This window comes from Rhipicephalus sanguineus, chromosome 7 (genome assembly GCF_013339695.2).
Source record: "Rhipicephalus sanguineus isolate Rsan-2018 chromosome 7, BIME_Rsan_1.4, whole genome shotgun sequence".
NCBI lineage: Eukaryota > Metazoa > Arthropoda > Arachnida > Ixodida > Ixodidae > Rhipicephalus > Rhipicephalus sanguineus.
This window is the reverse complement of record NC_051182.1, coordinates 84926782-85215139: the sequence shown is the minus strand read 5'-3', so window position 1 is coordinate 85215139 and position 288358 is coordinate 84926782. Positions and strand designations below refer to the sequence as shown.

Sequence of the window (288358 nt, the reverse complement as noted above, 5' to 3'; positions counted from 1 at the left end):
TCCAAGGTACGATTTAAATAATGATGGTTGGTCAAATTTACGAACCTTTGCTTTCGTAACTGCTCATTTCTGTGGGTCAGAGTTAGAGTTATTGTCAGAGTTAGAGTTCTTTATTTGCACATAATAATGGTAGTTACAATTGGGGATTGTACAGATACAGAGGGAGGTCCCAAGGTCAACAGACTGTACAGGGGACCTCCCATAAGAAACGAGTAAACAAAAGTATGTTTAATGCAGCTAAATATGCACACAAAGTGGACACTCAAATAAAAGAAGCACTAACACAGTAATATGGTTGGATTATTTAAAAATTGCTAAAGAAAGCGGGGATGATGAAATGACTATGCTGAATGCAGATAATTCCGAAGGTTGAATTTGAATGCACACCGCGTTCCATGCTCGCGCTGTCAGAATTCACGGCCTGGCTAGAAGGAAGACACGACGCACGTTGCGTTCTCCTCGAGTTTCACGACGCTTTGAACGAGTGCATATTGAGTATCAGCGTTTATTATGTGCTTGTTTACGCCATATTTGCGCGGGATTCACCATATGCAGTGTCCACGTATATGTTGAGAACTTCAGCTACCGCAACAGTTAAATCATGATCATGGGCGTTAGTCGTCGGTACGGAGATGTGCCACTAGGCGTCAACGTGAGTGCGCACAGATCAAGTTGTGCTATATCTCTAAAACAACAGTAGACATTCTACAAACTCTGATATACCACTTCACTATAGGCTTCCCAAGCATCACTCAGTGGCCCTGCTGCTCTTGACAGGCAGCGCCATCTCTGGCATAAAAATGCAAACTGGGTGCAATCAACGCGCATTTTCCCTTCTCTCCAAAGCGCTGCCGCTCGCTTCCGTGCACGTGCAGAGCTCTCGCGGTGCACTTGCGGCGCCTCACAATGTACCGCTTGCAGTGCGGCTTCAAAAGGATCTTCAAGCTTGACTGGCACTTCCATAACGCGAACTTGATAAAAAGAGAAACGCTAGTCAATCACGTTTAGGGTGAAGAGCAGACGATCGACGACAACAACGCCCGACTCAAAGCGAAATGCATTGCCCAAGTCGCGATTACACCGTGTAGGACGTAAACCTCGAGGTAAGTCTCATTCTATCATGTTAAAGATGAATAATGGTCCACATGCACTCCGAAATGAAGCCGTACACGCTATCGATGTTCTTCGGTGTGAACTACGAATCATATGATTGTTGTTTTGATATGGCATGCTTACAGCAGCAGCCGTGTACTTTCGTGAGCAAACGTTTGCGGCGTGCGACAAAAAAAAAAGAAATTACACGGCCATGGCACTGTTTCCTGAGAAGGTTAGAGCCAAATCCTCCGTGCCGCTGGAGAATCACCCGCCGATTAAGACTCGAGGCAGCTAGCTGAGCTTTAACCACTGTGAAGCAAGATGAACTGCTCGCCTCGTTTTTTCGGTTCTCGCGTCATGCTTGCAGTCTCTTTTTATGAGGATATCGACTTGACAGGCGTATAAAACATGCTGCGCGAACGCGGCTAGAAAATTGCACAAAATCAGAAGGTGGTTACTTCAAGGTTGCGATTGCAAAGCATGTATTAAGTGCCAGTTATATTTAGCAGCTTAAATATATATCACCCTAATAAAGTGACAAAAACAAAGCAAACCTGCAGAACGATGTCAAAGCTTGCTGAAAATGCACAGACGTCCGTTCCGGCTTGATAAAGCAGCCTTCCCGACGCGTGAATTGCAGGCGCCGAACTTCAGACAATGTGCCGAGCACAGATGAACTCAACCAACCGCGCAACGCTAAAGGTATAACGCGAGTGTGAATGTTCAAGAACGACGGGTAGGTCTGACGAACATGGGGAATCAAAACACAAAGTTGTTTCACCTACAACCGTAACTGAACTTTCACAATGCGAGAAGACTGTGAGTAATCATTACTGTAGTCGCTGCGTGAATGCGCCGCTTTACGTACCGATTCAGGTAGTCGAAACGAACGAAAGCGATGAACTCGGACAGCCAAAATAGAAGGCGAGACAGCGCTGTCAGCTATCCACGCTTGCCGCCTTTATTTCTCGTGCGACACCCCGCCTGGGAACCGATAGAGTTTCCCACGTGAATCGCGTGCCTTGGTGTTTTCTGCACTGTTGTGGCAGGCCAAAACACCGCAATACTTCGGACTTCGCTTGCGCTTCCGCGGGGTCGCTTCTGCCAACGTGGAAATGCAGCTTCGCACAGCAACCCTCTCGGTTCAGCGTGCCAAGCTGTCGGCACGGCGCCGACTGTGCAGCGCACGCGCGCGTGTTCCCGCTGCCGACAAACAGGTTGAGCCGGCTGCGCTTGCACCTAGTTGCGCCAGAGCATCTCTCCAGAGCCGCACCGCGGCGCTGTCGTCGCGCCGCAAACTTGAGCTTGAGTAGCTTGGGTTCCTACAACTGTGACGACGCGTTTCACTTTCGTGTTATTGGCCTCGAGGCCCACCACTGGAAACGCCGGCGCCACCGTCGGCGTGACGTGTTTGGCAGGATCACGTGGTCTCAGCGGCCGCGTCAGCTGCTTGTGGAGCGATGCCGCGTGCTTTGAAAACGAGTTTCAAGTACCACATGCGCTGTGGTCTGTTCAAATACGGAAGTTTTCTCGCATTTTCTGCTCAATTGAAACCATTGTAACAGAGTGGCTGCGTCCGAAGGCGACGAACATGGGGCTCTACCGCTCGGTGCCGCAGTGCCAGGCTTACGCAACGGAGCCCAGTGTCAGCCTGCAGCGGTAACCGCGGGACAAGAAACTGCGTGAAGCATGGGTTGTAAAGCTAGGGACCGGCAAGTAGCCATCGGCTACTAGTCTACGGCTACGAGGCGCGCACTGAGACGATGGCTCACGCGCGCTTCCCGCCGGCAAATGATGCTTATCTGCCACAGGATGGAAAAAAAGCTACCTTTTGCCACGTGCGATCATCGGCCCCGTGCTCAGCGTCCACAAAACCAACTGCAGATGCGCAATTCATTGTTCAGATACGCTGAATGAAAAAAGTCACAGGGTCCCTTATGCATTCGCCAAAGATGACTAGAAGGCGAAAGCAATCTTCTTCATCTTGTCAGTCGATGTATTGATTCTCCCGCACCCCCCTCCAAAAGCGTTCTGCACCTAACGCGGTTTTGCACGGCCTCCGTGACCAATCACGGAGGCAATGCAAAGCGACCATGACGTGCGAATACGTCATCATGTGACGTCACATTAGGTGACGTCATAATGACGCTACACGTTTTGGTGACCTGTGACGTCATGATGACGTCGTATGGTCACGCCGTCACGTGACAATTTTCTGCATTACTCGTGTTGACGCCGCCGACGCGTGACACTGACGGGCAATCTTCCCGTTTGATGAGGCATCTAGGGTTTTCGCCTTCATAAGCTACACGACGTTTTGCATGCCTCCGAAGACCGATCAATACGCAGTGCGAGACAACTTGTCAAATGACACTGAAACGTACACGAATTTAGACCGAAAAAAAAAACACTGAATCGTCGGGACGGCACATCACAAAGTTGCCATGCGCACCGAAGCAGTAGTTGTAACGAAATCGTTTTTGAACTGCAATGATAGCGTCCGCGCAACAGTAGTTGTTTGTGTGCTCACAAGTTTTTAGGGGCGAAGCTCCTTAAGGCGGCACCCGTTTGTCCCTCGTAGTCGTAGTCGTAGTAGTCGTAGTGCGTAACCAGTCTTACGCTTTGACCTCCAAGGTGGTGCCGGTGGGAGATTTTTCCTGTGCGTTGTTGAACAATGAAAAATTCGCAGCGTGCGCGTTAACTAAAAGCCGAATTCTTCTGTCTCTCATTCCCAATTAGCAGCCATTGGCATGTTCCAGTACGAAACGTTAGTAGAAGTAGAAGTGTAAGTGTTAGCTAAAAGCCCACTTCTTCTGTGTCTCATTCCCATTAGCAGCCATTGTTTACCTCCAAGGTAGTGCCTGGTGATATTTCTCCTGTGCCTGATTAAACAATAAAAATTTTGTTCAAAACGGCGTTGATTGATGAAATAAACCAACGAAAGACGTCAGATGTTTTGTAAAAGCAAAACGAAAGAACGCCAGATGTTTCTAAAGCAAAACGAAAAGACGCCAGCTGCTTAACGAAAGACGCCAGATGTTTTCTAAAGCAATGGTTTTCTAAACAATGAAAATTCACAGCGTACATGTAAAATTAAAGTGAGCTGCAAGTCGTCATAACTCATCGAACCTTTAGTATAAACGCGCCCGATCTCATGTCGGTGATGATGTACTGGGCAGAATTCACGGAAGATTCACGGTTTACCGATGAACCTCCGCAGCTTCGCCCACTCATCATCATTCACTCCGTGGATATGCTGTGATTTTTATATCTTGCTGCCTAAAGTTCACAGCGCGGTGCCAAAACGCGCTCGTAGCAAAAGCGAAACCATCAGTACGAACATACATCCAGACGCTCATACATGCAGAGACACCGTCAGTCGTCGCGAGCCCGTGCGATCGCTGGTTTGAGGCTTCCTTCTATTATGCTTTGTTTGGTTATACAGGCAGTCTACTCTAACGAAATATTTCACATAGTCTGCACTCAGCGAGTGACTACCTTTCCCGCAAGAAGCGGCGCCGGTTCAGGGGTCTCCAACGCGGTGACCGCGTGAAGCGGGTGCTCGGTTTTCTGTAAAGAGACAGCGACTCTCGACTATTTTGTGCTTTCAGTTCGTCGAAAATGATTATTTTGACAGTAAAGAAGACACTTCCTTTTGAAAGTACTTACAGAAATGCCCTGGAGGGCTTCCGCGAGGTGTTTTTGTAGAGCGCCGACAGCAAAACCTATGGGGACCGCGCCGGCGGTATCCTACCTAGCACGCAATCGAGGCGCGTCCGATAGAGGGCGACTCCGTAACTCCTCGCCGCCAATACCGATTCCTATGACAGAAGGACCAGCCATCTTTTTTTTTTTAAGTGCGAATGCACTTTATAAGCGACCCTGAATCCGCCGTCCCATAGCAACGGCGCGAGGAGCGGAGAGGAGCGTCTGTAGCAACGGCGCAGCGACGTCAGGCCCCACGTGACTGCGCGCGCTCCGCCCTCCGCTCCGTGGCTGCGCGCGCCCCGCGCATTGCCTGTGGTGATGAAGGCCGGCGGCGAGACGCCGAACGAAAGCGTGAGAAGCGAGCCGAGCACCCCGAAGCCGATCTGGCGCGGGGACGCGCGATGCGTGAGCGAGCGCGGGCCCTCGAATTCGATCGGCCGGACGCGCGCTTCAAGCGAGACTTCCTGGACCGCAGCTTCGGATATAGCTGCGCGGTGTGCGATCGACTGTGGTTCGACAACAACCTGAGCCCCATCTCGGGCGTGCGCAACGAACGCGTTGCGGGTTCTTTGGAACGAGTTCGGAAGACAGATCATCATCATCAGTAAAAGTGCTTTGCACTTAAAAACGGCCAGACCTCCGTGGGTCGGCTGGCGCGTGCTCTCTCGCTGCCGTCTCCTTCGCTCGGCTCTGCAGGTTAGTCGCGCGCGCCCCCTCATAGCATCACCCCGTGCTTCGCACTTCCTCATACTCCCCTTCGGGGAAATTTCTCGCATTGAAACGCTGCCGATTGATTAGACAGCATCACGTTTGAACAGTTAATCTTCAAATCCTTTTCCTCAATTGTCAAATTTCTTTAGAGATTACGACCAAACAACGCTAAAGGTATTGAAGAGATCGCGAATTGTTGTAATCGTGGCTTTTGCCATTTATTTTGCTGGCGTTTTTCAGCAAACAGAGGACCCAAATCAGACCGTACTCCTTGAGAAACAACTGAGGATGGCACAGATTGGATAGGCCTTGTGTTTCGGTTTGAACTTTGGCGGTAGGTTGCCGTGCAATGAAATGAAGAAGCTGGTAGCGAGTGTCGTGTCCTTTCCGTTTCTTTTGTCCCCGTGAAAAGTGCGCTACCTAACCATATAGGCATAATGGTCGTGCAATGATCCTTGTACCCCATGGAGGAAGGAAAAACTAAGGAGAGGCCCTGTCGTATCCCAATGCATTGCGAAAAGTGTGGCGAAAGTGACGTCAGATTTGGGGCAAACAAAACAGCAGACGCCCCGCGGCGTGCTATCCGCGGTGGTTCGCGTCTGCTCGGATTTGTAGTCCCGGCGTAAACTTAGCGCGTATTGTGCGGTTCGCACGCAGTAAAATGTTGCAAGCAGACGTTTACCAGGCAGTTCGTGCGTGGCAGGCCCGAGCGCTGCGTGCTGAAATTCTTCGTGGAGCGCTTTTGTGCAACAGTACAGAAAGCACCGGTGCGTGCGGTAATCAAAAACATTCAGCCCCTGCCTCATCGTATTCGAACTCACCTAGCAGTGACTTGCGCGTTCGGCTGGGCGTTAGGCCTTTCTTTTCCTTTCTCGTAGCCCGATTTCCAGATCTATTGCCGGATTAGCGGTTCTTTGCTCGTGTATATGGAGTGAGCACAGTAGCTATTCGATACAACGGCAACCTATAGTTGACGTAACTTCATGTCGAAAAGGGGACACCGCTGTATTGTATACGCGATCGTGCACGTAAAGTTTGTAATTCCAGTGCGCACACAGCACAAGCACGCCGCGAGCGCACACCGCACAATACATACATCACGTAGTCCGATAACGACAACAAAAGTTTATTGTCCTTTCGTTTGAACGACACAGCCTCTAAAACGTACGATGCCTTCAGCGCATGGTATGTACGGCGCGTCAGACACCAAAAACAAAACTTCACGTGTATTCCGAGTTCACACAACGAGTAAGGAGCAACAGAGCGCACATCCGAGAGCTCCGCACGCAAATACCATGCCTTAGTGATCAGTAATGAAGCGAACGTATACGTACACATGAAAAGTGACACCCGGTACTGTCCGCAGTGCACGCGATTTGCACAGGGTAAACGCAACAGCTGGGCATTGCGCAGCTATCCTAACGAACACACAGGAGGAGCAGCACGCGCGATTCGACTACGCCGCTTGCACGGTAAAAAACAAACAAACAGAAAAAAGGCTGCAAAGTTTCGCGATGCGCGCATGCGCTTGCAAACGTCGCAACGGAAATCGCGAAATGTTTCGCTGCTTCTTCGCTAGGAGGCGATGCGGGTGTTTGCGATGTGGAGGCTTCACGAATGTGACGTCAGGGCCTCTCCTTAGTATTCCTTCCTCCATGTTGTACCCTTGTATGGCCTCGGGCCTTTCGAGGTTAAGTCTGGTATGGCTTACTCACCCGTATTTGAGTACGAAGTACCACAGAACACTTATACTACCATTTAGATAACGGAAACTGTACCTTTGACAGTGCAACAGAAATAAGGGTAGCGGTGGCGTTGTGAACTAAAGTGTCCGACCAAGAGATGGCGCTGCGAAAACTATAACCATCATTGCGTTGGGGCAATATGGCTGCCGCATTGCTGGTGGGTATAGTGAACTAGGTTCACTATACTTGTGGGTGCGGGTGGTCGCGGTGCGCGTCCGCTGGTTCTGGGCGTTTATTCACTGCTGTCCGGGGGTTGTATTCGCGCGCGCGGCAGCCTATCGTTACTACAAATATTGCTGTTACGTCGCCAGGTGACCGAAATGCCTCAACTGGCAAAAAACACGCCAAGCAAGTGAGCTTACATTGTTTATTGGCAATCGTCAGTTACAGAGTTGAACAATACATACAAGAAACAGAAATATCCATCTGCTTAATAAAATTGCCAGCTGAAACTGAGCAACTCTATGTCTCTTGGCTCGATCAGCATACCTCTTATAGTACGCAGAACGAAGCGTCAGAAAACGATACTATTTACGATGGGTGACCCTTGCACAGTACTTGCGTACAGTGCTGCCCGTCCTCTTTCTCACTACACATGCGCGTTTGACGATTTGAGCGGTAATAAACAAACAGCATCAAAGCTCGCAAAAGATGCAGTGCCAGTAATATTAGCCTCAGCCCGACGTAATATTTTGACAACACATTGGCGAGAGCCACTCGGCGCTGAAAAAAAAAAAGTGAAACCACACTGTTGTGCTAGATATTCCTGTACATAACGTGTTCTCGTTATTGTGCTCAATATCCTTGTTTTCGTGCCTGCGCGCCGATCTTTTTACGATGAATTCCGACCATTTAGCTCAACTTTCAGTTCAGCTAAGCTCGTTTGTTCTGGGCAAACACCATTTACGGTATCACGTTGAAAAGGAAACTTGGTTCATGTTTCAAAAGAGGTTGCAGTGACAAACACTTCAGTTGAGTAACTGTTGGCGAATAAGGAAAGCCTTAGTCTGAATCCAACATTTCAGCAAGTGGACATTCCTGTGAAGGTTGTCACGGGAGACAAGTTTCGAGAAGTGAGCTACCCTTGCTCGCCCACTCTTTATCAACTGACGTATGTGATAGCAGATGCCTGCGCGTGTTCCTGAAAGCACTCATTTATATATAAAAAAGAATGATGTACCACTGGACAGCACCGACAATAGACTGCACATGATGTGTGCGCGCACAATAGAGACATTTGGAACAGTAGTATACTAGGCAGCTAGGAAGTGCTGGAAGTCATAGTAGCAATGTTGAAAAAATAGGCAGTGAGTAATTCTTTCTGTCAGATGTGTATAATTAGGTTCTTTGTTTAATTGCTATGTTTTGCGCTGAAAAATAAATAAATTAGTCCATTTTTTCTGGTGCCAATTGTGCATAGTCGTGAAAGACACTGCTTAAACGATGGACGATTGCAGAAGCTGAATTTACATTTTCATTCTTCACTACCTCCTAACTGTCTGCCTCACTCTTAACACGGGTGTCACAGAAAACTAATAAGGCGGCAATAGGGGCTAGTGGCACGTCTTCATGCTTGTGATGTGCTGCAGGTAGACACGGATCAGAAAAAACGAGAAAAGCACAAGGTGTTGCGCATCACCCTGTGTTGTTCTCGTTTATTCTGGTCCGTGTCTACCTGCAGCGCATCACAAGCATGAACACAAAACTAGCCTTTTTGGATATATAGCTCACGCCAATATCAAGGAAATAGCAGTTATTACACATTCAAATCTTTAACATGCACAAACACTGGCCAACTCTATTGAACTCTGATTATATCTATTGATTGCACTCATTTGCTTTTCTGTTAAAAATAAACATACTTTTAAAAACTCCGTGTCCTGTGTCAGGTCTGTTATCTAGAACAAATATTATTTGATACTTGTTTGTGGTTCCACTTCACATCCAAAACAAATTGCTTGCACAAATGCAACGGTGCTGTACCCTCTTTTCTGGATGTGTCTGTTTACATCCCACATCCCATTAATGTATTGGCGAAGTTCATTGAATAAAACTAAAGACTAAATTTTCAAATGCTTTACAAATTGAACAGCCTGTTTCATAGAACACTGCCAAAAATGTCCTTATGCACATGCTTCTATTCTCCAAATCCCATCATCAAACGTTATTTATTCCAGAGTAGCGACCCGGAAACTATTCTCCATGTGACTACTACACGAAATGCCTTGTTTAATGAAGGCACGAGTGTTTGCACACAGTTTTCTATTTTAGAACCTTGACAATGTCCCTCCCTACAAGCAATCGGTACACATAACTCTTTGTTTCAGCACTAGTGTAGCTTTCCCTGCCATTGCTTTGCAACAGCCTTCACAATTACAGCAAACTATATTCACTGGGAAAAACAAGTGCTGCTAAATATGCACTACTACTGGCCCACTTGCTACCAAGTTACGTGTGATACTCTGTGCAAAGTTTCACACGTAGATTAAAGTACAGTATATGCACCCCATCACATGCACTATCCAAGAAATTTGAAGCCAGCACATTTCCTCTAAACTGAGTAATTCATGAAGCAAGAAGCAATAATTTGTGGACCTAATTTCGTACTGCTTCAACATACCGTACACTATCACTGTTTTTCAGTATAAGGCTTGCATTTGTCCGCCTGGTAAACGTTGGTGGTGCATAGGCGACTCTTGAGCTTCTTACGACTTGGTGTGGGTAGCTTGGAAACCAATGATCTCTCTTTTGTCCAGTTTTCTGAGAAGAAAAAAAAATTCAGTCACGAGAAAAAGCAGAAAGAAATGATGAAAGGAAAATTGATTCAATAAGTAAAGTGTCCACAACCATACCTTGTGAGGATTTTGGACCACGAGTTTACATTCAGTAGCGGAACATCCTCTGCTGACTTGAGGTAGGTTCAGAGATAAAGCATCCGAGCGTGTGCTGATATGAGCAGTTTCTTGGAGGCTGTGGTTGGATTGGAAGAGGAAAAAATAATGATTACTATGGTAGAAGCGTGAGTGGATTTGTGATTCATGTCTGAGAAGAATGTATATGAGAGCACTGCATGAGAAAAATAGTGTGCACATAACATTGCTTTGTTTGTGAATTTGTTTTACTGGTGACCTTCAGTGGACCATGTCTGACCAAGCCTGAATTAGAGGATAATAAGTTAGTTAATTGCCCAACTCTATAAACTACATGGTATGTGCAAATGCTGTAATATTGTCACGTGGTCGTGACGTCGATGAAGACAGCAGTCAGCGTGTCGAGATGACACTGTTTATTTGGCCGAACTTGTGGCCGGGAAACTGAATGTCAAACTACAGCAATACACTGATAGCGGCGAACAGAGCGTCGACCGTCGATCAACTGACAAGCAGTCAAGCGCGTCGGCTTTTATACAGGCGCTATCGAACTTTCCAGCGATATCGCTGTTGGCGGCGTTATCTCTCGACAAAGCTGGAACATTCTCGTGCGGCGCGCAATCTTAAAGAATTGCTCCAAAACAATCGTGAAGCTTCCTACACATCACGGCGAGGCCTGCGCAGCGCGTTGCCCACAGTCTTTGTGGGTGAAGCTTCAACTCATGAAATATAAGACTCGCGGCAATGCCCCCCTCTGAAAAAGCATGCTTAAAAACAGAACATGAATACATGCAATACTGAAGAAAACTAATAAAGAAAGCAAACATTAGAGTCCTCAGGTGCGTTAACGAGCATATTACGGTTTAAGGCGCACCACATGCACGGTTTCGGGTCGAGCCCGGCGCCTCTGAGAGTTCGTGATGCCGTCGGGGACAACCTGTAGTCGAGAGCGCCGAGACGTCGAAGTACCCTGTACGGTCCGAAGTATCGTCGAAGAAGCTTCTCGCTCAGTCCGCGTCGTCGTATTGGCGTCCAGACCCAGACACGGTGGCCGGGCTGGTACTCGACGAAGCGTCGTCCAAGATTGTAGCGACGGCTGTCGGTGTGCAGCTGGGTCTTGATGTGCAGGCGGGCCAGCTGTCGAGCTTCTTCGGCACGTTTTAAGTAAGCGGCGGCGTCGAGATTTTCTTCGTCGGTGACGTTGGGTAGCATGGCGTCGAGCGTCGTCGCCGGGCTCCTTCCGTAGACCAACTTGTACGGCGTCATCTGCGTCGTTTCTTGGACGGCCGTGTTGTAAGCGAAGGTCACGTACGGAAGGACGGCGTCCCACGTCTTGTGTTCAATGTCGACGTACATGGCGAGCATGTCCGCGATGGTCTTATTTAGACGCTCGGTGAGGCCCTTGGTCTGCGGGTGGTAGGCGGTGGTGCGGCGGTGGCTCGTCTCGCTGTACTTGAAGATCGTCTGAGTTAGGTCCGCAGTAAAGGCGGTACCTCTGTCTGTGATAAGGACCTCTGGGGCGCCATGACGCAAGATGATGTTCTCCACGAGAAACTTGGCTACCTCGGCGGCACTGCCTTTGGGCAAGGCCTTCGTCTCCGCGTAGCGGGTGAGGTAGTCAGTCGCTACGACGATCCACTTGTTGCCGGAAGTCGACGTCGGGAACGGCCCCAGTATGTCCATCCCGATTTGCTGGAACGGCCGGTGAGGTGGTTCGATTGGCTGCAGGAGTCCCGCTGGCCTAGTCGGCGGTGTCTTCCGTCGCTGTCAATCTCGGCAACTCTAGACGTAGTGGGCGACGTCGGCAGAAAGGCATGGCCAGTAGTACTTTTCCTGTATTCTGGCGAGCGTGCGGGAAACACCGAGGTGACCAGCCGTCGGGTCGTCGTGCAGGGCCTACAGAACCTCTGGTCGCAGTGCCGAAGGTACAACGATGAGGTAGTCGGTCCGGGCCGGAGAGAAGTTCTTCTTTACGAGGACGTCGTTTTTCAAGAGAAATGACGCCAATCCCCGCCGGAATACTTTTGGAACAACGGCGGTCCTGCCCTTGAGGTATTCCACAAGGCCCCTGCGTTCCGGGTCGCCTTGCTGTCGTTCAGCGAAGTCGTCGGCACTTCCGGTTCCCAAGAAGCAGTCATCATCGTGGTCGTCCTGCGGCGGTGCGTCGACGGGGGCACGAGACAAGCAGTCGGCGTCGGAGTGTTATCAGGTGGCCTACAGCTGTCCGGATTTCGGGTCCACTCCAAGCGGTCTTTACTTTCTTCAGCTTAGCCCATTAAGGCCCAAGCAAAAACTATTTCTTGAATGTAATTGAAATTTCGCGCACTTATCTAGCTACAGTAGACAAAAACATCTGGCAAGTTTCATAGCGTTACATCTATTCCTTCAGAAATTATGATAGTGTACTTTAGAAAGTACGCTGGGCTCTTGCGATAGCAATGCAAGCTGGCTCGGCACACGAATAGCCAGCAGTCTTGGCTCTTGCCATACTAATACAAAAGTTGTTTTGGCACATGCAACTTGTCAAAGCAGCGACGCCTCATGCAAAGCGTTGCACCGTACTTTTCGCAGCATCATTTCTATTTATCACCGACAGTGCACTTCAACCGTTTTTCAATATTCTTGCGAAATGCCCACATGGATGGAGGGGACTGGCAGGCACACTGGACACGGTAGACCTCTTGATAGTTCTATTGTGTACACGGCACAGGTAGTGTCTTGCAAGTGTGCAGGTGAATGACAGCAGTCGACTCAGAGAGGGTCTGCTAACCTCCAGTAGGTTGGCAGATCCTCTAGGCATTCAGTGCAGCAATGTTGATGATCTGTGTAAATAGGTGCTTCCATCTCATTTTCCCACGAATAAAAGTTCTGAAGTTATACGCAGCTTGATTGTGGAGGTGAATCTCTCCCATGCCAATATTTCTCTAGCTGCTGACGATGTTTCGTGATGGCACTACGTTTCTCTTTTGAGTTGATGATCATCTGCTTACAGAGCGTAGTGGCTCGACTGTGCCATAGTTCATCGCCATAGCAACTATGCTATTGTCTTTGCCCTTTACGAAAAGAAGCTCGTTTCCCGGATCAAAACAGAAGCAGTCTTCCCGATTTCTTTCGTTCCATCAGGCAGAAGGCATTCATTCGCACAGCCGTCTTCCCCCTCCTCCTCAGCCCTTTGGGAGTGAGAATTACTTCACCAAGAGGCTCTTGTATATCCCTTCCGGCATCTGTTGCAGTCTCCCGAGTCTCAAATGACCGTAAAAACGGCATTCTTCTGAAGAAAATACCTGGTTTGATCTCTGAGGCAACCTACAACGCAATGCACATGTAAGCTCTCACAAAGGCCCAGTGTACTACAAAAAGTACGCCAACATTTGATTACCCCTCAGAGCAAAACTGTGCACTACAGCTGATTCTTGCGCTTCGCCGTGATTATAATGTTCCTTTTGAAGCACAACCAATCTGTTTTTTCAATATATGCAGTGTGAAACCTTAAATTATTTGAGAAAATGTAGTAGTCGTCACATGCGTTCGACGGGCGCTCGTTTTCCAAAAGTTTAACAACTCGTAGCACAGCAAAAATTGACCTGAGTCAATATGTTCGATTAGGAGTGTCTTGCTGCAACCTTTAGCATCAAAAATGCTAATCAGAAAAATTAGAATATTGGATATTGTTTTTTCTATTCCAAAGAGGTGAAGTGTACTTTGTAAAGTACGCTGGGCGCTAATGGGTTAGTGGCGAACGGTCCACTGAAGACAGAATAGTCGGCTCCGGTGTCGACGAGAGCTGTGACGCTGTTGCCATCGATAAGAACGTCGAGGTCGCTAGTTCATCGTCTCGCGTTGCAGTTAGGTCGTGGCGTGGGTTCACGGCTACGTCGGTTTGTTCCGCTGCTTCCCCGTTGCGTCGTCAGGTCTACTTCGGTCTGGGAGGTTTCATCGGCAGGGCTTCGTCTGCTTCGCGTCGTGTTCTGCAGGTCTCCTCGCGTTGTCGTCGTCGGCGGCCGCGGAGGATCTTCGGAATTTCGTCGTGCAGCAACCGCACCTCCATCGGTTGCTGCCCTTAGTTTTCCGGATACGGGCTAGGCGACCGGCCCCGGTTTGGGCCAGTGTACTGCCGGCGGTGCGGTGACATGTAGCGGCCGGGCGACGGCGAGCGGGAAGGTCGTCGTTCTTGCCACTGTGTTCCGGTGAGGTAGTCGTCGATGTCGCGAGGCCGTTCGCCTGGCTACGGGCGCGGCGCGTTGACGGCGAATCCGCGTAGCCCCATCTGTCGGTACTAGCAGCGGCGGTAGGTGTGGCCGGCTTCCCCGCAGTGGTAGCAGAGCGGGCGGTTGTCTGGGGCTCGCCAAACGTCGGTCTTCCTCGGCGAGTAGCGCGGGGCGTAGCGCTGGGTGACAGGAGGACGGTAGGGCGTCGGTGGTGGTGGCGGCGGCGGCGTCCGGCGGCCGAAGTGTGGCGACGCGGTGTCTTGACGTGGGCGCGGAGGGGGAACGTAGCGTCGGGCCGCTGCAGCGTAGTTCATGGCTTGCGGCTGAGGCGGCGCTGGCTGAGGAACACCCAGTGACTGTTGAATTTCTGATCGAACGAGCTCTGCGATCGAGTGCACTTGAGGATGTGGTGAAGGTAACAGCTTGCGCAGTTCCTCCCGAACGATCGCTCGGATCGTTTCGCGCAGGTCGTCGGAGGCGAGGGCATGAACAGCTGGGCTGTCTTCAAACGAACGGCGATTGTACTTGCGGGTTCGCATTTCCAGTGCCTTCTCAATCGTCGTCGCTTCTGAGACGAATTCTTGGACTGTCGAAGGTGGGTTCCGCATCAGCCCAGCAAAGAGCTCTTGCTTTACCCCTCGCATGAGCAAGCGAACTCTCTTGTCCTCGGGCATGGCAGTGTCAGCGTGGCGAAACAGCCGGGTCATTTCCTCTCCAGGAAAGCGGTGTGAAAGACGTCCCAGGTTCGAAGAGTGGACTCCCGATTCTCGAACCAGGTCCTTGCTGCGCCTTCAAGGTAAAAGTAGACGTGGCGCAGCTTGTCCTCGGAGTCCCAGTTGTTGAAGGTTGAGACCCTTTCGAACGTCTCGAGCCAGGTTTCGGGGTCGTCGCTTGGTGATCCATGGAAGGTCGGCGGCTCTCTGGGTGGCTGCATCACGACAGCTGCAGGGGACGCTACAGCTGTCATCGTGTCCGTTGTGTTCATCGTCGTGGCTCTTGGCTTGTCCGATAGGAGACCGTATTCGGGTTGCAAGCCTTGTAGCCTGCGGCTAGCTCGCTGTTGCACGAGGTCTTCGACGTCTTCACGCTGTGGGCTTGGTTCCCGGCTCTTCGCAGGTGTCCGGAACATCAAGGAAGCAGCACCTCCACCAGACGTCACGTGGTCGTGACGTCGATGAAGACAGCAGTCAGCGGGTCGAGATGAAACTGTTTATTTGGCCGAACTTGTGGCCGGGAAACTGAATGTCAAACTACAGCAATACACTGATAGCGGCGAACAGAGCGTCGACCGTCGATCAACTGACAAGTAGTCAAGCGCGTCGGCTTTTATACAGGCGCTATCGAACTTTCCAGCGATATCACTGTTGGCGGCGTTATCTCTCGACAAAGCTGGAACATTCTCGTGCGGCGTGCAATTTTAACGGATTGTTCCAAAACAATCGCGAAGCTTCCTACGCATCACGGCGAGGCCTGCGCAGCGCGTTGCCCACAGTCTTTGTGGGTGAAGCTTCAACTCATGAAATATAAGACTCGCGGCAATATGTATGATTGTAAACTTACGAAAATGTATAAATGCATATACATACTATAAGTTCACTAGGCTCGACCATGCATTGGACTTATGAGCATTTATCTCAGAAGACTAATTTGTGCAGAAATAGGTAAAACGTATGCTCTGATCTGTGTTACAAATTTTAACAGTAAAGATATTTTCTGCAAAAGTGAGAACGAAGTAAATAATCTTAGAACATGTCATTGGAATCCACAAGCGGTGCATCTGATCAGCTGGACGAGTTGTAAAACCTTTTGAAGTGACAAAAACCATAGCGCATGCAAAAAAAAGAAAGCTATATTCAAATGCAAATAAGCAGTGCATTTTCACTCACCGCTGCGCAAGCCCAAATGGTGCATGGTTATTCCGTTTTCGTAGGTAGTCTCCGAGCTCTTTACTGGCGTTGAATTTTCACGCTGGCAGCCGGTGAAGCGCCGCAGCTGACGTGATTCACAGGCTCTAGACACGTTCGCTTTGTGGCAGCGGCATGTAAAATTTGGCGCACAAACTCGCATTGCTATATCAAAACTGATTTAAAACGGAGCTGCGTAACGCCGATCAAAGAACACGACCGCGGTACAATTTGAATGAAATAAACGACCGAGGCGCAATCGATGCCAATGGGCTGCTGCTTTTCGAGCATCAGTGTAATCTCAATACTTGTCCTCAAACAATCAAGCTCTTGTCATAACTCTAGAGAGAGAGAGAGAGAGAAATGTAATGCGGAAAGGCAGGGAGATTAACCAGAAACATATCTGGTTTGCTACCCTGCACTGGGGAAGGGGTAAGGCGAGACAGAAAAGTAAGAAAGAGAGGGATGGGATAGGGAGAGAGGGAAGCACAAACACACACACACAGGAGTGTCACAATCGTTCAACGAGGCGGGTCGCTCGCAGAAACTTCATCAGCGCCTTCGTTGCTTTCTGGCGTGAAGCTCGATCTTTCCGACATTCCAAGATTGACTGCTCAGAAAGCGGCTGGTCGTCGGGGCGAGCAAACACTGCTGAGAGGGACTGTCTCTCAGAGCTGTACTCAGGGCACCGACATAAAATGTGTTCAGTGATTTCGTCATTGCCGCAATGGTCACATGCAGCGCTGTCTGTCATTCCGATGCGGCACGCAAAGGCGTTCGTAAAAGACACCCCGAGCCACATGCGGCAGAGAAGGGTCGTCTCGGAACGGGGCAGGCCAGATGGAATACTGAGTCGTAGGCATGGATCCAGGCGGTGAAGACGGGTGTGGAGAAAACCGTGCGTGTTCCACATAGACCTTGCGGCATCATGCGCAAGCGTATTAATCTTTGCTGCTGCGTCGCTTCTTGATAGTGCGATAGGTGCCATCACGCCATTTTCGTGAACACTTAGCTGCATCGTCGGCATGCTCGTTACCGATGATGCCGCAGTGGCCTGGCAACCACTGAAAAGTTATAGCATGTCCTTCGTCTGTTAGTTGATGGTACAGTTGTCTTATTTCCAGCATCAATTGGCCTTGAGCCCCACGACGTAGAGCAGTTCGAAGACATTGCAGAGCTGGTTTCGAATCAGTAAAAATGCCCCATTTTTGTGGTGTTTCTCGATCAATCCTGCGGAGTGCGCTGCGGAGTGCCGCGAGCTCCACGGCTGTCGATGTTGTCTTGTGTGACGTTCGAAACTGTATGTTTTCGGCTCTTGCTGGGAAGATCACAGCTCCTGCAGATCCTCCAACAGTTGTCGAGCCATCCGTGTAAAGTTTAACATGATCTTTGTAATCTTCGTGCAGCATGAGTAGAGTCATCTGCTTCAAAGCTCTAGAAGTAACACAAAAACTGGTCGCTACTAGCTGTATGAAAAATGACACGGTAACTAACCTTTTAACAATCTTCTGATACATTCTGAAATAAAATTTTTGGCCGCGTTGAGCGCCCCTAACACGGAAAATGCGAACTTATCCGACCGCTAAAAGAGGAGTCAGTAGCTCCACCCTCCACGCATATCGATGGAACTCGCCGCGGTTGGTTTTTTCGCCCTCTGCGGCGATCGCTGGAACTTGAGACTTTCCGGGGCCTGGAAGTACTCTATATAGTTGAGCGCGTTTTCTAAGCGCACCTATACTCTCATAGTAAAGCACGGTATACTCGCGGACAGCTTTCCTTTGAAATGTAGCAAAGGCTCCGGAGTCAAATGGTGCGTATCCTACCGCCAGTGAACACAATTGCGTCCATATTTTCGACGTGAGATGTAAAACCTATTCCTTCATTTCCTACATGTAACTCTTCGAGACGGATCGCAGCCCACGCCAGTCAGATATTAGGGGCGAAGCTCCTTAAGGCGGCACCCGTTCGTCCCTCGTAATCGTCGTGGTCGTAGTAGTGAGTAACAAGTCTTACGCTTTGACCTCCAAGGTGGTGCCGGTGGGAGATTTCTCCTGTGCGTTGTTGAACAATAAAAAATTCGCAGCGTGCGCGTTAACTAAAAGCCGAATTCTTCTGTCTCTCATTCCCCATTAGCAGCCATTGGCATGTTCCAGTAGGAAACGTTAGTAGAAGTAGAAGTGTAAGTGTTAGCTAAAAGCCGACTTCTTCTGTCTCTCATTGCCATTAGCAGCCATTGTTTACCTCCAAGGTAGTGCCTGGTGAGATTTCTCCTGTGCGTGATTAAACAATAAAATTTTGTTCAAAACGCCGTTGATTGATGAAATAAACCAACGAAAGACGCCAGATGTTTTGTAAAAGCAGAACGAAAGAACGCCAGATGTTTTTCTTAAAGTGTAGTAGTAGTTGTTGTATGTAGCCACCTCGCCCGATCGTCAACGGGCGAGGTGGACCGGCAACGGCGCGAGGACCCTGCCGTACGAGAGTTAAATCACACTAAAAGACATACTTTGCGGGCGATACACTCTAGTGAGCTTTCAACTTTTCGTCTTAATGTACATGATAAAGAAATTATTTCTACGAAAAACGCAAGGCACACCTTGAGCAATATGTTTGGTTTTGGGACGCTAAATGGAACCATGAGGCGATGCGAAGCCGGAGCACTTGCACGATCGCGTTCCGTTGGCTTTCGTTGGGCATGCTACCGACCTCGCGTCGTGGAACGCGCGTCCTGTCTTCCCTCTAGCCTTGCCTTTAATTCGCACAGGGCGAGCGGGGAATGCGGTCGCTCTTGGCGCTCTTTCGCTCGGGAGCGGACTTCTTCCTTGCATTTCACCGATCACAAGTGATAATGAAGGGACCACGTAAACCAACAGTACAATAAAAGTTTGATGTTTAATATATACACGATGTTTCACACTCTTTATATTATGTACTGGGCGCATTTCACGGAAGAGTTTCACGGTTTACAGATGATTCCCTCCGTAGCTTCGCCCCACTCATCATCATTCACCCCGTGGATATGCTGTGATTTTTTTATTTATTTCTCTTTATACGTGGTCACTTTGTGTTTTTGCGCGCGTGAGAAAGTCCCGCCTTTTAAGTGTTCCTCGAACGCTAAGCGGCGTCTGATTCGGTATGCAATGCTGGTTGCGCGCGGCCATCACTTTCCACAGCGGTACGAGACAGCGTTTCGTACGAAGAGCGCGCCAAACCGTAGTACATCGCGCACACCAGGGGTCTCCAAAGCGCGGCCCGCAGAGGTCTGACTTCGCTGCACATTTTAACGCGATAGCGTTACAGAGCTCGTGTCGCAGAAATTCCGCCGTCGGCGTCGGCACCGTTGGTTGTGAGCGAAAAATGTGACCGAAAATTCGAGAAAGAAGCAAATAAAGTAAAGAATAAAATCTTCGGTCCCATTGAGGATCGAACCCGGGCCGTTCGCGTGGCAAGCAGGTGTCCTACCACAAAGCCACGAAGTTACTTGCAACTACTTCGGAAAAGAACACTACATAAATGCCATGTAGTGGAAGGAGTCTCCTTAACGCATTTTGTTCGGCAGGTGTCACGACGAAAACGAGCCCATTCGGCGATTTGTAGGTGCATAGGCGAGGCCATCAAACTACGTCGAAAAAGGCCGGGATAGTGCAGCCATCGCCGCTAAAAACGCACACGAACTTTCAAACAAAAATGGACAACTATGTCCATCTAGCGGAAAACACATCAAGCCAACGCCGGCTTGCGGAGGCGTTGATCAAGCAAACAGCAAACTCTAGATAATGTGCTGCCATCTGTCAGGCATTGTGAGACTCTTCATGGCCTCCGAGATGGCGAGCGCGCGGCGTATATCTTGGAGGCCATGCGACTCTTGCTTTAGATCAAAAACCTGTACCATTCGCGCGCGCGCGCGCGTGTGTGTCTGTGTGCGTGTGTGTGTAACAATACACATTAATAGGTATGCACTTAGTGGTTGAAGTGCGCACAAGGGGCCGGATTTCGCTATCGCGTTCAACTGTTAAAGGCGAAGCTTAAGGGTCCCCCAATTTTTTTTAGGGGTGAACCTCCTTAAAGGGGTACTGACACGAATATTTTCAGTTGTCGTTTTTTTGCGTCAAATGAAAGGCCAAGCCTTCAAGGGCCTAGAAAAGGTAGTGATAAGCGCGAGTGCGCCCTGAAAAAGTAATTACAGTATGTTTTTAAAAGCTAGTTTTGGTTCCTACTGTACCCTGACGTCACAACACGGTATGAGCTTCTCGTCACGTGCTCGCACAATATATAGTGACGTTTCCACGCACAAGCGGCCATTTTAGAAGTTTTGATGACGTACAAGCGGCCATCTTGGAAGCTTCGGTACCTAACGTCATCACAACAAGCCAGACTGCTGCGTGAAGTCACCGGAATTTGTACTGTAGCCTGACGTCAAGCTAGTGTCGATGTCAGTAGGTGCGCCATGGAAAAATTGACTTTAATATCAAATTAAAATATCTTATTAGCATTTGCTTAGCTTCACACTTGCTCAGAGCTGTCTCTGCATACAGGAGATATCTATGGCAGAGTAAACTCGCCTTCGAAAAAAGGTGTCAGTACCCCTTTAAGACTTAGCCTTGCCCGCCGTTCGCGTCCGTCACGGTACACGAAACCGAAACTGAAAAAAGTCTGTGAGATAAATCCGTAAATGACAGGGCGCATCGAAAAATCGAAAAAAAAAACACATCTGTGATAAAAAAAATACACGAGAGGGTGCACCGAAAACCGAACAAAAAACGAAACTAAATAAGAAAAATAAGACATCTGTGAAAAGATATTCACGGGACGGCGCTGCGGTGCACGTCCTCTCACAACGGAGAACACGCTGCAATAAATCTATACAACGGAACCGTCATCATGACAGTATACCTTGTTCCGGATCTCTCCCGAGGAAACGTAGAAAAGTACATCGATCTAGCAATGAGCCATTATGAAACAAAGTACAAGAACAACCCCTTTGTGCTAGTCGGTGACTCTAACGTTGACATCATCGACAACGAATGACCTGTGCAGTATAGGACGTCTTGATACGCTCTACGATGCATTTCGTATGACTGTGAACAGCCAACAACCATCAGGGGGACGTGCATAGACCTTGTCTTTGCCAACTTCAGGTTAGATCCGATCGAAGAACCATTGGCTTTACATTTCACGGATCATAAAGCGGTGATAATGAAAGGAAAAGGGAATCCAGAACTCAACACGACATACGAATTACGATCAATAAAATGTATATACTCCACGCACGTGTTGTCACTCATTTACATGATGAAGAGTAGGCAATGTCACGCGAAATTCACGGTTACCGAACAATCCGAGCTTCGCCCCACCCTTCATCATTCACTTTGGGGATATGCGTGGATTTTTTTTTATTTTCTTAACAAGTATGTTATTGAGCTACGCAGACATGACTGGTCTAAAGCACTGTTTTCGTGAGGCACTCCATGTTTTCACCATTTGTTGAAACCTAACCGTGAAACAAAAACTATATTTCAGTATCGGTGTCCAGATTTTAGTCATTTTGGAGATCGGCATCGACATGTTGTTGGAATCCTGGCGCCAAGTCTTCTTCTGAAATTGCCCCTATATGAAATATGGGAAAGGTTGTCTTTAAAATGGCAACGTTTGTCAGCAATTTGTACGACTTCCTTGACTATTGTTTACAAAGCCACTGTAATCGGTTACAAAAAAAATGTCGCCCGTGTTTCTGAGGCAAAGCAGCACACAATGTTACCATTCGTTCATGTGCTGCTAACCGAAATAGTGTGCATGTGCGTGTGTGTGTGTGTGTGTGTGTGTTTGTGTGTGTGTGTGTGTGTGTCTGTGTGTACTGGGTACCCATCTTCGCTTCCAGGATGCAACAGCAAAGCTAGCAAACGCGAATGCACCTTTCTTGTTTCGCCTTTGTGCATTGGTAACAGCTTGATGAGGGCTGGTCGGTTCATAATTAGAGCAGAGAATAAAACAGCGCGACAAGAAGAAGGACAACAAAGGAACGACGCTCTAGCTTGTCCTATCGTCTTCGTTCCCTTGTTGTCCTTGTTCTCGTCGTGATATTTCATCATCTGTCCTTGTGCGGTTCACCGCAACGTTCGTTTACCAAGAAACCCAGCTTAAAGGGACACTAAAGGCAAATAACAATTTATGTCAGGGTGAAAGCTCAATGTATGACAGCGTCTAAAACGGCAATATTATCAACAGCAGTGCCCTACGTGCCGAGAAATTAAGCTAAATGTATCACTGGATGAGCGCCACGAGTGGGACATTTTCGAAGTGATCCCGATGACGTATGAAAGTCTGCCTACAATAAATCAGTAGTAATCAAACTAGCAGCAATAAAAAAGAATTCCCGTGCATCAAAAGACGTAATAAAATGCTGCTGTTCGTTTCCGTTTGATTCATGGAAAAAAGAACCTCTGTGGCGTTGCCATGGGGAACGGCGCGCGTGGTTCAAAAGTTCCGTTTTCGCCAAACTGCGGTTCGCCCGGCGCCCTGTTTCGCTCACGCGGTCGCGTCTCAGTTTTAGTTTCAGTATCGCGTACTGCCGCGTGTGTTTTGCACGCTCGTGAAAGTCGCTCTGACAGAAAGTTCGACGAAATGCCGCATGCACGTGATGTTGCCGGATGCCCGAATGGTGCACAACGTCAGTGCTGCAGCAAGGAAACCGATGTGTCTTTTCACTGGGTGCCGCGGAATGAACCCTTACGCTCGAATTGGCTTATTCGCTGAATTGGAGCCCAGCGTCGCGAGCCGATGTCTCGTTGTCAAGTTCTCCGTCCACATTCATTGCGGCGATTGCGGCAAGCATCGATGGCTTCGATGGTCGTTGTTGCTGCTGTGGGTCCCGCCACTTTCGCTCTGCTGCTACTAGTGTCGGCGGCCGCGCAGTAAAGGCGGGCAACGTTGGGCACGGCAACAGTGACGTGCGAAATACCGCTATCAGGCGGGTGATTTGAAGTGCGCTAACGCGATGCGGACCACTAAAACGTGCTTTTATGTCAAATTAAGCACTTCCTTGGCACAAAAGTAGCACTACGAGGTTTCTGGACCGTTATTTCAACAATCAACGTCGACTTAATATTTGCCTTTAGTGTCCCTTTAAAATTCGTTTTCGGGAGACACGCCATTTTCGGATGGTTTCATGTCAAACTCGGGTTGGCATGACTTAGACTGCGCTAGTTGTGTCGTTTATAAACGCCTCTCTCACATACACACAGGTTTTAGGTAGGGTGACTGATTCGACTTCTTTTGCGTTTATTTTCGTATCGAGGTTGCAGAAGTTCTCCTCGTAAATGTTCTGCGCCACCATGGTGCCATTTCTTTTCACCATTCTAAAACCATGATGCTCTAATTTATTTTCAACCTTTCATTTTTCTCTACCACCTGGGCATTACCGTCGCCAAAAGGGTGGCTTTCTTGGCCAGTTTCTTGACAAACGTGTTCTACACCATCTCCACCGACCCCGCGAGACCACGACCCGCAGTTCAGTATAGCGCTACAGCAAGCGCAGCGCGAGGTGAGCGCGCAAGTACACTCACATGAGCACCGCGGGAAAGAGCATGCGCACTGCTGCTCAGCACAGCGCGAGAGGAGAACGCGCGCACGAGCGCCTTGAAGAGCGCACGCGTAGCGCGAGCAGGAAACAAGAGGGGGAGAGAGAGAAAGCACGCGTGCGCGTGCAGCGAGACAGAATGCACGCAGCTGCAATGTAAACAAAACGCCGGCGGAGCGCCGCGCGCGAACGCATAACGAAATTTTCGAAAAAGGGGCGCTTTTCAGAAAGGCGCAGCAGCGCCCCCAGGACCAGGTTTTCGCGTCTATACTGCATGTACATGCAAAAGGTGCGACTTTCTCACGCGTCCAAAAACGCGAAGTCACAACTTATAAAAGTAATGAAAAATACAAGCGTATCAATGGTGAACTGCCTGCCTGTCTCAAAGAGCCACACGCAGGAAATAAAGGAGTATTTTTAACGCGAAAGTATTTTATGCCGGGGTCCAATAAGTACTTCCGTCACGGTTATGACGTTGATAAAATGGACGCCAACGGGTGAGAAAGAAAAAACTAAGGAAGAGATCCGCCGCTGGGAATCGAACCCACGGCTTTGTGGCCGCGACGGTAAGCCCCCGATGCTCAACCGACTAGGCAGACGACGGATACTCCACGAATGCGCCTTATATCTTTCACATATCCTCTTTCGCATGGTGCTCTCTGTTGGCGGTGTAGGTAAGCGGGGCGGAGCGGGGCGGTGCCGCCGTCTGTGAGAGCTAGAAAGAAGTAATGCGTCACGATCGACATTTACTAGCGCTTACTCCGAGATTCCGTGCGATATCGGAGGTCATGGTTAAAGCGTCTCGATACCAGCGAGGGACACTGGCCGCGCTGCCGTCGCCGAGGAAACCTAGACGCAGTTACGTTCTTTGCCTTTCGCTTCGCGTTAGCGTGCGCCGTCTCATCGGAGTAGTGCAAGGTCCAGATGCACCAACGGGATTTCTCCGCCGCCGACTGCTTCGATTGCGAGAGCACCGACTAACAAAACTGCTGCAATACGCGTTGCAAAAAGGACACGATTTCGACTGGCGAATATCTTGCCTTGGTGGAGCGAGACAGAGGCCAGAGGGACGCACGCCTTTGCGGCTCAAGCTACGAACCTCCGCCTCCCGTGTTGCTGAAGCGCAGTGTGGTATTGTATGCATGAGCACAGGCGTCGGTAACCCATTACTAGTAAGCGCGCACCGTGCCGCTTCTCTCCTTAATTTACGACGTTTTTAAGAAGTGGCTCAAGTGCATATCGGGTACCAGTGTTGATCATGGGCTTGTTGATGTCATCTTTACGCGCGATTCACGATTCGCTGATTCCAAATATATGTTCACAACTTCAGCTACCACAACGGTTTAATCATGATCATGGGCGTTAGTCGCCACGATGAAGACATGCCACTAGGCGTCAACATGGTTGCATCCACGTCAAACGGTGCTATAGCTGCCAAACACGAATAGACACTGTTGAAGCTCTCTACGCAATAAGCACTACTGCTGTGAAGACACGTTTCATTTTCGTGTTATGCCGATTCCTGTGACGGAGGGATCAGCCATGTTTTTTGTTATATCTCACGCAGAAAATACGGACACAATTGTGCGAGTACATTCATTAGCGGTAGGATACGCGGGATTTGGCTCTGTACCAGAGTGGCCAGTTCAGCTTATAATAAGCGGATTTGGGCTTCTTTTTCGCCGAGTCGCTTGTAGGATTTTCCAGTCGCTTGTAGGATTTTCCAGTCGCTTGTCGCGATTTGTTGGGCTCATTCGCATTTTTCCTGCAAATAAAGTTATTTTAGTGATCATCGCGTTCACCAATAGCGCATCTTTTGATGACTTTGAGTAGTCGAGTGTTGAAGTCAAAGGTACTAGTGGGAGAATCAACAAGTAACGTTAATCACGCACTGCCAAATGTGCATTGAACCGAATGGAGACTACCCTGCAGACAATGTTAAAAAGTAAATATGTGCTTTCCTTCATAGTTACGCATATTTTCGCTGTACAAAATAATTAGTGATTTTTTCAACTCCCCTTCATATTTGAGTGACATTTTTTCCATATAATAAAAAATATTTTCGAGAATGAGGAAATTTATTAAATTTCCGCTTCTTTTGGCTTTTCTTGCGATGATTATTTGCTTGTTAGCTCGGTATCATCTGGCAACCATGCTCTGTACCATAGAGTTTCCTAAAATGACCTAGAGGGAACTCTGGCGCTGCGATCGTTCAGCCACCATGGGAATGATGGGTAGTACACGGATTTGCCTAGTCTTCGTGCTTGTGGGCTTCGAACGCACTTGTGGCTTTGTTTATTGCTATGTTTTGGTTTTCTTTCGGATAAAAGAATGGATCGTTGTGAACTTCGTGACCAGATTTGAATCGGTGAGCCTAAAGAAGTTAAAGTGGTGAAGTGAAACTGCTGACTTTTGCTCAACTTCGTTTTGCGACAAAGCGGATGCAGGCCACGCGGAGCCAAACGGAGCCGAAAGAACGAAGTTTAGACAAATCCGTGTACTACCCATGATTCCCATGCTGGCTGAAGCGCGATGCATTGCAGCTCCCATAGACACTAGCGCCAGAGTTCCCTCTACTAAGTATTGTGGGAAACTCTATGCTCTGTACCATTCACTTCATTGCGAAAAAAAATGTTGCTGACCGCTTCGCATGAAATTCATTCCCACAATGCGTGGGATCTGCCGGATTTCTGTTTTTTAGATGCGAAGCAGCTTATGGCGGACTTCAATCCGGAGGTGGTGTGCAGCGTGACCACCCTTACTGCGCATGCGCAAACCCTCTCCACACACCTCCTTTCCACGCGCTGTAGCCGACCTCTTTCTTGGTGGTGTTGGATGTGCGCCCTCCTACGCTCCCCCTCTCGCGCGCGCCTCATGCTCTCCTGCGCAACGCCGCGATGTACGCCAGCGCATGCGCGGTCCCTCCCCCTCTCTCTCCTCTCCTACGGTCCTCCCCTCTCGCGCCTGTCGACCGCGTTCCCCGCTCGCCCTGTGAGAATTAACGACAAGGCTAGAGGGAAGACACGACGCGCGTAGCGTTCCTCTTCGCGTTCCACGACGTTTTGAATGGATGGATGCAGCTTACGGCGCGGGACTTCACACCAGCTTAAGAACCTGGCGAGCCAGCTCCTAAAAAAATTACACCATATCCACGGGTGAATGATGAAGAGCTTGGGCGAAGCTACTGAAGCAATCATGGTTACACCGTGCAATGTTCAGTGGTTTCGCCCAGTAGTAATCAAAGCAATACGCCGCTTTGATTACTGCTGCGCTCGCTTGGCGGCAGCCTCTCGAGCTCGCACCTCGGGATCCTGCCAACGAGTACGTGACGCAGCGGCCTTCCGCACCCGGCGCTCCTCGTCGTCCATGGTCCGCCAAGCAGCACGATCCGGCAAGCGCACTCCTCCACGTACGGCGACGATCAAGGAGAGTGAGAGATAACGGGCGCAGCGGCCAATCTGACAGCAGCGGCATTTATAACGCCATCTAGCGTGCATTCACCCAACCGCCATATTGCACACATCTCTATGGGACAGCGCCATCTAGTATATTGTCACCCCACTGCACTTTGCATGCATCTCTATGGGACAGCGCCATCTATTGAATGATACGGGAGACGCGACGGTGGAAGAACGCCGGATGGAGCGACGACCGACCAGGTGATGCTATAAGGAGCTTCGCCCCTAAAAAATTACACCATCTCCCGCTTAAGCGAACCATCTCCCCAGTGATTCGCATCCACACATGGTTCATTTTAGCGGGAGATGGGAATGCATTTCTTAGTCGGGCTATCTCAGGCATCCGGCGTTGTCCGCGCGCCGGCAGGTGTTACTTCTCCGCTCTCATTCCCTCTCCCACAGCAACAGCTGCGGGCGCGCGCGCTTATCCTCGCCCCTAGCAACCGGAGCATGTGGTGCGAGAGAGTGTAGGAGAGGGTAGGTGCAGTGCTTCGCCGCTCCTTCCCTCGCCGTTCGCTCTCTCTCCTCCCTGCGCCCCACTCTCCCATCCGCTCGCGCCTCACTCTCGACCGTTCGCTGGCTGGGCGCCTCTCAAGAACATCCGGAAATGTGTGCTCGATACGCCGCTGCGAAACGCCAACGGCGACCACAAGGCTGAGATTATGGCCGTCAGGTACAATGACAACACAAACAGGTGCTGATGAATGTGTAAATAAATGGTTACGGTACAAATCCTCGTCTCGTCATTAATTTACGCCATTAAAATTACTACGCCGTGTACTCTCGGCGCAAGAAATGCATTCGCATTTCCTCACCATTTCCTTCGGGGAGGTGGGGGCATTTTTTTCGCATTTATAAGCTGCCGATTGGTTAGACATGATCACATTGAGCAGTTAATCTGAAAGTCATTTTTCCAAATTGTCAATTCCCGTTATCGATGACGACTAAATAACGCTAAAAGCCTTGAATAGATCACAGAGTGTCATAATTCTGCGTTTTTGCGATTTATTTTACCAGCGTTCTTCAGCGAACAGAAGGCTCAAATCAGTGCGTACTCCTTGAGAAACAACTGGAGATAGCACAGATTGCATAGGCCTAGTGTTCGGTTGTGTAGTTTGGTTTCATTTCTATCTCCCTGCCAATGATACAATGCTGTTCATCTTATAGTATATATACATATTCTTAAACTTCAGTCATTTGTTCTAAACACAGAATTAACACCTGCTGTCATAGTAACAAAATAAACAGCTCTGCTGACGCGAAAACTGGCGAGGTGTGAAGCACTAGTGTTTTCCATAGGGGTACGTCCATTTAAATATGGCAACGTGCACGCCATTTGTTGGACTAACCTTGCCTCAGTTTTAGTGGAAGTTGTGCGTGGTGGCATTGGTCCAATTTCTGCGGTACATACGCGTTCGTGATGATCGCAGTTTTTAGGGGCGAAGCTCCTTAAGGCGGCACCCGTTCGTCCCTCGTAGTAGTAGTAGTGCGTAACCAGTCGTAACGCTAGTACCAGATCTTGACCTCCAAGGTGGTGCCGGTGGGAGATTTTTCCTGTGCGTTGTTGAACAATAAAAAATTCGCAGCGTGCGCGTTAACTAAAAGCCGAATTCTTCTGTCTCTCATTCCCCATTAGCAGCCATTGGCATGTTCCAGTAGGAAACGTTAGTAGAAGTAGAAGTGTAAGTGTTAGCTAAAAGCCGACTTCTTCTGTCTCTCATTCCCATTAGCAGCCATTGTTTACCTCCAAGGTAGTGCCTGGTGAGATTTCTCCTGTGCGTGATTAAATAATAAAAATTTTGTTCAAAACGCCGTTGATTGATGAAATAAACCAACGAAAGACGCCGGATGTTTTCTAAAAGCAAAACGAAAGAACGCCAGATGTTTCTAAAGCAAAACGAAAAGACGCCAGCTGCTTAACGAAAGACGCCAGATGTTTTCTAAAGCAATGGTTTTCTAAACAATGAAAATTCACAGCGTACATGTAAAATTAAAGTGAGCTGCAAGTCGTCATAACTCATCAAACCTATAGTATAAGCGCGCCCGATCTCACGTCGGTGATGATGTACTGGGCAGAATTCACGGAAGATTCACGGTTTACCGATGAACCTCCGCAGCTTCGCCCACTCATCATCATTCACTCCGTGGATATGCTGTGATTTTTTTGGAAGGCCACACAGATCTCTGTTGCACATACCCGCTTGTTGGGTAACTGTTTCCTTCATATTTAGCGGACGAGTGGTGAGTATTGGGAATTACCCTATATCTTTGGCGCACACCCGTTTACGATGCCCACCAGCGTTACCACGCATCTCGACCAAGAACAGCTTCGCTGCTAGAAACCAGACAGGCACGTTTCTTTTTTCTCTCTTTTTTGTTAACCACGAAGCTGTCTAAGCTTGGCAAAATTCGGTGGGCGAGCACCGAAAACTGGGCGGGTATGCGCCACAGAAAGCGGGTGTGTGCCAAGCAGCTCCTAGCATAGGATATCCATGCATAATATAGTACAGCAAGGGGGTGCAAATGTAAGTGAGGCTGAGCAGGAAGGAAAGGAGGATGGGACAGGGTAAAGCGGGACATAGCCTTGCGTAGTATACTTTACGCGCCACAGACAGTGGGTATGTGCAAGGCAGCTCCTAGCATCGTATAGCCATGCCTAGTACAGTACAGCAAATGGGTGGGAAAGGGAAGTGAGGGTGAGGAGGAGTGGTGTTAAGGTGAGGAGGCAGAAAAGGAGGAGGGGAAAGGGTAAAGCGTGGCATAGCCTTGTATAGTTTTGCAAGGGGATGGGAAAGAGAAGTGATTGTTGAGGAGGACTGATCTAAGTGTGAGGAGGAGGCAGATGAGGAGGAAAAATAGGAGGTGAGAGGGTAAACCATAGCATAGCCATGTACAGTATAGCATAGCAAGGGGTGGGAAAAGAAATGAGGGTGAGGAGGAATGATGTAAGTGTTCGGTGGAAGGAAAGGTGGTTATAGGGCAATATAGAAAGCGAGAAGGAAAGAAACAAAGATGAAAGAAAGAAGAACGTGAGGAAAGAACTGAAGCTGTATTCGCCAGGTGGTGGCGCTGTCGTGCCAGCTGCGCTGATTCGAAAATGAGATTCGAAGAGAGGCTGAGGAAAATGAAGGAGAGTAGATGGGCAGAGAAGGTTTTCAGGTATTTGTATAGAAAAAGCGTTGACACGTAGTGGAGAAAAAGAACTAGGAGGCTCACCAGTAAATATACGGCTGGCAGTGCGGGCGATATGACAACAAGGAGCATTAAGCGGAAGGTCAGAGAGGCGGAGAGGACTTATTGGATGACAGCGATGGAAAAGAAGCCGGCTCTGAGTAACTACCGAAAAGGAAAAAACGAAATAAGGAGGGAAAGGTTTTATGATAATTCAAGGGGAAGCGCTTTACTGTTTGAAGCAAGGTCGGGCTGCCTTAGAACGCGTAGTTATAAAGCGAAATTCAGTAACGAAGAAGAACAATGTACATGCTGCGGGGGAACTAAGGAAACGATGGAACATGTACTGATTGAATGTGGCGATATTCACCCAGGTATACGTGTGGGCACGAGTCTACATGAAGCCTTGGGTTTTAGGGACAACAATGGAAAGCTGAACACGTCCGCGATAGAAATAAGTAAGAGACGGTTAGAGTACTGGTGGCAGAAAAGTAGAGATAAAGTACAAAAATAAATAACTGGGGGAAAAAAAAAAGGTCATTCTGCCTTAAGAGGCAGAGAGATGGACCGTGAATTTATATTTTTTGGTATAATAACGTAGATTTAATCAATGTAGATAAAGCATTAGGACAACATGAAACAAGGAAGTTTATTTATTTTTTTTCTTTCTTTTTTTTCGCCTTCGAGCCTGGTGGCAGACATGTCACCGCCCCGTTATAAAGGGGACGCTCATAGCATCCATCCATCCATCCGCTGTCTGCTCAGATTTCACAGGCGTGAAACTGGCTTTCCCTTTTAGGGGCGAAGCTCCTTAAGGCGGCACCCGTTCGTCCCTCGTAGTCGTCGTGATCGTAGTAGTGAGTAACAAGTCTTACGCTTTGACCTCCAAGGTGGTGCCGGTGGGAGATTTCTCCTGTGCGTTGTTGAACAATAAAAAATTCGCAGCGTGCGCGTTAACTAAAAGCCGAATTCTTCTGTCTCTCATTCCCCATTAGCAGCCATTGGCATGTTCCAGTAGGAAACGTTAGTAGAAGTAGAAGTGTAAGTGTTAGCTAAAAGCCGACTTCTTCTGTCTCTCATTGCCATTAGCAGCCATTGTTTACCTCCAAGGTAGTGCCTGGTGAGATTTCTCCTGTGCGTGATTAAACAATAAAAATTTTGTTCAAAACGCCGTTGATTGATGAAATAAACCAACGAAAGACGCCAGATGTTTTGTAAAAGCAGAACGAAAGAACGCCAGATGTTTTTCTTAAAGTGTAGTAGTAGTTGTTGTATGTAGCCACCTCGCCCGATCGTCAACGGGCGAGGTGGACCGGCAACGGCGCGAGGACCCTGCCGTACGAGAGTTAAATCACACTAAAAGACATACTTTGCGGGCGATACACTCTAGTGAGCTTTCAACTTTTCGTCTTAATGTACATGATAAAGAAATTATTTCTACGAAAAACGCAAGGCACACCTTGAGCAATATGTTTGGTTTTGGGACGCTAAATGGAACCATGAGGCGATGCGAAGCCGGAGCACTTGCACGATCGCGTTCCGTTGGCTTTCGTTGGGCATGCTACCGACCTCGCGTCGTGGAACGCGCGTCCTGTCTTCCCTCTAGCCTTGCCTTTAATTCGCACAGGGCGAGCGGGGAATGCGGTCGCTCTTGGCGCTCTTTCGCTCGGGAGCGGACTTCTTCCTTGCATTTCACCGATCACAAGTGATAATGAAGGGACCACGTAAACCAACAGTACAATAAAAGTTTGATGTTTAATATACACACGATGTTTCACACTCTTTATATTATGTACTGGGCGCATTTCACGGAAGAGTTTCACGGTTTACAGATGATTCCCTCCGTAGCTTCGCCCCACTCATCATCATTCACCCCGTGGATATGCTGTGATTTTTTTTTTTAGATGCGAAGCAGCTTTTGCGCTGGGCTGTGTCCGTAGTGCCATTGGTGACCGTCCCACCTAGCATCGCCATCTGATCGCTCGCTCGCGCCAAAGAGAAATCTTCTTCCTCTTGTTCTTCGACCGCCTTGATGATGATACGTGCAGAGCACTTTAGGGGACCGGGCTGCCGGATGCTGTCCTAGTTTGGCGTAACGCAGACAAAACCATGTGTGCTGGCACGCGCTAGGGCCTTCGGGCCTGTGTAAGGGGCTGGCTAAGACGCTGTGGCCTCACACCCTTACACTCTATCAGCAATCATGTGATGGCGTCGGCGAATGAGATTCTGCAGACGAGCGATGCACCAACACGTTCTATCCTAGTCAGAACGCGCTGGCACGCGCTAGCGCGTTCGGGCCTGTGTAATGGGCTGGGTAAGACGCTGTGGCCTCTCCCCCTTACATTCACTCGGCAATCACGTGACGGCGTCGGGGAACGAGATTCTGCAGACGCGCGATGAACTCGCGTGGCGTGCTCCAGCAAGAGTTCAGGACGAGTAACAGCAACAGCAACAACAACCACAGTGAATTCATGGTGTGCTCCACTTGCAAGGACGCGTTAACATCGGGCAAGGTGCCCGTGATGAACGGAACTTTAAGTAGACCCATGCGCTGCTCCGCATCCCCAAATGGTTCGACTTAGTGGGAGATGGTGCCTTTTTCTTTCTTTTTTGATAAGGTTTAACACCCCAAAGCGACCCAGGCTATGAGAGGCGCAGTAGTGGAAGTCTCCGAATAATTTCTATCCTCTGGGGCCCTTTAACATGCAGTCACATAGCACAGTATACTGGCCTCTAATTTCACCTCCATCGAAACACGACCGCCGTGGCTGCGATCGAACTTGCGTCATCGGACGTATCAGCAGCGGAGAACTGTAACCATGTGGCGGCTGAGAAGAAAAGTAGTTTTTGATTTAGCGCGGCATCGCATATAACTTCAGAGCGTGTATTAAATGCCTGGCGAAAGAGCCAGTTCCAATATATTCTAATGTGTACGCTGGATGCGGCTTTTTTTTTTCTTCAGACAGTGCTATTCCAGAAAAGACTGCACCTTGGCACGCGCGAAGTGCCGCGATTGAAACTCACCGCTGCGACAACGTATACGGATCGTCGCTCTGTTGCAATAACCGAAGGTGCCTCGCTTGCCTAAGAATAAAAATTGCTCCAGCCATCCGTCCTTTTTCTCACTTCGCCATTCAGACCAACCGCTGTAACTCAGAGAGAAAAAATAGAGAGGGCTTACCTGGATGGGCTTCAGTTTACCTTTGCAAATCCGCTCTGAAACAAGACCTGGAAGGAAGGCTGTCACCGTCCGTTCTACTTTATATTCACTTTCACTGTCGCCGGCGCTGCTCTGTGACAGCGGTTCTCGAGTATCGGACCTTCGATTTCCGTCTTTTTTTCTCCGCGCAACGCCTCGCGCAAGGAAGTTATGAGCAGTGAGCGCGAGTCTTTCGGTCACCGAAACTTGAACGTCGTGTCGTACTAAAATTCACGTTCCAATTGATTGTACGGACTACCTGCCCCAGTCCCCGGATCCAGAAGCAAGCACAATCGATGTCCAAAGCACTTGGGAAGCCGGATGACCGTCCACGTGTCACAAGACAATATTGGAACACCATCGTTAGAGACAATCGGAACTAGACGCAGTGGACGCGCCTTCGTTTGCTTTGAAAAAAATCGCAGCATATCCACGTGGTGAATGATGATGAGTGGGGCGAAGCGAACTCGCGCTGCAGCACGGCGATGGCATTGGCCCGAGCGTGGTCCTTCTTGATGGAAGATATTGTGACTAGATTGTTTGAGAACCACAATCTGTTGCACACACCGTAACTATGGCCGAAACTGTTATCAAGGAAGTCCCGCTGGAAGCGCGCGTCGGCGCCTTCGGGAAGAGCCCGCTTGATGCGCTTTGCAGCCACTTCGCGTGCTCGCACAGCCTCGGGCTCTGCCTGCCGGTACGCGTGCTTTCTCGCCGCTTCACGGTCCTTCACATTTTGAAGATCCGATTCGCGCCGCAGCCGTGCAGCTTCGGCCTCGCGGGCTCGAACGGCGGGGTCTTCTCGCCGCAGCCGTGCAGCTTGTCGAGCAGCTTCGGCTTCGCGGGCTCGAACGGCGGAATCAGCTTCGCGGCGTCGACGTGCAGCTTCGGCCTCGCGGGCTCTCACCTCAGGATTCTGTCTACGAGCGCGCGCTGCCGCCGCCTTCCGTGCACTCCGTTCCGCAGCCTTGTCTTCCATCTGGCGACTCCGAGCTAAAGAGAAAGCGTGCCAAGAGGGAGCCTCATGGCGCGTTACTTCTGAAATGTTGTCTTCGGTGTCGTTGAAAACACGAGACGTAGTAAAGAAGAAAGAACGCCACACAGGCGAACATGCAAACGAGAGTCTCACTCGTCAACGTCGTCTTCTTCTTCTACTGCATACCAGAATGCAAGCTTCTCACGAGATAGAGGTGACTACTACAATGCTACAAACAAACGGAGGATGGACAGACCCACGGCATAAGGAGCTTCGCCCCTAAAAGACTCCGCGTGAGAGCGCATTTGACTGCGGGTAAGCGACCGCGCGCACAAACGATACGTTCACAATGCTTTACTCCCCATTTCTCTCCCCTTTCTGTTCTCTTTTCCACATTCCCCAGCGCAGGGTGGCACCGAACGACCTTTTCTTGTCAACATTTCTACTTGTTTTCTTTGTCTATTTGTACTTCGGAAGCTAATCACACTGTCACCAAGCCAGCAAATATGGGCTTGAACGATGTGAAGAGTTCGCAAGCCAGAGATTGAAAAAAAAACATATGTTCATGAAACAAATTACGGCAGTTTCTCACTGGTGGTGCCAAGCCAGAAGGAACCACGGAGTGGGGCTGCCTTCCTTAGCATACCAGTCAATCCTAGCCTAGAGATAGCCACTAAGCCTAGATACAGCCACATGAGCATAGAGAAATCTGGGAAAGCCAAGCTGATCCTAGAAAAGCCAGACTGAGGCTCCCTCTTCCTATATTTATTTCTCTCTCCCTATTTATTTCTATATCTTTCTCTCTCTCTTCCTCTCTATCGTTTAGATGCGAAGTATCTCTTGCTCGGGGGTATGTAAGGCGGCGTGCTAATCCGCACGCAGCGTTGTGGTCCTCACTCACACTACGCATGCGCCACTCTCCTCCTTCCCTCTCTGTAACAGCTGCGCGTTACTCTCTCCACTTCTCTACCAGCACCTGCTTGCGCTTCTCCTGCGTTTTCGCTTCTGCTCTCAGGGCGCATACGCTACTCTCCTCCTCTAGTCTCCTCTTCTTCATATGGTAGAGCGCTGCGCGCGTTCAGTCCAGCGCTTGCCTCGGTTGGCTCCTCTGAAATGCGGGATCGACATGCCGACATTTTCTCCTGCGCAGCGCCGCGATGAGGGCCAGCGCATGCGCGTTCCCTCCCCCTCTCTCTCCTTTCCTACGCTGCCTCTCTCTCGCGCGCCTGTCGACGTTTCCCGCGCGCCCTGTGAGAATTAACGGCCAGGCTAGAGGGAAGACACGACGCGCGTAGTGTTCCTCTTCGAGTTCCACGACGCGAGGTCGGTAGCATGCCCAGCGAACGCCAACGGAACGCGATCGTGCAAGTGGTCCGGCTTCGCATCGCCTCATGGTCTCCTTTAGCGGGAGATGGTGTAATTTTTTTCTCGTGATCCCGCCCATAGCAACGCAATCATATGGTTCCCATAAATGCTTGTTCTGCTGGCGTGTCTGGATAGCCGAGTGGTTACGACGATCGTCTTCGGACCGTGGCTACCCGGGTTCGAATGACGCCTGGCCAAAAAAATTTATTTCGGTTTATTCATTTCTTCTGGACTTGGAGACAGATCTTCGGCAGGTAACTTAGCGGCGCACGCCACTTCCCGAGATCACATTTTTTCGGGCTATCGCCCCGGTTTCACGAGCCCTGCGCGACCCACGCGAAAGTATCCCGATAAAAAAATCACAGCATATCCACGGAGTGAATGATGATGAGTGGGCGAAGCTGCGGAGGTTCATCGGTAAACCGTGAATCTTCCGTGAATTCTGCCCAGTACATCATCACCGACGTGAGAACGGGCGCGTTTATACTAAAGGTTCGATGAGAGTTATGACGACTTGCAGCTCACTTTAATTTTACATGTACGCTGTGAATTTTCATTGTTTAGAAAACCATTGCTCTAGAAAACATCTGGCGTCTTTCGTTAAGCAGCTGGCGTCTTTTCGTTTTGCTTTAGAAACATCTGGCGTCTTCTCGTTTTGCTTTTAGAAAACATCTGGCACCTGACTTGCAGCTCACTTTAATTTTACATGTACGCTGTGAATTTTCATTGTTTAGAAAACCATTGCTTTAGAAAACATCTGGTGTCTTTCGTTAAGCAGCTGGCGTCTTTTCGTTTTGCTTTAGAAACATATGGCGTCTTTTCGTTTTGCTTTTAGAAAACATCTGGCGTCTTTCGTTGGTTTATTTCATCAATCAACGGCGTTTTGAACAAAATTTTTATTGTTTAATCACGCACAGGAGAAATCTCACCAGGCACTACCTTGGAGGTAAACAATGGCTGCTAATGGGAATGAGAGACAGAAGAAGTCGGCTTTTAGCTAACACATACACTTCTACTTCTACTAACGTTTCCTACTGGAACATGCCAATGGCTGCTAATGGGGAATGAGAGACAGAAGAATTCGGCTTTTAGTTAACGCGCACGCTGCGAATTTTCTATTGTTCAACAACGCACAGGAAAAATCTCCCACCGGCACCACCTTGGAGGTCAAAGCGTAAGACTGGTTACGCACCACGACTACTACTACGACTACGACTAGGAGGGACGAACGGGTGCCGCCTTAAGGAGTTTCGCCCCTAATATACAGACATTCTTAGCCACTACATGCTGGTTAGAAGAACAACCCCGCAACCTAAGGCCACAAGGGAAGAGACAGTGCTCTTCCGGAAACCTCAGACCCGCACATTCCCTCACGGTATCTTTTGCACGCTATGTATCCCGCATACTAGCGAAACGACTGCAAATTCTGCTCTGTAAGAAACACACTCTACTGTATGGGAATGTGCACGCAACCCAGCAATACTATCAGTGGACTGAAGTCGAGTGGTGGGAAGCCCAGTTGGCAACCTCAACCTTGACCAGCGACGTCTGGTGAATAGGACCAAGCTGTCAGCTCAGGTTCACGACATCCTGGAGTAGGGACGCCGCCCACCATGGACGAGTCGGCCGTCCGCTCTCTTTTTCGAATCAAGTTTATTCCTCCTCCTTCTCCTCTTTCTCCTGTCCACTTCGCCGAGCAAACTTTTCGTTTAACGTTCGCCTCCCTCCTGCTTACCGGGTGCTTGCCTCAGCGCTCTTCGTTTTGCTAGCCTTTACGGTCTCTCCCACCCCAATCTCCGACCTCCTTTCCCACCACTTCCCCTCACTGACCTTCACTCTACTCTCTCCCTCCACTGTCTTTGCTTTCCCTCGCACCTGCTCTACTCAATAGTGGGTCTTGCCCTATTTCTGTATCGCATTCCGGTCTAATATTCTGCAACACCGACCTTACTCCGAGTTTAAAGAGCTCCGCAGCTAAAATGACACCAAGACTGCCTGTACGGCCACGAACTCCGTCGTTCTCGCTCCAGTTGCCAACCTACTATGTGTCAATATGAATGTTCACTTCTGAGTACGCAGCTATCTACATGTCCTCCTATTGTTCTATCGCCTACTCTTGGAAACGGAGCTGTGGGGAGAGAGCAGCGGTGTTGCTAAAAATTTGCTTGTCTAGGAATATCTCGAAATTGCTTCGCTATAAGTCCACCCACCTTTTGATAACAAAAACAGCTAGACATGTGCCACTTGAAAAATAAAATTACACCATTTCCCGCTAAACGGGACCATGAGGCGATGCGAAGCCGGAGCACTTGCACGATCGCTTTCCGTTGGCGTTCGTTGGGCATGCTACCGACCTCGCGCCGTGGAGCGCTGAGAGGAACGCTACGCGCGTCTTGTCTTCCCTCTAGCCTGGCCTTTAATTCTCACAGGGCGAGCGGGGAATGCAGTCGACAGGCGCTCGAGAGGGCGGCAGCGTAGGAGAGGAGAGAGAGGGGGAGGGGACGCGCATGCGCTGGGGCTCATCGCGGCATTGCGCAGGAGAGATTTTCGGCATGTCTAGCCTGCGTTTCAGAGCAAAATTGGAGAGGGGCAGGGGACAGGGGCAGGGGGAAAGGGGAGTGGGGTAGGGGAGAGAGGAGAGGGCTAGTGGAGAGGGGAGAGGGAAAGTGGAGAGGAGGAGTGGAGAGGAGTTGAGTGAAGAGGGTATGCGCATGCGCAGTAAGGGTGGTCACGCCGCACACCACCACCACCGCCACCACTGGTTTGAACTCCGCTATAAGATGCTTCGCATCTAAAATGGTTTTTTCAGTGGCATACATATACCCTATAAATAGCTATCTATTATCTGTCAGCTTTCTCAGTGTTTTTGTTTAGTTTTTAAGCTATGGATACAACAAGCACTTGCTCTGTTTAGATAGCTCCAGTTCTTACATTCCACTACAGCCAAGAACTTAAGACTGTGTGACGCATGCAAACAGAAGCACGAACTATCTGTAACGTTCAGGGCCCGTATTCCCATCAACGTCATACGCTTCAATTGTATATGTGACTGTAATCTACAGCCAAAAGTATTGCTGTGGATACTATTAGCGCGGTCGATCGGCCAATGGCAATGGGCACTGAGGAGCGAAAGGTTTTAAAGGTGGATTCGAACCCTGGTCTTCTGATTGCCTCGATAAGGTAGAAAGTACGATGTAACTTGTAACACTAAGCACTAAGTATCAAAACGCGTAACTGTCCGAGCAAGTTCAGCAACGCAAATGTTGCTGAGGCCAAGCTTCTTATTAACTTCCTTTGTGAAGACTTTCGAATGCACATTGCGGTACCTGCCCTGCCTATACGCATTCATCTCCTATGAAGGGATAAGTTCAAACAACCGTATACTAGCGGCATAAGAAAAATGTTGTCGCTGTTTGCATTGTTACCGGAATCCACTACAAGTGTAAAGAAGTTCCCAAAATGACATGGCCGGGCAGTAGTGAATAATCAAACCGTTTACTGTGTGAACTAACGCGAACTTTAACTTGTATTACAGAAAAAGGCGGTTGATGCTATGTGTTGAGGTGTTTGTAAGTATTTGTTATGCCGAGTGGCTCACAAACACAAGGGTAAATTAGTTTGCGATTCATGCACTAGGTGTCGACGTACCATGAATGAAATAGACCAAGAAACCACACCATCTGCAACACCAAGGTTACGCAGGCTTCTAATGAAGGGCCTATTTCACTGATTCATACATTTTTTGCCAGCGAAGGCTACCGTAAAGATGTGGCAAAGAACTGTTTACCCTGACTCACTTGGGTAAGGAGCGAGCTTCACTTAATGCAGCACAATGTCGCGTACTGCATTCTTCTGGCGCGCTTTTTCAGATGACGACCTCTGCAGTACGTAGCTTAGGGAACGCGAACCGCAGTGCTCTCAACGTCCTAGCTCTTAAGCCGACTCAGCGGGTGGCTCGAAAACATTGTCTCTGACAGTCCTCTGAGTCGCAGCGCAGGGTGGCCAGGTGGTATACATACGCTCGCTAAACCTCTCCGCCAATGCCTCTCTTATTTCGTCCTCGACCCAGCCGCTGACGCACCGCTACTGCACGCAATTTCCGGGAGGAATGTGGCTGACGCAGAGAGAAACCCTGGAGCTTGAGTCGCGACGGCGGCGTCCTTTTCAAATGAAGAGAGATGCGCGGTCGTAGACGCCGGTAAGCTTTATGGCTGTGTCGCGGCGGCCTCCTGCGAACGGTCTTTGCAGCCCTGGGTGCCGTTCTTCTCCGTGTGTCGATCCGGAACCACCTATCCGCGGGATCTGTCACGCGGCCGCGTCCGTTTCACATGTCGCTGCTTCCATATCCGGGGCTCTTGTCGACGTGTGTCGCAGCGGAGTGGCTGGCTTAACACCGTAAGACGGGATTGTATACGGTCCTCATGTTCTTTCTTTCTTTCTTTCTTTCTTTCTTTCTTTCTTTCTTTCTTTCTTTCTTTCTTTCTTTCTTTCTTTCTTTCTTTCTTTCTTTCTTTCTTTCTTTCTTTCTTTCCTTCTTTCTTTCTTTCTTTCTTTCTTTCTTTCTTCCTTTTTTTCTTTCTTTCGAATTGTTCTTGGATCACTGTTGGCGACGAAATGTCTCGTCACTCAGGAAGCGCACGGTCTTTTGAGAACGAAAGCTGTCCATATAAGGTGGCTCACGCTTCTGTCATCAAACTTATACGTATACCCCGCCGTGCCATAGCTCCCGCCATTTTACTTCATGCGTGCATCGCAGTCATGGTGTGTCCACTTTATGTCCCCATTTTACTCTACGTATTTCGTTTCTCTGTTTATTTTTTTTTTTCGTAAATATGTCTTCCTTTCCGTTGTGGAACTGCCGTCTTCCTTTCTCGAAGTCCGACGTGAACAACGATGCTATTGAAAACGAAAGTAAGACAACAGTCGATTCCCAGGTTGCGTTCGGTGTCTTTGCAGCCCTGGGTGCCGTTCTTCTCCGTGTGTCGATCCGGAAAGAAAGAAGAAGAAAGATCCGGTCTTTCGTTTGCTGTACTTCGTTACGATAAAGCATCGTATAAATCTCGGCTTTACCTTATTAGCTCCAGGTGGTGGCAGTTTAGAGAACCTGACTGGCTTGTATATAGAGCAAGTCTCGCTTTTGCGAATCTATACCGAGGAGAGTTAACGTTTAAGAGGTTGCCTGCGTCGACTACACGTGTGGTATACAGGCTCGATCACTCTTAGAACACGCGAGCGCATGGAGAAGCTCCGTGGAGCACAGCCGCGCTGAGTATGGCCACACTACAGGACCCGCGTACAAAATGTGACTGCACGTTTCTAGTGAAGAGGCGAAAGGCGGGCTAGTTGGCACATAACTGAAAAGTTGAAAAGTATTCCGCTGCGACGGCCTTCCGTTTTAGTTCTTGATAAAAGGATCACGAGCACAGCGGGGGGGGGGGGGGGTGGTTCGTTTTATGATGTTAAACATGCATATCGTGCCGATATATTGATTTGAGTGCTCTCCTAGGTAACAGACATTGTTCCTGGTGACACGAGTATTGTTTTTATTGTCACTATTAGGAAAATGGTAAATTAAAATCAAACAATATTTGGTCAATTGCGCCTTTATCAACATTATTAGCACTGCTGAGGCACCATTGCCTCACCCATATTGGCTATAACTGAAGATGTGGTCGTTGCGTTCAAAATTTTCTGTTTTGAGCTTAGTGTTGGCAGAAACACCGACTTCGCAGTACAGTAAATGCCTGGTCTGGGCCCATTTTTAATGAAGATTGCGATTTAGACCGACCAACTGCAGCTTTCACAGCCTTCCAGCGACAGAATGGCCAGGAGATGGCTCTGTACTTCCATGCAAGTAAACTGCACTGAATAATGCCGCAATAGAAAGAATGGTAAGCAAGTCAACATACGACCTGTGCGCTCTCGCCTTTAGCGCGTCACACGACCCCAAGCTTTGCCTGTGTGCTTTGTCGCGATACGAATTCGGAGGCTTTCTCGCGTGCTTCGTATCGTAATATCTCGTAACGGGGACGTAACCCTCAGAAAAGCTTCAGGGCAAGCAGCAAATGTTGTAGGCTGACCGTTTTCGATTACAATCAATCGAGATGCTCAATGTACCAGAGGAGCAATGCGTTTGCGGAACCTCCCTCATTTGATTTCGCGTTCGAGCTTGTATCGCACGCATTTTTGTGTCTACGTAGCCCTTGGCCCTCACATAACGTACCGCACACGCGAATCGATTTACACGTCTCTTTTAAGGAGTGTTATGGGGTCGGGTCGTGAAGCATCCAACGGCGTTTTGTAATAGACAGTCGCTCCCTTCGCCTCCGGCAGCGCAGTTCGTTTTATTCTATGTATCAAGGTCGATATAAAATAGCCCGTACGTACCGAAGCAAGACGTCGATATAGTCGCGCTTCTATGAACGAGACCCGAGAAAGAAGAGGGGAGGGGAAACCGGGGAACTCACGATGGGACGCGGAGGAACGGCCACAGCGAATGGCCATTTCCTATTCCCCTTCAAAGTGGTCGTTTAGGGGTCGCCATTGAAAGAGCGGACTTCGCAGCGTCGTCTCCCATACGGAACCATATATATATAGTTCGCTGTGTGCCATATCGTCCGTGGCTGCCTTCTAAATGTCGTATGGCTCTTGGCCCGTCGTCTGCCATTGCGAATGTCGGCCACGTAGGCGTCGTCTGCTCCAGAAATCGCCCCAGTACCGTGCGGCTTCTTTGGGATTTGCACTGCTTTATGGCCTTTGTTCCTTTCTTTTTCTAAACACCGGCTTCATTTGACAGTGTTTTTATTATATTTTCCGGATCTCATTGCTAATGGTGACTTTTTTTTGGTTATAGCAGTTGCGGCTTATTCGGTTTCTTAAGTTGGGCACTAAAAGTTAACGCTGAAGCGGTTCCTTACGTTCTGATTTATTTACATTGTTTTATATGTGTTATGTGGTTATCACTGTATATATCATAATCGTCACCCTGGAGTAGCATGTCAGGCGAACAGCCAGGCAAACATCTCCAGCTTCATTAAAATGTTTATCTCTCTCTCTCTTTCCTAACACGGCTGCTCCAGCAATGCTCGCGCAGTTTACCTTTTCCAGTGTTGGAAAGCTGACGAAAACCGAATCTTTCGTTTTATCTTCCCATACGGGGGCTCAGGTTATTGTAGTCTTCCGACGAAGTATTTCGAGTTCTGAGCTCCCTATGTCGCTTAGGCTACCAGAACAACTTTCCAGTAGTACTTCTAATGCAATGGCTCTAAGTCGTTATTTGTCGTTCAGTGAGATTAGTGTTGTGGCATTGTTCACCAGTCACCTTATCATTGCAATGCACGTCTCCTGAGGATATAACAAGCCTGTTCATTGTTATGAACATAAAAATGCGTTAGCTCTTAGGCTGTTGATTGAACTGGCTTGATATGGAGCACGGTGCTTAAAAGTGGCCAAACCTTACTTGTTTCAATAAACGCGAAAATGGGCCGTCGGAAGCGTCGGCGTCAGCAAGAGTGATGCAAAAGAATCATCACGCGATGAAGCCGCCTTAGACATCATCATTACGTCACAAAGAGCCAAAATTTGCGACATCACCATGACGTCATATGACGACGGCATCGCAAGACATCGTCGCTTGGTCAAAAGTGGGCCAATCCAGACGGCAGTGCAAAACCACGTTACGTGTAGAAAACTTCCGGAGAGGGGGGGGGATTAGCACATCGACTGAGAAAAAAAAAGATGACAGTTTCAGCGCAAGGGCGAAGCAATTAATGCGATAGCAACAAATTGTAATGTTATACGAAGTAAGGCTGGCATCTAACTCTTTTAGATCCAGCTAGTCTCGCGTAACTCTACAAAACTCTGGTGTACGAGAATACGGCCGCTCCAGGGAGAGAAGTGGATTGCGCACAGACTCTTCGCGTTGGCAGCACAGCACGTAGCAGGGTATACGAGCCCGTCCGCTGATGCCTACTAAGGTAGCGCGCGCCAGCGATCGCAACCGCGCCCTCAGAACCAAAGTGCAGTGCACAGTTTCTGCTCGAAGGACCCCCCGCCCCACCCCTCCCTCTTCATCCTTTCATGCTCCTTCAAGACGGGTGAGGCGTTTCCTCTCTGCTTGAGCAGCATTCGACGGCAGGCCTCGCTCGCTAGATGGTGTTATCGCTGCGCCCTCCGAGCGACGGTGATGGGTCGGCTTGTTTCATCTCTACTTCGGCCACGTTCGTCACCCCCGCTCGCGCGCTCTTACCCGCGGGTAGAACATACGATGCAAGGGGGGATGTTATTGATGTGGACTTCATACGAAACATGACGGCGACGCTGACGGTAAACACCCGTCAAGAGTGTCCATACAATTGCTATCGCCATAACAAAAGATGGCTTTCGCGTTCGAGTCCTCTTAGTCGAACGCGTAAGGCACCCTCTCAGTTTTTAATTGAGCGGCTGTGCCCGTACCTCCACACTGCTCTCAACAGCATGTGAGATGGAGTATAGTTTCTGTTTGTTTAGAAAAACAGGTAAACAATTTAGAACACAGTGCACATGGCTACGGGAGAGCGGTGAGCTGTCCCAGAAAAGCGTATCAGCACAGATACGTCCTGAATGCAGATTCCCGAAGGATCGTCCATGGAGCCAAATACACTTACGCGCTGCTAAATTAAGTTATCTGTATAACCAAAGTTGTGTCTCTGGGTGTCCTGCCCATATTCTTTTCAACTGTTAATTAGAATTCTCGGTTCACGTAACACCAGGCAAGTATATTTATGACATGTTAGAATTGCTTTCAGTCCATTAGTTCAACATACCGAAATAGCAAATGCGAATTACCGCTACCTTTACATAACGTTTCGAGATGTTACTTCAAAGATGGGACCAGTTTATTTGAAAAGAACTGTTCTTATGCAACTCGATACCTTCCAGTAGGCGTGCTATTAAGACGCAGTAGGCGTGCTATTAAGTCACCGTTGGCGTCGGCGACGTCAACATGAGTGGTGAAAAAAAAATCATCACGTGGTGACGTCCCCATGACGTGAACTACTGACTGAGAAGAAAAGGAAAAAGAAGAAAATGGCTTTCGCCTTCGAGTCGTCTGAGGAAAATGCGTAAGGGACGGCGTGAGTTTTGATAGCAGTATACGATATTTATCGTCGTGGTGCCAAAAATTTTCAGTGCATAGTGAGGAGCTTTTCTAGTGTCTTGTAACAGCCGAGCTGGTTAAGCTTGCCGAAACTCCGGGATCGTGCGCACAAAACTGGGCGGGTATGCGTCACAGAAAGCGGGTATGTGCCAAGCATCTCTTAGCATGGCATAGCCGTGCATAATAGTATAGCACAGCAAGGAGGCGGGAAAGGGAAGTCAGGATGAGGAGGGGTGATGTGATAGTGAAGAAGACAAAAAGAGGAGGAGAGAAGGCAAAGGATAGCATAGCCACGTATAGTATAGCATAGCAAGTGGGCGGGAACGGCAAGCGAATGTGACGATGAGGGAAATGATGAGGGTATAGGGTAAAGCGTAGAATAACCATGTATAGTATAGTATAGTGTAGTGTAGCAACGGGTTGGGAAAGGGTATTGAGGGTGAGGGGGAGGGCAAGGCAGAGGGCAAGGTGACCAGCTCTTCTGTTTCTGCAGTTTTCACACTACTTGTGCGTAGCGTACATACCCCAATTTCTTACACGTCACTTAACTCGGCACTACGATTAAGAAAATGTAATTTTGCGGTTTCACATATTGAAAACATTCCATAATTTAGCAATTTATGAAAACACTCAGGTGCCAAAAGTATCATAATGCAGGGCTTTGCAGGTACTCAAGAATACAGATATGTAAGTTGGGAAACTACACCAATTGCTAATCACCAGTGACTACATAAAAGACTCAACATTCGGCGATGGAACCGTCTCTACTTCATTATAAGAAGTCCCTTCAAAGATCATTTCCCTGTCATCTAATGCGTTTCAAACGCTTAAAGCGATGTATTAAAGAAGAAACATGAAGCAAGACTGTTCTGTGTGGCTTTTCACTTCACAGTAAACTCTGGAAATGCAGGAAATCTCGAACCTTCAACTATCCGATAGTCTGCCATGATATCTATTATTTGCCCGTAGTCCATATGAATCTACAGACCTTCGTAAGGCACATGAAAGATACTCCGGTAGGGGAGTGCGATGGTGGATAGCACTTCATTTAAATGCCAAGTTGAGATATTCACGAAAACGGTAGACGCCATTGTTTCCAGACCACTTTCCTAAGTCAAAAACGTGCCCTTTCGACCCTGAGAAGCTCGAAATTATCAACGGAGGAGTCTAACTTTTACGTACTACGTAGCCTGTACGACAAGCAAGTAGTTCCATTCCCTAAGAGTTTTTGTTTGTTTTTTTTGTAATGTTTCTTCACACCACGTATACGAAGACTGCTCTCCATTTTTCAAGTTACCCCTCGCGCCAATTTTTCTCTGTCAGTCCGCTGATCGTTACTTCCCAGTTTAGAAGGCAAACAACTCCGGCTCACGTTCTTTCCCGAAAGCAAGCAAACTCGTGCTTGGCAAGTAGCGTACATACTCTATAGTTTTAAGGACCCCATTTTGTGTTTCATCATTTTTTGTGCTGCTTCTGTCACGGTCCTCCTGCGTTTCGGGAATTTGGAGTACCTCACCAGCTTATCGTGAGGGGAGGCTTTCTAAAGCCGGCAGCATTCCCTATAATACGCTCAGCTTCGTGCACGTCTGCGCAATGGAGCGCACGGCGTTTCTCTTATGCATTTTATATTACCGCTAGCATTTCTGCGTGTTTCAGAGCGATATTACTTTTCTCTTTTCTATAGTAAGGTTTAGAAGACTTGCGCCGAAAGAGCGGGTTATGTTCGCTCGACTTAAGCGAATAATAACCGAGGATCGTTCATCATTCATTCCTCCTCTTCGCCTTGTTTTCTATTTCACGAAGGAAGAGTTGTCGTTTCCCTGGTGTATAAGGATCCTCGGGATCGTAACTAGTTCATCGGCGCATGGATATTCATTGTTTTAGTGATTCTACTTTGGTGTTCGGTGCTGCGGCGTAGCCAGAAGTATTTTCAGGGAGGGGAGGGGGGGGGGGGAGGTCGCTTAACCTTTATGTATGACCGTGCGTGTGTTTGTATGTCTGCTTGCACATATAGGGGTGGCCGCACTAATGGCACCCATCCGTTCCTGCTGTGTGTTTCTGTGTTCCGTAAACGTTTTGTACCGCCTATGGAGCGCTAAGTATCCCAGTTTCTTTTCAACATGTACCAACTAGCCTAAAAGAATGCTTCACTGGTGTGTAATTTTGTGAACGAAGATCTCCGTAGCACTGGTAAACTTGGAATGCCTTTTATTAATATGTATGCTGATTATTTGAATTCAATTTGTGTGCGATACTAACAATTCCTCTGTTACAAAATGATGCGTCACATGTTGCCATCAATCGATTTCCTGAGCCCCGTCAAGCTGTTTTCCTTTCAGCTTTATAAACAGGAGCCCTGCCAGAATGTATTTTACAAAATAAACAGAATTTATTTATTTATTTATTTGAATGTGATAGCCCCTGAGAAATATGTCTTTAAATCGGTGATCGCACCGTGAAAACAATTACTCAAAAACTCTTTTTTTTGTTTTTTTTTTATTCGAATAGAGCTAAGTCCCTTTGCAGTGAACTCACAGTTGTTTAGTAGTAACAATAAGCTCGGGCCTGCTCCCACAATTTTATGCCAGTGTGCTCCTGTCACCAAAATACTTCAAACCTATATTGCGGCTAATATCTATACAGCCCACTATCGTCGGTATTCAGGGGTAAAATTTGGATTTGGCCTTATATAATTTAACATTTCATTCCGACTTGGATTGGCTACGGAAAGGCAGTCTAAATGGCAGCTAATGAATGATACAGCAATATATTACCACACAATTATAGCAGCCTTGCGCTTTCGTCGATGCCGTCCTTTGTTTCATGGGCGTAATGGCGATGACTATACTTGAGAAGAATTAATGTTTGGGCAAGTTAGAATCGGTTATGCATCTTTGAAACGGGCAGCGCAAAAAAACAAGGACAAAAGAAAAAGCACGACTATACTTGAAGAGCGAGTGGTCCTCCCTGGCAACAGGCGCACTGTCCTGGACTTCGGCAGCGTTTTTTTTTTTTTTGTTCCTGGTGTCTATTGAAGGCATCCATAAATGATCCAACTCTTCTTTTTCTCCTTCTTCTTACCTTGTCAGCTGGTTTTATGCCGCGCCGTTTAGGTTCACTTCTTCTTCAACGAATAGATCGGCGCCGAATAACTTGGCCTATGCCTCGGAGTGGGTGGCGCCAAGGTACTGAGGAACCAACCAACCGACCGACCGACCGACCGACCAACTTCACTTCCGTTGTCTCCCATTTCAAATATACCGTCTTGGGGCGACAGAAGGACATGATACTGTAGAGCAATACTCGAAAAGAAACACTAACAAACAGACAGGAGTAGAAAAGTCAGGCTACTACTCTTTCTGTTCGAGTGTTGCCCTACAATATCATGTCCTTCGGTAAGTACAAACTCGCAAAACAAAAACCAATGGTGGAGCCAGAGCACGATAACAAAGCAAGTAGGTCACAAATGAAACAGGTTAGCTGTGTCCATGTCGGTTGTTTTTGTCACGATTGTGTATGCAACGCTAGTTTAATGTACACTATATGACTTGGTTTGATCAAAACAGGAGCAGGATATGGCTCATTTTTTATTCGAAACTGCTTTTTTTGAGTCAACGTTACAATCAGGAAGTGCCCCATTTCGATTACAAACATTTTAAATGTTAAATACACTTATGCATGCTTTACGTTTTCATGAAATTACGCCCCGTCTCGTTTCTGCATTCGACTCTTTTAGAAAAAAAGAAACGCCTCATATTCTTATGGCTTATAATTTAAATGTAATCATCGATTACTGCTACGTTAAGACGCTAACGGCTATCAGTATATATAAACATATATATATAAACTGCACAGACATTCAAGGTTACTTCGAGCTCACTAAGGTGACTTGCAAGCTGCGTACTGAATCTATCTTGTCGTTCTAGCTCTTCTTTCCGTAGCGGCAACGTTGACCTGAGTTAGCCCGATTGATTTCCAATTAGCATTCCAATTATCCCGCATCTGAACATTCGAGCTTTTCCGAAAGCTGACGTCAATTTCACGAAATGTCTGTCTTTCTGTCTTGTTTTTTTTTTCGTGTCCGGTAGGCTTTTTTATAAGTTACGAGCCCCAAATGATGTTCCACTTGGTGTAGTCTAATCCGCGTGTTTTTTTATGTATTCCAAGTAGATGTATCCATGGAGTAGTAACAGCCTAGTATGTTCATTACGGACTCGTTTTCGTTCGGGCGAACAGCTGTCAAACTTTCCCATCGGGAGAACAAGTCAGGAAGTAGCGTAATGGATGAGCGTCTAATGAGCTCGCCATTTTTTTTTCTATCGAAGAACTTTTCCGACTTCCGATGAGGTAGACAGTAGAGTTGAACGTGTACTAAATAAAAACAAAATATACCGTGTTCTAAAAAAGTCAAACACGAGCGGAATACAAAAGGACTCGTTTGCCGAGTTTGTTCCTCCCGCATCTTTCTCGTTTTTTTTTGTCCTTTTTACGTGTGTTTGTTATTAAGCAGGCTACGGCACATCTTGTTCCTCGCAATCTCACATATTTCACTGGTGTTTTCATTCGATTATCTATTATTGCCGCATCGCCAAATATACACTTTTTACGTTTTTTTTTTACTGCGTGTAAATGTTTAAATAAACAGGTATTTAGATATTTATTTTTATATATTTAAATAAACAAGTCCAGAATAGCGATAGCACGTAATTATTTTTTCATCAATAAGTAATCATATCAATGATCTTGAATAGCGCGCGCGATACTAACAAATTATTGCTTGCTTAAATGTGGGTCTCGATTTCTAAATTTTTGTAACGAATAGCAGAAACGCTCGGGACGTGAGGTTCTGCTGTTGACGCTGATGCAATAAGGTCGCAAAGAACTTATATTTGTTCAGGTGATTAGCTGAGATAACTTCTTTTCTACCTACAGCTTATTTAAACGCGATAGATAAAATAAATGCAAGTAAATGCAAGACAGATAAATGCTAGAACTGTGGTTCTAGAGCCACTCTGGAGCACATACTATGGGAATGTCGAGAAATAACGAACAATACTGGGGACGCAGCCTCTAGCGATCGCCTCCGCGAGCGCTGGAAGGCTGCGTTGCAACAGCTGTGCCCTTTAAGACCAACTCTGGGCTGTCCAGCGGGCCGAGGAGGCCGCCAGGACTCAAGAACACCTAGCCGTCACCTAGGCGGGAGCTTTCTCAGGACCTTTCATTAAAGTTCTTTGTATGGGTACCGCGCATACGTTAGGAACCGCCACAGTCGCCCGCTGCCTTCAGCGCCAAAGCGGCCACGGCAGCAGATTTGGCGGGATAAGGGAGCAGACGACACAGGCGGCGGCAAGCCACTGCGCTGTGTGTTGGTGCTTTGCTTGAGGCGTTCTCTTCCCCTTTTGCTTCCAAAAGACCACGGTGTAAGAATATACTCAGGTGATGACACTCTTCCCCCAACGCATGGGAAACCGCAATCCACGCGCGTCCAGATAATGTTCGGGTTCTTATCAGATCATTTGCAGTTTCATCGGCGCCGTCTTGGAGGGCGCTAAGAAAAGCGGGGCAGTCGTCTCCATAGCAACGCGCATGCTGCTGATAACGTGCATTTTTTGTGCCATTTTGTTGGATAATGTGCATCCGCCAAGCGGCGTCGAGGGGCGAAATCGAGAGAGCAACAGGAGAGGGCACGGCGAGCGCGGCGCACTCCGCCTCAAGCCACTAGATAGCGCACCGTTCAACGGACCGACGACCGAACATTTTCTGGCCGCTTAGGCGCGCGCAGTGTCAACACCTGAATATTCTTACACCGTGCAAAACACGTCAAATTGTTATCAGCTTTCAGAGAACGTAGCATTAGCGCATGTGCTTCTTTTCGAAATGGACACCACCAAAGAAACTCGCTAGCTTCAGAGCCGGCCGAACAGTCACCCCTGAGGAAGGGACCGAATCGGTCCCGAAACGTCGGGTCAGTTTTATAGCTTCTAAAGTTTTACTTTAGCAAAGTGGCTGGAGAGTTTATTATTTTTCGTATAAAAAAATCTCGTTGTATTATTCAAAGATATCTGCTGCCGTCTCATTAAGAGACATAGCAGGAATGATTACAAGTATTAATGACATACCGTATGACACCTGAAAATGAAATAAAGCACAAAGAATACCATGTACAAAACTATTAAAAAAAAGTTCGGCAGATCCGACGTACCATGGGAATCGATGTTATGCGAAGCATGCGTGTGATGGTGACTGGCGTAATTTTTCACATTGAGCGAAACGTCACGGAATGATGCTAGACAAATGTGGGAGTGGTTTGGGCACCGTGCATACGTTAGGAGCCGCCACAGTCGCGCGCTGCCTCCAGCGCCAAAGCGGCCACGGCAGCAGATTTGGCGGGATAAGGGAGCAGACGACGCAGGCGGCGGCAAGCCAGTCCGCCGTGTTTTGGTGCTTCGCTTGTGGCGTTCTCTTTCCCGTTTGCTTCCAAAACACGTCAAATTGTTACAGCTTTCAGAGAACGTAGCATTAGCGCATGTGCTTCTTTTCGCCAGACATCGTGTGTCCTCAGGCAAACGCGGCAATATAAAATGCATTAACTGGGGGAAGACAACGGAGGTGACGAGCCCGCTGAGCGAAACTGCGCACGTGTAACGCGGACCGTCTCACTCATTGAACAATCACAGCTTATCATCCTCGGGCAAACGCGGCAGCGAACTCAGCGGCAGCTTGGAACTGGCGATACCAGCAATTGCACTGTCACGGCCTCTGAATGAAAAAACGCTTTCCATCGAACGGCCATGGCACTGCAAAGCGTGCCAATTATTATTACGTTTGGATTCAGAGAGCTACGTGCTATAGATAGTTTCTTCCGAGGAGCTAATCTGAAGAAGGGCAGGGGCCTCCTCGAAGCGGGTCACGTTCACGGCGTCGTGGAAGAGGTGTTGCTCGGCAGATCAACAATCACGGGCAAATACATCCCCCAGAAAAAAATGCCCCAGCTATTCAAAAAAGCTCACTTTTGTCGTCGAACGAGTGCGATCCACCGTTCACGCCGATTCCCTTCATATTCTCTAAATGGAAACCGGTAAAAACGCGTGCCCGGATAATTCATGTAGGTGTTATTGCACCCAACAACGCAGCAATTATTCCTGTAGTTCGGCATTCCTACGAACAGCGCAACCAAAACAGAACGAACTGCCCGCGAAAATACCTCGCGCCGTCACAGCCGGAACGTGGAGCGAGCAGGGGTGATATCGCGGAGCGATGTTTTACGCTATATTATTCTTATCGTCCACCATCTGCGGCTGACTGATCGCGTTGATAACGTGGACGGACCGTCGCTCTGGTCACCGGCCGAGCGCGAAAAGCACGAGAGGTATAGTCATCGTAAAAGGCATAGTTCCTCGACCTCACCCCATTGCGAGCGCGTCAGAGCATCCCGCCAAATCTGCGCTTCTTGCCGCTAGGGCACGGTGTAAGAATATTCAGGTGTTGACACTGCGCGCGCCAAAGCGGCCAGAAAATGTTCGGTCGTCGGTCCGTTGAGCGGTGCGCCATCTATTGGCTTGAGGCGGAAAGCGCCCGCGAGTAACCGAATCACGGTGGTGCTGCGTCATCGCCGCCGCGCTCGCCGTGCCCTCTCCTGTTGCTCTCTCGATTTCGCCCCTCGACGCCGCTTGGCGGATGCACATTATCCAGCAAAATGGCACAGAAAAATGCACGTTATCAGCAGCATGCGCGTTGCTATGGAGACGACTGCCCCGCTTTTCGTAGCGCCCTCTAAGACGGCGCCGATGCAACTGCAAGTCATCTGATAAGAACCCGAACATTATCTGGACGCGCATGGATTGCGGTTTCCCATGCGTTGGGGGAAGAGTGTCATCACCTGAGTATACTCTTACACCGTGCGCTAGGGACAACTTCGCTCGGGCAGCGGAGTTACGTCTGCACAGAGCCTATATACGTACAGTCTCAACGGGAAGACTGTACAAGTGACCGGTTGCCGGGGCGGAAAGATTACGAGACGCGGCGCTCTTTGTCCCATGCACGTCGATATCGAGAGTGCCAAGCACGTTCCATTTTCCAAAGCAGGGGAGGCCGGCGGAAAGCACACCTACAAAACGTTTTCGGGGCAACTGCGATAAAGATACGGTTGCTCGCAACTTCAGCGAAAAAAAGAAAAAAAATCATGCGCATAGCCACATCTGCCGATAAGCAATGAACAAGCATTTCTTTAAATATGGGCTTTCGGATGGGCCAACAGCAAGGTGGGCTGCATTCCTCCGGTCCCCCGGGCACCCCTGCTTTGGAAAATGGAATGTGCTTGGCAATCTCGCTATCGGCGTACTCGTGAACAACAGGCCCGCGTGCCAAAATTTTGCGGGTCCGGCCGCCGGTCACTTTTCTTTTTCCGTAGGGACTGTACGTTCTGATGAAACCATGAAACTCCAGTTTTGGACTGCGACAGGCAGATATTTCGTTTTCAACATTTTCTGACGTCGTCGTCATTGCTTCTGTTGTTGTGGTCCTGTTAATATTTTAGCAGTGGCGCTGTTCAGGTTTGTAGTAAGGCCGGTGTCGTAGACACAAAGCTCGGCGAGTATGCGCCATAGAAAGCCAGTATGTGCCAAGCAGCTCCTAGCATAGCATAGCCACGCACAGTATGGCATAGCAAGGGGTCGGGAAAGGGAAGTGATGGTGAGGTAGAAGGAAAGGAGGAGGGGAGAGGGTAAATCATTCCATAGCTTTGAATAGTGTTTAGCAAGGAAGGAGATGGGAAAGGGAAGTGAGAGCGAGGAGAAGATGATATGGCATGGAGGAGGGAAAGGAGGAAGTGACAGCGTAAAACATAGCATAACCATGTTCAGTTCAGCATAGCAAGGTGTAAGAAAGATAAGTAAGGATGAGGAGGAGTGATGTGAGGGTTAGGAGGAGAGAATGGAGGAAGAAGGGCAATTTAGAAAGAAAGGAAGAACGATGAAAGAAAGAAGAAGATGAAGAAATATGAAGAAAGAACTCAATCTATTTTCGCCAGGTGGGGGTGCTTTCTTGCCAGATCCACTGTTTACTATGGTTTCACAGGCGTGGAATAGGCTTTCATTGATTTTTTTCACAGTGACATCGTGGCCCGGCCTAGCCGCACTTTAGCGCTATATATGCTGTCACGACGCGATCATAATTATCTCATTTACCACATGACCTAATATTTATTCGCTGTACTATGTGCAGATATACACGGACTGGGCGAACCACTACCTGGAGCGTAGTCGCTACAAGCGCTACATCCAGGACCTGCAGAGCGACATCACCGATGGAGTGCTGCTCGCCGACGTCATCGATGCAGTTGGTAAGGCACGTTACATGTCAAGAATAATGTCCTAATCCGCGTTGTTTCTGTCGCATAACCGTAGGCTACGTCAGTTGTGAGCGCAAACACATCTCTCACACTCTTCCGCACCCCCCCCCCTTCCCATCGCGATTTCTGGCCTGATTCTTACAAGCGGTACTTCGGTATGAAAACTTACGTATGTACATACCTTCTATACCTGATACCGCAACTCTATGAAAGAACAGAAGCGACTACTTGTCAGCACCTCAAACTTTCAGACTACCCCATCCCTTTCCACAGTATATCAATCAATCAATCAATCAATCAATCAATCAATCAATCAATCAATCAATCAATCAATCAATCAATCAATCAATCAATCAATCAATCAATCAATCAATCAGTTTATTATCATGATATGAAAGGATGTTACAGGGAGTAAAATGTACAGAGGAGGGTCCCAGAGTGCACGACTGCACCGGGACCCTCGGTGATGATTACAAATAAATAAAGCAAGGATAAGCAGCTGTTAGAGTAGCAGAGACAAACAATACACAAAGCAAATCAAATATTCTGAGCAGGTTAACCTCCATGCCTTTCCACTCTCTCCTGTTTGCTTCTTGAATGATATTATATGCATTTTTAATTCAATCTAGATACCATATATAGTTTACATGAGTTGCCTAATGAAATCTGCACTTAGAAAGGGAAAAAGAGTGTTGCTATGTACGTTTAGTCGGACACACTATCATCCCTTTAAACCAGTAGACACGAAGTGAACCCAGAACTCGTGAGGCTAGAGCCGTGAGATGCGCGGGTGGTCATGTGACTACAGGCCGAGTCAAGGATCAGTACTCTAGACTAGAGAAAAAAAGAAGAAGAAGGCAGCTTTCACCTTCGAGCTGTCTTAGGCGAATGCACAAGGGACCGTGAGAATTTTTTTGAGGTTGTCGACTGTAGCTTCCATATATTTAAAAAATTCGGGCTACCTTAATTTTTCATGTAAGCGTCTTTAATGGCACTAGCCCCTAGCGTCTGGTGCTTTTGGTTCACTTGGGTAGACTTTAGAGGGATAGAAAGCAATTCTGTAGCACATACTACCAAGAAAATAGTGTGCTCTTACAATGAGTTCATTCAAATAATTTAAACTCACTCGACTAGGTGAGCTGTGACTTAGTAAAATTTGTTGTTGGGCTAGTTCTTCTTCGACGGTACGCGTCTGTTTTGTATTTCAGTTAGGTGAGCTGTGCTTACCTAACTGAAAGCTGTGCCTTGCCTTCGCAATAAACTCCGGCAGCGCGCCGTCGTGCTGTCGAAGCGGATCTCAGAGGCCGCACAGGAAGAAACGCGTGGTTGCGATTTGCTGCGCCAGATGATGCAACGATTCTAGCTGTTGGCATGAAAACCGTTTGCTCTTTCAATGAGCTAATTCAATTAATTTTCATTCTTTACCCTGACACTTCTTTGGCCCTTGCTATAAAGGGGCCTTGCAAAACTTTTTGAACATGATCGGAAAATGCTGCCGATCAGCAGTCGAGGCTCCCGGGAACATGTGAGTTAAACATGACAGCGCAGCACAAAACATCGAATTTACAATTGAGTTTCAAATTCGGCAGGAAATCGCTCACTCTTCTCTCGACAAATGATGCCACAACAGGGGCGCAACCAGAGGAGGAGGGGGCTCAAACCCTTCCCCTCCCCCCAAAATTTTGGAATTTGCATGTGTATATCTGCACGCAGACATAATAACCCACGCACGTACATACATAAAGTATGGTTAAACTGCTTCTCCCCCTCCCCCCAAGAAAAAAAAGATTTCGGGCTTCGCTACTGTGCCACAAGCTCCATATTTACTGCGTCATAAGCACAGAGACAAGGCCATTGGCTGACTTGAGCACCATGAGCTCCATGGTTACTACGCCCACCGCGGGAACCGCGACGTGGCTGCACTGTGCTACAATTACACACAATCATAGAATTACACCTTACATCTTAGTCGAAATCATCTCGAAAGAAATCTTAGGATTACACCTCTGTCGAAATCAAGAAGAAGAAATGGACATAGGCCGGGCATGTACCTCGTAGGCAAGGTAACCGCTGGTCATTAAAGGGGCCCTGCAACAACTTTTCCAAGCAACCATAGAATGACTTCACTAAAGACGTTTATTGCCTCACGAATATCACGAATCGACCGCCGCAAAAATTTTTAGAATCCGTCAAGTACGAGCAGAGTTACGGAGATTTGTCGCACGCTGTAATTGCTTTCTCTCTTCTCTCATCCCGACGAGAGCGCAGGGAGGGATGGCACGGGAGAAAGAAGTTACGTCACGCGCTCGTCATGACCTTGAGCACTTTTTTTCCTTTTTTTTTCTTCAAGCGCGCGGCTTGCTTACTTTCACCGTGATCGCAAGCGTAAGCGCGAGCACGGGCACGTGGCGGCTTCGGTAACTATGCAGCTCACAATGATCAAGTCAGCCAATGGCCGTGAATTTGGGCGTATGGCGCGGTCATTTTGGTATATGACGTCATTGCTAGAAAGAAGAGGGAAAGATTTCTAGGTGACTTTGAAAATTAATTGTAAATTCTAGGCCGCGTGCTGCGCTATAATATTTGGCTCGCGTGTTCTCAGGAGCCTCGACTACCAATCGGCAACGTTTTAGGGCCATGCTGAAAAAGTGTTGCAGGGACCCTTTAAGAGTAACAGACTGCGTTCCAAGCGAAGGGAAACGCGCGAAGAGGAGACAGAAAGTCAGGTGGGTAGATGAGATTGATAAATTTGCGGGCTCAGATAGCGTGGCAGCAGAAAGCACAGGACCGGGTTGATTGGCGAAACATGGGAGAGGCTTTTGCCCTGCTGTGGGCGCATTAAGGATGATGATGATGATGATGGAATTACACCAGCGCGCCGTGGTCACACTTAAATTGAGACGCGCGTTCAAAGGAAAGAAAAAAGGGGCTAAAGACCATGACGCACCTTGATGCAGCTTCTCGCCCGTTTTGACGCACATATGCTGTTTCTAACGTGTCTGTATACCTTCCAGCACTCTTGTTGGGACGAAAGGAAAATGAAAACGCTTGAAGCGTCCGACAAATACTTATAACTTCGCTCGTGCTTGACGGATTCTAATTTATTTTTCGGCAGTCCATTGCATGTGGCAATGAAGTGGAACAGTTAGGTAATTCGATGATTACTTCAAAAAGTGTTGCAGGGCCCCTTTAAATAAAGTTATACTCCGATATCTTATGTGTAGCATACGATTGCCAGCTTGATACTTGTTGCCTTCTTTTTATGAGTTTTTATTTTTTACTGGGGTTTCATAACATTCAAGCCAATGTTCAACGTCCGGTCAGCTGGGGGTTGATTCCGATGTGCTCCAAGAAAAACGTAATGTCGCCGGATGCTAGCTCCATAAAAAAAATATGCAGTGGCTTAGCTCGGCTATGCCAGTATATACGTAGCGTTAGCAAAGGTTCAGCTGATTATTCTTAGCTTTCCAGATTGTCTAGGATTATTAGCCTTCTTCTGTTCTTTCTTCGTGCGCTGAACCACTGATTGCCAGGCTACTACTTCGGGATTCGATGAGATAAGCTTCTCGCCTCTTCTGCGCCGTCGAGCAGCATTTGCGCTCTCCTTCTTCATGGCGTTACCCACCTGCAAACGCCAGTCAGAGGCGCTATCAAGCGGCTCCAGCGCAGTGTTAGACGACGACTGCACAGCGAAGGCGAATAGCTGCGCGCGCGCCGACGCCAGTGTGTCACTCCTCTCGAATGAGCAGACCAGCAGCGGCGAGTCGCGCGCGGCGGTGGCGGAGAGCGTGTGAGATGCCGGCTCCGGTGAGCCAGCTGTGTGACATCACTGATCCTCGCGCATGCGCAGCACGGCTCATGAGGATCCACGCGAAATCAGCTCCGGCTAGGCAAGTGTAGCTAACGCTACAAAAGGCGAAAGCTTGCGTTCAGCCGCTCTAGGCCTGACACACAGCGAAGGTGGCCGAGCACTGCGCCGCTCGTACTCGGATTTCAGGCAGGCTGGATGCTGACGTGGAGCTCGCATACGCGCGGCATTCCACTCACGGTGATCGGCAGTATGTTCTCGTCGTCTCTTGTTCTCCCTTTCCCTGGCAGCATATTCTAGACGTGCTCGTCGGTGCCGTTTCCGTTCTCGTACAGCGACAAGCCTCGCTTCACGATGCACTGTTTCTTCTTCGGGAGTACGTACTTTCTTTGCGTGTCCCATGGCTGTATCGGATCGAGCAGCGGAAGCGCGGCGGAACTCGGTTGAGCGAGGTGTCTCCGTCGCTGGGCGTGGCTCAGCGATAGCAGCTGCGTGGTTGTCGCTACTGCGCATGTGCGGCTTGGCATGACGTCATGAGGATATGCCAGGCGCTCTAGCAGCTGCGGCGTCGCTGGTTGCCATGGCTACGGCGCGACTGTCTTTTCGTGAAACGCGCACGTTTTGACGGCGGCTTAAAGGGCCTCTCACCAGGCCACATAGCAAATTTTAGTTAGACGCTGGAAGTTGTTGCGTGCCGAACGAAGAGCAGCATGCCGCAAGAATTTTTCAAATCGCTTCATTACGAGCTGAGAAAAACAATAATTTGTAGCGGCGCGAAACCATGATGCGAGGAGGCGAGATTCAAACCCTTGCCACTCGCCCCGTGTAGCCTTAGCAAGCCAAATGCCTTCCCTGCCCTCTTCACTTGACACATACGCATGAACACGTCATGCGCATGCATGGTCACGTGCCCGAGGCAGCCCGAGCACGCGAGCGGCGTTGCACGGCCGCTACCTTTGTTTTTATGCAGCGGTCGCGGGCGTTTTGTCGGCGTTCTCTGTGGTGTACTGCCTGTTTCTGCGGGACGGGCATGAAAGTTGAGACATTTGTACGGGCACGAGAGTGGCGGTATCACGAGCCAGTGCCGCATTAACGTTTACTTGGACGCGGTAAAATAAATGAGCATAATGAGTGCTCGAACGCGCCAGAACATTACTTTCGTTTCCAGGGCTGGCGTCTGCTCGATGCGCTAACCGCGGGGACACGAACGCATGGGAAAGGGAGGCACATTAGCCCCGCATCTCGCTGCAATTCACAAAAAAAATGAAAAAGACGCACACATTCCCTTTGTGTGTCTCATTATTTCTCTCAAGTTTTATTAATCTATTCAAGCAACAAATTACACAAACTGCACATGTGTCAAATAATTATCGCAGTGTCACGTGCTACTGATGGCGACGTCAGAGCACAGTCGTCTACGTAGAAGAGCGACGTCACAGCACTACAATCTACGTAGGGCCATTTTCTCATGTACGTCATCCCCTCATTCTCTAAAGCGCGCGCCCGCGAGAGGAAGGGCAAGCAGCGTTCAGCTTGAAATTTGACCCATTTTCGCGGCGCATAGCGTCGCAAATTTTGGCAGACGTGATCGTGAACGCCCAGTTTATGCATTGCGCTCGTTAGCTCAAAATTGTCAAACCTGGTGAGGGGCCTTTAAAGGGCCCCTCACCAGGCCACATAGCAAATTTTAGTTAGACGCTGGAAGTTGTTGCGTGCCAAATGAGGACCAGTATGCCGCAAGAATTTTTCAAATCGGTTCATTACGAGCTGAGAAAAACAATAATTTGTAGCGGCGCGAAACCATGATGAGAGGAGGCGAGTTTCAAACCCTTGCCACTCGCCCCCTTGTAGCCTTAGCAAGCCAAATCCCTTCCCTGCCCTCTTCACTTGACACATACGCATGAACACGTCATGCGCATGCATGGTCACGTGCGCATGACGTGCCCGAGCCAGCCCGAGCACGCGAGCGGCGTTGCACGGCCGCTACCATTTTTTTATGTAGCGGCCGTGGGCGTTTTGTCGGCGTTCTCTGTGGTGTACTGCCTGTTTCTACGGGACGGGCATGAAAGTTGAGACATTTGTACGGGCACGAGAGTGGCGGTATCATGAGCCAGTGCCGCATTAACGTTTACTTGGACGCGTTAGAATAAATGAGCATAATGAGTGCTCGAACGCGCCAGAACATTACTTTCGTTTCCAGGGCTGGCGTCTGCTCGATGCGCTAACCGCAGGGACACGAACGCATGGGAAAGGGAGGCACATTAGCCCCGCATCTCGCTGCAATTCACAAAAAAATGAAAAAGACGCACACATTCCCTTTGTGTGTCTCATTATTTCTCTCAAGTTTTATTAATCTATTCAAGCAACAAATTACACAAACTACACATGTCGTGTCAAATAATTATCGCAGTGTCACGTGCTACTGTTGGCGACGTCAGAGCACAGTCGTCTACGTAGAGGAGCGACGTCACAGCACTACCATCTACGTAGGGCCATTTTCTCATGTACGTCATCCCTTCATTCTCTAAAGCGCGCGCCCACGAGAGGAAGGGCAAGCAGCGTTCACCTTGAAATTTGACCCATTTCCGCGGCGCGTAGCGTTGCAAATTTTGGCAGACGTGATCGTGAACGCCTAGTGTATGCATTGCACTCGTTAGCTCAAAATTGTCAAACCTGGTGAGGGGCCCTTTAAATACTTACAAACTGCGTCAGTGTAGTATACACAAACGCTACACGCAATGTTCACCGGAAAAATAGTGTCGCTCACGGAGCCAAGCGTTTATATGAGCTGCTAACATTAAGTGTCTATATATGCAACGTTATTTATCTGGGTGTCCAGCCAGTTTTCTTCCCAATGATTAATTAAAATTGTCGGTTCCCGTAACGCCAGAAAGATACATTTAAGAAGCGTTGGTCTTGCTTCAAATCCTTTAGTCCATCATAACGGTTAAACAAGTGCTAAATACGCTACACTTACCGTTTGTATGTGTATTTTGAAAGACGGGACAAATTTATTCAAGAAGCACAGTTTTTAAAGGGCCACTAAACCACCAACAGACGCTGACTTGCTCCTCTCCGTGCCTTTCCTCTATCGACAACAGCCGTCATGATGTCGCCTGTATAATTAAGTGACTTCGCGACTAACAGACGCTGTAAGTGGGCTTACAAGAGCCTGTTTTCTGCTAGCAGATGCGCGCACTTGAGTTTTCCACCTCGGACGCTGAGGAAGGGCACTCGGAGAGGTGGATAGACGAGACGACGAACGCAGCCTAGCGAAGGAAAGAGCGAAACGAGAAAGCGCGTGCAACTCCGCCAGCGTTCGCTGTAGACTCGTGCACAACTGCAACGCCACAACCAAACCTCGACCTCTGTGTGGTTTAGGGGCCCTTTAAGTTACTCCCGATTAATTCGCGTGGAAGGCGAAAGACAGATGCCTCATCAAACGTGTAAATGACCGTCGGCATCGGCACTCCGCGGCGTCAACAAGAGGGATGTAAAATGTTGTCATCGCGTGATTACTTCATCATGACGTCACTATGACGTCACACGATCACGTCATCACATGATATCTTCGCTTGGTCAAACGTGGGTCGACCCTGGGGGCAGTGCAAAAGCACGTTAGGTGCAGAAAACTTTCGGAGGGGGGCAAGGATCGACTGAGAAAAAAAAAGAACCAGCTGGGTTTCGTCTTGGAGCCGTCTAAGGCAATTGCATAAGGGATATATTGAGTTTTCATTCAAGGGAAAGCCACAGGGGCCTCATCAAGCACGAAAAGTTACCGTCGGCTTGGTTGGGAAAAAAAGAGAAGCACTCTTGAAGCGTCGCGAAAAAGACTCATTCTAGGAATAACAAACGTTCCGAGATATTTTGTACAAGGCTTTGAAGTCATTGCTCAGCCAAGGATAATATTTTACTCAGTACAAACTTCTAGTGGGAATGTCTCTCACCTCCCACTATTTGCAGTATGTGTTGTGTGTACGACTTCACAGTCGCCGCCGATAGAAAAGTTCTTATTACAAATGTTGCACGGCGCTTTCCGCGTTACCATTACACGATTAGACGCTGAAATCAAGGCTTCGACGGACAGCCGTTTGGTCGGGAAGAATCAATCAATTGTCTAAAGTCGAGGACGCCGACCACAAGAGGATACAACGTTTTATTGTCGTTTCGGCACCCAGAACGGGAGCCTTGTTCACAATAAAAGCAAAGGAAGGATAACTAAGAGTTCACATAGGCTAAAGCGCGTGACCTAGACATATTGCCTATGTAGGGAGGGGCAGGTTATTGTCCGCGCGGTTGAGCGTGCTTTTTCTTGTTTCGATCATCAGGGATTGCAGATATATTGTGGAGGTCAGGTCCTTCTCGGTAGCGACGACACGTGCCTTGCCGCAATATATCTCGCAATCTGAGGTTTTCGCATGTTCGGCGAGAGTGTTGGAGTACACTTTCTCATTATTCGCATCGTTACAGTGCTGTTTCAGCCGTCACTCGAAATTTCTGGCTTCACCGATGTATACACACAGTCGCAGTTCGCGCACGGAACCTCGTAAACCAACCCGGGACTCTTTCAGTAATCTGTAACATGAGCGTGTTTCAGCTTGTGCGTGGGCATATTAGCCGCCCTACAATGTTCGAAACTATCCAGTAATCGCCCCGAGATCGGGCTATGGGCACCGTGCATACGTTAGGAGCCGCCACAGTCGCGCGCTGCCTCCAGCGCCAAAGCGGCCACGGCAGCAGATTTGGCGGGATGAGGGAGCAGACGACGCAGGCGGCGGCAAGCCACTGCGCCGTGCTTTGGTGCTTCGCTTTTCCCGTTTGCTTCCAAAATTGTTAGCAGCTGTCAGAGAACGTAGCGTTAGCGCGTGTGCATCTTTTCTCCAGACCTCGTGTATCCTGAGGCGAACGCGGCAACATAAAATGCATGAACTGGGGGAAGACAACGGAGGTGACGAGCCCGTTGAGCGAAACTGCGCACGTGTAACGCAGGCCGCCTCGCTCATTAAACAATCACAGCTTATCGCCCTCGGGCTAACGCGGCAGCGAACTCAGCGGCAGCTTGAAACTGGCGATACGAGCAATTGCACTGTCAAAGCCGCTGAATGAAAAAACGCTTTCCATCCAACGACCATGGCACTATATTCGCTGCGCCGATTTCTCTAAATGGAAACCGGTAAAAACGCGTGCCCGGAGAATTCCTGTAGGTGTTATTGCGCGCAACCACGCAGCAATTATTCCTGGAGTTCGGCATTCCTACGAACAGCGCAACCGGCACAAAACGAACTGCCCGCGAAAATACCTCGCGCCGTCACAGCGGTAGCGCGGAGCGAGCAGGGGTGCAACCGCGGAGCGATGCTCTATGCTATATTGTTCTTATCGTCCGCCACCTGCGGCTGACTGATCGCGTTGACAACGCGGACGGACCGTCGCTCTGGTCACTGGCCAAGCGCTAAAAGCACGAAAAGTATAGTCATCGTAAAAGGCATAGTTCCTCTATTTCACCCCATTGCGAGCGTGAAAGCAGCCCGGCAAATCTGCGCTTCTTGCCGCTAGGGACGCCTTCGCTCGGGCAGCGGAGTTACGTCTGCACGGAGCCTATAGGTGGCTGCACTGTCAATGCAGTAGTGTCGATAGGCGGTCGGTGGCGCGTATGCGAATGCACACAGCGGCACTACGTTGTGAGCGGTTTGAGCCCATTGTTGGCGAATAAAATGCGTTAATTGCTGCTTTCTGGTAATATCTACGCTCTTCATTGTCGAATCAACGCACGAAGCCTCTCCAACCCTAATATCACTAGTGAGAGAAGCGCAATCTACCAATGAAAAGGATGCTCACCCTGGGTGACAGTCTGCGCTTTCCCACTGTATGACGTCTTTTCTTGTGTTATTTGTACGTGTTTAGCTTGTGTTCCGCCTACTACGCACTGCTGAAGTGCGACTGAACTACTTAAGCATTACCTTCTTGCTCATCTGGAAGCAGAACACACACACATACACACACATACACAAAGAAAGAAAGAAAGAAAGAAAGAAAGAAAGAAAGAAAGAAAGAAAGAAAGAAAGAAAGAAAGAAAGAAAGAAAGAAAGAAAGAAAGAAAGAAAGAAAGAAAGAAAGAAAGAAAGCCCGTATTCCTGTGCGATAAGTTCAATAGGCCCCTTCGCACGAATACCCATAGGCATATTTTTTTGTAGCGTTAGCTACACTTGCTTAGCCGCAGCCGATTTCCCGTGGTTCCTCATGAGCCGTGCTGCGCATGCGCGAGGATGAGTGCGGAGCCGGCATCTCACACGCTCTCCGCCACCGCCGCGCGCGGCTCACCGCTGCTGGTGGCGGAGAGCGGGAGGAGTGGCGTCGTAGCCGGGCAGACAGACTGGCGCCGGCACGCGCGACTCGCCGCTGCTGCTCTGCGCATTCGAGAGGCGTGACGTCGTAACCATGGCGCGCGCAGCTATTCGCCTTCGCTGTGCAGTCGCCGTCTGACAATGCGCTGGTGCCGCTTGATAGCGCCTCTGACTGGCGTTTGCAGGTGGGTAACGCCATGGAGAAGGAGAGCGCAAATGCTGCTCAACGGCGCAGAAGAGCCGAGAAGCTTATCTCATCGGATCCCGAAGTAGTTGCCTGGCAATTAGCGGTTCAGCGTACGAAGAATGAAGAAGCAACCTGACGTTGAGCAAAAATAAATACGCATGTGCCACATATTACGTATACCGTGTGTGTGTCATTGGAGCAGCAGTAAGCATGACAATCAAGCTAATCCTAGACAATCTGGAAAGCTCAGAATAATCAGCTGAACATTTGCTAACGCTACGTATATCCTGGCATAGCCGAGCTAAGCCACTGCAAATTTTTTCTTATTCAGTTCTCCACGAAATATATAGCAGTTGAGTTTAGTCGGGAAGCAACGTGGCTGACAGGGCTTTAGCGCTACGGAGACGTTTAACACATGCGCACTTCTTCTTGCTCGAGTAACAGTATAAAAAATAACAGTTCACCACAGAGCTTCATCGATTGATTATATGCACGGCAGTGACTCAACAAAGGTACGGTTATTTTATGGCACAAAAGTAAGTTTTTTTTTTTTTTGAGGCAAATAACGTCCGCTGCCTTCCGTCAGTCTAGAACAACGCCACACAAACGCTCATGCTAAAGCAAACAAAAATGAGGGTTTGCGTAAATTACTACTATCTAATTGCAAGGCACGCCGTCTGGATTAATTTTAGCATGTGGGTTCATTAAAGTAGATCTAAATCTAAGCATATGGTTTTTCTGCATAAATTTCGCTTCAAGCTAAAATTGCACATGGCTACTCCGTTTTATCACTTCCGTGTCATTCCAATTTCTCTTTTTTGAACACGAAAGTGTGTTATGTCGCGGTCCACCAAGTACATCCGTTACGGATATGACGTTGATAAAATGAACTCAAGCGGGTGAGAAAGAAAAAAATGTTGCAGTGGCTTAGCTCGGTTATGCCAGAATAACGTAGCGTTAGTAAAGGTTCAGCTAATTATACTTAGCTTTCCTGATTGTCTAGGATTGGCTTGATTATCATGCTTACTGCTGCTCCAATGACACACACACGGTATACGTATTATGTGGCACATGTATGTTTATTTTGCCAGGCAACTACTTCGGGATCCGATGCGTTAAGCTTGTCCGCTCTTCTAAGCCCTTGAGCAGCATTTGCGCTCTCCTTCTCCATGTCTAAACAACACTGGCAAACGCCAGTCAGAGGTGCTATCAAGCGGCTCCAGCGCTGTGTCAGACGGCGACTGCACGGCGAAGGTGAGTAGCTGCGAGCGCGTCGGCACCAAAACGTCTGCCAAGGCTACAACGTCGCTCCTCTGGAAAGCGCAGACCGGCGGCGGCGGAATGCGCGGGAGGTGCCGGCTCCGGTGCGCGACATCACTGATCCTCGCGCATGCGCAGCACGGCTTTTGATGAGGCACGCGAAACTGGCTCGGCTAGGCCAGTGTAGCTAACGCTACAAAAATTTGCTAACGCAGTTCATTCTAGAGATAGTAGTGGCTCCAGTTATCGCACGTTCGCTATCCTGCTTATGTCTCGCTAAAACTGCTGTCTTTTCGAATACTGGAATGCGTCAACGCTGAGAAGAGTGAATTGCAGGCATCATTCCTGCATTTTCGGTCATGTGTCTGCAGTCGTACATTTAGATATCTGCCTGCCTGTCCAGTGTTGGACTGTCCGCATGGAAAGGGTATGCCGTACGCCCCACCTCTTGACCAGCCGATAAATGTTCGTCCGTACGTACCGCAGAAGCAAATTTCCTGTACAAAACTTACTATAGCTTTGAATGTGGCACACTCCAGTGTGTAATCTCCAAGGTCAAACCTCTGGCTACTCTCAAAACACCTTTTACATGAGTCAGCCATCGCTGTTGCATGTGAAATGTTGACATGTAATACCTGAGGCGCTTCTCTATATACACTTTGCTGATGTTGGCAGGAATAGATGCTGCAGACATGCGTTTCATTCAAGGACGAATTAATTGGGTAATCCAAAGTGCATTTATAAGAATTCTTCAACAAGGGGCCATAGGCCGGCAAAGTCGTCATGAGTCGACTAACTCAGACTGAGCCGCTGGTCTGAATTTGAGTGATTCCGGTTGAAGAAAATTTTGCTGAGTCTGAGTTCGAGGGAGCCATTAGAACAATTTATATTTTTTGAGTGAGTGTTAGCAACCGCCACTTTTTTTTGCCGACCTATGCAAAGACATCTGAAGGGACGCCCTCAACCGGTATTAGTAGTCACAGGTGCTGAGCCTCTCATGAAAAAACAAAAGGAAAATATTACCTTCTGTTCAAAAGAATGCATTTCTATACATTCCGGTCAGTGAAAGCGCAATATCAAAAACGAGGAAGCTGCCAGCGCACACGACTTCTCTCGCGTGTGACGTGACATTCCTGACATATGTACTCGCAAATGCCCGTCGACACGCATTTTTTCTTCATCTCAGCGAGCGCGCCGGCGTGGTGACAGCGTTATTCGCGAATGACAGCTGCTCACCGATACAAAATAAAACACTATTTTTTTTTCTCTTTTTCATCCTCCACAAGCACTCAACAACGTGGCAAGCCGCGCCACTTTCTCGCGAGGAACAAGCCTCAAAAAAAAGCGAACTGCGTTCCCACTTACATTGTATCCCAGTACACACATCGGTCGGGGTCGAACGCTAAATAAAATACAAAGAAACAAAAGATGGTTTGAGAAGGAACAGTGGCAGAGTAAATTGTGAGTCGGGTACGAAAACTCTATAGTGGCGTGACTCAGCGCGTGCGTTGGTGGGGACGCAGGCACCGTTAACGTCTCCAACCGGTGCCCGTGTGTGCGCCCGTGCGCGGGTGAAAATCTGTTTACCCGGAATGCCAATTGGGCTCCCCGAGCAACTACCGTCGTCAGCGAGGGCGCCCCCGCGTTTGCGGCGCCACTGCTGCGGCTGCCCTGCATCGGAACGTTCGGCGATTTGGTGGGGATAAGAAGGGAGCCGACCGTCGCGCCATCTAGGGAGAAGGGGAAGGTGATTGTGCCGCTTCCGTATTCCGAAGTCTCTCCCTCTTTCCCCAAAAGGGGACGCCCTCCTTCCCTAACTCTAAGCCTGGGGGTAAACTGGGAAAGGGGGAAAAGCCAAACGGGAGCACCGCGGCAGCCGCATCACGATGCAGGATGAGTTTGAAGGGCATGAACAACGAAAAATCGAGCGATACACTCAAGTTGAAAGCCGATGGTCAGTAGTTTTTTTTTTCTTTTTTGTTGGTTTTTCGTAATATGTGTCTGCACCACTTCTGCGGGAGTTGAAACTACTGACGATGCTTGCCATTTCCAGTTTTAGTGCGCGGAAAGCCGCACAGCCGTTCAGAAAATAAGAATAACAAGAACTTCCACCCGCAAATCAGAGTCCGCAAGACTGAGTAGTATACTACGCTGCATGTGCGCACCGTAATAAGCGACAAATTGAGGAATCCCACGGTTACCCGTGGGAATACAGCAGTTCCGCTAAGAGAAATGATACCGGCAATGCATTTTTTTTCCTTCCAATCATTTAACTCCTGGAATGTTCACAATTTTTACAGCAATACCAAATGCAGAAAATACATAGAGCTATATATGCAAATTAGGCGTGTAGGTTCGCCTGATCGCAGAAAGGCAAGACAACTACCCTCTTAATCGGAGAACAGCTTCCGTCGGTCCAATATCGCTCAGTGATAGAAAACGGGCGGTTAGGTTGCAGTGACGTTCCCGGACCAGCTAGCTGTGACGTCATAGATTTAGGCTGCGCTTGCTCGAGCCATCTATTTGCCGTATAGCTGGCCTGAGAACTACTGCGCTAACGCTCGTCTCGCGTCTTTGTTCCTCGCTTGTCTTCGTTTTTTTTTTCGTTTTTTTTTTGTTGCTACCTGCTAAAGTACTGCTAGCTCAAGTCGACCCTCGCGTTACAACCGAATACCAAAATAACTATTTTTTTTTTCCTGGACGCTATGAAAAGGCACCCCTAGCGTTGAAATTGTGGTCTCCTTACAATCGAGTAAATACGGTATACATCTTGTGCTATAGCAATTAAAGGCTGAGCTTTGCTTCTATGGGGAACCTTCACTGCACCGCAACGGCCTATATGCGAGAAAACCGGTAGTTTAAAATATACGACGCTACAACAACGTGACGTAAGGGTTTCGGCAAAAAATCGAAAACAATAAATTTTGAAGATATGATTTTTTTTATAGTAATGAGCTGTCATTCTGAAAAACTGGACGGACAGTTCCGCAAACATTTTTTTTTCGGCGTAAGCTATTTTAGTATTTTCATTTTCATTCCTTTAACCTTTGTAAGTAGCTTTAGTCCAAGAGAAAGTATGGTAGCGGGTTGTCTTAGTTCTTATGCATATAAAAGACGCTTTCAGGGGATAAGAAGGCGAGACGGGGGTAACCATGGCATGCCTGAAGTACGCTGAGGAGCGGAAGGCGAAAGCTTTAGATATCTCACCAAACGCGAATAGTGACCGCCGGAGACGGCAGTAACACGAATGCCGCAAAAGGTCGCATGACTCGAGATTACGAGTTCATGACGTCATCACGTGACGTCATGGCGTCGGAGGGCGCCAAAATTTGTGACGTCATTGTGACGTCATCATGACATCACATGATGACGTCTTCACACGAAACTATCGCGTCGTCTAAGGTAGACCGTTCCCGGAGGCAATTCAAACCAACTGAGGCGCAGAAAACTTCCGGGGAAGGGGGGGGGGGGGGCAGGTGTGTGTGTAGGGGGGGGTGTTCAATAAGACATCGACTGATGAGAGAATATAAGAAAATGGCTTTCGCGTTCAAGTCGTCTTAGGCGAACGAATAACGGACTCTGTGAGTTTTCTTTTTAAATTCACTACGTCAGGTTCTTGTTCAGCTTGCTATGTTGTACTGCCACTTAAATGAGTGAAAATTTTTGAAGGGACAGGAGGACGTTTAAGGTTGCTCTGGGTCATTAATCGCTTATGAACAATTGCCAACAGTATGATCTTGAGATTGGGGTGTATTTATATGCCATTCTAAGCCTACAACATTCTTTCTTTTCCAGCCGGTGTGAAGGTGCCAGACATAAACAGAAAGCCCAAGACGAACGACCAAATGGTGAGTCGTGTGCGTATACCTTATGCCGATCAGGGAAGTTCTCTACGACTTCGTTTGTCATTATTTCACTTGCTTCCCTGAAAACTGTAATACATAGTTCCAATATATGTGATAGGGAATTATCTTCAGTAATTTCCACAAGACTTCTCTAAAACCGTACTTGACGCCATTTCTCTCACTTTTGTGTGTGTGTGTGTGTGTGTGTGTGTGTGTGTGTGTGTGTGTGTGATGCGACATGTCCTTGGTCGCTACTCCGTCGCTTTGACAAGGTGTTTGAGTCGTACACCCGCTGCGTAAAAAAAAATAAAAAAAGAACAACTCAGGTGTCCTTTCTGCTTCTACAGTGAAACCTCGGTGATACGAATCTCACGGGACCACCAATAATATTCGTATCATCCGAAATTCGTATCACCAGAAAGCATGAAAAATTAGCGGGCGACAAAAGAAAGCTGGCGTACATTTTCATTTATTGTTTGTGAGGACTGCGGCAACGTCTGTAAGAATCCTGAATGATTGTCAGTAAAGTTTTTAGATGTCGGCAGTCATACCAGTACTCGTAAATATACGGCCCGTACGCGCGCATTTAATCAATGAACCAGGTGCGTTGTGATCCGCGACCTTCGGAGGCCGTGACGCGTCTGTGAAGGTTTATTCTGACCTTAAGAAAAGTGTTTTTCTTACACCGTGATTCTGACCATGTGGCGATGCGGCGCGCATGCCCACGCTTGCGTTCTCGCGCTCGCACGTGCTTGGCGCGTCTTCCGCGACAGCGCGGACAGTACCTCTTCGTACCTGGGTGGTGGCGAACGTTCGTATCAAACGTCGCTGGGTGAACATCTGTTCGCAACAACCGTACTCCATTACATTACAGGCCAATGGGCCTTGGCCGGGACCAACGAAAGATTCGTATCACCCCGAAATTCGTATGAGCTGTGATCGTATCACCGAGGTTTCACTGTATACTGATCGAAACTTGTCTTACAGACACTAAATGTTACGGCTACTAAACGCAAATCGACAAATGAGGGGGCGTGAAACGATGCGAACGCTAAACTTTGCTGCAACGCGCTCCCTAGCGCTCACTTTATCTAATTCTCCCTTAATTGTCAATTAGTGCTATGTGACCTTGGTTACGAATCCTTAACAGCGCAAAAGTCACGAGGGGCAGAAGAGAGGACAAAGAGCGCTAACTTCCCGCTAACTTTAGTAGGAAGATAGCGCTCTGTGTCCTCTCTTCTGTCCCCTCGTTTCTTTCGCTCTGTTAAGGGCTCGTAATTATGGTGCACCAACACGCCCAATCCTACACTCTTCTGCTAAGAGGCTGCAATATTTACAACCCGTAAAGGCTCATTCGCACTTGCGACTTGCACCGGCCGCGCGACCATTTGCGATTGGCGACCAAAAAGCGGCTATACGCAACTGACGTTCACACTTGCGTTCGACTTAAAGCCATCGCCCCACAGAATTCACGTCTGCTCGCATATGGCTCGCATTACCGTTACCCCGTAAAATAAGCTGATGTCCTGTTCCTGCGCATCTGATTGGTCCAGACGTTTGAGACTGCAGTCGCGCGACTGAAAAATCGAGCAGCGAGCGACTGAGCCAAATCAGTCGCCTTGCGGCCAACGCGGCCATTTGAGACCAGCCGCTGTACGACAAACTTGGTCGCGCGACCGGTACCAGTCGCAGGTGTGAACGAGCCTGAAAGCAGTATGAACCGGCAAGTTCAGTAACAGCTACCACGTACCGACAAACTTTCCTCCTTCCTGACGCTGGTCTTCGCGGATAATTCCTTATACCCAACTCCGGAAGTGACTGGATTAGCTTAGTCACCTTCGTGACCATTATCTAAGGAAGTCCAAAAGCTCTAGTCGTCGCTGGTCAACGCTTTGCCACTCGATGAGATTTCGCATGACATCCACTTCTCGCCCACTGTGGGCGATACGCTCTCGCTAAAGTTATAGACGACGACATAGGTCGCCAAACTCACTCATTGGTCGACTCATACTCACCTAGGCTCAGCTCGCCCCGTGACTGTCCTGAGTCTGAGCATGTCCGGGTGAGTAGCACTTTTGTGAACTTGAGTTCGAGTGGGTCCCGTTCAGGAAAATTTTGGTGAGTCCGGTCCGACTGCGAGTGAGCTCTAAGCGCAGAATCTATTTCTTGAGTGAGTTGGAGTGAGCTGAAGTTTTTTTGCCGACCAGTAGACCGTTGCATCGGGCGAGGTCTGGCAACCAACGCTTTCCTTCTTTCTGGCTCGTGCGCGATGGCGCGGAGTACTGTGCGGGCTGCTCGTGCTTATTGGACGAGTGGCGTTGTCGTCAAACGAGTCTTGCGTGTTTTAGACCGATCTGTGGATTTTCTTCTCTTTTATTGCGATGTCAGCCAGCGAAAAGTCAACGGGAAACACTGCGCCGTCTTTGGTTGTTCTAACAACTACACAAAAAAGGAAACTGCTTTCTGGATAAATATGCGACGTTCATCACCAAGCGCGGAGTGTTTGCGATTGCGGACACTTCAAGGTACATCGTTTGTGTTACGTTACAGGTCCTAAATCGGCAAGTGCCGAAATATACCCTATATTCCCAGTGTCCCACACAGTCAACTGACAATTGGATATGGCCAGATAGGCGAACAAACATAAGCGGTCAAGTACGGCCCTGTCTGGTAAAGCGCGAAACATCGAGGCACCACTGGAGTAGCCACCGGACTTGTTTTTGCTTCGTTTTCTTATTATGTTATAATATTATGTGGTATACGTCTAACAATTAGCCTCGCAGCTCGGCTCAGCAGGGTCATCGCTGCAGTGTATGTAGCGGTATTAGCACGGACGAGAAATACCTCACTTCGCAGCAGGGTAACCGGCATCATACATTTAATTTGTTCTCGGCAGCGCCCTTGTAAAAGACCGCCCTTGTCGAAATATTTTCGCGGTTTAACGACAGACAGCGCAGAAAATATATGATCACGACCACTTACGACACGTTCGCACCGCCGTACGTTAACATCATTGACCCTCAATTGATCAAACCTTTTCAGGACGTCTCACAGAGTTATTTCCTACCTAAACTGCATCACTTGATACGAGATTCCGCGCGTCAGAGCGAAAATAAATGGCTGCAACTGCAACCGCACGCATACCTTCTATACAAGTGCGGAGCTTTGAACATGCCAGTCGGTTGCCAGACCAGAGACGGCGCCGCCCACTAGGCAATAGGGCGGCGCCCACGGAGAAGAGGTCTAAATGAACGATGCTCACCTGTTCCTCGACGCAAGCTTGCTAGAGCCTGTCCGATTCATGCCAACCGCTTTTGTCGAAAGCCTGGACTAGAGAATGTTACATGACTGCCATGTAAATGTTTGCAACCATTGCAACTGGTGATAATCCTATGATGGCAAAATTAATTGCAATGACTAAATTTATTTTTTACTTCGGTGTTGTTCAACCCTTCAGGCCCAGCGATTGCAATTGGAATCATAAATCTTGTAAGCCATTCAGCAAGCGCCTGGTAATGTAAAGCCTTCTTCTTCTTCAGGAGCTCATATTTAGCCTCTGCTCTAACTATGGTGGCAACCTGGCACACTCAACAAAGCGAGGTCACATGTGAACGAAGAAATTCGTTCACATGTTCGCGCATTTCGCTGAGGCGACTTCTTGTTTCACCGTGCAGAAGTAGGGCATTTATCATAGTTCTGTGTCGAAAATTTGAACTGTGGCTATTGGGTATTATGCTATCCCATCAAAATCATTTTTAAGTAAGATATTAAGAAAAACTGATCGAAAGATTACGAAATAATAATTCATTCACAAATTAGTTCGGTCGCCAATTACTCTTGATTGAAAAGTGAAGCACATATTTTTTTTTCATCTTTTTGGACTACCGTGATCAACCTCATCTCAAATTGTCACCACAACCAGTTGCTTACACCAAAAAAAAATAAATCGGGACTGAAAGGGTTAGACTACCAAACTACGACGGTTATCTAAATATGCTGCAATTTAGTAGTATAACATTACGGGGGAAAAAAAGGAGAACACAGAACGATGTTACGCTCTTTCTGTATTCACATTTATTTTCGAAAGTTATTTCGCACTGCGCCTCATTAGCTATATATGTCGGATAAATACCAACTCGGCGCACATAGTATAACATTCATAGTAAAAAACAGCGCGAAAACACAAGGACGAGACAGATGAAACGGGACCAGCGTTTCATCTGTCTCGTCCTTGTGTTTTCGCGCTGTTTTTTACTATGAATGTGTACCAACAAGCTCAAGTTCGCACGCTAGTATAACATGTACTACAGAGAGCGTCAAAAAATCAGAGACCACGAGACACTGGAAAAAGCTGTATGTTCCCGCTGCTTCGGCAGGCAGCGTTGAATTTAGGTTTCAGACCCGTTCTATAACGCGTTAACAACGTGCCCTGTGTAATTGGGCCGATTACAGTCCAAATTCCTGGAAAATTCAAAGTTTTTCAAACCTACTGGTCTGTAGACATCTCACGCCGACTGTACAATAAAAGTATTCGGCGATTCTTTTATTCATGTGTCTCCCTGAGTCGTCATTAAAGAAAATAAAATGAAATGAAAATTAACGTTGTAAACTCAACAAAGCACGTCTCAGTGTCTAACTCTCAGAGAAGACGCGCAAAGTAAGTTCACGGCAGTTGAAGTTAGTGTTAACCTAAGATGGCGAAAGAAAGCTTTTCAAAGTTTCATTTTCCTTGTAAATCGGTGGCGAGACGGAAAAAAACAAGCTTCTTCACAAGATTGATGCGCCACAAAGATACAACCTGAATTCTTCTTTTTTTCGTTTTCTTCCTTTTTTTATTGCTTGGTAAAAAGGGTGGATTTGCATTGAAGCACGTCTCCGCAATTTCTACAATCGCACAATGTTAGTCCTAGCCACGTGACTGGGAATACGAACACGGACGGGAAATACGGCCGTTTTGCTTCTGCTTTATTTTTCTCCATTGCCTTAGACGAGAGAACGGATGTGACGTAAATGGCCGGAACTAATCGAGATTTGTGCGCACCGTACAGCCTTCAATTCGATTCCCCCCCTTTTTTTTTTAACGTTCGCTTCAGTACCACTATATATTTGATTCCTCTGTTCCTTCCCGCCTCAGCGGCACGCGCAGCCGGATCTACGTTGCAAACTCGCGTAGAGAACGAAACCCCATCACGGGGAGAAACTTGAGAATCTCTATCGCATAAAGGTAGCACGTGACTCCCGCTGTTCTATTATGCCGAGGGACACGTGATCCGAGTGTCAATTGGATTACAACGCGCCACCGCCCGTACCGCAATCCACGGCGCATTGTGGCGGTACTTTTTCTCTTCGTTTCGTTTTTTTTTTCCTCACTATTTCCCCTCGTAGTAGCTCAGCCGAGCTACCTTGACGTCACCTGCTGACGTCACGTCTACTTATTAACGAGATCTTCGGCTTGTCTATTTTTTATAATTGTGGCCGTACTATTTCAGCAGTGTGAGTGAGGTTAACGCATCGTGTATTCTCGTGGGCCTCCGCAAGAACAAAATACCTTCGACGTTTGGAAAAGATAACCGACAGCACGGAAATTAGTGCAGTTGAGTAAAGGAGGCATGTTTGCTGTATTGCGGCGTAAAGAAACAACGTTTTTTGCAGTCTTTGTTTTCGTTTTTCGTTGTATGGTCAGTGCTACAAGACCGCGGTGTTGTTTGGCTAGGCAATCAATTTGTAGTACATTCAAGAGCGGTGATTGGTAGTGCCACAGGTTCCTTAATTCATGCTCGTATCGATGAAAACTTTCGTTGTCACTGAACGCACTTTCTACAAAGCGAGCTTGTGTCCGAGAAATAATCGCCAGACATGTACCTGTGACGAAGCCGGTTTCAGAGAGATCCTCGAAAGGACGGCATCGAGGACATAGACACAGCACCAACCTTTACCTAGACCAACACGTGCTCTGGCTGAATATGTGTTAGAGGAGTTGGCTTTGCACATAGTCAGTCAATAGATTCAACTAATCAAATAAACAAATAAATAAATAAATAAATAAATAAATAAATAAATAAATAAATAAATAAATAAATAAATAAATAAATAAATAAACTGCTGGCAGTTTGCACTAAGTCGCGAAAACCTTGGAACAGCGAAGCACGGGCCCGTCGCCGCTCGTACTCCCCGTCAACCGACACGTCTAGCTTCGAGATGCGCGGCTTCCTCCTCGGCAGTACGCATCTTGGCTATGCACCATGGAGCGGAGGTCCCGCGCGATGCCTCCGTCGGCGGGCGCGGCTTAGATACTGCGCGTGCGCGGCTTGGCCTGGTGGTGCGGTATCTGGTCAGTAGACGACGCGATGCTTGCTTTTCCTTTCTTTCTATCTTTGTTGCTGTATCTCTACTTCTTTCTCTCTCCTTCGTTCGTGTTCTCTCTGTCTCACTTTCTTTTTCTTTCTGCATTTCTTTATATTTCTTTCCCTTTCGCATTCTTTCTGTGCTACGCTTTACTCTCTCCCCTCCTCCTTTCCCTTCTCCTCACCATGACATCTCCCCTCCTCACGCTCACTTCCCTTTCCCACCCCCTTGCTACACTATGCTATACAAGGCTATGTTACGCTCTGCTAGCGTGCCTGGATAGCCGAGTGGTCGGGACGCTCGCGTTCGGATCGAGGGCACGCGGGTTCGAGTCCCGCCTCGTGAAGAACTTTTTTACGGCAAGAATTTTTCTCTTCCTCTTTCTTTATATCTTTCTTTTCGTATCTCTGTTTCTCTCTTTCTTCTTTCTCTCTGTCTCTCTGTACTTGTTCTCAGGGTCATTAATGGCCACGCCGTAACGGTGAGTAGGGGAATCTGCCCAAATCCTGCGGCGCGTACCTGTTTATGATGATGATAGTTTTCGGGCATGGCCACACACTTTACGCCGAGCCAGAACAGCTTCGCTATTGAGAAATACGCTTCCCTTATTCCGGACAAGAAACTTTGTTCGTAATTTCTAGCCAATCCACAAACTGCATCCACAGGTGCGCCAGAGGAACGAATTTAACAAAATTTGCACGAAGGAAATAGTGACGGAACTGACATGAAGAGGGTGTTCTGAGGGGCCAATTAGTACATGATGCAGAGATACACGAGGAATCATTAAGTTACAGAGCAACAACCGCACAGATTAATATTTCTTTTTCTGCACCTAAATCACGGCACTTTGATGCATTTCCAGTGCTTAACTAGCACATGACATACTGCTTGAAGTGCTTCTTAGACGTTCACGTAGACCGTTTTTCATGCTGACCAGAATGAAAACACGTGAAAATTATTTTCGTAACGTCGTTTTAATTTTGTCGTGCAACGGCGGTTCTTTTCGTTGCTCCTATTCCGGATGTGTAGCTCCGTAGCAATATTTTTAATACGCACAGAAAACTAGAAAGCCCAATGAGTAACTACGCTGTTTTTGTGTATTTGTGTTGTGCTGAAGTAATTTTATGAGCCCCTAAATGTTTTTCACGGATGTTTTTTCGAACTTCATTTGGCTCCACTGAAACCCATTTTATAACAAGAACATATTTATCATTAAAAAACTACAAAAAAACAACAAGCCGCTTTCGAGTATGTAACAGCACCCAAGAGCTGTTGGCATCCATTATATGAGATGACGTCACTTCGCGACATCGATAACTCGACGGAAGCAATCGCACGAGGAAAACGACCGAGCGATTTTTTCTCCCCATACGTATTTTTGTTTCTTGGTCTCGTATGGAGCCGTGCTCTTTTTGCATGCCCATACACACAGCCTTACACAACCAACCAAAAAAAAAATAACGAGTCATAGCCTTTTTTTTGCCTTGTTTCCTGCAGATTGCACAGCTTAACGGCGTCACCACAGCGCGACGAATTCGGCGGGCTTATATACCAGGAGAGGAGGTAGGAGGGAACCCCGTGGCGGTGCCCCAACTAACTGTTGCCGCTCTGAGGGAATGAATCAGCCACAGGCCGTAAATCACGCGGTCCACTAATGCCCAGGCGAGGGCGGTGGGCGCGAGGGTTCGACGAAGATCGGGAGGTCACGTGGCATCAGCTCCCCGTTTGCGACAAACCTCACGCATGAGCTCTAGTTCGGCTGCAATTCTGCAATGCCTTGAAACAACTTTTCTTCTTGCATAAGTACTAAGGAGCTCTGGGGGTCGGTGTCGCTTCGAAGCTGCAACCAACCAACATTGAGCAGGTTTATCCTCCCGGCGATAAAGTAGAATGTGCTTCGACAACAGTATTGATAAGCAAATTTTAACAATTCGAAAAAATTTGTTCCTTTCTAATAACCAAAGTTTCTCCTAATTATCTCGCACACAAAATTAAAAAAAAACACATTGCCGCAGAAATGCAAGTAACTTCATAAATTAGATGGGAACAATGAGTTCGGTCTGATGAAATCGAATCCCGCTCACAGAAGCGCTCGCATACAGAATAATAGAACGTAAAATACGATCGTGAAGAATACATTTTAATACGTACCTATGAGTAAATGTATACTCCTATATGCATGCCTTTATATGATCGATTTTGCTTTTTTTTCCCTCTTAGCTGACCTGAACATAATTTGTTGTATATTGTATTGGACCGGCCACTGGCCGCTTTAGGCTACCGGTCCAAATAATCCTTGTATGCGCAATTTTGTTGGTAAAAATGAAGTACCGTTGATTGATTGATTGATTGATTGATTGATTGATTGATTGATTGATTGATTGATTGATTGATTGATTGATTGATTGGTTGATTGATTGATTGATTGATTGATTGATTGATTGATTGATTGAGTGATTGATTGATTGATTGATTTCTGAGTAGAGGAAGGCGCAAGGGACTTGCACTTGCGGCGATGTATTGACGTAGAATGAAAACAGAATACTTGATTTCAACAGGTCAGCAGTCTGGCTTAAAATGACCCATGAAGAAATAAATCGTTACCATCACTCGGTTGTAGCGCGTACGTGACTCCACTTAAATAACCATATGTTGATTCTATCTTCAACTAGGCAGTTTTCATTAATTACAATGACATTATTTGACATTCAGTGATAACCTTTCATTTGCTGGCTGCGGAGTACCCTCGGTACTAGGTCCGCAGGAATGTCGTCAGTGAGGCCCGACAGGTAACACTGTGCTGCTTTGAAGCACTGTATCTGTCCAGAGACCAGTGCGGCCATACAGTAAGCATGGTCAAGGCAAAGAGATTTTTGGATGCAGTTAAACAAAACTTAATTTACGAGGAGTAATGAGACAAGAAACTAGAGCATTGGTGGCGTAAAAGCAGGGAACATGAAGGATTGATTTTAGGTTGCTTATGATTTGTGCGATGACTGACTCGTTGAATCAGACTGCGTGCCCTAAAGCCTAATAACAGGCACTGAATTACGATCTTGATAGCATCGACCATAGCATCTTCTGAAAGAGGACACTCATTAATTTCCGTTTGTTCCTCCCTCAGTTTGTCCATCCATCCATCCGTCTGTCAGTCCATCCATCCCTGCATGCAATCATCCATCCATCCTATCATCCATCCGTAGTGTCGTCACTACGTCATAATGACGCCACAGGTTTTGGGGAGATCTGTAACGTCACGACGACGTCATATGACGGCGTCACCACGTGAGGATTTTTCGCATGACTCGTAGTTGACGCCGACGCCACCGACGGTCACTCTTCGCGTTTGATGAGGCGTCTAAGTCTTTCGCTTCAACACATCTGCCATCGAATCTTCCGGGAAAATATTCGGCAGCGTGTTAAACTGCTGCACGTACTTGAAGGCGAAAGCCTGCAATTCTTGCAAGAGGTGAGAGCCGCAGCGTGACAGACGCGCATTAAAATACCTTGACGGTCTCAGTCATTGCTCCACCCACATTAAGCTTTCTGCACATCAAGTGGCGTTGCACTATTTCTGGGACCGACCCACCTTTCACCAAGCGACGATGCCATGCGATGACGTGCACATTACGTCATTTTGACGTCATTAGCGATGCATATCACGTGCGTTACTGTACCGCTTCGTTCGCCTGCCGAATTTCGCTCAAGGGCCCGCGCAACGAGATGCTTAAGGATTTCGCCTTAATATAAAAGGTAAAATATTTAGAGCACTGTGTATACTCGCGGACACTTTTCTTGGCAATGAAGCGAAGGCTACAGAGCCAAATCACGCGTATCCTAACGCTAATGAATGTAGTCCCACAGTTGTGCCCGTATTTGCTGTGTGAGATATCAAAAATACTCCTTTATTTCCTGTATGTAACCTTTCACACAGGACGCTGCTCACACCAGTTAGATAGGGGCGAAGCACCTTAGGGTGTCGGCGTGCATCGTCGTCTGCTGTCTGTCGCCGCGTGCATCGTCGTGTCCTGTCCATTTGCTTGAGCGTAAGAGAGGGCGCTACCGCTTCAGCGCTCGCCGTGTGACGACAGAGAGCGAACGGCGCGCTGACTATGGAAACGCTCTTTCTGCGATGAACGCTGAACTACCAGCTCGCAAGGAACAAAACGCGCCCTCGCCCGCGAGAGACAACACCGACGCAGGCAGCGTCTGCTAGCGAGTTTCTTGATTCTAAAATCAGCAGTTGTTCCTTGTTACGAATACAACCGATGATCGAAGCTCCTTAGAAATGGGACGCATATACTCCATCTCACAAGCTGGTTGCAGCAGGTACGGGACTTCTTAGCCAATAGTATAGCCAATAGGAAGAGCGAACACCCCTCACGATGTATTCATCCGCGCCGAGTCGTCTGCTTGGCGTCCCCATGGTGTCTGCGCTCACGCGTTGGTTGAGTAAGCCCACGGCAGCAACCAACGCTCTTAGCGTTGGGCAGCATAAGCAGAACCGCAAAAAAAAAAAAACAGCGCGCGTTCGACGAGTAAAGAGAGCGCGCGACAGCAACCAACGCTCTTAGCGTTGGTGAGCAACGGTAGCGCTGTAAAACAAAATCCTGGCAGCACATCGTCGACGCTTGTTCCTTGCGCCTCGAAATTATCGTCACCGCCGTGAGCTGTGTGACCCGTAAGTTCTAAGCCTACGCTTGTGTTCGCGTTGTATTTGCGTCCTGACCAAGGAGGTTTAAATAACCTCCTTGGTCCTGACACTTCGACAGCAATGTATTCGCGTCTATTTTGCGCTGTTTCCAAGATTCATTTTTCAAATTCTCGGGTGCAAGGCTTAGCAGGCGTGGCTGAACAGAGAGCTAGGCTTAATGATAGGGAAGAAACGTACCTTATACTTGGTGCTCAACGTGAGATGACACAAAGCGATAGCCGATTCCGCCGTTTATTTATTGCTCTGAGGACAATGGGCAGTAGCAAGCGCGAGTTTGGATCCAAGCGGGCGATCGCGTCTGCATAGGCGTTACCATGTTGGTTTGTCATCACAGTTATTGGCAGTTACCGGTAAAATAATTAAATTCTTATGACGTGCATGGGGATCGTGGTCGGCCTATCATGTATCGCTGTGACGTAGCACGTGCCAAACAAATGTGGTTTTCTTAACCTCTTCCGATTATGATGCAATAACAAACAGAACTATGTTTTGCTGCGCAAGCACGTGGTTTGTTTACACCTCGTAGCTTCCACTCTGCTACAACCAGCTTCTGAGATGGAGTACATGTACGTTTTGAAACTGTCTATTGCGCCGCGCGCCGAACGCCACTCGCGCCTTGTTAATTGTTTTTATTCTTCGCGCCGCGCGCGGAATTTCATTGCCATTTTGTGCCGGCGCCGCATCTACGTTGAAGGGAGCTTCGACGGCGACGGCGGTGTGCAGGCCTACCGACTGCTCGCGATAGTCAACCGTTCACCGGCCACCCCGTATATATAGGCATTTGATTTGACCTGAAATGTAGTACCGGTGGGAGGCTTCTCTTGTGCGTAGTTGAGCAATAAAGATTCGCAGCGTACACGTTAACTAAAAGCGGACTGCGGGTCTCTGTGTCTAGTCTTTCTTCTGTCTTTCATTGCCCATTAGCAGTGATTTTGGTGTTGGAAACACCGGCGCACACTGCGTGCCTCGCCCCTCCACAGGTTTCACGTTAGTGGAGCTGAAACGCCCTTCCCTACATACTTCGCGCCTCCCGATTTCTTTTTTTGCATTTGTTTTACTTTACACGTTGCCACTTTGCGTTTTCGCACGCGTGAGAAAGTCGCGCTTGTTACATGCACGTCGAACGCTAAGTGGCGTCTGCGTCGATTAAACGCTGGTTGCGCGCAGCCATCCTTTCCCACAGCGATGCGAAACGCGCGCCATACCGGAGTACTTCGCGCAGCAGTACATGAAGAGAAGCTCGGCCCCCGTAGCTTTCTCTCCATTGCCAAGAAAAGTTGTCCGCGAACATAGTACGCTATCATGCGCGTTTGGAAAAATGATTGACGATTGAGAGTGCTATATGCACCCTACTAAGGGAGAGCGATGCCGCACTGCCAGGAAGGGTTTTTCCACTGGCGACAAGTGAAGCACACGACATGTTCCAGATTCCTCGCTACACGCCCTTCAGAAATATGATGGCCACATTGGTTGATTTAGTTAACGTATTGTATCGATTTAATACTTGATACGATTTTTATTAAGGTATTTGAGGAGCGTTTTGACCGCTACATATGACTTTTATCGGATAATTTGTGATGTTCCAGGCGGAAAGGAAATAAATCTCTCATGTATTTACAGAAGGTGTACAGGTATGTGCTTAGCGCAATGGTGTTTGTTCTAGCTCTTTGGTGGTGCGTTAAAAACAAACCAAAAACTGTGCACTCGTTAAAAATATCGCGCCTTGCGCATATTTATGCATCCGTATTTCTCAGTGCCGAACAAAGCAGCATCTAATTCCATGAAGTGTGCCTGGCGCAGCGTAGCCGCAGCTGCTTTTGCGCCATTAAAAACTGAATTAACTAATTCTATCAAGAATCAAGGTACCTTTTGCTTTCGTGTTACCATCGGTTGATATCAAAGATGGATTTAGCGTCTATATTCTTTTTATCATTATGCGCCCCAACAAACATCGGAAGGAGATTCGTTGTGTTCTTCGTGTTCGTTGTTTCTTGTGTTCCTGTCCCTTCGGTGCGCTATAGGTGTTAAGAAAAAAAAGTAAGAAAATCAAGACGCAACAGCAGCCAGAAGGGGAGGAGCAGAAGGAAGGAAACGCAGGACGGTCAACCAGATGCGCGTCCGGTTTGCTATCCTACGCTCGGCGAAGGGGATTAAGAGATGAAAAGCTGGAAAGATAGAAGTGGTGAGCATACGAAAAATCCACATGAGGTTGAACAACACTTCTGCGTTTCGTGCAGCTCGAATAAAAAAAATAGTGTTGGTTCGTAGATGAATCAGGAATTTTGCTTAACCAGCCACCTTGATGTGGGGCACTGGTGTAGCCGGAGGGGGGGGGGGGGTCGAATAGGTACTGCCCCCCCCCCCTCGAAAACATTCAGTTTTGCATGTGTGTACATACACGCAAGCATGCAACACCCCCCACCCCCCAACCTCTGCCCATAAAAAGATTTCTGGCTACGCCCCTGCACTGGGGAGTCGTTTTGAGAGATCGAAATAAAGAAAAGTAGGCGGTAAAGTGACCTCAATCACACATTCGTAGACATTACAGGTCTGTTACGGAGCGCGCAAACTATTGTGCGAAGGTGACTGCATAAGCCAGAGCACCTGTCAAGAAATGCAGAATTTCCGTAATCGAGCCCTTTTCAAACAGTGTATCATGGTGGCGAATTAGAGATCATGTAAAAACGCAGTGAATCACTTCTGTGAGCCCGTTTATAAGAGAACGTGTGGGAGATGACTGGCTCTCAGCATTCGCTCTCCGTAGATTTGAGAAAAGGATGCTGAAAGGCGTGCTCTGCCCACAGTAAACAGCAACCAAGCAGCTTCATTGTGATCAATGTGTTTCTCTCTACGGAAAAGGGTAAACTCATAGACTTGCTTTGGGATCTTGGAGTTCTCCGCCTTCATTCGTTCACAAAACTTTCCTTTTCCCCAGTACGGGGTAGCCAACCGGAGATTTCCCCTGATTAACCTTACCGCCTTTGCTCTGCCTTTCTCTCTCTCTCTCTCTCTCTCTCTCTCTCACGGAGTTTCCAACTATATGCTATCTCGTTAAGCCTGAATGTACTGTGAAGCCCTTAGTTTTAAACGCGATGGAGAAATAGATGGCGCCTAACTCCACCGCGTGGGACAGAGTTCCCCTAAAAAAAACAGAAATAAACGACAGAACAACTGACATTTGGACGAGTTGAATGTGGTTGGGGAGATGTCGAGTGGTTCAGCACGAAACGATCAGCGCATGCGTTACTGCGCCTTCTTGTCTCTATTCTCGTTCGCTTCGCGCTGAACCACTCAACATGTTTAAGTTTATAATAACTGTTGAGGTTTTACGTCCCAAAACCACGAAACGATTATGAGGGACTCCGAAGTGGAGGGCTCCGGTAGTTTCGACTATCTGGTGTTCTTTAACGTGCACCTAAATCTAGGTACACGGGCCTCGAGCATTTCGCCTCCATCGAAACGCGGCCGACAGGGCCGGTATTCGATCCCGCGACCTTCGAGTCGGCAGTCGAGCGCCATAACCACTGGACCACCGTGGCGGTAACTGAGCTAACCTTGCTCTGCAGTAAAGCTTTCCGGGAGCTATCGCCTTACAACATCAGAGTCTCGTTCCAAAGGCCGCGCTCTCCGAGTTAAGAACCGTTCAGAGCTTGAAGAATGGGGAACGCTCCCGAAATGAGCAAGCGGAAATTAAGGATGAATGGCTCGGCAACTGCCCTACAGCCCCCTCGCCCTTCTTCATCTCTGTTTTTGAATCAGCCGAGGCGGGAAGAGGGGGGGGGGAGAGGAGATGGATGGGAGAGGGGCGGGTACCTTGTGGGCGCGGATGCCAGCCTCCATCGGAGCGTGCATAAAGGAACGCAACAGGGATGTAGTGACCCCGCTAGGGTGCGTAGGGAGCTGTTGATCCAGGGGAGACTCCCGGCACCGCACTGCTCGGTCATCGGTGAGAGTGCGGGGGATGAGGTACGACGGCGCGCCCCTGTACCACGTGTGGCAGGACGGTTAACGCACTTTTTTTCTGAGGCTGTTTGTTTTATTACTCTAAATTTATAGCCCGAAGGTGTGTGACTCCGCCCACCGTTCCTTTCTGCGTCGGATGCCGAAGCTCATTTGGAGAGGTGACTCGACGAGACGCTTGTCGCGGTTGGTGTCGTGTTTCGTGTGGCCTCGGGAGTTTTTGCAGCGGTGACGAGCTCCCAAAGTGGGAATGTGAAGTTCGTGCTCGACCTCTCGGTGGAACTGAAGTGGCCAGTTTCGTTTCGTGCCGTAGAAGTTTACTGGTGTGCTCGGTGTTAGGGCGAACACTCTGAGCGGAATTGCGATTGAGTCAAGCGAGGATTAATCTGGAAGAACCATTCTCCAAGGTGAGATATCTCTGGCGTTGTGTATGCTTGAGAAAAAATATTTGTCGTTTTATTTATTCGAGACGAGAGTAGAATAAACTGCAGTAATTCTTTCTTTACACTTTATAAGTAGCTGCTGCTTCTCTGCTCGTTTTATCACCGGGCAGCTGGGCAGGACACCATGCTTTATTCGTCAATGTATAATCCTCAGGAAACGTCCATTCATCGCTTAATTCTACTGTCAATACTAATTCTCAAAATGATGCGCTATTGAGCACAGGAGTGCCCAAGATAAGGAATTTGCCATAACGCTGAATTTACATTTTGCCTGAAAACATAGCTCTAATTTCAAAATTTCGGTTTCTCGTGGTTTTTGCTATCTACCTAGTTTTTCATTAATTTGGAAGGGTTATGCATTAACCAAGCAGAAATCCGCATTTGCGCTAAGCCCGCTTTTTGGTGACTTTTGCCTCCGGGTGTAGAAAAAAAAAGGACATACTGTAGAGACAATATGTCTGTTGTCCGCGACAATAGGGCTAGAAAAGCCGATACACATGCTCCAAAGGACACACTTCCAAACCTTCGTCAATTGGTAACACTCAATAAATTTCTGGCCATTAATAGCAAGAGGCACCGTCCCGTCATTTTAAATATCAGCTGTCGAAAAACGGAGTGGAAGGATGCTTAGCACCTAATAAGAATAGGAAGCCGAAAGCCCACGTGGAACTTCTGTCAGTCTGCCGTTAAACTTTCTGCTGATGTGCTGAAGTTTATGATGATCGCTCTGCTGATTTTCTGTTGAACTTTATGTTCAACTTATTGCTGATGTCCTGTCGCAATTTCTGGTGGTATATCCGGCAGACTTTATATGGAAATTTGGTTAAACTTTCTGTCAGGGCTCCGAAGAACTTCCCATTGACGATCATATACACTCAACTGCCACTTATAAACTTGTATGGACGTTTCTAGAACATTCCAATGCTGTTTACTTTACCTTCCGCCAGATTCGGCGACAAAAACCCAGCATTCCTATGCGTGCCGATGCTTCCGGCGCCAGATTTCTCCTTGGGCACTAGCAAAAAAACCTACGCTTTGAACGCACTAAATTTCTCATCTATTCCTCATCTTCCATTCGAATCGTGATAATATAGGATTTCCCGGAGGCTGGTACAAACAAATATAACTACCCAGCGCACATAAGGTTGTTATATTAAGGCGAAAGCCTTCAATGCCTCCTCAAACACGAGAAGTTGTCGTCAGCAGCGGCGTCGGCGTCCACGTAAACAATTCACAAAATCACGTGATCAGACATGAAGTCATGATGACGCATCTGTTACGTCATATGACGACGTCATCGCATGGCATCGTCGCTTGGTCAAAGGTGGGCCGATCTCAGGGCGCATTTATAACTTCAATCGTGTTCATCTGGCAAAAATGAAGTGTCACGTGTGCTATTTCATGTGCTATTTCATGTGCAGTGAAACACTGCTGGAGGTGCAGAAAGATTTGGGGGGGGGGGGGGGGCGGAGTTGAAGAGGGGTGGAAGCATGAAAGAATCGAATAAAAAAGAAGGAAAGACGGCTTTTTTCGTCTCGAGTAGTCTTAGGCGAATGCATGCTGAACCACGTGACTTTTACATTTTAGACTCAACAGATGCATTTATAACTTCAATCGTGTTCATCTGGCCAAAATAAAGTGTCTCGTGTGCTATTTCATCTGAACGGTGTTTCGTATAGCTTCACATGATCTGACGTGTCGTTGAAGAGGCTGTTTAACGACCCGTACACATTCCGGCGCTGTCACGATGCCCCCCTAATTACATTATTTGTTTCATTGACCCTGATAAAGGATGAGGCTGCATTTTTGCCGCAGTTCATTTGCACCACCGCTCAGAGAGAGAGAGAAAGAGATGAAGACAATATAATATCTAGAGTTTTACGTGACAAAACCCCGTTATGATTATGAGGCACGCCGTAGTGGTGGGCTCCGGAAAATTTTGACCGTCTGGTGTTCTTTAACGTGCTGTGACATCGCACTGCACACGGGCCTATATCATCTCGCTTCCATTGAAATGCGACTGCTGCGACCGAGATCAAACCCGCGACCTTCGGGTCAGCAGCCGGGCACCATAAAACACTGCTCCACCGCGGCAGACGAGAGGGATGAAGAAAAAAAAAAGATAGAGAAGTTAACAAGACGCTATCGTACGCTTAACATACCTCCAATCCTAACATATTTGTCTAACTGCACGAAAATCCGTGTCAAAGGGCAACGGTTGTCATTTACAAATATTTCCGGCACCGCTTACCATACCTTTAAAATGCCAACGCATTTTTCTGTTTAGCTGATGAACGGTGGTTGCTCGAGTGCTAACAACCTCGTGCATTTGAATGCCTTCGCTAACGTCGTCTCATTTCCATTGGCTTGCGGAAACAAAACAGCCGGCGCACAAAGAGAATCTGACTTTGGCGCCCCAACCTATTCATTCCGGTACCTTTTGATATGCAAATTACTCGCCCGCGCACCGCTTTCCACCGCTGTTCCCCGACCGAACCAATCGCTTTCGCGTTCCCAAGGGAGAGGTGACGTCAGCAGCTTTAACGAGCGCCTCTGAGAGTGGCTTCCTTAAACGCCCGAGATCGAGAAGCGAAGCCGCGTGAATGAGCCGTATGAGGGAGAGGGCGAAGGGAGAGAGAGATAACGGGGTTGCGGCGGTGGGCTGAAAATGAAGAATTGGCCTGGTGTAGGGCCAGTGAAACTTTACGGCATCGTCGCCTTTAGCTTTCATCGGGATAACTCAGCAGTGTTTATCACTCGTAAAAGATGTGTCAGTAACCGGCCGCCTTTTCAAGAAATATGTTCTCTCTTACTTTCAGTCAGCTTCTTATTCTCACGAACAGTTTATTAAACAAAGAGGTACACTGGACCATATTTCTCTTTATTGCAATGCATACTCGCCCTCAACACATAATGCCACGGTGTTTAAGCGTATATTATATGCGTACTGTAAGGCCTGTGTCGCGTATTAATTCAAGCAGTGTTTTGTGGAATCCGTAAAGTGTATCCAATGGTCATAGCTGCTGGTGACACTGTAGCGAACGTCGGCTTTCAGTAGGATACGTGCGCGTTCGGATTGCAAGCCCGAGTATTGAAGCTGGTACATCGCAAACTACGAGCGGAAAACACGAAATACCAGCTCAAGAACGTTAACGAGAACTAACAGACAATCAAGCCAAGAAAAGTATAGGGGATGTTATTTGTAGGAATTGTGATACGAATGTAATTAAAGTGCACGAAAAGGTAGCCTGCCGCCGGCAGGGTTCGAAACTGCAACCTTCGAATAATGCGTCCGATTCTCTAGCAACTGAGCAAAACGGGTACATCCAAAATCATCACGTGATGGCGTCACCCTTTGACGCCGTCATGACGCCACAGGTCGCCAAAATATGTGATGTCATCACGTCGTCACTATGACTCCACATAACATGACGTACGTCACATGATGAAGTCATCACATGACATCGGTTGGTCAAAGGTTGGCCGATCTCGGAGGCAGTGCAAAACCCAGTTGGGCGCAGAAAGCTTTCGGGGACGGGGGGGAGAGTCAATACAATCGACTGAGAGTGAAAACAAGGTGGTTTTCGCCTTCGAGCTGTCTTTGGCAAATGCATAAAGGACCGTGTGACTTCTTCACAACGGGTTTTCACGAACGTATTTGCCAAGGACGCGGTAAGAAAGCGCCTCTTTCTAATACGGACGCGCCTAGTAGCACGAACCCTTCGAGGCTAAGCCCCTAGCGTATGCGTGTGATCGAGTGCCGCAGTATGTCGGAGCGCGAATTGCAAACGATGACCCTCCGCAAGCTTTTAAACGACACCCCTGTCCCCACGCTTGCTGTGTCGCCCCTCTGCCTTTTCTTTTGTGCTTAGTCATGCCCTCGAGCAATCGTGGGCAGGGGGCGCGACCATCAGGTGACGTGCTGCGTTTCGGGGGACAACGGGGACATCTATTTGTAATCAGTCTCTCAACCCCTCCTTTGTGTGCCACGGTTTGTTTGGTTTCTTTTGCTGGCGAGCCATTTATATCGACTCAAGCACGCCGACGTTGTAATTGCCCAACGCGACCGACAGTCGGGTGATTCACTCATTGAGCGATTAATCACGGGTGCATACGAGCCTCCTTGTGACGTATTATATTTGGTCACCGGGCAGTAGGCACGTATGCGGCCATACTTGTTTGGCTGTTTAATTACCTTGCTTACATGATTTCTGTACAAAGCTGAGAAAGTAAGCTTTGCTTGCAGACGCAACGTGCTGTTAGGGTTCACTTAAATTTTCCGTGCTGTTTTCGCGAAGCGAGATTGGAGGCAAGATCAAACCGTGCCCACTTCTTGATTCCTGGTCTACGTGTTTCGCGCCGTTAGCTGCGATGAAGATTGAACAGTTTCTAGAGTATGGACAAATCTGTTGAAGTTTGGTATACCTCGGGCACAGATGGTGTTTACGCTGTTTTGTTTGTTGACCTGGTTCATTACCCAACCATTACGACCCCCTCAATCTCACTCGCTCCCTGTCTCCTCAATGAAACCATGCATCACCCTCTTCTACATCCGCATTTGTAGTCATTTTGCATTAATTTAGAGAACCGGGCCTGAGGCACATTCCTGCACCACAACTAATAAAACTGACAGACAATTAAGCCAAGGAGAGCATAGGAAACATTCTTTGTGGTTTCTTAAAACTTTCAGACGTCACCTATGAATAACTGTCTGTAAGTGCGTCAAACTTACACAAGATTTTCTCAAGCCACTCGATATTCTATCGCTAGAAAAAAAATATTTTCATGATATGTTGATTTACTCGTTTTATAGCAATTATTAATCATTAATTTCTAAATAAATGTATATTTATCCTCAAGTCATTCATGTTCTGTTACTGCATAAATAGAATCAAACTTCAGGCTAGAAATATACAGCAAATTCGCTTTCGGTTATGTTTCTTTTTTTTCTAGTTATGTTTCTTTTCTTTTTGTTTTCGAGTTATGTTTTTTTTTTTTTAGCAAACAAAAACTGTACTTTTGACGTGGCTTGCGGAAAGCGGCACGTCGAACGACTTGTCGAACATGGTAGTGCCTTCAGCAAAGCGATCATATGCAACAGTACACTGCAAAGTGAAGTTAAATGAAGACACATTTATTAAGCAGGAGGTTCTATTCATTCAGGCCTCAATGTATCTCGTTTCTTCTTAGCCACTAGCCGGCATAACTAGCAAAATCAAGTGATGTACACAATTGTGTACAAAGCATCTCGAAGGGTTTGCTGTAGTGTAACAATTCTGGCTTAAACGACTTGTCGACTGTTCGACGAAGGCACTGCTGAAGTTTTTAAGAGAGATGGACTTGGAAAAGCGGCTGTGACAGAAATGTCGCGTACCACGCAAGAGTGACCGACTGATTCTATGTGTGCAGTGTCATGTGCTATCTTTCTATCTTTCTCTTTCCTCTCCATCTTTAATCTCCACCCCCCCCCCCTGTCCCCATGTGTAGGGCAGCAAACCAGTTGTCCTATACTGGTTAACCTCCCTGCCTTTCCTTCTCTATTATTTCTTCTCTCTTCTCTGACTTAAACTGAAAGGAATTAAAGTGGAGGAATAATCACCCTTTCCGTCGGTGGGATCCGAACCCACAACGTTCGAAAATCATCAGGTGACCAGATGAGGGAGTGAATAAATCAATCAATAAATAAATAAATAAATAAATAAATAAATAAATAAATAAATAAATAAATAAATAAATAAAACGAAATGTGATGACGATGATTATGATGCCTTCTTTGTACCGAAAGTTATAATCATCATCACTACAGCTTCGCTACCCAATGTTTTTTTCACAGCGTGTAGCTGGCTGAGTATGTATTTTTCTCCTTCCTCTCTTCTTACCCCGCATTTTAGATTCATGAACACCTTTTTGTTCAAAGGTACCCATTGGAATCCTTTTTCGCATGTTTATTATTATATTTTTATGGAAGTATCGCGCACTGACTGTACATGCAGAATCTCTATGCCGTGTTGGCGACATGCCTATTCGTGCGCCCGAAGCGCATGCCCGTACCATACACGGCAAATCAACAATTCCCGTGCTCAACAGATCAACACATTCCGCACCACCTAAAGGAAATGTGGCCGTGCACTACGCATGGAACACCAATTTTACCGTGGAGAAAATAATAAAATGTGTGTTCTCAGCTGCTTGCAATGCGCTTTTTCTAGCTCACGCTCCTCCTCCGGGTTAACCTCGCCTTTGTCTTGTCGGGCACGAGACGTTGTTGTCTTCCATTAATAACAAGGTCAGCCGACCCTTGTTACGAACTGTGTACGTAACATCGTAGGTGCGCGAGCAGCAGAGAATATTAACCTCGATGTTCACTTTGATGAACACATATTCTTTTGAATGACATGCCATTGTATTAGCAAGAATATAGCAGGCATGCCGACTGTTCTACAGTCTTCACAACTTTCGAAAGAGTACGTATGAGCAAGTAAGGCAATGCGAATTAAACAGTTTTAGTTTGTCCGCGAACTTCTTTACGTAAGCGATACATGGGATATAGTAGGCGTAAGTGTGAGACGCCGTAGGGGTGGTGCCATCTGGTGTGGCTGAGTTGAACCAGGCAAACAGTGAATTGTTGCTTTTTCCCCCAAGGGCACGAGGCGTACACAAACAACCGTATCTATAATTTTCGTTCTAAGAAGCGTCACGATAACCCGGTAATTCCGGTAACCCGGTAATTCGTAAACTCCTTCGCGTATACCGGAATGCTAGACAAGCTGAAAACCTCTCTTATCCCGTACAGGTTTGCCAAGCAGTGCCGCGTAGCATGCTTTTTGGAGGGAGCAGCAAGTAACCGCTACAACAGCACAAGTTTCTTGCCTTCCCGTTCGTCGACTGCTTCCTCCCTCTCTTCAAAGGATGTACTGTAGTTGCCACGTTGCGCATCGCAATCGCCTGTTTTCCGGCGCCCCACTCCTTTTCACCTGCATGACCACGGAGAGCGTCTCCGTCGCCATTCAGCTCACGTCGCGTCCGAGCACACGCTTTAGCGCAAACGAACATACTCTCGCCTCGAATCAAACGATGTCCCAGAGCCGGTGGGATAATTCGATCTGCGACCAGCCAGTCCGCAGGACTGCGCCCCATCCCCACATTCCTCTTTTTTTTCCCTAGCCAGCCGTCCCCACCAAAGCAGCTCCCTCTCTCCCCTCCCCAATAAGGAAGACTCCCTGTTGCCTCTTTCCTTTCATATTCCGACCCAATGGCGCATGGAAATGAGCTTAGTCATGCGGGAGACGCCACTGGGAATTGCCTTTGGCGGCGAGGCCGAAGCCAACAGCGCCACCTGACGGATTGCGGTACGGGCGATGCGTCGGTATTTACTGCTGGCCCTCCCATGCACGGCCTAACTGCTACACCCAGCGCATCCCATCATCCCACCTTCAATCTCATCGTCTCCTGTCTTCTTTGTGGCGGTATAGCTCGTATTATACGCCTCCTGCTGGGTCCGACCCCATTCTTCGTTGCGTTCGAGTAGCCCCTCGTCCCGCATATTCGACACGTTATTACAAAGACCAACGGCGCGAATCGCTTCCCGCAGTGGAACAGGTCTTCTCTATTTTAAGTGAAAGCCTTATAGATGCCTCATCGAACGCGAAAATTGACCGTCGGGTGGTGCAAAAAAAAATATCATCCCGCGATGAAGGGACCGTATGACGTCGTCATGGCGTCACACATCGTGAAAAACTTGTAACGTCATCGCGACGTCACGATGACGCCACAAAACATGATGTCACATGGTGACATGATCACACGACATCGTCGCTTGGTCATAGGGGGGCCGATCACGGAGGCAGTGCAAAACGGGATGAGATGCAGAAAGCTGGCAACGCCTGCGATCCGCGAGGCAGTGCTAAACGACGTTAGGTTCATAAAGCTTTCGGAGGGGGACGGGGCAGCATCAATGAATCGACTGAAAAGAAAAAGAATAAAATGGTTTCGCCTTCGACTCGTCTTAGGCGAATGCGTAAGGGACCCTGTTCTCTTTTCTTTTTTTTTTGCGTCGTTTTGTAGGAGGACTTCGTGCGCTTTGTGATTAGCTCAAGGCTTCAGTGGATCATGGATTTTGTTCAGAGGCGCGCTTTATGCTTACAGTAACACAATGAGCTGCGAAATGTGACAAGGCAAAAGATTGACGCTACCGTGCCTTGGAACTGCATCGGCACGTGCTCCTTAGGTGTTATGGAATGTTGACAGCGCAAGCAAACGGGACACAGAAATAGCGGGACACAAGCAAGCGCAGTCAGTTGTTGAAGTCCTGCCGTATGGAATTCTTGATCTATCCAGTGAAACTCAACTGCCACTTATGTGTCCATCCGGGACCCAATATGAACGATTAGAGCTTCTACACCACAAAGGCCTCCGTTTTGTATTTGGGAGTTCCGAAGGCAGCCTCTAACAAGAAAGTCGTACACGAGGCCCTGTCTCTACCGCTACGTCCTCTTGCATCCCAAGCTCTACTGATCCAACTTCTACTACTGAGTGAGTCATTCACTGGAAAAGCTCCCATCAGAAGACTCAGAACTAGGCACAGATCTCATCTCTCTGCTGCGCTAAATACCTTAGATATCCTGGGTGTTAAAAGCCCGAAAAGAAGGCAACAATGTGACCCGCCTTGGATGCTTGAAGACGTTATTTGAGACCTCAGTGTACCTGGGCTGCAATCCAAGCGATCGTCACCAGGGTCGTAGCCAGAAATTTTTTTCGGAGGGGGGGGGGGGGGGCACCTCCTTGATATGAAGTGGGGGTCGGGCAGGCAAATGTGATCGAGTGTCATTTTGAGCTCTCTATGCCATGGCAAAAAAAATTTCGGGGGGGGGGGAGGGGGCACGGACCCGGTGTGCACCCCCCCCCCTGGTTACGCCACTGATCGTCACCGTCTACTGAAGCACGCTGCCTGGTGCTCTAGCATTTGGAGGTGAAGTGCTCCAACTATCTTCACGTATACACGGACGCTTCCGTCAGTATCGACAATAACAGCTGTGCTGCATAATTGATTTCCATCTATTGGAGCTGCACGGTCTGGCCGCTTGGACCACAGTTGCAGAGAGCGCAGCTATTGCGGCTGCTCTTCGCAAGCTGAAGAATGAACCCGTCCAACGAATTGTAATTCTCTCGGACTGTAAGTCGGCAGTGCAACAACTTTCTCGAAGGACTCCCACAAACAAGTTCTGCCGCCAGTCGCTAGCATCACTGAAAGACGCTTCTAAAAAAAGGAATCAAAATAGCATTCCAGTATATACCTTAACATGTTGGTGTCAGCGGCAACGGAGCAGATGCCCTAGCCAACGAAGCACTTTCAAGACAACCGACAGTCAGAGCTCCTACGAATTACCAAGTACCAAAAGAGACGTTTCGATGTCATTTTCGCTCTTTATGGAATTCGCCCCATCAGCTTTGTGTCACAAGAGGAGTTAGTCGCGCAGAGTCAACCCTGTTGTACAGAATAAGTACACGATCGGTCTATACTCCTGCATGGTTACTTAAAGTAAGGGGCTCTCCTTCCCCGCTGTGCACTGAATGCGATGAAGTTTCAGATATACATCACTACATCTGGTCGTGTAAGCGTTCTTGCTCCGAAAGGGAGAGATTAATGGAGAGTATGAAGAAAAGAGGGTTTCCCCACAGATGCTGTGAAGACATTGTGTTTCCCGCAGGTGTGCGGTTAATTCGCAAGGAAATGGCCGCTATACTTTTACGTTTTCTACGAGATACACTTTAAGTGGTGTATCGTGAGACATACTACATGGAAATAGTTGCCCAGGCGGAGCTGATTACCGGCCAGGTCTGCCAGGCTCACACCGCCTGTGGCAACATCCCCACCGACACCATCACGTGTAATGGCAAAATGACGGGATCGTATTTTGACTTGTGGGTTGCGATGTCGCAAATTACGTGTTCGACTTGCTGCTCTAAATCTCTCGTGGTCCCGAATGCGCTCATCGCTGTTTTAATAATATCTGGGGTTTAACGTCCCAAAACCACGCTATGATTATGAGAGACGCCGTAGTGGAGGGCTCCGGAAATTTCGACCACCTGGGGTTCTTTAACGTGCACCTAAATCTAAGTACACGGGCCTCGAACATTTTCGCCTCCATCGAAAATGCAGCCGCCGCGGCCGGGATTCGATCCCGCGACCTTCGGGTCAGCAGTCGAGTGCCATAACCACTAGACCACCGTGGCGGGGCTCATCGCTGTTTTTAAGAAGACGTTTTCCCTACGAACAAACACTTTTTAAAGGAGCTTCTTGAATGTCCTTAATTACAAAAATTAATTACCTAAATTATCTAAAAGTAATTCAGTTCTGTGACTACTTGGTTCGATTATGCCAGCGCGGTGGTATTCGGCGCTGAGTGCAGTCGCCGTCTTATACTGAGGCCGATCTTGTGCTCATTCCACGAAGCTAAATACTGTTAACACAAAAAAAGCACAAAAAGCTAACATGTTGCTCACTTTTATTATTGGCGATGAAGAGCACATCCGTACAAAAGACACAACAAGCAATAAAACGTTACTTGATGCGTGAATAGCTCACACAGTAAGCTACTTATCTGCTGCCTTGCTGTGCTATCCTCAACTTCAGCGTGTAAGTGGCGCTGCAGTCTGTCGTGCGTCTAGGGTAGAGTGTACTAGAATATTCTAGTACACTCTATCTAAGGTCCAAAGATCACCATTTCTCTCTCGCAATGCCTACCCGCCCTCCTCAGATGCTATCTCCCGTAGTTAGGCATTACGTCAGATCTAAACATCACGCTAGTGCTAATTTCTTATCTTAAAAACGCCGTCGCCGTTTCACGTACTAAGTTATTGAATGAGCTCTACGACAAGGTGCTGTATAGTGATACACGGTGTTTCACCGCGCAAGGGCCGGTTACTGCCACGAGCGCCATGACAGGTTATAGCTTGAGGACGATTAATAATAATTCGTGGTGTTTTACGGGCCAACATCATGATATAATTGTGAATCACGCCGTTTTGGAAGCCTCCGCAAATTGAGACCACCTGGGGCTGTTTAACCTGCACCTAAATCTAAGTACTTCGCAGCCATCGAAAATGTAGGGTTCTTAAACAACAGCGCAAAAGACGGGACCAAGGAAAAGAGAAAACACATACGACGCTGTGCTTGCAACTGTGTTTATTAGAAGAAAGATTTCGCTTTTTAAGCCCGATAACAAGCACGTGCGTATGGTCATTGTCTAGAACAATACGTATGTTGGCGAGAGAACAAAGAGAGCTCTTCACGCAGCGTCTCTGGAGAGTTAGAGATCCAAGTTCAACAGATGAGCTTTGGTGTTTACATGTCATTACAATGAGTCACCGCAGTTGCGACGGGTGGGTGGAAAGTTTGACGTAGTTAGCCGAGCCAATGTAGCTACGGGTTTAAAGCAAAAAATTTAAAAGTATAGCCTGCGTCCGCAACATGCGCTTTTTATCTTACGATCGATTGGCAATCAATAGGATAAAAGAAATTTGGCTGATTCCACGTACTGTGGGAATTGGTTTCATGCGAAGCAGTCAGCGAGTACCTGGCTATGCAGTACTTTTCATTTTTTTTTTTTGCTTCGAGACAAGCGTTGCGAGCTACATAGACTTTATTATTATTATTGTTATTAATATTTATATTATTATTATGATGATGATGATGATGATGATTATTATTATTATTATTATTATTATTATTATTATTATTATTATTATTATTATTATTATTATTATTATTATTATTATTATTATTATTATTATTATTATTATTAACGCGATAGCGTTAGAGAGCTCGCGTCGCAGAAATTCCACCGCCGGTGTCGGGACCAACGTTACTAGTTGGTCGGGACCGTTGGTTGTGAGCGAAAAATCATCCGTGAGCGAAAAATCGAGAAAGGAAATGGACAACTATGTCCATCTAGCGGAAAACATATGAAGCCAATGCCGCCTTTCCAGAGGAGGCGTTGATCAAGCAAAGAGCAAACGCTAGATAATGTGCTGCCATCTGTGAGGCATTGTGAGACTCTTCGTGGCCTCCGAGATGGCAAGCGCGCGGCGTATATCTTGGAGGCCATGCAACTCTTGCTTTAGATCAAAAACCTGTATGCACCATTCTCGCGCGCGCGCGTGTGTGTGTAACAATACACATTAATAAGTATGCACTTAGTGATTGAAGTGCGCACCAAGGGCCGGATTTCGCTATTGCGTTCAACTCTTAAAGGCGAAGCTTAAGGGTCCCCCAATTTATTATTGTTATTATTATTATTATTATTATGGGTTTCAAGCTGGCCGCTCAACTGTCACTAATCTTGCCAGTTTCATGATGCAAGTCTCCACGCCTATTTCGCAGAGAGGACAGGTTGACGCTATTTACTGTGACCTTAGCAAAGCTTTTGATGTTGTCAGCCATTCGCTGCTTGTAGATAAACTTGCACACTTTGATGTTGATTCTTCAATTGTGAATCTCCTCCATAGCTATCTTCTTGATAGATTATGTTACGTTGCCGTTAATGGCCAAACGTCCTCTTTGTATAAAGCTACTAGTGGGGTTCCTCAAGGGTCGGTACTGGGCCCACTCCTCTTTTTAATTTATGTTAATGATGTTTCTTCTGTCATTCGGAATTCTTCTTTCCTTTTGTATGCCGATGACATAAAGATATTTAAGGAAATTCATTCAGTTATCGATTGTCGCTTGCTGCAATCTGATTTGTGTTCTTTTTCTGAATGGTGCAAGAGCAATAACCTCTCCCTAAATATTTCAAAAACCAAGGTAATGAGTTTCACTCGAAAAACATCTAGTGTGCCATTTTTATATTCTGTCAATTCTGTGTCGTTGTGTAAGGTATGTGAGATCAATGATCTAGGTGTTCTTTTTGATAGCACCTTACACTTTTCTGCTCACGCTAAGCGTGTTGCTTTGCGGGGTCTTCGCACCCTAGGCTGTGTTTGCAGAATGTCTAGAGAATTCCGTTCTCCTGTGCCCTTCCGAAAATTGTACACCGCGCTATGTCTTCCTCAACTTGAGTATGCATCTGTGATCTGGAATGGCATTCCTAATTCCAGCAGCAACGCCATTGAGCGAGTCCAGAAAAAATTCCTAAGCATTTACAACCATCGTTTCGCTAGAAATGACTCTGGATCTCGTTCTAACGCTGCTGGATTATTATCATTGCCATCACTTTGCTGCCGACGAAATCGCGCTGATCTGTTATTTCTTTACAAGCTTGTGCATGGTATCATATCCTGCCCTGTACTGCTCAACTGTCTTAATTTCCGAATTCCACGTAAGCTGACCAGAGAGAATAGACCTTTTCATGTAACCGCCTGCCTCTGTCAACATTCGACCATTGGCAGGATACAACGTCTTTACAATGCTTGCTTTTTGGAGCTCGATGTTTTTCACAGCTCCCAGTCGTTGTTCTGCTCCGAGCTTTGCACTGTACTTACATAGCCTCGTACACTGTTGATATTTTTGTTTCTGCCTGCGCATAGTTGTATATGTGCAATTTTATAACGTTTTTTATCCTTGATATGTTATTATGAATGTTTCCTTTGTTTTTTTGTTGTTTTTTTTCGTGCGCCAGTACAAAGACCTTACGGTTGTTCCTGGGCACATTAAATAAACATTTGATTGATTATTATTATTATTATTATTATTATTATTATTATTATTATTATTATTATTATTATTATTATTATTATTATTATTATTATTATTATTATTATTATGTAAATGAAGTAGTTGTGTGCACATCGTGGGCTTAGCAGACGCGTTGACTACACTGGAGGTTAAAGGGCCCCTCACCAGGTTTGACAATTTTGAGCTGACGAGTGCAGTGCATGCAATTGGCGTTCACGATTACGTCTGCTGAAATTCGCAACGCTACGCGCCGCGTAAATAGGTGAAATTTCAAGCTGAACGCTGCTTGCCCTTCTTCTCACGGCCGCGCGCCCAGAGAATGAGGGGATGACGTACATGGTGGAATGGCCGTACGCAGATGGTAGTGCTGTGACGTCGCTCCTCTACGTAGACGACTGTGCTCTGACGTCGCCAACAGTAGCACGTGACACTGCGATAATTATTTGACACGACGTGTAGTTTGTGTAATTTGTTGCTTGAATGGATGAATGAAACTTGAGAGCAATAATAAAACACATAAACGAAATGGGTGCGTTCTGTTTTGTTTTTGTTTTTTATTTTTACTGCGAATCGCAGCGAGATTCGAGACTAATCTACCTCCGTTTCGCACGCGTTCGTGTTCTGGCGCTTTGCGTACCGGGCAGACGCAACCCTTCACAACGAAACTAATTTTCTACCGCATTCCAGTGCTCATTAGGCTCATTTATCTTCCCGCGTCTAACTAGATGTTCATGCGGCACGCCGCAAGTCTCGCGTCCGTAGAAATGTCGCAACTTTCTTGCTCAGTAATAGGTTGAAAGCCAAGTGATCGGCGAGGGCGCATTCGGCATCACTTGCAGAGATGAAGCGCAAAGAACGCCGCCACAACACCGCTCGCGTCTCGGGGGCTCGGGCTGGTTCGGGCACGTCATGCGCTCGTGACATTGTTTGCGCATGACGTGTTCATGCGTATGAGTTATGTGATCCTCCTGCTCGCGTGCCGAAGAGGGCAGGGAAGGGATTTGGCTTGCGAAGGTTACACGGGGCGAGCCGCAAGGGTTTGCAGCTCGCCTCCTCGCATCATGGTTTCGCGCCGCTACAAATTATTGTTTTTCTCAGCTTCTAACGTACCGATTAGAAACATTTTTGAGGCATAATGCTCTTTATTGGGCTCGCAACAACTTCAATGTGTAACTAAAATTCTTTGTGTCACCTGGTGAGGGGCCCTTTAAAGGGCAATTTATGGTCTGACGCAACGTCAGCACTCACGATAGAGCCAGCCGTCAGTTTTATCGAAACGAAGTGCACGCTATGGTGCGATGATGTGAATATCATTCGTTAGCGTATTGCGTAAGACGAAAGACGTTACAGGCGTCAGCGTAAGTGTGTACTCGTAATCTTATTGGACTGTTATAAAATCGGAGCCGTCACTTGTGTGACAATTCACGTTAACCCGACATGACGCCTGTATCATAGGAGTACATATGCAGTGTTTATTACCTTTTTATATTTTTTTATAAATTTAGACAGCTATCACTGCAATCACAATCCACGTTGCACAGACATGACGCCGGAATAGGATCTTTTCCAAAGCAGTTTCAAAACCAATTGTGGCTGTGTGGTATAACACATGACTGTCACGCAGAATGCCCGGGTTCAGTCCCTGCTGGGTTTCTGATTTTCATTCCTTGCATTCGTGGGATCAACGTTGCCGATGGCGAAGTTTCTTAACGCTCTAGCATTTAAATGACCAACGTCTCTTGTCGTCGTTCTTGGGTAGATATAAACTAAATCACCTGCGGCTCGCACTCGCATACCACGGCCCGTGGTATATGGGCATGTGTCACACGTGACTGGAGGAAAGAGTTTCATGACGTACACGACCTGCCTTTCATGTTATTCCTGTCAGACAGCCATGTTCGTCATACCCTCATGCCCTCCTATGCCAATTTTGGTCTATACAAAGTTAAGCAGCCAACCCTGAGAGCACCCAGACGTAGGCGGCTTGCTTATGCATCTTCGGAATGGGCGGCGTAAAAACAAGGACAAAGGAAAGACTACACACCACAGAGCGCCTTCCCACAACTGACTTTATTAGTTAAATGTGAGCATAACCAATTCCAACTTGCCCAGGCATCAATTCTTCTGTAGGCGGCTTGATTGATAGATAGATAGATAGATAGATAGATAGATAGATAGATAGATAGATAGATAGATAGATAGATAGATAGATAGATAGATAGATAGATAGATAGATAGATAGATAGATAGATAGATAGATAGATAGATAGATAGATAGATAGATAGATAGATAGATAGATAGATAGATAGATAGATAGATAGATAGATAGATAGATAGATAGGATAGAAACGCTCAAAGTGCTTTTGGTTCGTTAAGAAATTATTTAAAAAATACCTTGAAGGTATCAGCTCAACACCTATACACGCTGGTCTCCCTTTCTTCCGCCGTTTCCAGAATGACGAAGTCACTTTTGCTACTGAGGTTTTTAAGCTTGGACTAAGGGACATTCCTTCTGGGACAACCTGGACTTCAGTCAGTCACAGTGAAGTCTACTTACCCGTAGCATCATTATCAGCAGCCTGAATACGTTCACCACATTCTGAAGGCCTCCTCCATATTTGTGCAATTATTCCGGCCACGTGATACCCGCAACCTTCTTAATCTTATCTGCCCATTTTTGCCGCCCCCTGCCGCGCTTGCCTTCTTTTGAAATCTACTCTGTTATACTCTTAATTACCATCGATTATCTTATCTTATCATTACATGTTCCACCCATATGCCCATTTGTTCTTCTTAAGTTCGACTGATATGTCATTAACACGCGCTTGTCCCCTGACCCACTCCGCTCTCTTATCCCTTAACGTTACACTTATCGTTTTCATCGCCATGGCTCGCTGCGTTGTCCTCAACTCAAGTTGAACTTTTTTTCGTAAGCCTCCATGTTTTTGCCCGGTAGGTAAGTAACCACTAAGATGCAGCTGTTGCAACCTTTCGTCTTGAGATTTACTGGCCAACTACCAGTCATGATCCGAGAATAACAAATACACTCCGCCTCATGCGTATTCTTCTAGTTATTTAAACTTCATCGTTTATATCTGTGGTAACTACGTGCCCTCAGCAGATGTAATTTGACACTTCCAGAGTATGGCTACCTATCGCAAACCGTTGTTCTCTTCCCAGAATATTGAAAATTACTTTAGTTATCTACATATTATCTGTATGCCCAACATTCTGTTTAGCCCGTACAATTCAGTGATCATACTTTCAATTCGTCCCCTGAGTTACTTAGCAAGGCAACGTCGTCATCGAATCGCAGATTAGTGATTGAATTTTAAGGTGGTCGTAATTCTATTAGCGATTACTATTATAGATACCCTGTATGCAGCGGACCGTAAGCTGATCGGCCTGTAGTTTTTCATGTCCATGACCCCACTTTCTTATCAGTTAAGCATTTATAGCATTCTTTGGCTAATATACGAGGTATTTTTGGCGTTGGTTGATCTTAAAGATGTTTTAAAATGCTGAAGCGCAAATTACGTCTTGAAAGTGAGACCAGACTGTCGGTATTTTAGGAAGGCATACATAAGAAGAAATGGCGCTTTCATCACGTGCCCTAAATGTATAACAAGAACGATGTTCCGGACAGATCATGCTGGCCGTGGATCGCAGTGTTTCTGATTTTTGTGTAGCTTCGCGGCAAATTTTAATGGTGATACCCTTCCTACATTTGCATAGACTGCACAATCCTTTTTACACGTTCACAGCGCTTTCACTGCGCTCTCTATGTGAGCCTCAAGCGGGAGGGCAACCCTGCTAGAAGGTCCCCGAAAAGATTGACATCCTGAGCGAAAAATTGCGCCGAAACCATCAGACGAATATCATCAAAACTGAAACACCACTTCCTGGTACTTCCTGGTAGACCTGCTATAATATTTTGTTGGAGACACCCATCGTTTAGGTGAATCGAATCAAATCAAATCAAATTAACGCTTGTTTAGATCACGCAGATCTAGGCAAGTTTGTTCGAAAAGCGATACACTTCGCTTGAGGAAAGCTCAAGCCGCCATATCCAAAGCATACAGTAGACACACACAAGTACGTACAAATATTATCATAAAATGAAACCAGTGTTTCACATTCTTGAAAAAAGGGTAATGTGACAATTTAAACCTTTTTTTTTATTTTACACCACACTGATGTTCTGAAAGGTACTGAGTATGCATGGTGTAATCAAGTAGAGATAGTCCTTCGTTAAATTAAATAATTTGATGTCTTGATTAATGCAAACAACAGAAAAACATCTAAAACGCATAACAACAATGGCATTAAACTCTTTTCATTCAATGCAACAATTATTACATAATTACATATTACATAAAATTAGTTAGAGGCAGCGTTTATTAATATCTCATATAGTCGCGTGTCTCTAGCTGTATTTCACTACTGACCTGTGCGCTGCGCAAGTGATCCAGACAATGCCGTAACATTTGTCGTCCGTCTTCAGTACGGCAAAAGCCAGGACGTCGTGCTCAGCAGTTGAGCGCCGTAGCCAAGCATAGACGCCGCGACGAGTAATTATCGGGGGAGGGCGGACAGACTTAACTTAGCCAATTTAGAGTTTTAGACTGTGACTACGAGAAAGAAGTCGTCTGTGAAACCTTGGATCTCTTACTATTCTTGGTCCTAGTTCTCTATTTACACAAGGAGACCGCCAAGTGCCCCGTAAATTATTCGAACCTGGCTCCAAAGCCGCTCGAACTTCGCGTGCCCGGTATTAAAGAGAGCAGCGCCGCTCGTTGACCGGTTGCTGCACTCGTCGCCTCTTAAATTGCTCTCGGCGCGAGGAGGCTTGCGGAGTGCTCCCCAGAGGGCGCGCCAGGTGGCTAAAGGAATATTGAAGGCTACGATTCCGGCAGTGGTGGGGTCTTTAAACTGAAATTGAGATTGTGTTATTTCGACGTCCTGTAAATTACAGAAGCAAAGGGGCATTGTACAATAAAAGCTCTTCTGAAGCAGCTTGACGTGTCTACAACCATTTTCCTTGGCAAGGAAACAACAACGCATATGCGCAGACTTATGCATACTTTTACATATGCATATAAATAGCAGCATACATGTGCTTCAACATATTTTGCACGCACACTTTCTTCTTATTGTCAACGAAATCAAACAGGTGCCTATGACAACCAGATACTAACACAGAAACCGTATATACAGCAGCTATAGTTCTTTAGTAGAGGCCGTAAAAAGATCAAATCGTACCGGATTACAACAGATTAACAGTGTGGGCGTTGTGTAGTTACGGCATCGTTTTCCATAGATTTCGAATATAGGACCCACGACCACAGCCTGTCGGCTCGTCCTCGCTGTCGCAAATAATGAGGCCGTTGTGCCGTGTGTTGATGATTCAACACTTCCACTTCCACCGTTTCATCACCATTCTCATCCTATTCTGCGTTCATTGCGCAGGCTTCTTCCAATAAGATCCAATTCATCTCTCGCTCTCTTTCACACCCTCATTACCCTCCCCAGGCGTAGGATAGCAAACTGGACGTAGACTAGTTAACAAATCTCACTTTCCCGTATTACTTGTCTTATCGCTCGGATTTAACCTATCTTATGCGAGCTGATTCAATTTTATTTCTGCGAACATTTTGATTGCATCACGCCACGTGCATCACTCGTCCTGACTCAACATACCGTCCTGGCCCACGTCTCCCATCCAGTGAATTCATTCCGCTGATTTAATACACCATTAGTTGCTTGCCCTTACACATCACGTGCCCCATCTAGGTGCACTTATTACAGCAGAGCTGTTGTGGTCGTGGTTTCCCGCGTGTCTTAGATAGAAAATTATCGTCATCGTTAACCGGTGCGTGCTCAATCACTACCCAAGCGAACCATTCCGTAGAGATGGTTAACAAGAGACAGGGGCGTAGCCCCCCCCCCCGGAAATTGTCAGTTTTCTTGCGCATATGTACACGCACATGTACATACGCACGCACGAACATACATAAAATATGGTTGAACCCCCCCCCCCCTTCCGAAAAAATTCCTGACTACGCCCCTGATAAGGGAAGCTGAGACGGGCTCACCAGCTCTGCTGTGACCCAGCCTTGCGCTACCTAGTGGAAGATGTGCTGATTTTTGTTTCGCTTGTAGCGAAGCTTATTGGAACTCTGAAGTGGGTCGTCCTCTCCGGCCCCTTCTAGTGGGTTGCCCTCTTCGGACGGAGTGCAGCTCGCGCAGAGTCGGCCCCCGCCTTGACTGTCGCTGTCGAGTATCGTCGCCGCTAATAAACCTAGGGTAACCCACTAGAAGGGGCCGGAGAGGACGACCCACTTCAGAGTTCCAATAAGCTTCGCTACAATTACTCCGGGTGCGAAAAGGGAGCCGCCTGGCGACCTAACAACTTGTCACAATGAGCGGATCATGGTACACCTTGAGGCGCTCCACGTTTACAATGTCGCGCCCTCGACGGCGCATGTCCGAGGATGGATCTATTGGTTCGATCAGGTAGTTTACAGGGGATGTGCGTTCAACAACACGGTAGGGGCCTTCGTATTTGGGCAGTAGTTTTGAAGAGAGGCCAGGTGCAGTGGTAGGGATCGAGAGCCATACGAGCGCTCCAGGGAGGAACGTCGGCTCAGAAGTGATTCTGTCACCGATAATGCTCCTCTGCCGCTCTTGGTCCTGCGTAGTGAAGGTCTTGGCAAGGTCGCGACATTCTTCAGCAAGTCGGGCGGTAGCAGAAATCGGCGCACACTCAGACCGATCCGGCTTGTATGGAAGGATTGTGTCGATTGTGTGCGAGGGGTGCCTGCCATACAATAAGAAAAAGGGAGAAAAACCAGTGGTGCTCTGAGCGGCGGTATTGTAGGCGCAGGTGACGAACGGCAGAATGGCATCCCAGTTGGTGTGATCGGCGGCTACGTACACGGAGAGCATGTCGCCGAGCGTTCGGTTAAATCGTTCGGTTAGGCCATTCGTCTGCGGGTGGTAAGCAGTAGTTTTGCGGTGAACAACGTTGCACTCTTTTAGAATGGCTTCGACGACTTCCGACAAGAAGACACGGCCTCGATCGCTGAGCAGCTCCTGGGGTGGACCGTGACGTAGCATGAATCGGTGGAGCAGGAAGGAGGCTACATCGCGCGCTGTAGCCGCTGGGAGGGCGGCAGTTTCGGCGTATCGCGTGAGGTGGTCTACAGCGACGATGGCCCAGCGGTTACCAGCAGACGTCAGAGGAAGTGGTCCATACAAATCGATGCCAACACGCCCAAATGGCCGGTCAGGGCAAGGTAGAGGTTGCAGACCTGCCGGCGACAGGTGCGTTGAAGTTTTGCGGCGCTGACAATCGATGCAGGAGCGAACGAACTTCTGCACGTAGCGGTACATCCCTCGCCAAAAGTACCGTTGGCGGATGCGGTGGTAAGTTTTCGATACCCCAGAATGCGCACACTGCGGATCAGCGTGGAACGATTCGCATATGTCAGAACGCAGACTTCGGGGTATTACTAGTAGCCACTGGCGGCCGTCGCCGCTGTAATTGCGTCGGTGGAGGAGGTCGTCGCGAACGGCGAAATGGTGCGCTTGACGACGCAAGGCGCGAGTGGATGGTGTTGCCGATGGATCAGTCAGCAAGTCTATCAGTGAGGCAATCCAGCGATCCTTGCGCTGTTCGGTAGCGATTGTCTGAATGTCGATGGAAGAAACGGCAAGGGGAGACACTGAGCTGTGGGCATTGTCGTCAGGCAAGGGAGAGCGCGACAGGGCGTCGGCGTCAGCATGCTGGCGTCCGTTGCGGTACAGTACGCGGATGTCGTAGTCTTGCAGGCGGAGTGCCCAACGGGCGAGACGGCCTGAGGGATCTTTCAATGACGACAACCAGCACAGCGCATGATGGTCGGTGACGACATCAAATGGGCGACCATACAAATAAGGTCGGAACTTCGTAAGGGCCCAGATGATTGCCAGGCATTCTTTCTCCGTGACGGTGTAATTGGTTTCGGCTTTAGTAAGCGTGCGACTTGCATATGCCACGACATATTCCGGGAACCCAGGTTTGCGCTGAGCAAGGACAGCGCCGAGGCCAACACCGCTGGCGTCCGTGTGTACCTCTGTGGGGGCCGTAGGGTCGTAGTGGCGTAGTATCGGAGGAGACGTCAACAAACGACGGAGCTTCGCGAAAGCGGCGTCGCACTCTGACGACCACGTATTGAGAGGCCCGTTGCTGCCAAGGAGCTTTGTCAGCGGCGATATGATAGTCGCGAAGTTTCGTATGAAGCGACGAAAGTAGGAACATATTCCTACAAAACTACGCAGTTCTTTGACGGACGTAGGTTTGGGGTACTCTGTCACGGCCCGAAGCTTGGCCGGATCGGGGAGAATTCCGTCCTTGGACACGACGTAGCCTAGTATTGTCAGCTGCCGTGCTGCAAATCGGCACTTCTTTAGGTTGAGTTGTAGCCCGGCGTCGCTCAAACGCGTCAAAACATGCCGCAGGCGTTGAAGATGCGTGGAGAAGTCCGGGGCGAAAACGACGACGTCGTCGAGGTAGCACAGGCACGTGTGCCATTTCAAGTTGCGCAGAACGGTATCCATCATGCGCTCAAAGGTCGCGGGTGCATTATACAGCCCAAACGGCATGACGTTGAATTCGTACAAGCCGTCGGGTGTGACAAACGCTGTCTTCGGTCGAGCGTCATCAGCCATGGGGACTTGCCAGTACCCTGAGCGCAAATCGAGCGATGAAAAAAATTCTGCTCCTTGCAGGCTGTCAATGGCGTCGTCTATTCGAGGTAGGGGATAAACGTCCTTACGGGTGATCTTATTGAGTCGTCGGTAGTCCACACAGAACCGCACAGAGCCGTCCTTCTTCGCAACAATAACGACAGGAGACGCCCACGGACTGTTTGAAGGTCGAATAACGTCGCGGCGAAGCATGTCGTCAACTTGCTCGTTAATTATACGACGCTCTGCTGGAGATACGCGATATGGACGTTGCCGCAGTGGTGGTTGGGCGCCAGTGTCGATGCAATGGGTGACAGCAGACGTGCGGCCGTGAGAAGTTTGCGCGACATCGAACGAAGAACGAAATTCTTCCAACAGGCATAGAAGCTGGGAGCGCTCGACCGACGTAAGGTTGTCAGCAATCGAGGAACGAAATACATCAGCGGATGACGAATCAGATGTGGAAACAGCACTGAGCGTACGGGAGCTGGCGCAGTGCGTGTCACCCGGTGCGTCCATAACTTGTGCGTCTTCGAGGGGTTCCGCTCTGCCGAGACATTCCCCTCGCACCAACGTAACCATGAACGGGGATGGGTTGGTCACAAAAATATCCGTTTCGCCCTAAGTGATTTCCACGGTCGCAAATGGCACCAGCAAGCCTTTCCTAGTGAAAACGCGGTCACATGGAGAAAGAAGTGCAACGGCGGCGCGGAGACCGGTGCAATAGACGGGCACAGCCGTTGACGAATTTGCAGGAAGTGTGATGTCGTCTTTGACGAATACCTTGGTCGCAGCGGATGAACTGTCTGCCGGCGTCAAATGTGAGAATGGTGAGAGCTCTAATTCGGCTGGTGCGCAATGAATGACGGCTTCGTGGCGGGCAAGAAAATCCCATCCCAGGATGACGTCGTGAGAGCATGAAGAAATTATGATGAATTCGACGGCGTACAGAGCGTCCTGAATGATGACTCGGGCTGTGCATACTGCCGTCGGGTGAATACTTTGGGCGCTGGCTGTACGGAGGGAGAGCCCGGAAAGTGGCGTCGTCACTTTTCGTAGCAGGCGGCTTAGTTTAGCGTCCATAACGGATACGGCGGCTCCAGTATCGATAAGCGCAGATGCGCGAACACCGTCCACAAAAACGTCTATCACGTTCGATGGGCTTCGCTGAGGGCTTTCGCAGTTCGATAGCGTCGCAGCCCTTGCCTCGTGGACTGCGACGACTAGTTTTCCTGGTCGCGTGGGACCGAACGTGGCTGCATCGGTGACAGCGAGCGGCGTCGTGGTGACGGTGAACGGCGGGTAGGTGCAGCTGGGCGAGACGTCGGCGACGGAGGCGTAGGTGGGTCGTAATACGGGCGGTTCGACTGGATAGTGGCAGGCGACACGTCTCTAGGCGGCTGCACGCGATTGCAATAGCGCGCCACGTGGCCGGCGTAACCGCATGCGAAGCATATGGGGCGGTTGTCAGGTGTGCGCCATCGGTTCCCTGGGGCACGGCCCGTCCATGGTGCAGGACGGGATTGACGGGGCGGCAACTGATAGGACTGCATGGTGGGCTGCAGTCGTGGCCTGTGCGTGACGTCGGCGTAGGCTACCGGTACATCCGCTTCGAAAGAGTGAGGTCGAGCGGAGGCTTCAGCGTAAATGTGTGGGGCAGCCGTAGCGATTGATGGGGGCGGTCTTGCGACAACTTGGGCGTAACTCAAAGGTGCAGGAGCCGGATGGTGCTGGTGGTACTCGGGCATGACCTCCGCGATTTCCCGCTCAATTGCTCGACGGAGGGGAGGCAGAAGGGTGGTCGACGGCTGTTGAGCGTACCTAGGGCGAGCAAAGTCCAGCAGAGAGAACTGGCGCGCGATTTCCTCGCGCACGAAGGTCTTGATCTCTGCGAGCAACGCGGAGTGGTCGGGTATGGTCGACAAGCCAGCGAGCTCGGCGTCGCGTGATGGAGAGCGACGGGTCATCGATCGCTGCCGGCGCAGCTCCTCATAGCTTTGGCAGAGCGTTATGACCTCTGCCACTGTGCTGGGGTTCTTGGCGAGCAGCATGGTGAAGGCGTCGTCATCGATGCCTTTCATGATGTGCCGGATCTTGTCAGAATCGGACATGGTGGCGTCGGCTTTCTTACAGAAATCGAGGACGTCTTCAATGTAACTGGTGAATGATTCACCGGCCTGCTGAGCGCGTTCACGTAAGCGTTGTTCGGCCTGCAGCTTACGAACGGCAGGGCGGCCAAAAACGTTGATAATGGCGGTCTTGAAGTCGGACCACGTCGTAAAATCGGATGCGTGGTTGTTGTACCACAGGCCCGCCACACCCGCGACGTAGAAAACCAGGTTAGTCAATTTTCCGGCCTCGTCCCATTTATTGGGGACACTCACGCGCTCGTAAATGGCGAGCCAGTCCTCCACGTCGGTACCATCGGCGCCAGTGAAGACGGGAGGGTCGCGAATACGAGGGACACCGGGACATGTCGGTGCGGGCGGGGACGTTTGCTGGGAGGCGTCTTGAGGCATGGTAGGCGGTAGGGTACGGGATCGAAGAGCCAGGGGCATCGAATGAGGGCCGAAGTTGTTGTGAAGGCTCAGCACTCTCCACCAAATTATAAAGAGGTTTATTAGCGGCGACGATACTCGACAGCGACACTCAAGGCGGGGGCCGACTCTGCGCGAGCTGCACTCTGTCCGAAGAGGGCAACCCACTAGAAGGGGCCGGAGAGGACGACCCACTTCAGAGTTCCAATAAGCTTCGCTACACGCTTAATGCCAGCTAGAATATAGGCTACCGCTGCTGTTTGTTCTTTGACCCATTGCGATCTCCTCCGTCGCGATAGGCATATTGCATGTTGCAACACATGCCGAGCTGCCTCGACCATAGCTCAACGAAATCACTCATGAGTGGACTCGTTAAGACTGGTCGAGATGTGAGTCTGATTCTGGGTGAGTATATGGCTGAGTAATATATTGGTGAGCTTGAGTTCGAGCGAGTCCCGTTGGGGAAACTTTTGGGGAGACAGTCTGAGTGAGTCCGGTTGAGAAAAAGTTTAGTGAATGTCAGTCCTAGTGAACCCTAAGCGCATAATATATTTTCTGAGTCTGAGAGTGCTCCACCTTTTTTGCTGACCTATGGTCTCGAGATTTTTGTTATTGAAATAAAAAATAAATGAAGGAGTTGTTGTTTGCACCATTGCTTGGCGACGGCTGCCCCTTTCCACTAATTTGTTAGTATATTAAAAATTGAGAAACAAAAATTATATATATATATATATATATATATATATATATATATATATATATATATATATATATATATATATATATATATATATATATACACGGTCCTACATTTGGCAAGTTCAAGTGCTCTCGTTTGAACAGAGCCTACATACAGACGCAGTGCACTTTTAATGTAGTCCGCTTGACGCGACGCTCCGACATGGCTTGAATACGATGTTTTCGTGTTTGATGGTGTTCGAACAAGAATAATTTTGTGCCATCTGTAAATGACTTGGCAGTCTTTGTCATTTATTTGTGTATTTATTTAATCATATTTAAGTGGGAAGCGCAGTGTGTGAAATTTATCTTAACGTCCTTGTGTATATATTGCAAATATATTGTGTACTTAGTTAATGGACTTAAGGTGGGGTGATACATCTTTAGAATTTCTGACTCGCGCTTTCATCGTCTACACTGAGCGAATCCGGCAGCATAAATTCGAAAGATGGTGGCCAAGACCGGCGTAATCGCCATGCCCAATGTCTGTCGCAATATTGAAATGGTGCCTAACGCCCCAGCTCTTTTCGAAGAGCGCCACCTGAAGCACGAGAACTGTTGGCACGAATAGCAGTCTATCTCAACACGCTCTTTCTTATCAATGACATCGAGATCTCGCAGAAGGTTTAGCAGTTTCCTGGCGCAAGCAAGCTTATCGCGCTCTTGCAGAGCAGAACGAACCCACCACTGCCGCTGGTGTCGTTTCTTCTTTGAGGAATGCTTATTTGTGCTCGTCATGTATCGTCAGAACGATGATTTCCAGCCGGCCTAGCAGTAACACATTTCTGCCTCTGCAGGAGCACGCGAACTTCTCCGCGGGAACACCCTCGATATCCGGCACTTGCTTCTTCGTTAGCGCTTTACACAGCTGATGGCTCTGGTATCGCTTTTTGGTGGCATGGTGGACTAGCAGTGTTAACAAAGCGCAGTTTCGGCGGCTGGACAATTTCGCTCGCTGTAGACTGCGGATTGGCAAGTATGAACGAGCCTTTAGACAGATGGCGGAAAAAACCGCACCATGGCATTGTAGGAGGAGTTTTCTTTTTTTAGAGGCGTAGCTCCTCTTAGTCTAACCTTGTCACGTCTCCGTTGTCCGGCGTAAACGGATCTCCCGTATGATGCAATAGATGACGCTGTCTCATAGAAGTACATACAAACTGCAGTTCAGGGACGATATTCTAGATGGCGCTGTACACAATCTGTGTCGTCATCACCATTTCTCGTATCATTTCCTAGATGGCGTTGGTCCAATAGAATTGTGTGCAATATGGCGCTTGTGTGAATCGACACTAGATGGCGCTGGAAGTGCCGCTTCTCTCCGATTGGCTGCTGCGCGGGCTGCGCGGGGAGCGAGCGCCTCTCTCATTCTCCTGGATCGTCGCCGTACCTGTCGGATCGTTGGCGGAGCATGGACGATGCGCAGCGGCGGGCGCTCGCTTGGCGGCAGCCAGGCGGATCCCGTGACGGTGCGCGCTGAGGATGCCGCTGCGAAACGGGCTCAACGAAGAGCGAATCCCGAGACCATGATTGCTTCAGGAGCTTCGCCCAAGCTCTTCATCATTCACCCGTGGATATACTGTAATTTTTTTTTTGCTCTTAGGCAATAATGGACTGCATTTTTAGCATAACCGCTCGCAAAATCTAAAAAAGGATAAGAACAGGGAGCCCTTCCTCTATCGTGAAATTGAGGGCAAGTGAAGACCTGCGTCTCGGTTTCATGTGAGGCAGGCAGCGAGTACTACTATGCTGTATTAGATGTGAAGCATCTTATAGCGGAGTTCAATCCGGTGGTGGTGGTGGTGGTGTGCGGCGTGACCACCCTTACTGCGCATGCGCGAACCCTCTCCACTTCCCCTCTCCCCTCCCACGCTCCACTTCGTCTCCCCCTCCCCCTTTCCCCCTCCCCTTCACCCTCTCCACTGCCCCTCTCCCTTTCCCTCCTCTCCCTCTCCCCTTCCCTTTCCCCCTTCCCTTCCCCTCCCCCTCTGAAACGCGGGCTCTACATGCCGAACCACTGCTTCGCATCGCCTCATGGTCCCCTTTAGCGGGAGATGGTCTGATTTTTTCTGCTTTGAACGAGGTGGATCAGTTGTGTTTTTGTGAGTGCAAAACTAGCGAGCACATGGTGGGCTTACCAGGAGAGTCGGCAACACTGAGTTTAAAGAGTAACTTGTGGCCTGACGTAGCGTCAGCGCTTACGTAGGACCAAAGACGCCAGTAATATCGAAACGAAGTACACTTTACGGTGGGATGACGTGGATATCATACGTAACTTTCGTTAATGCATTCCTCCGGGGGCGAGCAACGCTTGAATATAGCTTGTTGAATCACAGGAATACAAATGTAATGTTTATTAAACTGTTATAAAAGCTGAGCCAACACTGGAACCACATAACCTAACCTGACATGACGCCTGTATCGTAGGAGTGCGGATGTAGTGTTATTGCTCTGTTATAAAACTAGATAGCCAGCACCATAATCACAATTGACGTTGCACCGACCTTATGCCTGCATAGGGTGTTTTTTCAAACCATTTTCTAGACCTTGCGTGGCTCTGTGGTAACATAGCTGTCTGTCATGCAGAATGCTAGGTTTCGATTCCGCTAGGATCCTAATTATTATTCTTTACAATCGTCAGGTCAACGCGGCCGATGACGATTTTTCTTAACGCTCTCGCATTTAAATTACCAATATCTGTACTCGCCATTCCTAGGTAGATATAAACTGTCATTCACCTGTGACGCATACCCGTACACCGCGGCTCGTGGTAAACAGGTATGTGCCACACGTGTCTGGACGACAGGGTCTGTCGAGGTACGCGACAGGATTTTCACGTTGCTCATGTCATGACCCGACAGTAATGTTCGTCAAATCTTTTTACCCTCCCATGCCAATTTTGGTCTACACCAAGTTGAGGAGGTGATCACGAGAGCACCCGGATGTAGGCGGCCAGATAGATACGCAGAAAGAAACGCTCGAAGTGGCCAAGGTTCGTTACGAAATGCTTCGCATTTAAATGTTCCAGGAACTCTTTAGAATGCCAAATTTCATGAACGAAAATATTATGCGTGGTTTTAACTGACTGAACGTCGTAAAAGCCAACGCACAGCGGAGCTGAAGGGAAGCCTCAGCGATGAAATGCAAAGTGATTCAAAGGGACGCGAACATGGACATCGTTTAGCCCTGAAGCAGCCACCTCTCCACTTGACCACGTGCATGTCTCCAACCTCCAAGTCACCGCCGTCCTCCACTCGGCTCCCCTATACTATGCTATGCCCTCTTCTCCTGCTTTCCCTCTTCCTCACTCTCACATCACTCAACCTCACTTCCCTTTCCCAGCCCAATGCTATGCTATGCTATGCATGGCTATGCTATGGCTTACCCTCTCCCCTCCTCCTCACCCTATCACTCTTTCAGCGTCGCTTTCCTTTCCCAACCTCTTGCTGTACTAGCCTATACATGGCTATGTTATGCTTTACTCTCTACCCTCCTCCTCACCCTCCTTCGTTTTGCTGCGACATCAACAGACCCGTTTGAGCTCGGCTTTAAAGGACCCCTGACAGGGAAAATTTTGTTTGTGACTTCTTACTGTAATTTGCAGCTTTGTCTCTGATAATTCCGAAACTGAATGCTCTAATATATCGGATAATTAATGCTAGCGTCGTCAATTGCGACAGTTTTAGTGTCACCTTGAAACGCCTGCCTAAAATGGTAGGAAACTAGTGGCCCCACAGCGGGGGAAAGCGTAATATCATTAGCGCTAATTCATTGGTAACGTTGGCAGAACAAGTGAAGATTGAAACGATGCGGGAACTTTCGTATGAATTAAGCCTGTTAAGAGCGTGTCACACCAGGAAAAAGCATTCCTGGCGTAAGCAGCCACAATCACCTTGAGAGCAACCCAACAAGAGAGCGAGAGGGGCGAGGAACAATGGCGATCTTTGGGTGCCCATCTTGGTACTGTGGCCGGCCCGCAAATCTTCTGTGACATCGACACTAATCACTTTACTCGCAGACCGTAACAATAGACCCTTATCTACGCCATACCATTAGCGAAGTCGCCAGTTGCTGCCAACTCAGATGAGCTCGCACATTCATTTTAAAACCAAATGAAGATATCTTAAATGCAACGTTCGCCACTAATATTCGGTCATAAGTGCCCACGCATACAGGACAATCACACAGCTCAGTAGTGAGACTGAGTCCGTCGTTCTACAAAAGGACATGCATCTGATCAATTTTAGGATACATCCTCATGGTTTTTCCTTCTTACACTCTAATTATCAGCCGTAGGTGTGGACATAAAAGATGGATGTTGCGCGTACAAAGATTGTTTGCGCGAGCTTTTGTTTCATGACTATTGCACCAGTGCCCAAGTAATTACAACAAAGCGAGACGACGTGCCCAGCCCTACTGCAGTGGCTCTAGCCAATATCACTACATATTGCCTGAAGCCTCGTGAATGCTTGAGTCTTCAGGAGTCGCAGTGTATAGCACAAAATAATTGCTCTACCCGTTCTGGCGCACCTTAATCTAACATGCCGGGACAGCTTACTGCTGCACCTTAGTAGGCTGCGCATGGAACTCTAAATCGTTTATAATTTGTTCCCAGCGCATGTACTACATTGTATATCCAGCTTTTCTTGACAAATTATGTAAATGTGTATACATAATTTATGTAAATGTTATACAAAAAATTACAGCATATCCACGGGTGAATGATGAAGAGCTTGATGAAGAATCAAAGCGATGCGCCGCTTTGATTACTGCACGTCATCTAGCGTGCAGAGTGTCCGCTGCTTTTTTAAATGCGAATGCATTTCTTAGTCGGGCTATGTGAGGCATCCGGCGTTGTCCGCGCGCCTCTCCGCTCTCACTCCCTCTCTCATAGCAACAGTTGCGGGAGCGCGCGCTTATCCTCGCCCCTGACCGGAGCAGGTGGTGCGGGCGGAGTAGCGGAGAGTGAGTGGAGAGGAGGAGCGCGCTCTGGCGTGTGAGGGCGCTCGCATCGCAGGAGCTCAGGGAAGCTCCCGCGTGTGTGGAGAGAGGGTAGGTGCAGTGCTTCGCCGCTCCTTCTCTCGCCGTTCGCTCTCTCTCCTCCCTGCGCCACCGCCTCAATGCAGTGCGTTTGAAACGCGTTTGTAGCGTTTGTGCTGCCTTGGCACAGCCTGAAAACAGCGCGTTCTAAACGCGTTTGCGCTGCATTGAAGGCGGTGGCAACATCCTTGAGGTGATTACGAACGCACGTAGGAAGCGTTCGTTGAAAGAGGCGCCCAAACGGAGACACTTGAGCGTGTCGATGTGTCCAGCTTTACGCCATCAAAATTACTACGCCGTGTACTCTCGGCACAAGAAATGCATTCGCATTTCCTCACGATTACCTTCGAAGAGGTGGGGGCACTTTTTTCTTATTTTTCTTCCCTTTATTTCTTTTTTTCCTTCTTTTTCTTCCGTTTTTCTTTTTCTTCTTTTCTTCTCTTTTTTTTTTTTTTTTTGCACATATATTGCACACATCTCTATGGGACAGCGCCATCTAGTATATCGTCACCCAACTGCAGTTTGCATGCATCTCTATAGGGCAGCGCCATCTATTGAATGATACGGGAGACGCGACGGCGGGGGAACGCCGGATGGAGCGATGACCGACCAGGTGATGCTATAAGGAGCTTCGCCCCTAAAAACTACCACGTGACATGCCAGCTTGTGCGCCGTATTGCAGTGCTACGTGAAAACGGCTACGGCATTTGGCCGGATGTGCTGTCTCGAAAGGGCTGTGCGATGGCGCACGTTTTAACGCGATAGCGTTAGAGAGCTCGTTTCGCAGAAATTCCGCCGTCGGTGTCGGCGTCGCTTGTGGCCGTTTGCGTGGCAAGCAGGTGTCCTACCACAAAGCCACGATGTTACTTGCAACTTCTTCGGAAAAAAGCACTACGTAAATGCCATGTAGTGGAAGGAGTCTCCTTAATGCATTTTGTTCGCAGGTGTCACGACGAAAATGAGCCCATTCGGCGATTTATAGGCGCATTGGCGAGGCCATCAAACTACGTTTTTTGCGCGACGCCATTATTGGAAAAAAGCCTGGACCCGAAAAAAGCCAGTTGCCCGCACCCATTGCCGCTAAAAACACACACAAACTTGCAAACAGCTCCAAAAAAGGACAACTGTGTCCATCTAGTAGAAAACATATCAAGCAAACATGAGATAATGTGCTGCCATCTGTGAGGTATTGTGAGAAACAGGTCTCGTCTATAGCACAGGGAAGTGCTTTAGATCGAAAACCTGTACCATTACTATAGATACATCGTTCGCGCGCGTGTATCTGTGCGTGTGTGTGTGTAACAACACACATTAGGAGCCGGATTTCGCTATCGCGTTCAACTCTTAAAGGCGAAGGTTAAGGGTCCAGCCAATTTTTTGCTAGCGGCAACACAAGCGATAACCGCTGCTTCTGCTTATCATTGTACGCGGAAGGTTAGAGAGCACTGCAATCTCGGCGCGCATAGGCGCGCAAACGGGCATGTCACGTGGTATTTTTTTCGCAGGCATCTGTAGTAAGCAGGAGAACACTAATACCTAATGCAATGAAAGTTAGAAACTGTATCATCGGATGTTTTTCAAGATGATCTACTACTTTTATTACGATAGAAACTATATGGACACTCTCGGCGGATTTTTGCCGTCGCCGTCGTGTCCCGTATATATATATATATATATATATATATATATATATATATATATATATATATATATATATATATATATATATATATATATGTGTGTGTGTGTGTATATATATATGCATAAAAGCCACAAATGAAAATAATTCAGAAGAAAAAGATTCCTAGGATTCGAACCTACGACCCCTCACTCCGCAGCGCATTGCCTTAGACAATTACGCGATGTCTCATTCGTTATCCAGGATACTAACCGCAGAATACAAACGCACGCAGCGTTGGGTGAAACGCATGGGACGCCACACGTGGCGAAATTAAAAGACGCGGGCCATACTGCATCGTTGTCCGCACTGCATTTCCGTCGTATCGCTGGCGACCCACACTAGTTTTCCATTTTGGCGTTGTCGCGCTGCGCCACTCGTGGCCAGTCGGCCAAGGAAAAAGAAGAGCGTCCCATGGCTCGTGGTGGCGCGATCTAGTGGGAGCACTTTGGCTCTTGTAGGCTTATGCCACGGGAGAGAAGAAAAAGAAATGGCTGAACCAGAATAAGAAAAAAATCAATAGAAAAGAAAAAGACGTTGGGTTACACGTTAATTTATTTATTCTAATTTCTATTCTTACATTGCTGGTTCTTAATAAAGTTTATTCCTCCTCCTCCTCTTGTCAAGATTAGTAGTCTGGTCTGAATGTTCAAATGTTTATTGCACTCTTTCTTTTTTATATTCGCTTTTCTTTTGTCTTTAATCATTAGTTAATAATAGCAATATTTAAACAATCATATCAAACAATTCTTGGCCAATCGCCCAGTGTATGTGCCATGTGTAGGGGCACAACAACAACAACAACAACAACCAGAATCACGTTATATATCTTACACCGTGACCAGAATCCCGAGGCTAAAATTACAGCGTGAACGCACAAGACAGCCACGAAGAAAAGAAACGTACGACACAAGCGCTGACTAACAACTGCTTTATTCTTTCATACGCCAGTGCATATATAAGCCCGAGGCAACCTTGCCGCACATGCGCACACAACAATAGCTCTAAACCAAAACGTGTAACAAGGATGATAGTGTATTAGATACGCGAAGATATGAAATTATATTCAGATGGGTGCAGGGACCAAGAAGTAAAGAAGAAGTAAGAAGGACAAAGAAATGCGTTTGCGCTGTAATTTTAGCCTCAGGAATATGTACAAACGAGACCCAAATGAAGCTTTAATTTAGTGACCAATTTCTTGCTATCGCATTCATTGCTTCGCCCTTAAGGCGAAACTGACTTTTTTCATTTAAATTTTGGCCAGCTTCGTTGTTTCAAAAGATAGTTAATTAAATATACCTAATTATGCAATTAAGAAGAACACAAAAAATAGTGTGGCAATAGTCAGCAACATGCATTTGATCGCGTCGTCATAGGGTGCGTCGGCATATCTTTGAAATCTGGTTAGAGATAGCTGGGGCATCCTGTATATTAATCACCTGTGACAGAATCAATTTTTCTAAACACAAAATTGCTGGAGTATAAATTATGACTCAGGAGTGAATGCTACCCACCCTAAGATGCCGGAGCATGGGGAATAAAACCTTAGCTTTCAACGAAAGAAAAGGAGCGTTTTTTTTCTATGCCCTAAAATTTAAATATGGCAAATTTCCCCGGACAGATACTCCTAAATGCATGTCTGTGTTCCTGGTTTCTTCAAGACAAACGTTAAAGTTAAGATTTTATTGGCAAAATATGTTATTTTTCTCGGGAACAATGGTCTCTTCAGATCAGATCAAATTACTTTATTGAGTGCCCTGCGATTTGGTAGGATGTGCCTGAACCCTGCCAAGGCTTCGGCCAAGGGTTGCTGGCCCTTGCTGGCTTCCTCGGCCCTCTGGACGGCCCAGAGTCGACATCTATTTTACGACATTTAGAAGAGCTATAAGGTGGGCTAGTATGTGTTGATTCATCTTACCACCCCCCCCCCCCCCCGCATTATCGCCCTGCCTCGTTTGCGTTATGAGCATCTGCGCATGCTCGTTTGACACACCCCTTTCTTGTGGTTACGTTTTTTCAGACAATAAACCAGTTGGTAGTTTGCGCTCGTTGCCTTAGGTCCTGTACTTTTTTCGTTTGTGCTGTTTGTGTTCACTAAACGACATTTAACCTAACGTCTACATTAACAGAGCGACACAACTTGACCTTTAAGCGGGCATTACCCGAAAAGAGCCTGTTTCCGATATAAAAGGAGGGCAAGCATTCGCTTCACCTCAGGCGGTAAGGCAATGTGACAGCTTCAACGCCAGCATATTTTCAAACATAGTTTGTACTGACTTACGTGTGAAGCTGGTGGTGTTTCATATAACCCACAGCCGCGAAAAAAAAACGCGTGACGCACTCACCCAAAAACCCTCCTCACCCATAGCTTGCACGCACCAAAGAAATAATGAATAAAACTAAGCAAATTTTCTCTGCGGGGCTGAATATTGAACCCAGGTCACCGCGGTCCGAAAGAGAGTGCCTTGACCACTATGACAAGCGCCCATGCTTGCCCAATGTGAACTGTACTGAAGCATACAAATGCCTTCAACCACGATGCAAAGAAACATTTGGGAAGCAGTACACTTGCTATGGGCGCTCTATTGAGATATTTCGTGTTGGCGAACTGAAAATGACCGGCTGGATTATACGCGTAAGGTTGATATCTGGAACTGCACATTTCAGAAAAAAATCCGACTTCGAGAAGGTTGAATTCTTAACCGCGTTTCCATGATCGCATGATGGTCCTCTCGTGCATGATGGCCCAAGTATTAATTAACATGTTCTTAATTAGATCGGTCGTAATTAGCAAAGTAATGAGTAAATATTCATTAGCAAGTGCATTATTAGTTAGGTTCTAGTTAACGAGGTCTTACCGATATCTTAATTAGCATGCCCTCAATTAACAAGGAGCTAATTGAAAATTAACATAACTTAACATTAATTGGCAAGACATTAAGGAGATCAATAAAAGGAAGAAGGCAGCGCGAGCTGGCCGAGCAACGCGCTAGAAGGTAGAGGCCGATCACGGTGATGGTAGTTCTTATTCATTCTGCATGGCCTAACGTTGAGCTTAAACAGCTCCGTGTTAAAACCGCATGAAAAACCGAATGGAATGAAAAATCCCGACCAACTCGAGGCTACCATCTTAGCTGTAAAATAATTCCTACGCTCTTTCTTCGGAATGCAAACACGCTAGACATAAATACAGCTTCTTCAACTAGCAGCCGGGCACCCCAACACCTAAGTGCTAGTAGCTCCGTTGACATTAAGAGAAAAACATTTTACGTGATGCGGGTTCCTATTCCCGTAGTTCGTAGTGGTATTGAGTGAAAGCGGAATATTAAGATATCGATGGTACACAATACTGCATGCTATCGAGTAAATCGATAGAATTTAGATCGACAGAATACAGGAATCGGGGTAGAATTCGTAATATATCGTAACATCCATTGGCAGATAGGATTTCTCATCCCAACCTTTGCTTCACTATAACAAATAAAGCTTAGAGAAACAAGATCGACACAGCTGATAGTGACGCATAAGACATAAAGCAACCGCGTCGAATGCATGCAAATGTTTGAACAAACGCATTGAAACATAGTCCTTTGTTCCCCACGACGTCCAAATCAACCTTCATAAGCGCGCTACGTCATACAATAATCGCTGTATCATTCCGTTAAATAAACAGGCAAGCAAAAATCAAAGTGTAAAATGGCGATGAATAGTAAAGCGACGTGTTCTAATCACGACGAGCACCTCGCGACTCGGGCCACGGGACAATGAAACGCCAGCGCCAGCTCTGGTTGCCGCATCACCTGGAGCCTGCAGGCGTCCGCCATGTCGCCGTCGCCGCAGACGCTGTGGCAGAAGCGCATAAAAAACATCTGCGTGTCTCGGCGATCGACGAGCCACCACCACGACGCAGCGGTCCCGCGACGCTCTGACGCCGTAGCCGACACGGCCGCGTCCACAGCCCAGTTCACGAAGAAGAGCGCCTCGGCTTCCTGGACCGATACGTTCCTGCCGAGGGCGCCGGACGCCTCCTGGCGGAGGCACTCGACTTTCCCGTTCACCGCTGCTGCGAGGTCCGAGTGGAAGTCTTCCCCGACCAGCCGTACGCTAGTGTTCACTTGATAACTTCCGCTGCCGGTCTTCCTGCCGCTCCTAGCACCTCCGGTCCCGCGGCCAAGGACCAACACTCGGTTTGAAGCGGTCTTGCTGGACCAGAGCATTTCGCTCAGCAGTGGACCGCGTCCCACGCTTCCCGTGTCAACTACGGCGCCAACCTTCCGGCTAGCAACGCCTCTTCCGTGCGGGTGTTCTTTTTCGGAAGAAGCTGCGGTTCGCTGCCCTGCCTTGTGAAAGATGGCCGCCCTGATCCACGTGACGAGAAGCCAGACGCCGACTGTGGGGAAGTTGATCTCTGGTCCCGACGAGGCGTACATCATGTCCGCCACGAGGAAGTCGGCCGGCACCAAGACGGCCAAGCGGTTTTCGAAGTCTTCGACGACGACGACTCGACCGCCCAGTTGCCGCTCGACGGCGTGCTCGTCGTAGTCGGCGTCGATGGCATCCCGACTGGCGCGCACGACGTTCAGCAGGAAGCGGTCGTCGTAGTGGTTGGCAATGGTAGCCGCCAAGGTGCTCGTGGGCCATGCCGTGCCATTGGGCTCCCCTGTACAAAGTGACCAATCAGTTGTCATTCGCGTGAAATGCTCGAGAAACGTTGAGGAGGGCGACGTGTGCCAGTAAAATCCGCCTATTACATTTTGCCGTGCTACCTTCTGCTGTTTTGGTAGGGTTTTAGGAGGGGTTGGCACAACGGGTGTTGCCAGAAGGAAAGCCTCCGAGATGAGACGTTTCATGACTTTTCCGCTAGGTGAAGGGCGCAGCGCTGTGGCTTCGTGAAAAAAAGGTGGATTGGCATCGTGCAGGTGGACGACACTATTAAATAATTACCCGCCGTGGTAGCTTATTGGCTGAGGACGGCGGTTCGAATCCCGTCCAGGCGCCCGCATTTCGATGGGGGCAGAGTGGAAAAACCACCGTGTACTAACGTGTGTTTGAACAACCCCGAGGGGTCAAATGTAACCAGGGGACCCCCCCCCTCCCTCCCTCTAAGAAGCGCCTCATAATCGCATCTCCCTTTGGCACTGAAAAACTCCGTGTTTGCTCAGGCGCAGCAGCGCACTCGGACAATACGGTACAATACAAGCTTTCATAAGTGCTACTCTTGTCGTCTAAAAAAGTGTGAATGTCCCGATAAATAACTACATACCGTTCACACCTGCACATGAGTCAGTACAACTGCCTTGTGTCTGAAATAGATACTCTTTGTTTTTTATATGAATTGTCAAATGATAACTGCTATTTGCGAGAAAAATGCCTTGTACATATTTTCTTCAAAAATATGTGACCGAGACGTTTATAGCACCAACCTTCATTGAAAAAAAGAATGCGGATTTACCCAAAGAAATAACCTTGAGTTCAGGGAAAGATGTTAAGCTTATCGTTTTAAACAAAACATAAGATGTTCTTCTTACCTGGCGGCTTCCCCACAGGTATCCTAGGTTACAATATGAGCCTAGAGCAATTTAGTGCATAAGTATCAGCAGAAAATGGTGAGATGAGCTTTTTTTCTGCATTGCGCCAATTTAAGATATAAAACTACATATCGTTTTTAATGAGAACTAACAGACAATAATGTCACGTGCTACGTGACGCCAACAGGCAAAAAAAGAGTGTTCCACACTCGCCGCCATGGCTACGACTGGCGCTGACTAGCACTCCCAGGTTTAAATGCACATATACACCCCATAAAGCGGACGGGAGGATGACCGCCGCCGTAGCTCAGTGGTAGAGCATCGGACGCGTTACTCGAAGGTCGCAGGTTCGGTCCCTGCCGGCGGCAAGTTATCTTTTCGTCCACTTTACTATCTTCACACTTTATCCTAATGACAACGCATAACGTCCCCTATACTTTCTTTGGCATTATTGTCTGTTAGTTCGCATTAATGTTGTGTCTAACTAAGAGACGAGCCCTTAAAAGTAATCGACTTTCCTTTATATCGTATTTAAATCACTGAAAGAAATAATTATTTTATCTACTAATTTCTGATCACTGGGCACTTGCGTCATCAGTCATTCCCACGAGTCAGTTGGCACACACAACCTGCTTCCATATTTCCACGCGCAAGATATCACCGCTGCCGGTCCTTCAATATTCTGTGCTTGAGGTTTGTTTTCTAACCAAGATACATTATTTCATGCAGCTTTCCACAGCCCAGTCTACCATTTCACAACTACAAATGCAAAATTTCCGCGAATTTCGAGCGTCATAAAAACAAATTTCCTTTTTTTGTCTATTTTGTCGGCAATCTATAAAAAATTGAAACACTCATGAAAGGGGCTCATGAAGAGAAGCCTAAACTCTGCAATGTAGTATATCTTCAATGTTCGCTCATTACTTCCAATTCACACGCAGAAAAGTACCATCATATGCTATAAGAGAAGGCAAATGATTATCTATACGAATTCTCGTAAGTTAGTGCGATGACCAACGTATAACTTGGAAGAATGGCGGCTCGGGCTAGTTGGTAGGTCGTGATGAAGACTGTAGCGTGAAATGAGGACGAAGAAGACAGGACAGACGAGGACAAGCGGTATACTTCCAGCTGAGTTTATTAAGCGGATCCCCAAAAATATATAGTCGGCAACGAACACAATAAACACGAAGATTTTGGCTTGCTTGGATTTTCGCTTTGCTATTTTCCACGTTATTTTCCACGTTATTTTCCACGTGTTCATAGTCGACTAAATATTTTTCGTGATCTGCACGTAATAAACTCAGTTGTAAGTAGCGCTCGTTTTCCTGTGTTCTGTCTTCTTCATCCTGTTTGCGCTACAGCCCTCATTATCACCAACCTACAGTAGGGATGAAAAGAAGTGCGTACATACGAAATCTACATTCTCTGCTGTCTCGCATTTATTTTCGAGCGGTTGTAGCCCGGACGATGAGAGAAAGCCACTAGAGAGATCCATGATACAATCAAGAACCATCTAGCATCTTTTTATTGCCACCAAGATCACAGCGAGATGGAAACAGTGCCGCGCGCTGTTCGCGTTTCTTTTGATTCCCGCTGTACATGTACAAATATGCGGCGAATGCTATTTGAAACAAACAAACAATTTTAGCTCACGTCAGGCAGCGCGGAATGTATGCAGGATGGAATAGATCCAAGTTATAGGGGCCTTGCTTTTATTTTAAAACATGCGTTAGCTCCAAACTGCAGCATCTCCGGTATGGGCCGACGTTTTTCTGAGGCACACAGATCTTTACGATTACGCATTTAAGCGAATTTGCACTTGCCGACCACGATGACTTTTATGTCGTTCAAGTCGCTGTCGGTGATATTAAGCTCTTTCGCCGTGGCGCTGCGGACTACAGCCTGCCGAAGTGTCTTCGCCATGGCGTGAAACGTGGCGAGCACTGCGTCTCCCAACACCTTCTTCGCCACCCAAGGAGGGAAGAGCGTCCTGAAGTGTTGGCCGGTGATTTTAACACAGTTCTTGGTCACGTGTTGAACGGCAACACCACCGCATTGGAAAATGTAGGCGTACTTCATGACCTGTAAAGAGGATGCTACCATGAAAGATCTCTATAGGTGAACTATTAGTTTAAATAAATATGTATGAGTTCTCCAATGTAGTGAACTTGGCGGGTTCGTTTCGTAGTGAGCCTAGGGTGTTATGATGCGCGCGTTATCTACTTCAGGGTGAGGACGTCTGCGGCATCTGCTGCAGCACGGCCGCCATGTTGAGGCTCACCGCGTCTCGCCGCTCTACAAAACCGCCACCATGGAGAAGCGGAACACTGGCAAGAAAATGGCGGCGCGGTGGCATCACGCGCTTCAAAGTGTGGGTACAACCTTAAGGGAGGCGCGCGCGTCGAAGCACAATAATGAAGGCTAGGGTGCCTCGATGGTTCTCCTCCCCCGCCGCTCTGTGGAGGGTGGCGACATCCTCGGTGCCCACTTCTCGGCAGCACACGGGTGGCGCGCGATTCTAAAAGCTTCGTGCCCTGGGGCACAAACATCCAGAAATCTTCTTCGGAGCGCAGAGGCCAAGCCACTGTGCGAGCTTGCTTTGCCACACGCGTGAGGCGTGTGCGAAGAGGACAGCACTTTAATGGCGGACGTATCAACAATGAATGTCGCCACCCAAGGGCGTAGGAAGAATTTTTTTTCGGGGAGGGGAGGGGGGCGCCTCCTTGATCTGAAGTTGGAGTCGGGCAGGCAGATGTGGCCGGGTGTAATTTTAGGCTCTGCATGCATTGGCAAAACAAAATTTCGGGATGGGGGGGGGGGGCACGGGCCCGGTGTGCCAGCCCCTGGCTACGCCACTGTCGCCACCCTCCCCGGAGCGGTGGGGGAGAAGCAGCATCGAGGCACCCTGTTGAAGGCTAAAGACACCTTAGTGAAGGCTTGATTGCAGCGCCACCTTGAATAAGAACACGAAGAAACCGGCTACCGGCTTTTATTCTTTAACCACCTTTGTACTTCCATTGGTAAAGATGAAGTTCGCTGTTGGGACGTGACATAAAGAAAAAGACGCCACGTTTTCAAACAGCATTAAAAAAACAATAATTAAAGGCCATCTACGTGCGCCTGCCCATGATCTTTCGATGGAATAAATATTCTTCCAATACCACGAGTGTTTTACGTGTCTATCATCATCATCATCAGCCTGTCTACGCCCACTGCAGGGCAAAGGCCCTCCCATGTTCCGCCAATCAACCCGGTCCTGTGCTTTCTGCTGCCACGTTATACCTACGAGCTTCTTAATCTCATCTACCCATCTCATTTTCTGTCTCCCCCTCAGGCGTTTGCTATCTCTTGGAATCCAGTCAGTTACCCTTAATGACCACCGGTTATCCTGCCGACGTGCTACGTGCCCGGCCCATATCCATTTCTTCTTCTTGATTTCAACTATGACATCATTAACCCCCCTTTGTTCCCTGACCCACTCTGCTCTCTTCCTGTCTCTTGAGGTTACACCTACTATTTTCCTTTCCATCGCTCGCTGCGTCGTCCTCAATTTAAGTTTGACCCTCTTTGCAAGTCTCCAGGTTTCTGCTCCGTAGGTAAGTTCCGGTAAGATGCAGTTGTTATATACCTTCCTCTTAAGGGATAGTGGTAGACTACCATTCATGATTTGATAATGCTTGCCAAATGAGCCCCATCCCATCCTTATTTTTCTAGTTATTTCACTCTCATGGTTCGGCTCCGCGGTTACTACCTGTCCTAAGTAGACGTACTCCTTTACAACTCCCAGTGTCTCGCCACCTATCGCAAAGCGCTGTTCTCTGCCAAGATTGTTCCACATTACTTTAGTTTTATGCATATTAATTTTCAGACCTACTCTTCTACTTTCCGTATCCAGTTCAGTAGTCGTGAGCTGTAATTCGTCTCCCGCGTTACTCATCAATGCAATGTCATCAGCGAATTGCAGGTTACTGACATACTCTCCATTAACTCTTATCCCTAATTCTTCCCAATCTAGGGCCCTGAAGACCTCCGTGTCTATAGTTGTGAATAAAAGAAGCGTCTTGAGACGTCACTGCCAGCGTCCGTTAATTGAAGCAAGGCGTATGACAGGGCTATAGGTAATTGTAAATTTAAATAAACAACTCACGTTACGCGTCGTGTGTATTCCGATAAGCATGTGTCAACTCGCTCAGCAACCAGTATTATCGAGATGGCCATTACGTGTCTATACTCGGTTGCCACCTAAGAAAAAAATTTGGGCAGGGGCGAAGCATGTAGGGAAGGGTGTTTCAGCTCCACTAACGTGAAACCTGTGGAGGGGCGAAGCATCTAATTTGCGCCGGGGTTTCCCACAGCAAAATCACTGCTAATGCGCAATAAGAGGCAGAAGAAAACTTATACACAGAGACCCACAGTCTGCTTTTAGTTAACGTACACCTTCGAATCTATTGTTCAACTACGCTCCGGAGAAATTCCCACCGGCACTACATTGCAGGTCAAAATCCAGTGCCTATATATACGGGGTGGACGGTGAACGGTTGTGCAGTGCGAACAGTTGGTTTTTAGATGCGAAGTATCTTATGGCGGAGTTCAATCCGGTGGTGGTGGTGGTGGTGGTGTGCGGCGTGACCACCCTTACTTCGCATGCGCATACCCTCTCCACTTCCCATCTCCCCTTTCCCCATCTCCCCTCTCCACTTTTCCTCTCCATCCCCCTCTCCACTTCCGCTTTCCCCTCCCCCTTTCCACTCTTCCTCTGAAACGCGGGCTGAACATGCCGAAATTCTCTCCTGCGGAACGCCGCGATGAGCACCAGCGCATGCGCGTCACCTCCCCGTCTCCTCTCCTACGCTGCCCCCTTCTCGCACGCCTGCCGACCGCGTTCCCCGCTCGCCCTGTGAGAATTAACGGCCAGGCTAGAGGGAAGACAAGACGCGCGTAGCGTTCCTCTTCGCGTTCCACGACGCGAGGTCACTAGCATGCCCAAAGAACGCCAACGGAACGCGATCGTGCAAGTGCTCCGGCTTCGCATCGACTCATGGTCCCCTTTAGCGGGAAATGATGTAATTTTTTCAATAAAAAAACTCGCTAGCAGACGCTGTCTGCGTCGGTGTTCTCTCGCGGGCGAGGGCGCTTTCTCCCTTCTTGCGAATTGGTATGTCAGCGTTGATCGCAGAAAGAGCGTTTCCCAAGTCAACGCGCGCTGTTCGCTCTCTCTCTCGCCACATGGCGAACGCTGAGGCTATGGCGCCTTCTCTTGCGCAGAAGCAAATAGACTGGGTTGCTGGGTTGCATGATGATGCAAGCAAGCAAATGGGTCGCGACGATGCACGCGGTGACAGCAGACGACGAGGCACCGCCGACAAGCCTAGACACTAAGGCGCTGCGCCCCTAAAATCAATTGTCATTTTAATGAATGCCAGCGACATTGACTTTAGCGGAACACTACGCACGTCCATGCTCTACTTGCCCTACCGTCTGAGCGAGGCTGGCAATACTTTAGCACACCTCTGAGCACGCGACCGTCGTACTGTTAGGAATCAAAGAAAGGTTAATGAATACAGGAGTCTGCCTTCGTATTCACACAAACGTCTCGCGCCAAAAAATTTCGTAACAGAACGCTTCAGCCAATCACAATGTGGGACATATCATTAGCGAAGCCGGCTGACCAATGGGAAAACGCACTTACGAAAGAGAAGTATTGTGTGTGAACTCGGGGCCCCTAATTTTTAGCGCGAATCCACTTCTACCGCACCTGTTGAGATTTCACGGATGTCGGGATAGATCGTGAGAAAAGGCAGACGCGAGGGGGGAGGGAAGGTATTGCTCGCGGTCCTTTTTCAGGTGTTGAACGCGTTTGCTTCGGCAAGTCTGGATCTGCGTTCCTCGTCCGTTGCGGTAGTAAGCCTGTCACACTTGCCCTTTCTTTTACGCTATGTTCATGTTCCGCATTGTCCGCCGCTCTCGAAAGTGTATTCGCTCAATTCTACCAGGGTGATTCAACACTGGTAGGAAATATCGAAGGACCGTGATAGATACTGCTGGGTTGTCTCAAACTGTTCATCGTTTTTTTTTTATGGCGAGCGTGTTTTCCGTCGACGTCCACAAACAACTAACGCACGTCGTTTCCGTCACAGAACTGACGTCAGAAAAGGCACGCGCGTACTTCGAAATGAAACTCAGAATGAACTTTGACTGAGTAAGCCGCCTGCAATATTGAGCTTCTAAGTACACGACCTTTGAGCACAAAGCCGGACGCACTGACCACTAACCACAAACTCAAACAGGCTTCTTTGTATTCACACGTAATATATTATGTATCTTATTTTCAATGACTACTTCCTTCTGTAACGTCTTTGAACATTGGAGGTATCAGTGTGCTTCTCACTTTCACATAACACATTTACAGTAATCGCGCCGCCTTAACGCGCCACAGTGTTCCAGCTGTTATCCCGCGATCCCGAAGGTCGCGGGATCGACCCCGGCCGCGGCGGCCGCAATGCTAGATGCCAGTGTGCCTAGATTTAGGTGGATGGTAAATAACGCTAGACAGTGAAAATTTCCGGAGCCCACCACAACGGCGTCCCTCGTAATCATATGGTCGTTTTGGGATGTAAAACCGAGACGATTATTAGGATGGATGGATGGATGCTATGAGCGTCCCCTTTATAAGGGGCGGTGGCATGTCTGCCACCAGGCTCGGAAAAAAAAAGAAAGAAAAAAAAACCTTCCTTGTTTCATGTTAGCCTAATCCCTTATCTCCATTGATTAAATCTATGTTATTATACCAAAAAAAATATAAATTCACGGTCTATCTCTCTGCCTCTTAAGGCAGAATGACCTTATTATTTCCCCATTATTTATTTTTGTACTTTATCTCTACTTTTCTGCCACCAATACTCTAACCGTCTCTTACTTATTTCTATCGCGGACGTGTTCAGCTTTCCATTGTTGTCCCTAAAACCCAAGGCTTCATGTAGACTCGTGCCCACACGTACACCTGGGTGAATATCGCCACATTCAATCAGTACATGTTCCATCGGTTCCTTAGTTCCCCCGCAGCATGTACATTGTTCTTCTTCGTTACTGAATTTCGCTTTATAACTACGCGTTCTAAGGCAGCCCGACCTTGCTTCAAACAGTAAATTGTTAATCACGCTGCCATCTAGTAGCGATGGAGCGAACTACTGTGCCGAAGCGGCAGCGTATCGGCGTGGCGCGGAGCAGTCATGACTGCGTTGGACCAGCGAAACACGCGAGAAGGAAAAGCGCACCGCTTTCAGGCGTTCGAGGCGCACTCTATGAACTGTGTCTCTTGAATTGCTGAACTTGAACGCGCCGCAACCTACCGGACGGTGAAAGTCACTACGGAATCGTGCCAACATGCTCGGCGGAGATGTGGCCGTGGGTATCAACCATAGGCATAGGCAAACTCACTCATGAGTCCACTCGACTCAGGCTCTCTCAGACTCTGATGGAGTAGCGAGTCTGAGTCTGAGTGGGTCCAGGTGAGTGATATTTCTGTGAGTTTGTGTCCGAGTTAGTCCGGTTGAGGAAAATTTTGGTGGTACTGAGTGTCGTTGAATGCGGCTGAGAAAAAAAATTTAGTGAGCCTCAGTTCGAGTGCGTCCAGCTGAGGAAAATCTTGGTGAGCCGTAGCCCAAGTGAGCTAAGGGCAAAATGTATTTCTTGAGGGAGTCTGAGGGATCTCGACTTTTTTTTTGCCAACCTATGGTGCTATCGTCTCAACTTCAGCGCTACAACAGCGCTATGTCGGCTGACATTTACATTCACGTCTTCTCGCACGTACTTCAAACGCACTAGCCTTCATACATCCGTGAGATCAATATTCATTTATCAGAGGCATGAGCTACGGGGGAGGGGGAGCGTTGGTGCATTGACCCCCCCCCCCTCCTGGCAAGTTGTATCACTGGAAGTTCTTGGTAAAGCTATCTCGTGCAAGTCGTGTCTCAATAAAGATATCCTTGCTGGATTGAAAGCACTGATAACTCATATTTGAGGCAACGAGATCAAAAGACGCCACGTAGAGCACCGATTATGGGAGACACTGGCGCTAAAGAGCTGATTATGGGCTAACACACTCTTGAGTCGACTCACTCAGACTCAGATCGAGCTTTGTGTTTTGGTTTGAGTGAGTCCGCTTAAGTCAAGTTTTAGCGAGTCCGAGCGAGCCCGGTTGAGGAAAATTTTAGTGAGCCGGAGTACGAGCGAGTCCGAGTGAGCCCTAAGCGCAGGATATATTTTTTGAATGAGTTTCAGTGAGCTTGTCTTTTCTTTTTTTGCCGAGCTATGGTGTCAACATGCGTGCATCCGCGTCAAATGCTGTCATGAGGCACGAAAAGCAAAACGCACTGTGCAAATTGTAGTGACGTTGCACAACATAAGTGCAGTTACATCTGTTGGGCACGTTTCACATTCCTGTTATGAACAATTGATTGAGAGCGAAAAAGCAACTATCAATCACTGTTCAATTTTTTTTTAACACGAAAGTGTTTTATGCCGGGGTCCACCAAGACTTTCATGACGTATTTCTGTCACGGAAGTACGTCAGCAAAATGAATGGCTCCAGATGGCAAAGAACAAAACTATAAGAAAAAGTTCCATTGAGGGGAATCGAACCTATGACCTCTCGGTCCGCGACGACGGCCGGCGGGCGTTTAGCCCACTGAGCTACCGCCAAACCTATTACGGAGGCGACATGAACACGCCTTTTATCTTTCACACTTGCCTCTCACAGTGCTCTTGGATGGATGGATGCTATGAGCGTCCCCTTTATAACGGGGCGGTGACATCTGTGCCACCAGGCTCGAAAAAAACAAACAAAAAAATCACAGCATATCCACGGAGTGAATGATGATGAGTGGGCGAAGCTGCGGAGGTTCATCGGTAAACCGTGAATCTTCCGTGAATTCTGCGCAGTACATCATCACCGACGTGAGATCGGGCGCGTTTATATTGAAGGTTCGATGAGTTATGACGACTTGCAGCGCACTTTAATTTTACATGTACGCTGTGAATTTTCATTGTTTAGAAAACCATTGCTTAGAAAACATCTGGCGTCTTTCGTTAAGCAGCTGGCGTCTTTTCGTTTTGCTTTAGAAACATCTGGCGTTCTTTCATTTTGCTTTTACAAAACATCTGGCGTCTTTTGTTGGTTCATTTCATCAATCAACGGCGTTTTGAACAAAATTTTTATTGTTTAATCACGCACAGGAGAAATCTCACCAGGCACTACCTTGGAGGAAAAGAATGGCTGCTAATGGGAATGAGAGACAGAAGAAGTCGGCTTTTAGCTAACGCTGCGAATTTTTTATTGTTCAACAACGCACAGGAAAATCCCACCGGCACCACCTTGCAGGTCAAAGCGTAAGACTGGTTACATACTACGCTACGAGGGACGAACGGGTGCCGCTATAAGGAGCTTCGCCCCTAAAAAAACGCGCCGTTGCAACGACCGTCCCATTCGCCGCGTTTCCAATAAAAGTTTAATTTCGTCAACGCTTTAAACACCGAGAGGTGGCGGTTTTAGCGCAAGCCTCGCTCATAGCATCCGTCCATATCGACAAATAGCTCTCCGACGTTCGCCTGGCTGTCGCATCGCGTTCCCTGCTCGCGCTGTGAGAAGTAACGGCCAGGCTCGAGGGAAGACACGACGCGCGTAGCGTTTCGCTTCGCATTTCACGACGCTTTGAAGGAGTGCATATCGAACATTAGTTTATTATGTGCTTGTTGATGCCATCTTTGCGCGGGATTCACCATATTGTCACGTGGTCGTGACGACGAAGACAGCAGTCAGCACGTTCGAGATGAAACTGTTTATTTGGCCGAACTTGTGGCCGGGAAACTGTAAGTCAATCTACAGCAACACACTGATAGCGGCGGACAGAGCGTCGACCGTCGATCAACTGACAAGCGGTCAAGCGCGTCGGCTTTTATACAGGCGCTATGGAACTTTCCAGCAATATCGCTGGTGGCGGCGTTATCTCTCGACAAAGCTGGAACATTCGCGTGCGGCACACAATCTTAACAAAACGATCTACTAAAATCGTGAAGCTTCTCGAACACTGCTTCACGGCCAGCGTCGAGCGTTGATAACCGTCCTTGCTGGTCAAACTCGAGCACATCAAAATAAAAGAAGAAGCGGGCGTGGCATTGCCCCCCTCTGAAAAAACATCGTCCCGATGCTTGCAACAGAACATGCAAAGGAAAAACAAGTGCATGCACTTGTTTTTTCCTTTGCATGTTCAAAACAAGTGCATGCACAAATAAATTACAATAACAAAGGAAAAAGTAGAGTTCTCAGGTTCGCTAACGCGCAAAAAACGGCTTAAGGCGCACGACATGGACGACTTCAGGTCGTGCGCGGCGTCGCTGGGAGTTCGTAATGCCGTCCGGGACGACCTCGTAGTCAAGAGCGCCGTGACGTCGAAGCACCTTGTATGGGCCGAAGTATCGCCGAAGAAGTTTTTCACTGAGCCCACGTCGGCGTATCGGCGTCCAGACCCACACATGGTCACCGGGTTGGTACTCCATGTGGCCTCGTCGAAGATTATAGTGACGGCTGTCGACCCTCTGCTGGTTCTTGATGCGCAGGCGGGCGAGCTGTCGAGCTTCTTCGGCGCGTTGCAAATAGGCGGCAACGTCGAGATCGTCTTCGTCGGTGGCGGTTGGTAGCATTGCGTCGAGCGTTGTTGCCGGGCTCCTTCCGTAGACCAGCTTGTACGGCGTCATTTGCGTCGTTTCTTGCATGGCCGTGTTGTATGCGGAGGTCACATACGGAAGGATGGCATCCCACGTCTTGTGTTCGACGTCGACATACATGGCCAGCATGTCGGCGATGGTCTTGTTTAGCCGCTCGGTGAGGCCATTGGTCTATGGGTGGTACGCTGTGGTCCGGCGGTGGCTTGTTTGGCTGTATCTCAGTATTGCCTGAGTTAGGTCAGCAGTAAACGCCGTACCTCTGTCGGTGATGAGGACCTCTGGGGCGCCATGACGCAGGAGGATGTTCTCAACGAAGAACTTTGCTACCTCGGCGGCACTGCCTTTGGGCAAGGCCTTCGTCTCCGCGTAGCGGGTGAGGTAGTCAGTCGCTACGACGATCCACTTGTTGCCGGAAGTCGACGTCGGGAACGGCCCCAGTAGGTCCATCCCGATTTGCTGGAACGGCCGGTGAGGTGGTTCGATTGGCTGCATAAGTCCCGCTGGCCTAGTCGGTGGTGTCTTCCGTCGCTGGCAATCTCGGCAAGTCTTGACGTAGTGGGCGACGTCGGCAGCAAGGCGTGGCCAGTAGTACTTTTCCTGTATTCTGGAGAGGGTGCGGGAAACACCGAGGTGTCCAGCCGTCGGGTCGTCGTGTAGGGCCTGGAGGACTTCTGGTCGCAATGATGAGGGCACGACAAGAAGGTAGTCCGTTCGAAGTGGCGAGAAGTTCTTTTTCAGGAGAACGCCGTTCCGTAAGAAAAACGACGACAGTCCTCGCTTGAATACCTTCGGAACAACGGCGGTCTTGCACTCGAGGTACTCCATAAGGCCCCCCAGTTCCGCGTCGGCTCGTTGCCTTTCGGCGAAGTCGTCGGCACTTATAGTTCCGAGGAAGCAGTCATCGTCGTCGTCTTGCGGCGGCGCGGCGACGGGGGCACGAGAGAGGCAGTCGGCGTCAGAGTGTTTTCGTCCGGACTTGTACACGACGGTAATGTCGAATTCTTGAAGCCTCAAACTCCATCGTGCGAGACGACCTGAAGGGTCCTTTAAGTTAGCTAGCCAGCATAAGGCGTGATGGTCACTGACAACTTTGAAGGGCCTGCCATAGAGGTAGGGGCGAAACTTTGACGTAGCCCAGATGATGGCAAGGCATTCCCTTTCTGTTGTGGAATAGTTGGCTTCTGCCTTGGATAGTGACCGGCTAGCATAACTGATAACCCTTTCAAGCCCGTCAGTCTTTTGCACAAGGACGGCACCGAGTCCTACGCTGCTAGCGTCGGTGTGTATTTCAGTGTCGGCGCAATCGTCGAAATGCGCAAGTATGGGTGGCGTCTGCAGGCGTCGTTTAAGTTCCTCAAATGCTTGCACTTGCTCCGTTTCCCACCTGAATTCCACGTTAGTCTTCGTGAGAAGCGTCAGTGGTTCGGCGATGCGTGAAAAGTTTTTGACGAAGCGTCTGTAATAGGCGCATAAGCCGAGAAATCGGCGCACGGCCTTCTTGTCGGTGGGAGGCGCGAAGTCGGCGATGGCCGCTGTTTTCCGCGGGTCTGGGCGCACTCCAGACTTGCTGATCACATGGCCCAGAAACAAGAGCTCGTTGTACGCGAATCGGCACTTTTCTGGCTTCAGGGTCAGTCCAGAGGCCTTTATTGCTTGAAGTACTGCCTCGAGCCGCCGGAGATGCTCGTCGAAGGTCGAGGAAAACACGACGACGTCGTCCAAATACACAAGGCACGTCTGCCACTTCAATCCGGCCAGTACAGTGTCCATGATGCGCTGAAACGTCGCAGGTGCCGAGCAAAGACCGAAAGGCATGACCTTGAACTCAAAGAGGCCGTCGGGTGTTATAAAAGCCGTCTTTTCTCGGTCTCTCTCGTCTACTTCGATCTGCCAATAGCCGGTCTTGAGGTCCATCGATGAAAAGTACGTCGCGTTGTGAAGTCGATCCAGGGTGTCGTCTATCCGTGGGAGGGGGTACACGTCCTTCTTCGTGATTTTGTTCAGGCGCCGATAATCAACGCAGAAGCGCAGTGTCCCGTCCTTCTTCTTCACTAACACCACGGGTGACGCCCACGGACTCTTGGACGGTTGGATGATGTTGTCGCGTAGCATCTCGTCGACTTGTTTCTTTATCGCGTCGCGCTCTCGAGTAGAAACTCTGTAGGGGCTCTGACGGAGTGGTCGAGAATCTTCTTCTGTTATAATGCGGTGCTTAACAAGGTGCGTTTGTCGTACCCGCGATGACGACGAGAAACAGTCCTGGTATTGCAGGAGCAGGGTTTTGAGCTGGTCTTGTTTGACCTTCGCAAGGCTCGGGTTGACGTCAAAATCCGGTTCGGGACCTCTATTCGTCGAAGCAGGTTCGGCAGCATCGAAGAGGGCGAAAGCATCGCTGGCGGCTACACATTCGTCAATGTAGGCAACCGTCGTACCAATGTTGAGGTGCCTATATTCGTGGCTGAAGTTTGTCAGCACTACCTTTGCTTTACCGTCACGCAGTTCGGCTATACCTCTTGCGACGCAAATTTGACGGTTCAGGAGTAGTTGCTGATCGCCCTCGATGACGCCTTCAAGGTTCGCAGGTTTTTCGGTGCCGACGGAAATAATGACGCTGGAGCGGGGCGGAACGGTCACCTGCTCTTCTATCACATTCATGCATGGTTCCCTGGCGTCGCGTGGGGCGGGAGCGCTTTGTCTGAGGTTAGCGTTATCGACTCAGATCTGAGGTCGATGACGGCGCCGTGGTCACTTAGGAAGTCCATTCCAAGTATCACATCCCTAGAGCAATTTTGTAGGATTACAAAGCTCGCAGGATAAGTCCGGTTATTGATGGTGACTCTCGCCGTGCAGACACCAATCGGCGTTATCAGGTGGCCTCCAGCTGTCCGGATTTCGGGTCCACTCCAAGCGGTCTTTACTTTCTTCAGCTTGGTGGCGAACGGTCCACTGAAGACAGAATAGTCGGCTCCGGTGTCGACGAGAGCTGTGACGCTGTGGCCGTCGATAAGAACGTCGAGATCGCTAGTTCGTCGTCTCGCGTTGCAGTTAGGTCGTGGCGTGGGGTCACGGCTACGTCGGTTTGTTCCGCTGCTTCCCCGTTGCGTCGTCAGGTCTACTTCGGTCCGCGAGGTTTCATCGGCAGGACTTCGTCTGCTTCGCGTCGTGTTCTGCAGGTCTCCTCGCGTTGTCGTCGTCGGCGGCCGCGGAGTATCTTCGGCATTTCGTCGTGCAGCAACCGCACCTCCATCGGTTGCTGCCCTTAGTTTTCCGGATACGGGCTAGGCGACCGGCCCCGGTTTGGGCCAGTGTACTGCCGGCGGTGCGGTGACATGTAGCGGCCGGGCGACGGCGAGCGGGAAGGTCGTCGTTCTTGCCACTGTGTTCCGGTGAGGAAGTCGTCGATGTCGCGAGGCCGTTCGCCTGGCTGGGGGCGCGGCGCGTTGACGGCGAATCCGCGTAGCCCCATCTGACGGTACTGGCAGCGGCGGTAGGTATGGCCGGCCTCCCCGCAGTGATAGCAGAGCGGGCGGTTGTCAGGGGCGCGCCAAACGTCGGTCTTCCTTGGGGCATAGCGCGGGGCATAGCGCCGGGCGACAGGAGGACGGTAGGGCGTTGGTGGTGGTGGCGGCGGCGGCGTCTGGCGGCCGAACTGCTGCGGCGGCGCGGCGTCATGACGTGGACGAGGAGCGGGGGGCGTTGCGTCGGGCTGCTGCAGCATAGTTCATTGCTTGCAGCTGCGGCTGCGCTGCATCGGGGGTGCCCAGCGACTGCTGGATTTCCTCGCGGACCATGTCGGCGATCGAATCCACTTGAGGCTGCGCTGAAGGCAACAGCTTGCGCAGCTCCTCCCGCACTATCGCTCTGATGGTTTCCCGTAGGTCGTCGGTGCCTAGCGAGTGCGCTTCTGTGTAGCCTGTCGACAGGGTTGAGCGGTTGTATTGCTTCGTCCTAATCTCGAGGGATTTTTCAATTGTTGTAGCCTCCTTTAGGAATTCGATGACAGTTTTCGGTGGGTTCCGCACCAGTCCTGCAAAGAGGTCTTGTTTCACTCCCCGCATAAGGAAGCGGACCTTTTTTTCCTCAGGCATCGCAGCATCAGCCAGGCGGAAAAGTCGCGTCATCTCTTCCGTGTAGATGGTGACCGTCTCATTCGGTAGCTGTGCTCTTGTCTCCAGCAAAGCAGCGGCCTTTTCCTTGCGGACGATGCTCGCGAAGGTATTAAGGAACGTCGTCCGAAAGAGGTCCCAGGATTGAAGGCTCGATTCATGGTTTTCGAACCACGTCTTCGCGGCGTCTTCTAAGTAGAAGTAGACGTGGCGCAGCTTCTCTTCAGTGTCCCAGTGGTTGAAGGCGGCGACTCGCTCGTACGTCTCCAGCCAGCTCTCCGGGTCTTCAAACGACGATCCACGGAAAGTCGGTGGCTCCCTTGGCTGTTGCATCACTACCGTTGTAGGTGGCAGGGGGTCTGTCATCGTCTCGGCGGTCGATGTGACGGTCTTCGGCTGCCTGGTGTTTTCGGGAAGGAGCCCGTACTCTGGTTGTAGTCCCTTCTGCCGGCGGCTGGTTCGAGGATCCGGGTTGTCCTTAGCGTCGTCTTCTTCTCGGCTTGGGCTTGGGTCAGCGCCCCGCGGTGGCGTCCGGATCATGAAGCAGCACCTCCACCAGATGTCACGTGGTCGTGACGACGAAGACAGCAGTCAGCACGTTCGAGATGAAACTGTTTATTTGGCCGAACTTGTGGCCGGGAAACTGTAAGTCAATCTACAGCAACACACTGATAGCGGCGGACAGAGCGTCGACCGTCGATCAACTGACAAGCGGTCAAGCGCGTCGGCTTTTATACAGGCGCTATGGAACTTTCCAGCAATATCGCTGGTGGCGGCGTTATCTCTCGACAAAGCTGGAACATTCGCGTGCGGCACACAATCTTAACAAAACGATCTACTAAAATCGTGAAGCTTCTCGAACACTGCTTCACGGCCAGCGTCGAGCGTTGATAACCGTCCTTGCTGGTCAAACTCGAGCACATCAAAATAAAAGAAGAAGCGGGCGTGGCAATATGCGTGGTGCACGTATATGTTGAGAACTTCAGCTACCGCAAGGGTGAAATCATGATCATGCGCGTTTGTCGTCGGTACGGAGATGTGCCACTAGGTGTCAACGTGAGTACAAACAACAGTAGACATGGTACAAGCTCTCATATACCAATGCACTATAAACAATAAACTATTTCTGTGACGACACGTTTCACTTTCGTGTTATACCGATTCCTATGACGGAGGAATCAACCAACCATCTTTTTTCGTTCAGCAGCCATGTCGGTACGTAATGCTACTGGAGAACGGCAAGTACAGAGGGAGACGATTTAGCGTATTCTGTACTGTACAACGCAACATTGATAATTTGTCTCTGAAAAAAATGGCTGGAAACTCGTAAACTGCCTTCGTCTTCGAATGGGCATTGACGCTCAATGGAGCCAACTGAACGAACGCGCTGCTAACTTAAGCTATTTGTATAGCCCCCGTTACTTCTCTGGATATCCAGCCAATTTCCTTCTCCATTATAAATTAGCACTGTGGGTTCACGTAACGCCAGTCGACAGTTTTAAGATACGTCATACTTGCTCTACATCATTTAGGCGTATGTAGCAAAATATTAACTACAAAATACCAGTACTTATAAGTTATAACATTGAAAATGTAATTTCAAAAATAGGATCAACTTAGGCCACAAAGATTTTTCGGACTCCTCTTGTATTCCCAGGGACGTGTTATTAGAGAGCTTGAGAATCCGCCCCTTTCATTTTCCTGTGCTGCCCTCTGCCGTTTTGGTAGGGGTTCGGTAGGGGCCGGGACAACCGGTATTGCCAAGAGCAAAGCCTCCGAGATGAAGAGAGGTTTCGCGACTCTTCCGCTAGCGATGCGCGCATGCACAGGAGCGTCGTGAAAAAGGCGGGTTGGGGCCTCAAGGAGCTTGGGGACCCAAGAAACTCGCGAGCCACCAGGGCGCATGCGCCGAACCCAAGCCACTCTTGGGCTCTTGCGCTCGCGTTGACCCAAGGCCCAAAAATCGAAAACTAGCATGGATACCCAAGGCGTGTTGTGTCGCCAGCCAGACGACGCGGCGCGGGCCATGACGCTGTATGGGTGGTATGGCCCGCGTCTCGCATATTTTAGTTTCGCCACGGGCGGCGCTCCGTGCGCTTGACCCAACGCAGCCTGCGTTTGGCCCAATTCTCAAACTCTGCTGATCCCCCGAACGCAAGAGCAGGCATCCCAACGCAGCTTGGGGACCCAGCGTCTTCGGTCCCCAATTCTCAAACTGTCGATAAAGGCCAAAGCCTTAGACGCCTTTTGCAACGCTGTAAGTAGCTTGTGCTTCTCAGTCACGTCAGAGAGGCGGCAGCATCTAGTGGAGCCTTGGACTTGAGGCTCCACCCATCGAGCTCATGGCCCCTTAGCCCAAACCCTTATCAATGTACTTCTTCATCTTCATCATCATCATCTTAAACGCTTCTTTAAACGCGAAATTTACCATCCACGTCGGCGTCTTCGAGATATTACGAGACCTGACGATACTTCGCGTGACCGACGTCGGTGCCAACACGAATGATGCGCAAAAAAAATGTTAAATGATAAGAGTCGGACAAAGGTCACGCGATACTTGAGTGATTGTGTGCGTGTGCAGTCTGCATACCAAAAACAACATGACCTCAATATATACATGACGCCATCAATGACGTCATCCTATGGCGTCGTCATTACATCACCGATCGTCAGAATTCGTCGCGTGATAGTGACGTCGTCATTATGACATACTGATGACGTCATGGCAGGACATCGTCGCGTGATCAATGGCGGGCCGATTACGGAGGCTGTAAAAACCGCGTGAGACGAAGAATGCTTGGTAATGCCTGCGATCCTGGATGCAGTGCAAGACCGCGGTCGGTTCACAAATATTCTGGCAGAACAGCGCAAAAACACGGGACAGTGAAAAACACATCGGACCCAGCGCTGCGTTTTCCGTTGTTTCTGCCAAAACGTTCACAAACCAACTAGCCCCACTAAGAATGGTCCACGAAGGAAAATAGCGCTCATGCTGTTACCTTGTGAGTCTCGTGCTACGTTTTTTCGCGCTATTTTCATTAATCATTAATTACCAACTCGCCCAACAGTCTATTCTTCTAAGAACTCTTCGTCGGAACGCTTTCGAAGGCAAGGAAGGGGGGGGGGGCGGTATTGAGTGTGATTACATCGACTGAGAAAAAAAAATAAGATGGCTTTCGCCTTCGAGTCTTGTTAAGCGATTGCTTAAGGGGCCCCGCGAACGTTTATCGTAGTTCCTTTTATAGAACAGACGAGGGTGCTGGGCAGTATGCTGACCATCAGCTTTGTTACACGAAGAAAAGTGTCACCGCCAATAGCCATACTCCCTACTGTGAAGATTAGGTGCATCAAGATTCTGAGCCTCTGCTCGGGAATTTCGTTTAGCGGTAGCGGAAGACAAAGCACTCCCACCGGTTGCGTTACTCATTCAGAGGCAAAGCACAAACACGGGAACGCATGGCTCGCGTGGAGCCGGTTGGGCGCGTTTACTTTCGGTGCTTCGATCTCCAAGACCGCTCGCTCAGGCGCGAAACCTTCAAAATGAAAGCCTCTATCCTGAGCTATGCCAGCTCCGCCATCAGCTATCCCTCTTTCTCCCACAGAGAATTGGCATAAATGCTCTATACACAGGTGCGCGCAGGGTTTCCTATTCGGGAGAGGAGGGGGGCGAAAGCTCGCCCCAGCGCCCCCCCCCCCCTTTCACCCAGCCCCCTTTGCTCGAGATCGAAAAAAAAACACAAGCTTCGCAGTGGAGGACACAATGAAAATGAAGCGCTGACGTGGCCCCCACAACAACCTTTGGTCACCGGCCTTCGGGGGGGGGGGGGTGAAAATGGGAAGTAAACAGCTCTTGGAATGCTACGCCAGTGGTCCTCGGCCGCCATTGTCGTCAAAAACCTGCGTGGCCATAACCATCAAGTTAAAACCTCCTTGATAACCACAGAGTTTCCCACAACATTTACTAGAGGGAACTCTGGCGCTAGTGTCCATAGGAGCTGCGACGCATGGCGCTTCAGCCAACATGGGAATAATGGGTAGTACACAGATTTGTCTGAACTTCGTCCTTTAGTCTCCGTTTGGCTCCGCGTCGGCTGCATCCGCTTTGTCGCAAAATGAAGTTCAGCAAAATTCAGCAGTTCCACGTCGCCACTTTAACATTTTTAGGCTCATCAATTCAAATGTGGCGACGAAGATCACAACAGTCCATACTTTTATCCGAAACGAACGCCAAAACATAGCAATAAACAAAGCTACAAGTGAGTTCTAAGCCGTAAGCACGAAGATTAGGCAAATCCGTGTACTACCCATCATTCCTATGGTGGCTGAACGATAGCAGCGCCAGAGTTCCCTCTAGGTAACTGTAGGAAACTCTATGGCCATAACCTTGGACTTCAAACAATGACAGGACATGTCCGACTGAGTCGAGGAATGGGGCAGACATGGCGCCCCTATTCAGATGGTTAGAGGGGGTGCCTTCCCCCCTCCCGCCTCCATACGCCTCCTTCGTGCGCACGCCTATGGCTCTATCCAATAGCGCTAGCTTATTGTAGTGACGTCAAGCCCCTCTCGAGTGTTTAAGGGAGTTTACTTCTCATACAGGCACATGGTTAACTTCTCATACAGGCTATTTGTTATGCCCGCCGTTTGTCCGGTTCGCGATGTAGCCAAGAGGCAATCCCCATCATGCCGGCAGGCGCTTTCTTGGTGATCTTCATCTTCTGTTTCGCTCCCCGAACACGTGCGGCCAGCGCGCGCTCTCCTGGTGCGCCGATTTGTAAGGTGTTGGATGCAATAACTCAGATAGGGGAGACATAGAGGGCAGAGAGAGAGAGACAGGGAAAGAGAGAGAGAAGAAAGAGAGAAAAAGAGAGACAGAGAGAGAAATAAATAAAACCAGCCACAAGAAAGACGGAAAAAAACAGAGATCGAGACAGAAAGAGAGCGAAAAAAAGAAACATAAAGAACGAAATAGAGATAGAGAGAAAGAGAAAGAAAGGAATAGGATGCGAGAAATAGAGAGAAAGATAATTGAGCTACTTGATGCTTTGATTGTAAAGCGATTCCCAATCAAACCCGATCGATACCTAGCCAACACTCGTGATTTGCAATGTGACCACGTGGACACTTCGTGCGTCGGCGTGTGAATGCACGTGTGCCTAGTCAAGCCAGGACCAGCCGAGTGCCGACCAGCTCTGCTCTGCCCCAGCGTTGCGCGACTCAGTGCAAGCGGCGTAAATTTTTTTATTTTTTTTTGTTGGTTTTAGGTCGTAAACATCAGGTCCTAGTAAATAGACCTCTCCCGGGGTACGTCACACGTCGGTGTCTACGTCACCGCGTGACGTCACCGGCGCACGTGCAACGGCGGTGGTTGGCAAAACCAAAAACACTCCCGCTGCCGGGTCAGCGTGGTACAGTCGCACGGTGTTTGACGCAGCTTTTTTTTTCTTTTGAACCTTTTCTTTCATCTTTCGATTCCAAGATTAGTTGTGGTATGCGTCAGAGAACATATGCGTCGTGGCGGACTGCGTGACGAAAATTTTGCCACGCTGCTGGCTGTTTAACTTGGAGAAGTGCACCCACGTGGTGGTCTGTGCGAGGAACAGCGGCATCGTCTTCGAAAATGTGCCGCGTTTACTGTGGCGTGTAGTGTGCGTTGAAAGGCAGCCACGATATCGGTTCAGCTTTGCGGACGTTGAAACTGACAATATTGCGTGTGTTGTGTGCTGTGTGAATAACGATGCATTTTGTTTGCGAAAACATTGGCGCGCGTTGTGTCTAACAGGGCCATTTGCTGTGACAGGTTGTCGACGGAACATCAGGATTGGACATTTTATTTGACGCGATGATCTGCGGGTGCGTACATCTCAGGGTTTGTGCTGCGTGCGCAAAAAAAAAAACGTGCATGATGTCCGGGCTGAAAAGTGAGAGTACGCATGAGCTATACCAGCGTGTTTTAGCATTGCTGAACATGCATGTACGGTTTACCATGGCGAATACGCAGAACCATACGCGTATCGCGTTTTATTGGAGATATAGTACGTCTTAATAGAAACAGTGGAGGTTCTTGTTTGTCATATTATTGTTAACTTATCCTTACGGCTGATATTCCGAGTTTGTGTACGAAGTCTAAAGGAGAGGAGTAAGTATGGAAACACGTTGTAGGCATCAGATACAGCGAAGTGACCGCGCAAGATATTATTTATATAGCTAAATTATTTTGTTTAACATCGCAAAAGTGCTCAGTTAATTATGCGGAACGCCGTAGGGAAAAACTTCGCTTTAATTTTCACAGGCATCTCTTAACCTTAACCGAACGCACGCCAACGAGTGTTTCCTTCTTCGTTTTTGTGTTTTTTTTTCATTCATCTCCGATCGAAATTCTGCGCCGTGAGTGAGCATCTAATCCATGACCTTGCGCACAGCTCAAAACTATATTGCCGCCAATGATGTACATCATTTAAAACTGCAGTGCAGATTTCGCGACGGAACTTGAGTACGTTCACATCCATGCCATGCTAATATTTCTCCAAACATCAGTCGTCGTGAAAATGTACAACGTTCGCTTTCGAAGAGCATAAGATTTTTTTTATTGCTGTCATCCTCGACGAGCAAATCGTTACATGTTGACCTAACAGAATCGTGCATTATAGGCAGCGACTCTTCCTTTTAACAGCTGTGGGTTCATAAAATAGCAATTTGCAGAAACCTCTGTCGAAGTAACGCAGACATACGCAGCACTGCTATGCAGAGAGATCCCGCCGGCGAACTTTCTTGTCAACCAGCGCCTGCTCCGAGGGCGGGACTCGGGGGCGGGACACTCCCAGTGACGTCACACTGTTTGCAAACAGGGAGGGGTCTATTTCATCAAGGATTTCCACACCGCTGTTAAGCCAAACGTAGAGTTTTAGGTAGTAACGACGAAGCTTTAACTATGAATACGCGTAGTATTTGCATAAACCGAGAAACAGTACTTACGGTTTGAGCGGAAATTAGCTAGCACGACTGTCTTTCACAGGTGTATGGCAAGTGCGCCGCGGTATTCTGGGCGGAGCCTAAAATTTTGCTTATGATGTAATCTAGTACACGATATTTAGTGGCACGACCGACGAATGACAATCTTTTTCATCATACAAGCACTTCCGGACAACTACCTACTTCCGGTTCTCCAAATATTCAGAAGAACTCTGGTAAAAAAACAAATCGATGGTTTTCTTTTTAAGTTAAGAGTTTTATTAGAGACACGTAAGAGAACACTATATGTTTACTCAAGGACGAATTAACCACCAGGTAATTAATGAGATGCGTTTCGGCAGCACGACGAAACCCAATCTTAACAAAAGTAATACACCCGGGCACCTGAAACGCCGAAGTGCAAGTGAGTGCCACCACCACACGCGTCAGTCAAGTATTAGGGTCCGCTCCAATTATATTTCCTACTGGAAGCCATAAGCAGTCAACAGTCAACGAAACTAGAGGAGGTATGACGACCGTTTTCTATTTTTTACCTGCACAACAGTGATCATCAGATAAAGAAAACCGTCATATCCGTGACGGAAATACGTCAGTGGAGCTGTGGTGGACCCAGGCATAAAACACCTTCGTGTTAAAATAACGACTGACGGTAAACAACTTACCGCCAGTAGGGACCGACGTCCAACCTTCCATATTTGGAAGGATGTGGGTTCGACCATACAGACTGTGCCTCAGAACAACCAGTCGAGCACCCCGAGTGTGCGAAGGTTGTCGGGTGAGCTCGCATCGGTAGCGAAGTGTTCCTTCCTACACTTTACATCATACTCAGTAACAGTTAGGCTAAAAACTACAACATGACGTGCCCTGTGCTTTCCTTGGTTTAATTATCTTGAGCTTTGCATGGTCGCGTCTGACACAAATGGCCCTTACGAACGACTCCCATACTCTCGTTCCACACTGGTGCGTAGTTACTCACCTGAGCGAGTAGCACCATAGCGGAGTAGACGTAGGCCCTGTGAAGTCTAGCGGATGCCAGGGTAGCGAGAGTCGCCCTGATCTCGGATAGGCACCTGACGGCCACCGGGCTTTCGGCAGAGTACTCAGGAGCGTCGACCGATACAGCCTGGTTAAGGGCTTCCACGAAGCTCGCACCGTACAAGCCTTCACCAAGCATTCCGAGGGCCGCGCTCTGGAAGGGCTCGGTCGTGTCCGCTTCTGCCACGCTACTGCGAGTGAACACGGTGCTGTGGCTGAGTGGCTAAGACGTTGTTCTGATGAGACCGAGGTCACCGGTCCGTTTACCAGCTGAGCATTACCGGCGGCGACGGCACTCTGAAACGCTCCCGCGTTTAATTACGCCTTTAGGGCGCTCTTGCTCAAATGGACTCCTTGACACCCACTATGGTTTCACTTATAGTCCACTGTGTAGTCTAGTGATCGCAAACACAGCAAAAAATCCCAGGCCTGCGCGGAAAGCGCAGCACAGTAACAGCGAAAGCTGGAAGAGTGGCATTTCTAAAGCCCGTTGCAAACAATCTTGGGGCTACTGATACAAGTACACTAGCAAGGTACCCACTACGCTCTAAATCATAATTTTGGCGAAGTTAGGAATCGCCTACTACGCCATTATTCGTCATTCTGCGGAGAAGCGAGGTACCAGTTACACATCTGTAAGGCATTAGGTGCACTTCATCGATGCGACGACTGATGACATGAAGAATTATGGCTGAGCCCTTTGGTATGGGTTGGAAGCTTTAAACGACCCACTAGTTACGTAATTCGCATTGTGTGACACCTGATCGCTATTTCGCCCTCCCACCACGCTATATAACATACGTTATATAACATAAGACAGAGAGGGGGCGGGGGGGGGGGGCAAAGAACTTTATTGAGACCCTGTGGAAATGGATCATGGGGTCCTTAAGGGATTCCTGGCAACCAATACAAGTGCACTTGTGCGGAAGTCACAACACTATAAATCATCAAAATTTTTGTGAAGTAGAGAAGCAGACACTATGCCATTTTTCTTCATTCTGCGGAGAATCGCAGTGCCCGCTACACACGTTTAAGGCATTATGTGCACTTTGTCGATGTTGTGCCTGATGACGATGAAGAATTATGGCAGAACGTTTTGTAATGAAGTGGCTGACTGGGCTAGTTGGTTGTGCATACTTAGGGTTAACAGCGCTTGTCTCGTCTTTTTCCTGTCCGCCGTGTGTTATTTTTGCGCTGTTAAGCCTAAGTTTTGTAATGAGTTGGAAGCATTCAACAACTCAATCGTTGCGCAATACGCATTGTGTGACCACCAGGTTGTTATATTCCTCTTCTACCACGCTATATTACATATGTTAGTGTGGTTCCTTCCCGACATGAAGCCTGTATAGGGTCTTCTTGCAAAGCAGTTTGAAGCACCTGCATGGCTCTGAGGTAGAATACTGGGCTCCCACATAGAGGACCCAGGTTCGAACCGCGTTCCGTCCTGGATAATTTTTCTTTATTTCGTTTTTTTTTATTTCGCGCGATAGCGTTTACGGACACCGGGGCGGCGGACAACTACGGCGCCAAAAACGACCGTTTAAATGATCTCGTAACAGCTTTCGCAGTAATAAACTTTAGTGTAACTACATCCGAAAGGCGGAAGTGAAAGATAGGAGCGGTGGAGATAGGCATTAGATAGGATTAAATATTCTGGCACCGGTGGAAACAATTATTATTCAAAAATACCTGCTGTTCATGTGTTTTTGCGCTCTTCTGTAGATATCCGACTACCATCTGCTGATCACCTCATTTGCGGATCGTATTCATCTTCATGAGGCAGTGCCCCCGTCTGTCTTGCTTAAGCTAACGCTATATACGACTGACAATTGGCCAGGAGTCTTAGCCACTATCGTTTCCTTCACCTTTGAACGGCGTGGTCCAGGTACAGAAACGGGGTGAAACTCTCGTTGCCAACGTCCAGCTCACTAAGCGTCGCGCTAAGGTAGAGGCCGACGTTAGCGCTGCTTAGCGTGGACTGCAGGCTTTGGCCGACGTCGACGTAGACGCGACCTTCCCTGGAAGATACGCTGACTACCGAGGACAGGCCGGTCTCCATGCTGGTCCCGACCACGAAGTCCAGCAAGCCCTGAGTGCCCGCGGATTCGTTCATGGCGTCCAGGCGGCGCTGAAGACCTAACGCGGATATGACGTCAACGGCCGATACCGTCCTGCCGCAGTGAGACATGAGGAATGAGCGGCAGCTGTTGTAGAAGACGGCCATGCTTCCTTCCTCGTGGCCGTACAAGTGCAGGTTGCCCAGGAGGTATAACAGGGACTCGTGGATCACGGCCGTCAAGTTGTCCGTGCTCTCCTGCAAGGAGGGGCCGGGTATATAGACGTCACCGTCATACGGTGCTATAATATGAGAATTTCACATAGTGTAGGATGATCCTGCACTATGTCGAATAACCAACTAGCCCAACAAAAAGTTTTAATGAGAATTTCACATACAAATATTTATTTAGCTAGCACGGTGGGTTTCTGCTGGGTTCATGGTCTAATTTCCGCTTTGACGTCACCCGCTAACGGCTGTTTTGAGGCGTTTTTGTTGCAGTTGTTGACGCAGCATCTTCGTCAGCACGTATGTCAACGATGAGCCTTTATTTGTGACGTCTTTGCTCGATGTCTTGTTCATTTCAGAATGTTTAAGTGTCCTTCGTATATGCACCATCCGTTTTTATTGTTATTATTTCTTTTGCCGTGCAGGGAAGGTGTGTTGGTAAGCAACCGCAGCGGTAACGACAAATCAGGTTTTCTTTTTGTTTACAACCTTTGTGGTCAATAAAATCGGAAGCTACGGAACTCGAACAGAAAAGTAACAGAAACTGAATGATGAACTGCAAGTAAACTTCGAATACATGCCAATAAAGGGAATATAAAAAAGATGGCTGATCCCTCCGTCATAGGAATCAGTATAACACGGAAGTGAAACGTGTCATACAGAAGTAGTTGATTCTTTATAGTGCATTGGCATATGAGAGCTTGTATGATGTCTATTGTTGTTTGGCAGATATAGAACCACTTGATGTGGACGCACCCACGTTGACGCCTAGTGGCACATCTCCGAATAGTGAACTAACGCCCATAATCATGATTTAACCATGGCGGTAGCTGAGGTTGCCAATATATACCTGGACACCGCATATGGTGAATCCTGCACAAACATGTCATCAACAAGCAAATAGTAATCCCTGATACTCGATATGCACTCCTTCAAAGCGTCATGAAACACGAAGAGAAACGCGACGAGCGTCGTGCCTTCCCTTTAGGCGGGCTGTTAATTCTCACAGGGCGAGCGTAGAACGCGGCGTGACAGCCAGGCGAGAGTCAGAGAGCTATTTTTTGATATGGATGGATGCTATGAGCGAGGCTTGGGCTAAATCCGCCACTTCGCGGTGTGCTAAAGCGTTGGCGAAATTACACTTCTCCTATTGGAAGCGCGCCGAATGTGACGGTCGTAGCAATGTAGAGTTCCTGGAGCCAATTGAGGCGGCAACGAACTTTCCTTTTTTCCTTTTTTTTTTTCGAGCCTGGTGGTACGCCCATAGCATCAATCCATCGATCCAAGAACCAGAGGGACGCTGTTGAAGAGAAAGGAAAGCGAGCACCATGAAATACGCGAATGGTCCGAGGATCGTGCTGATGACCAGGCTCAGGGGGGCGCCGCTGCAAGAGCGGCCGCCCTAGAACGACTGAAAACTTAGACTGCAGAGTCGCGGTAGTCTCCTGCACAATGTATTGCCCAAATTCTGCTCTCAGTGGGAGAAGGTCAAAGCTTGCTGCACACATTGGGTAATGCATCACGTCATACTATGGGGTGACTGGGCTTCTCGCAGTACCCAAAAGAACCGCAGTGCGGGAAACTCGCATTACCTTCCCTTAACGTTCCAAGTCTATTGCATTACCCCCAATTCTCCCCAACCTTCCTGCACCTCGCGTGATGATTTCATTTATTTATACACACTGCAGCTCATTAAGGCTATGACAGGATTTGGTGTACATGTATGCAAATATAATAGCGATATACAAAGACGGGAACATAACTGAAAAATGTAGATGGAGAAATGTAAAGGAATTATGGATCGATAATAACATTGTTTTGCAGTACCTTCCGGATCCGGCCACCTCTGACCTAGCGACGATGTCGGGAGCTCACAGCATGACATCGTCGGTAACATGACACGTGGTAACATGAAAATCATGACATGCATGTCATGTATGACATGATTTACATGCCACGCTCATGGCGCACTCGTGGTCGTTTCGCTAGATTGATATACACCAAAATTGGTATTGTGCTATGTGACTGTATGAAGAATATGAATAACAGGTCGTAGCATGAAAACCATGACATCCATGACATATATGTCATGATTTACATGCCACGCTCATGGTGCATTTGCGGCCGTTTCGCTTGCATGATATACACCAAAATTGGTATTGCGTGACACGACCGTATGACGAACGTAAGTGAGAGGTGGTAACATGAGAATCATGACGTGCAAGTCATGTACAACCTGATTTACATGCCATGCTCATGGTGCGCTAGCGGCCGTTTCAGTAGATTGATATACACCAAAATTGGTATTGCGCGAAGTGACTGTATGAAGAACATGAATAACAGTTGGTAAGATGAAAACCATGACATGCATGTCATGTATGTCATGATTTACATGCCACGCTCATGATGCATTCGCGGCCGCTTCGCTAGCTTGATGTACACCAAAATTGGTATTGCGCGCAGCGACTGTATGACGAACGTAAATGAGACGTGGTAACATGAAAATCATGGCATGCATGTCATGTATGACATGATTTGCATGCCACGCTCATGGCGCACTCGCGGTCGTTTCGCTAGATTGATATACACCAAAATTGGTATTGTGCTATGTGACTGTATGAAGAACATGAATAACAGGTCGTAGCATGAAAACCACGACATATATGTCATTATTTACATGCGACGCTCATGGTGCATTTGCGGCCGTTTCGCTTGCATGATATACACCAAAATTGGTATTGCGCGACACGACCGTATGACGAACGTAAGTGAGAGGTGGTAACATGAAAATCATGACGTGCAAGTCATGTACAACCTGATTTACATGCCATGCTCATGGTGCGCTAGTGGCCGTTTCAGTAGATTGATATACACCAAAATTGGTATTGCGCGAAGTGACTGTATGAAGAACATGAATAACAGTTGGTAAGATGAAAACCATGATATGCATGTCATGTATGTCATGATTTACATGCCACGCTCATGATGCATTCGCGGCCGCTTCGCTAGCTTGATGTACACCAAAATTGGTATTGCGCGCAGCGACTGTATGACGAACGTAAATGAGACGTGGTAACATGAAAATCATGACATGCATGTCATGTATGACATGATTTGCATGCCACGCTCATGGCGCACTCGCGGTCGTTTCGCTAGATTGATATACACCAAAATTGGTATTGTGCTATGTGACTGTATGAAGAACATGAATAACAGGTCGTAGCATGAAAACCACGACATGTATGTCATGATTTACATGCCACGCTCATGGTGCATTTGCGGCCGTTTCGCTTGCACGATATACACCAAAATTGGTATTGTTCGACACGACCGTATGACGAACGTAAGTGAGATGTGGTAACATGAAAATCATGACGTGCAAGTCATGTACAACCTGATTTACATGCCACGCTCATGGAGCGCTAGCGGCCGTTTCAGTAGATTGATATACACCAAAATTGGTATTGCGCGAAGTGTCTGTATGAAGAACATGAATAATAGTTGGTAAGATGAAAACCATGACATGCATGTCATGTATGTCATGATTTACATGCCACGCTCATGATGCATTCACGGCCGCTTTGCTAGCTTGATATACACCATAATTGGTATTGCGCGCAGCGACTGTATGACGAAGGTAAATGAGACGTTGTAACATGAAAATCATGACATGCATGACATGTACGACATGATTTACATGTCATGCTCATGGCGCACTCGTGGCCGTTTCGATTGCTTGATATCCACCAAAATTGGTATTGTGCTGTGTGACTGTATGAAGAACATGAATAACAGGTGCTGGCATTAAAACCATGACATCTATGACATGTATGTCATGATTTACATGCCTCGCTCATGATGCACTTGCGGCCGTTTCGCTTGCATGATATACACCAAAATTGGTATTGCGCGCAGCGACTGTATGACGAACGTAAATGAGACATGGTAACATGAAAATCATGACATGCATGACATGTACGACATGATTTACATGTCATGCTCATGGCGCACTCGTGGCCGTTTCGCTTGCTTGATATCCACCAAAATTGGTATTGTGCTATGTGACTGTATGAAGAACATGAATAACAGGTGCTGGCATGAAAACCATGACATGCATGTCATGTATGTCATGATTTACATGCCACGCTCATGATGCATTCACGGCCGCTTCGCTAAATTGATGTACACCAAAATTGGTATTGCGCGCAGCGACTGTAGACGAACGTAAATGAGACGTGGTAACATGAAAATCATGACATGCATGACATGTACGACATCATATACATGTCATGATCATGGCGCATTCGTGGCCGTTTCGCTTGCATGATATACACCAAAATTGGTATTGCGCGACGCGACTGCATGGCGAACGTAAATGAGAGGTGGTAACATGGAAACATGACATGCAGGTCATGTACGACATGATTTGCAAGCCACACTCATGATACATTCGCGGCCGTTTTCCTAGCTTGATATATATCAAAATTGGTATTGCGTGACGCGACTGTATGACGAACATGAATAACAAGTGGTAACATGGAAACCGTGACATGATGTCATGTATGTCATGCTTTACATGCCGCGCTCGTGCATTCGCGGCCGTTTCCCTAGCTTAATATACACCAAAATTGGTATTGCGCGAAGCGACTGTATGACGAACGTAAATGAAAGGTGTTAACATGAAAATCATGACATGCATGTCATGTATGGCATGATTTACATGCTATACTCGTGGTGCACTAGCGGTCATTTCGCTCGTTTAATATACACCAAAATTGATATTGCGCGATGTGACTGTATGACGAACATAAATGAGAGGTTTTAACATGCGAATCATGTTATGCATGTCATGTACGGTATGATTTACATGCCACTGTCATGGTGTGCTTCCGGCCGTATTGTTAACTGGATATATACAAAATTGGTATGGCACGACACGAGTGCGTGATGAACATAAACGACAGGTCATGCATTGTATATACCAGAATGTGCGTTTCATTGGCATGGTGTATACTACATTGTGCATGCATGCGTGCATGGCAAACATGCGATATATGGTGGACTAGATGCCATGGCATGAATGATTTCATTTGGCTCAAATATAAACAAGGCGATGTATGCAGCTCTTTGCTGGCTGCTTCGCATTACATCGATTCCCACAGTGCGTGGGATCTGCCGAATTTTTTATTTTTAGGAGCCACCGATGCTCCACGGGTTTTCGAAGTTCAACCTCCCACTCCAGTACTATAAGCATTTCGGCATAAAAAGTGGACGTTCGCGATCTGTATCAAGGCCGCTGAATGAAAAAAAGGAGGTGAAACATCCTACATTGCGTGCAGTTTACTTAAATATGATTCAGAAGCAGAGTTTCCAGACGCGACCGCGGGAGTGCTCCACATCAGTAAACCATGGGTGCCTCGATGCCAGTGCCGCCTACATCGAGGCACCCCAGTAAACCTTAAGAAACCACGGCAGTTTGAGGGAAAATGCTTGTCCGAACGCTAGGGAACGCTCTCGTTGAAGACAGATAGACAATAAGCGTTCATTGATATTTAGGCCGTTTGTGGTTATGGCGAGTGGTTGCCGTCTGGCAGGGCCCCACTTTGTAGCGTAGGATGTGAGGAGAGATAAGGCACGTGTTCTGGTCCTTTTACGCTTTAGATGCGAAGTATCTTATGGCGGAGTTCAATCCGGTGGTGGTGGTGGTGGTGGTGTGCGGCGTGACCACCCTTACTGTGCATGCGCATACCCTCTCCACTCACCCTCTCCCCTCCCCTCTCCACTCCTCATCTCCCCTCCCTCTCTCCACTCTTCCTCTGAAACGCGGGCTAGGCATGCCGAAATTCTCTCCTGCGCAACGCCGCGATGAGCACCAGCGCATGCGCATCCCCTCCCCGTCTTTCTCCTCTCCTACGCTGCCCCCCTCTCGCACGCCTGCCGACCGCGTTGCCCGCTCGCCCTGTGAGAATTAACGGCCAGGCTAGAGGGAAGACAAGACGCGCGTAGCGTTCCTCTTCGCGTTCCACGACGCGAGCTCGGTAGCATGCCCAAAGAACGCCAACGGAACGCAATCGTGCAAGTGCTCCGGCTTCGCATCGCCTCATGGTCCCCTTTAGCGGGAAATGGTGTAATTTTTTTGTGTTGCTTCGGCGGTTTCATCGGTGGTCGAAGGGTCTATCTTAATGCTAAACACATCTACAGTACTGCTCGGTGCGGCTCATCTTGTCTTACATGAAAGCTGTAAGAATATTAATGAGAACTAACAGACAATAATGCCAAGGAAAGTATAGGGGATGTTTTTAGTAATAATTGTAAGGTAATTGTGAAGAAAGAAAAGTGGACGAAAAGATAGCTTGCCGCGGGCAGGGACCGAACCTGCGACCTTCGAATAACGCGTCCGATGCTCTACCAACTGAGCTACCGCGGCGGCCATCCCCCCGTCCACTTTATGGGGTATATGTGTGCATTTGAACGTGGGAGCGTCAGTCAGCGCCGCCAGTAGCCATGACGGCGAGTGTGGAACACTCTTTTTCTGCCTTGTTGGCGTCACGTAGCACGTGAACTTATTACGAGCTGGCAGCTGACCAATAATCCCTCGCATACTACCTGAAAGCATCAAGTCTGCCAGAACGAGACCCTCGCTATGAATGAAGGAAAGAAGTGTTAATTTCAAGGGCTCGTTTTCTTTGTTATACACAATATTAATGAGAACTAACAGACAATAATGCCAAGGAAAGTATAGGGGATGTTTTTAGTAATAAATGTAAGGTAATTGTGAAGAAAGAAAAGTGGACGAAAAGACACATATACCCACATATACCCCATAAAGTGGACGGGGGGATGGCCGCCGCGGTAGCTCAGTTGGTAGAGCATCGGACGCGTTATTCGAAGGTCGCAGGTTCGGTCCCTGCCCGCGGCAAGCTATCTTTTCGTCCACTTTTCTTTCTTCACAATTACCTTACATTTATTACTAAAAACATCCCCTATACTTTCCTTGGCATTATTGTCTGTTAGTATTCATTAATATTGTGTATAACAAAGAAAACGAGCCCTTGAAATTAACACTTCTTTTCTTCATTGAAAGCTGTAAGGTTTCTTGTGTAAGAGTGTAACACGTACCCAGCTTTTATTCTACTATCACGAAATAATTTCCACGATGCCTTCGTGGATAATGTTCACCTTCTAAATAGCGGGCTGGTCCATCAGGCTTATGCGTATTATTGTACATATCAGGAACGTTCCGAGATTTAGAAACTTTTATGACGAACACGCGTTTCGATGATCGCGGAATAAGCCTTTTAGTTGGGCCGTTCCAAGACGCCCACAAACGCTAGAAACAAGAAGGCGCATCGCCGATGCAGCGCGGAAACAGTCCAGATCATGTGGATATGCCATCACATCCAAATATCAGGTAGCGAGAAGCAGTTGGAGGCTGCTGTGAGCAGGTCCCAGACCAACATCCATAAGGCCATTCTGGGTTGGGCTGACGGCATTCCGGACTACCGTATGTAGCAACGGGCAGCGTAGGCAGAAATTTGTTTCGGGGTGGAGGGGGGGGGGGATATCACCGTATGACGTCTTCATGACCTCACAGATGGCCGAAACGACGTAAAATCGCGTGCCGCCACATGCTGACGTCACCATATGATATCGTCGCGTCGTCAAAGGTAGGCCGATCGCGGAGGCACTGCAAGACCACGTGAGGTGCAGAAAACTTCACAATTCCTCCGATCCCGGAGGCAGTGGAAAACCCCATTGGGTGCGGAAGGCTTTGGGGCGGGACCAATGCAATCGACGTAGAAGAAAAAGAGGAGACGGCTTTCGATTTACAGTCGACTTCGGCAAATGCAAAAGGAACCTTGTGACTCTAATCCTCCTTAGCCTGCGCAAGCCGCTTCCCTTCACCACCGCGGATGTAATAAGAACTATTCCGCTCACCGCGTGGAGAACAGCGTTCGACAGACCGCACCTTTCTTAATTCGAAAGAACTTTCACCCTACAGGAAGGAACGAGAGGCTTCAGCTGGACTCAGTGGTGCGATTGGTTGCACCCCGTGGTTGCTCTGGCCAGGCGTTCCTCGGCTGCATTGCGCTTGCACGCGTTTGCTTCGGCAAGTCGGGCTTCGTGCTCCTCGTCCGTTTCGGCACAGCCCTTGTCACGCATGCACATTGTTCGTGATTGAAGCCGCGTTTTGTGTTGTCCGTGACTCTCGAGGCTTTCAAATGACAAACCTTACATTCCTAAGGTATACTGTTTCTCAGTCTTTTCATTCAGAGGCTGTGTCTGTACGTAGTGTGCTACTTGAGAGCAGTAAGTATAACGGGGGAGGTTGCGGGGCACTCTGCACTGTACTAAGGGGCAATGATGTTGTCCGTAAAGCTATTGTTGCGAACTGGTAAGCATCCGGAAAGCGCACGTGTTTCCATCGTCAATAGAACCAGTTCCACGTAGGTGCTGCTAGCAAAGCTATCTGTACAGCCACCATTACTTCTCTGGGTATCCTGCAAATTTCCTTCTCAACATTCAATTAGCCTTTTCGGTTCACGTAACCCCAATTGAGGATTTTGGACAAACGGCAAATTTGCTTTAAATCCTTTAGGCAAATATAACGAAAGAATTATTAATAACTACCGGTACTTATAACGTTCTATGATGTCTATTCAAAGATTTTACCAATTTAGGCCAGGAATCCACTTTTCATGCAACTGCTTATCTATTTACGTGGGCGTAAAGACGTAAATTGACCACCGGTAGCGTCTGCGTCAACAAAAGGGATGCACAAAAAATGAAACTGGCACTGATCGCACAAGATTTGAAATCGCGAAGCTACTCGATTCAATGGCGTTTCTTGGCTGGTGCTAGGTTTGAACTCGGCTGATGCTAGGCTCGAACTTGGCTATTTCTAAACTTGGCTGATGCTAGGTCTGAGCTTAGTTTATGCTAGGCTTTTTCTTAGTTTATTATGGCCATTCGATCAACCAGCTTCGCTCTTTCGACTCTCGCGCGGCCAGTTCAAGCTTCTTCATTTTATTTTTCCTCGGGCGTAATGTCCAAGTAATGTCCTCCGTCTAGCAACCACGACACCGCAGCATCGTTGTAGCCCATCGTCTTGCTCGACGAGTTTAGGGCACAGGCCAGCTTTAGCGGATCGTTGGCTTCTTCGAGCTCTTGTCCTTCAATCTCTTCTTTCTTTAATGGTTCGTCGGAAATGTCGCGAACGCGTCCAAACTTCACCCAGTCTATCCGAACGTCGTAGAACTTGTACACGGGAGTCTCCACCATGTACTCCAAAGAAGCCTAAATGCGCATTTTGCTCACCATGCCAGGCTTGCCCCCGAGCTTGGCAAGCCGTCTACGCTAGAAGTGAGCGTCCAGCCCGGCATCCTTTGGAACGCTGCGCGGCAGCAATTTTAAAGTTTCTTGCACGTCGATGCGCATGTAGATGACATTTCCCCGTATCCCGTACTGCCCGTAGCCGTGCGTGAGCCTTCGGATGTTCATGAACGGTATCCGCGGCGACACCATTCGCTCTTCCAACTCGAAGAGTCGCGGTAGAGATGCGGGCTTGTCGCGATACTTGAAAGCGTTGGTGACGCTAAATTGTGGAACGGGACCACGCACAACCGTCTCCCGGAACGTCCTGCACAACTTCAGTTCACCGTGGTCGTTCTGTTGCGGGAACATTTCTCGTGGAACTCGATAGCCATTGGCGCGCTTATCGTTGTATCGTTGTAAAGTTAAATTTCCGTTAAATCAAAGCCTATCGCACACGAATATTTCAAGGGAAAGCGCTTTGCTGTTTGAAGCGAGGTAGGGTTGCCTTATAACGCGTAGTTTAAAAGCGAGATTCAATAGAGAAGATGAAATATGTACATGATGTGGGGAAGCTAAGGAAACAATGGAGCATGTTCTGATTGAATGTGGCGATGTACATTCGGTTGTGTGTTAAGGCTCTGGCCTGCTTAAAGGCTTGGGTCATAGGGACAACATTAAAAAACGCCAGGCCTGCGCTGAAACCGCAGCACAGTCACAGCGAAAGCTGGAAGAGCGGCGTTTCTAGAGCCCGTTAAGCTCTCTAACTACAATACATGTACACTAGAAAGGTACCCACTACGCCACAAATCAAAATTTTTGTGAAGTTGGGAAGCACCCACTAAGCCATTATTCGTCATTCTATGGAGAAGCGAGGCACCAGCTACACGTCTGTAAGGCATTATGTGCACTTTGTTGACGTGACGACGGATGACGATGAAGAATTAGGGCTCAGCCCTTTGTAATGGGTTGGAATCTTTAAACGGCCCACCAGTTATGTAATTTGCATTGGGTGACGCCCGGTCGCTATTTCTCTCTCCCGTCATGCTGTATACGTTGACGTGGTGAGAGAGACGGGGGGGGGGGGGGGGGGGAAGAACTTTATTGAGACCCTGAGGTAATGGATCATGCGCTTATGGGCTTCCTTGGCAACCAATACAAGTGCACTTGCGAGGAACCCACTACGCTATAAATCATGGTAATCTTACTGAGACCCCGAGGAAGTGGATCATGCGCTTATGGGCTTCCTTGGCAACCAATACAAGTGCACTTGCGAGGAACCCACTACGCTATAAATAATTGTAATTTTTTAAAAGTAGGGCAGCAGGCACTGTGCCATTTTTCGTCATTCTACAGAGAGCGTTGGTACCTGCTAAACGCATGTAAGGGATTATGCCCACTTTGTTGATTCTGCGCCTGATGACGATGAAGAATTATGGCAGAGCCCTTTTGTAATGGGTTCGAAGCATTCAACAACCTACTCGTTGCGCAATTCGCAATTGTTTGACGCCTGGTTACAGAATTCGCGTTGTGCGACGCTTGGTGCTTATTTTAATCTTCTACCACGCTATATTGCATATGCTAATGTGGTTCCTTCCCGACATGAAGCCTGTATAGGACCTTTTTGCAAAGCAGTTTCAAGCACCGGCATGGCTCAGAGGTTGAATACTGGGCTCACACGCAGAGGACCCAGGTTCGAACCTCGTTCCATCCTGGAATTTTTTTCTTATTTCGAGCGATAGTGGTTACGGACACCGGCGGCGGCGGCGGCGGCGGCGGCGGACAACTACGGCGCCAAAAACGGCCGGTGAAATGATCTCATAACAGCTTTCGCTGTAAAAAACTGATAAATTCACAGCCCATTTTTTCTGCCTTACCGGAGATTACCCTCACTTTTCCAGCATTTTTATTTTGCTTTGTGCCTACTTTTCCGCCACCAGAGATCCAGTCGTCCTTTCTGTCACCGACCTGTTTACCTTTTACAGCGAAAGCTGTTATGAGATCATTTCTCCGGCCGTTTTTGGCGCCGTAGTTGTCCGCCGCCGCCGCCGCCGGTGTCCGTAACCAGTATCGCTCGAAATAAGAAAAAAAACTAAATAAGAAAAAATTCCAGGATGGAACGAGGTTCCAACCTGGGCCCTCTGCGTGGGAGCCCAGTATTCAACCTCTGAGCCATGCCGGTGCTTGAAACTGCTTTGCAAAAAGGTCCTTTACAGGCTTCATGTCGGGAAGGAACGACATTAGCATATGCAATATAGCGTGGTAGAAGAGTAAAATAGGCACCAAGCGTCGCACAACGCGAATTCTGTAACCAGGCGTCACACAATGCGAATTGCGCAACGAGTAGGTTGTTGAATGCTTCCAACCCATTACAAAGGGCTCTGCCATAATTCTTCGTCGTCATCAGGCACAGCATCAACAAAGTGCGCATAATGCCTTACATGCGTTTAGCAGGTACCACGGCTCTCTGTAGAATGACGAAAAATGGCACAGTGCCTGCTGCCCTACTTCACAAAAATTACAATGACTTATAGCGTAGTGGGCTCCTCGCAAGTGCACTTGTATTGGTTGCCAAGGAAGCCCATAAGCGCATGATCCATTTCCTCGGGGTCTCAGTAAATTTCTTCGCCCCCCCCCCGTCTCTCTCCCACGTCAACGTATGTTATACAGCATGACGGAAGATGGAAATTGCGACCGGGCGTCACCCAATGCAAATTACATAACTGGTGGGCCGTTTAAAGCTTCCAACCCATTACAAAGGGCTGAACCATAATTCTTCATCGTCATCAGTCGTCGCGTCTACAAAGTGCACATAATGCCTTACAGACGTGTAGCTGGTGCCTCGTTTCTCCGCAGAATGACGAATAATGGCTTAGTAGGTGCTTCCCAACTTCACAAAAATTGTGATTTATGGCGTAGGGGGTACCTTTCTAGTGTACTTGTATTGCAGCCCCAAGAGATCTTACAACGGGCTCTAGAAACGCCGCTCTTCCAGCTTTCGCTGTGACTGTGCTGCGGTTTCAGCGCAGGCCTGGCGTTTTTTTTTATGTAGTAAGAGAACCTGAATTCAGCTGGATGAGACTAGTCCGTATTGTAATAATAATAATATTAATATTATTAATAATAATAATATATTGAGCTTGGTGCAGCGCAAGTCACCGCCCCCTTATAAAGGGGACGCTGTTCCATCAATCCACTAATATCGAAAAAAAAAACTCACATGGTGTCTTATGCGTTCGCCTAAGACGACTAGAAAGCGAAAGCCATGTTTTTCTTTTTCTTCTTTGTCTATTATATCGATCTCCCCGCGCTCGAAATAGTTCTGCACCTAGCGTGGCTTCGGACTGCCTCCGGCATCGGAGGCATTTGAAGCTTTCTACATGTCATGTGCCTCCAGGATCGGCGTACCTATGACCAAGTTACGACGTCCTGTGATGACGTCATCACTTGAAACTACATTCAGATGTCACGGTGACGTCTCGAATACTTCATGGTGGCGCCACAAATTCTAGCGATCTCTGACGCCGTTTATAATAATTCTCAACAGCGAACCTGTGTTAGCAAATTGTTCCTTGCATCACGCATCACGAAACTACCATCATCATAAACGGGTATGTGCCCCAGAAATTGGGTGAATCCCACTACTCACCACAGGTCCACTAAAAAGGAAGAAGGCAACAGTTAGCCAAACACGAGGGAACGGGAAAGGCCACGGCGGCTGCGAGAAGACCCCGAAGCGATGGAAGGCCTACGCCAACGACGACCTGTCCGCAGATCTATGAGAGGTGCGAACGTTCGGTTTCCGACCGAGTTTCTGTCTCTGGAGTTTGGATATCTGTGTTGTGGCTGTAGCTGCATGAGAGATGCGAACGCTTGGTTGCAGCGCGAGTTTGTCTCTTTTTGGACATCTGCGTCGTGTTTGTGACTGTCTGTGATTTAACTCGAACCTCTCTGCGCTGAGAATCAACGTTGAAACAATCTAGCATCACCTAGCTAAAGCCTAGCAACGACCTAGAAGCAACCTAGAAACAACCCTCATCACCTAGCTAAGGAATAGAAACGACCTAGAAGCATCCAGATTCGTGTTCAGAATCGTTTCGCTGTGTCAAGCCCTGCGCGGCTTACTACAGGCTTCGCCAATTTTTTAAAACGGAAGTATTTGATGCCGGGGTCCACCAATACGTCAGTGACGTATTTCCGTCACGGAAATGACGTCGCAAAAATGCACACAATCAGACGACAAAGAAAAGAGTTCCGCCAACGGGAGTCAAACCCACGACCTTTCAGTCCGCGACAACAGATGCCGGGCACGCTATCCACTGTGCCACGGTCACACACTGTGGAAGCTTCACAAACGCACCGTTTAGATTTCACATTTTCCTGTCACTGTGCTCTACGTCGGCGGGGTGGTCTCGCCCTCTGAGAGAGGTAAGGAGAAGTTATGCATCATGACCATGGCCTCCGCGATTAGCTCCTGCAACGCGTCGTTGCTACGCGTCCGTCCCGTTCGGCGCGTTTCCAATAGGAGAAGTGCAATTTTGTCAATGGCTTAACACACCGCCAAGTGGCGACCTTAGCCCAAGCGTCGGCCTCACTCATAGCATCCATCCATACCCAAAATTGCTCTGCGACGCACACCTGGTCGCCTGGCTGTAACACCGCGTTCCCCGCTTACGCTCGCCAGGAGGAAAATTGCGGCCGGGCTAGAGGGGAGACACACGCGCGTTCCGTTTCACTGGTCCAACCGTGATGCTCAATAAATCTTTAACATGCCTTGGGATCGCGAGCGTAGCCCAATTTCGGCGTCCAATCAGCAACGCTCTCCTGGCTGTCACACCGCTTCTTCTGATTACGCTCTCACCGTTAACTAATACAACCACCACAAGGGTTTGTTTAATGATTGATCACGGACGTTAGTCGTCGCAATAAAGATGTACCACCAAGCGTCAACATGAGTGCATCCACGTTAAATGGTGCTATAGCTGCCAAACACCAATAGACATTGTGCAAGCTCTCTTATATCAACGTACCGTAAACACTCAACTACTGCTGTAAGGACGCGTTTTTCCTGTTATACCAATTCCTGTGATGGAACGATCAACCATGTTTTTTTTTTTTTGCATCACTCGTGTTGGAGCCGATTGTCTCTTTTCGCCTTTGATGAGGCATCTAAGGCTTTCGCCTTAACTGGAACCTACCACCGTCGCAAAATTTGAAGGCCCCTCCACGCAACGAACGAATGGGTGACGAGAGAGGGGAAAAAGTCAACCACAGGAAATAACAATGCTCGCACAGAAATGTGTGACGCATTGTCTTTCACCTCTGCCCTATGCTGGTGACGTGTGAATTAAGACAGTTTCAAATTTACAGCGAAAGCTGTTATGAGATCATTTCACCGGCCGTTTTTGGCGCCGTAGTTGTCCGCCGCCGCCGCCGCCGCCGGTGTCCGTAACCAGTATCGCTCGAAATAAGAAAAAAAACGAAATAAGAAAAAAAATTCCAGGATGGAACGAGGTTCGAACCTAGGCCCTCTCCGTGGGAGCCCAGTATTCAACCTCTGAGCCATGCCGGTGCTTGAAACTGCTTTGCAAAAAGGTCCTATACAGGCTTCATGTCGGGAAGGAACCACATTAGCATATGCAATATATAGCGTGGTAGAAGAGTAAAATAAGCACCAAGCGTCGCACAACGCGAAATCTGTAACCAGGCGTCACGCAATGCGAATTGCGCAACGAGTAGGTTGTTGAATGCTTACAACCCATTACAAAGGGATCTGCCATAATTCTTCATCGTCATCAGTCACAGCATCAACAAAGAGCGCATAATGCCTTACATGCGTTAAGCAGGTACCACGGCTCACCGTAGAATGACGAAAAATGGCACAGTGCCTGCTGCCCTACTTCTCAAAAACTACAATGATTTATAGCGTAGTGGGTTCCTCGCAAGTGCACTTGTATTGGTTGCCAAGGAAGCCCATAAGCGCATGATCCATTTACTCGGGTTCTCAGTAAAATTGCAATGATTTAGAGCGTAGTGGGTTCCTCGCAAGTGCACTTGTATTGGTTGCCAAGGAAGCCCATAAGCGCATAATCCATTTCCTCGGGGTCTCAGTAAAGTTCTTCGCCCCCCCCCCCCCCGTCTCTCTCCCACGTCAACGTATGTTATACAGCATGACGGGAGAGGGAAATAGCGACCGGGCGTCACAAAATGCAAATTACATAACTGGTGGGCCGTTTAAAACTTCCAACCCATTACAAAGGGATGAGCCATAACTCTTCATCGTCATCAGTCGTAGCGTCAACAAAGTGCACATAATGCCTTACAGACGTGTAGCTGGTGCCTCACTTCTCCGCAGAATGAAGAATAATGGCTTAGTAGGTGCTTCTCGACTTCACAAATATTGTGATTTATGGCGTAGTGGGTACCTTTCTAGTGTACTTGTATTGTAGCCCCAAGACAGCTTACAACGGGCTCTAGAAACGCCGCTCTTCCAGCTTTCGCTGTGACTGTGCTGCGGTTTCAGCGCAAGCCTGGCGTTTTTTTTTTTCTCAAAGAAAGATTAAGTTTTGGGATCTCTTTAGGAATGTCACCGTCGGAGATGTCGCGTCGCTCGTATACATTTTTCGCTGATGGATGACGAGTGAAAAATGGAAATTACCCTACGTCTGATAGAAAATGGCATGCTGCTATCCCACGCTGCCCGAAAAATTCCCAAAATAAGTTACAAGTAGGGTGATTACCCTACGGTTGGAAACACTGGTTTTCGGATAGAGAACAACCAACTTCGGCTGCTTTCGGTTCCTCTTTTTCGAAATCCAAATATTACAGGCTGCCCGCAGTGCCGTGATATTTATAAAAAGTAATCGCTGCGGCTTTCTGCCTGCACGAATAGCGAGATTGTTTGGGAGATCTAAAAAAAAAAAGATCGGGCCTTTTTACTTGCCCTTTAAGAGCTTCGTTTGAAATTGCTTATAGAAACGACACCTCCGCTGCTTATGCACGCGATAAAGCGAAATTCGGTTTTAAAGCAACTGCAGTGAGTTCATGTGGAGCAGAAATCTTGAAAATTCCCTTTACTTTGCTTGCATTGTCATTGCTGGTATCTACTGGTCAATACTAGGGGCGACTACCAAAGGTTGGGACGGATGGACGTCTTCAAGATATTTTTTTTTTTACTTTACAGACATAATGTGAGGCATCATAGATATAACCTATTGATTGCACATATGTCTTTCATTCCGCTTTTGGTTCGGGCTGCCTATTGCGATAATCTAAACCTGCAGTTTCGGTCACGCGATTTATTCCATGAACCATACACAGACGGCTCTAATCATCTGCAGACTGCTTATTCCGTGGCATATGGTCAATCGTTATGTTACACCACATAAAACGTTGTTTACTACGGTAAACTTAATTTATGTTTGCCTGATGTCCGCTGAATTGAACGAAGGCTTCACCTACAGTATCTCGCATAGAGCCTCAGATGCATATGGTTCTTGCTTCCCTTCCACTCTGTAAAACCTTGAGGCAATGGACAGAACCAAAGAGTGACAAAAAAATTGCAGTGGAAACATAGCCGTAGGTATGGGAGCAATTCTCTAGCATTGACTTCACCCTACTGCACGGATCCGTATCTCATTTTAACATTTATCTTTCTCTTATATTTACTTGAAAAACGCGCATTCCGCCGATTCACATATTTTTCGTAAAATTTCATGCGATTAAATTGAATTACTAGAATGGCAAGCAGAACGTATCAGTAAATTCAGTACCTATTCAATTGCAGTGGTACCTAACACTAGCGAACAGTAGCCTACATTAGGCAAAAGAAGTGACATTTGCAAGTGCAGTAGTATTCACTCATGTCCTGAAAATATACCCTAATGTCCCTCTGGTCATATATTTGCACGCATTAATATATAAGACTACAGCTACGAGCCAAGCTTAACAGCAGACATATAGCACATTAATCTCTCCATTACGTCATAGCCCATCACACATCTTGCACTTTATAAGTTAATACTCTGTAATAATAATAATTGTTGGGATTTAACGTCTCAAAACCACGATATGATTATGAAAGACGCCTTATTCCTCAAGTTTTGACCATCTGGTGTTATTTAACGTGCACCTAGCGAAATCTAAGCACACGGGCCTCAAGTATCTTGCATCCATCGTGATGCGGCAGCCGCGGCGGGGATTCGACCCCGTAACCTTCGGGTCAGTAGTCAAGCACCATAACCACTAGACCACAGAGGCGGTTAAGTTACTGCTCTGTATAGGCACATGCATGTTGCTGGAGTACATACCTGCCGGTAGGTGCCCCGATACGGGTTCCAGCTGCGCCACTTGCCGCACACGAACTGGTCCAGCTCGAGGCACGGGTCTCCGAACCAGTCCATGTCGTAGGACATCTGTTCGACGGCCAGCAGGCAGCCCGATATAGCCGCCTCAGCGTTGTTGCCGTTCCTGCAGCTCTTCTTGAGGTCGTCGGTGACGTGAAACATCTTTAAGCGCCGAAGTCCCGAGTGTTGCTTCAGCACAAGGGCCGCTATCAGGAACACGAAGATGAGCACAGGGGACAGCACCATCACGGCAATTATGGACTTCCGGTACGGATGTCCAGGGTGCGTGTCCTTGAGATTCATGAACCTGGGCAGCTTCGAGCTCCGAACTGTTGGCAGACGGAAAATGGTGAAGAGAATATTAGCTTCCGTGAAATCGCTGCACCAGTGACACCTTTCGGTGGTTGCTAGAGAGGCGGAAAAACTTTATCCGGATGCTGGGGCTGCCCTTACCCTCAGTCTACAGTTTTGCTGGGGTGACTCCTCACCGCTGTCTGAAACTCGGCTTTCAAAAAGGCGTCCCCAATTTCGGTTGCTGGCAGAGGCAAACTTTCTTGTAAAGGGCCCCTTACCACACCGAGTTCAAAGACGAGGAAGTGGTTTCTTTCCCGTCTTCACTAACCTTCCTAAGGGCGATATCACCTCCTTGCGACTTATTTCTTAAAAGCACATGCACAATGCGAGCGCTAAGCGTGGAGCCTATCAGGATTTCGCGCTTGTCGGCTACACGATATTATCTCCGAATGCGCAGTCCAAAACGTACAAAATGAAGTGAAATCAGTTGATCGCGCACGATAGACATGCGAGACAAGAAAGAACGGGTGGGCGGCTGCATGGCAAAGCAATGCAGGAGACAATTCACAACAGATATTTCTCGTATATGGACCAATCGAGAATATGTACCGTAATGACGTCGCGTGAATCCCAGTTCCTGCATCACGAAGTACACAAGAAAGACGAGAAACGCCAGGAGAGAATAACACGCTCGTTTTTTGTATTTTCAGAGGGCCCTTTAAGGCGAAAACCTGAGATGCCTCATCAAAGGCGAAAAGTAACTAGCGTAGGCGGAAGCGTCAACACTAGTGACAGAAAACATCATCACTATTAGAGGACGTCACAGGTCACAAAAACTTGCGACACCATGATGTCATCGCGATGTCACTATGACGCAACGTCACTTGACGTGATAGTGACGTCACGGGACGGAGAATGAAAGAAAATGGTTTTCGCCTTCCAGTCTCTTAGGCAAGTGCATAACGTGTGATTTTAGGGGCGAAGCTCCTTAAAGCGGCACCCGTTCGTCCCTCGTAGTCGTAGTGCGTAACCAGTCCTAACGCTAGTACCAGATCTTGACCTCCAAGGTGGTGCCGGTGGGAGATGTTTCCTGTGCGTTGTTGAACTATAAAAAATTAGCAGCGTGCGCGTTAACTAAAAGCCGAATTCTTCTGTCTATCATTCCCCATTAGCAGCCATTGGCATGTTCCAGTAGGAAACGTTAGTAGAAGTAGAAGTGTAACTGTTAGCTAAAAGTCGACTTCTTCTGTCTCTCATTCCCATTAGCAGCCATTGTTTACCTCCAAGGTAGTGCCTGGTGAGATTTCTCCTGTGCGTGATTAAACAATAAAAATTTTGTTCAAAACGCCGTTGATTGATGAAATTAACCAACGAAAGACGCCAGATGTTTTCTAAAAGCAAAACGAAAGAACGCCAGATGTTTCTAAAGCAAAACGAAAAGACGCCAGCTGCTTAACTAAGACGCCAGATGTTTTCTAAAGCAATGGTTTTCTAAACAATGACAATTCACAGCGTACATGTAAAATTAAAGTGAGCTGCAAGTCGTCATAACTCTCATCGAACCTTTAGTATAAACGCGCCCGATCTCACGTCGGTGATGATGTACTGGGCAGAATTCACGGAAGATTCACGGTTTACCGATGAACCTCCGCAGCTTCGCCCACTCATTATCATTCACTCAGTGGATATGCTGTGATTTTTTTTGCTTATTAAGCATTCGTTCTATGAGAATCCTTCGCATGCTCAGTATTACGTGTTGTTGGGCGCTGTTGGCTCGCGATTATTTAACCGAAACTGGAGCTCTGCAAGGAACGTGGCACAAACGACGCAAGGTGGACGCAGTTTCGTTGAAGTACCACCACTTACTGTTGTACGGGGCGGCCGACAGAGGAACGTCGGGAACGCGCAGCAAGTCGGGGTCGTCCCTCTCATCGGAAAAGTACACGTTCTTGCCCTGCACCCTCTTCGAACGGGACCGCGCCTCCGGGGTCGTCGAACTCGCAGCAGGGAGTACGGCAGCCGAGGCATCCAGCCGCGGTTCGTCATCGTCGCAAGCCCACCGAATTTCCGACACTGTGCTGAGGCGATCCAGGCACTTGAGCGAGCGGGCGTTCTGGCCTTCTGTGGCCGGCGACGGGACGTCTCTCGAGGCGCGCCTGAGCAGCGACAAAATGGCAGCCGTGCGTGGAGTCGTGCGACCGCTGGTGTCTCTCGTGATGATTGAGGTCCACGAAGTCCCCGGAGAGCGCAAGGGCGTCGACGTTAACGTCGGAGACAGCGGAGGAGACAGCGTCATCGTCCTATCCCTGCTGGCTGCTTCGGAAACCGGAGTCTGCGGTCCGCCTGGGAAGGTCGACTTCTTGGGCAGGCTGTCCTCCGCATTCTCGCGATGACGTACCACGGGCGTGAAGGCGCTAGGTGCCTCTGGCCGGGATATGGCTTTCTCTTCAAAGTATTTCCCCTGAAGTGTAACGGAGTGTCTGATAGGGGTGCCGGATTCCTGGGACACGCGTGTATCTACGGCGGCTGTAGGCTTCTTTTTACCCATTGCTCTATCGTGCTCTTTAGGAGTGGGGCTCGTTGGGGTTAGAACCTTGTGTTTGTCATGGTGGCGGTGGTGTCTATCCCTCATTCTGAAGAAGCCGGGCACTCTAATCTTTTTCCTCTTCCTCAGTGAGGAGGTCCGCGACTGGCTTGTCGAGCTATTGCGTGTGCTGCTTGGCGAGACGTCACCCGCTGTCGTGGACATCGTCGTCGATAATGCCACTAAATCCGAGTCGCTGAACGCTTTCTGTACGCCGGCGGCAGCGGAGGGAGCTTTCGCGGCTGCTCGGTTCCGCGTATCAGGTTGAACGCTTTCCGCGCGGTGGATACCCTGGGTGTTGCTGGGCCGCTTGGTCGATGAGACATCGGGTCCGCTTATGGCTCGGTGCCGCTGGCTCATAACTCTCGGCGTCGTCTGGCCAGCGGGCGTCGCCTGGCTTGTGGTGTCGCTGCTAAGTGCGGACGAGACGGTGCTCTGCGTGGGCCCTTCGTCACCGGACAAGCGGTTTTCAGCTTGGAACGCAGTTCCAGTATTGGTGTGGGCGCGGGAAGGCTCATCTTCTCCTTCGGTGCGGGTTCCCACGCTCGCCTGCGTCCACAAGACCGACTCGGACGCTTCTGACGGCGAAGAAGCCACAGATTCCGCAGGCGACGTTCTCTTCGAGCTTGACTTGCGTCCTTTACCCTTCGACTTGGAGCGCCGTTCCCTCTTGCGTCCCTTCATCACGACAGATTTCACGACTTAGAGCAGGACTTGCGCGTACGCTGATGTCTTCCTTCTTCTTCACATGTTGTCGCGAGACCGGCACCTGCCCTAAAATATGTGGCATATACCCACAACAAAATGTCAGTCAACATGATATATGGGAGACATTGGCTGTGAATTTAGACTGTGCAACACTCATCAATGAGGCTTTAAGTGCCTCATCAGATGCTGACCCTGAAAAATGTGGCGTCCGGTACAAAACGCCACGTAATCTTAAAGATCAGATCTGAGGGATTCTGCGTCAGGTATCCTACCACAGTCACGCCAGTGCTTGAAACTTCCTTAGAAAAGGATTCCACGCAGGCGTCATGTTGGGCTGGGGGTGACGTTAACAGACGTAATACTGCGTGACAAAAGCGCAGAACTGCACCAGGAGTCACACCATGTAAATTTGCTAAGGAGTGAGTGTTTTATAGCTTCCCACCCCATTATGAAGGGCTCATCAGTAATTCATTATTATGTCATCATCATCAGCCAGAGCACCAACAAACTCCGCAGCTAAGTCGCTGCTCGTATTACCTTCCAAATTAGTAGTGGGTACTTCGCTAAAGTCTGCCCACATTCTGAAGATACATACAAAGAGAAAATTGTTTGCATGAGGCATTCGAAGGGTTGAATTGATTGAAACGGGATAACCTGGGGCTAAGTAGTGACCTACTTTCCATTCAAGCCACTTCAGTTCGTGCAGTATTGGCGTAATTCTGACTCGAACGCTTACATCAGAACCAACGTTCCCTTTGTCGGTCATATTCGTAGCGACATGTCGCGGTAATCTTGAGTAATTGCTCAGAGAAGTCGTTATACTAAAAAAAATTGATGTCGCGTTTGAATCCGTAGGGTTGTAGTTGCTTATTGCGGCTCATTTGGCTGATATGAATGCACCAATGCCTTCGCTTTCTCGTGCTACGGTCAACGTGGAAGCTGACCCATCTTTCATAAGAATCGGTTTTAATTGGAAACTCTTTTCGCAAAAGCGGTTCAGTTGGGCTGCGATCACTGCAGTCAATGCAATCGACTGAAGAAGATGGTTTTCAGCTTAGAGTCGTCTTAGGCGAATGCATATACACCGGGTGAAATTTCATTTTGCCTAATAAGTAAATATACAGGCTCTACACTGTATTAAAATATTGGCTAGATGAAGGGTATTTATCCCACACAACTATACTCGTCATCTGCCTGGAGCGCTTTCCTTGCGTTATCACCGCGGTCCCGGCACTACCCGGTCATCAATGCCGTGCGCGCTATCAGCGTGACATCATTTTTGATAGGAAAGTAGCGAGAGCTGGAGCTTTCAAGCAAAGAAAAGCGAGCGGGCAGCCGGATGACGATTATTTTTCCGTTGCAAGAAATGCTCCCCAAATACTCGATATCCTTTCTCGCAGAATGTAGCAAACAGCGTGGGAACTTGTGACGTCATGGTGAGAATACGCGGGAACCTCAAGACGACGTCGCCACCTGCCCCTCTGTTCTGGATATTCTGTATTTCGGCCACGTTGTCAAATTCCGCCATCATCCAAGTCTGATTGGCCCGGAGGGCTGCTACGAGCTCTCCGATTGGCTTAAAATGCCGCCATCACAAAATTTGACGAGATGGCGGAATTTGTCAGTGTCCAGGATAGCACCCCTGCATTAGTGGCACGAGCAAGGAGTGACGCTATCGTTTCTCTTCCAAGCACTTCCGGTCGAGTTCATCCGGTTTTCGGATTATTCAGAAACGGTCTTCTAAAAAATAAAACTCACGCGAAATCGATGGTTTTGATTCACGTTAGGAGTTATAGTGGATACGTATATGGCATCGGAGCATAATTTTACTGAAGATAAGGGCCAGTTAACTGCCAGGATAATTAAAAAAATTCTTTGAATAAGATCATTGAAAGAGCAAACGGTTTTCTTGTAAGCAGCTTGGATCGTTGCGGCACCTGCCGGAGCAGATCTCAACCACGAGGCTCTTTCTACGTGGCCTCTGGGATCTGCTTCGCCAGTGCAATGAATCAAAACGTTCACCCAAGCAATACACCACGGCACAGGAACGCCGAGGAGCGTGTTCCACTACCAGACACCTAAGTCAAGTATTAGGGCGGCTTCCAAATTTTTATATTAACAAGGAAGTGTTTTATGCCAGGGTCCACCAAGAGTTCAGTGACGTACTTCCGTCACGGAAATGACGTCAAAAACGCACACGATCAGATGGCAATGAAAAAAAAAGTTCCATGAACGGGAGTCGAACCCACGACCTCTCGGTCCGCGACAAAAGCAGTCGGGCACGCCATCCACTGCGCCACGGTCACACACTCTGGAGGCTTTACAAATGCGCCTCTTATATTTCACACTTTCCTCTCACAATGCTCTTGGTCGGCGGGGTGGTGTCACAGTCAGGGAGCGGTAAAGTGATGTATTTCTGTATTTTCTTGCATAACGAGCGTCTTCTCGCTCGTCAGGCGAGAAGACGCAGAGTGGCGCGCTGTTGATATTTTAATTATGTAATTTACCTACGCTAGAAAGAACGTGTTCCATCTTTAGTGTTTCATTAGGTTCAACCCCGTAGCACCTCACCGAGGGCTGCAATGACGCACGTTTGTCTAAACTTGTTCACATTTACGTTGCAGGTGAACAACATCAGCGCTTGCCTCACTCATCTGAGGTCCATCGGCGTTACTTTCGACGGCGTCAGTTCGAAAGGTGAGTCGGAGAGGGGAACAACATGGTTACGTCTATGCATGCATTTCTATCAGCCTAAATTGGCCACAAGTACGTTCATTGCACGGCATTATTGTTAAGCAAACCGTGAAAGTCAAAGCGCAATTTAGCAGTGATTACTTGCCTCTGTACTTTTTGCAGTGAAGAACTCGGGCGTTCGACGTCCTCCGAACGCGCACTAAGATGCAACGGTGTTTGTCGAACGCATGTATTGCATGCAGCATTAGTTTTTACAACTGGAAACGACGGAGTGCGTAACTACTGCCAGCAAGATTATTATTGCGCAAAGCTCCTTGTGCATATCACTGTGTTCGTGGTTTTTCATGTGTTCATGTTGTGTCTGTCAGCGAGAAACTCGTAAAGCAAAAGAGTGTTCGCGCACGCACGTTATCCGAAAATAAATAAATAAATAAGTCACGTGTGGCTCATACCTGCATTGGATATAAAGGTATGAGCGAAGAATGACAGAAAGAAAGGAAGAAGGAAGCAGTTAAAAGTTAGAAAAATCAGCCATTCATGATGTCGGCCGGCGCATGCGCAGTGACCTAGAACAGCCGGACGCTGAAGCGATTTGGCAGCAACCGCCAGCCTTTTGAAATATCCTAACCTACAGGCCATCCAATATTTAACACGCTTATTTTCTGTTCTAATTCAGAGAGCATTCATTTGGGAAGTGAACTACGGCTCGTGCGCCCGATGCAGCTGAGCCACGAGACGGCCTGAATATACATAAGCAAGTCGAATGTCCACGATTTTGGGTGCTTGAATTTACAGCCAAAAGATGTCGTTGTCGTCTTCGCTACTCTTCGTGGTAGCTTACGGCTCGTAGGGCACAGAATAAAGAAAAGGGAGGGAACACAACTCTGCGTTGGCTGTCAACTGAACGTTATTGGACGAAAACGCCCGTGTATAGGGAAGCGAGAGTGCATGTCGCCGGCGCCAATGTTTCGGCGAGGGGGGCTTTTTTTTTTCGCCCAAACCTTCGCAATGCGCGTGCGATGCCATCCAACTGAACCAGGGATTTCAAACTTGCCGCAGTTAGCGGGCCGCATTCACGAAATTTAGTCCCGCTAGTCTGCGCTTGTGCGTCTGTCTCACTTGTCCCTGTTTATTTTGCGCAGTTTTTCGTAGTAGGGAAGAATTTAAGAGCGGAGAGAGGGGGGCAGGGGGCGTAATTTGTACAAGATGGCGGCTAACGTTGCCATTTGAAGGGCGGCATATCCGTTATGATTAATATATGGGTGATTTCTGATGAGGATTTGACGTCAGGATTCTAACAACTTATCAATACCGATCTCTAGAATGTCTGAAATCTGAGCGCCGATTCTGAAATATAGAGCTTTTGCTTCACGGTTATGTTTCAACCGTTTCAACACATAGTGACCGCGTGGGGTGCCTCACGAAAAAAAAATGATTAAGACCAGTCATATCTGTGTAGCTCATGAATACACTTATCAAGAAGGTAAAGAAAAATGTGGGCGAAAGACAACCATGTGCGGGCAGCAGGCTGCGTGTTTAAGACCCCTCAACTAAGCAATGGCAAAGGTCGTTCTCTCGTGCACTTGGCTATTTCTCTACGTGTGACCCCGAGTGTGCTGCCATCACCTCTGGTGGCAATGCCTGTGACTGTAGGACATTCATTTTGCCGGCTAGTGCGTCACGTAGCACGCCATATTAAGGAAGCGGCAACTACCTAGATTATTTAACTACTTTTGGTAGTAGCATTTGTATATACTGCGGCTACATAGACTTGCTTAGATGTTTCGTCCTGTCACTGCTGCTGTACGGGTGACCAGAGCTTAGTCAAGCTGCGCAAGCGCAGCTTTTTTCTCTGGTCCCCTATTTTCGCAGTGACAATGCACTGTATTGTCTGAAGCGAAAATAAAATCTGATTTGATTGATTGATTGATTGATACCTAACAAACCATCGCATGCTACCTGAAAACATCGCAGCTGCCCTGGCGAGACCATTTGCCCGGTTAAAGGGCCCCTGAACCATCCGAATTCAAAGACGAGAGAGTGGCTTCTTTCTGGCTTTCACTATAGCCTTCATACAGGCGCTATCTCCTACTCCCCAGTTATTTCTTCACAAACTCATGCACAACGTCAGCACTAAGCGTTCAGCCATCAGGATTTCACGCTTTTCGGGTCAGGCTGTTATCTCCGCTTCCACAGTCGGAAACGCATGAAACGAAGTGAAATCAGTCCATCGTGCACGAAAGTCATGCGAGACAAAGCAGAACGGGCATGCGACTGCACGGCAAAGAAGGGTAGGAGACAAATCACAACTGATGTTCCTCGTATATGGACCGATCGAGAGGTTATTTCCTGATAACCTCACGCGAACATACTACACTGCCTTCACGAATTGTGCCGAAAATACGGGAGGGCCAGGGGAGAGTAGCGAGCTCGTTCTTTGTGTTTTCACGTGTTGTTTAGGGCAAGACTTTGATTTGGGCGAATTGGTACATGCTTAGCTGGGGAAAAACAGCGCAAAAAAAGGACGATGACGCAGGAACACAGTAGACTGGACGAGCGCTCGTCCAGTCTACTGTGTTCCTACGTCATCTTCATTTTTTTGTGCTGTTTTTCCCCAGCTACGTTGTTTAGGGGCCCTTTAACAGAACCTGGCGTTACTGCTGGTTTACTTTTTCCTGGTACAGAGATCAGGGAAGGCAACCTGAAGGCTATCCTGGGCCTCTTCTTCAGCCTGTCCCGCTACAAGCAGGCGCAGAAGGCTGTGGCAGCAGCAGCAGCCGCCTCAGCGGGGACTGCGACCAAAGCCGCGTCGCGTGAGCATCTCCAGAGCTCCCATGGCAGCCTCGCATCGCCCACTGCACCCAGCGCAAAGTCACCGCCCGACCTGATGGCTGCCTCCATGCACGTCCCCAACAACTGCTCGAGGTAAGCCGCCCGCTGTAGCTTTCTTGAAGGGAATGTCTACCGTCCTTCATCGCTTTTCTGTTTTGTACCGCAATAGAAAACGTACCGTTTGAAGTGTCCAACCTTGCAGCGGTTTCTCTGGAATGTCAGCAGAAATTTTTAAAACAGAATTTTTCGATCTGCGTTCGACCTCCTTCCATTGGCGTGAAACATGCCCACAACACTGGTTGGTGGACGTGATGACGACTGTAGAGCCGGTAAAAATTAAAACCGAAAGCACAAGTGATTTCTGTGGGATTACTTTATTTTTGCTAAGCACTAATGTTATGAATGTAAGAGTCGTTTTCAGCGCGCTAGCGGTTAAATAATGCCTTATTATACTGTCACGTGGTCGTGACGTCGATGAAGACAGCAGTCGGCGTTTGCAGGATGAAACTGTTTATTTGGCCGAACTTGTGGCCGGAAAATGAGAACTAGAACTACAGAAATACACGCTGTACAAATATAGCGGCGAACAGGGCGTCGTCCGTCGATCAACTGACAAGCGGTCAAGCGCGTCGTCTTTTATACAGGCGCTATGGAACTTTCCAGCAATATCGCTGGTGGCGGCGTTATCTCTCGACAAAGCTGGAACATTCGCGTGCGGCACGCAATCTTAACAAAGCGATCTACTAAAATCGTGAAGCTTCTCGAAAACTGCTTCACGGCCAGCGTCGAGCGTTGATAACCGTCCTTGCTGGTCAAACCCGAACACATCAAAATAAAAGAAGAAGCGAGCGTGGCAATACAATTACAGAACACTTGTTTTGCTGCAATCGCAGTTTATGCGTTTATTTTAGCACTGCTGCCGCAATCGAAGCCAAGTCGATTCATCAAAAAGAGACAGTAAATGCACGCCTTCACAGCGCAGCACATGTGAGACATCCTAATAACAATACAGCGGCACAGTACGACCAGCGCGGAGGGCCGCATGGCATAGCGCATGAGTTCAAGTAGACGAAATCGAAGACGGCGCCGCAAGCAGCGCCACCGGGCGCCGTTTTGGATGCGTGAGAAAAAAAAAGCAAAAATTTACTCTCTGACGCAACCGAAAGCTGTCTCAAGTGCGTAAAATACAATTTCATGTTGTACATGTTAGTTTTTAAGCACAATGGGTCTACCTGCGAGGATTTCTTGTCCTACCAGTTGACTGAACCACGTCGCCGTTGGGTGACGCTAGAGGTCTTTCTTTCGCGATTTTCCACATCAAATTAAAAATATAATTTTTTTTATGGGGCAAAGGCGTGCTCGTTGCCGCCGATGTGACGAACGATCTTCTCATTTTCACCACAATCAGAAAAATGTTTGTGAGCGGTAGACAGTTCCTTTAATCTCTTCTCACTGCACGGATGAAGTTGAGTGTTATCATTTTATGCAGCGTCTCATAAGCACGATGGAAACAGAAGTATCCCGGCGTTCTTGTTTAAGGAATCCGAGGAAAGCTGCCTCAGAATAGCAGGACATGGCGTTCATATCAGACACTTTAAAGGGCCCCTGCGACACAAATTAAGCATGTCGTTTTCAACGCTTGTTCTGGTACTGTGGAATGCGCCGACATCATTGCGCAAGTGGTAACGCCGAAAACGAAGCCGTTATAAATTTATTTCATCGGATAAACTACCTTGATTTCGGACTGCAGCGACACACATCGGTTATTTTTTGTTATGGGATGTGACGTCTCTTCATGTGGCAGTGACGGCAAAGGCCGTGCGTTTTGATTGGCTTGACGCGACAAGTACCACGTAATATTCATATGATGGTAGATATGCCTTGCAACTCCGCCCTAAAAAGATTAAAATCGCTTCTTTATGCTTTCTCAAAAACAAATCCCTTATGTTTCTAACTGATGTATGTTTCAAATAATGGACACGACGCTATGTGCACTGTGGAACCGGTGGGAATGGTGTCATCGGGCGGTAGCGTTTCGTCCGGGCCCTCGGAGCCAACCTCGCGTTGCTCGGGGCTGAGCGACGCACTTTCAATTTACAATGGCTTGTCCGGATACGGCACTACATGCAGGGCATTGCTACGTCGCAATATCTCGTGCTCAAGGTTTGTTAGATCATGCCGACTCATTGTGTGTACTACACGACAAACCATGGGACAGTCTGCTAGGCGACGCGCGTGGTTCGTCGTAGCCATGGTTGCAACACCGTCAAAAAGAGCGGTGGCAGGGCAATGCGTGAGAGCCACCATGAGGCAGAACTTCCGGTATGTCTCTATAAAAGGCGCGCGGTGATTGGAAGCGGCCTTTGACGTCAGCGGGAGAGTGAAATGCGAAAGGGAACGTTTCTTGTCGGCGTCTGCTCAGGTTTTGAACTTTTAAGACTGATAGCATGAGTTTTGGTGCACCAATTTTCGTAATTATTTTTGCGTTCGTCTCGGCATTCATTACTACACGCATTCCAGCGCTAAATAAGACAGTCGCAAAAGTGTCGCAGGGCCCCTTTAACGACGTAAGCGCACTAACAAATGCGCTTACCACGTGGCATGGCATGGCAAGAACTTTACTATTGTCCAGAGAAACTACGGCCCGACGGCAAAGACCCCAGGTGAAGTCGGTGGCTCCGACCACGTAGGCACCGGTAGGTCAAAAGCTTTCCCGATGGCTTGAGCTCTTCGAACGGCCAGGAGTTGATCTTGGAGGACTTCGCTGGTTATACGCCGACTCCATTAATTTTTTTTTTCGAAATTGGCATACATATTCAGGTCCCGCAAAGTTATCAGTGCGTCTTTGAAAGCGCATTTTTGCATCGGCGGTATAGGGACTGAGGTTAGGTCCACTATAACAATGCGTGTGGCGGCGAGCGTAAAAAACCAGGGAACCGTTCAGACCGATGGCAGGAGCAGAAGAAGACTATTCTTTATTTTTCGTTTTCTTTTCCTCGCAGCCCGCAGCACGAGGAACGAGGAGCGTGCGCATGCACATGCGCCTGTGCGCGCCATAATTAATAGTCAGCCGATGCAGACGACGATGGCCGCTAGAGGGCTCCCCCTCCCTTTAAGAGAAAGGGGGGTGTAGCGCTGGCGTCAAAGAAAATGTCTTTGATGTCAGAGGGCCAGGCGAATCCTTGGTTGCAGGGGCGGCTTAGTGGTCGAAAGCGCATAATGGCGGGGCGGTTGCCAAGTAGGCGGGTTTGACTCTGTCCAGAGCGACGACTTCTTCCCGCCCGTTGAGCTCGATGGTAACAGTTTTTTCTGTCCGGCTGAGCACCTTGAACGGGCCGTCGTAGGGAGGCGTAAGGGATGGTCGAATTCCTGCACGCCGGACGAAAACGTGGCTCGCTGTAGCCATGTCCTTGCTGACAAAAACGTCAGTCGATGATGCATCCCGACTAGGGCAAGGACGCAGGCGAGAAAATAGGAAGCGAAGCTGTTGAGCGTAACTGTCTGGATCGGGCGTAGCGACACTAGCTGACGCGAAAAATTCACCAGGCATACGCAACGTTGTACCGTAGACCAACTCCGCCGTTGTGCAGCCGAGGTCTTCCTTGAAAGACGAGCGGATGCCAAGCAGGACGAGAGGAAGATCTTCAGCCCAAGACGAACGAGCCTGGCGAGCGATCAAGGCGGCTTTAAGTTGACGATGAAGGCGTTCAACCATTCCATTTGCTGATGGGTGGTAGGCGGTCGTATGGATATGACGAACGCCAAGCAGGTCTGTGAGTTTGCGGAAGAGATCGCATTCGAACTGTCGGCCGCGATCGGTGGTCACAACGCTGGGACATCCGAAACGAGAGATCCAGCCACTGACAAACGCTGAAGCCACGGTAAGTGCTGTTATGTCGGTGAGAGGAAACGCTTCAGGCCAACGGGTGTAACGGTCCACACAGGTGAGAATGTAGCGAGCACCTCTGGATGGCGGAAGTGGTCCAACGATGTCGATGTGGACGTGATCAAACCGAGCATCGGGTGGGCGAAATGAGTGAATTGGTGATTTCGTATGTCGTGTCGTTTTGGAGCGTTGACAGTGCACGCATTCACGCGCCCAACGCCGCACGTCGGAGTTCACACTCGGCCACACAAAGCGGGTCGTAATGAGACGTTGCGTAGCACGAACTCCTGGATGGCTTGTGCCGTGAAGCTTGTCGAATATGTGACGGCGGAGTCGGAGTGGGACAAACGGACGTGTTCGACCCCGTGACACGTCGCAAGTGATGGTGCCGGAAGAAAATGGGAGGGGAACGTCGGACAGCACCAGTGATGTGGTGGATGAGCGGATGTCTCGAAGTTCGACGTCTGTAAGTTGCGCCGTGGCGATTTCTTCGAAGTCAAGTGTGGGTGCCGATATCGCGTCGATACGGGAGAGGGCATCTGCAGCCGCATTGACTGGGCCTTCAATGTACCGGACGTCCACAGTGAATTCGGAAATAAAGTTGAGGTGCCGTATTTCTCGTGCGGTATAAGTATCGGGGTTACCGCGAAAAGCGAATGTCAAAGGCTTGTGGTCCGTAAGGACGTGAAAGCTTGAGCCTTCTAACAGATGTCGGAAATGTCGAATGCCCAGATATACGGCCAGTAGCTCACGACCAAACGTGCTGTAACGCGTTTCTGCCGGTTTCAGTTTCTGAGAGAAAAACCCGAGTGGATACCAAGAGTTGCGCTGCCACTGCTGTAAAACCGCGCCGACAGCCGCACTAGAAGCATCGGTGATAAGACGCATTGGTGCAACGTGCAGAGGATGTACCAGCAGTGTAGCGTCCGCCAATGCGTTCTTGGCAGCATAGAAGGAAGCTTCGGCGTCAGACGTCCAAGCCAGTGGGGAGGACGGAGCTTTGGTGGTCTTGAGGAGATCCGTGAGCGGTATGATAATGCGGGCAATGTTGGGAAGAAAACGGCGGTGGAAGTTTAGCAACCCAAGGAACTCGCGGAGCTTTCGGAGTGATGTTGGGCGAGGGAAGTCGCGCAAGGCTTGGACTTTCTTGTCCAACGGCCTGATTCCCTCTTTTGTCACACGGTGTCCGAGGAACTCAATATCATCGACACCAAAGACACACTTTGCGGGGTTGATGAGGAGGCCATGTTCCTGGAGTCGAGAAAATAGCAGACGCAAATGGGTGCAATGCTGTTCGGGGGAAACACTAGCCACCAGGAGGTCGTCGAGATATGCAAATACGAAGGGAAGTCCACGAGTTACTTCGTTTATAAACCTCTGGAACGTCTGAGCAGCGTTTCGCAATCCGAACGGCATGCGAACATACTCGAAAAGTCCGAATGGTGTCACAATTGCAGTCTTCGGGATGTCCGCTGGCTCGACCGGAATCTGGTGGTAGGCCTTTACCAAGTCTATTTTGCTGAATATCACCGCTCCCGCGAGGTTGGCAGAGAAGTCGTGAATGTGAGGGAGGGGATAGCGATCAGGTATGGTGCGCGCGTTGAGTGCTCGATAGTCACCACAGGGGCGCCAATCCCCTGGATCACGCTTTGGGACCATGTGGAGAGCTGACGACCAACTGCTCGACGAAGGGCGGATGATGCCCAGTTGCAGCATGTGGTCGAATTCTCTTTTCGCGATGGCAAGGCTGTCCCCAGCGAGGCGCCTGGGTCGGCAAAATACTGGAGGGCCAGTAGTGACAACATGATGCGTGACGTTGTGACGTACAGGCAGCTCAAGGTTGGAAGGCTTCGTGATGGCTGGAAAGTCTGCTAGAATTGAGGCGAACATAGATGCCGGTATCTGTGGCGCCGTTCCAGTGGTATATGTTGGAGGTGCGAGGATGCCTTGTATGGACATCCTGGTCGTTGTGTCGACGAGTCGACGTGCCCGGAGGTCAACGCTGAGGGCGAAGTGGGTCAGAAAATCAGCACCCAATATGGTCATGCGTACATCTGCAACAACGAACACCCATCGGAAGGTGCGTCGGAGACCCAAATCGATGGTGAGAGAGCGCTGACCATATGTATTGATGGCAGAGTTGTTGGCTGCTTGAAGGGGAGCAGTCTGCGGAGAGCGCTGCCGGTCGAGTCGTGTGGCAGGAACGACACTGACCTCTGCACCTGTGTCCACGAGAAATCGATGTCCGGCAATCCTGTCAGTGACGTAGAATAGGCGGCTTGTCGTATGGCAAGAGTCACTGGCCGCCATCAGTGGCTCTGCGGTACGTTTCCCTGCCAGCTGCAAGGAGGACGACACTGACGCGCGCTGGCACCGAAGTTGCTGTGATACCAGCAGTAGACGCGTCGACGAGGACCGGAACGGGAGCTAGACCTTGGAGACAATCTGGGACGGTAATCGCGGTCTCGTCGACGGGGGTGAGACGGTGGCCGTAGGGCATTAACAGTCTCGGCGAGGTCGTCGATCAGTTGCTCCAGGCGAGACTGCCGGTCCTCGAGTTGCGACAACGGAACGCTAGATGCAGTAGCCACAGTGCCTCCTACTGCATAGTCAGCGACGCGATCGGCCTGCTCCGCCAGCTTGTCGAGGGGCAGGTCGTCAGGTGCGGTAGCCAAGGCAAGGACTACATTCTGTGGCAGGCGCTGGAAAAACAGTTCTCGCAGCAGCGGGCTGTTTACATCCAACTTACAGCCACTGAGAAGCTGCTGCATGCGACGTAGCAGTTCTGACGGTCGCCGGTCGCCGAGCTCCTCTTCGTTGAGAAGCTGCTGGAGACGCCTGCGCACAGACACAGACTTGCGTTGCAGCACCGTCGTTTTAAAGTGGTCATAAGGTGTGGTTTCATGGGGCGTGCACACAAGGTCGTGAAACTCTGCAACCACTTCCGTTGAGAGCGCGGAGACAGCGTGGCAATACTTCGCTTGTCGCGAGGTAATGCGCCGAAGGGCAAAGATGGCCTCCACGTGCGTGAACCAGGCTGCAGGATTCTGGGGCCAAAACGACGGCAGGTGAATCTGCACCGTGGCGATGCCCTCTGCGCCGATCGTCGGTCTGTCGCTTGTGGTCCCGTCCATGATGTAGTGCTCGCCCTGCGATCACGTCCGTGTCACCACGTTATAGGGACTGAGGTTAGGTCCACTATAACAATGCGTGTGGCGGCGAGCGTAAAAAACCAGGGAACCGTTCAGACCGATGGCAGGAGCAGAAGAAGACTATTCTTTATTTTTCGTTTTCTTTTCCTCGCAGCCCGCAGCACGAGGAACGAGGAGCGTGCGCATGCACATGCGCCTGTGCGCGCCATAATTAATAGTCAGCCGATGCAGGCGACGATGGCCGCTAGAGGCGGGTTTATATCCTCGAGGACCATTTTTTTTTATATCACGTAAAACATATAGATTGCTTACGAACAGCATGCATGTGAAAAAAGCCGGCCCTCTCGGCTGTGCTCTTTGCCGCGTTTCAGGCGCTAAGTGAGCTGCGATTCTCTTTAAAACTGAATTTATTTCGTGAGGTTCATATGAAGGTGCTCATCCATTAAATGTACAAAAGTCCTGTCTGCTTATCCAATCGCCTAAATCCTTATATACTGAATTTTTCACACACATCATATAAAGAAAGCTTCGTGTGAAAAAAATAGTGCATATTCTAATCCCGACACATTCAAACTTGCTTGATTCATTACTGGCGTTAAAGGGAAGCTGAAGTGGTTTTAGAATTCGGTAAAACCTTGTTGTTAATTAACAAGAACCAACATTATTCTCGACGATGGCGCATTTTATTGCGCTGTTGTGGCAGCAAAAGCTTTAAAATACGCGAAAAAAAGTTCGTCTTGCTCCGCCCACGCGAACGCGCCGAAAGCGTGGGCGTTAAAACGAACTAACCGGAAGTGCGTCATCGTCGGTAACCTTGGCGGAGCCGCGCAGCACTGTCGTATCTTCAACCGTGGCCTCCGTGACTAGTTCCAACTGCGCGCGTTGGTGGCGAAGGCCATGCTTCAACAGTGCTGATGTTGCCGATGACGCGGCCCGCCGAAGATGACGTCACCGCGTTCGCTCAGCATCTCAAGAAGCCCTGCCCCTGCAGCCGCTGTTTTTTTGGCAAGGAATCCCATTTGCATTCTCTTCTGTGAACTCTTACATTGGTTTTCGAACTCAGCAAAGATAAAACTACAATTACACACCCCAAAATCATTTTTTTAAGTGCTTCGTCTTCCCTTTAAAGCGTAACAATAATATCTGCGGTTTTACGTGCCAAAACCACGACTTTATTTTGGGGCACGCCGTAGTCGAAAGCTCCGATCAACTGGGGTCTTCTTTAACGAGCACCTAAATCTAAGTACACGGGCCCCTAGCATTTCGCCTGCTTCGAAATTCCACCGCCGTTGTTGGGAACGAGCCCGCCACCTTCGGGACTGCAGCCGGGCGCCGCCACCACTGTACCACCGTGGCAGCTGAGGTTGAAGCCTGCCATCAAAATATAGACCTGAAACGAAACCCGCAATTAAACAGGATGACATGCGCAACTTACATGCATTTCGGTGTAAATGAATTAGACATATCGTTTGATGAGTAATTCTATAGCACAACATATTTGTCTTGAACCTATTGATAAAGCTTCAGTTCTGTGTCAATTGAAAAAAAAAAAAGACAATCATGCCTAATCGTCTCGAATAACATGAGCTGCTTTCGCTTCTACGTAGTTTGCATTATCGTTCTCGAACATGTAAAAAATCAGCCGTTGTTCCATGTACAAATACAACCAATGAGCGCAGCTCCTTAGAAATGGGGCGCAAACGATTATGTACGTTTCGAAGCTGTTTATTGCGCCGCGCGCCTTCTTCTTCTTCTTCTTCTTTTTTTTTTTTTTTTTTGAGCAATACGCGCCAACGCCGCCCGCGCCTTGCAAAGCTCCTTAGACCAGCACCCCTCCGCACCTTCGAAGCTACCGTCTCTTAAGGCGCATTCACACTTGAGAAGCGAAGAGAAAGCGAAAGCGCCAGAGCGTCCGGAAAACCGTTTTCGCGCGCGTCGGAAATGTTCACATTTGTTCTGCCTCTCCCGCATACTGTCGCCGCCGCCGCGGCCTTCGCCACTTCGAGAATTAATTCTCTTTTCCCCGTTTCCTGAGCATTTAATTTCGTACCAAATTCAAGTTAAGTATGCAAAACACGGAAAATAAATAGCTTTCACCTTTTCAAACCGCCGTTTCGGGAGATACACCAGCAGAAACCACATAACAGCAGTGGCGGCGGCGGCGGATTCACCCGGCTTTGCAAAACGCGAGGCACGTTGGGGCACGCCGACTCGCTGCTGCTACACCTTTTTTCTACTTCCAGTGTTCTCGTCAATCGTAATCCAAACCAGGTTCTCGAGGAACGCGTCCTTGTCGAGGCTGTGAGTCTTGTCGCGCTGCACGGGTAGTTTGCGAATGCGCCGATGCGAGCCACCGCCGACGCCTTGGCCGCCATGTTGAATTTGCGGTCTGTTGTTTACGTCACGTGATTTAAGCTAGCGCAGCCAAAGTACGGCTTCCCGTGAAGCGGAAAGGCGATCCGCTTTCGCGTGGCGGAAAAATCGGTCTCGGTCCGATTTTTTCGCATCCGCCTCGCGGCGTGGTTTTCCGGCCGCTTAGGCGGCGAAGCGAGTGAACTTCCGGCGAGTTTTGCCGCTTTCGCCCCCATCGAGGCCAAGTGTGAACGCGCCATTAAACACCGCTTTAGGTTGCAGTGGCCGTCGATCTAAGAGGAAATGTTTAGGCCTTGAGCGGTTTGGTTCTAGCGCACCAGAAATTCGAGGTTAAAAGAAACAAGCTCTGTGCACAACTTGTTATAATGGTCGTCTTCACTTTCACCACCTTTATCGTGGATTGTGAAATGACAACCATCGTTCTAGCGCACTACGGGTGCTTTGTCGAAGGTAGTAGCAGACGCTCTTCCCACCCGGCGCCGGCGTAAAGACAACAAACGCTGCGCGCGCTGAATGCCGCGCACGGTTTTCCTTCGCCGCCGTCGAAGTTCCCCGCCGCATCAACGCTCGCATCAACTCCCACTCCGTGCGCTGCGCGCGCCGCACACTCATTCTCCTCTCTAAGTCGTTCCCGCCACCGAGCGCAGCAGACGCTCTCCCCACCTGCTGCCCATCCTACCGCCTTCATGAAAGCCAGCAGCGAGATCAGGCGCATATTCTTTTGCGTCCCATTTCGAAGGAGCTTCGCTCATCGGTGGTTGTATTCGTACACGGAACAACTGCTAGTTTTTCAATGCCAGTGCAAGCGCTCGCTCCGCAATGGGAACCGCTGGTCCCCCTTAGTTCAAGGAGTTGTCGTGGTGCGACGCCACATAAAGGGTACGACTGGAGTCACTGTATATGCTACCTTTAGGTAGCAGAGTAGCGCATAGGTCCGGCTAACAACCAGAGCTATGCGGTGAAGTCGCACTTCGTTTTTGCAGGCGACATGCCTACCGTGTCGCCGATTAACCTGTCTGGCGTGTCGAAGACCGGCGATAAACATTGGCTATCGATGGCTAGTGTTAATTCAGTTCGCTGCAGCGGAGGCGTCGAGAAATAAAAAAAAGTGCCCCAAGCGACAGCTTCTCCGCAATGCATGGTTGCTAGCGGCGTTGGAAGACAGATGCGCAACTCTGCTACCTAAAGGTAGCATATACAGTAACTCTAGGTACGACCATAGCCCCTTTAGATACGACTGCTTGTGTCACACGCACGCCTGGACGCGTTGCCGTGGAGAGGAGGTAGACGCGCCGTCCATGCTTCTGTCAAATATGTTCCTTCCTACTCTTTCCTTAGTGGCTCGAAGCAATGCCGGCTCCGCCTCAGAGCACTCGTATGGCACATAATAAGGCCTGCACATGCAGCAGCGTCGCAGAGACTCGTCGCCGTTCTTAGCCTACATGTCATGAACGAAGACGCACCATCTCAAAACACAGGGTCTCATCGAGCCAGCGTTACAGCCAACATAGTGATCATGCGGGAGGCAAGACGCCGTCCCACGGATATGAACACAACTGAGCGAAAAATTACCTTGACTGAATTCCGTCTAGGGGCACCACCTAAAAGGTCACTCCCCCCGTGAAGGCAAAGCAGGCCTGAAGGCTTGCCGACGCAGGAGAGTAGGAAAGAACAAGAGGAGACGGTGGTGAACAGAACAATTTCCAATGGCGATTTCGCGTGATTTTAGGGGCGAAGCTCCTTAAGGCGGCACCCGTTCGTCCCTCGTAGTCGTAGTCGTAGTGCGTAACCAGTCTTACGCTTTGACCTCCAAGGTGGTGCCGGTGGGAGATTTTTCCTGTGCGTTGTTGAACAATAAAAAATTCGCAGCGTTAGCTAAAAGCCGACTTCTTCTGTCTCTCATTCCCATTAGCAGCCATTGTTTACCTCCAAGGTAGTGCCTGGTGAGATTTCTCCTGTGCGTGATTAAACAATAAAAATTTTGTTCAAAACGCCGTTGATTGATGAAATAAACCAACGAAAGACGCCAGATGTTTTGTAAAAGCAAAACGAAAGAACGCCAGATGTTTCTAAAGCAAAACGAAAAGACGCCAGCTGCTTAACGAAAGACGCCAGATTTTTCTAAAGCAATGGTTTTCTAAACAATGAAAATTCACAGCGTACATGTAAAATTAAAGTGAGCTGCAAGTCGTCATAACTCTCATTGAACCTTTAGTATAAACGCGCCCGATCTCACGTCGGTGATGATGTACTGGGCAGAATTCACGGAAGATTCACGGTTTACCGATGAACCTCCGCAGCTTCGCCCACTCATCATCATTCACTCCGTGGATATGCTGTGATTTTTTCTTTTTTCCTACCTTCCTACCTGGCCTAATTTCGTCTCATCTTTCAATTTAAATCTTCCATTGTTATGCATACTGGCTGTTCGCGTTTCTTCCGTTATATTCTTCTAAAGTATATAAAGCTGGCGTGATTTATATCGGAAAGAATCGTATAGCATTACTTGAACCGGCAATCCTACCTGTCCGTTGAGAAGCAAATATGCAGGATACCCAGTGAAAGATGAGTGGCTATACAGGTAGCTCTTATAAGAAGCACGTTCCCCGAGTTGGCTCCATTCGCAGTGCCCGGAGCGGAGGTGGTAGTGCTGCTGCTCATTGTTTCAGTAACATTTGAAATTCGTAGTGACTAATCACACAGCCAAGTATACGAGAGACTTCGAGCAATACGCCGCAGATCTGAGAGGCGTGCTCGTAGAACACTATCTATGTTGGCTCCATTCGCAGTGCTGTGCGCTGAGGTGGTACTGCTGCTGCTCGTTCTTTCAGTAACATTTGAAATTCCTATAGTCGGGTACAACTTTAGAAAAAAGGAGAGGCCCCGCCCATATGACCGAAGCGCGGCAGCCGATTGCCTCCGCGGCAAAGAAATAGTCCCGCTTTAAAAAAATTGTGGTTCTAAATCGCGTAATTCCCTGTACGTATAATACTGTCGTAGCTTGATGACTGGTTTGATAGAGCTGTCGTGATGGAAATGCAACAGCAAATGCCGGATCGCGAGAGAAAAATAACCCCGTGCCTTCTACAACGCTGCGCGTCGTCTGCTCTCTAAATTCGTTGCAAGGGACAAAAGTAGAAAGGGCAGCGCTGCATGGTTTTTGCGCTCGTTTACATGTACACGGATAATTTACTACTCGTTTCCCGAGCCTAAAATTAATCAGTTGCTGTTTAACAAATACTTAAAGGCACAATGCACTTAACGAAACCATTACAAACCTGGGGCGAGAAGACGACCGAGGCAGGAAAGGTAAAAGGAAGCTTCGTTCATCGTTTTAAATAAATACATGGATGCTTGTCTCCTGGTTTTAAATAGCAAAATATTTCTGCTTTTTTAGTTTTATGCTTTCACAAACTTATTTTCAAGAATGGGATGCATCTTATTTTCTTTTTCTTTCACGTTTTTTTTTTCTTTTTGCAAACCTGCGATCTCACGAGATTTCGCACGGCGTTCAGCGCGAGTTTTCCGCCATGGAGCCCAGCGAGGTGACATCGGAAAGCGATTCTTTGTTGCCGAACGAGCCTTGTGTTGCCTCGATGTCCACACCACCAAGGAGCGTCGGCAAGAACAAGAGCGGCCACATCCTCAACAGCGATTCACGGAACATGATCTTCCACTGCTACACGTACTGGCGCAACAGGGAGCCCGAACGCAGCGTGGAGGACACGAGCAAGTTTGTCGCCGAGATGCTCGGTGTCAGCGAAAGCACAGTCTTCAAGGTGAGGAGAGAGGCCAAGGCTTCGTCTTCTTCGGGCGGCAATCTCTCGACGCCCTCGCGAAAGCGCCCACGAAATGCGGACAAGAGAAGACGCAGCACGAAATATGACAGCTTCACGTTGTGCGCGCTGAGGTCATGTGTGCACGATTTCTTTCGCAGCAACGAGATACCGACGGTCGAGAAGATAACCAACGAGTTCTCGAACCGTATGGATCTCCCGTCACTGAAGCGCTGTACTGTGCGGCGCCTGCTTGCCGAGATCGGCTTCAAGTACGAGAAGAGGTGCCGCAACTCGCTGCTTATCGACCGCGACGACATCGTCGAGTGGCGGAATCGCTACCTTCGTGACGTGGAGCGCTACCGGGCGGAAGGCCGAAAGATCTTCTTCCTGGACGAGACATGGGTGACAGCGGGACACACTCAGTTGACCGTATGGACAGACACCGTGGTGCAGAAGCGCGGACGCCTGTACGCTCGCGCAAATGGCCTTTCAACGGGTCTGAAACAACCCTCTGGGAAAGGCCAGCGCCTGATCGTCACGCACATCGGCAGTGAAGATGGGTTCGTAGACGGCTGCTTGGATGTATTCCGAGGGCGAAAAACAGGCGATTACCACGAAGAAATGGACGGCAATCGCTTCGAGGGATGGTTCGGCGACGTGCTGCAGAAGTTGCCAGCTGGTAGTGTCATTGTTTTGGACAATGCACCTTACCACTCCCGGCGAGAAGAGAAATTGCCGACGACGTCTTGGAAGAAGGAAAACATACAAGAGTGGCTGAATAGCAAGGACATCGCCTACAGCGCGACGTTAGTGAAGAGGCAGCTGCTTGAGTTGGTGGCATCTGTGAAGCCACGCTTTCTCAGCTACATCATAGACAACGCAGCTGCAAGGGCCGGTTGCGTTGTGCTCAGGCTCCCGCCGTACCACTGCGAATTCAATCCCATTGAGCTCGTGTGGGCAAAGGTGAAAAATGGTATCGCTGCGGACAACCGAGACTTTAAGCTGTGCACTGTTGAAGACATCTTGAGGGAAAAAATCAAGAACGTAACGGCGGAAGACTGGAGGAAGAACATCCGGCATGTGATGGAACTGGAGGCTAAGTTCCGAGTTGACACGTCTGGAAGTGACCATGTCCAGCCCATCGTCATCCAACTGGGGGAAGATGACACTGAAGAAAGCGACTCTGACTGCGAGCTGTCCGGCATTGAGCCTCTCGAGGAAGCTTAACGGCTACCTATTAATTAAATAACAGCCCTTATCAGGGCTACCTAAATGTTGCCGGTGGGGATGTTGTGTTCAGTCATCTACCCCGTGGCCCCTCAAATAAGTAGGCAGTTCATTTGATGGCGTATTCCTTTTAATGGAAGTTCAATTCTGAAAGAGCAACGTCCTGCACACATTTTGCTCAATTTAACTACTGGCATGGAAACATGCTGAAATGCTGGCAAATCGAAATGCAAACATAATTATTAACCCTGAAAAACCATGTGGCGCCCAAGATCCTCATCCAGGCAGCCACTGTCCAGCTTGACAGGCCCGTTGATGAGATAGCTGCAGTCAACGCGAAATTGACAACCACTGTTAACAGCTTGCACGCCACAGCACATTAATGTGGTTTCATTGTTTGGGTATCTAGCTCACGCAAGTAAGGAACAATTATAAAACATCATTACTTTAGTGAAGCCCAAACTGCTCATTCGTGCAGCCATTGCCATGTTGTCGCGCCCTATGGTGAAGTAGCAGCAGTCGAGGCGAAGTTGACTGCTAATGTTGGCAGGGCGTATGTTGAAACGAAAACAAAAGTGGCTACGTTGGAACCACCGAGAAGCTTTACATGCCCCTAAAGGCCAATCAATGCAGCCAAGCAATAACAGGGACACACCGTTGGCCCAGTTTACTCCATAGCATAGTCACTGTTAATTTCACTAAGCCGCTTCAAAAAATAATATCAAAGCAAGCCCAGTGCCGTTCCCCTGTTGCCCATTTCCAGGTAGTTGTGCCACCCTTAGTGTTCTTTATAGCCTGTTCAGATGAATAATGCCAATGCAAGCACTGCGAGAAGCAATTGTAAGCTTCAGCTTTGCCGAGGCAGTCATGTTGGAGCCATCGACAAGCTTTACATGCCCCTAAAGGCCAATAAATGCAGCCAAGCAATAACAGGAACACACCGTCCGCTCAGTTTACTCTACAGCACAGTCACTGTTAATTTCACTAAGCCACTTCAAAAAATAGTATCAAAGCAAGCCCAGTGCCGTGCCCGTTGCCCATTTCCAGGTAGTTTTGCCACCCTTAGTGTTCTTTATAGCCTGTTCAGATGAATAATGCCAATGCAAGCACTGCGAGAAGCAATTGTAAGCTTCAGGTCTGCCGAGGCAGTCATGTTGGAGCCATCGACAAGTTTTACATGCCCCTAAAGGCCAATAAATGCAGCCAAGCAATAACAGGAACACACCGTCCGCTCAGTTTACTCTACAGCACAGTCACTATTAATTTCATTAAGCCACTTTAACACATAATAGCAATGCAAGCCCAGTGGAGTGCTCCTGTTGCCCGTTTCCAGGTAGTTGTACCGCTCCTGTTGTTGTTGACAGCCTGTTGAGATGAATAATGCGAATGTGAGAAGGCCCAAGGTAATCATTGAGGCAGCAGCCACCGTCGAGCTTGAGGGGCCGAGTGGTCAAATAACGATGGTCAGGGCACGCTTGAAAGACACCGTTAGCAGTCTTGCACTACAAACCACAGTCACGTCATAGCCATTGTTGGTAAAATAGCAGTAGTCAACTCCAAATTGAGAGCAACTGTTAGCAGCTCGCATGCCAAAGCACACTCATGTGGTTGCACTGTTTATTTTGGTTATCTGGCTGAGGCAAGTAATGAAAATAAGAACAATTATAAAACATAATTTGCTTAGTGACGTCCATAATACTCATTTCGGCAGGCACCGTTGATCTTTACGGGCCCCATGGTACTTAATTGCAGTAATTGGGCGTACGCTTGAAAGGCACTGTTAGCATTCTGCACTTCAAATCATATAAATGTAGTAGCCATTGTTTAATTTGTTTATCTGACTGGACAAGTAATGCAAACACGAGCACAATTATTAACCCTGAATAACTCTGCTAGCATTTTCTGCTTTTTTTTTTGTAATGAAAAATGCCGAGTAAAGTTAGATGTTTTACTGAGGTACTTTGACCATCGAACAAGCCCTAGGCAAAGTGACAGTCAGATTCAGACAATGAAATTGGTGAAGTAATAAATGGTGAAATTTGCAAAAGCTCTCGGTACACTACTTTACTGTGCTCCATTCACTGAAAAATGCCTTTATAACGATGATAGCGTCAGACAGGAAATGACAGCCCACTGCACAATATTATTCGTATTGAAAATGTGTACCACCATATGTGATGGGCAGTGAAACCTGTTTACGAAGACTGGAAGCATGAAAAATGCAACAACATAGCAAGGTGCCGTTTCACAATATGGCACCCTTTCATGTGCACTTCTGAAGAGCTGCCGCATGCACTGATGCATAAACACATGAACAAGGGTAAGAAGTGAAATTAGTGGGCAATCCACGGGATTCTTTTAAGATAATGTAGCTCTGTAAGCTTCTTTGTTGTCACAGCTGATAGACCTATCTTTTTTTGCAAGTTGGTTAGTCACATTGTGGCAACAACACAAGAAGCAAGGACAGAAAAATAGGAGAAAACAAAGCAAATAGGCAGACTGAGAAGACAAGGTGGACGAGAGAGAAAGGCTTTAGTGAAGTCGAAAAGGTCAGTCGCGCTATTCAGAGGACTTGGTGCTTTGAATGAGATGACTATGAGTTTAGGAAATTCTGAAAAAAAAAAAGACGCAGCTGAAAGACAATTTACAAAAACAAACGCTAACATAAAATAAAAAGACAGAAAAAGGAATGAACACAAGCATGCACAGAAGCACGCACATATTTACACATGCGCACAAACGTAAGCGCGAGAACTAAGAAAATCTCAAATATAAAGGAATGGGGGAGATAAAAAATATAAACAAACGCCAGAAAAAACGCACACACATTTACAGACAGGTGTGCGTAGAGGTATGATGAGTCGGTTCACAAGCTGATATATGTCCACGTTGTCAAATGTTTTTTTTTTTCGTTTTTTGCACCGTTGCCTGAGCGGTCATAGGAATTTTTAGTGGCAACATATCACGAGAATGGAAAAGCAGCTCAGAGCTTTGTCATGGGAAAGCATAGCGAGCTCTGGCAGCACACCTTATACGTCATTGTGTCACAGCTGGCATTCTACAGCTGGCGCGTGGTGAGCAATGAGAACCACAGAACGACGCGAATTTACGCCAAGTTCCCTTTTGAAGGCAGCGGCTTAACGGTCATAATTGGTTCGACTTGGTTCTGGGGCGAACAAACATCTGACCGTTGCTAATTCAACCACATTCCCTCAAGCAGCGCGTGTTAGGAGAGCAATCAATCGACGTTGCTACACAACACAGGAACAACGCAGCCATACCCTCGGCTATCTTATAACACTGCTGCTAACAATCGTTCGCGCTGAGCTGGCAGAAACGAATTTTTGCGTGGGAGGTCGCTTCCACAAATGTATTCCGTTGATGAACTCGTAGGTTTGTCCCATATCCGCGTACACTTTTCTCATTTCTCCTGAGAATGCTTCTGCTCGATCACCTCACCACGTCCGACGGAAAACACAGCGACACGGTACACGAGCACACCCACCGCTCACAGTAGGCACCACACAGCGCACTTTGGCAAACTTCCCTCGTCATAACTTCACTTCGGAGCAAAACAAAACACCATGGAACGAACACACACTATGTTTGCTTGCAGCGGTGTGTCGCCGCCGCGTCCCGTTTTTCAGACGAAGCGAAGCGCAGCGTCACCGATGCTCGGTGCAGTCTTCCTTCGCCGGATAATGGCTCAGAACAAACACACGCAGTACAAATGGTGCATCGTAAGCTCGCAATAATATTTCCGGCATGACAGGCCACCAAAAACAGCTTAGGAATTCACTCTGACGAGGCATGCTCACAGCTGACGCGACTCGGCCGAGTTCGAAGCGCGGGCGGCCATCTTCCCCTTGAGCGGAGTCACCGGCCGTCCGGCTCGTGACGTCAGTCTAGAGCGCGCGCCCATTGGTGGAAGCGCGTGTGCATCCGCCTTTGAGGTGCAAATGCCGCTTTTTTCTTAAGTTGTACCCGACTATAGTGACTAATCACACAGCCAAGTATACGAGAGACTTCGAGCAATACGCCGCAGATCTGAGAGGCGTGCTCGTAGAACACTATCTATGTTGGCTCCATTCGCAGTGCTGTGCGCTGAGGTTGTACTGCTGCTGCTCGTTCTTTCAGTAACATTTGAAATTCCTAGTGACTAATCACACAGCCAAGTATACGAGAGACTTCGAGCAATACGCCGCAAATCTGAGAGGCGTGCTCGTAGAACACTATCTATGTTGGCTCCATTCGCAGTGCTGTGCACTGAGGTGGTACTGCTGCTGCTCATTCTTTCAGTAACATTTGAAATTCGTAGTGACTAATCACACAGCCAAGTATACGAGAGACTTCGAGCAATACGCCGCAGATCTGAGAGGCGTGCTCGTAGAACACTATCTATGTTGGCTCCATTCGCAGTGCTGTGCGCTGAGGTGGTACTGCTGCTGCTCGTTCTTTCAGTAACATTTGAAATTCCTAGTGACTAATCACACAGCCAAGTATACGAGAGACTTCGAGCAATACGCCGCAGATCTGAGAGGCGTGCTCGTAGAACACTATCTATAGACGACATTCGCGAAGCCAGGCGAACGCAGAAACGCATTCAACGTCATCTAGACAAGCTCGACAGGCGACAGTGGCGCACTTTCTGCTCCAAGCTTGATCCCAGAAATCCTCTGTCTAGAATATGGAATATAGCGCGAAGCTTGAGGGTCCCGCCGACACAACTGCATCCTTTTAGTTCTCTTGCACTATCCCGCAACGTCAGTGAGTTGGACATGGCGGAGGCTTTTTGCTACAAGATAACTACAGCAACGGTGATCGCAACCATACCACGATTGGCACAGAATGTCTCTGCTGCTGTGACAGTAGACACTAGTGTGACGGACGAGCCGTTCTCGTTCCAGGAACTGCTCGGCGCACTGGCTTCAGTAAACAAAACATCATCTCCTGGACCTGACTCCATCAGCTATGCTGAGCTTTCGCATCTGGGTGACAAGGCGAAGATGCACCTTCTTGCTATCTTCAATGCCAGCTGGAAGAGGGGCCGCCTCGAACCTAGTTGGAAACGGGCTCGAATCCTCCCTGTCCTCAAACCTGGCAAGACTCCAACAGATATAAACTCATATCGTCCGATAGCTCTTCTCAGCTGTGTGGGGAAGATTATGGAGCAGATAGTGCTGATGCGTCTGGATTGGGTTCTGGTGAGCGCTAACACCTATCCCCCACAGATGTCGGGATTCAGAAAGGGCCGCAATAGCATAGATAACGTCATCAATCTTGCTAACTGCATTAGGCTTAACAAACTTGCACATAACATTACCATTGCTGTGTTCCTCGACATCAAGGGCGCATTTGATAACGTGACACACGAGGCGATCTTACACACTCTGAGGTCTGCAGGAGTCAGTGGCTGTATGTACAGCTGGATTTCTGACTATCTCACTGACCGGTCGGTGTACATGACTACGAAAGACGGCGACACCACTTTCCATACAGTGCCTCGTGGGGTCCCTCAGGGTGGTGTATTAAGCCCGACTTTATTTAATATTTCGCTCATTGGTCTGGAAAAATGTGTCCCTGCATCGGTTGAGATATCCTTATATGCAGATGACATCTGCATATGGAGCAGTGGCCGCAACCGTCGAGTACTACGCGGAAGACTGCAGAAGGCCATTAAATCCATTGAGACTTTTTTACGAACACGTGGACTATCCATGTCACCCGACAAGTGTGCCGCCATCGCCTTTACCAAACGGGATATGACGCACTACAAGTTAAAGATTGCGGGCTCTCACATCCGATACGTGTCAAGTCACAGATTCTTGGGAGTGATCTTCGATAGATCCATGACGTGGTCTCCTCACATTCGATCACTAAAAGAGAAGCTCGCATCATACGCGAACATCTTCCGCATGATGTCAAGTAAAGCTGAAGGCTGCTCCGTGAGTGCACTACTGCGAATGTATACAGCATTATGTGAAGGTCTCCTGCGGTACAGTCTTCCTGCACTACAGGGCCTCACCAAAACAAATATTCAGGTGCTCACGAGCATGCAAGCCAAAGCCTTGAGGGTGTGCCTAGGTTTACCGAAAAAATCATGGCTGATCCCTCCGTCATAGGAATCGGTATAACACGAAAGTGAAACGTGTCTTCACAGAAGTAGTGCTTATTGTGTAGTGATATATTAGCGCTTGTACAATGGCTATTCGTGTTTGGCAGCTATAGCATCGTTTGACGTGGATGCAGGCTCAGCCATGTTGACGGCATGTCTCTATCGCGACGACTAACGCCCATGATCATGATTAAACCGTTGTGGTAGCTGACGGTGCGAACATATATTTGGACACAGCGAATCGTGAATCCCGCGTAAGGATGATATCAACAAGCTCATAATCAACACTGGTACCCGGTATGCACTTCTTCAAAGCGTCGTCAATTAAGGAGAGAAACGGCACGGTGTGCGCTTTCTACTAATGGGTAGCCGACGCCTGTGCTCATGCATACATAACACACACCGCGCTTCAGCAACACGGGAGGTAGAGGTTCGTAGCCTGAGCCGCAAACGCGTGCGTCCCGCTGGCACCGCTGGCCTCTGTCTCGCAGGCGCTGCTCTCGCTCCACCAGGGCACGACATTCGCCCGTCGAAATCGCGTCCTTTCTGCAGCGCATATTGCAGCAGTTTTGTTAGTCGGTGCTCTCGCAATTGAAGCAGTCGGCGGCGGAGAAATCCCGTTGGTGCACGTGGAATCTGCACTAATCCAATGAGCCGACGCACGCTAACACGAAGCCAAAGGCAAAGAACGTAACTGCGTCAAGGGTGCCTCGGCGACGCCAGCGCGGCCACTCTACCGACTCTACTTCTCTGGTATCGAGACGCTTTAACCATGATCTCAGATATCGCGTGCAATCTCGGAGTAAGCGCTAGTAAGTGTCGATCGTGAAGCATTACTTCTTTTCACCTCTCACAGACGGCGGCACCGCCCCGCTCCGCCCGCCGCGAAAGCGAATGTGTGAAAGATATAAGGCGCGTTCGCGCCGCGCCTAGCATCTCCTGAGATGGCTTAGTGGGTAGGGTGTCGGGCGCCTGCCGTCGCGGCCACAACGTCGTGGGTTCGATACCCAGCGGGGTATCTCTTTCTTGGTTTTTTTTCTTTCTCACCTGTTAGTGTCCATTTTATCAACGTCATATCCGTGACGGATGTACTTGGTGGACCCCGGCATAAAACACTTTCGTGTTAAAATACATCGACAGTAGGGACCTTGACAGAAAGCAAACGTCTCTCGGCTGCCCTGCTAATGAAGCAAGAGTTCCTCCGAGTCTGTCTGCGTTTTGCGGCAAGGGTACAAGATCACCCACTTGCTTCAGTCAGCATTTCTGAGGTGCGAATGTTACTCCCCCCGACGTATGAAAAGCCGTCGATATTGACGGGGCCTCCGTGGCAGCTTCCTCCCTGGACGATAGTCACGACAGTGCCGGGGTTCAAGAGCAAGAGAAACACACCTGGGCCGGCGTTGACATACTTCGCTCTAGAACACATCAACACCAACTATAGAACCCGCCGTCACGTTTATACAGATGGGTCTGTCACAGATGGCTCATCTGCTATAGGCGTGTGGATACCGTCGGCGAATGTCACCATCACAGCCGTTCTCAGCCACCGTACATCCGCCGCTGCCACTGAGCTGGCTGCATTGCGGAGGGCGCTTGCATATATTAAAGATCAGAGACCCGACTCTTGGGTGATATTCTCCGACTCACGAGCCGCACTGCAGTCCCTGAAATCTCCACGTACGCAAGACCGACTAGTCCTAGACATCAGGCGCCTAGGCAATAATGCTCATGAACTACACCACGATGTAGTGCTGCAGTGGCTGCCTGCTCACTGCGGCATCGAAGGGAATGTTCGAGCTGACTCCGCTGCCAGAGCTGCGCATGACACAGCATCTGAGGAAATTGAAATTCCTTTTTCAAGACAAGACGCAGCGTTTCTGGTGTCTGCGTTCGCGCGTAATCTGCAGAGAACAATATGGAGCGATGCCAACAACCAGTACGGACCGCTGCACAAAATAGACCCGACGTGTAGCTTTCATATGCCACAGGGATTAACCAGACAAGATGAAACTCGCATTCACCGGCTGAGACTCGACGTTGCCTATACGAAATACTTCAAGCACAAGATCAGGCAGTCGGACTCACCCACGTGCACCACATGTAACACTCGGGAAGACCTAAGGCACGTACTCTGCGACTGTTCCCGTTACGACGCAGAACGACGGATTCTGAAGGAGGCACTTCATTTGCAACGCGGCTCGAGCTTGGAGCTGCGGCACCTTCTCGTGGCAAGACAGCAGTTGTGCGATGCGCAGCACAAAAGCGCTGTTGGCGTTTTTGAAGAACACTCAGCTCAGCCAAAGCCTGTGAAGGACTCTTCTTATGTATATATGTGTGTTTGTGACTGTATGTACTATTTGTGTGTATATGGTGTATATGTGATCACCCGACACCTGGAGTAGCAAGCCAGGCGACAAACCAGGCTAACCTCTCCGGGCATTTCATTAAAGAATCTTCTCTCTCTCAACCGTCAACAATCAAAGCGAATCATATACCCCTGTCACTCGCCACATGTGATGTCATTGGCAGCGAGTATGATTAAGTGTTAATGCCTTTTAGGGGCGAAGCTCCTTATGCCGTGGGTCTGTCCATCCTGCGTTTGTAGGTTTGTAGTAGCCACCTCTAGTTCTTGAGAAGCTCGCATTCTGGTATGCAGTAGAAGAAGAAGACGACGTTGACGAGTGAGACTCTCGTGCGTGTTCGCCTGTGTGCCATTCTTTTTTCTTTACTGCGCACGTTCTGGTATGCAGTAGAAGAAGAAGACGGCGTTGACGAGTGACACTCTCGTGCGTGTTCGCCTGTGTGGTGTTCTTTCTTCTTTACTACGTCTCGTGTTTTCAACGACACCCGAAAACAACAATTCAGAAGTAACGCGCCACGAGGCTCCCTCTTGGCACGCTTTCTCTTTAGCTCGGAGTCGCCAGATAGAAGGCAAGGCTGCGGAACGGAGGGCACGGAAGGCGGCGGCAGTGCGCGCTCACAGACAGAATCCTCAGGTGAGAGCCCGCGAGGCCGAAGCTGCACGTCGACGCCGCGAAGCAGATTCCGCCGTTCGAGCCCGCGAAGCCGAAGCTGCTCGACAAGCTGCACGGCTGCGCCGAGAAGACCCCGCCGCTCGGGCCCGCGAGGCCGAAGCTGCTCGACAAGCTGCACGGCTGCGGCGAGAAGACCACCCGAGGGACGTGTATAGACCTGGTATTTTCTAATTTCTAGTTGCAACCCGTACAAGAACCGCTGTCCCTTCACTTCACGGACCATAAAGCCGTGATAATGAATGGACAACGCAAGCCAAGCATCATCTAATTAAGAAAAATAAAAGTTTCATGTTTGTAATATACACACAGTGTTTCTCACTTTTCATATGATGATTGATGGGGCGTTGCACATAGCATTCACGGTTTACCGATGATTCTCTCCGGAGCTTCGCCCCACTCATTATCATTCACCACATGGATATACTATGATTTTTCTATTGAAACAATCGACTGCTCGCGCTGCGCAACCGTTCACTGACGACCCCGTATATCTAGGCACTGGATTTTGACCTCCGAGGTAGTGCCTGTGTGAGATTTCTCCTGTGCGTGATTAAACAATAAAAATTCACAACGTACATGTAAAATTAAAGTGAGCTGCAAGTCGCCATGACTCTCATCGACCCTTTAGTATAAACGCGCCCGATCTCACGTCGTTGATAATGTACTGGAAGAATTCACGGAAGATTCCCATATGGCGCGTGTCATTGGTGGAAGGCAGTCCTTCGATTTAGTGCGGCGACGTACGCTAGGGGGACCGTTGTAATGAAGGGATCACGTATACCAACAGTACAATAAAAGTTGGATGTTTAATATATATACGGTGTTTCTCACGAGGATAGACTGTTGGGCGAGTTGGTAATTCATTCTGGAAACAAATAGCGCGAAAAAACGTGAGACAAGGTGAACGTGTGGTTTGCTTGGTATAAATACATTCGTTTTTTAATAAAAGTTCAGTTGTTAGAATGCGCTTGTCCTGTTGCTTTCTTTACTTGTCCCACGTTTTTTCGCGCTATTTGTTTCGAGAAAGAGTGTTTTTCACGAGTTTACTTGATCATATACTGGGCGAATTACTCGGAGAATTCACGGCTTGCCGATGATTCGCTCCGGAGCTTCGCCCCACTCATCATCATTCACCCCGTGGATATGCTGTGCATTTTTTAAATGCGAAGCAGCTTAAGGTGGGGGCTTTGTCCATCTCTCCCGCTGCGTCCGCACCCCCACTCCGCATGCGCGTCCCCTCCCCCTCTTTCTCCTCTCCTACGCTCCTCCCCTCTGGCGCGTCCGTGACGCTGCACTTCACCGACCACAAGGCCGTCGTCTTCATAGCGCCGCATGCACCGACGCTCCCGCTCAAGCGAACCATCTTCCCGCTGCTTGGCATCCACACATGGTTCCCTTTAGCGGGAGATCGTGTAATTTTTATTTTTAAAGACGATAGTCTTTCTTGGGGAACTTAAACGCAGAAATTTCGGTCTGTGTTTAGAAAAAGTTTATTTCATCGTAGGACGCTATGAACCTTTAGAAAAAGTGTCCGTACAACAAGAACATTAACATACACGAATGCCGAAACACAAAAATTGGCCACGTATCTGCGTGCTTCGTGCAAATGTCGTCTAAAGACGATAGAAGAGGCGCTTCGTGAGATATAGACGCCATCTGGCAATACGTCGGGAAACATGAGTGCTTTGTTGCGGGCTGGTAGTCCCGGCGCAGCAGCAGGCGAAGACCGGTGGTGACCAACGCGACCGGCGGGGACGCCAGCCAGCCCGAACACGCGGTTTGGCGCGAAGCGCTGAAGCAGAAGAAACGTCCGCACTCAACGAGTACTATCCACACACTCTTTTATTAACACGTCGCCTGGGTAAAACAGGAATGCCAGAGCGGCGCCCCATGGCATTCGTACAGTGCAATACAGAACCGAAACCGAAACACAACAATGAGCTCGTGCAGAAGGCACGGAGTAAGGCAAGTTTCAGCGCAGTCGCATTTTCAGAGCAGCTTAAGAAACTAGGGCCTTTAGAATTACGTATGTATGCATTTTCTATTAAAGGAACACACCACCTAATACTTACCTAGTGATGTTGCGCCTCAGATATGCGTAATGTTTGCTTTTTGATCGACAATGAACGCAAGTATGAACCTAGTCAGCCGTTCAAGATGGCTGGCCCTTGGGCAAGTGGTTCAACTTTGGCCGAGTGGTTGTATCGAGTGACGTGCCGACAAACAGAAACACAGACAGACAGACCAAAATTTCTCCGTTTAAGTATCCCAAGAAAGACTATCGTCTTTAATATCGTCTTTAAGTACTCCACACACGTTGAGTGCGGACGTTTCTTCTGCTTCGGCGCTTCGCGCCAAACCACGTGTTCAGGCTGGCTGGCGTCCCCGCCGGTCGCGTTGGTCACCGCCGGTCTTCGCCTGCTGCTGCACCGGGACTACCAGCCCGCAACACACCACTCATATTTCTCGACGTATTGCCAGATGGCGTCCATATCTCACGCAGCGCCTCTTCTATTGTCTTTAGACGACATTTGCAGCGAAGCACGCAGATACGCGGCCATTTTTTTGCGCCGCGCGCGGCGTTTCATTGTCTTTTTGCGCCAGCGCCGCATCTATGTTGCAGGGAGCTTTGACGGTGACGGCGGGGTGCGGGCCTAAGGAGCTCCGCTCCTAAAAAGCAAATGATGGTTTGAAGGTGCCACATATGCCACGTAGACGTGAATAATAAACTGTGATTGCTACTAGCACCCCTATTGCCCACTGCAGAATAGCAGCCGCCAGCACAAAACGACCGTTGATCGGTCTCCTCACCGACACCGATAGAAATAAATATGGTGCAACTGATATCAACATACAATGACTGGTTTAAGGAAACATTGTGATCGATACACAACATTAATTCAATGGGCACTGCCGTTTGGCTCCTCTAAGTGCGTGATCGGGCTGCGACATTGCAAAAGCAAAAGCACGGATGAGCTAGGGTATTTTGAAACAGCCCGAAAGATGCGAGACTTGAACAGTGGAAGAAATTTATGAACACAGCGCTGTGCCATGCTTCTCCTGCTCTACTCAAGACTGAGCGCTTTTAAATTCCCAAGTATGTCGTACCGATTCATCAGGGCTTCCACTCTCGCATCAACGCACCGCGTGTTGCTTTCAGCGGCCTGTATGAAGGAAGGTTGCCACCTTGTTACGTACTCTGTAACTCTTGAAGGAGGAAGCCTGTTGTTGAACACTTGTTAATGCATAAAGTCCTACAGTAGAGCACTGCACGGGCCGTGATTCTCGATCCGGGTCCGGCCCGGGCCCGGAACTCATTCAAGTTTACCCGCCCGAACCCGGCCCGGTGACTCAATGCGAGACCCGGGCCCGGCCCGAACCCGAGCAAAAATTTCGCCTACCCGGCCCGGCCCGGCCCGAACGCAGATCGGGCCCGACAGAAGCCCGAACCACTAATCTAGGTGGTGTGGCCCGAACATGGAATCGACATCAAGGTTGTTTAAGTGGCAAATATGTACGCTTTGTTGGCGCATGTTTCGCTAACAATTATGGTTTAACCTACGGTAATTTCTCGTAAAAAGGGGCTCACTGTGGAAACAGTTGAGCGGACATAATGGGCACAATGGACGCTTGTTCAGCAGTGTATACTGTACCTATTTTTTCTGCAAATACAATGGGGATCTTCAAGGGCGTTTTGTAGCAGATAATATTGTAGCAAGGAAAGTGATTTGCAGCATGAGTTCATTTTCGCTAGGGAGCGCAATAAAAATAGGAAACTTTGTTTTTATTGTACTCTCTGTTGAAATTTAAAGCATTCTCTAAGGTCAAAGCCAATCGTGCACCCTTCTGGATATGTATCGCCTGTCTTCAGCATTGTAGTACCTTACCACGGGAAGAGAAATAGAGAAAGAAAGCCAAATTTATTATCTTGTTGTCGATACCCAAACCTATAGAAAAAAGTTATAATGAACCGCGTGTACCACGTGTACTTTGACAAATACGTATAAGCAGCCAAAAGGAAGAAAAGAAAACTGTTTGTCATAGCATTATTTTCAAATATCCCACCACTGCTAGGATATACAGTCTGTAAGATTTTTAGGCATATTTTATAGTTCATTTCTTCACATGTTATTCGGCAAGAAATGAAATGTTCAAGAGATTCCGGCTTTAAGCACACCATGCGCTGTTGCATCGCATATCCTGCCGCGCTAAAGTTTCTCGCACTGTTTGCGCTAGCCGTAGGGGCACACATCTACCTTGTGTATTTGGAAAGCGTCGGCAGTTGTTGTTAACTTCCGCCACCGGATCAAATTTAGAATATCTTTGTGGACCTTCCCGAAGCTTCCCGACGCTGGCTCATTGCGTGCATATGGTTCGAGGTAAAGGGACATCACCCGGCACGGAATTTGCAATTGTCTTTTTTTTCAAGCCAGATGTTTCGTCAAGCGAATATACTTTGTCCCACGCCTTGTTTAATGGGCCTATGATATTCCCGCACATTCCAACGCTGTTGCGGCAGTATTGTGTAGCTCTCGCACTATATAGCGAAGGGGTCTCAAACACGCGACCCGCGGCCCACACACGACTGTCTTCGTCCCATTTTTTTCCTTTATAAGTACGTTCTTAAGCTACGCAGGCATGACCGAGCTAAAGAATTTTTTTCGTGAGGCAACCCCTGCGGCCACCGTGTGTTGATACATAACCGTTAAACAAAACTCTTCCATTCAGAATTGGTATCCAGATTTTATTCATTTCGGAGATAGGTATCAATGTGTTGTTGGAACTCTGCCGCCGAATGCGCTTCAGAAATGACCCATATAGGAGATATGGAAAAGGTCTTTCAAGTGGCAACATTAGCTGACATTTCGTGCAACCTATCGCCGCCCCCCCCCCCGCTTTTATCTTCGTCACTGTCTTTTCCCCTGCGGGAGTTAGTTTGCGTGAATGCGGCCCGTTAGCTGAGGTGAGCTGAGAGCCCTGATATAGCGGTATGCAAGACGAGAGCTCAGACGTTAACAATGTGGGCACGCAACGCAGGTAATGAATGTGTACATCGCGTCACATGACCACTGGGAGCAGTGACGGAGCCACGGAAAAAGAATGTGTCTTGATATGGATTCTACGTAACGAGACTGTAGTACGTACTGTCTTTTCTTTTAAGTGGAGGGCTGGAACTCTCAAGAACGTTTCCCCACTTTGGATCTCTGTTATCGCTCTTGCGATGTCAAAGGTATAAATTTGTTATATTACATTTAATGCTGCGATTAGAGAATAAAATTCGGGATATAAAATAATAACGAATGCAAATAAAGCACACAGTAGCAATATGTTAACTATATAAGCGCCTGGCCTATTTACTTTCAGCTCGCCCGTTTTAGATAAATCAAGTAGCGCCACATGCGAGAAGCAAAAGAAATGCAGCACTTCTCCCTCAGAAAACTTCTCCAAATAGCTTGGCCGACATTAAAAAAAAAAACATTTTTTCTCGACATAAAATGTGAGGCATATGTACGCACAACGTATGTGGAACAAAGTTTAAGGGACACGAAAGAGAAAAATGATTTTTCTATAATCGGTAAATTACTGTTTTCCAATTCTAAAATCACCATGCTCGCCGCGACAAGACGCTTGGTAAGCGCGAAAACGCGCAAAAAGGAAATGCGGGTGGCGACGCCACTTTGAAGTTCGCGCAGTAGACGCCGTGACGCCATAGATTAGACAGTGTGTACTGGGGCCTACGTAGTTCCCAATCGGGAAAAAGGAAGTACATTGACCTCTGAGGGGGCCATAGACTCAACATACCAAGTTTCAGAAATTGTCGTTGAGCCATAGTTTCCAAAATACGACAAATACAGTTTGAAATCCGTGACCGAAATTTAAAAATTCAACTTTTATCTTGATTTTTTCCTCAATTAATAAACTCATGATGGTGAAATGAATGACATTCGAGTTCTCAGTGTACACTTTATCAGTCTAAACTGATTCAGTGTTTCACTTTAGTGTCACTTTAAAAACGGAACAAAGTCCAAGCCCGGACTACCCGAGCCCGCCACCTCAAACCCGGGCCTGGCCGTAAGCCCGGAGCTTCAGGCCCGAGCCCGGCCCGGGCCCGCAGTGAAAACTACATTGCCCGGCCCGGCCCACGGGCCGGGTCGGGCCGGGCCCGGGTTTTCGGGTAGGCCCGAGCCCGTGCAGTGCTCTATCCTACAGTCGGGGACCAGAGACTTCCCGCAAGACATAATAACTAGCCGAATGGTAAGAGACCCGCATAGAATTACCTCAACGTTTTGACTCGATTGCGTTGTGTTTAACTTTGGCCGAAAGCTTTGTTTACCCGAATTTAATTTTTCCTTCTATTGGAAAAAAAGGAACTTATAAATCCTTAGCCTAACGTTTTGCATTCTACGGTGAAGTAACATTGGTTTTCAAGTTATTTTTGTCCTTTCTCCCTACTTCTACGCCACCCACTCCTCCAACCGTTAATTACTTATCTTTGTTGCGGCGATGTTTACCTTTCCAGCGCTGTCCCTAAAATCAATGGAGTACCAACTAGCCCGAAACCTTCCCGTTAATAAGTCCTTAAAGCCGAAGGCTTCATGCAGGCTAGTTCCCAAACATACATCCGGGTGAATATATTCAAAGTCTATCAAAACATGCTCTCTCGTTTCCTTAGCTTTCAAACAGCAACTACATTTAGCTAGTGTTGATGATGTTGATAACGTGGTGGCGGCCTGCCCCTTTGCAACGGGGGAACACCCTCAGTGTCCTGGCCTCGAGAAAAAAAATTAAAAAAGAAGAAAGAAAAAAAAAACGGAATAAAAAACACGCGACAAAGGCAGGAGACATGCTCATAGCAGCCTAGGTCCGAAGTACGTCGTACAGTTGCCCACCACTCAGAAAGCCGCCTTTTCGTGAGTGCCACCGCGTATCGTCCCCCCCCCCCCTCATTATCACTGCTGCCATCTTCATCGAGCCCGAGCGCCTGTGGGAGGGCTGCGCCCTCCACCGGAGCAGTTGCGAGACTCCTGCATACGGCTCTGGGCCGGGCTAGACTGCACGCGCGCGCTCGCTTCTTACGGCCTGCGCATCGGGTGTAGTACATGCCTCTCGCCGCTGCTTTGAGGGGGGCGCTGCGACCCTGACCCTCCTCCGCCGTTCCGTGCAGCGCGCGCAACGCCGGCACATGAGTTCGGGCGCGCTTCTTCACTCACCGCGCGTTGAAAAACAAGCTGCCTAATCGTTGAACACGCACAAATGGTTTATTTTGACTTCTTATATGCGCAACGTGCATCGAGCTTAAGATTATCGAATAACGTATAAATGCAAGAGCCGGGAGTACAGCTCTCCGCCATCAAACGTGTAGACAATCTGAGGTTTAGAAATAAATATTTAATTCTCCGGGGGGGGGGGGGGGGGTAAGCACTCGCAAATAGTTGAACCCTTTATAGTGAAAACTTTTCCGGACTTCACAAATTTCACAACCTAAAATGCTTCCTAGTCGGCTTGTGTGCGTAGGTGGAAGGCTTGTCGTTGATAGACGAGGGAAAATCTTGGGAATTTTTCGGCTATGAGATCTGCGGATCGTCGGGAGTGGCTGTCGTCAACGCCTTCAGGGCAGCTTAAGATGGCAGCGCGTTGCAAGTAGGGCTGGACTGCTGTTTCCAAAACTTCTAGCACATTCCTGCGTGGCAGGTGTTCAGAGGCCTTATCGAAAGAAGACCACTATCTTGACCAAAAGAGCTAGAAACTCAGGCCTCGGGTAGTGTAGTTCGTTCCTGTCTTGTGCTCGCAGTAGCTTGTACAGCTGATGCTGCCTGTTGTTGGTCGTCAGCAGCGCAGCGCAAGAGTCACATCCGAGGTATGTAATAATAATAAGCGACGAGGAGAGTCTGAAAAGTGCGAGCGATTTGAGCGGTTGTGCGTTTGAGCGGTGCGAGAGCGGTTGTGCGTTGTTAGTAGTGCGACTTGAGCGAATATGCGTATGCGACTTTGTGTTATGAGTTTTCCGTTATAACCAAGTTGTTGAGAATTAAATGTAAACTTCTTTCTCCCTTTTAATTGTGTGTCGTGCGTTGCGTTTTCTATTGTGTCTTATTTTACGGCCCAGCTATCCTGACGCTAACAAAAGGAACGCGAAAGAGCTCGGGGTTCCCGCAATTAATGTTTCCAGGTGGTGTTAACACCTTGACAATGCACACCAACACTCTCGGGGCGTGCCGTCCGTAGGGGTTATTCAGCAGCAAGAGTCCTCTCTTGTTTTTTTACTTTCTTTCTCCCTATACGCAGTTATTTTCAACCCTTAGAGATACAACTCACGTACGTGTTTCAAAGAGCTGTCAAGCTGCAGACTGCTGCTTTTAGCCCTGAAAACCACTCCAAATATATTTGGAAAAACAAAGAAATAGAAAATAGCTAGCAAGGGGAAGGCGTGCTCGTCATTTATGTAAGCGACCTCTCTTAATTGCGGCCTCGTTGTCCAGCGAGACCAAGGGCCAAAGGTATTGGGTGCTCTGTGCTTGCAGAACAGGTGCACCGTTGTTTATCTCTCTCTCTGATCGTTGCCAGTGCTTCATGGCTCCTGCGTTATGCCTCATGATGGTTAGCGCAAACGCAACACGGACGTAAAGAAGAAAAAACGACGACACAAGCGCTATCTAACAACTGAATGTTTATTGGAAAAATCACAAATATATATGTCTAAGAAAGAGAACTGCGTAGGCTGCCCTTCTATCGCTTTGATTGATGAGGAAGTGTCTTTCCTGGAAAGGGCGTAGTTTTGTTAGCATACACGTTTTTATCTGTCAATTATCTTTGGTGCATGTGCGGGTTTGTTGTTTTTTCTCTTCCTTTTACATATATATATTTGTGATTTTTTCCAATAAACATTCAGTTGTTAGGTAGCGCTTGTGTCGTCGTTTTTTCTTCTTTTGCTCATTGTTGCGTTTGCGCTAACCATCATGAGCATTTTCCAACTCGCCCAATTCGCTACCCTCCTGCATTATGCCTCGTTAGCCGATTCGTCCACAGCCCACGGGCACATGCATACCTACACTATATGATGCGAGCCGTCTGATAACATTAGTTTTTTTTTTTTAAAGAGACGATCCTCCCTCTACCCCCGACTTCCTGAATAATCCCCCTCCCCCCTCTCCGTCGAGAACCCTCATTCCGCGGTTTCACCACTGATCTCCACTAGGAGGAGCTGGATGGCGCATCGAGCACGCGGGCATGAAGCCACCGGAAGCTGCCGTTTTTGTCCCGGAAGAGAGCTTTTCTCTTCTTTTTTTTAAATAAATACCTGCCTGTAGCGCAGTAAACTGTACGAATCGACCGGAAAAGTAGTCAGGGAAGACATTTCACGCGTAAGTACCTCAAAGTTGCATTACTTTTTACGAATTTTGTACGTTGCAGCACTCCGCCATATTCGGACGGTGTCGGCACGGCGTCTGTCTTTCGTGTAGCGTTCGTCGGCGTCTAAAGTGAGGCGTAATCGCAGAGTTTAAAAAATAAAAAAGAAAAACGATCATAACAACAGCTGCCACCCGAGAATATTTGAATTGCGCGACTGAGACGGACAGAAGACGCCAGCTTCCGGGACAAACAGGGGACCTTCCGGTGGCTTCACAAGCGCCCGCCTCGCAGAGCGGGGATGCGCCGTCCAGCCTTTTTAATGGAGGTCAGTGGGTTTCACATCGAGCAACGCTCTTGTGCCGAGTGCGCGGCGCAGGAGATGCACGGTCAGGGTCGCAGCGCCCCTACCGCCGACGGGCGGCGAAACATACTGAGAAACTCTCCCATTGCTTTCGCGGCGGGTGAGAAGGCCGTAAGAAAAGAAGCGCGCGCGCGGTCTAGCCCGGCCGTGATCGAAGAACGAGGCATACTTGCGTCTCAGTCTTTACACCGCAAACTCCGCACAGGCTCGAGTCTGATACTAGGGACACCCGCGCCATCTATTCCTCGCGAGCCTCACCAATGTCACAGCGCTGAGCCTCTGAGATCACAAACGCAGCGTTCTATCGGGTCGTACCAAAATGGAAATCTCGGAAGTTGCAACGGGTGGTTGTCTACTTCGGCTTGCGCCGGACAGAGGGCGCCACCAATGATACGCCCAGCGATCGATTTGTGTGTGTGTGTGTGTGTGTGTGTGTGTGTGTGTGTGTGTGTGTGTGTGTGTGTGTGTGTGTGTGTGTGTGTGTGTGTGTGTGTGTGTGTGCGTGCGCGCGCGCGCGCGCGTGTGTGTGTGTGTGTGTGTGTGTGTGTGTGTGTGTGTGTGTGTGTGTGCGTGTGTGTGTGCGCGCGTGACTGTTTCCGAAGCAGCAATTTATGTCGCGCTCTCCGTTATCGTTCCTGCTTTTGTTCTGCGTTTGCGCTTCACTTTACGCTATTTTCTTGCTCCTTTTTATGTCTTATTCTTTTATTTATCTCGCCATTTCCGCGGGAATGCTTCCGTTCTCACGCCATGTCTCCGAGACAGAATTATTTCGCCTCCGCCCGAGTCGACTCTCACCTCTAGCGCCGACTGCGTTGTTTACTGCGCAATATTGCCGCTCCGTCTCGGGCCACGGACGTGTTTTCTCGCCGTAATTTACGAGCGCGTAATGGCGCAGCTGTCCCCAATTGCGTGCAGCACGCGAGAGGCACAGTTTCGTCCGGGAATGACTCTGCCAAAAGACACTGTTGCAATGCGCTGCACACGACTACAATGGTATATAAGCGTAGCTTTTTTGGCTATAGAACGAAATTCCTGACTCGTAAATTGGCGAGGATAGCTTGATGGGTTAGTTGGTATTGTATACTGGAAAGGTTACAGCGCACACAGACGGAGAAAAAGTGAAGAAGCAACAAGACACAAAGTTGTGTATTGTTTTTATCCTTCACTTTGTCCCCGTCTGTGTGAACTGTAACCTTTGTAAGTCCTAAATTGACGCGCGACGTTTCCAGCTTGCTATACAAAGGCGTTGAAGAGACGGTGTTAGGGCACCTCCCGCAACCGTCAGATGACGCTGTCATCGGCGTTGCCACATGCTTGCTCAGGCTATTGCTTCTTCAGGCGATGTGCCGCTGCACCGATGTGCCGCAGTTCGGCTGAACTGACGACGACAATGTGCGTGCTAAAGTGCGCCCAGCGAAGCAAAAAAGAAACGATAGTGCGAATGTTTCGCGCACGAATGGAGTGTCTTGCGGCGTTGTACCTGCAGCATTGGCCGCGAGGGCAGAACAAGAACAAAAAAAAAAGAAAAATACATGGTGCAAAAGTGCGTGAGTCTTAGAAAATACAGTAGCTCAGGGAGCGAAGTATATGACGCAATTTGTCTGCAGGCAAGTCGCCGTAGGGGTTTACGTTTTAAATGCGAAGCATTTCTTAGCGAACCTCTGGCACTTTGAGCGTTTCTATCTACGTATCTATCTATCTATCTATCTATCTAGCCGCCTACGTATGGGTGCTCTCATGATCGCCTCCTTAGCTTGGTGTAGACCAAAATTTGCATGGGAGGGTAAGAGGATTTGATGAATATTATTGCCGGGTCACGACATGAATAACAATAAAATCCAGTCGCGTACGCCGTCATACCCTTTCCACTAAACACGTGTGGCACATACCCGTTTACCACGGGCCGCGGTGTACGGGTATGCGCCACAGGTGATTGACAGTTTATATCTACCCAGGAACGGCGAGAACAGACATTGGTAACTTAAATGCTAGAGCGTTAAGAAAAACCAAGATCGGCAGCGTTGACTCAACGAACGGAAAGAATGAAAATTAGGATCCCAGCAGGAATCGAACTCAAGCATTCTGCGTGGCAATCAGGTATTCTACCACTGAGCCACGCCAGGTCTATCAACTGGTTTGAAAAAATAGCTTACGCAGGCGTAATAACGGTGCAACGTCAATTGTGGTTGTGGTGCTGGCTATCCAATTTTACAATAAAGCAGTAAACACTACATGATACTCCTAAGATACAGGCGTCATATCAGATTGACGTCTGTAGTTTCAGTGTTGGCTCCGCTTTTATAGCAGTCTAATAAACATTACGTTTGTATTCCTATGATTCAGCAAGCTATATTGCTCGACCCCGGAGGAATACAATAACGAAAGTTACTTGTGATATCCACATCACCGCACCGTAAGTGCACTTCGTCCACCAGAACGACGCGGTGTCCTCTTCATTTCTTACGAGGCTGGGCGATGGCCTCATGCTGACCGAGGATGATGCCAGATTGATTGACAGCCGCTTTGTAGACTAGGCTACGTAGGCCACATACGTCCAGGTAGTCTACGAATACGACAAACACCATCCACTGATGTTGGTCTACGTAGCACTATCCAGGCCTACCAGCCTCGAAGGCCTATACCTCACCAACGCGAAGGGTGGCTTCAGGTTCCGACATGTCGCCGGCTCTGTCCACAGACAATTTGTCGACGAAATGACCGAGGCATCCACGAATTCCGACAGCTCTACTATACCACATACTTCCCGACACATGGACCCCTCGTCACTACGATCACGACCGGATCCTGTAACAAGTCATGACCAGCTGCTGGTGCTCACTGATCACGATGATGATGGCCTTGTTCAAGAACTGTCAACAACTAATTCCACACAAGCACACGGGTTCGTGAAACGTGTGTGCGTTCTCCATCACAAGGGCCAAGTATAAGCACTACATATCAGCTGAAGGTTTCGGGTGTTGGTAATACCCACGTTGCCATTGGCAGCGTTGCCCAACTGTAAACAATTGGTTATATAACACATATGCGGAAGCTTCAACATATATATGTCTGCGTATAAAATTTATACAAATCTTTAGCGTCATTTTGTAACGTGTCGCTCAGTAAAAAAAGTTACGCCACAGTCACCAACCCGCCGCATGCTTCGCATAACATCGACTCCCACGGTACGTGGGATCTGCCGAATTTTTTTTTAACACGAAAGTGTTTTATGCCGGGGTCCACCAAGACTTCAGTGACGTATTTCCGTCACGGAAATGACGTCGAAAAAATATACACAATCAGATGGCAAAGAAAAAAAGGTACCGTCAACGGGCATCGAACGCACGACCGCTCGGTCCGCAACAACAGATACCGGGCACGCTATCCACTGCGCCACCGTCACAGACTCTGGAGGCTTTACGAACGCGCCTTTTATATCTACCACTCTCCCGGTCGGCTGGGTGGTGCTGACCTCTGGGAGTGGTAAGGTAAAGTCATTCGTCATTGCTGTGGCCCCCGCGACTAGCACCTGCAACGCGTTTACGCGTCCGTCCCATTCGGCGCGTTTTCAATAAAAGTTGAATTCTGTCAATGCCTTAACACACCGCGAGGTAGCGACCTTTGCCCAAGCGTCGTAAAAGCGTCGGCCTCGCTCAGCATCACGCTAATACAAACCAAAAATAGCTCTGCGACGCACGCCTGCCTCAGCTGGCTGTAACAGCGCGTTCCATGCTCACGCGCTCGCCCCGAGAAAATTCGCGGCCGGGCTACCGGGGCGGCACGACGCGCTTTGCGTTTCCCTCTAGTCCGGCCGTGGTGTTCAATCACATTTTAACATGCCGTGGGATGGCGACCAAGTTCTGCGACCAACTACAACAGCTACCGCAAGGGTTTGTTTAATCATTTAACATGGACGTTAGTCGTCGGGATGGAGACGTACCACCAATCATCAAAGTGGGTGCATACACGTTAAACGACGCCATTAGCTGCCAGACATCAGTATACATTGTGCAAACTCTCTTATATCAATGTACAGTAAGCATTCAGTTACTTCAGTAAGGGCACGCTTTACTTTCGTGTTATTCCGATTCCTATGACGGAGGGATCAACCGTGTTTTTTTTAAATGTTTCCACTGTTTTTTTTTTGTTTTTTGTGCGCTGCATTGCCGCCGCTTTCCTATCTTGTTGCCTTTGAATGTGTTTAAGAAAAAGGCGCGGATATCGAATTCTCGCTGTTCTAGTTTGCCGCGAGGAAGTGCGGGAGGCCATCATCACTTCAGGGCTGATGTTGCTTTCTTTTCTTTTTTTTTTTAACACGAAAGTGTTTTATGCCGGGGTCCACCAAGTACATCCGTCACGGATATGACGTTGATAAAATGGACGCCAACGGGTGAGGAAGAAAAAAACCAAGAAAAAGATACCTCGCTGGGAATCGAACCCACGACGTTGCGGCCGCGAAGTCAAGCGCCCGACGCCCTACCGACTAACCTAACTCGGGAGATGCGAGACACGGCGCGAACGCGCCTTATATCTTTCACTCATTCTCTTTCGCGGCGGGCGGAGCGAGGCGGTGCCGCCGTCTGTGAGATGTGAAAAGAAGTAATGCTTCACGATCGACACTTACTAGCGCTTACTCCGAGATTGCACGCGATATCAGAGGTCATGGTTAAAGCGTCTCGATACCAGAGAGGTAGACTGGCCGCGCTGGCGTCGCCGAAGCACCATTGACGCAGTTACGTTCTTCGCCTTTGGCTTCGCGTTAGCGTGCGTCGGCTCATCGGAGTAGTGCAGATTCCACGTGCACCAACGGGATTTCTCCGCCGCCGACTGCTTCAATTGCGAGAGCACCGACTAACAAAACTGCTGCAATATGCGTTGCAGAAAGGACGCGATTTCGACGGGCGAATGTCGTGCCTTGGTGGAGCGAGAGCAGCGCCTGCGAGACAGAAACCAACGGGACGCACGCGTTTGCGGCTCTGGCTACGAACCTCTACCTCCCGTGTTGCTGAAGCGCAGTGTGTGTTAGTGTATGCATGAGCACAGGCGTCGGCTACCCATTACTAGAAAGCACACACCGTGCCGTTTCTCTCCTTAATTGACGACGCTTTGAAGAAGTGCATACCGGGTACCAGTGTTGATTACAAGCTTGTTGATATCATCCTTACGCGGGATTCACGATTCTCTGTGTCCAAATACATGTTCACACCGTCAGCTACCACAACGGTTTAATCATGATCATGGGCGTTAGTCGTCGCGATAGAGACATGCTGTAAACATGGGTGCATCCACGTCAAACGGTGCTATAGCTGCCAAACACGAATAGACATTGTACAAGCGCTCATATATCACTACACAATAAGCACTACTTCTGTGAAGACACGTTTCACTTTCGTGTTATACCGATTACTATGACGGAGGGATCAGTCATGTTTTTTTTGCTGATTCGTGGATACGTTTCCTCTATAGCCTTCTTCTCTTTTCTTGTTTGTTTTTTCTTTATTCGGAACAATTTCAGACAGCAAATCACAATTTTGTTTACATCTCACGATTCTTCTTGCTTTCTTTTTCTAATCGATAGCGTGACAAAGCCCCATTAGTTGCATTTTCATTAAGTTTTGTGGGTGCTACTAATACAACGACAACAACAAAAAATCTATCGTATTTTTCACTTCCTTGTCCTCTCCTCTGTTGCAGAGTGCTTTCTTTCATTGAATGCGTGCACGTTTTCTGGAGCGCAGCCCGCAGCGGAGCATAAATAATGCCGGACTTGACTATCTTAGAATAGCCTGAGGCAAACGACAAGAATCGCTTTACTGATCGGGGCTTATATAGCCAACACAAATGTTCATCATGAAAGCACAGTGTGATATCGAGCAATTGAAGTTCTCTGTTCTTTAGGTAGCTCGAAAGTGAACTTAGCCCATGGCCAGAATCCTCAAAAATTTTTCAGATATTAGTTATCCTGCTATGCTGATTGTCGGTTTTATTGATGATCAAAGAATCATCGATAAAGCTGAAAACGAGGGAGGCCAGGTTCCGTAACTTTTTGGCGATAGGCCTGTCAACTTGACCCAGAAAAAGATGTCTTAAAACCGGTACCACCTAAGAACCAATGCAAGCCCCCGATTTTTGCACAAACGTACTCTCTTTCCATTCCAGAAACATAGACCGCAATACACAGCTTCAATTCCTGATGGACATCTGTGTTTGTTATATAAGCCCCGATCCGTAAAAGGTATCTTGCCATTTACCTCAGGCCATTCCGAGACAGTTAAGTTCGATAAAAGAAAGTTTCCCCAGCCATTCATTCGATAAAAGAAAGTTTCCTGAGCCAAGTTGACAGGCCGAATTCGGCGGGCTACCCTGTTGCGGAAATCTTGAGGAGCTGTCAAAATTTAATCAACCGGATCACGCCGGAAAAAAGAGCGTGTGCGCAGTGAAATGAGACCGATTGTGGCCCCTACATGCACAAGTTTTCGCATTGCTTGAGGAATGCGGCAAATAGGTATGGGGTGCTTGTTGTCGTGTCCACTCCCGATAAGATGCCCTCAATTTGCTCCCGCTTGCATAAAAGAACTTCAGGGCTTGCGCAAGACCTGTAGGTTTTGTCCGGAAAATAAAAAGAATAGATACGTTCGTTGTAAATCATGTGTTGTCTGTAGGGTGCCATTATGATGCAGGGGGGGGGGGGTTATGTAGGACAAACCGGGCGGTGCGTCAGTGTTAGATTAAGAGAACACTTATTCTCGTTAACAGATTCTGCCGGTTTGCACTTGCCAGCTCATTGTAGGGAACGTGGCTGTCAGCCGAGGGCAGAAAAAAATTGGGGGACCCTTAAGCTTCGCCTTTAAGAGTTGAACGCGATAGCGAAATCCGGCCCCTAGTGCCACTTCAACCACTGAGTGCATACTTATTAATGTGCAGTCTTACACACACACGCACGCAGAAACACACGCGCGCACGCGCTATGTGTCTATTCGCAATGCCCACGAACTATAGGTGGCGCGCCGTGCTTTTCAAGATGGCGCCAGGAGGAGGGTCAACCCGTTTGTTAGCATAGGAACAGATAGGACGTGCGGACGTACGGACCGTGCCACTTTCACCGGATGAAGTCACGAGCTGCGCTGAAATGGATATGAGACTAAAATACTTTCCCAAACCATGGAAAGTGCTAAGTACTCGCCACCTAATTATTTGCTGCGAAGTGAAAGGTTATATTTCAGCTCCGTTATCGTGCATAACGATGCTTTGCGAAATCCTGTGCGTGCTATATACATAAACATGTATGAACTAGAATTGACGTATGAGCTGAACGGCACTCCGAGGTAGTACGTACCGAGCCTGCCTGACGGATTTGCCGCAGTAGTAGGCCGCCAGCGAGTAGCGCCATCGCTGCTGCGCGTGATGATGGCTTGCAAACATAAAAGTGTTCTGTGATAATACCCCGTCGTCATTACTTGCGCAGTCGGAAACGCGGAGTTACGTCTTCAACGGAATACAAGCATTTAACATGCCATTCAGTAGCGCTTGTGTCACAGCCATGCTGAGACTCTAGCCGTGTGTACTTCGATCACTCGCATGTTGCAGGTTCGATCAGCACGATCGAAACATGAATATCGAAAAGAACGCACACGTATGCTTTTCGCAACGTCGAAGAAGTTCGCCGAGAGGCGTGGATTGTGGCCGTGACTGCACGTTCCATCGCTTAACCATTTCGCTTCGCTGGTCGAGCTCGAGCATGTTAGCGGCATGCGGCGCTCCATAATATCCACAATAATTGTGATACATGCAATGCACAAGAGGAACAATGCTTTTATTTTGATCTCGCTCAAGGATATTATACATTAAATACAATCAAAGTGACTTACGAGCGTGAAAGAACATTAGCGCTCGAGGGGACGTGAAGTGCAACTCGCTCCTCGTGAGTTAGCAGCTGGTGGTTCATCGTCGCTGTCACTCTCGGTGCTTTCACAGTCTTCTACGTCCAGTGAAAAATCCTCGTCGTCAAGATGGTTTCTTTCAACATCACTGCTGAAAGCAATCTGAAGAATTTCCTCCGCCGAACGACTTCGACCACTCCGCGTCACCACGTTTACAATTAGAGAGACGTCTGGGCGCGGAGAACGTTTTGCTAGTTTTGCTCTCAGACCGGTCAACAAGCAAATCGCTTGCAGTGTGCTGCCACCTATCAACAAACGTACAAAAACAAGCGGCGCAGCGGTGGCTATGAAACCCAACACACTGGCGAAGGACGGCGTGGATGGAAAGCGTTCGCTCCATGAAAGGCGTCGAGCAGACGCGTCCTCGAATGATTGAAACGTCGCTCGCACGATTCGTAACAGCGCTTTGCTGACAAAGGATAGAGGCCCTATTTTCATGTATCGCCAACTTGAGATCGCTCAGTTATACATGAGGCTGAGCACATCGCGAGCCCGCGCGACCTCCCTCCCGCGTACAGTGTTATGGGACTCATGCACTACAAGAAACACTGACCAATTATATATGCAAGTAAAACAGGGTGAGCTTCAACTGAATATGTCAGACGATAACATTTAACTTACCTACGTGGCTACAGAAAGCCTCGCGAAGCTGATAGTATGCGTACACTGTGGGCTAGCATTGAAAGCGCGAGTTGCCACGTATTTCCACGAAAACTTCGCGTCTTGCAAGAACGAATCAGATTTCTCGTGTCGCGGAGGGCCCAGTTTATTCACTGATGCAGGGAACATGCAAAGTCGTAGTGTTCCTTTCTTGCCAACGCGTTAACACTGAGGCTAGCACAGCCGAACAAGGGAGCGACTGCATAGTGCCGCCATTTTGTCGTCTACTAACCCTCCTCGAGAGGACGCTCCTGAATTCCGCTCGGTGGCGCGACAGTCTATGGGCATTGCGAATAGTAATGGTACAAGTTTTCGATCTAAAGCACTTTCCTGTGCTAGAGTCGAGACCAATTTCTCACAATGCCTCACAGATGGCAGCACATTATCTAATGTTCGCTGTTTGCTTGTTAAACGCCTCCTCTAGAAAGCAGGCTTCGGCTTGATATGTTTTCCGCTAGATGGACATAGTTGTCCATTTTTGGAGCTGTTTGAAAGTTCGTGTGTGTTTTTAGCGGCGATGGCTGCACTATCCCGGCTTTTTTCGAAGCATGGCGTCGCGCAAAAAACGTAGTTTGACGTCCTCGCCAGTGCGCCTACAAATCGCCGAATGGGCTCATTTTCGTCGTGACACCTGTCGAACAAAATGCGTTAAGGAGACTCCTTCCACCACATGGCATTTATGTAGTGTTTTTTTCCCGAAGCAGTCGCAAGTAACATCGTGGCTTTGTAGTAGAACACCTGCTTGCCACGAAAACGGCCCGGGTTCGTTCCTCAATGGGACCGAAGATTTTTATTGTTTATTTTATTTGCACCGTTCTCAATTTTTTGGTCACGGACGATTTTTCGCTCGCAAGCTACGTAGCGAGGCCGACACCGACGGCGGCAATTCTGCGAAACGAGCTCTCTAACGCTATCGCGTTAAAACCACTTGTTTGTTTAACCATCCGGACATATGCACTAGAGAAGTAATGGAAGCGTTTTTCATGGAAAGGCAGGGGTAAGGTTGCGTGAGCAAACCGTCAGTAAAGGCTTGAATACACGTACGCGTTGCAGCGTGTCAGCGCGTGACTTTCTGACGCAGCGCCGCGCTCTCTCCCTCTGGAGAGAGAGGACGCGCAGCTTCGCGTAGCCGCGCGCCCTCTCTCCCCATAGAGAGAGGGCGCGGCGCCGCGCCAAGAGGTCACGCGCTGACACGCTGCAATGCGTACGTGTGTTCAGGCCTTAACCTTTGGCGAAAAGGAAGTCCGCCACTTGGATTTAACGCTGCCGCGTTAAAGCGTTTAATTCGTGGACCGACATGTATGTTTTTTGCTTTTGTAAGGTTTATCTTTTTTGTCGGGTTTATCATACACGTGTATCGCTTTGCCATTATTAGTCATCTTTGTTGATCCTAACACAGACGCTATGGTGTGTCATATGACTGGGTCGGCTGCTTTGTATGTGCTTGTGCCGTCAAGTAAATATTTAGTTGAGAGTCAGCGCCTCTGTCGTGTCCTTTTTTGTCATTGTCTGTTTTTAGCGCTGTCGTTCCTGCATAATGCCTCATCAGACACGAAAATAGAACGTCCGCGGCTTCAACACGAGTGACGCAAGAAATCATCATCTGATGACGTTGATGACGTAGAACAGCGCAATGGACAAGGGGCGGTATAGAAGAGAACGAGGCAGGGGCTGCCCTGCTCTTTTCTACCGTCCCTTCTTCATTGCGCTGTTCGACATCGTGAACCAGTACAGACTTTCCAAGCTTCACACTTTAATGTGATGACGTCACTGATCTCCAAGATCTCTGCAGTCATCATGACGCCGTGCAGAAGGCTTCCGATTCCTCCGATCATTGAGACGGTGAAAAACCACGTTCGGTGCGGAAAGCTTTGGGGCGGGTGCAGTACAATCGACGGAGCAGAAAAAAAAAAATGACAGCTTCGCACTAGTAGAGCCAAGCCTGAAGGAAGTGTGGAGCTGGGTGGCCTTCTTTGCTTTTGTTTATTTTTCTCTTTCGTTCTTTCGCTCTTTCTTTCTTTTTCTCTCATCTGTGAGTTTTTCTTTATGCGTATTTTCTCGGTATATCTCTCGGTCTTTTTTTCTCTCTCAATTTATTTGTTTCATTTTCACGCTCTTTCTATGTTTCTCTTTCTGCCCTTTCTTTATCTCTCTTTCTCTCTTTCTTTGTATCTTTGTCTTCTTCCTGTTCTTGATATCTTTGAATGCTATGCTTCTTTCTTCCTTTGATTCTCTCTCTTTCGCGCTTTTCTTTCTGTTCCTGTGTTCCTTCGCTTTCTTTCTTTCTATTTCCGTCTTTCTCTTTCTTTCGCTCCCGTAGTTTCTCTCTTTTGTTCTCTTTCCCTCACTCTCTGTACTCGCTCTCTCGCTCGTCCGAGTTATTGCATCCCACGCCGGACAAATCGGCGCAGCGTGTGAGCGCGCGCCAGGCGCGTGCTCGAGGAGCGAAGTGGAAGGTGAAGAAGAGGATGACGAGAGAGCGCACCGGCCGAGTTATTGTGTTGCACGTGCTGGCAAAGTAGAGGCCATTCGTGGTGGTGATAGTTTTTGCGAACGCGTAACGGCATAAACGAAAAGCAACACAGCTGCGCGGTAAGAGATGGTATTCGCATTCCAGTCGTCTTAGACAACTGCAATAAGGTACTGTGTTTAAATTTAGGAGTGATAACGGAGAGCGCTATGCAGCTGTCCCTCAACAGGCAAATAGAAAGTAGATATGGCAGATCAAGCAAGAAGAATAATGCGAAATAAACGGCATTATAAGGACTGGTCGTCTTCACGTCAACTTCCAAAAGCCGCGCAAATTCCACAGTTACGTTTCCCCATTTCGCCAAGTAACTACGATAGGTACTTTTCGAGGCCCTCCAGCAGGAAAGAAGTTATGCAGCTTTTCTTCAGATGGAAATAAATTTTATCCAGTATATCCTCAAAATTTATTTATTAACCAAACCTCGCCATTTTCCTTAATGATTAACATTGGCATGCTTTCTGCGCGAGGCCATGGTTGAGGTAACGACAATACCCCTGATGGGTCTTGCTGGGGAAATCCCAACACCCCGTTTACCACTGTGTGTTCGTGAACCTGAGAAAGAGCAGCGAAAGAAAGAAAAAAAAATTCATGAGTGCCAAGGCGGACGACCAGCGAAGCTTTGTAGCACACGGATATATATATATATATATATATATATATATATATATATATATATATATAAGCAATAGAATAGGTTAAGCTAAGGGTTGTATATGATAGAGTGTACATTAAGGTATGACGTGAAAATGAAATATCATCAATAGCGTGCTACTGACAACTGCATCGAACACACCTTTGTGGAGATTCTTCCTAGCAAGAAAACGAATAACAGCCTTTTCATACTCAGAATTTATAGTGCCCCGAGGAAATCTCTCGCAAGCTTCGATGCACTTCTGAGAGACGTGAAGTATGCAGGAGGACACAAGCTCGTGGTGGTGGGTGATTTGAATGCGTACCACACGGATTGGGGCTGTCACAAAACGGACAAGAAAGGAACCAATGTCCACGACACAGCACAACACCATCAGTTAACTTTGTGGATGGACCCGCACACCCCTACAAGAATAGGAAACAGTGTTTCAAGGGACACCAACCTGTATCTCACCTTCACAGTGGGAATATCGCAAGTGGAATGGACGAGACTGGAAGAAAATCTGGGAAGCAACCACCACTTGGTGCAAACGGAAATAACCTACAAAAAGGCACCCCTCAAGATCGGTAAAGCAAAAATCACTGACTGGACTGCTTTCCGAAAACAAGAGCTCACACAAAGTATTGAAGACCTTGAGGAGTGGACCAAACTCACGACAGAAAAAGCACACAAGTACACGAAGGAAATTCAACTGACTGTTGAAAAACCAGCTGCGGTAACCCACCTGCTCCACCTGTGGGAAGCTCGTAGAAGCATTATCCGTCGATGGAAGAAACAGAAACGGAACAGGGTCTTTAAAAAACTCATAGCGCAGCTAACAAGGCAAGCCGACAAATACGCCGATGAATTAGCAAGGCACAACTGGAACCAGATGTGTGACAGACTCCAAGGAACATTAAGCAGCCGCACTCGAGCGACTTAGACTAACTGAAACAGGACGGGCGACACTTCAAAGATTAGGCTACCTGAAGCCATACAACAATATGATGATAAAAGGCCTATCCCAGCAAGGATTCGACAGTACGTCTCGGTAGCCCGCATCCTACGAAATATGCATCCTACCTACCATCTCGGAAGAAGAAAACCCAGAATAGAGGAACTCCGACAAGACTAAGGCCGAAATCCGGACACAAGATACACCGATGCAGCAAAATATTCACGAATCCCAGCCCATGTTGTGAGCGTAGTCGACAGCAAAGGAAAAGATAAAACGGCAGTTAGCATCTTAACTACAGAAATCGATACGGCCGAAGAAACTGCCATAGCCCTGGCCATCTCAACCTTTGCGGAGGAAGAAATAATACTAACCGATTCACAAGTAGCTTGTCGAAATTTTCAGAAAGGAAGAATTTCCAGGCAAGCCTTACAAATACTCACAGCTACAGCAAAGAAGAACCTACCAGAAACGTACATCGTTTGGACTCCGGATCACGAGTCCCTGATGGGAAATGAGGCAGCTGACGCTTCCGCCCGAGCTCATGTTCACCTGACCTTCCCACAGGACGCACTTAAGAGGAAAGGTGATGTACCCAAAAAGTACAGTGAGATCTTACAACATTACAGGCTTGGCCGTAGAACTTATCCGCCAGTTCACCCCAGCCTAACTAGGGAAGAGGCAGTAACACTCAGGAAGTTACTAACAAACACTTTTGTTCACAGTATATTACTTCACCGTATCTCACGGACGGAGCGGAGCACTCTTACATCGGCAAGTACTGTGATGTCATATGATATGGAGATGCATACAAAACCCTAGCACCGCTACACTAACCGAAGAGCAGTGGGAGGCCAAGCTATGGGACACAGACCTGAAGAAACAGCGAAGCCTGGTTCAACGGGCACGAGAGATGGCGAAGGTCCGCGACTACCTGGAATAAGGAGGCCGCCTACCTTGGGCGCACAGTGCGCTTGCTCAAAATAAACGTTTATTCTCTCTCTCAGTGAGAGTTAGCGTCAGCAGCAATTATACTCTCTGATAACTTTTCTTGGCAATGAAGGGAAGGCTAGAGAGCCGAACCACGCGTGTGCTACCGCTGAAGATTATAGTCCCACAATTGCGTCCGTGGTTTCTGCGTGACAATAAAAAAAAAGAATGCTACTTTATTTTCTACGGTGCGCTGTTTAAATAGAGGGTCAGAGCGCACCAAGGAGATATTTATATTTGTTTTGCTTTATGTAGCGTCATTTCGCGTTTTTGCACCTGTGAAAACGTCGCACCTTTTACGTGCGCCCCACAGTCAAAATGGCGTCTGCGTCTTCAGGTGAGCGCTCGTCACCCTCCTGCTTTTCGGATGATTCGCCGAGGGAACTTGTGACGAACTTCACTAACAAATGGCTGTCTAAGCCTGTGGCGACCGCTCGAATAATCAAATGGCTGTCGCAGAAGATACGGAAGGTTCACAAGCCAAAACTAAATTCGAAACGCGCGCCGAACCGGATTACTTCGTGGAACAGTACATGTGCAGTAGCTCCGCCCCCGTAGCCTTTCCTCCATTGCCAAGAAAAGTTGACCGCGAGTATAGTATAAACCCTTCGGCAAACTGGTATGAAATTGATGGTTGTGGTTGAAGTGAAAAGTTTTATTTCAAGGCGAAAGCCTTACATGCCGCATCAAACGAGAAAAGTAACTGCTGACGTCGGCATCAACACGAATAAACCAATAAGTCACGTGATCAGATATTATTGTGTCATGCAGTCATCTACGATGTGAGAGTGAACAACTGGGCGTGTTGGTATTGCATGATTCGAACTAGTAGGCGCAAAGAAGACTATGGACGAAAAGGGAGCCACACACACAGGGCGCCACTGCCAACAATGTTTATTCCAAGACAAAACGGGTGCTATTTATGCAGACAGTGTTGTCATGCAGACTCCGTGTCTCGACTTTTGGCAATTATGGTGTGGCTCCGTGATTGCCAAAAGTCGAGACATGTGGACTAGACTAATAATTGAGGCAAAAAAGATTATTGAAGCCAGTGATCATTGCGTGAGTGTGGCCTCCGTATCTTTATCTCAGAAAGAGTTGCGATATCTGAATGCGACTGCGCAACAATGAAACGTGAAAACACTGTCTGCATAAAAAGCACCCGTTTTTTCTTTGAATAAACATTGTTGGCAGTGGCGCCCTGTGTGTGTCTCCCTTTTTGTCCGTCGTCTCCTCTGCGCCTACTATTTCGAGTCATGAAGTCATCATGACGCCGCAGATTTCTGAAATTCGTTGCGTCATCGTGCCGTCATGGGATGACGTCATGATAAGAAGTCAACCTATGGTCGAAGGTGTGCCCTTTCTCGAAGGCCATGCAATACTAGGTGATGTGCAGAAAGCTTGCAATGCTTCCGATCTTGGAGGCAGTGAAATACCACTTTGGCGGCGGAAAGCTTTCGGGGCTGCGGGAGCAAAGATAAATTGAAAAGAAAAAGAAGATGGTTCACAGTTAATCACAAGTTTGCCAACAAAGTCAGTGCGAGTGCCACTCTGAGACCCCTAGGTGTTGTATTATGGTCGCTGTGCTTCCTAAACGGCGAAGCTGTTTAACCTTGGAGTAAGGCCGCTGTCGTGGACGGACAACTCTGCGGGTAGGCGCCGCCGAAAGTGGGTATTTGCCAAGCATCCGATAGCATAGCATACCAGAGCCATGCATAGTACACTATAGCAAGGGGGTAGAAAAGGGTAGCAAGGGTGAGGAGGAAGGAAAGGAGGTTGCGATTGGGTGAAGCATGGAGTAGCTTTGTATAGTATAGTTTAGGAAGGGGATGGGAAAGGGAATTGTGGGGGTGAGGAGGGCTGACCTTAGAGTGAGGAAGAAAAGGAGGAAAACAGGAGGAGGTGAGAGGGTAAACCATAGCATAACAATGTACAGTCGCGCTCAATATGACTTGCAACACGAGAACGTGTCTCCTCACGAGTTTAAAGATTTCGCATTCCTTCCACTAGCCCTTATTTCAACAACTAAACGCTGTTCATTCACGGGGGGATGTTCCCCAATAAAAAAATAATATGAAGTTAGAGAAATGAAGCAAGTTGAAGTCGTGCGCAATCATTGAACTCGTGAGGCCATGCGATCCCGTGTTGCAGGTCATATTGAGCGCGACTGTACAGTATAGCATAGCAATTGGTGGCAAAGAGAAGTGAGGGTCAGGAGGAGCGATGTGAGGCTTAGGAGGAGCGAAACGAGGAGAGAGTGAAATACAGAAAGAAATGAAGAAAGAAAGAAAATGTAGGAAGGGGTGATGAAACAAAGAAGAAGATGGTGAAAAAAATTGGGATAGGTGAAGCATGTAGGGTAGGGTGTTTGAGCTCCACTAATGTGAAATCTGTGGAGGGGCCAAACATGCAGTGTGCGCCAGTCGGTGTTTCCCACAGCAAAATCGCTGCTAATGGGCATTGTTAGACAGAATAAAGATTAGACACAGACAGTTACAGTACGCTTTTAGTTAACGTGCACGCTGCGAATCTTTATTGTTCAACTGCGCACAAGTGAAATCTACCACCGGCACTACATTGCAGGCCAGGCTCCAGTGCCTATATATACGGGGTGGCCGGTGAACCATTGTCCAGCTCGAGGAGTCCGTTTTTCCAAACAAGAAACTCGCTGGCAGACGCTGCCTGCGTCGGCGTTGTCTCTCGCGGGCGAGAGCGCGTTCTCCTTCCTTGCGAGCTTGTAGTTCAGCGTTCGCAAAAAACTTGGAACTCACTCAGACTCAATAAATATATTATTTTCCCAGAGTTCACTCGGACTCAACAAAATTTTCCTCAATCGGACTCACTCAGACTCACTAAACTTTTTCTAAACCACACTCGCTCGGACTCACGCTCACCAACATAAGTGGAGCCGGACTCACTCAGACTCACGGCTTGACTTGAGTCTGAGTGAGCCTGAGTGAGTCGATTCATGAGTCCGTGAGCGTAAACTACTTTTTTTCGATATATCTGTCACCTCTCTTTAATGCCAATATCTCACATAACCGGTGCTCTACGATACGCCTGCTGATATTATGCCTTGTGGTACGGCTTTATTAGTAATCGAGTAAGGACATTTTTATGAAATACCCGACTCACACTAAATATTGAGTTGGCACATGAACGTGAGTGCATTGAAATATGTGTGAATAGACGAGTATAAACGTAAGCTGGTATAAGGCTGATACTAATGCTGAAGATGAGTAGATAGGACCATAGGTCGGCAATAAAAGATGGAGCTCACTCAGACTCAACCAAGAAATATATTTTGCGCTTGGGGCTCACTCGGACTCCGACTCACCAATATTTTCCTGAACCGGACTCACTCGAACTCAGGCTCACAAAACATTTCCTCAGCTGGACTCACTAGGACTCGAACTCAGAAAAATATTGCTCACCCGGACTCACTCAGACTCACGGGCCGATCTGAATCTGAGTGGGTCTGAGTGAGACGACTCATGAGTGAGTGTGCCGACCTATGCCACGACACGCCGAGACACTAAGGTGCTTCGCTCCTGCGTTGGAGCTTAGTATTCTACCTCAGAGCCATGCCGGGGCTTGAAACTGCTTTGCAAAAATACCCTACAGCGGCTTCATGTCGGAAAGGAACCATATTCACATATGTAATGTAGCGTGGTAGAAGAGGAAAATAACAACCAGGCGTCCCACAACGCGAGTTCTGAACCAGGCCTCACACAATGCGAATTGCGCAACGAGTGGGTTGTTGAATGCTTCCAACCCATTACAGAGGATTCTGCCATAATTCCTCATCACCATCAGCCCCCGCATCAACAAAGTGCAAATAATGGCTTACAGATGGTACCTCTCTTCTCCGCAGAATAACGAATAATGGCGTAGTGGTTGCTTCCCAACTTCACAAAAAAATCACAGCATATCCACGGAGTGAATGATGATGAGTGGGCGAAGCTGCGGAGGTTCATCGGTAAACCGTGAATCTTCCGTGAATTCTGCCCAGTACATCATCACCGACGTGAGATCGGGCGCGTTTATACTAAAGGTTCCATGAGAGTTATGACGACTTGCAGCTCACTTTGATTTTACATGTACGCTGTGAATTTTCATTGTTTAGAAAACCATTGCTTTAGAAAACATCTGGCGTCTTTCGTTAAGCAGCTGGCGTCTTTTCGTTTTGCTTTAGAAACATCTGGCGTCTTTTCGTTTTGCTTTTAGAAAACATCTGGCGTCTTTCGTTGGTTTATTTCATCAATCAACAGCGTTTTGAACAAAATTTTTATTGTTTAATCACGCACAGGAGAAATCTCACCAGGCACTACCTTGGAGGTAAACAATGGCTGCTAATGGGAATGAGAGACAGAAGAAGTCGGCTTTTAGCTAACACTTACACTTCTACTTCTACTAACGTTTCCTACTGGAACATGCCAATGGCTGCTAATGGGGAATGAGAGACAGAAAAATTCGGCTTTTAGTTAACGCGCACGCTGCGAATTTTTTATTGTTCAACAACGCACAGGAGAAATCTCCCACCGGCACCACCTTGGAGGTCAAGATCTGGTACTAGCGTTAAGACTGGTTACGCACTACGACGGGGACGAACGGGTGCCGCTTTAAGGAGCTTCGCCCCTAAAATTATGATTTGTGGCGTAGTGGGTGGAGCACTGCACGCTCCGTGATTCTTGGCCCGTGCCGGGCCCGAGCCCGGCACCCGTTGAAGTTTACTCGCCCGAACCCGGCCCGGTGATCAAAAAGCAAGACCCGGGCCCGGCCCGAACCCGAGAAAAAATTTCACCTACCCGGCCTGGCTCGGCCCGACCGCAGACCAGGCCCGACAGGGGCCCGAATCAATTATATAGGTAATGTTGCCAGAAAATGGAATCAACAGTAAGACGTTTTAAGTAGCAAATATCTACGTTTTGTTGGCGCATGCTACCCTAACAAGCATGCTTAATCTACGGCAATTTCTTGTACAAAAGGGCCTCACTGTGGTAACAGTTAACCAAACATACTGGGTACAATGAACGGTTATTCGGCAGCGGGTATACTGTACCTATTTCTGTGGGCAAATACAAAGGGAATCATCAAGAGCGTTTGGTAGCAGATATTGTAGCAATAAAAGTGATTTGCAGCATGAGCTCAATTTTAACAGGGAGCACAACAAGAACAGAGGAAACAGAGAACAGAACTTCAATAAAACGTCCTGTTGGGCGAGTTGGTGATCTTATCACAGACGGCATTTCTTAGCGCAAAACTGGAAAGGAAAGGAATTAAGAAGAGAAGAAGAAAACACAGTGCACTGTGCACTGTGTTTTCTTCTTCTCTTCTTAATTCCTTTCCTTCCAGTTTTGCGCTAAGAAATGTCGTCTGTGAGAGAACAGAACGCTGTCTTTACTTTGCTTTTATTGCACTCTCTATTGAAATTTAAAGCATCCTCTACCAACAAACGCAATCGTGCACCCTTCTGGATATGTAGCACCTGTCTTCCGCATAGTAGCACCTTGCAAGAGAAATTGAGGAAGAAAGCCAAGTGTCTCACCTTTGTTGTAGATAGGCTAACTTAGATAAAAATTGTAACCAACTCCGTGCACCACGTGTACATTCCGAAATACGTATGAACAGACGAAAGGAAGAAAAAAGCTATTTGTCACAACATTCTTTCCATATATCACACCACTGCTGGTATATACAGTCTATAAATTTTTTGTGGCATAGTTTGCAGTTCATTTCTTCGCATGTTATTGTGCGAAAAGTCAAATTATCGAGAGATTCGGGCTGCAAGCACCCCATGCACTCTTTCATCAGATACACTGCCGCACTAAAGTTTTTTGAACTGCTTGCGCTAGCCGCAGGGGCGCATAAAATCAGCCTTGCTAATTGTGAAGGCGTCGGCGGTAGTTGTTTTCAGACTTCCACCACTTGAGCAAATTTCGGACATCTGTGCGGACCTCTGCAGAATTAACATAGCTGTCCAGCTCATCCCTTCATTTGTTTTGTTCCCGAATGCCGTGGGGGATGCAGCGATGGCGTAGTGGTAGAGCATTAGCCTCGCATGCAAGAGGTCCGTAGTTCGAATCCCGGTGCCGGACAATTCCCAACCGGATTTTTTTAAAAATCCGCGTGATGATGGAATTGTGTAAAAAGGCCTGGGGTGCAGCCTCACTGGCGACCACAGCCAGCAATGCACTCCCTCACCAGAGCAGGATTGGCCACCCTGGTGTAGTACTTGGCCACTACCTCCCACATGAATACACCAATTAACCCTCGGCCCTCAGTCCTCAGCGGCTGCGAAGCAACTGACCAAGGCGGCGGTCAGACCTGCGACGCAGCAGAGGGGGCTAAGAATCTCTGGGTCCGGACAGGCCGCCATTGGAATCTGAACTTGGCTACGTATAACGCTAGAATTTTATCGAGTGAGGCGAGTCTAGTTGTACTATTCGAGGAATTAGAGGGTGTTAAATGGGATGTAATAGGGCTCAGTGGGATGTAATAGGGCTCAGGGTGTTAAATGGGATGTAATAGGAGGCCACAAGAGGCTTTCACAGTGCTGAAGAACGGACACGTCCTATGCTATCGTGGCTTAGCTGACAGAAGAGAACTAGGGGTGGGGTTCCTTATTCATAAAAATATAGCTGGCAATATAGAGGAATACTATAGCATTAATGAGAGAGTGATATGTATCGTAATTAAGTTTAATAAGAGGTACAAGATGAAGGTGGTACAGGCCTACGCACCTACATCCAGCCATGATGATCAACTGGTTGAACGCTTCTACGAAGACGTAGAATCAGCAATGAGTAAGGTAAAGACACAGTATACTGTACTGATGGGCGACTTTAATGCAAAGGTAGGCAAGAAGCAGGCTGGAGATCATGCAGTTGGGGAATATGGCATCGGCTCTAGAAACGCCAGAGGGGAGTTACTAGTAGAGTTCGCAGAACGCAATAATTTACGGATCTTGAATACCTTCTACACAAAACGGGCTACTCGTAAGTGGACGTGGAGGAGTCTTAATGGCGAAACTAAAAATTAAATAGACCTCATATTATGTGGCCACCCGGGCATTGCACAGGATGTGGAAGTAGTTAACAAGATCCGATGCAGTGACCATAGATTGGTAAGATCAAGAATTAAACTAGACTTGAGGAAGGAACGGCAGAAACTGATACGCAAGAAGCCAATTAATGAACTAGCTCTGAGAGGGAAAGTACAGGAATTCAGAGTTTCACTTCAGAATAGGTACGCGGCTTTAACCGAGGAAACCGACCTTAGCGTTGACGCAATGAATGATAATCTGACTAGTATCATTAGGAGTGTGCAGTGGAAGTCGGAGGTACAGTCGTTAGACAGGACACTGGTAAGCTATCCGAAGAGACGAAAAACCTCATTAAAAAACGTCAAGCCATCAAAGCCTCAAATGCAACAGACAAAATAGTGCTGGCGGAGCTTTCGAAGTTAATCAATAGGCGTATAGTTGCCGACATAAGAAATTATAACATGGAGAGAATTGAGTATGCTCTAAAGAACGGAAGAAGCCTCAAAGCTATGAAGACAAAACTGTGCATAGGCAAAAATCATATGTATGCATTAAGGGACAAGGAAAGCAAGGTCACAACCAATATGGATAGAATAGTTGAGGTAGCGGAAGCTACCTCAACTATAGAGATCTGTACAGCAGCCGAAACAGTCAGGATGATAACGTAAGAAGCAGTAATAGCCCAGAGGAATCTGACATCCCACCAGTATTGACAGGAGAAGTAAAGAAAGCCCTAAAGAGAATGAAAAGAGGCAAAGGCGCTGGTGAGGATCAGGTAACATCAGACCTGTTGAAAGACGGTGGAGAGATTATGTTAGAAAAACTGGCCACCCTGTATACGAAGTGTCTCTCGACGGGGAGGATACCAGAATCTTGGAAGAATTCCAACATCATCTTGATCCATAAGAAAGGGGACCTCAAGGACCTGAAAAATTACAGGCCCATCAGCTTACTGTCCGTTGTCTGCAAGCAGTTTACAAAAGTAATTGCTTACAGAATTAATACGACATTAAAGTTCAATCAACCAAAGGACCAGGCAGGATTTCGTACAGGCTTCTCAACAATAGACCACATTCATACTCTCAATCAGGTGATAGAGAAATGCGCGGAATACAACCAACCCCTATACATAGCCTTCATAGATTACGAGAAGGCATTCGATTAGGTGGAGACATCAGCAGTCACGCAGGCACTGCGGAATCAGGGCATCGACGAAGCCTATATTAACATAATGGAAGAAATCTACAGCGGATCCACAGCCACTATAGTCCTCCATAAAGAAAGCGACAGAATCCCAATAAAGAAGGGCGTACGGCAGGGAGACACGATCTCTCCAATGCTATTCACCGCGTGTTTACAGGAGGTTTTCAGGGCCCTAGATTGGGAAGAATTGGGGATAAGCGTTAATGGAGAGTATCTCAGTAAGCTGCGATTCGCTGATGACATTGCATTGATAAGTAACGCGGGAAACGAATTACAGCTCATGATTACTGTACTGAATACGGAAAGTAGAAGAGTAGGTCTGAAAATTAATATGCATAAAACTAAAGTAATGTGGAACAATCTCGGCAGAGAACAGCGCTTTGGGATAGGCGGCGAGACACTGGAAGTTGTAAAAGAGTACGTCTATTTAGGACAGGTAGTAACCGCGGAGCCGAACCATGAGAGTGAAATAACTAGAAGAATAAGGATGGGATGGGGCTCATTCGGCAAGCATTATGAAGTCATGAATGGTAGTCTACCACTATCCCTCAAGAGGAAGGTATAAAACAGCTGCATCTTACCGGTACTTACCTACGGAGCAGAAACCTGGAGACTTACAAAGAGGGTTCAACTTAAATTGAGGACGACGCAGCGAGCGATGGAAAGGAAAATGATAGGTGTAACCTTAAGAGACAGGAAGAGAGCAGAGTGGGTCAGGGAACAAACGGGGGTTAAGGACATCATAGTTGAAATCAAGAAGAAGAAATGGATATGGGCGGGGCACGTAGCACGTCGGCAGGATAACAGGTGATCAATAAGGGTAACTGACTGGATTCCAATAGATGTCAAACGCGTGAGGGGGAGACAGAAAATTAGGTGGGTAGATGAGATTAAGAAGTTCGTAGGTATAACGTGGCAGCAGAAAGCACAGGACCGGGTTGATTGGCGGAACATGGGAGAGGCCTTTGCCCTGCAGTGGGCGTAGACAGGTTGATGATGATGATGATGCCGTGCCACTCACAGCATATAAACTCCTCTTTGAGGACTTCTCCTTGCAGGTTTCAGCAGTGTATGTTATGCACGGTTTGGACTGTGCTCTTTTTTTTCGATATTGTAATGGTGTATGCCTTGCTAACGATGTTGTACCGGTAGAACGTCGCGATTGGACTGCACGGGCAAAACTGGTAGGATGTGGATGAAGAGATTTCGATCTACTTCGGGGTTCGTTCCACTTTGGTAATAAAGGTGCGAATAAGATTCTCGACGCTTACTCATTGGATGCATATGGTTCGAGGTAAGGGAACATCACCCGGCATGGAATTCGTCACTGTATTTTTTCAACCCAGATATTTCGTCAAGTGAATATACTTTGCTGCACATCTTGTCGAATGGACCTATGCTATTCCTGCACATTCCAACGCTGTTGCGGCAATATCATGTAGCTCTCGCACCATATAGCGGAACAAGACGAAAGCTCCGATATTGACAATGTGGGCACCCAAAGCAGGCTATGCATGTCCATGTCACGTCACATGACCGCTGACGAAGCCACGGAAAAATAATGTGTCTTTAGAGCGATTGTATGTAACGAGACCCCACGCAGACCTTTTGTCTTAGTGAACTGATGGAACTTTCAAGAACGTTGCCCTGCTTTGGAGCTCTGTGATTGCTCTTCCGACGACAAGTTATAGATATAAATTTATTACATCATATTTATTTCTGCGATTGCAAAATAACATTTGGGATATAAAATAATAACGAATGCAATTAATAAAGTAAAGAAGAGTGAGATGTTAACTATGTAAGCGCCTGGTCTATATACTTTTAGCTCGTTCATTTCAGATAAATCATGTAGCCCCATATGCAAAAGCAAAAGAAGTTCACTGCTTGTCCATCATAAAACTTTTCCAAGTAGCTTGCCCCACATAAAAAAAGCGTTTTTTCGAGATAAAATATGTGGAACATATATGTATGCGCAAGGTATGTGGAACTATCTTAAGAACAGAGCAGAGTCCAAGTCCGGCCCGACCCGAGCCCGATGCCTCAAACCCGGGCCCGAACCTAAGCCCGGAGCTTCAGGCCCGAGCCAGGCCCGGGCCCGTCGTGAAAAGTACCTTACCCGGCCTGACCCGGCCCACGGGCCTGCCCGGGCCCAGGCTTTCGGGTAGGCCCGAGCCCGTGCAGTGCTCTAGTAGTGGGTACGTTGCTAGTGTACTTGCCTCAAGAGAGTTTATAACGGGCTCTAGAAATGCCGCTCTTCCAGCTTTCGCTGTGTCTGTGCTGCGCTTTCTGCGCAGGCCTGGCGTTTTTTCATTGATCTGTTCATTTATATATTTATTTGCTTTGTTCTGTTTAATTGTTTAATTGTTTATTAATTAAGCAGAGAATAGTCCTGAGCAGCAGAACCCTGCCCTGAAATTCTCACACTGTCCGTTATTCCTAGGGGTCTTATTTTCCATCGCCGTACATCCACAAGAGCAAATTCGAAGCGCTTCGCGCTATATCCGCTGCAATTTCTTCGCAATGTCCGATTACTTTTGTATCACTAAAGCTCTTTGCGGGGCATGGTGGTAACTGTTTAAATTAAGTATACCACCTGCCCTAAGCTATTCCTTCTTTCCTTCCACGTGTACTAGCCACAAAATGGTCGCGTGATCCCTTGTGCATACGCTTAAGACGACTCGAAGGCGAAAGCCATCTTCTTCCTTCTCAGTCGATGGTATTCATCCTCCTCCCCTCCCCCTTCCACCCCCACCGAGGCTCTATGCATCTCACGTGGTTTGCATTGCTTCCGGGATCGCCTCACCTTCGACCAAGCGACGACGTCGCTTGGTAATGCCACCATGTTACGTCATCATGACGTCATACAGCACTTCATGACTATTTGGACCGTTAATGTTGATGCGAACGCCACCGACCGTCACTATCGTGTTCCATGAGGCGCCTACGACTTTCGCCCCAATGACCGTGGACCATTGGCACAAAAACAAACACACACAAAAAGACAGAAAACAGAGAGAGCAACCATAGCTATGTATAACATAGAGTTTCCTACAATACTTATTAGAGAGAACTCTGGCGCTAGTGTCTATGGGACCTGCAATGCATGGCGCTTCAGCCAGCATGGGAATCATGGGTAGTACGCGGATTGATCTAAACTTCGTTCTTTCGGCTCCTTTTGGTTCCGCGTCGCCTGCATCCGCTTTGTCGTAAAACGAAGTTCAGCAAAAGTCATCAGTTCCATTTCAGCACTTTAACTTTTTTAGGCTCAACAATTCAAATCTGGTAACTATGTTCACAATGGTCCATTCTTATATTCGAAAACGAACGCCAAAACACAGCGATAAACAAAGCCACAAGTGCGTTTGAAGCTGTAAGCACGAAGATTAGGCAAATTCGTGTACTGCCCATAATTCCTATGGTGGCTGAACGATTGCAGCGCCAGAGTCCCCTCTAGTTAATTTTAAGAAACCCTATGATGTATAGTTTAGTATGGCAAAGGGTGAAAGAGGGAAGTGAGAGTTAAAGCATAGTATAGTATAGTATAGTATAGTATAGGTAAGGCATGGGAAAGAGAAGTGAGGGTAAGAAGGAGGGAAAGGAGGAAGGCAACGCTACCAGCTCCGCCGCTTCCACAATCTTCACCCCACTAGTGCGTAGCGGCCGCTATTTTTCTCTTCTCAGTCGCCTGCGTTGATCCTCCTCGCCATCTTTCCGTCTCTTTCCCGAGTGCAGGGTAGCCAACTTAACCTCCATTTCAATCCCTTGTATATAGCTTCTCTCTCCCTCTCTGATTCCCGCAGGCTTCCCTCGCTTCACGGCACGAAAGCTCGCGTGAAGGACGCCAGCGCCATTCCGGCGCCCGCCCCTGCGGTGCAGTGCGCGGGGACGCTTCACCGCAGAACGCCCCCGGCGACCACCGATTGCAACAACCGGCTGCTGCACGCCACGGGAAACAACTCCGCTAGTGCCGCCGTCGCTTCGTCCAAGAACAACCACCATCCGTCCACTTCCCCCGGTGCTTACTCGTCGGCTCAGCCCGCGGGCATCGTCGCTACCAACGGCCTCAACAACATCACCGGTGAGTGAAAACGCCGCACTCCTTTCTTTTTTTGCTTGCATTTATTTTCCTCGAAGGCTTGCGTCATTTACTGCTGCCTCAAATTGTTTTTTCTATATTACTATACGTAAGAACCGGAACGTGTGAACGTCATTGTCAGGTGCATCTGCGGAAATCCTTCTTGAGTGAGACATTGGTATTTTACTTCGATCACACGGTCGTCGATCACTTTGCTTCTATGGGCACAAACAAATTTTCTTACACCTGTTCTTCCAAGATTACATATTCACTCATCCTTCTCCTCATACCGCGACACAGACAATCTCCCCGAAATGTAAGAGCTATATTATAGCGCATTTGTCTCGTACCTTGTAATTTTTGAATAACTTAAGGGGGTCACAGCAGCGAACTACGTTGCTCCGAGTACCTAGAATCTAGACTGCGCATCATGTCCAAGGCCGGTATTTTGTAGCGATGCCTTTTCCAATGCTAATGCATTTTCAGGCATTAACATTGCTCTTTGCGTCCAAGCTCTTCGCACCCAATGTCCAAGCTTTTCGCGCCCAATGTCCAAGCTTTTCGCGCTTGGACATTGGTCAGAGTAACGGTCTGGACGCGCTATCAACGCGATCAGGCGGTCATGAGCAGTGGATAAGACTAGCATAGAATGAAGCATAACGCATCGCTGCAAAACACCAGCCCAAGATATCTGTTGTTAGCAAATATCGTATAACTCAGCAATATACCATACTCAATAACATTTAGACTTTTATGTTTTCTTGAAGCAGCTTGACATAAAACACTTAAACGCTTGAACGTCGTGTGTGTGTGTGTATGTGAGTGAGTGAGTGAGTGAGTGAGTGAGTGAGTGAGTGAGTGAGTGAGTGAGTGAGTGAGTGAGTGAGTGAGTGAGTGAGTGAGTGAGTGAGTGAGTGAGTGAGTGAGTGAGTGAGTGAGTGAGTGAGTGAGTGAGTGAGTGAGTGAGTGAGTGAGTGAGTGAGTGAGTGAGTGAGTGAGTGAGTGAGTGAGTGAGTGAGTGAGTGTGCGTGTATGTGTGTGTGTGTGTGTGTGTGTTTCCGAAATGGAACCGAAATGATTTTGTTCGTATTGTCAACTACGCTGCTCTGGAATGCCTCATAACATGGGCGCATTTTGAGTAGGGCCCGTCATTGGAATATCACAATTCATAAGCGCGGCTAGACCTTAATCAACCTTGCGTCTACTTTGTTTCCTTAGCATGTAGACACCGTGAGCTAGGTGGCTAATGACAGTGAGTCGAGCATATTTATTTATTTCTTTGTTTGTTTGTTTCTCTTGGCAAATATTGGCAACAAGTACACATTCATCGGCTTTCCCGCACCTTCAAACGCTATATAATGAATGGCATTGATGGCATTTCCGGAAAATTTCTGCTACCGTTTTTAAAGATCATCAATCGAGAGCCCCTTCACCGTATAATCATAAAAGACATATAGATAACACACGTGCTTCAAATTTGTTGTGATTGGTGTAGAGGAAGTAACAAGATAATATGAGGCTCTGTTAAACAAGGCGTCATTGAAATGATGTACCCTTATACGTACCTGTTCACGCAACTTAGCTGTACCTGCAAGACCGCTACAATGTATCTGACTAACTCTTCTGTTGATACAAGACGGATCGTATCGTGCAAGATGGTTTCTCCGATGTCATGGGTGATCCTAGCATAAGTAGATTTGCTACCACTACTACAGTCAATTGGTGGCACTAGCTGCGTTAGCAGCTAATGTCAGCTACCAAACGCTTCGATTGCGTTTAAGGTGGGAAGTGTCGTTGCATTCTCTGGTTACTTGCCTCGGAAAAGTGCACCTGGCATCCTTCTGGGGAGTGCTAAGTCGTAGGTTCGCGTCCCGAGCCTGGCGACTGTCCGAAGATGACTGCAATATGCTGATACCTTCCTATACCTTGTCTGCAGCATACATTACAGAACCTTGCTAGGTCACAACTTTTCCTTTGTATAGCATAGTAACTTCTGCAGATTTTTTATTTGCTATTGAAACTGAAAACAAAATAGTGTTAGCATATTTAATGTTAGCCAATGCCACTAAGTTTTACTTGCCCAGAAATTTTACCCACTTCTTAAGATATAGATGCACTAAGGAAAACTTTCATAGAAATCAAAAGCAGGAATGACGACGCGCATTTCATTTCATTTCATTTTCATTTTGTTGCTTTTCAATGTCAAGGAACGGTACAGCTACAGGCAGATTAACTGCCTGACGATGGCCCCACCACCCAAGCACTGTTGAACGGGGCTGTGAACATCATTAAGAAAGTTTACAGTAAAAAGCGGATGCGCATCTCGTTGTGCCATAACTGCATCAATGGACAAAATAATTTGCTCATACGGCAACACTTTGTAAAAATTAAGCCGATATAAGGGTACAAAGAGACATCCGCGTCGTAACCCCCACCCATACCACCTCCCATAATTAAACCTCGATGAACGACGTGCCCGCAGGATTGCAACGACCACCCCACAGGCACGCCATTCTCGCCATTACTTCCCGCATCGCGGCGCTGCTGGCGGTGTCGGTGCTGCTGGGCATTAAACTTCGCCCCGCGTGCGTCACCTGTTTGGAGAAACTCTCGTTACACCTCCCTCCTCTCCTCTTTTTCCTTACCTCCACCCTCCCTACCTTCCTGTGTAGTCTCTCGCATGCCTTCCCTACAGATTAAGACCCACCTGATCCTAATCCCGGCATAATGAATAGCGGAGCCTCTCAAACCCATCCGCGCTCCGCAGACTGCGAAATGGAGGGAGTACCCGCACAACTCGTTACGATGTCATGCATCCCTCGCGCCCTAGCTGGTCAGGTTTGGTCCCCATATCCTGCGCCAGCTCGTGGGCGCAAGGTGTGCGACTAAGCGCTGTGCCAGCTGGCTCTTTAGGAACGTTTCCGTGAGCCTAACTAAGCAACCAGCCTGCCAAGCCATGTTCACGCGTGACTGGCCGCTGGTCGCCATGGTGATTGCCGAAGCCTTTGAACGTATGCTCAAAGTTACGAAAGAACGTAAGCGTTAAGCATTTTTGGCCCCGCTTCAGGAAGCGTTTGGTTCGCAAGGGTCCTTTGCCACTGATCGGCCGGCTTCACTAATGATGTCAATGCATTCATCTTAAAGAGACAGGGCGTGCAAACACAGACACAAGAGAGAATTCAAGATACCACAAACGTCGGCGTATGTGGTGTCTTGACTTCTCTCTTGGGCCCGTGTTTGCACGCCCTGTCTTTTTACCAGGAATACCTGCCAACTGTCTTAGATCTCGGAGATTTTAAAACATATCATAATAAAATATTTGTGGCGCATCCGAGACACGCAAGGACACAAGAGAAGACAGGATAAGGCGCCAGGATGGCGCCCTATCCTGTCTTCTCTTGTTTCCTTGCTTGTCTCAGTTCCGCCAGAAATATTTTATGACGCTATGCACCAACTCGCCCAACGTCACGCTCTGCTAAAAAATATCAATGCATGATTATAAACTTCGTCGTTCACGTAAACTCCGTTTGCTAAAAATAATGCTGCCATTGTAGCACTAGCAAGGCTAGAAAAAAAAAAACTTCCTCGCTTATAATGTACGCCATCCTGAATTGTGGTATGTATCCAAATTTCGAACGAATTACGGAAAAAAATGTTGAAATTTCAACTGCCTACATTTAACTTCCTAACAAAGGAGGATGGCATTACCATATTTAGTATATCACCAAGAGAACTGCGCTTTTCCATGTCTTTTCTATGTGCACCGTGTCAAATTTTTTGCGCTCAATAGTTTAATAATGGCATACCAACTAGCCCAATCCCATACTTTACTGCGCTTAGTGTTTGTGAAATTATGTGATATGGAGACTACCTTATGTTTTCCTGCCTGCTTTATAATCCCCTTTTTCATAGCGACGTTTCAAACGCAGAACTTCACTTCTGTAGCTTAAGCGATACACCTACGTACTCTGTCCACTTTGCCGAACTGTTGATTCCAGAACTACCTCATGTGCTTAAGTGAAAGTTGTGTTCTAAAAAGATTTAAGAACACACATTTCTATAAAGACATAACCATCGTATAAGAATGAATGCTGTTCCATTAGCACTTATTTTTATGGTGCGCTGTGTTTCTAGAAACAGATGACGCGCCGGTGCGCCCATTTCCCGGCATTTCCATGCACACTATGTTTAAAGTATCGACGGGCCCATTCATCCGTTAACCATACTTGTGCAAGCTCCTCGCTAAACTGTCGCTCATTTATGTTTTCTTTTTGGGCAAGGCGGTTAGGTGGCGCTTATCGTGTTTCCTTATAATATTATCTACATGCTTTACCGCTTTCCTAAGTTCTGGCCTTGCTTATTCTGGCCTCCTATAATCGCCCGCAGCCTGGTAAGCCGGGTCCGTTGCACTCACGAAACAAGAAAGACCGCAGAATTACTTTACGATATCACCAGCGGCGGCCGTGGCCCGTGTCTGATCCCTGGCCGCTTGGCCGACGCCTTGGGAGGCGCGCGCATTTCCTAACACCGGGCAGCCCGCTGGGCCTAGGTGCGTCGTCACATTAGGCAGCCCTCGGTAATAGCGGCCGCTTGTTAGACCGCCCCTCCTCCAACACCATCGCCTCCGTTCTTCTTCCTTATTTCACTTTCTCTGGTCTCAGCCGCGCCGTCTGGGAGCAATGTCTTTCCGCAGCATCTGTCCGTGGCGCCCGCGCTGGCTATTGCGTTTTCCTCTCGGGGGAGCCCCGCAACTGCACTACTACACCGCGAACGCGAGGTCTCGTCATTCCCAATGCTAGCGTTCGAAGAGAGAGAGAAAGTGTGAGTGAGGTAGAGAGAAAAAGGCAGTGAGTGTGGGAGAGAGAGAGATATGGAGAGGGGGAGAGGGGCTCGCGTTACCAAAGCTAGCGTTGGAAGAAAGGAGAGAAAGTACGAGAGAGAGAGAGAAAGAGAAAGAGAGGGTGATGGGACTCGCAGCTAGTGGGGGGGGGGAGGTTAAAGAAGGAGAGAGGGGTGGTGTTGGGTGGAGGTGAGAGCGGAGCAGTGTCGGAGGAAAACGAATGCGCCGCCGTCGTAGCACAGGCTTCGGAGGAGTTAGCGAGCAAGGCCGGCGCGAGTGCCAGGGTTGCGCGCTCTTCTTTTTCCCGCGCTGATTGCGCGATGCTTTCGGGCCTGCCTTGCTAAGGAACGGGGGATTGCCGGGAAGACGGTAAAGGAAAAGCGCGCACCGCCTGGGGATATTGCTCTCCCCGCCGCAGGAGCCATTTCTCTCCCGGACCCCTCGTCTTACAGTTTGCTAAGCGTTTTGCCACACACGCCGACGTTTTTTTTTTTATTCTCGTAAATGTATCTTTTCTTCTCATTCCCGCACTCACTCTTTGATTCTCATCACTTTCACTTTGCGACCGCTGTATTCCGGCGTTTTATCCTCCTCGCCCTCTATTATTTGTCCTTCTCCGTTCTTACCTCGCGCCCGCTTCCTCTGCAGCGACCTTGTTTTTGCCTCTCCTGGCGTTTCACCTCGCGAGTGCTGCTTCATTCCGCGGAGAGAGTGAGAGTGAGATAATGAAATGAGAGAAAGGCAGGGAAGTCAACCAGAATTTTAGCATCCGGTTTGCTACCGCGCTTTTGGATACGGCGTTGTTTAGATGCCAGAAAGACGTCACAAATATTTACGAAGTAAATGCTTTCTCGAAAAGTCCGCAGCTAGGAAGCCTTGGCAAATCAGGAAAGTCACATGGTTTATTCTATGCATCCGCCTAAGACGACTCGAAGGCGAAAGCAATCTGCTTTTCATTCTCAGTCGATTGTATACCCTCCCCCCCCCCCCCCCCCCCCCGCAACGAGAGCTTTCTGCAACCAACGTGGTTTTGAAGAGCCTCCGGGGTCCGCCCACTAAGCGTCAATGCCGTGTGACGACGTCATCACGTGACGTTACGTTAAGTAACGCCAAAGTGATTATCTCGATCACGTGACCAATTTTATCGACACTTCAAGTCATATGGGACGTCATTACATGATGATTTTTTTTATCGCTTCTGTTGACGTCGACGCGGCCGACGGCCACGTTTCCAGTCTGATGAGGTGTCAAGGCTATCGCCCTAAAAACGCAACAGGAAAAAACAAAGAGTGAATTCCTCATATCTCGTAATGTCCCGAAGAGATACCACGAGAACAAGAAGCTTGCTCCTCATATGGTCATGCGTTAAGCTTGCTTACATTCCGCAAAAAGTGAGACTGGCGTTTCTGCTATTCCACGTGCGTAAGATAACACGCCAGCTTAACTTATGGTCATGGTTCGCTATTGCTAAAAGCAACAACTACTTTTGCTCAGCGTCGTCCTAACTCAGTACATCATGCTCAATATTACGTTTCAGCCAATCTGATTATCTTACATACGTGATTCTTTTAATTTCATAGAGCGGTGGCTGAGCCTGAGTGGTATAACAAAACAATTGCTAGACGCAGCGCTATGGGGACAGGAGGTCCACCCCTAAAACACGAATCCTGGCCCCAAGGGCACAGTTACGCGGCCGCTGCGATGTGTTTCGTATTCTTTCCTTGCGGTGGCGCTGCAATCACGGGTTATCCGGGCAGCGTTTACTATAACTAAGAGACGTATGTGACATTGGTGGATCAAGAGAAAGGGGCAAATCGATGGAACCGGCGTTAGTTTCAGGTAACGGGAATGGTGCATCATAATACAAATCGAGGCTTGTATCAGTGATGACAAAATAAGTTACACATGAGTTTGGAGCGGAATGCACGAAAGGACAGCTGATTGTGAAAAACAAAGAAATAGACAACGTTTATACCGGTCGCCTCCTTGTTTTAACGGTGATGTCAATAATTATTAACATCGTCATGCCGTGGGAGTAGGGACAGACATCCTGAACATCGTTGTTCCGTCTGTAAAGGGTGCTCCTCCTACGGCTGTATTGCTGACGGCAAAGCCGCCTTTTCAGTAACTTGTCAACTTCCCATTCTGCCACGCCGCAAATCTAATACTATTTGCAACAGTATGCATTCCGTCGTAATTTCCTTTCGCGCACTGCGCTCCAGTATACTGCACACACCTATGGTTTTCATCGTCATTCTTGTAGGAGCAGTAAAAGGAGACCTGAACTTTGTAGTTTTGCCTGTGAAAGGTGTTCCACCTGCGGCTTATGTGCTCGCGGCAAAGTTGTCTTTTCAGTTACTTCTCATCTCAAAATTTTGTCACACGGCAGATCTAATGCCATTTGAAACTAAATAGCAGTCTCTCATAATAACCCTCTAATTAACTGTTGAGGTGTATTGTGGGGCACGATTCCTACCATGTTCATTTGTGAATAACTCAAGCACGCGACGGAATGCCTGGAAGCTTAAAGGGCCCCTGAAAACAAAACTGAAACCTCGAGATGTTTGCGCTGTTTGATTGTTCTGTATATGTGGAGACCGATTATTAGCGGCGAACGTTGCCTTTAAGATATTTGAATATTGTTTTAAAATAAGCGTGAGTGCTCATTTGAGTTGGCTGCACCTCGCGACATCACCACTAGTATGATGGAGATAGGGGCCTGTTGTGACGTTCTACGAGTAAAGCGATTATTGTCAACGTCAAAAAAGATTTGCAGGGCCCACGCAATAGCACAACTAGCACCTGGCGAAAGATATTGTTCCTCGCCCCGCTCGCTCTGTTGTCCGGCTGCTCTCAAGGTGGTTCTGGCTGCTTACGCAAGGAATGCTTTATTTTTTCAGAGGGGGCACGCTCTTAACACGTTCTCAACAGGGCGCGGCGCCCTGACTTGAAAACTGCGCTTTCAAAGTCATGAAAGCCTGAGCGCACGCGATCTTAGGTGCTCCCCCGCGGTGGGGCGCTAATTTCTTATGATTTTAGGCGAGCGTTTCGAAGTGACGATAAAATTGGTCACAATTACCGACGCCAGCAATAATTATTTGATGCGTTGCAGCATTTACGATTCAATTTCGGTATTACCAGACATAAGGCTACAAATTACAGTAAAAAAGTCAAAAACAAAAATTTCGCTGTCAGGGGTCCTTTGGAGGAAGCTAACCTAAATGAACCGTTTGACGTGACAGAAACAGCCCGCGTTTTTCGCGGCGCATACTCATCTGAGATATTGACGTGAAACGCATGAGCACGTGTTCTAAAAATCTCCGAACAGCGGGAGCTAGGACCTCCGCTGTGTGATCGCAAACGCCCATTTGATACGCCCTCTTGAATCTTTAATCGCAAATTTCCATACTGCGCATCGATCGCAAATTCAAGCGGCACGCCATTAATTCTTTCTCCCACCCACTCCATCACTCAATGCGTGACACCGCAAAGTCGGCGTACAAGTCAATTACGGAAAGTGTGCGGCAACTTCGTGAATAATTAATCGATTCCAATGCTCCTTTCGACGCAGTGTGAGAAGTGACATTATTCAGCACGATATCTTTATCCGTAGTAAAAAAAAAACATTTAAGCAGTGTTTTTGGAACACGTTATCTGTCCAGTTTGACAGCGCAGAGATAACTTTTTTTCGCTGCTGCGTTGCTTTCACAGCGCGTCCAAGAGGGTTTCGCTTGGGAAAATGCTTAACCTCGTAACCGCGCCATTGCTTGCAGCTGTAGATGTCATAACGTTTGTACTTATGTGCAGTACTCACGGACTGAAACGCGAAAGTTTGGCAATAAGTAATGGACGTACTTTCGTTTTCATACTCTACATTTCCTGTCATATCGGCGTAATTTTGACTCGAACACTCACATCAAAGCCAACAATACTTATAACGGCTAATTTGCGGTGACACGGCGTGGTTATCACGAGCAATTGCTCATAGATGTACTTATACTGAAAAAAATCTGTGTCACATCTCACTTCTTGAGTATACTGCACGTCATTTCGGATGTCGCTGACGAAAGATAACTTACTTACGTTTTACCTAAAGTCTGTTGCGGTACAAAAAGATTGGATGCATGCTTCCTTATTGAATCCACATAAAATCTACATATTTTTTTATATGTTTGCCGTATATTTGCGTACATTCTTACAGAAACATATGGAATTATTACAATGGCATACACAACGCTTCAGTAGGGCTGCCTTCAGTTTGTCTTCCATTCTATTATTTGAGTACTGTTTTTGATCCATCTTTGATTATCCGTACGCGCCATGTTTTAAAGGGTTATCAGCATCATACTAATCATCACCAGCAGCAAGAAAAGCCTTTATTACGAAAAAAAAACCCGAAAAAAGCAGCCAATGTGTGCTCACGCAGCGAATAACTTTATAGCTAGATGAATTGGCCATGCCCGCTTATTTTACTCCCTTTGTTAAGCTGCTCTTCACACGGACCTTAGCTATGAAACGAAGGAACCACTACGCGAACATAAACTATTTTCTTTAGTAAAAACCAATATTTAGGATATGCTTTCTAACCGGCATTCGCCGTACGAAAATGTAGTGTTTCCTTTCGAACTTACATAGATGTAAATGCTGTCGAAGAAAATTACGATAGTTAGCATACTGCTGTATTGCAGCATCAAATCCTAAAACATTTAAGTACAATGTCATTTCGTACGGGAACCTACAACACAGACATCTATTAATTCAACATCGCAAATGTTCAGCGGCCTCTTTGATTTTCTTGTATTTGTTATCTGTGTGTCACTGTATGCTCAAGAACATATGACACAAAATTCGACACGCAAACGTTTTCAGTCGTGGCATCTGCCTTATTCGTTACCAAACAGCGTCTCACAACTATAATCAGTGTGCGTTTGTAATGATGCACGCGAACTTTTAAAGTACGCGCATATTTTAATCGAATACTTTGGTACTCAACTTATTTTTCCTGGGATACGGTCCCCCTTAAAAGGTACCCATTCCTGTTCTATCCTCAACCATAAATATGCATTTCACTCTGAGAAAGGCGATATGCAAAACGGATGTATATTTAGCCGTCCGTCGTGTTTCAGTAGGCATCCGCCTGATTTTGGTGTTTGCATTTAGCGTAACTTGTGCACGTTAATCTATCATAAATAAAATAATAACACGAAAAATTATGACATGTGCGGAACTTAAGCATCAACATTGAAATTCAGTAAAGCACTCGTTCGGGCTAATTGATACATGTTGGACAAAGGTTGCAGAACTTTGCGCTGCATAGGCGGTACAAAAAAAAAGAAAAAAACACTTATGAAATTTACGATGGTGGTTAATGTGTTTTCCATGCCTTCCGCAAGTGTTTTGTGTTTTTTTACCGCCTATAAAGCGAAAAGTTCTCGAACCTTTCATCAATACTGCACGAAACTACACGTTTCATACAACGTTACCAAACAATCGTACGCATCGCATTTAGTCGCAAAGCCTTTAATACACTGCTTCACTAAAGCTTCGCTACGCATACTTGCACACTGGAGCACGCGTATTCTATCCGCATATTTTTTTCCTCTTTGTTTAGTATAACTAGAAACAGACATTAACGATCATGGATAGTCGCCGCTAACAACTTATTTCTCCAACTTTACAGTCCCATGGGACCGAGCTAGCGCGTTTACTCATTCGTAAGGTCTCTCTTGTAAGGTCGCAAGAAAAAACAAGAACAAAAACTTGCGACAATTTACAAGCAGAGTTGTCGCCTTGATACACATACACTTTCAATTTTGTTTTTTCGCGTTCGCTTAGTCTAACTAGAAACAGAGATTAACGATCAAGATTAGTCGGCGCTAACAACTTATTTTACAAACTTTCCAGTTCATAGGAGCGAGCTTGGGCGATTAGTCTTTAGTAAAATTCCTTTGTAACATCGCGAAAAAAAACGAACGAAACGCATGCGTCGATTTTTCAAGCAGCTTAGAGTTCTTGCCTTGATTTCGACATGTTCTCCGTTCCGCCCAAGTTTCGCCATATCTTGCCGACGGCATTTGTTCAAACGTCTGCAAGTTCTGTCTTAATTACTCGTCCAACAAGAGGCCCTGCCGTTTAGCAAAGCGCGCCGAAACCTCTCCTCGTTTACAAGAGAGGCCGTTTTCGCGCGGCTAAAGCAAACCCACCTTCGTTCCTCATTTTCCTTTCGCAGCTTTCTATTTATTACTTTACAAAGTATTTTTCCCTTCGGATCCCATTTTCCCCCGGCTTCTCCCGTACCGCCAAGCGTGCTTCTCCCGGAGGCCTTTCGCAGGGAGGAAAGGCACTGTTTACCGATTGGCTAAAGTCCGTTGCCGGGCAACGAGGTTTGGCGCGAAACGCGACGCATTTTGATTGGCTCGCCGGCGACGCCAGCGCTGGCCGCCGGCTTTTCGAGTTTGGGCTCGTCGTCTGCTAGGCTTGTTTCTCGTGTTCGCACCGGCTAGCTGGACACGTCGTCTGCTCTGGAGGAATACCGTCTGCTCCCTTCAAGGCGTGGCGTGCTTTTTCGTCTGCCTCTTTACCTGTGCGGCGTGGCGTTGTTGTGACGTGAAGAGTTAGGACGCGACGCATTTCCGGAACCACGTGACGTCTCACAGGTGAGAAATATTCGCCAGGTGATTAATCCTTGTGACGGGTTGCGTGTGGAGACGAATGTGGATTCTAGAAACGCAGTATGCCTGATATTGTGATTTCGCGCTTAGAAGGCCTTGGTGAATGACCGTACTTATCAAGTAGCTTAGGGGTACTACTTTGGCAGCCTTGAAGATATTTTCTGCACTCTTTCTTTTTTTTTCTGAAACATGCAGTTGATGTATCAATCACGAAATAGTTGGCATTTAGTGGAACAACTTGTGTAAGTGATAGCGAGTGTTTATTTGTCGTTAAATAACGCGTAGGTAAAATTTCTGCCGACTGCATCTTTCGTTGATCGAGGATGCTTTTTCTCCCTTTTTTTTTCCGGAACTCGGTTCTTAGAAACGGTGCACTGAACTTGTAGAAAGTGATAACCTACCAAAAAAATTGATTTCTTTTGTCCATTTATATTTTAAGAATGCAGAAGTCCACTCATATTCTTAACTCGTGACTTCCTTTCTTTTTTTCTTTTCTTCTTTTTTTTTGCAGCCGCACTTTTCTTCGTAAGAGCACCTCCTCAGTTGTTTAGATTCTTTTATTGGTGTAGCCGTTTCTTTTGCGAGTCTCCATGACTTGCTTTTTAGTTCTTCGGTAATGTTGTTTCCCAGAATGCGTAAAAAATGTCGCTCTCCACCCTTCGAAATGTTTGTAATGTTCCGTCGGACAGATCGTGAGGAAAACACGACCACGTGCGTTTCTCGTCATGACTGAACAGACACTAGATTCCCATTCTTCCTCAGGGCGTATCACTTCTCATTTGTCGCCTACTGGCTTCAGGTGGCGTTATCAATTCCTTCTCCTACGTCATAGATATGGTCAGAAGCACGGACGTATGGTATGCGGACGTAAAGAAACGATTGCGCAACAGCATCGCGAGTGCCGGCATATTTAGTGGACAAGGAAAGGTTCTCAACACCGCGCTCGACAGCACTGACATCCGTCCCTTTAGGGAAATCGAGATTCTTGTGACCCTTCCCAGCCATCGTAGGCCTTAATTGCTCGGTAATCGCTAGTGTGTGCGTGTATTTTTTAAATCAACGCAACTGATTTGAAGAAGAAAAAAAAAAACACCAAGCTGTGTGGGCAAATCTTTTCTTTTTTTCTCTATTTAGGCCTACCTTCACAACTCCTCCCGCCGACTGCCGCAAGCAGTGTTTTAAGAACATTTAGAAAAGCTGGCTCTTTTTATATTCACATTGCTATCTGTGGCGTAGTTCAAATCTTCGCTGAAGTACCTTATCTAACATCGAAAGAAATAAGGCATAATGTCTTCAGAGCAGGGTTGCCGTTGGTGGCTACCTTGCGCCAAATTGACCAATTTACGACCCCGTCTGGCGACGAAAATTTCAGGTCGGCTCCATGGTTACTTTCTGGCAATTTCAGAACATCTCCTTTGGCGTATAAGTAGCCATCTTTGAAATTATTTGCAGAAAATATAGCGCGTTTTTAAGCTTTCCTGTCGAGTCAGCTGGTGCCCGTGGCGTCCTTCCCTATAAAACATCAAGATCAAGGCACTCTAGAGCAACGCACAGCAGGGGCGTAGCCAGAAATTTTTTTCGGGGAGGGGGGGGGGGGGTTCAACCATACTTTATGTATGTTCGTGCGTGTGTTTGTACGCGTGCGTGCCTATATACGCAAGCAAAATTGAAAAATTTCGGGGGGGGGGGGGGGTTGAACCCCCCAACTCCCCCCTTGGCTACGCCCCTGACGCACAGCGCGCCTGCAAATACGGAATGATGAAGTTGCGTGCATGTTAGCGAACACGTGGTTGCTCTACGCTGCTCACGCTACCCGCCACTCACGCTGATGCGCAGCGCGTGTTCTAATGCGAACTTGACAAAAACAGACGTCCCCAACTAATTGAAGCTTGACTGTCCAGCTTCAATCAAATTTCACTATCTGAAGTTGGAGTGGTGTTACGCAAAACACCACTGATCGAATTCGGTCTGCAGTTTCAAGGAAAAACTGTTTCAGTGTAAGTGAAGCTGCTATCGGCGCTAGTTGGTGCGAATGCACGGCTTGGTAGCGCTGCCAGGAACTGGGCGAATTGACACAGAAAAAGATACACACAGGGTGAAGCGTGCTTCACCCTCTGTTTTTTTTTTCTCTGTCAATTTGTCCAGTTCCTGGCAACGCGAACAAGCCATGTTTCGATGTGCAATCCTCCAAGTGACTTGTTTTCTGGAGCGTTCCAATGTCACTCTGTATCTGGTAAGAAATCAATCTGCTCTATATAAACTATATGCAGGTGCACTGAATTTATTATAATTTATTCACTCACTTGCAACTTATCTGTGGCTTAAAGACCAAGTAAGGGGGGAGGGGAAAATTGTGCTCTTATTTCGGTAGGCTCGATTCTTCAAAACTGTATTATTTGTTGTTCAATACTAAAAACTGCACTAATACCGCTTCTCTTCTATTTGGCTACAAACTTCGCGATAAAGTTCAACGGCATGGCTACTTTGGCTACTTTTAGCTTCAATTCTGGCTCTTTTTCATATGCACCCAACGGCAGGCCTGCTTCAGAGAGTTGCTGCAAAAGCTGTCTACGGAACTCTCCTTGAAACGCTAATGTATTTTTGACGCACCTAAATCGACCAGTATTATTTCTTAGAAGGGTGAACTATGAGTATTTTGAATTGAATTGAATTGAATTTATTGACATAAAAATAGTGTACAGTATACAACAGTGTAAAAAATGCATCTGAATCCCTAGCCAAAGGCTAGTTGGGATTCATTCAAAAAAGTAATTTAGAAAAGGGCATGCACAAAAGAAAGTTTACAAATACAAATATTTTACACATGGAAAAGTGAACATAACGTAATGTATTTACAGTGCTTGGCGAATAATCATGGATGCAGGCAGAAAAAAAAAAGAGAGAGAAAAAAAAAAAAAAAAAAAAGAAAGGTATGCAAGGGATTGTTTGAGAAGAGCATATCAAACTTCACAACAATAAATGAGCGCATCAAAAAAGTGTTAATGACATTGGGATACTATGAAAACTAATCATGACATATATATCTGGACAGCATAACAATACCGAGTAAGTACTGAAAGGAACTAGATTCTAATGCATACATACATATTATATAATTGCAGATGAGCGTGCACATAAGTAATGCAATAGCATGTTCCATAACTTTCTTTGAAAATGTATTTAATATAGCTATTTCTAACATTGTAACATTTGGGCGTCTATATTTTATTTAATAAATATTTTTTGAGTGCAAGAGAGAAATTCTTATTCTGTTTTATTTCTAGTGGAAGGGTATTCCACACGGCGATTCCATTAGCTGTAAGTTTTCTGTTACCGTATACATTCTTTGTTTGCTGAGTAAGATAGTTTCCTTTTACTTTGTTACGGCTTGCATAACTGGAACATGAAAAATTTGATGAGAAATCTGGATAGTTAGTGTTTATACTAGAATGGACCATGAGAGCTGTTTTATAATCTATTAGTGTGCTGAACGGCATGATATTTAGGTTTCGGAAGAGTGGTAGCGTGTGTGCCGTATAGTCCTGAATTCGTTATAAATCGTATTGCTCTTTTTTGAAGTTTTATGACCGGTTCTAGGTACGTGCGGTAAGTGTGACCCCAGGTAACAACACAGTAGTTTAATTGACTATGGAATACGCTGAAGTAAATTATGCGTAAAGTCGGTAAATCAAAAAGGTCTCGACACTTATATAGAAGAAAACAAGCTTTACTCAATTTTTTGCAGACTTCGGCAATGTGTGGTTTCCAGTTAAAATTTTCATCAAGGATAACGCCTAGGTATTTTATCGAATGTACTCTTTGCAGCGCTGAATTGTTTAGTGTGAGTGTGCATGTGTGTTCCTCAAGGGTTTTGCGTGGTGAAGTAAACACAATGTACTTGGTTTTCTGTGTATTTAATGTTAGTCTATTTGAAGAGAACCACTGGTGGATATCAACAAGCTCCGAGTTCACGGATGCTATGGTATGGTTAAAAGAATCTTGAGCGCATATGAGAGCTGTATCATCAGCATACATAAATATGGAAAAGTTTTGTACCACGCTAGGCAAATCGTTAATAAACAGCGAGAAAAATATTGGTCCAAGAACAGAACCTTGGGGTACTCCTATAGTTGTATTAAGAAACTCTGATTGGGTATTGGCTAATTGTACTGTTTGTTTACGGTTTTCCAGATAGCTTTTAAAGAACTCAAGACACATTCCACGAAAGCCATAGCATTCTAGTTTATTTAATAATATGTTGTGGTTGACAGTATCAAAGGCTTTTTTTATATCGAGAAATATACCTACCACTGTTCTATTGTTATCTAAGTGAAAATTGATAAGTTCAGAAAGTGACAAACAGCTGTGTCGGTTGACCTGCCCTTTCTAAACCCATGTTGACAGGTTGTAAGAATACTTTCGTGTTCTAGGAAAGACATGATTCGTTTAACTATTAATTTTTCAAACACAATATTTATGATACTTAAAATGGAAATGGGACGGTAGTTTTCTGGTATGTTTTTGTCACCGGCCTTGTAAATCGGGATAATCTTTGACAACTTAAGAAGTTCGGGGTACGTAGACGTATAAAATGATAAATTAAAGATTTTTTCTAGAGGCACACAAAGGATGTCAATGCATTCCTTTAGCGCTAAAGAAGGTATATTGTCGCATCCGACTGAAAACTTAACTGGCATACCACAAACTACAGCCACAATTTCACCAGCCGTTATATCAGTAAACTTAAATGTGTTAGGGTTACGAGGAGGGTATTTAATGTATTCTTCGCTGATCGCCGTAGCCGCCAGTCGAGAACTGAAGGTGCAAAAGTAAGTGTTAAACGTCAAAACTAGGGTACTTAATGATATTCCGAGAACCTCAATGTCTGGCATGGTCATATAGCTTGCAGACGGTTTAAGAACCGAATTTATAATACGCCATGTTGTTCGTGAATCACCTGAATTTTTCGTTATCAAGTTCGTGTATTGTCGTGTAAAGCCGGATACTTCAGAACAAGCGCACTGAAGGACAATAATTTCTTTGTAGAGATTCTTTTTAGAGCATGCAAGTCTTTTTGCTGTCTGTCACCATCATAATCATTGTCATTATCATCATCGGCTGCTAACTGTAACCATTGCGTGTTTTGTGTGTTTTGTGTGCAAACTGAGCAATAGAGCGCGCATTTATATTCCTTTCTTTTTCTTCTTGTATTCATTCTCTTGAACTTTAATATAAGAACTGAAGAGGTGAGCAGCCATGAAGCATGATAATACATTGTACCAATTATTCATTTTAAACTGAAGTGCAATGGTAATAAGCACGAAGCTCACTTTTGGCTATGTGTCTCTGTTCGTGTGTTGTGTAATTTATCTGTGTTCCTACAATACGCGCACTCGCTCGTCACTGAGCGTACTACCACTTTATTTATGTGCTCGAAGCTCGTAAGCATCAGCTGTATAATGTGTCATGCGAGCGTCCTTGCTTGCTTTTTTTTTACTTCCTGGAATTTTTTTTGTTCTTCGCATCACCTGTAATGCCGGCTACTACTTCTCTCTTAGCGTGCAGCCCATACTGAAAATAAAAAAAAAACAAAAAATAGAACAAACGAGACGTACACAGTAAGCAGGGAGTAGCCATCGGCTCTAAGCAACACGCAAACAAAGCATTGTAGCTTGAAACGGAATAACAACGAGCTCAAATCTAAAAGAAACCGCCTTTTTGTGTGTGAAAAACAACGATTCGCAACATATCATTTGTTTAGACACTGGGCTGAACTGTAGCTGAACATGTGTGCAGCTGTAGCTGAACTTGCACAATCTATATTCCAGTTTCATTTTAATATTTCATATTCATATTAAAGATCACTATGAAAGAAACAGTTAAAGTTAGCCAAGAAGTATTCCGGATTTAACGTCGTTCCACTTTATAATTGCTTCCCCCCCCCCAAAAAAAAAACTGCTTCTTGGACCTCTTTTTTTTTTTTTTTTTTGGTGTAAGGACCAGAAACTAATCATGTAGCCCATCTGTTTTGTGCTCTGTTATGTAGGATGTTATGAGATAAAACAGCTTCAGCTTGTTTATTTTTTCTTCCTTCTTTTTCTTAACTTGCCTGCGCTCGCATTGACCATAAATCACCAACATAAAATAAAACACAAATCTGTGCAGTTCCCAAGCCTTCATTAAGAGTACGCTCACCCTCCTCTCGAAAAGCATGTACTTTGTTTTTGACGAAATTTTTTCCCCTTCGTGTACCCAACAAAAGCTATTAATTTATCCGCCCAAGTCTGCTCTTGGCCATATTTTCTCGCCGCATTTTCCTGGACATATTTTTCTTACGCCGGGCCTTCAGCCCATTTCATTCTGTCGTGAACACGCCTCCAGGAGGCGCCTTGTCGCGATAAACATTTCTCTTAATATTTTGTGCGCCGCTCTTCTTCAACCTGCGCAATATTTTCAACTCCTCCACCGAGATGCTATTAATTTTCATCTCTAGGTCTTCGTGCAGCCAACTCATTAATGCATTTGACAGCATTTCGCTGTACACTGTTCTTTTATGACATACACGTCAAAATAGCGTGCACATTCATTATTTACTTTTTTTGTAGCCCTTTCCTCATATATATATATATATATATATATATATATATATATATATATATATATATATATATATATATATATATATATATATATATACACAGTGGTGTTGTGCGCTTCACGAGGCAACGCGATGACGTTAAAATGCGAAGGAACGATGTTTTTCAGAAAGGTTCAACACATTTTTTTGCGGTTTTACATTCTATGAAACTCTTCTAGTGCGGTCCCGTCTTTTTTACTGCTTTAATTTATTGTATTTTTTATGAGCGCAAGATACCCAAAACATTCCTTTTCCTTGCCTGGCCTGAGTAATAGATATATTTCAGAGTTAAGCGCCATCAAATGCCACCAAAAAAATGTCTAAGCAAAAAAAGAATAACTTTTCACAGACGGAAACAACAAAATGAAATGGCGTGAGACCAAATGTATCGAGATGTACAAATAAAAAAAAGCGAGAAAACGTCGACGTTGTCTTCGAAGATTTACGGGCGCATACCTCGAACGCGCATACCTGGAACAAAAGCCGAACCTCCATTCTCCTGCCCATCCGCTAGACACTCTGATACCTACACTTTCTTTTTCTTTCTTGTTTTTCATCGTATAAAACCTACCTCGTAGGCTGAGAGATGAGGACAGTGTCGGGCTTTGTCGCCAGCCGTATGCGCAATTTTTCTTCCTTTAAAAACCTCCTCCGCGGGCTTTTACTTTCCGCTACGGCTTGCAGGATTCTTTTTCTTCTTCCATTCCCCCCGCGCCGCCATTGCCCCGCTAACCTATCCAAATTCGCCGTGCATCGTCGCATACAATTCTCTCCCCAACGCTCCCCCCCAAGAAGCCGCTCGGTATACGTGCTTCGAATACATAAATTTCAAACAGGAAGGGGCCACTCGCAGCAAAGTTACGAAGCACGCGGCTACGTAACCACATTGTCGCATGCGCACCTCTCTTTTCGTTGCTGCCATTTGGTTAGATTTACTTTTTTTTCCGGCTGCGCGCGCACGCCACTTTGTCGTTTATTACGTGCCCACCCACCGCGGTAGATATGGGAAAGGCTGAAGAACCTGGCCTGGTGCGCGCTTCCATACCTTCTCGTATCATTTGCTTTTTCGTGCTTTTTACGCTCGTTTTATTCTGTTTCTTTTCTCCTAAGCCTGACGCGCTCCTCCTTTAACCCTTTTAAGATTCTCGGAGGCACGTCTGGCCTCACAACGGGATCGTCTGCTACCGTCGTCGTCTGCTACGATGATCGTCTGCTCCCTGCACCGCTATGCCACGCCTATGACTCCCCCCCCCCCCCGCCCCCCCCATCTTATATCACGGATCGAGCCCTCCTTTAAACCTTCAAGCCTGCCTATCGCGCGCTTAAAAAAAAAGGCAAACAAAGCTAGAGTTCCCGAACACGTGCGAAGACGGGTGTCTTCTAATCCCCTTCTGCCAGGGGGTGCATGGCCGCTGCCTGTATGTACGATTATAAGCAGACTTGGGGGCCCCCTCCTTCCTTGCGCCATTCCCCTCCTAGAAGAAGCTATGCTTCGCTTGCGAGAAGTTCTTACGTATATAAATATTCGACGTCTTTCAGTTTGTTTGCACTCTGGCTATTTTTTTTTTGTCTCCCTCTTGGCGATAACACTGTCGGCCCCAGTCCTTTGCCATATTGCTCCTTATCGATCCTAATTCAGATTAGCTTGGCGAATAACTTTTCTGGTCCTTTAAAAATGAAGAACGGAACACACGGGTGGCAAACAACAATTAATAACTTTGGTATGACGTAACCAATAATTGAGAACTTTGAGGAACAGCCGGCATTAAGCCAGTTATAAACACCAAGTCCTTACGTTTCAAGTTCGCCGACTGATCATCCGTACGAAATGCTTGGGCGGTGATGTTTTTTCTTGCTTCTTTTGTGTCTACGGTTAAAAAAACTACCGTTGTGATTAAAATTTAATATCATATGTGTGTTTACCGAAAATTGAGAATTATTTAGAGTACGGAGCGTTCCGTTAGGGCAGAGCGGTAAGCTGTCCTTTAAGGGGCCCTGCAACACATTTTCAGTACAGTTCTTTTTCTTTATCCTCCTTGGCATAGTCACAAAGCACTGCCGATCGGGAGTCGACGCTCCTGACAACATGTGAGCCAAAAACCGTAGCGTAGCACGCGGCCTGGCATTTACAATTTTGAAATAAGCTAGAAATCACTCGCTCTTCTCTCAACAAATGATGTGATAATCCAAGATTACGGCGTAATAAACCCAAAGACCGCGGCCTTTAGCTGACTTGAGCATTGTGAGCTGTATAGTTACCTCGACCGCCGCTGAATGCCGCCACGTACCCGCGCTGCATTCTATAGTGCCGGGATTACACGCAGAATAGAAGTACACCAGCGCATTCGCGATCACTCTCCAAGTAAGCCACTCCAAGTAAGAAAAAAAAAGCGAAGAAGTACTGAAACTCATGACGCGCGCTGACGAACGGACGTAGCTTCTCGCCCCCTTGTCACCCTCCCCTGTGTAGTCTTCAGCGCGCTCACGGGTAAGGAAGGAGAGAGCACGCCCTTAAAGCGTGTGGCAAATCCCTTTAATACCGCTCATACTCGACGGACTCTAAAAACCTTTTGGGCCAGTCCATTCGTGAGGCAATAATGAAGCCATTCTAGTTGGAAAGGTGTTGCAGGTCCCCTCTAAACGGCCCCTAAATAACCTTCGAAACGTCTCATTTGACAGTGTAATACTCCTTAAAACAGCTTCAGTACGTCGTCCCGAAAATGGCGCTTACCCGCCTCACCTGAGCCGCCTCGGCGTCACCCATGACTTCGGTCAAGCGAGCGCGATATTCTCTCTTGGCGTTTCCCATTCTTCCGACGCACTTCGTGAACGCCAACAGGGTGACTCACGTGACGTCATTAGCGCGCAAGATCTCGATTGGTCCATGTACGAGGCATATCAGTTGTGAATGGTCTCCTATCCTGCTTTGCCGTGCAGTCACAAGTTCTGCCTTATCTCGCGTGACTCGTCTCGCGGGACGATCAACTGATTTCACTTCGTTTAGGGCGCATCCGACTGCGCAAGCGTGGGTTACGACGTGTAGTCCGTCCAGCCGTGGATTTTTTTATTTTGGTCGGATACTTTTTTTTCTGCGTATTTTCCTGATAGTTAGGGCCTCACAAGACCACAAACGAAAAATTGAGCCAGTCGTGCAAGTATTTATGGATTAATAAACCTGGAGTCAAATTAGGTAATCAGGACTCAGTGCTTGTGAAACGAGAAAAATTGCTTTTTTTTTATTCCTGTTACTCACTAGAGTACACAAGATATGAACCAACGTCTCATTTGACAGTGTAATACTCCTTAAAACAGCTTCAGTACGTCGTCCCGAAAATGGCGCTTACCCGCCTCACCTGAGCCGCCTCGGCGTCACCCATGACTTCGGTCAAGCTTCTTCTTTGTGGCTCCGAGCTCCGCAAACATGTCGCAAACTTTGGTGTCATTCACAGTGGGGATCATTGAAGACGTATTGCCCCAAGAATGAGCACTTTTGGTTTCATTTCCGAGGTGCTAGGGCGAATTCTGTGTGGTGGTGTCAGTCGACACCGCCAGGACCGAAAGGGGTAGACGAACGGCGCGACATACTGATGGGCCCAAAGCTCAGTGCTGAAATCGTCCACGTGTTTTATGACGAAAGAAACTGCGGGGAGGTGATAGCGCCTGCAAGAATGGTATTGAAGGCAATAATGAAACAACTCTCTCTTTTTTATACTCGGCGCGGTTTAGGGTCCCATAAAAAAAAAATTAAGCCTGTTCCAGGTCTGTGCAATCTGTGTAAGCAGTGGAACTGGCAAGCAAGCGCCAGCACATGGATAACCTCCTTTATTTTTCTTCGTCTTTTCTTCTTTCTTTCATCTTTCATTCTTTCTTAATCTCTTTCTACGTATTCTTCTTTCTTTCATATTTCTTTGTTTTCTTATCTCTTTCTATGTCGCCCTATCCCCTCCTACTAACCTTCACATACCTCCTCCGCATCCACACTTCTGATTCCCACCCACTGCTAGGCTGTACAGTACTATACATGATTATACTATGGTTTACCATCTGACCTCTTCCTTTCCATCCTCCTCAACCTCGCTTCCCTTTCCCATCATCTTGTTATAGTATAGGCCTACATACTGTGCAATGCTAGGAGCTGATTGACACATACTCGCTTTATGCTGGTCACACGAACCGGTGGAATGAATAGCTTAACCCTTTCAGGCCCAAATTATTCTTTAAGTAAGCAACTGGTTTTTACATTTTGAGGTGCGCATGATTACGGTAGTCCAAAAGAACGAACACAAAAAATTGTGATCACAATTTTCAATGAAAAGTAATGAGTGAGCGAATTATTTAATAAAGATTTGCGAGTGAATATTTCGATAATTTTTGTTTAACTGATCACTTTAAAATTATTCAGACGGGATAGCATAATCCCCGGTAGCCAAAATTCAAATTTTCGACAGAGAACTGAAGAAAGTGTCCTATCTCTGTACGGTGAAAGAAGAAGCTGCCCCAACGAAAAGGGGGAACAGCGCGACTGCTTGTGTAATTTCTCTGTTCCCACGTTACCTCGAATTATTGTGTGTACCAGCTTGGCTGCATATGTGGAGCATCCGCTCTACATATGAGTTCTAAACCTGAGTTCTTGAGGAAGAACAACACTTGGTTCTTTTAGGGGCGAAGCTCCTTAAAGCGGCACCCGTTCGTCCCTCGTAATCGTAGTGCGTAACCAGTCGTAACGCTAGTACCAGATCTTGACCTCCAAGGTGGCGCCGGTGGGAGATTTTTCCTGTGCGTTGTTGAACAATAAAATATTCGCAGCGTGCGCGTTAACTAAAAGCCGAATTCTTCTGTCTCTCATTCCCATTAGCAGCCATTGTTTACCTCCAAGGTAGTGCCTGGTGACATTTCTCCTGTGCGTGATTAAACAATAAAAATTTTTGTTCATAACGCCGTTTATTGATGAAATAAACCAACGAAAGACGCCAGATGTTTTCTAAAAGCAAAACAAAAGAACGCCAGATGTTTCTAAAGCAAAACGAAAAGACGCCAGCTGCTTAACGAAAGACGCCAGATGTTTTCTAAAGCAATGGTTTTCTAAACAATGAAAATTCACAGCGTACATGTAAAATTAAAGTGAGCTGCAAGTCGTCATAACTCTCATCGAACCTTTATTATAAACGCGCCCGATCTCACGTCGGTGATGATGTACTGGGCAGAATTCACGGAAGATTCACGGTTTACCGATGAACCTCCGCAGCTTCGCCCACTCATCATCATTCACTCCGTGGATATGCTGTGATTTTTTTTTTACCGGGTGGTTGCTGACTGACCTACAAAATTAATTATTGTAATTCGAGCCACTGTGCCTGAAAGAGTTAAACAGCTCCGGTCTTTAAAAATTTGCGTATTTTGAACTGGTTGAGCCGAATGGGAGCAGCGATTACCGCTGCCTTCATATCATTATCGCGTTTATTAAGCAAATAAGGACAACTCCGTGCACTATGTGCATTACTACATGAAAGCTCTACGCTGATGTCCCTGCGCTTAACACAACTTACGTGAAGGAACTGATATGTGCACAACTGCTGAAATATGTCTGTTTAAAACATAATGCGAACGGTTCAGCGCGATATGTGCACGTACTCTATGAGAGATCAGTAAGCGGCCCTCTGACCATTCCAGCAGCGATCGGATCATCGTGTATAGAAAACAGAATGACGATTCGGAGTACTGCCTACTCTACTAGGGGATAATTAAAAGCCGTCTCTGTCGTGCAACCTAATAGCGAGTTTTAGTATAGCGGGAAACGCTTACGTTAGCGTTAGCGTGCGTCTCAACGATAACGCTAAAACGGAACGCGCTGCGTGCCAACTGGTGGTCTTTTAGTACAGCGGAAGGCATTCCCGCTAACGATAACGCAAGCACATACGGCGCCATCTGGGCATAAAAACACTAAATGCACTGTAGAATCCACAAAAGCGCCATTAAGTCGAGCTGATCCAAAGTCACCGTTGTTGTGTCTCCACGTCGTGTTTGCAGAAGCGTTGAGTGCTGACGACCAGAAACACGTAGCTTTCTGTCGGCATGCCGCGTTCGAGGGTAAGGTCGTCCTCGCTTGTGAAACGCACACGCATCGAGCATCGGATTCGTGCACTGCCGCGATAAACATGAGGGGAAACGAATCTTGACATGTCTCGGCTTGACTTGTGGCCGTATCTTGGAAAGACGCGACTGAAGACAGCGCCGCCGTCTCTGCGCGGCTACAGAAAACATGAGCTGACCTTGCAAACAAATCTTGCTAAGCCTTCTGCAGCGCAAATCCACTTTGTATCTCAAAAACGGACCTATTTTATCGGTGGTACACGGTTGGCGAAGCCTCATTACTCAAAGCTAAATCAAATACGAACATTATTTGGGAATGAATGAGTTTAATAATGCAGGACTACAACCAGAAATATTCGAAGTGGACGGCTCTCGCTTCAACAGGCACCGCCATCTTGTCCTACGTACGGGATCCCTTGAGTGCGTTAGCGTTGAACGCTTTATTCCAGAAATAGCGTTCGTGCGTAAGAGCTCGGGCTACGTTTACATTCTGCTCTTGCGCAGTTAGGAGCAAGCAAGGAGGTTAAAGAAAAATTGCTGGAGTGGCGATTATTGCGCAAGAGTGAAGCCGTACCCACCACAATATGGCGGCTGCGCCCGCCATCTTAGTAGGGGCATGATAAACCGTAGGCGTTTGGCGAAGGAAAGCGAGCATTTTCCTCGCACGCCAGACGAGTTCAATATGGCAACTTTTACGGGTCAGATACTGCTGCAAGTGTGTCTTTGTGCGACTAGTTATCGATTGTAAGCCTCAAAGTCACGGCAAATTTTATTTGAGATCAATCGCCAATACTCCTCTCGACGGGTTACTTTCGTCGGCAACAACGATATTTTATTTTATAATTAACGTAGTACTTACACTAACAGATCAAAGCCATTTGATCTCTAAGTAGGCAGCACCAGAAAAGAGCTATTTTGGTGGGCAAAAGCCGGCTTCACTTTTGTTGGCAAGGCGTTTCGAGAGCTTCCACTCGAGAATTTTTTTTTAAACCTCCTTGGGAGCAAGCAAAGCTAACGCTAAATCCTTGCGTTTGCTGTTTTACGATATACTAAAACTAAAGCCTCGGATCATGCACGGTCAGTGGAGCCGAAGCTTCTAAAGCAATAGTTCCGACCTGTCAAAACCTTCTTAGCGGCGACGGCAGCACGGTGCCTTTCATCAAACAATTGAAGTTTTAAACTTTCTGCAGGGGTAAAACGCGCTCAGAATAAGGTAAACATTTATTTACTACGTACGTCTCTTAATTCAAGCGTAAAAAAAAATAATAAATTATAGTGGACAGGGTTTCCACTCACACTCACTATATACATCGCTACAGCCCAATTAGTTATTCCTGCTTCTTGTCAAATCAAAGTACAGAGCACTCACTTTTCATAACTGCTGCCAAACCCCACACGGGAGGACTGGGAGGCAGCCCTACTCGGCTGTTCCGACCTGGCGAGCCAGAAGGCCCTGGTCGACCGAGCCCGAGTCGCGGCGGTCGCCGCGACTGGAATGAGGAGCCCACGCAGTGATTACGAGGAAGGAAATTTGAGGTGGTCAGGGCCACCTCCGGGCCACCTCAAACTTCCTCCCTGTATTATACCTGTATAAAAGTTTGCTCTCTCTCTCTCACATTGCTAGAGGCTGCAAATAAGCGCAAGCTATACTTTAGCGTTCTCAGCGCACTTCGCCACGCTGGCCGAAGCTATACTCCATTTCATACATCAGGGGCAACGCTGTAGAAGCTATGCGGGAAGTTCGGTCAGCAAAACGTGCAAGTGGACGCGTCTCGCGCTTGGATTTCGTCGTTGTAAACGGGGCCTACGTGATTGGCTCCGGCTACGCGCTACCGGAACTGATCGCGGAGGCCACAATACGAGAACAAGGAGAGGCTAAGCGATCCAGAACAACCTATTGGCTCACAACCATACAAATGATGGGGTTTGTTTATTCGTGAGGCACAAAGCATCTTCATTAATTACTCAGTGTAAAACGAAAATATGGCATCTCCATTGCTCTGAAACCCAAGGAAATGCGTAGCGCAAGCACCCAGCGATTCCCGTTCGTAGGGTTCCCACTGCTCCGTTTACCAAAGCGTTGATGACGCCAATGTTTGAGGTAAGCATGTAGGGTTTCCCCCGCGCGAGTATATCTTGTTAGGGAGATTCGCCAACTCGGTATGCGACATGTGCGTTACTTTTTGCTGCGCTTTATCGACTTCCTGCTTGTTACGGTAGTTATGCGTCGTCTGCACCGAGTTCTGTCAGGTTCTTTCTCCCATCACATGTAGCGACGCAGCGCCGGTGATGCGTAGGGGAGGGGCAATCGGTCGCTCGGCAACGCGGTGGCGCCCTCTCTTGCGTGGCCCCGGAGTCAGCCGCAGGTTTTCGAAACGTTTGAAGAATAGCTGCCTCCCGTGGGCACCGGTGAGCTGGGAAAAAAGTGACGCTTTGCATGTCTACACTACAACCCACACCCACGGCGCTTTGCGCCAAGGAACCGTCTTGCTCATGTACGGGAAGCCGCTGCAAGGAACACGTCCCGCGAACGCACATGCGTGCTCGCTCACGCCTCGCGAACGTTCCGTGCGAGGAATGCTGGGATACATCGCCGACGCAACCCGGAGCATACGGCAAGAATTAGGAGCGGAGCTATTAGAGCCTTTTAGCAAGCTACGGAAATGCGGTACGTAATTACGGTATGGTAACGGTACGGTATTCCCGTACCGCTTCTCCTTTCTCTTTCGTTGTTCTTCAGGCGCTCTCAGTACCAGAGACAGTGCGACCCTCGAAAGACAGGTTCCTCGTTAACAACGCGTGGGCTGAAAGCCAGCAACGAGCCGCTCGCCTCCTTTCCTTTGAACTCGCCTACGGGAGCCATTTTCTACCCCCTCCCCTGGGCTGCACGCCTTAGCAGCCATACTTAGGGCTTACTAAGAAATGTTGCTGGGTGAATACTTAACGCCCTTTTCTGTTTTGTCTTCAGTCCTTCATTAATGGCTATGTTTGTTCTATATACTTCAGTAACCGTAATTTTAGCGCTGGAAAAGAAAACGCATTAGAGAACACACGAACAGTTTAGCGCTTGTCCTGTATTCTCTCATGTGTTCGTCTTTTTTAGCGCTAAAATGAAGTCAGTCAGTCGGTCGGTCGGTCGGTAAAGAACTTTATTGAAGTGCTGAAGGGCCGACTGCAGGCCGCACTGTCGTCAAATATTTAGGGCTGCATTTTGTTCTGTAGTCGGATGCAACGTCAGAAGTCCGCGGAATTTCCTCCTCAAAGCCGGTTGCACGCAGGCCTACACCAATGGGCGCGCTCTCCTGAATGACGTCACTAGTGGGACGGCCAGCGATGCGGCCTTTGGAGAACAATGCCGAGAGCATGAGTGGCACTATTTCTTTAGTCGCGGAGGCGATGACCTGCCGCGCTTCGTTCGTCTGAGCGGGGACCCTCCGGATTTGTTAAGTTGCATCCGACTATAGGGAACCCAAGCTCAAGTTTGCGGCACGACGACAGCGCCGCGCTGCGGCTCTGGAGAGAAGCTCTGGCGCAACTGGGTGCAAGCGCAGCCGACTCGTTTTTTGGCAACGGGCACACGCGCGCGCGCGCGCTGCTCAGTCGATGCGGGAAACTGGGGCGCCGTGCCGACAGCTTGGCACGCTGAACCGAGAGGCTTGCAGTGCGAAGCTGCGCACATCAGCGATGGCAGAAGCGACCCCGCGGAAGCGCAAGCGTGGTCCGAAGTACTGCGGTGTCGTGGCCTGCCACAACAGTGCAGACAACACCAAGGCACGCGATTCACTTGTGAAACTGTATCGGTTCCCGGGCGTGCCATACGAGAAATAAAGGCGGCAAGCGTGGATAGCTGACAACGCTGTCTCGCCTTCTATTTTGGCTGTCTGAGTTAATCGCTTTCGTTCGTTTCGTGTACCTGAATGGGTACGTAATGGGGCGCATGCACGCAGCGGCTACAGTTATGATTACTCGCTGTCTTCTCGCATTGTGAAAGTCCAGTTACGGCTGTAGGTGAAACAACTTTGAGTTTTGATTCCCCGTGTTCCTGAGACCTACCCGTCGTTGTTGAACGTTCACACTCGCGTTATACCGTTAGCGTTGCCCGGTTGGTTGAATTCAACTGAACTCTGCATATTGTCAGAAGTTCGGCGCCTGCAATTGACGCGTCGGGAAGGCTGCTTTATCACGCCGGAACGGACGTCCGTGCATTTTCAGCAAGCCTTGACATCGTCTTGCAGGTTTTCTTTGTTTTTGTCACTTTATTAGGGTGATATATATTTAAGCCGCTAAATATAACTGGCACTTAATACATGCTTTCCAATCGTAACCTTGAAGTAACCACCTTCTGATTTTGTGCAATTTTCTAGCCGCGTTCGCGCAGCAGGTTTTACACGCCTGTGAAGTCGATATCATCATAAAAAGAGAGCGCAAGCATGACGCGGGAGCCGAAAAAACGAGGCGGGCAGTTCATCTTGTTTCACAGTGGTTAAATCTCAGCTAGCTGCCTCGCGTCTTAATCGGCGGGTGATTCTCCAGCGGCACGGAGGACTTGACTCTAACCTTCTCAGGAAACAGTGCCATGGCCGTATAATTTTTTTTTTTTCGCACGCCGCAAACGTTTGTTCACGAAAGTACACGGCTGCTACTGTAAGCATGCCATATCAAAACAACAATCATATGACTCGTAGCCCACACCACAGAACATCGATGCCCCGCAGGGGCGTCTGTGGAAGCAGGCGTTTGGTGTGTAGCGACACCACGGACCCGAGCTAACGGGGGGGGTTTCGACCCCCTCCCACGCCTAGCCGTGCGTGGCTTTGCCGTGTCCGGGGAAAAGGGGATCCTGGGGGTTGAGCCAACGCCGGGTGATTGGACCTTTAAGGCCCCCCGGCAGAGGCAACACACCCCTTTGGCCCCGGCTTCACGCAGACGGCACCCCCGGGCTGACCCACCCTGGGGGAAATCGGCAGTCACCTCTTCCTATCCTGCTCTTCCATCTTCGCCTTTCTCTCGCGCTTTTGATCTGTCCTGTCCCCTTTTTCTTCTGTTACTTCCGTTTTTCATGGTGGCTAGGGTTAACCGTGCGTGACCAGTCTTCCTTGGCTGGTCGTGTACGGTTATAGTAGTTATGTATGGCTAGTGCTATAAATACACTCCCTGGTTGGGCTCCAAGGTGGGCGGCCAGCATGGCTACCGAACATGACATTTTTTTTATGGAAAAACATCCCACTTCCCAAAAAACTGATCGGCTCCGAAAGCGGAACCGCACCGAAGTAACGAAAGAGTTCATGTCTAAATGCAACAACTTCACCAAGTTCTTTGTCATCAGTTCAAAAAGTACAACACCGATGCAGGACATATCACCTTTTCCGATCGCCAAAGCCATCAAAGAATGCATCAACGGAGACTACGATGCTAGGAAAATGAATTCCGGTGACCTTTTGATAGAAGTCCGTAACGAGCAACAAAGCAACAATATTAGGAAACTAAACAAAATTGGTGATCATGAGGTATCTGTCACACCACACCGATCACTAAACCATGCCAAGGGCGTGATCTCCGACAATGATCTTGTAAAATGCACCGATGCAGAAATTACCGAAGCCTTAGCTGATCAAGGAGTGCTTTCCGCTCACAACATAATGATCAGAAGAGAAGGAAAGGAAATCAGAACGAGGCATGTAGTATTGACTTTCGCGAGCACAACCCTCCCATCTGCGGTACATGCCGCCTACCTACATCTCAAAGTAAGACCCTATGTGCCAAACCCACGACGGTGCTTCCGGTGCCAGCGGTATGGCCATGGGTCACAGGCGTGCCGAGGAAAAGCGACGTGCGTGAAGTGCGGTCTCACCGACCACATCGATGATGAGTGCACAAACGAGCTTCGGTGCATTAACTGCGAGGGCCCACATGCTGCATATTCCCGGACTTGTCCTGTATGGAAAAAGGAAAAACAAGTAAACACATTGAAAGTACAAGACAACATCTCATACTCCGAAGCGAGGAAACGAGTAGAGTTCGCCCAGAAGGGCTCCTACAGCCAAGCGGTACAGCGAGGGCGGGTACCGCAAATGGTGTCGGTCAGCACTCAGGTCCAACTGCAGGACCTAGTGTCGGCCCTGCAGCCCTCACGTAGAGAGTCGGAAGGTACTCGACAAGCACCTTCCACTCGAGGCCTGGAAGCCCCCGCTGCTGCTGGTACCATCCAGCGTAGCGTAGAGGCCACGCAGACCTCGTTAACGCTGTCGAAGGGAAGGCTCCCTCCAAAAAAGCCAACACTCTCGCTGAGCAGCTCCAACGATGAACGCCTTTGCGGCGCTGACTCGATGGAAGTCTGCCCTGCAGACACAGAAGAGGTTGCTGCGGGCAGCAAACCTCCAAGACCACCGGTCGTGCCTCCAATTCCCCCTGGTAGGGGAAAAGGGGCCCGACATCCGGTCAGTGCCCCGGGAAAGGGCACATGACCAGTTTTAGTCTTTCTTGCGTAATCTGTGACGTCTTTCTTGTCACCCTCACTTACAGTTTTACCCACATCACCTCAATAATCAAGCGATTCTTTAGTTTTTATCATGACGTTTTTAATACACTGGAATTGTAGAGGCCTCATACCCAACTTGGGGGACATTAAAGATATTATGCAGAACTTTTCGCCTATAGCACTGTGCCTACAAGAAACGAATCTAGGCCCGAAAAACAGCAATTTTTTAAAAGATTTTACGGTTGTTCGAAAGGACCGCGAGAACGCAAGTCGACTATCAGGGGGAGTGGCCATAATCGTGCAAGGTGGCACTCCCACCCGTGAAATCAAGTTAAATACCTCTCTCGAAGCTGTAGCGGTTACAGTTTTATCCCCTAAAACCATCTCCATTTGTTCAGTTTACATCCCACCTCATGAACAAATAACTCTTCGACAACTTGATGACCTAGCAGCGCAGCTGCCTGAACCATACCTTTTAGTCGGTGATTTTAATGCCCACTGTACACTCTGGGGCAGTGAGAAAACAGACAACAGAGGTCAAGTTATTGAAGATTTTGTCCTATCAACCAGTATATGTCTTTTAAACTCAGGTTCACCCACATATTTCTCGCCTACATCACGAAAGTTTAGCTGTCTCGATTTAGCTTTTTGCTCGCCTTGTGTTTTTAGTGAATTTAAATGGGAGGTCCTATACACCTCATACGGAAGTGATCACATGCCTGCCATCATCAAACTGACATCCACCTTTCCTACCATCAGATCTAAACCACGCCGCTGGAGGCTAGAACGCGCGGACTGGCCTCTATTTAAGAAAACCGCTAAACTCGAGGACGTACTGACGTCTGAAATGAGCATTGACGAAATGAACGAAAAAATCACAGCAGCCCTGGTAACAGCGGCAGAAACAGCAATACCACAATCGTCGACCATTGTTGCGCAAGAAGGTGAATCCTTGGTGGACGCCTGAGTGCACGCAGGCAAAGAAACAACAAAATAAAGCATGGAGTATCCTGAGGAGGTACCCTACCTACGGAAATCTCATAAGTTTCAAACAGGCTAAGGCTAAAGCGCGATATGTCCGCAGACAGGCAGAAAAGTCGTCATGGCAAAAATATGTGTCCTCCATCAACAGCTCGGTCACATCGAAAAAGTTATGGGATCGTCTGAAGAAGTTTAGGGGAGACTACTCACCGTATACCATTCCTTTACTCACAGCCCCAGGCATACAAACTACACTACAAGAACAAGCACATATACTAGGCCAACACTTTTATAATACCTCAAGTTCAGCCAACTACTCAGATGCTTTCCTTAAATACAAACAGTCCGCAGAAAAACAGAGGTTGCCTATCACAGGATCCTCACATGAACCCTTCAATGCTCCAATAACACTACACGAGTTAAACAGAGTACTTTCTTCAGACAAAAAAACGGCAGTTGGCGAAGACCGAATTCACTATTCAATGCTTGCCCATCTCTCACATGCCTCCATGAATGCTCTACTAGCATTTTTCAACAAAATATGGGACAGTGGCACTTTACCAATATCATGGAAAAATGCAATCATTATACCTTTCCTGAAAGCCGGGAAGCCACCTACATCCGCAAACAGCTACAGGCCAATCGCCCTCACAAGCTGCTTAGCAAAATCCTATGAAAGTGTCGTAAATACAAGGCTGACTTTCACTCTCGAAACAAAAGATCTACTTGACATCCACCAGTGCGGTTACAAAAAGAATTGTTCAACAACAGACCATCTTGTCCGATTAGAACATGAAATAAGGAACGCCCTTCTGCATAAACAACACTGCCTTACAGTCTTCTTTGATCTCGAGAAGGCGTACGACACCACATGGAGGTTCGGTATATTGAGAGATCTGGCAGATCTGGGGATCCGCGGAAAAATGCTCAAATGTCTAGCTGACTTTCTGTCAAATCGAACTTTCCAAGTCCGCCTTGGAACAACCTTTTCACGTGTGTTCATCCAAGAAAACGGGGTGCCTCAGGGATGCGTACTGAGCACAACCTTGTTCATAGTAAAAATAAACTCTATAAATAGAATAATACCCCCCTCTGTCATGCATTCATTATATGTAGATGATCTTCAAATCTCATACCGAGGATCAAACATGGTTACCTGCGAACGACAAGTTCAAATCACATTAAATAAACTGACACAATGGGCAACTGAAAACGGGTTTCGTTTCTGTGCTGAAAAAACTGTTGCAGTGACCTTCTCCCAAAAAAGGGGCTTACACCCTGACCCTGTTCTAAAGATGCACCGATCTATCCTACCAGTTAAAAAAGAGCACAAGTTCTTGGGGTTCAGATCTCAGCTTCAGATCTCAGCAAGAACCTCTCATTGGCGACATTCTACACACACTTTTACACGTAAATCCTAACCACTCAATCCGTTTTTGTTGGGTCCCAAGTCATGTTGGGATCCCAGGAAACGAAAAGGCGGACAGGTGCGCGGCCAATGCCAAACGTGCAACTCTATCAAATATAAAGGTACCTTTGAAGGATGGGCTTCGCACCATTCGCGGAGCTCTGAATGACAAATGGCAGACCCAGTGGAACACAAACTACACTAATAAGCTGCACCTCATTAAACCGGTATTAGGACAGTGGAAAAGCTGCCATCACCAAGATCGCTTCATCGAGGTCATCCTAGCTAGACTTCGAATAGGACACACACACCTCACGCACAGTCACCTACTCACAAAAGAAGCACAGCCCACATGTGAAAATTGTAACGCTCCTCTCACAGTTTTGCACATTCTAATTACATGTCCACATTACGAAATACTGCGACAGAAACACTTCAATCAATTATACAAGACCCACACCCCAATACACCCATCATTAATTCTAGGAGACGACCCACTAGTGCCTCTCACAAGTGTCATGAAGTTTTTAGACGACATAGGATATCTGAACAAGCTTTAAATAACGCGGATTCATCCTTATACCTAGCCCCTTAACACCTTGCTCTTGGCGCAGCATAGCCCAAGTAGCTTTTGCGCCAATAAAACCCAAACAAACAAACAAACAGAACATCGATAGCGTGTACGGCTTCATTTCGGTGTGCATGTAGGCCATTATTCATCTTTAACATGACAGAATGAGACTTACCTCGAGGTATACAGTAAAGACTCGGTGATACGATCACGGCTCGTACGAATTTCGGGGTGACACGAATTTTTCTGTCGTCCCGGTCAAGGCCCATTAGCCTGCAATGTATTGGAGTGCGGTTGTTGCGAACCGATTTTCACCCCGCGACGTTTGATACGAACTTACGCTAGCGCACAGGTACGAACAGGCGCTGCCCGCGCTGTCGCGGAAGAGGCCGCAGTCCTGCGCTGTCGCGGGCATGCGCGCTTCGCGACCATCAACGGTGCGTCTTGCCTCCGAGATTGTGCGCCCGAATCTTGGACACCGTTATGCGTCTTCGCGTTTAGTAGTTTACAGATGGCGCTGACGACGCGTTTCTTTTTTTTTTTCCAACGTGTTCACGCGTGCTGCTGTGCTCGATGCAGCAGCGTCTTTGTACTGCGTTAACACGTGCCTGCCACGTCGATGCAAGCCATGTCCTCGCAATCAGACGTTCTACGAAACAAGAGTGAAACTTGGGCTGCGGGTACATCACGAAGTCCCATGAAAGGTGGACGATGACCCCTAGAGACGAAGGGAACGGTCTTGGCGAAGGAGCTAGGCCTCGCAACGTACGCGCACACCTGCCAACACTCCGATTTGCACAAGAGACTCCCGAATTCTGAGCAAACCTACCGATTGTGCGGGCACGGCCGTAAATCTCCCGAAGAGCACCCCCAACACCACCGCGATAAGAAAATAACAGCAACAAAGGACAGCGCTTCTAAAATTTTCTGGTCATCTATCGCGTGCAAAGCACTTCTTCAGTTACTTTGTCCGCAGTACTTCGTTGTCGTGCAGGAAAGCGTAATACAGTTAGGAAGGGGTTACTAGCGGTCACGCGTCACATCTGGTTCATTAATTACGCACGCGCGCACGCACCGTATAGTATTTACGAGTACAAGTATGATTGTTGACGTCTAAAAAGTTTACTGGCAATCATTCAGAGCTGTTGATGTCGCTGCGGCCCTGAGAAACGCTAAATCAAAACGTATGCCACCTTTCTTTTTTGTCGCATACTAATTTTCCATGTTTTCTGGTGATACGAATTTCTGATGATACGAATATTTTTGGTAATCCCGCGAGATTCGTATCACCGAGGTTTTACTGTACGTCCTACACGGTGTAATCGCGCCTTGGGAAATGCATTTCGCTTTGAGTCGGGCGTCGTTGCCGTCGATCGTCTGCTCTTCACCGTTAACGTGATTGACGAGCCTTTCTCCTTTTATCAAGTTCGCTTTACGGAAGTGCCAGTCAAGCTTGAAGATCGTTTTGAAGCCGCATTGCAAGCGGTACATTGTGAGGCGCCGCAAGTGCACCGCGAGAGCTCTGCACGTGCACGGAAGCGAGCGGCAGTGCGTTGGAGAGAAGGGAAAACGCGCGTTGCTTGCACCCAGTTTGTATTTCTATGCCAGAGATGGCGCTGCCTGTCAAGAGCAGCAGGATGCAGCAGGATGCAGGATACAGAAGGAATGTCTGAGCGGGTCATTATTGCCGGTGACTCAAATTTAGCCCGATGCGCAGCGGCAATCAAAGAAGGGTGAAAGGAGATAAGAAAGTCTCGATAGGGACATTCCCAGGACATACGCTGGGGACAGTCATGAGGCAAGCGAGTGAAAAACTCGCAGCTAAAGCTCACAGACGTAACCTCGTGGTAATTGTGGCAGGGCTAAATGACGTGTTGAATGAAGAATCGTCAGGACTAGCGACGACCTTGATGAAAGGGGTCGATAACATGCGCACCGTGTCCCCCCAGGTGCAAATTGTAGTATGCACAATACCGGAAGTACCAGTGCGCAATATCAACTTGCAAAGAGCGGTTGTCGACGCAAACAAAGAGGTATGGCGAATTAGTCGAGAGAAGGGTTTCGAGGTAGTGGATATAAACAGGGAGGTGCACAGGTGGGGCGGTTTCCAAAGAGACAGAATTCACCACGATAAGAGGCTTGGTCATGAGGTGGGCTGGCGGCTGGCAGGACGCGCAGTAGCTTTTTTGGGGGGCACAAGGGCCCTTCAGAGTCCGGGGTAGCTAGTAACAGCGGAAACAACCAGGACTCTTTGACAGGTAGTATTGGGAAAAACCAGAAAAAAGGTAAAAGAAAAAGGGATAAGGCGCGTGTTGCAATTAGTTACATAAACATGCAGGGTGGCAGAAAAAAAACGCCAGGCCTGCGCTGAAACCGCAGCACAGTCACAGCAAACGCTGGAAGAGCGGCATTTCTAGAGCCCGTTAAGCTCTCTTGGGGCTACAATACAAGTACACTAGAAAGGTACCCACTACGCCATCAATTACAATTTTTGTGAAGTTGGGAAGCACCTACTAAGCCATTATTCGTCATTCTGCGGAGAAGCGAGGCACCAGCTACACGTCTGTAAGGCATTATGTGCACTTTGTTGGCGCGACCACTGATGACGATGAAGAATTATTGCTCAGCCCTTTGTAATGGGTTGGAATCTTTAAACGGCCCACCAGTTATGTAATTTGCATTGGGTGACGCCCGATCGCTATTTCCCTCTCCCGTCATGCTGTATAACATACGTTGACGTGGGAGAGAGACGGGGGGGGGGGGGTGAGGGCGAAGAACTTTACTGAGACCCAGAGGATATGGATCATGCGCTTATGGGCTTCCTTGGCAACCAATACAAGTGCACTTGCGAGGAACCCGCTACGCTATAAATCATTGTAATTTTTGAGAAGTAGGGCAGCAGGCACTGTGCCATTTTTCGTCATTCTACGGAGAGCGTTGGTACCTGCTAAACGCATGTAAGGCATTATGCGCACTTTGTTGATGCTGTGCCTGATGACGAAGAAGAATTATGGCAGAGTCCTTTGTAATGGGTTGAATGCATTCAACAACCTACTCGTTGCGCAATTCGCATTGTGTGAAGCCTGGTTACAGAATTCGCGTTATGCGACGCTTGGTACTTATTTTACTCTTCTACCACGCTATATTGCATATGCTAATGTGGTTCCTTCCCAACATGCAGCCTGTATAGGACCTTTTTGCAAAGCAGCTTCAAGCACCGGCATGGCTCAGAGGTTGAATACTGGCCTCCCACGCAGAGGGCCCAGGTTCGAACCTCGTTCCATCCTGGAATTTTTTTCTTATTTAGTTTTTTTCTTATTTCGAGCGATAGTGGTTACGGACACCGGCGGCGGCGGCGGCGGCGGCGGCGGACAACTACGGCGCCAAAAACGGCCGGTGAAATGATCTCATAACAGCTTTCGCTGTAAAAAGGCAAAATGGTTAGAGATTGAGGAGCAGTTAAACAAAGAACAGATAGGCGTTTATGCGGTTACAGAAACACACCTTAGAGACTTGGAAGAGCCACCACGTATTGAAAATTATGTTTGGGAAGGGTGCAACAGGATCATATCAGAAAGGAAAGGTGGTGTTGTAGGAATGCTAATTCACCGCGGCGCCAAATGGGTTAGAGTGAAACAGACGTGTTCAGAGCACCTCTGGGTTTTGGGCACAGTAGGTGGAAAGAAAACGTGGCTAGGGGTTGCCTACTTGTGGACGGGAAATAACTGCAGAGAAAAGAATCAGGAGATAGTGGACTGCATGAGTGAGGATATTAAGGAATTTGGTAATGGGGCCGAAATCATCCTTCTAGGGGACATGAATGCCCACATACACGACCTTGACGGATATTCAGACACCAATGGGAAGTTATTACTAGATCTCTGCGAGCAACATAGTCTGGAGATAGTTAACACGAGGCCTAAATGTGACGGCCAGATCACGTGGGAAGTCGGAAACAAACAGTCAAGTATTGATTATTGTCTCATGTCTGAAGGAATTTATCACAAACTTAGAGAAATGAGAATAGACGAGGAAGGGATTAAAAGCTTGGGTAGTGATCATAAAGGAATAACATTACAAATGGGATATAAAACTGGCAATGAGAGCATAGAATCACAGTCTGGCACCTCGTATTTAAATGACAAACAAATAATAAATATAGCCACAAGAGTCGAGGAAGAAGTAGGCAAAATACCAGGCAAGGACTGGGAGTACAGTGAGCTATTAGATCTAATGACGAAAGAGATAGGGAGAGAGAAGAAAACTATTTGCTGGAAAGGAAAGAGGAAGCCAAAAAGTTGGTGGAACAAGGAAATCCGGGAAGCGATCGAGAAGCGGCGTGAAGCATCACGGAATCATAGAAGGGCAAAAAAGGACAAGCGACCGCAGGACGAAGTCAACGAAATATGGGAAATATATCTAGAGAAAAAATTAATTGTACAGAAATTGGTCGAGGCAAAAATTAAAGGCGAAAGTGAACGCTGGGTGACAGAGATTCACGAAAAAAAGGAGGCCTCACCTAGGATATTTTGGAGCCACATAAAGGCGCTAGGTAGGAAGTCTGTCACAACGCAACAACATATTCTCGATGAAGGAGGAAATCAATTGGAAGGGTACGAAGCGCTAGGTTACATTCGAAAGGTAACAGCCGGTTCGTTTAAAAAGAGCGTCCAGGGGATTTCCCCGGTGAGTAAAAGACCGAGGAAGAGCTAGTGCTGGAGAATTTCAATTGGAAAAAGGCTGAAGGAAAAATTCCAAAGCGCACTGCCGCGGGTTTAGATGGGATTCCTGTTAGCCTCATTAACGAACTAGGAAATAGCACTAAAGAAGCACTGCTGAAAGCTGTAGAAAAATGCTTAAAGGACAGGCAAATACCGGATAGTTGGCGAAAAGGTAGAATGAACTTAATCTATAAAGGCAAGGGAGAAAAGGATAACATTCGCTCGTATAGACCACTAACGATTACATCGGTACTATACAGGTTGGCGATGCAAGCAGTAAAAAAGAAAATAGAAAAGTGGGCAGAACACAACGATATTTTGGGACAACACCAGAATGGATTTCGAGTCGACAGGCGGTTAGACGATAACCTGTTTGTTCTCACTCAGTGTATAGAAATATCTAAAATAGAAAATATGCCCTTGTACATGGCTTTTCTAGACATCACTGGGGCGTACGACAACGTTAATCTGGAAATTTTGTGGGATATATTGAAAGGAATGGGCATAGGCGACGACTGTATACAGCTTTTGCGGGAGATATACCGAGAAAATACAGTTTATATAGAATGGGAAGGAATAAGTAGCAAGGACAGCGTTGAAATTAGCAAGGGGCTGAGACAGGGATGTCCTTTGTCCCCGCTGTTATTCATGCTGTACATGGTGAGGATGGAAAAAGCGCTAGAAGGTAGCAACATTGGATTTAATGTCACACAAACAGGTCGGCACGATGGTTGAGCAGAAGCTTCCAGGTGTATTTTATGCTGATGATATTGTCTTATTTGCGGACAGTCAGGATGATATACAGCGACTGGCAGATATATGCGGAAGGGAATGTGAGGCTCTAGGACTAGGATTTAGTGTAACAAAATGTGCATTGATGGTATTCAATGACCCTTGTGATCAGGCGGTGTCAATACAGGGCCAAGAAATACCGAGGGTGAGCGAATACAAGTACCTCGGAGTATGGATAAATGAGGGTGACAGGTACATGGAGGTACAGGAAAAAGCCTCGGCAGCAAAAGGAAAGAGGAATGCTGCAATAATGAAGTACAGAGCATTGTGGGGATACAATAGGTACGAGGTGCTTCGAGGTCTGTGGAAAGGTGTAATGGTTCCGGGGCTTACTTTTGGGAACTCAGTGGCGTGCATGAGGGCAGAGGTGCAATCGGGAATGGATATAAATCAAAGGACTGTGGGACGCCTCGCGTTGGGTGCTCACGGGAAGACGACAAATGAGGCTGTAAAGGGCGATATGGGATGGGCAGGTTTTGAGGCGAGGGAGGCTCAGAGCAAAATAAGGTTCGAAGAAAGGCTAAGGAATATGAAGGAGAGTAGATGGGCAGACAAGGTGTTCCGTTACTTGTATAGGAAGAGCGTGGACACACAGTAGAGAAAAAGAACTAGTAGGCTCACTAGTAAATATACGGCTGGTAGTGTAAGCAGTATGTCAACAAAGAGCGTTAAGCGAAAAGTCAGAGAGGCGGAGAGGATTTACTGGATGGCAGCTATGGAGAAAAAACCGGCTTTGAGTAACTACCGAAAGGGCAAAAATGAAATAAGGAGGGAGACATTTTACGACAATTCAATGGGAAGCGCTTTACTGTTTGAAGCGAGATCGGGTTGCCTTAGAACGGGTAGTTATAAAGCGAGATTCAGTAAAGAAGAAGAACAATGCACGTGCTGCGGGGAAGATCAGGAAACGGCGGAGCATGTTCTGATTGAATGTGGAGACATCCACCTAGGTGTACGTTTGGGCACGAGCCTACATGACGCCTTGAGCTTTAGAGACAATGGAAAGCTGAACACACCCGCGATTGAAATAAGTAAGAGATGGTTAGAGTATTGGTGGCAGAAAACTAGAGAGAAAGGACAAAAATAAATAATGGGAAAAAATAAGGACATTCTGCCGTAAAGGGCACAGAACGGAGCTGAAAACTTAAGGTTTTTTTTTTTCTTCTGGAGTAAAATAGTTTTAATTGAAGTAAAGACACTAGGCCAACGCTAAAAAAAAAGAGTAAAGGTTTTTTTTTTTCGAGCCTGGTGGCACACTTGTCACCGCCCCGTTATAAAGGGGACGCTCATAGCATCCATCCAGCAGCGCCACTAAGCGATGCTTGGGGCGCCTATAGTTAACTACTACTACTGTGGTTTAGGAGGAAAGGAAAAAGACACCTAATTTCTGCAGCCCTTAAGGGAGCACGGCGCAGTGCCTATAGGGGGGGTGGGGGAAGGGGAAGAGGGAAAAAACAGAAAAAGAAAAGAGAAATAAGAAGGGACAGAGTTAGGTGCGAAACACACCCGCACAACACGCGAGCAATGCAGTGAAGCCGCAGTTAGAGTACTTCGCACTCTACTGCGGGAGAGAGTAAGCCGTTCCAGATAGCAACGAAAAGACAACGAGAGAGCTCAAGTTCAATTCCGTGAATATCTGTGTTTACGAACATCTTCGACGACTTAGAATAGACACCAATTAACCTGAAAACATGGACGAAGTCGCTGACCGCATGCGTTGGAGCCGAAGCTTCGCGCAGCAGCTCCGGCTTTCCATTTTTCAAAACCTCCTTAGCGGTTGCAGCCATTCTTTGGTTTTCTGAAAGCACTGAAGTTGGAGACGTTCCGAAGAAGTAGACTGCATAGCACGTGAGAGTGAATTCTTATTCATAACGTGCAATTCTTAATCAAACGCACAAAAAAGAAAAAGAAAAGAGAAGTGATGCCGTGTAGTATCCCCACTCACATCGTCTCTTCAACGCCACAGTCCACCCGCCACGGTGGTGTAGTAGATACGGTGCTCGACTACTGACCCGAAGGTCGCGGGATCGAATTCGGGCCCCGGCGGCCGCATTTTCGATGAAGGCGGAATTGCTCGGAATTACCTAGATTTAGGTGCAAATTGAAGAACGCCGGGTGGTCGAAATTTCTAGAGCCCTCCACTACGGCGTCCATCATAACCATATCATGGTTTTGGAACCTTAAACCCGAACAATTATGATTATTAACGCCACGGTCCAATGAAACGCCTGTCCTCGTCTCTAGGTGGAAGATGGTTTCAATATTGGCCTCGAGGAGTTACGGAGTCGCCCTCTATCGGACGCGCCTCGATTGCGTGCTAGGCAGGATACCGCCGGCGCGCTCCCCATAGGTTTTGCTGTCGGCGCTCTACAAAAACACCTCGCGGACGCCCTCCAGGGCATTTCTGTAAGTACTTTCGAAATGAACTGTGTTCTTTACTGTCAAAATAATCATTTTCGACGAACTGAAAGCACAAGATAGTCTACAGTCGCTGTCTCTTTGCAGAAAACCGAGCACCCGCGCTTCACGCTGTCACCGCGTTGGAGACCCCTGAACCGGCTTCTTGCGTGAAAAGTAGTCACTCGCTGAGTGCAAACTATGTGAAGTATCTCGTTAGAGTAGACTGCCTGTATAACCAAACGGAGCATAACAGAAAGAAGCCTCAAGCAAGCGATCGCACGGGTTCGCGACGACTGGCGGTGCTTCTGCATGTATGAGCGTCTGCATATATGTTCGTACTGATGGTTTCGCTTTTGCTACGAGCGCGTTTTGGCACCGCGCTGTGAACTTTAGGCCGCAAAATATGAGAATTTGTGAGTAAACCAACAACTACTGTTGCGCGGACGCTATCAGAGCAGTTCAAAAACAATTTCCTTACAACTGCGGCTTCGGTGCGCATGGCAACTTTGTGATCTGCCGTCCCGACGATTCAGTATTTTTTTTTCTTTTTCGGTCTAAATTCGGGTACGTTTCAATGTCATTTGACAAGTTGTCTCGCACTGCGTATTGATTGGTCTTCTCTGCGGGCAAATGCCGCTGCTTCTGTTTCTTTATTGAGCGCATTCGTTTCGTTTGGTGCTCACACAAAATGTGAGCAAATGCGACGCCTTTTTTTAATGCTCCTTAATTATCGTTCCGTTTGCATTCCAGTGAACTTGTCGCTCTCTGTCATCAACAAATTCATAGACCAAAGCTTCACCACTTCGAGATTGCTGGTGGAAGGAGAACCAGTCTACGAGATCGAGCATGTTGTAGCATGCGACGAGGCAAAGAAAGAAAATACAGTAACGTTTGCCGGACTTGTTCTGCAAACGTCGGCTGTGAACTAGGACCCACATGAACTTGAAATAGCGGTGAATAAAATAGAAGGTATTGCAGCAACCAGCAGCCGTAAAACAGGATAGTAATTATTTGGCGTGCACCCCAGCAATTTTGGCAGCAGTGTCGTGTCTAACGCCAACAGGCATCTTTCCCGCGTAAGTAAATGAGGCTCCAAGAAAATACATGGGGTTGGCCGGTGGGCCGATCACGGAGGCAATGCAAAATTTATGTAGCTTATGAAGCAATACATGCCTCATCAAATGGGAAGGTTGCCCGTCGGCGTCCCGCGTCGGCGGCGTCAACACGAGTGATGCAAAAAATAATCGTCACGTGATATTGTCACCATATGACGTCATCATGACGTCACAGATCGCCAAAATATATAGCGTCATTATGACGTCACATAATGTGACGTCACATGACGACGTATTCACACGTCATGGTCGCTTTGCATTGCCTCCGTGATCGGTTACGGAGGCCGTGCAAAACCGCGTTAGGTGCAGAACGCTTTTGGAGGGGGGCGCGGGAGAACCAGTACGTCGACTGACAAGAAGAAGATGGCTTTCGCCTTCTAGTCATCTTTAACGAATGCATAAGGGGCCCTGTGCGTTTTTTAATTCAACGTATCTAAACAATGACTTGTGCATCTGCAGCCGATTTTGTGGACGCTGAGCACGGGGCCGACGATCAAGAGGTCGCATTGGAGGGTTCTGAGATGGCATCGCACGTGGTAAAAGGTAGCGCTTTTACCATCCTGTGGCAGATAAGCATCATTTGCCGGCGGGAAGCGCGCGCGAGCCATCGTTTCAGTGCGCGCTGTCTGCTACTCACCGAACATCGCAGGCCCGACGCAGTAACAAAAGTCTTCGTCGCGGAAGTGCTTGTTGCACACAAGACTCGTAGCGGATGGCTACTTGCCGGTTCTTAGCTTTACAACCCATGCTTCACGCTGTTTCTTGTCCCGCGGTTAGTGCAGGCTGACACTGGGCTCCTTTGCATAAGCGCGTCACTGCGGCACCGAGCGGTAGAGCCCCTTGTTCGTCGCCTACGGAGGCAGCCACTCTATTACAATGATTTCAATTGAGTAGAAAATGAGAGAAAACTTCCGAATTTGAACAGACCGCAGCGCATGTGGGACTTGAAACTCGCTTTCAAAGCACGCGGCAGTGCGCCACAAGCAGCCGACGCGGTCGCTGAGACCACGTGATCCTGCCAAGCACGTCACGCCGACGGTGGCGCCGGCGTTTCCAGTGGTGGGCCTCCAGGCCAATAGCGATCATGACTGCGATAGTAGCAGCAAGCGTTGCGCACCAAGGAACTTCTGGTGACTTCATTTATGAGTCTCTTAACACTGTAACAGAAACGGAAAAAAGGGTATTTTGAGGGCTCGTTTCATTGTTGGTACAGCCTTATGAAAACCAACAAATTTGAAACCAATGAAAGTACAGGGGACGTCAATTGAACTCTTTTTACTGTAATATAGTAATTAGGATATAAATGTGAAGAAACTAAAGTGCAACCTGGGAGGGTTAGTCAGCGCCGCTTACAGCCATGACGGCGTGTGCGGAACACTAATTTTTGCCAGCTGGCGTCAAGTAGCACGTTCTCTTTTAACGAGCGGACAGCTGACCAATAGGCCCTGACCTACTACCTAACGGCATCAAGTCTGCCGAAACGAGACCCTCGCTCTGAATGAACGAAAGAATGAAATTTTGGAGCTTGTTTTCTTTCCTTTTTTTTTTTACACAACCTTGATGAAAACCAGCAGATAATGAAGCCGAGGAAGGTATAGGGGAAATTAACGTCCCTGAGACCTTCGTGGTCTCAGGGACGTTAATCGAACTGTTTTAACATTAGCGGATAGTGTGTTTTTCAGCAAAGCTGTCTTAGGCTAGTCTGTGCCGCACTAGTAGTAGTAGTAGTATTCGGCGTCCGCAGAAAGCTCCTAGTGGGTTCATTGGCTGAGCCGGCAGGTCACGTAATCTCGCTTTGAACAATCAGGTGTAAGCGCGCGCATTTCAAATGTAGCGGGGTATTTACGACGTCGTGAGGCGTCCGCTGAAACGCCATTGGCTGAGCCGATAGGTCACGTGATATTGCTTTAGCCAATCAGATTGAAGCGCGCACACTCAAATCTAGCTGTGAAGTCACGACGTCACGTGATCTCGCCAACCAATCACATAAACTCGCGCTCTCCTAACCAGACGTCATCTCGCTAGCCAATGGCATAGACTTGCACGTATGCAAGTCACCGTACCGAAGACGTAGCGTTGCGAGCCTGCAAAACTGAGGCAGTTCGCCAGCGGAGAGCTCAAGGCACCGAGATGAGAATTCGCAAAGCCGAGGCCATGAACGTCTCAGGGTGCACCGTACGACTGTTAGATCACTAGCAGGGTATGGTTTAATGGCAATGCGCAGCAAAAAGCGCGATGGTTCTATCCCGGCTGATGACGCTACTTCTGTGATTCACGTTGGAGGGCAACAAAGAGAAAGGGAGATAGTAGAGAATTTTGAAATTCATGCGGCGGGTGACGCATGTGTCAGCACTCCTTCCATTGTATTGTCAAGAAAAGAATGTGACTATCTACTTAAAGAAAAACCGCTTGTGAGCGGGCGGTACAGGTAGGCGGCGGTGCATTTCTTTTGACAAATTTTGACTGTGACGTGTGCACATGCGTGGGCGCAATGAAATCTATATATCTGTCCTTCGTGTCGATAAAAAAGCAGTTGAAGTCCAGCGCTTGCCCTGTGCCTTTCTCTGCAGTCCTTGTGCGCGTTCGCTAGTAATATAGAAGCATTCAGTCAGTACCAACTACCCCAGCATTAACGGGCAACGAATTGTTGCCGCCGCTACTGAGGGCAGCGAGTCTCACTGCAAGCAATGCCGCAAGGAGGATCATCGCGCATAGACAGCTTTGCTGTGCGACCATCTTCGCGTAGTGGATGAGCTGTAGACCTTTTTAACAGCGGAGGTGTTTAATCCGGCCGTAATCTGTCCAAGGCGAACAAACATTCTCTCGCGGGTATGCGCCACAGGAATTGGGCAAGCTCCCCTGCCGAGTACACCAGGTGCGAGCGTTAAACGAAAACGAACACGTGAAAGACACAGAGAGACAGAAAGAGAAAAATAGAGAGAAATAAAGAGAACAAAGATATTGTTACAAGAATGTTTCACACTGCCGAAGCAAGGAAGGCACCAAAGAAGACGACGTGATGTTGCTGTGTGCGGCACGCTCTCCGCCATCTTGTCTAACGCTTAAGCGTTGTGTAAATATATTGTAAATACGCACTGCTTCCCTGTGTGCCTTCACGTAATATTTTGGTGGAGGTGCGGGGTAGCAACGCACAACGGAGCTCCGCAGCGGCCGCCAAGTCGCCACTTCAAACATGTATACCGGCAGGGATCCTGCGTCAACAGCCGCGCCCACCGTACCAACGGCACCCACCTCGCCTGTGGTCATTGTGGTTGCTCCACCCCGTGATCCTGGCAACTTTTCGGGCACTGACGGCGAGGACGTAGATGAGTGGCTTCAATTCTACGAGCTCGTGAGCGAAAATCACAGGTGGGACCCAACCTTGATGCTGGCAAACCTTATATTTTACTTGAAAGGAACGGCCAAGGCATGGTTCAAAAACAACGTGGAAGATCTCACAAGCTGGAGTGTATGTAAGACCAAGTTACGCGAGGTGTTTGGCCAATCTGCCGGCTGCAGGCGAGCCGCCAAGAGAGAACTTGGTATACGTGTCCAGACGTCCACGGAGTCGTACCTGGCGTATATTCAGGATGTCTTGAGCCTTTGCCGTAAGGTTGATGCCACCATGGCAGAAGCTGACAAGGTAGCGCACGTGCTCAAGGGCATCGCGGACGATGCATTTAACCTCCTTGTGTTCAGAGGCTGTTCGACCGTCCAAGATGTCATCACTGAGTGCCGACGCTTCGAAGAGGCTAAAAGCCGTCGCATTGCCCACCACTTCGCCCGTCTTCCAAACACTGCTGCGACATCAACCTGTGAGGACCTTCGTATAGAGACCCAACCCACCCCCCTGTCCGGTGACATTACCAGAATCGTTCGACGCGAAATTGAAGCTATATCGCCCGCACCCTTGAGAGCCCTGGCACCCAGTGATCCTCAGCCGACCATATCCCTCATACAGACGGTTGTGCGCCAAGAACTGGCAAACGCGGGCCTTCAGACGATCTGCTCTGTGCACCGTCCCGACGTTGTCACTCCGCCTACCTTGAGCCCCCCCTCCGCCTACTACCGCCGCCCTGCTCCGAGTAACCGTGACCCAAATGCGTGGAGGATGCCTGACGACAGGCCCATTTGCTTTCGATGCGAACGAGTGGGACACATTTCGCGTCATTGCCGAAGCACTTGGACCTCTCCATCGCGGACAAGCTTCAACAACTTCCACTCATCAGCCCGTACTTCTAACCAAGTACCGCCACGCCGCGACGACTCAGCAAATTACGTCCCGACCACTACGACCACCGCCCAGTACAGCCGCTCGCCTTCCCCACGACGTAGAGTTTCCCAGTCCCCTCCGCCACGTCGTTCCTCGTCCCCGTCCTACACCCGACGCTTTCCTTCGGGAAACTAACGGGTGCAGCTCCTGGAGGTGACGCTGCTGGTACGACCTGCCCTCAAATTCCTCTGTTGACGCTCCCTACCAATCAGAACCTGATCGATGTTGAAGTGGACGGTATACCTGTTACAGCTTTGGTTGACACTGGCGCCAATATTTCTGTTATGAGCTCTAATATTCGTGACCGTTTAAAGAAAGTCCTCACTCCAGCCCCTTCACGCAGTGTTCGTGTTGCTGACGGCGGTGCAGCTATCGTCATTGGCGTCTGCACAGCGCGCGTTACTATTGCCGGCCACCAAACTTCCGTTCTCTTCACCGTTCTCACCCACTGCACCAATGATGTTATCATCGGTCTTGATTTTCTGTCTGCCCATTCCGCCCTTATTGACTGTTCAGCTGGTACTGTGCAACTTGACCTGCCGTGTCCGACTGATCCGCCCACTGTTGCCCAAGGTCGTCTGTGCTCTGCTGAACATGTCCGTTTGTCACCGCAAACAGTGACCTGCATCGCCGTAGCGCCCTCGCCACCTGTACCTGATGGCGACTATGTGCTTGCGCCCATCACGTCCATTCTCTTGACGCACAGTGTTACGTTTCCGCACACTGTTATTCACTTACGTGCAAACCGTGCTTGCATTCCTGTGCTCAATTTTGCTCTGTGTCCACAAGTGCTCCCACGCGGAATTGCCCTCGCCTTGCTGACGCCCTCTGACGAATGCGTTATCTCAGCTTTGTCCCCCTATGATGTTGCTCCCTCCAACTACAAGCCTGTCCGGTCTTCTCTAGCAAGTTCGTCTCCTGATGTGGAAAAAATGATCGCGCCAGACCTTTTGCCACACCAAGCTGACGCGCTCTTTTGCCTCCTTCAATCCTACTGGGACGTATTTGACTTTTGTGACCGTCCATTAGGGCAAACCTGTGCTTGAAGCGCCGCATTAACACCGGTGATGCATCTCCGGTCCATCGAAGGCCATACCGCGTATCTCCAACTGAGCGCCACATAATTCAAAAGGAAGTCGGCAAGATGCTCGCCAAAGACATAATTGAGCCATCCTCTAGCCCATGGGCTTCCCCTGTAGTACTTGTCAAAAAGAAGGACAACAGTTGGCGATTCTGCGTAGACTACCGACATCTGAACAAGATCACTAAAAAAGACGTCTACCCGCTACCGCGCATTGACGACGCCCTGGATTGCCTCCACGGCGCTAAGTACTTTTCCTCCATCGACCTTCGGTCAGGATACTGGCAAATTGCTGTCGACGACATGGACCGCGAAAAGACCGCTTTTGTGACACCAGACGGCCTTTACCAGTTTAAGGTCATGCCTTTCGGGTTATGCAACGCTCCGGCCACCTTCGAGCGGATGATGGACACTCTCTTGCGCGGGTTCAAGTGGTCAATTTGCCTGTGTTACCTTGACGACGTTATAGTCTTTTGCCCGACCTTTGAAACGCATCTCGAACGTCTTTCCTCCATCCTTTCTGTTTTTCGCAATGCCGGTCTCCAACTGAACTCATCCAAGTGCCACTTCGGACGACAACAACTAACCATGTTGGGCCATCTTGTCGACTCCTCTGGCGTGCGCCCTGATCCTGATAAAGTTCGAGCCGTGCAGAACTTCCCCGTCCCGATCTGCACGAAGGACGTCCGCAGCTTTCTCGGTCTCTACTCGTACTTTCGACGTTTTGTGAACAATTTTGCGGACCTCGCACGCCCTCTCACCGACTTACTGAAGAAAGATGTCCCGTTCTCCTGGAGCACTGCGCAGGCTACGGCGTTCTCTACACTCATCACGTTGCTAACCACACCACCTATTCTGGCCCATTTCGACGTTTCCGCCCGAACAGAAGTCCGCACCGGCGCCAGCGGCCACGGAATCGGTGCTGTATTGGTCCAGCATCCAACCGGGTGCGCCCGTGTTATTGCCTATGCCAGCCGTCTCCTCTCCGCAGCCGAACAGAACTACTCAATCACCGAAAGGGAGTGTCTTGCACTCGTTTGGGCGGTAGGCAAATTTCGGCCCTACTTACATGGTCGACATTTCACCGTCACAACCGATCACCACGCACTCTGTTGGCTCTCGTCTTTGAAGGATCCCACTGGGCGTCTTGGTCGCTGGGCACTCCGACTCCAAGAATATAACTACTCCGTGTATTACAAATCTGGCCGCTTACACCATGACGCTGACTGCTTGTCCCGCAATCCAGTGGACCCTCCTGAGGATTTGGATGAAGCGCCACCATGTGTACTCTCGATCTCCGCTTTAAGCAACATCCGTGATGAACAGCGTCGAGATCCCGTCTTATGTGACATAATTGAGAAGCTTAATTCTCCGACATCCGATCCGTCTACCCGACTGTTTGTGCTTAAGGACGGCACATTGTACCGTCACAACGTCCACACCAATGGACGCGAACTGCTCCTTGTCGTACCTTCTCATCTACGTGCGCGCGTTATCGGCCAGCTACATGACGCCCCCACTGCCGGTCAGCTTGGTGTTTCTCGGACGTACGACCGCGTACAACGTCGATTTTACTGGCCCTGCCTTCATCGTTCTGTCCGCCGCTACGTCGCCGCATGCGACCAGTGCCAACGCCGGAAGAAACCTCCCATGAGTCCCGCCGGACTCCTCCAGCCACTTGATGTTCCCTTTGACCCGTTCTTCCTAGTTGGCCTGGACCTCCTAGGTTCTTTTCCTGCATCTATTTCCGGAAACAAGTGGATAGCTGTCGCGACGGATTACACAACCCGGTACGCCATTACACGAGCTGTGCCCCACGCCATGGTGCCCCACGCCAACTCCTCGCAGATCGTGGACGCTATTTTCTCTCCAGAGTTATTGATGACCTGCTTCGCTCTTGCGAGACGAAACATAAATTTACGACGGCCTACCACCCACAAACTAATGGACTGACTGAACGTTTCAACCGGACTTTAACTGATATGCTCTCTATGTACGTCTCCTCCGACCATCATGACTGGGACGTTGCATTGCCCTTTGTTACATTTGCATATAATTGCTCACGCCACGATACCGCTGGTTTTTCACCTTTCTATCTTTTGTTTGGCCGCGACCCAACTTTACCTTTTGACACCATCTTTCCGGCAGCCGTCGATGCGCCGACTGAATACGCCCGTGATGCTATCACCAGAGCTCGCGAAGCACGAGAAGTCGCTCGTCAGCGCATTTTAGCTTCGCAAGACCACCAGAGGCAGCGTTACGACGCCCATCATCGCGACGTTTCTTTTACCCCGGGTTCACTTGTGCTGTTGTGGACCCCGACTCGGCGTGTTGGACTTTCCGAAAAACTGCTTTCCCGATACTCGGGCCCATATCGTGTATTGCGCCTGGTGACCGATGTCACCTACGAGATAGGCCCTCTCGAGTCTACATCTGCCTCCGTTTCGCTGCCTGCAGACACTGTTCATGTGTCCCGCCTTAAGCTCTACCGCTCAGCAACACCATAGAAAGCACCGAGACGGTGCTTCACCACCCGGGGGTCATGTTACAAGAATGTTTCACACTGCCGAAGCAAGGAAGGCACCAAAGAAGACGACGTGATGTTGCTGTGTGCGGCACGCTCTCCGCCATCTTGTCTAACGCTTAAGCGTTGTGTAAATATATTGTAAATACGCACTGCTTCCCTGTGTGCCTTCACGTAATAATATAAAAAGATAGAAAGACAGACCGATAGAGAAATATGGAGAAACTAAGGAAGAGAGAAAGAAGCTAAGAGAGATAGAAAGAAAGAGAAAGGAATATAAAAAGAGCAAGACAAAGTAATAAATGTGTAGATAAAGAAATTGATATAAAAAAATAAAAAGAAACAGGTACAAGAAAAAGATACAAGAAACAGAGAGAAAGAAAGAGAAAGAGAAAAAAGCAAGAGGAACAAGGAAGGCCCGCTGCAGCTTCGCTCTTACTTCAGGTTTCCCACCACTAGTGCGTAGCTCCCATAATATTTGAAGTTGTCCGAGAATAGGAAAACACTAATTGAACGTGCGTTTTCAGATGAAAGGAAGGCGCTTAAAATCCAACATTACCTTTTATGATCTCTAACCTATCATGGGGGATAGGTTAGAGCTACTTAGAACAACATTCGTTCGGAATACTTGGCACAAAGGGAAAAGTATTGGAACTCCGCGGGTGACTCGCCAAGGATTTCCTTCCCGGCCACTGCTAGTGGGCTACGTCGGTGGACAAAACGAGAAGTCGTCCGGGGCCTGTGTTTGTAAACTGTTCAATGATCTATAAACGCGCCGATCTTCTCAATATGCTTGCTGTTTATCGTCGGTTACAACCGAAAAGAAAGAGTCGCCAGGTTACTTTAGTTAGCGCTAACGAGACCACAGGCGAAAGCCCATGTTTCACAAGGTGCCCTTAATTAACTTGAAGCACTGTGGATTCATTAGATTAACTTTACGTTTATTCTGTACTGATTCAAACTAGCGTACACTCCCGGTCAAAATTCGGGAGACAATGGGGCGCGTGGCAAACTAGAGTTACTGTATATGCATCTACAGGAACTCTATGGCAAGCAGCACCGCAGCGCTTTCTGACGCCTGCTTGCGAAGTTCGGGAGCGCGTACTGCGCACGCGCGTCCTTTTTAAGTGCGTAACACTTTGGGGGCCCGGCTTGTCGCCCATCCATAGGTCTCATGTGGCGCGACCGCGCTGAAATTCAGGTGGGCGATACAGGCCTAAAATAAGGCTACAAATGCTCAAAACCGAGTTTAAAAAGGAACAAGGTCTAAAATAGTATAAATAACAGAAATAACCTCGAAGTATTCGCAATTATTGACTTAAAATCGCCAAAAACACTACGGAACCATGCGGCTGACAATCGAGCCGCGCAAGAGAGGGCGCCACCTCCTCGACGAGCGCACGATTGCTCCTCCCATCGGCGCTCCTCAGGCGCCTTCGTCGCTACATCTGAAGGGGGAAACAACCTGACGGAACCCGCTGCAGACAACACCTATCTCACCTGCCATAACAAGCAGGAAGTCGACGAAGCTCAGCAAAAAGTAGCGTGCATGTCGCAGACCGAATTTACGAATCTGGGTAATAAGGAGCAAGGTGTGGGAGCGGGCTGGTTCGTATTCCATAATGCTAAAACTCATAATGCATCAGCAAGCCATCTATATCACTAACAAAGAAGGAACTAGATTACTTAAATTCACCAGCACGGCGGTGTTGGTCCTGCGTAGTTTTGCTGCTTTTTGTTTAGGTTTTCCCCTTGTGCGTTTACTGATACCGTTGTAATCACATGTGACAGGTATATATGTGTGCATTGCTTTAATAAACGATAGTTGGAAGTTAGCGCTTGTCCTCGTCGTTTCTTTGTCCGCTGTGCACCTTTCGCGCTAAAGTTTTAGCATTTCCCTAATAAGGTTCTACTTATGCCGTGGAAACGCTGCATGCTTACCTCAAACATTCACGTCTTCGACGGTTTGGTAATCTAAGCAGTGGGAACTCCACGAACGGTAATCGCTTGGTGTCAGTGCTAAGCACTTCCTCATGTTTGACAGTAGTGGGGCTGCATTTAGCGAGGATTTAGAACTACACCGATTGCCACACAAGAACAACACTAGCGCTGGATTTGAGTAGTCTTTTTAGTGTCCCTTTAAAGTTACACTATGGGACGGCGCGTGTATGCGGTGGGCGCTCACACAGTGGCGCCGAATTCTACAGGCAACGCTAATTAATACTTATCCTGTTCTAGAACCATTCTTTCTCAAGCTATCCGAGTTCATTCCCGCTAAATGCTCTCGGTGTACTTAAAAAATAGGCAATACAAATTAATCAAGTACAATTTTCAACATCACACAAATCTTTCTACGAGCCAGCTTGCTCGTTCGATGGGTTCAAGTGCACATTTACACATTTATCCTAGCCATACACGGCTTCACTGTAACAAGTATTTGTTTGCTCGTTGCCTTCGGGACCTGTTAATAGAGAGCTTGAGAATTGGGGACCCAGCACACTGGGTCCCCAAGCTGCGTTGAGTAAGCTGCTCTTGCGTTCGGAGGATCAGCAGAGTTTGAGAATTGGGTCAAACGCAGGCTGCTTTGGGGCAAACACGTGGCGAAATTAAAATTAGGCGAGACGCGGGCTATACTGCGTCGTTGCCCGCGCTGTGCGTCTGCGTCGTCTCGCTGGCGACCCAAGACGCCTTGGGGACCCAAGCTAGTTTTCGATTTTCAGGTCTTGGGTCAACGCGAGCGCGAGAGCCCGAGAGTGGCTTGGGTTCTGCGCATGCGCCCTTGCGGCTCGCAAATTTCTTGGGTCCCCAAGCTCTTTGGGGCTCCAATTCTCAAACTCTCCAGCAAAGGAAATATTACGAAATGTCGCACTGAAATGACACGTTACTGCGTAAATTCACGAATACGTAAAAGCGCACTAATGACGTCAACATCGTTTAGGTATAACCTTACTGTTCATCGGTGCCGACTATGAATCTAAGCGGGCTTAATCATGTGGACCCGAATTCATGAAAACCTCTTACGCTCAAAGTTTTCGGGAAAGAATGTTTCATCCGATTACGATGTGGGACATATCATTAGCGATGCCGGATGACCAACCGCAAAACGCGCGAAAGAGAAGTTTTGTTAATTGGGTCATGATAAACGGAAGGGCGCGATAATACGGTACACAAAGAAGAAGATGGACACGGGACGACGCGCTACTAGCAACTGAAAATTTTTTATTGAGGAAAGAAATATTTATACTACTATGCAATCATACCTAACCCAACGAGTCGACA

General features: G+C 48.1%; 1 protein-coding gene across 1 annotated transcript; it reads left to right on the top strand.

The window, feature by feature from the left end:
* Positions 1-54326: 54326 nt before the first annotated feature.
* On the top strand, positions 54327-234508 carry LOC119398811 (neuron navigator 2-like; the record flags this gene model as incomplete). Its single annotated transcript, XM_049417430.1, has 5 exons — positions 54327-54462; positions 69863-69915; positions 172285-172357; positions 175039-175279; positions 234223-234508. Coding segments are annotated over 5 exons (789 nt in total), but the record flags the coding sequence as incomplete, so codon positions are not given.
* Between the last annotated feature and the right edge of the window lie 53850 nt (positions 234509-288358).